This window comes from Lipophrys pholis (assembly GCF_963383615.2).
Source record: "Lipophrys pholis genome assembly, chromosome: 21".
NCBI lineage: Eukaryota > Metazoa > Chordata > Actinopteri > Blenniiformes > Blenniidae > Lipophrys > Lipophrys pholis.
In genome coordinates, this window is record NC_137649.1 from 6,437,462 (window position 1) to 6,725,819 (window position 288,358).

A 288,358-nucleotide genomic window follows, 5' to 3' on the forward strand; every position below is an offset into this window, starting at 1 on the left:
ACTTTAATTGTATAAACTTGAGCTTAATTTAGTAAAGATGAGGAGAGGTCTAACTCTCACATATGCAACCTAACTTCTACAATCGGGTTTGGATCATTTTTAGGGGGAGAAAGGAGATCGAACTTTCACTCGAACTGTTGTTGTCGAACAGACTCAGACCAGATCTAATCCGGTGGATAAATCCCCTCAGCTCGAGGAAAACCCGATCGAAATGCACCCAAACATTTCGCTTTTCTGCCTGGTGCTGCTTTGGATTAAGTCTCAGGGTGTAAAAGACACTGGATCGATTCTCGATTGCGCCCCAATGCGCATTCTGCGTAAAAACCAAGTCCACGGTGCAAGTTGCAATAACTTTCTGTGGCATCAACAAACCAATATTCAAGAGGGAATATTGGAATAAGAGGGAATTATTTCACCTTGATAATACACCCTTATGACCTTTTAATGACATAGTTAGGTAGTAGCTATTTTTTCATCAATACTATTGAAGTATTTTTGCGTAAAATGCGACGCTGTATCGAATACACACTTCATTTGTTTAATTTAAAATGCAATTTACACCAATAAGCATTCATTAGGCCCGATAAATTTTTAAAAAGGCATAATAAATACACCAAATTGTTCAAATTCGTGTTTATAATTATGATTTTACGTACAAAAAAAGCGCACATGAAGCTGTTTGTCCCGTAGAGCACCAGAGACTCATAATCTCACAACTTCTCTCAGTTTATTAATCAGTTCAGATTGTGTTCATCCGGCCTGTGAACTGATTGATCCGTTACTTCAGCTCCGTCCCCAACGTCCCCCCATAACTCACACGGACTCATTTGCATATTCTAATTAGGTTTACGCACTAAACGTTTTGTCTTTGGCGGCAGTCTGCGCATCTGTTGATAGGTTATTAAGCTTTTTTTTATTATCATTCTTTGACGGGCCACACGATAAAGAATACAATGTCCCAGATCGGGGTATTTAGGGCACACCAGGGTGGCAATTAAGTACCAGACAAAGAGGGGACCAAACGCCAGGGCATTGGTGGAGCAACAGATTTATTTACCTCCTGACGTTCAAGTGTCTTTTTTTTTTTTTTTTTTAGAGCTTGAGGTCTGAAATCCAACTACAAAATACAAAAAAAAAAAACAAAAAAAAAAAAAACTGACACAGCCTGAAAGGTTACACAATGTTTCTGGGGGTTGATCCGATTTTGAAAGTGAGAGCAAACGGAAAAGAGATTTAGGATGTCAGGGGAAATCATGTGCAGCTTCCCTTCAGTTCTCGCAGAATAAACCCCAGCTCGAATTCAGAGCCACTGGATTGTGAAATGAACAGAAGAAATACTCTCATTTTCCCCTCTTCTTCTTATTCCCCCCCCCCCTTTCTTCACACTTCTCTAATCAGCTATTATTTAATTATCGCGCGGTTTCAATCGTTCGGAGATAATTTGAGGCACGCTTTTGGACATCTGGACCGATCATTACGCAGGGGAGAGTTTATGGAGATGAGTGGACGCGCTGCGTGCGTGGAAGCCGAGAAGCGACGTTATCAGTGGGACATGTGGCGATGAATAAATAAATAAAGAGGTGGTCCCTCTGGGAGAACTTGACACCCTTTCGGCAGCCGGTCAAAGCCCGCCACACATTCAGGTGCTGATATGATCAGGAGATGTGGCATCAACCCGACCGAGTCAATTATTGGCGCTTTGTCGGTTGTGTGCGTCCCTTTTGCGTCTCCGTCCACAAAACAAAGGCCTCAAGAGAAAGAAATACAGAGGATGGATTCAATATGAGGGGACTTTATAGCACAACACCTAAACAATGTAGTGCCAATGATTGGTTTCACCAAGGATTATGAGCTCCATAAATCAGTGGATTGAAATCAAAATCAAAAATTAAATCAGATGAGAAATAAAAAGTACAATTCAAATTACCTTCAGCCTCTCAGGAGAAGCTATTAGACGTTTCATTAGGGGTGAATGAAGAGATCAATGCCATAACAGCCATGCTAATGAGGTTTTTACGCGCGCGCGCACACACACATGCACACACACAAATATTTTCCTTGTAAAAAGAAAACATTTCAGCAGAATTTGTTAATCAAATAAGCAAAACATCTCATTAAAAATATATATTTAAAAGTGTAAGTTCTAACAATTAGCAATGGTGAATTAATTCTTCAAAAAAACAACCTTAGTCTTAATCTACAGAGGATTTAATCTCTTATCTGAAAATGTTTTTGTATTTTTATTAGCTTCATTTTAAATTCTTTATTTTTTATTCTCTTGTTTCGATTGCTTTTTGTCTTTTAAATACAGTTTTATTTTCTTAATATCTTACATTATTTTTTAATGTATGTGTATGTATTTCTTTACCTTTGTAAAGCACTTTGAATTGTTCTATACAAATAAACTTGCCTTCAATGAAACATTTGTCAATCTGTGTTCTTCAATACTGAAATATATTGCAGTTTAATGTAATTACACTATTTGAAAATCATCTAAAAGAGAGGATCAAAATATGAGAACATTAGTTTATCCCAAATGGAATTCAAAATGGAATACTTTTTGTTTTATTCCTTATTCTTTTGGCTTTTAAGTCGTGAAAATCTAAAATATATTAGAACATTTCAAAAGGTCAAGATGTTTTCCTAATTCTTTTTAAGTCATTAGCACAATTAAATGTTATGTTTATGTTAATGTGTAACTGATATATTTTTCAATGATATTGTGATTTTTTTTTTTAAATGCAGCAGTGTGATGTGATACAGGAGACCATCAAATCTAACAGCATCTGATGATCATAGTTAGAAAGATTCCAATTTAGGGAAAAGGTTTGTGAGGAAAAGCTCGATGAAAAGCAGATTTTACAATCTTTTAACACACATTGGTAAAGACTGGTCTGTTATAACTAAATTAAAATGCTCCAATCATCAAATCCTGAACACGTCTTCTCGTGTCTATATGGAGCCACAGTTTGTTTACTGTCTGTAACTCAACATCAATACAATAAGTAAATACAATTACATAATCTGGAATATAACCGAATGACATTCACTTGATGGAAAAATGTAATTTAATCTCACCTAACACCACAAAGTCATTAAAGACCTTCATCAAACTTGAATGGTAATTTATTCATGTGAAATGAATTCAGTCTGGGTCATTCTTGTTGTGGCAGAGATTCTGAACCGTGCTCAGCTGTTTTCTGTCTGATCTATCTTTGTCTTTGTTTGAGGTCTCCAGAAATGGCTCTTCTAATCTAGCTAATTGCCGTTTCCCAGAGCTCGGCATTTAAGAAGAGGAGCTGGGTCACCAAACAGCCGTTGATCAAAACATCCTATTAGGGTGCGGAGACAAAAAGCTCTCACAGTCCGAACAATGTGGCACCGGTGATTCAACAGTTTACTGCGCGGGCACAAAGCATTAATTAGGGCAATAACTTCATGCTATTGCCGTTCTATAGTCTCCATTTCTGTATGAGTGCATCTATTTATGCTCTGAAGTTTGCCGGGGACTCTGACTTGCAGAGTGTGCCGCATTCCCCTGTTGCATGTGCAGATGTGTTATTGGCGTAATGAGGAAAATACTCTGGGAAACGTGGGAGCGAGGAGACCCCCACCCCACCCCGCCCAACACCAAAACTTTTCTTGACAAAATAATTTTTCTCATCGTGGCTGTTCTTAACAAGAGTTGACATAATTACTTGGGCCCATTTCTTGTCTAATTAGCACACCTCCACAGTGGACAGGGACTAGCAGCTCGGCAGGAGAAGGGAACTGGACAGGCATGGCAGTGGCAACACAAAAAAGGGGCCTCCGGTTTCAGCGTAATTAGGTGAGACAATGCCCCTGACTGTTTTGAGCCATGGCAGCGACTCAGAGCTGGGGCCAAGCCGGCGAGCGGACGCCCTGTGAGGAACCATCTCTCCGAGACACTAATAAGCCCCTAATTGTCTTTTTTTGATTCACATGGCAGCACCAGCAGACATGAAGACAGCCTATTCCTGGTCTCCTGCAGAGAGCGTCGTCCCCGTCCCGCGGGAAAGGGAGGGACCGGAGTCGTCTGCACAAGCCCCTGGAGCATTTAGGTCCCGTTTACACAACGATGTTTCAAGTGAAAAACATTTTGTCTTTGCGTCGTCGTTCCAGAAAAGTTTCTTGTTTACATGACAACGCTTTGAAAATGACATCTGTTGACACTAAAATGGCTGAAAACGATGCAGTTAGCATGTCGGGCCACTAGTGGCTGCTGTTGTTGCAAGAGCAAGACGCTATAAACATGAACGATGGCGAGTACACCGACGTTCGTATGGACAGAAGACCAAGATCAACTGCTATTACAGGACTCCACTATAAAACGACCAAGTCCCAGGACAAAATGTACTGGGAGTCATGACACTGCGGAAGACGCCATTGTTGTTATGGTCCATCTACTGAGCGTGTGCAGAAGAACTATTTACTATGGCCGTGGTGTGCGTGCACGGTGGCAGCGTTTTCTCCGATTCCCACAGGGGCGGAGTCCGAGTGTTCACAAAATGTTCCACCTTGGCAGCCATTTTTAAAAAGTGGCGTTTTCAGTGACACCGTTGTCATGTAAACAGACACCCAAAACACAACCGTTTTCACTTGAAAACGTTGTCGTGCAAACGGGGCCTCAGTTTGTGGTCTTCAAAGGTGAAGACAAAATGTGTTAAAATCCTTTAGCGGAGTCAAAAATCTGGTTGGACAGGGGCTAAAACAAATTAAAACAAATGACCTTGAAGTAAATGTTTCTGTCAAAAAAATTTTAATCTAAGATGAGAGTACTGTCATTTTACAGGTTTTGTATGTGCGCAAGGGAAACTTTCCCATTAGTGAAAACGTGTGCGCAAACAAACGAGCGCCCAGCAGTCATGCAGGAAGAGGGATTTTGTGGTTGCATTTGTCTTGACTTAAATAATATTTTTGGTCCCAGACTCGACTGTTCCCTTCCACCAGTGTTTCTCTTTAAGCTTCAGCCTCATAATCTACAGATCCATCTATACGGTTCACTGTATCCACCAGTGCTTCACTAATGTCTCTCAGGGGGGGTTTCAAAGTATGCGAGGGTGAGCCCCTCCCTTTACGGAGCTGCGACTAGATTGTCCCACTTCCTAAAGTTTTTAACAGTAAAAGATATTCATGTGGTAAACCTTTAAATATAGTATGAAACTGGTGTAGCTGTTAAACTCAATATTTTACAATAAACCCTCGTGTACTATTTTAATAAAAATAATAATAGTTTAATAAATGCATGTTTTAATAAGATAATTGATAGTTTTACCCTCCACTTTTTCCAAATTAATTCTTCTCAGCAAATGAAAAGGGTAAAATAAATTATGCTAGTAAAAGGCATCCCCCAATATCAACAAATGTTTATGTCGAGACTGTTTGGGAACTCTTCAGCACTCTCCGGGGATCAAAACCATTGATCTCATGAAGAGAAGGAACATTTTAATTCAGGGGACACAAGCAGCCTAATTTGATCTGCCATAATAACCTTTAAATTTAACTTTTATGTTGTTGTTGTTGTTGTTGTTGTTGTGGTGGTGGTGCAGAGTATAAGTGATGAAAATGTCTATATTTTCACAAAACCAAACAATTATTGCCAAAATTTTACTTCAATCTCAACATGAAGCCAATTTTAATGAAACCTTCTGGTGCAAAATACAGTGAAACTAAAAAACATCTCCTCCAGCTGCTGCATTATGCATGTTTGTACTAACTCACCCTGACCGTGTGGCTTCAGGCTAGTTTGAGGGAAATGAACTGAACTGAACTGAACTGAACTGAATAGCTTTATTGTCATCATACATGGGGGCATGACCAAAATGGATTTGGATTGAATTCCACTTACATAGTGTTTTTCAACTGCTTGAGCAGTCCCAAAGCACTTTACATTGTTGGTCACATTCACCCATTCACACGCACATTCTCACACCAGTGGAGGCTGCTGCCAAGGGCAATTTGAGGGTTCAGTGTCTTGCTCAAGGGCACTTGGACATGTGGACAGGTGGAGACGGGGAACTGAACCTGGCCTCTTGCAGCTGGTTTTGGCCCACGGGCCTTATGTTTGACACCCCTGCTTTCGGAACTCCTCAGTGGTCAAGAGCGAAGCTCAGCCTCACACTTTGAAAAAAACCGCCGGTTTTATATAAGATGTGGCAAAGTCGTTCATTATTGACGACACAAAAATATTGAGCTGTGAACTCGAACTATGTGAAGGTGTGTGAAAGAATCCTTGTTTGATCTTGTTACTAATGAACAATAATGCATGATGCACTGACAAACACAGATCGTAGACACTCAGACTGTGAAGTAAAACAATTTTTTGTTCATTTAAAAAAAAAACATTTGACTTTTATCGGGTTCATCTCGCCACAGTTTGGATTGATTTGTGAATTCACTTTCAGTTTTCACGGAGTTGATGAAAACCCCCAGAGCACGGCCAGCTGGGCTCTACAGGCTGCATTTCAACACGGTGGGATGAGCCTGTTGAACCTCACACACAGAAACAGACGGCTCCATATGTTTGAGGCCTCGTCCAGTGGCAGGTGGCAATCAGGAGGTTCAATATTTCATAACACCCTCCCTCCCTCTCTCTCTCCCTCCCTCCCTCTCTCTCTCTCTCTCTCTCCCCTGCGGTCAAGGCGCAGCTCACGGGGACGTCAGTTTGATGTGCCCTCACTCCTTTAATTAGCTGTCAATTAGTGCAAATGAATCAACTCTTCGCCTAATTAAGCAATGCCACCAGGCAGCTCCCGTATACTGGCCATTGTGTGAACAGCATGAGAAAACCACAGCTAGCAAACTCATTTTGGATCACGAGTGCAACTTAACAATCACACTGACAAACTGTGTGTTCGTCGAGCTTTGCGCGCGTGAGCCTCAACAGACGCATGCAAGATTTCACTCCGCTTACCCTGATTTATAATCATTATTACTCAATTTCACATAGCGTACGGTGCAAAAAAAAGAAAAGAAAAAAAAACTAAACTTAAAAAAACTTTTGAATCTCTTTTAGCCAGTTATGTTGACGAGTTATGTTGTTTCAATGGAAGGAAAAACTCCCACAAGCCTTTAAACAAGGAATCGAGGACAACTTGCGATCCTCAGGCCTCCTTTCAGGTGAAAAAGCCTTGTTCTGTGTTTTCGTTTCAGAAAAGTTTCGCTTTTACACGGCAACATTTTGAAAACAATGTCCGTTTACACAGAAATGCTGAAAGCGATGGAGGTAGCATGACTGGCCACTAGTGGGTGCTGTTGTTTGTTTTTGTAATGAAACCACACACACACACATGCATACAGAGAACAATACGCTATAAGCATTAACAAAAGGAGAACACGGACATTCGTATGGACAAACGACGGAATTGGATTGTTATTACAGTGACTGTCAAAATAAAACTACCAAGTCCTAGGAGAGTATAGACTGGAGTACATCCCAATAGTCCCTCCTTTCTCCATTCCTATCTACTTTTCCTTAACCCCGTGACGTCGTCCACGGGGTTAAGGAAAGGTGTTAGGAGGCTTCCTAAAGGTGTTAAGGAAAGGCGATCACGTTGTTGTGACAGTCGGACTGCACTTCCACTAGGTGGCGTAATGATAATCCGACGGCGGTGCAAGTTAGTGACGTCTGCTGTGGTGAAAAAAACTACAAATTTCAGAAAATGGACTACAAAAAGCTCATTTATGACACTTTTCCCTGTGAATCTAACCACTGATATAATCTCAAATATCACAGTTTGAATTGAAATCAAAGGAAAAGAGGCTTGAGGTGAATAAAGAACCAATCAAACTGAAAACAAGCTGAACAAAAAAGTTTACTTTCTGTGTTCGTTTTACAAGATCCGTATAATATTCATAGTTGGGATCTGAGTTTTAGATTATTTAAACTTGTTCAATGCAGATTATTACTTTGGTAACTTGCATGATCTGATTTGAGTCATCCTGAGTTTCCCTGAACGCTCCGATGAGCGGGTCCCTTTAAATGTTGTCGCTGCAAGGAATTGTGGGGCAGCATGATCTGGTCTCCTTTGGTAAAGGATGCATCAGTGTTTCCTCGGCTAAAGGAGGTTCTAAAGGATGCATCAGTGTTTCCTCGGCTAAAGGAGGTTCTAAAGGAAGTACTGAGCCTCCTTCAATGAGCTTATTGAGAATTCCAACGTTCCTTATCATGACCGCCACTTAAACACTTCTGGGGTTAAGGAAAAGGAGATAGGAAAGGAGATAGGAAAGACTATTGGGATGCACCCCAGGAGTCATGACAGCCAAACATTATAGTTATTGTCCATCTACTGAGCATGTGCAGAACAACTATTTACCACGGCCACATGTGCGGTCAGTGTTTCCGCCATCGACAAGGAGACGGAGCCTGAGCGTTTCCACAAAGTTGCGTTTTTTCCCCCCATTTTCACGACAATGGAGTCGGAGTGTTTTCGAAAAGTCCTACCTTGGGAGCCATTTTCAAAAAGTTTAGTTTTCAGTGGTCTCCCATACCATTGTGGTGGAAACGGACACAAATAACACAATAAAAGTTTTGCATTTTCACTTTTCACTTCCATACACACACAGAAATGTTAAGTCACATGGGAACCTTTTTGAGCCAATTTAGAAAAAGATGTACACTACCAATATTGCAGTTGTGTGATAATGAGCCCACAATTACTGCTTGCATATTCATTATTTGCAACTCCATTACTTTTTTATTGTTTGTTACATTATTTCACGCAGGTATGTTGGAGCAGAACATGGGGGCTGGGTTACACTGAATTTATCGAGTGTGTTTGTGAGCATTGAATTTTGTATATTCAATATATTCCAAAAAAAACCATCACATGAGCACTCAGCTCCCCATTTGTGTCTGACTTTATTTTCTAATCCCCTAATGACCTAAATATCTCTTGAGTTTCATCTCTCATCTAAAAGGCTTTTCTGTGGATTTAACAGCAACTTTGCTGAGTGGGCTATAAGTCAACACAACAAGTATGATTCACTGACACCGATGAGGAATTCTGAGTGGCGGAGAGGAAGATTTTAACCACATAAATACGATATTAAGCTCGAGCGTCTTCTATCGGTCGCCATATGTTTGAATGAACGACCTTCATGTATTCATTAGGTTGTTTTCGGTTGTTCCTGCAGTGGGCATTTTGTCATGCAGACCACATTCTTCATTTAAAGTCAGAGAGGAAATGTAATCACTTCAAACATCTGTTCACTTGTAACTACAGCCGGTTTCTTTTTTTCAACTCTGGCACTGGTAGGCCCGCTTTTTGTATATTTATTTAGGTTTTCTGTAAATCTGTTGGCGATATGTTTGATTGAAGTGATTGAAGTGAGACGTCACAGAGTTTAAAGTTTTGGGAAAGCAGAGTCCCTCAGACACAAAAAAGAAAAAAGAAAAGAAAATCAAGATATAGGATATGGATTAGGATTATAACAGGATTCAAGACTTGATATGGGAATGATCGTGACCATTTTAAAAAATTTGGGGAGTTTAAAATGTATGTTGGGACTCTTTTTTATTTATTTTTTTTTACAAAGTTGGCTCTTTATATTTGTGTTTTTCATTCACAAAGAAGTTGATTTTATTTAACAGGTCCTGCAAAAGCAGACTACAAAAGTTCATAATCTCATTGATTTGAAAATATACTGGTGCATCTAAAAGAGTCACTGCAGTAGAGACGTTTAGTTTAGTGAAACTGGAATTCTTTCAGCCTCTTTAATTATCATTTTAGTTTTTAAGTCATAAAAATGTTAACCACAGTATGTCACAATATTAGAATATTTCATTAGATCAAGACTTTTTTCTTTTTTTATTAATATTATCACAAAAAGTAGTTTAGAGTTTACAGCTCCAAAAACAGAAAACAATGCAAAAGTTTATTCTCCCCATAACTGTGAAACTTGTATATTATTTGGATTATTGATTCCATCCAAACTGAGCCACACAGTGTTGTGGTGTTCAGTATAGTTTGGGTCTGGGAGGCTGGCTATGTGGAGTTTGCATGAGCATCTGAATACTCTGGTTTCCTCCCAAAGTACAAATCCACGTCTTTCAGGGTGAGGGAGGGATGTTATTTTATTTAGTTGGCCAGTGATGCGTTCATAAGCAGGATTGTATCAAATACAAATGATCTAAAAGAGAAATATCTTTGTGTGAACATTTCACCTGATAGTTTATAATCTGAAATTTGTGTCAGAAATGTATGAGGTTGTCAGTGTCGACACTGCAGAAGACGTATTGTTAAAATGTGCATGCTCTCACTCTTCCAGCTGACTGTGTGTGTGTGTGTGTGTGTGTGTGTGATCATGTTTAATCACATGGCTGTGAGGAGGCGCAGCTTGTTTTCTCCCTCCCTGCGTTCTACCAGCCACTCTGCACCATTACAGGCTGTAATTGTTATTTAATGGATTAAACATTCATCCTTCCTGTGCAGAGCCCCTCGGGGGTGAATGACAGCATCACCATGTTCGCACTGCTAACCTCCCCCCCCCCCCCCCCCTCCATCTCACACACACACACACACACACACACACACACACACACACACACACACACACAGAGCGACGCCCGTTTGACGGCAGTGTTTGTGCTTAAAATTCAATTACCCACTTATTGATAGCTCTCTGGGGTGCTGGAGGAGTGGACATGGTGCCGGTGGAGGTGTGGATGATTTCCCAGGAGGCCTCCCTCTCCTCCGCACATCTCCAGCTGGATCTATTTCATGGCTTTACTCATCAGCGGCAGACACAGATGGAGCAGAAGCAGCCGTCATACACCTGCACACACCAGCGCACGCAGACACACACACACACACACACACACACACACACACACACACACACACACACACACACACACACACACACACACACACACACACACACACACACACACACACACACACACACACACACACACACACACACACGCACACACACACACACACAGACGTCATTTATTGTGTTGTACATGCTACCAGTGGAAGACTAGTAAAAATGTGAAGTGAGTACTGTTTGGTTTTCAAGGGAAACAAAAATCAGATATCAGAAGTTTATCCTTTTTACATATTATATTAATTATATTATATTATATTATATTATATCATATCATATCATATCATATCATATCATATTATATTATATTATATATTATATTATATTATATTATATTATAATATATTATATTATATTATATTATATTATATTATATATAAAAACTACTGAAATAAATATAATACTTTACAAAATAGGTCTATTTTGGTTTATTAACACATAAGAATGGTCAGACTTAGGAGATAATAATAATAATAATAATAATAATAATAATAATAATAATAATAATAATAATAATTATTATTATTATTATTATTATAATCATCATCATCATCATCATCATCATCATCATCATCATCATCGTCATCGTCATCATTAATACAACATATTATTTTAACAAATGTTTTGCTGTTTTTTTGTTTGACCCAACCCAACCCTGACCCAACTACCATAATGAAATCTGATGCTGGATTTTCCCTCCTACAGAAAAAGCAAATGTTAACTATTGACAGAGTTTGTCTTATGTTCAGTTCATCTTTGTAAAAATGAGGTTTGTATGGTCCAGAATACTTTAACATAACATGTCTTATCCATTAACCCTTTAATAAACCTAAACAAAATACCAAATACCAAAATGTGTTTTGTTATTTTTTCTTCAAAACACTTGCCACATTATGGACGGCACCGCTCTGCCTTCAATGTTGTAAACTGTACAAGAAACCAAAGCAGAGACTCTACGGATGAGGAGACTATATGGGTATAAGGTTGATTTTTAAAGGGTTGAAACTAATTTCACAAACTGTGAATTAACATTTGTTCGTGCTGTTGTACAGTTTCCACCACTGATGGGAGAAAAAAGGTATTTAAAAGCAATCCAACAATTCAAACAGTCTTTTGTCTTCAATGCTTTCAGAGCCACAGGTAGCGCACCACAGGTTAGCCACGCGTCTCCGAGTCCCCCGGGGCCTTGAGGGGGGAATCCAGAAACACTCCACTCGCTGCTGGTCTGATTCCCCGCTAATTACAGCCCTCATCTCCGTCCTCCCGTGAGACGCCGCGGCACTGATGACAACACACTCCAGTTTGCTGCTCTGCATCGCCGGGCGACAGCTGGGGCTGCTGGATGCACATCAATAACCCTGGGGGGGGCAAAAGGAGTCAGGATGGTGTGTTTGTGCGTTAGGGAGGGCGGTGGCAGAGATCCTTTAGATGCTATTTTGGACGCACAGTCAAACCCGAGCCATTAATTGTTGCTTTGCGGTGTTTATTTCTGCTCTGGATTAGAAAAGAACATGAAAGCATAACCCAACAACAAGATGTCTGCGGTCAGATATACAGCAGCACATCATCTAACATGAGACCTGATTAGAAAATAAAGATGAATCTTGTTGTCCTTTTATGTGACAGGGTCAGACTCCAGCTCACGCGTCCCGGCGGAGTACCGCCGATCGATGCGCTCCGCAGATACAGTGCTGCTCCCGGCGTGATTGCAGTGACTGTTCATTAGCAGGGCGCCCGGGCTTTAATGGCCCACACACTTCTGTCCGCCGTAAATCTCCAGACTCCACCCAGGTTTGCTCCCCTGTCTCATCAAAGGGCTGTGAAGAATGAAGTCAGCGTGATGAAAAAGCGAATGAGATTTATCTTTTCCTTCCTCCTCCTCCTCCTCCTCGACGCACCGAGACGAGCTCATGAGCGCCGAGAAATGACAAGTGATACCTCGTCAAGACACACCCATAAATGTGATGATGCCGCTGGATGTGTGGGAGATGCTGATGAGACGACTGGACAAAGACATTACGTCTCTTTACTCGTGAACTCACGTACGGGGAAGCAGAGCAGGTGAGACACAAACTGGGTTCACCCCAGAGAAGAAGAGGCGCAAATACCTGACGGAGTGTTGATATTACTAATAAAACTGAAGACTCTGTTTCATGCAACTACCTGAAACACTTGTTTTTCTCACTGTGTGAGAGGATGTGCTGTTCGCTCATAAGCTGGTGACTGAATAACTAGCCGAGGCCAAGAGGTGGAAGGTGACAAAGTACAATTAGTTTATGGCCGTGTTTGAATACAGCGTGTGTTTCAGGTTTGCTCAAGTCAGTTTCGGTGTGGAAACATGAGCAGACTGACACATTTAAATTCGAATGGTTGAATTTAGTAGACAAAGAGCCAAATGTCAATACAAACAACTTGTTGTGTGCAACACTCTTTGTACTTGCATTTTTCCTTACTTTCTATTTTCACAAAGGATTTTTTTACGTCCATTATCCCGGGTGTGGACGTTCTGGATGAGTTTCATGGGCCCTGATTTGCCGTTTAAGAACACAACAAACCAGATTATGCATGTAAATATAAATGCTATGCATTCAGTGTTTACCACGACGACATTTCAAGTTAAATCACATCGTTTTTTGCACTTTCTTTTCAGAAAGGTTTTGTGTTTACACAGCGACGTTCCAAAAGCGATGTCGTTTTCACGTTGGGCTAGTGAGTTTTGGTAATGAAACCATATACACATGCACACAGTGAACAAAACACTAGAAACATTAACAACAGGAGCATTGAGACTCGTGTGGACGGATGACAAAGTTGGATTGTTATTACAGGGACTGTCGACTATGAAACTACCAAGTTCCAGGAGAATCTGGGGATTCGTGACACTCTGGAGGAAAACATTGTTGTTATTGTCCACCTACTTGTGCACAAAAACTATTTACTATGGCCCTCGTGTAACAGCTGTGTTGCATTTTCGGTGGCGCCAACTATTGTTGTCGCATACACGGACACCCAAAACGCAACAGAGGTTTTTTCATTTTCACTTGAAAACGTTGTCGTGTAAACAGGTCCTAACAGTACTTTCCTTGTGTACCATTTACTGTGTCTGGATCCTGCTTAGTGTTTTTTTTTTTTTTCAAAGGCAATAATTACAGCTGACCACTTGATGACCCTGAACCTAAAGTATCACATACTATTTAAGAGTACTGGAAGAACGATTTAAATTTGACATTTAATTGATTTTTCCTGTCATGTAAACTGGTAAACAACTCAAATTCCCAAAATAGAAATTAAAAATAAATAAATAGCTTAAAAAGGTAAAATTCTTTCTTTATACAAATTCAAACAAAATTAACTAGATAAAAAATTGTTCTTTAATCTACCACAAGGAATCCCAACTAATCAAACAAGGGATGAGGGATCAGACTCACTGAGGCCCAGACATTCATAAAATAACACAAGTTATTATTTTTAAGAAAACTTAAATATGATGAAAATAGTTTTGAAAATCCAAATAAAAAAGTGAGTAAAATTATTGTTGTAAACCTTCATGACAGCACAATTTCTGTGTTAATTCGGTCCCAATTTGAATTTAAAGTCTCAGTCTACCTCTGCTGGACTCTGTAAACCAGGACAGACACTTACTTGGTTCAGACAGACGTGATGGACGATGAGCAGAATCAATTCTTTGTCAAGAAGCAGAGACCCAAGAACAGCATTTAAAAGAAAATCTGAAGAGTAAAGTCAGATGAAAAAGTTGAGGTAACTTTTTGGTAAACAATTGATGAAACCAGACACATTATGCCAACAAACATGACACCAAATTAACAAATGAACCCAACCTCAGGAGCTGCAGAGGAGAGCCTCCATGTGGGATGATGATGGACCTGAAAAATCACAAAGTTTGTCAGTATATATCTTCTATCGATCTTTACATAAAGTCATGAATGAGTTCACACTGTTGTGAACTGAGAAAATATCATTTCATCTTGGGGGTCCTCTGTGGATGAAGTGTGTTTGAAGGAAACATGCAGAGTAGATTAAATTCACACATTTACATCCTCTCTTGTTCTGCCAACACAATATAATCAAAGCTTAGTGATATCGTTTATGACACTTTCTTCCTTTCACGCTGTATTTTCTGACCTCTGTACCTATGCATTATATTGAAGGTGACTCATGTGACGTATTTTCTTTAAAAAATAAAATAAAATAAAAACTTTAACAAAAAATTCCACACACAGCTTTTACATTTCAGCTCCAGACAGCTCGGAGCTGTTCAATAAAAACTACTTCACTGTAACCCGGACTTGTTTGTTTGTAATTTTCAAACACGTTCTCCCACCTTTACGAAGGAGAAGCCCACTTCCGGTTTGGAGAGGAAAGACCGAACTCAACCGAACATATCCGACAATATCCGAATATAACCGAACAGAGCCGAAGTGCAATGGGCGGCCGTATACGAGTCGTAATTTTGTGTTTTTCTGTCAATTTAATTCTTTCCACGCTTATTTTTGTCACCGTTAAGCCTCGCACAAACTGACATTTAATAATACTTGTCTAATTTGTATTCTGTCTTATTATTTGATAGTTTACCTTTTTATTCTTTTTCTATGTATTATGTTCTGTAAAACAAAAACTTCCCTCTGAGGTCAATAAATAATGTCTATTCTATTCTATTCTATTCTATTCTATTACATATCACAAAGTTTAAAAAGTTTCAGAAATGTGACTTTATCAAAATGTTGTACATATTTTGTAGTAAAACTAAGGAAAATAGTTTGAGAGTACATACGTTATAATGAACACATTTTGCTTATTAGTTATTAGTTTAGTTTCCTCCACAGTTGCCAAATTCAACCTGGCTGAAATCAGAATTTAAGGTTCTCACTTTGACCACAAATAAAAGTGGGTGGACGTTTATGAAGACACAGCATACAAAAGAACATTTTCAATAAAAACATGACATTTGGTTCGTTCTGGGTTGGTGTTTGATATTTTAGTGAACCTTTAAAATTTACCATGAGTGTTTTAGAGGAAATGTCTTCAGACTGACAGTCGGATGATGTGGTGGCCAGAGCAGTGGCTGTAGGTCAATGGAGAGTGAACATATTGCTGCTGCTGCTGCTGCTGCTGCTGCTGTTGCTGCTGCTGCGACCCTTTCCCCCTGCACTTCATGAAAAGTAGGTCAGAGAACAATGCACTCTCTCTGCTGGACCATAGCGGGGTGCCCAAACCCTCCACATGACCCCCTCTGACCCCCATCCCAAGCTTACACATACAGCAATACCTCCACTCAGTGTTATATTTGGCAACCTGAAGAAAACAACAACAACAACAAAAATATTAAACAAAACAACAACCAAAAATATCCTGCTGAATTTTCTTGGAACAGCCGTTGGAGATGCACACCATTTGATTAAGTAGGGTCTGACACCTCGTGGGGAGATGTTGCCATTACAGGTATCAATAACTCAAGACGTTAAACACAATGACTGTTTTCACCTAATTTTGGGGGAAGAATCAAACTAAAAAGAAATAAAGTGGATAGTAAATGTAGTATTCACACCATTGCAGCATCCTATATTTTGATTATGTAATCAGTGTAAACCAATTCAAATGAAGTTCAAATACGATTTAGTGTAACTGTTATGACGCTTGTAGAATATATATGATGATTCATCAGATACATCAAATTGACTAAAACGAGTAGAAGTTTTGCACTTTATTGCCTATGGATCCCAACAACAAGGATTATGATCCCATTTTATAATGGGATTTACATTAGGAAGGCTTGCAATCCACAAAACATCAGATACTTGGCATTGTGTGGAAAGATATAATAATGAGGTTATTCTCATCTTCCTACACTTTGTAAATCTCTGGTCTACACTGTAAAACAAATAAGATGCTTCACTTTAAAATACACTAAGGGGGTAAACACTGATTGTTTGTACATGTCTGTGATCTGGGTTGTCTCCTAACATGAACTCAGATAGTCAGGGCACCATTGATATTGATAACGAAAGGCTGACCTCTGCCACCTTTGCATGCACAAACCATCCCAGCTCGTTTGACCGCGACTCTCCACTCTCAGCCCTTTAAACCAGTTTATCACAGGAAAGAGAGATTGCTGGCAGGAGTCGGTCGGGCTCAAGGCCTTCAACCCTATCCTTAAAAACAAGTCCTTCATGTTCCTAACTGAGACAAAGCATCTGCAGGCAGTTTATACACCTTCTTATCTGAATTCAACGTTTTTTGTCTGCTTGAGCTCCCCTCATGAATATACTCCCTCCTGAAGGTCAACTCCTCAGTATTGGGATAGGGACTTCCTCTATGTCCGACTGCTCTAAGACAGGGGTGTCAAACATAGGGTCAATGGGCCAAAAAAAGAAGAAGCTTGCAATAACTTTCAACCAAGCCACCATAACAAATTATAAAAATTTCAGAAAACATTGACATTTTTAGCAAATTTTTTAAGAGTAGCAGACACAACAAAATACTGAGACCCGAGCTGAGAGAGCAGTGATGCTGCAATAAAAGCTGGCATCATTGCAACCAAGCTCCTTAAAGTCATGCTGTCAGGGTGAGTTTGTAAAAACATGTATGATGCAACAGCTGTAGGAGAAGTTTTTTTGTTTTTTTTACATTCTATGTATTTTTCCCCAGAAGGTTTCATTCAAATTATTTTTATGTTGAGATTGTTGTCATTTTAGGTACTAATTGTTATATAGACATTTTCATCACGTGTACTCCATGCCGCAAAAAAGAAACACTTTAAAGTTGAAATTTAAAGGTTATTATTGCTCCATTTTACCTGTCCAGCCCACTAAAGATGAAATTGGGCTGAATGTGGCCCTCTGAACTAAAGTGTGTTTAACTAAAACCTCTGATCTAAGAGAAATAGATAAACTTTTTTTTCTAATAAATTGCTCATTATCCTGGAGTGTAGTCCATTCCTTTTAGCTCCTCTCCAGGTATAATAGTTTGACAAAGGTTATATTTTGAACTGAAACAACAGTTTCTTAATGCCAAAACCACTATTTAAGCTTCTTGTACACAAGAGACACAAAAATTGTGCTCGAATTCTACTTTGGAATGTTTGTTTGGATTGACAGTAGTAGTTTTCCTTAATAATACACTGTAATTAACATGTAAACGGAAAATATATGAAAGTATAACTTGTGCACGAATGGGACACTGTCACTTTAAATAACAGAGCCATTCCTTGAAGCCCTTTGCGTCATGACGTCACTTTAGTTGCATTCATAAACCCATTGAGCTCGTTTGCTTCTCGCCGGGTGCGGTGGCGCGCGCCTGTAATCCAAGCTACCGGGAGGCTGAGGCTGGCGGACCGTTTGAGCTCAGGAGTTCTGAGCTGCAGCGGACTATGCCGATCGGGTGTCCGCACTAAGTTCGGTATCGATATGGTGCTCCTGGGGGAGCCCGGGACCACCAGGTCGTCTAAGGAGGGGTGCACCGGCCCAGGTCGGAAACGGAGCAGGTCAAAGCCCCCGTGCCGCTCAGTAGTGGGATCGCGCCTGTGAATAGACGCTGTAGTGCAGCCTTAGTAATACAGCGGGACCCAGTCTTTTTTACACACTTTCCAACGCTGCTTTTTTTTTTTTTTCTACATAAACATACAACGTGACATTTCTACAGCACAGCAGCTCTATCGACATTTGTTTTTCTCTTAATTACCGTCAAACCGTTCACAATGCTGCTGCTACTTCCTGTCCCACACCGCCTCCTCCTGGAGAACATGTGAACCGTACACTGTGTTTTATAGTGCACGTTTCAGTTTTTTAACTTCTCCTTAAGAATCTTGTTGCACTATTTCTTGCCTATGGTCTGTATTTTCTCATTTATATTATATTTTGGGTGATATATTTGATCTGTACTCTATTTTGTGTGTGTTGTATCACTTTGACAATTACACTGAATACCGAATTCATTCCCATCCGCCTTAACCATAGAGACAGTGGAGAGCAGGAAGGACCTTCACAGTCCACAATCACACGCACACACACACACTGGCTGACTCTCTGCTGTCCTTTGGAAGGAGATTTACACACTTTACAAGCTCAACATAAAGAAAAAAATGGCCATCCACTGGTTCTCACCTTAAATTTTAATTTAATCAGGCCAGCGCCTACCATGAACAAGTCGGTCTTAGTACCAAGTATAGTTGCAGTTGCAGTTCTCACACCGGGAGTACAAAGACTGGAATACCAAACTCCTCCCATGCTGCAGACTTCACTCCTGCAATCATTACAGCTGCAGTCTTTATTCAAGATTTGCATGAATAAAAGTTGATATTTCAGTCTTTGGCAGTCAATTCTTAACAGCCTTTTTATTTCTCTGATTACTTTCTCCAGCTCTGATTTGAGGACAGCTAAAGGCTTCCATGAAGAATGACACAGCATGAATCAGTTCATGTAATTTATTTGGCGAAGTTGTGTTTTTAGAGTTCGTGGTCCTCTGGGTGGTAAAGTTCACTCATCAGTCGGTAGATGTATGAAGGCGCGTGTCCGCCGATGTTGGAGATGAACAGAGTGATGAGCTCAGGTGGGACGTAGTCGAACACGGGACAGTGGACGTTCACCTTTGACAGAATCTCTCCTGAAATCCAAAAAAAAGAAAATAAGATGCAGGAGGCTGTAGTATAGTCTGAAAAAGACGTTCAAATTGTGAGCGTTGTTGGAAATGTTACCTTCAGTGAAAGGGAGCACCTCATGAGGAGAAACAAATTTGTGAAAGGTGTCTTCTTCATTAGGAAACTAAAGATTTAAAAAAATATAAAAAGGAGTTTCATCACCACCTGTTATTAAGCCAAACAATATAAATCTGACGGAGCGGGAGTGTTTCCTCACCTGTGGAGAGAGCTTGAACATGGGAGCGCAAACGATTAGAGGTGTCGAGTGGTGTTTGGCGGCGAGGGCGAGCGTGTGCGTCCCGTTGACGGCCCTCAGCCCGCCGTTTGCCAGAACTGTCTGAGTCCCAATGATGACCTGCGATGAAATCATGAAATTTCAAGCCGCACGCCCTGACACAACTACTACTGCCACTGCCACTTGAAATGATGTGGCCGCTACCTTATTGACGCGAGACATGACGGCAAAGATGGCCGCATCTGCAATCACAGTCGTTTCGATGCCCGCTTCGGATAAACTGGTGGCCATTTCATGTCCCTGGTGGTGGAGGTAAACAAATCAACAGGATAAGTCACTTTCGGCACGTTTACTCTTCCTGAAATGTCTGCGGTGTTGCTGCAGCTACCTGGCAGAAGGGGGCGCACTCTGCCACGATGACGTGGAACTTGCGTTTGCGTGCGGCGTCTTTGAGGAACGCCTCCACCGTGCGAGAGCGGCCGACGGTCATGATGACCTCGTTGGAGTGGATGTGCTCCAGAGCCTGCATGGCGATGTTGTCTGTTGTTCCCTCTGGGAAATGAGAGCGAGACACAACAACCTTTCACTCCAGAGAGTCAATAGATACTTTCTTGACTCGGCGCCGATCTCGACTCCACGACACTCGGGACAACGAAACAAAGATGGCGGGAGTAATGATGGACTGAGACCTGAAAGGCAACAACCTCATTAAGAGAAAAAACTGAATCAGCTTAATACCATATGGAAAATGTTGCAAGACTTAAAGGATTTCTGATCAAACTAGATTCAGAAAAACTTGCTCATGCATTTATTTTGTAAACAGGTCTCAGTAAACAAAAATAAAAAAAGTTGCAGCTCATCCAGAGTCACCAACACAAAGAGGTTGAAACACTTTACGCCTGAGCTCCAGTCTCTGCTCTGGCTGCCTGTGTGTCAAAGGATCGACTTTAAAAATGTACTGCTGGTCTGTAAAGCTTTGAATGGCCTCAAGCCCAAATACAGCTCAGACTTCTGAGGTCCTCAGGAAGACGTTTACTAAATGCTCCCAGAGTCAGAAGAAACAAGGCGAAGCTGCTTTTACTTCCGACGCTCCTCATCTGTGGAACAAACTTCCTGCTGACACTTACTACATTTAAATCAGGCCTTAAATCACTATATTAGTTCATGCTTTCTAATAATCGATAGAACTTACTTAAAAACCTTTTTATATCTTTCTTAATCACTTGGTTTTATAGTTTTTCCTTTATTTCCTTCTAAAACACTGAATTGCCCAGTGCTATAGAAATTAATTTGCCTCGCCTATCATGTTTATCATCGGAGTGATACACTGCTGGCCGCTTGTTCACAGCTCACCGAGCTCAGTCAGCAGCTCATTGATGGCCTCGATGACGTTGGCTTTGAGCGCAGCGAAGTGCTGCCTGAAGTTCTCCTCGCTGAGTCCTCCGGACGTCAGCAGCTTGTGGAGGGACTCCTGCTGGTCGGCTTCTTCACTGCTGCCTCGAGACCTAAAGAAAAGAAGCCGAAACCATCAGACACAACCTCACAATTCCTTTCGGTGATGAACGTTGCGCAGGGGAATCAATCGAAAGGTTTAATTAGAGGAAAACGCCTCACATGATGGTTTAAGTCAATATGCGAGTCAAACTTGTTCTGATCAATAATGATTTCATTCATCAGCGCCTTTGAGGACACCCAAGGTCACTGTAGTAATGTGAATATATTGAAGTACTGTTTAATAACAATAAGGAAGAACCATAGAAATGACTTTAGGAAAACATTTTGGGATTTGCTGCAGAAAAGCTGTTCTAAACAGGCATGAATATGCTTGTTTAAAAGTGAACAATAGAGGAGGTCAATGAGGGATGGAGGAGGTCAGTGAGGGGTGGAGGAGGTCAGTGAGGTATGGAGGTCAGTGAGGGATGGAGGAGGTCAGTGAGGGATGGAGGAGGTCAGTGAGGTATGGTGGCGGTCAGTGAGGTATGGTGGCGGTCAGTGAGGGATAGAGGAGGTCAGTGAGGGATAGAGGAGGTCAGTGAGGGATAGAGGAGGTCAGTGAGGGATAGAGGAGGTCAGTGAGGGATGGTGGAGGTCAGTGAGGTATGGTGGGGTATGGTGGAGGTCAGTGAGGGATGGATGGAAGTAGTACAGATGATGATGTGCGGCAGCGCTTTGGACCAGTGTGGAGTTTATCCCTTGGCACATTCACATCTTTGTTTCCTCTTCTTATCCGTGTTGTGATTACATTTAAAGCTTTAATTTCAACATGTAACAACAGCGATCACCAACTGTTGCACCAAATTTACTTGACAAACAACCTGTGATTAAACATCTATTTGCACTCAATACAGTTCAAAGACGTGTGGCCATGTGTTTTCCTCACCTGGCGTATTCCTCCCTGATGATCTTCAGCACGCGTCGGATCATGTTGCCCACCGTGGTCTCAGAGGGCTGAGCGGCTGTCATTCTCCTCCCCTCCTTCCGGATTATTTCCATCAGATCACCTAAAATGCAGAGGGAAAGTGCTACAATGAGTGACACGATAAATATGAAGCTTAATCCACGATAGTAAACTAAAATAACTTGTTCCATCTCATAAACATGCATACATTTGCAAAATACGTTTAAAGAACTGGTGAGCCATTCATACTCACTGCTACCGTTGGTTTAGGACTTGTTCTCCAAAGTGACTCGCCTTGTTCATAAATATATCAAGTGTAAATAGCTTAAAACAAAGGCTAATTATAAAGAAAAGTCAGAGAAACTATATAAAGTCAAGATCCTTGTTTACCTTGCTCTGATGTGCTTATAATGTTCACCTTAACTTGCTGTTGGGGGTGTCTCTCCATCCATTCCTGTCATTTCATCTACTATATCACCAGTAAACCTTGTCAGTGTCTCTCCTAGTCGCTCTGTGAGGTGACAGCAGTGTGCGTTACCTGCGCTGCTCCACCGGGCCTGGGCGGTGATCCTACGGAGCAGCGCCGTCGTCTCCCGGGCTGTCTCCGCCGAGCCCCGCAGAGGTCCCGTCCCGCTGCCTCCGCGCTTCAGGTCGGACAGAAACGCTTCAAGACGCTCCGTCAGGTCTGTTTCTTTGTACGGGCCCGGCATGGTGGAGTCGAATTCGCTGTGCTGTCAGTTACAACAAACTTGCTCCGGTATTTCCACTGCGGAAGTGTTTCTGCAGTACTTCCGGGTGAGCGTGACTGTTCTGTCATCTGATTGGTGGGGAGCCTCAGTGACGTTGTGTCAGAAACAGAATTTTATTTTTTTTAATTCTACAAATTCCATAAACTTTTGTAGCTTACGTGAAGGGAAAAAAATGTAATCTTTTTTTTTTTTCCATGTCGTAATTTCTCTTGTCTCTGCTCCATTTTCATTCAAACAAAAAAAGTTTTGTTAATGAATGAAATAAAGAATAACATGCGACTCAAGAGCGGGAGAGTTTACTGGAAACATTTGCCAGGCATTGTGACTCACAGATAAAAAATCCCTCACAATTTGAGAGGGATTTTGCAACTTGTACCGTTTATGAAAAACAGTTTGGTAGATGATGAGGATGACTTGTGATATATTTCAGGCTTACTTTCTCTTTCATCGTATTGTTTTATTTTATTTTTTAATCTGTCCACAGCATGACCTGGGAACTGTTTCATTCTTATCATGCGGGATTCGAATAACAAAACAAAATGAGTCTTAAATATTTAAATTCCTGTTAATCCATTTGAAAGCCTCATTCAAAGGAAGATTATGATTGTACTCTCCAGTTCAACACTCTACATCGTCCTGCTGTGATCTTTTGTCATTTTCTCCCTCGGTTGTGCATAACCCTCAACCACTCCACAGATACAAATGTGCACAAAGACTAATGTAAATCCATCCAATATTTTATTGAATAAAAGCCCAACACAAATTTACAAAATTTTTCCGTCAACATAAAAATCATTGACAGCGCACGAGGCGCACGTTCATTGTTAAAAATGTTTCAATGACAGATGCCTCAATTATTCCCCCGTCGGAAAGAATATCTGCAAACACCCACCTTCTTGTGAAACCAGAGCCTCACACACATTTTAAATGATGAGCAGGTTGGATGAATCTCCAAGTACTGCGAGTTGGAAACAGTCAAGAAAAGAATTGTTTAATTTACTAGTGTAAAGAGAGAGAGCGAACAATAGAAAAGAAACTTTAGAAAATGGGACAGCTTTCTCAAAAACTTTGTCCGCAAATATACAAAATGCATCATATGGTGGCTGTTTCATTCATACCATACATATGTTACAAATTCCTTCTTGAGAACAAGGTTTTTGGTTCCTGGCTACTTTTGAATGGTGAAAATGGTGTTCCAAAAAACAAAAACTCCAACGTGCAAGAGCTCACAGAAGTGACCTAAGAATATTACACCGACAGCTTACAGTCCACCCAAAAAATATACCAGTAAAGCAACTAAGTGGCAATTACAATAATGAAAACAAACTAAAGAAACGCTTAAACGTAGCTACCATACATGAATGCAAATCAAGTGACAAAACACGGATGTTCGGTGGTCGCCAATTGTCTCGTCACAACGTAACAACAAACCAATTCGAAGAGCCTCACTTGCTAAAAAGGGGCACCGAGGATCTAGTTTGCTTGGCATTGCAAAAAAATGTGTATATTATCAACAGAAGGGCAAAGGACATTCATTCATGGCACTTCCATTCGAACTGAGCTCAAAATCAAACGTCGCTGTTCAACTAGTCAAAGGTACAGGATCTTATTCGGTAAGCAGTGTGGACAGAAATGTGAACCACGAAGACAGACGCGTGTCACCGGTGCGGTGACACACGACCTCCCACGCGTCAGAGCATTTCTCCCTACAGAGCTTTCCATGTTTCTAAATAAGCAGGGTTAATCTTTTTTCTTCTTTTTTTTTTTTAAATTCTCCCCAGAGGACAACCTTGATGCTCTCTCACTCAGTCTTGAAAATTTCATCTTGCCCCTCGACCCCACTTGTTGTTGTTGTTGTTTGCTGAAGCTAGTCCAAGGAGGGTGGATGTTGGGATGTGTTGGCTGACCGGCGGGCAGCGTCCCTCGGAGGTAAGGAGCCGGGCGGAGGTTGAGGAAGTCGCTTTTACTCGATCAGCTTCTTTGCCTTGAAGAAGCGACGCAAGTAGAAGACCTGCCATGTGGCCAGGCCGATGAGGCAGCACATGGAGAATATGCTGAAGTACAACACACGTGTGTTTGTCGACTCTGCAGAGGGGGGACAGCGACACAGAAGGGTAGTTACTTATGTCCTTCAGGTGAGTACAAATACTAAACTTTAGGTACTTGCTGATGCCGAGTACCGATACAAGTATTTATTGGATGCCATGAAGCCTAATTCATATTCTGAAACTCAAACTTTGATTATATGCAACATCTCTGGTGTGTGAGCCCCCACAACTCTTTAGCATGTAAGCTCAGAGGACAGTCCTCCTGGATCCACTCTCTCTGGAGAGAGATATTTATTTTTTTGAATCTTGGACAAGAAATATGTTTGCTCTGTTTGCGATGTCCGTGGATAGGATTTATTGGTGTTGAACTAAAATGTATTGATCCTGCATGTTTGCGGTGATGCAGGACCTATCAAGATGGATTTAAGACTCAATGACCAATAGAAACAAGACACAAAGTCACATGACTGCCGTAGCCTGACAAGGGAGAAATCAAGTGGAAATACCCACTGAAAGAAATCTGCAACAGTCCTCTGCTCTCCGTTTGTGGCAACCTGGTGCAGGACTACCCAGGAATGTCTGTCCTGTCCTGTCCTGTCCTGTCCTACAGAATCTGCTGTTTGCAGCTTACTCAATGAAGGACATCAGACTCACTCTGCTGGTCCAAATGTCTCTGGTGAACAAACCATCTTTCACCTCCTCTTAATATTTTGTCAGAACATTATTCAGTGTTTTAACTTTAGACATTTTCTTTAACATTAAAGACTTTCCAAACCGCTGACACAGCTCACACTTGTCTACCTGCTGCTGACTCATGATGTCAGGTAATCCTCGCCAGGCTGTATCAGACTCGATACTGGTATCTGTATTTGTGCTGCCCTAAAAATAAATGCTTTCAAGATGCTGATTTATGCATTATGCTTTGTTGTGGTACCATTGGTGTCTCGCATCTCCTCTTCTCTCTTCTTCATATACGCAAAATCATTCACAATGGACTCCGACAGGTCTTCCAGTCGCCTCAGCTCAACCTCAAGAGGCTTCAGCTTCTCCACCTTGGCAATCTGGTAAGAACAAAATGGAAGAAGACGAGGCACGGGGAATTAAATGTTGGGAAGAAGGTTGAGATGTTACACACTTCATCCAGCAGGTGGCACTTTTGAGCCGTTTGAATGAGTTAAACATGATGTTTGCACATGACATCCTGCTCATCCAGTGAGAATAAAGCCATTTGGGCTCCTGTGAGAAAGCAACAGCTGCATCTGAACAGATGGTGAGTCTTTACCCATAAAGTCTAATATGGTTGATTTTGTGACAAAACACACAATTAATCTACTAACGCACAAATATACAGCCAGCAATGTGACAAAGGTGTACTAAACACTTGTTAGTGATGATTTTCCTTCATGTAGGACATTCGCTTAACAGCTATTTCTGTGTATATTTAACACAACCTCCTATCAGCCACTATGATAAAAGTTGTAGTTTGTACAACGTTCTGATTATAACAACTCTACACTACAGTGCCCGTCTGCCAAGGACACATTTTCAAGCGTTGTGCAACAGGCAGGAAAGACTGTCCAGCACTTTTAAAAAGTATCACTACACCTTCTTCTGAACGGTGTCACGTAGGAGAATACAATACAATCTCAGCTGGGAAAGGAATGCCTGCCCGAGCTGTGCCTGAACACTCGCCAACACGTTCCCGTGGCAGAACAGCACGTAGTGTTTGTGTGGATGTGGAGGCGGGGTGATTCTCAGCTCCACAAGACTCCTCCGCTTTGTGTAAAGTGCTGCCTGAGGCAGCAACAGTAGGTGCCAACACCGTATCGTGATGATGCACAATGATATGCATCCACGTAGTAAAATCGTTGAAGCTAAATGACGCAGATTTTGACGTTTCCAATGCTGAGACACCCCGGTCGTTTTGACAAAAGCTGCAATTAGAATAATTCGACGTGGCACAAGCAACCCACTATCAAGACCTGACGTACAACTTGGTGACAATCTCTTGCGGAGCTATAATCATAGGTGACTATCTCATTTCTTAAATTAAGCGCTGAGAACACGTTTGAATAAATAGCACACTGACTTTAGGTGTACTCAAGCCATTGAAGAAATGCCGTATTTGCAAAAGCACAAGACTGGAAATTCCTCTAAGACAATCTTAATTACAATAAACTCAAAACCTAAGTTTTCCCAGAGTTGAATGAATGAAAATAAGAACTAAAAGAAAACCTTCAGCACTAGTGTTGCCCAACATCCACTGATACACTTCACAGGAATGTCCTGAACTCCATCTGTGTCAGAAATTCTTACCTCTTCATAGTTTTTGGCCTCGACTCCATGTTTCATATCAAGATTGACCAGCTGGTCGGGCACCCTTCCAGTTCCTGAACCAAGTAGCACAATATTTCACATTAGGCATAAATAACCCAAAACACTTGCAACACTGGATAAATTATCATTACGATGAAACTTTTTCTGTCGTTAGAGTTTGTTCTTTTAGAGCCATATTCAATTAATACTTCTGAGCAAATGAAAAGCATATTAAACATTTCTAGAAATTTGCATCTTCAAATTTAGAATCATACAAAGTGTGTGTGTGTGTGTGTGTGTGTGTGTGTGTGTGTGTGTGTGTGTGTGTGTGTGTGTGTGTGTGTGTGTGTGTGTACACTTACCCATTGGTGATTTGCTTTCGAAGCAAACCTCAAACATGTCGTAGTCCTCTGTGGTGAACGCAAACTTTCCTTTCGTTGCATCTTCCTTGGAGTAAAGAGTGTGACTGGAGGAGTCTGTGATCTATAAAGTCAAACACAACATGCTTACAGACAGTTTGAACCTAGTTGAAAGAAGTGCTTTGTATCTTCAAGAAGGAAACGGGAAATATTCAGAATGAAGGATTAATGTTTGAAGCAATCATAGTAAATGCAAAAGGAGCAAGATTAGTTTCGGTTAAGGCTGTGATAAACTGTTAATCATTGTCTGGGCTGCCTCACGTTCTTCTCATACACGTACAAAAGTGATTTTTAAGAATAATCTCATATTCCACGCGTCAACTGCACCTCTGTTTAGAAAGTTTAAACTTTAACCAATTTCATGTATAAATGTTGTATATACATGCATATTTATGTATAAATCCATAAATACACCAGAAATTCACTTTGACCCAATGAAAGACTCAAAAGATTAATTTACTACTTATCTCACTTACCTCCAAATGTCAACTTTTTAAATCAAATTTCGCAAACTGTGGAACTCTTTGAAACTGCTTTGTCCCTTTTAAAGGCTAAATCATCTAATCATTTCCTGCACAAACAGGATCTGATTGATTCCGAGTCGATATTTTATGTGATTTATGCGATTGAGGTGACTCTTTTTGATTAATTTGTTTATTTTCTGCTTGTTCTTCGATTTATATTTTCTTGAAGATATTATTTATTGATGAGGAATCATATTTGGGCTTATTTCCTCTGCTGCACAGTTTGTTGTCATTTTGTAATTCTCTAGTATTTTCACATGTTGTGCAAAATGTAAAAAAAAAATAAAAAAAAATATTTTCCCAAGTGATTGAAGGCATAATTAAAACAGCTGACAGCTGCTGCAATTAACGCCACAAAACTATTAGCTGTTAGACATGTAAACAATGCAAACCCGCTTCTGCAAGATTACTTAAGTAGAACTGTACAACTAAAGGCCATGATTTGATGCAATGCAAAACATTTCATGTACATTTCATTGCACAGAAGCTGACATGCAAGAAGCTAACGTGCTAATGTGGCTAACTGAAGGGACGGTAAGTCTGACGTGTAACAGCAGTCGAGCCGAGACGCCCACAGCATCATTAACACGTCGAATTACACCCAATTCTACATAAACACGCACACAAAACGGTAAAACGGCAGGTTATAGATGAAGTCGAAGTGATTCTGGGTCAAAAATCCCCCCGACGCCTTCGTAAGCAGTGGTTTTCGCTAGCTGGCTAATGAAACCAGGAAGAGGGCTTCAGCCGGGCCTTGGTTAGCTGCGATGCTAACAACACAAGTTAGAGAGACACGCCACAGCGGCAGGTCTCATCGTGCTGGAGACAAGCTGAGATTTAGGTTTGTGTCTGTTGGGTCACCTCAACGGACTGGATAGCAGTGAGTTAAACGAGGTTAGCCGCCGGTCCGAGCTCACCTTCAGGTTGGTTTTGGTGTTCGCCTGCTCGCTGATTTCATACTCTCCCGTCACCAGGACGTCTTTGTGGATCTCCTCCCGCAAACACTTTCTGGTGTTGACCGGTAAAAAGAAAGAGATGGAAAATACCGATTCAAACAGAACCGGCAACAGCAGCAGCAGCGCAGCGACTCGAGCCATGGCTACAATCGACCGACCAACCGAGCAGGAGCGCCGCGCCAGCCAACCAGCTTAAGACGCGAGGTCCAGCTCACACTGCCGGCTGCAGACAGCTCAGCAGCACCGCCACCGGCCTGGAGGGAGAACTGCTTGACAACAAGGAACAGAAATCCCTCAAGGAATATGGCAGATTTAATTTAATTTAATTTAATTTAATTTAATCTAATTTAATTTAATTTAATTTAATTTAATTTAATTTAATTTAATTTAATTTAATTTAATTTAATTTAATTTAATTTAATTTAATTATGAGAATAATATAACTTTGACACAGAAATGGCACCAAACTATTAGAAAACTATGAAACACGGCCACTAAAACTGAACACCACAAACACCAAGGAAATCATACTACACATCGACTGATCCATTGGGATGGTGAAATGTTTAGGCACCTTATGTAGTTTACTGTACTGACTGCCTTGCAATTTGTAAATATATATTATAAATATCGACTTTTAATACAGTTAGTATTGTATAGATTTTGAAATGAGCAGTGTACTAACCATTATCTATCTGTCTATCTGTCTACATATCCATTCATCTATCTTACTCTAAATTGGATAAGAAACTAATTAGACAATAGATATCAGTATTTAAAAAATAATAATACAGGGTCACATTATAAAAAAGTGACGTGTGGCATTCAACAAGGTTCTGTATTGGGACCTAAGTTATTTATACTTTATCTTGATATCTTTATGATATCTGTACAGTATTTAATAAATTGAAATGTATAATATTTGCGGATGACACAACCTTATATTGCACAGGACCAGACATTAAAGAACTGTTGAAAAGGAGATGATCAGGTTAAAAGAGTGGCTTGATATTAATAAGTTATCATTAAATGAAAATAAAAATAAATGTATAGTGTTTGGTGGGACTCGGACTAATTGTGACGTTCAGTTAATCCTAAATGGAGTAATCCTAGATGATAAATTCAGTTGGAAGCCACATATAGAATATATAAAATATAAATTATCTAAAACTATTGGTATGATTTATAAAACAAGCGACTTTCTGAACAAGAAAAGTTTGTGCATATTGTATTTCTCACTTATTATGCCATATATGACATATTGTGTTGAGGTTTAGGGAAATGCACATAGATCACATATAGACCCTCATTAAACTTCTGAAAAGAATTATTAGAATAATAAATAAAGCGTCCTATCGAGAAAACACTAATAAACGATTCATGGACTCTTGTACCTTAAAATTCATAGATATTGTATATTTAAAAATGAAGAATAAAAGTCTTCCCACAGCTGTTAAGTTTTGTTTTTTTAATAAAGAAAAAACAATCATAATGTAAGAGGATTGTGTGTATTTGAAAGATGTTAAATATGGATGCGTTTCCTTTCTGGGAGTCATTGTCTGGAATGGACTTAGTGACGACTTAAAATTGTGTAAATCTCTGTTGTGCTTCAAAAAAACTTTAAAAGGTAAAATAATTAATGGTTACAATGAAAAATGACTGCTGTTACTTTTGTTTTACTTTTTCTCTTGTATTAGTTTTGTTGTGTTTTATATGTTTGTTTGTTTTTCTTTCTCTCTTATTACTTCTGTTATGTTTACTTTTTTCAGGTTTTTTTTTTCTCTTGTATCACTGGTGTCCTTGGGAACTTTATGGGTTTTTAAGGGATAAGCAAAAATAAGCCTTGGCTTCTGCCTACACCCAAAAATTCAACTTTTGCACTGAAACCCTTAATCTATCTCTCTAACTGTCTGTCTGTCTGTCTATCTATCTATCTATCTATCTATCTATCTATCTATCTATCTATCTATCTATCTATCGATCGATCTATCGATCGATCGATCGATCTATCTATCTATCTATCTATCTGCACGATGATACACTTTCAATGTAAACATTAAAAAAAAAGGGGGGTTTCTGATATAAATTAATCAAATGCAGACTTTACAAAATTGCCAGATTACTGAGAGTAAGTGTGAGGAAGCATGTACATTGTACCAGTTCAATAAACACAGTAAACACATGTTTTTCTCCTTTTTCATCAAGCACACATGAACTGTGATCTGGTGTGATCCATCATTGAGCATTTCTAGATATTTTGTCAGTTCCTTTGAGATTATTGATCTAATGACCAAAACTGCCTTTAATGTCACTGATTACATAATATGCGATTGGTATATCCAGATTACAAAACACATCAGCCACAGTTTTGGCTGGGGCATTTCAAAAATCCCAAAAGCTATTATTTTTCTGTCCGCAGCTCAGAGATTATCCAATTATATGTGATAGAGCTGTCCAGTTTCCAGGGAAACATCCTTGTTACTGATCCTATGAGACGAGACGAGGACACACGGCTGAGAGGGGAGTCTGGCATGCTAGGTGAACAGTAACTATTGGATAGAGAAATCCCTCCAGTATTGTAGCTTAGTGCGTCAGATAACCTCTAAGAATAGCATACCACCCACCCATCTGTGCTGCCAGATCTTTAAAACTCTGAAACTATGAAAACTTTACGTTCTTGCACCGGAATAATCAGCATTTCAAAATGTTTAATTATCACACCTGGATGATTATTTATATTTTCTTAGTACTTTACAGTAAAAATCTAATTTAAAATACAATTCATGGTGACATTCAGGGTGAAATGAAATGGAGGAGTGAGATGCAGCTTTTTAACTGGTCACATCGTTCGTCACTGATCTTCTGTTTGTCTAATGTTTAACCACCTCCTGGGAAAAGGATGATCGCATGACTTTGTGTGTAATTTTTTTATTGCGTTTACGGCCTATGAATGCTTACAGTGCAAACAAATGACCGGGTTAAAGATAGCAGCCATACAGACTTTGTCCAGTTTGATTTGTCATCGCACAGCAGTGAAAGAACATGTCAGGGTCTGATCAACATGTAACTCATCGATACTGAGTGAACCACCAGCTTCTTAAAGCTTACATTTCCTCTGTCAACACAATTAAAAGTATCATGAAAGGGGCTTGTGTGCAAATGGAGCTGAGCCAGTGTCAGCGCTTGTTGTCGAGGCATGTAGGCGTCTGTTTCATCATCACTGTGCTCACAATTACACCGAAGCAGGGATCTCTCCCTCTCTGTCTGCCTCTCTGCTGTTCTCATGCACTCATCATTTTCTCCTTCCCTCTACCTCCCTTTGCCTCGCTCTTACTTCTCTCTCTCTCTCTCTCTCTCTCTCTCTCTCTCTCTCTATCTCTCTCTCTCTCAGGCGTACTCTGCCTGGTTCCTCCCCTGGGTTGCAGCACCGACGCAGGTTGTCGTCATAGCGGTCTAATTTTACTGCTGTTGATGCTGATGTTAAAAGAAGCAATAGGCACCTGCTATTTCTGCCGTTACCCCATCTCCCGCGGTCTGGCAAAGAGGTATTAATAGACTGAGTTGTTAGGTGCTGCATGGCTGCACATATTAGCTTCATTTGAGGGGAAAAAAGGTTCCTATACTCAGAATTAAAAGTGTTATGCAACAGAACCATTGTGAGCAAAAGAAGAACACTGGTTCAAGATTGTGCTCTTCAAGAATCGTCCAACGAAATAGCCTTTGATACTAAATATGTCAGTCTTTCGATATCAACCTTTGGACTGGGGTAAAGGTGTGGGAGGAGAGTGCTTCTATCTCATGTTGTGTTGCACAAAAAGGGTGTGACCACGCTGGAAGGGCTCAGACGTCAGAGGTAGTTAGTTATTGCAGGGTGGTAGTCTTCCACTGAACAAGATCCACACACACGGGACGCATTTCCTGTGTAAAAATCCATTAAGCAACCGAGCATCTGGTGATCCTATACATGGTGAAATATTGATAAAAGGCTAAATGAGCAATAGAGGTGAGAGGATTATGTGAATAATGTAGGAGGAGGGTGACGCTTTCATTGCACCCTGTGGGGCTATTGGAAGTTTGTAAAGTGGAAACATGTCTTTACAGAACTAACAATGAAGGACAGGTTGAGTTCTAATAAACTCAACAAAAATCACATTATAATCACATATCCATTTGGAAAATAGAGACAAGATAAACCCGGAACATATCCATATAGTCACCCGATTTAATCCAAAAGATGATTTCCTGGACAATTTGCAAACTCGATTTTTAGATCACCGCCTCCCAAACGAGGTATTTACATGTGACCTTTTCAACTGTCTCCAGTAGGACATAGAGCATCAATGGCAAAGCTGTCAAATACATGTTAGTTCAGGGGACAACAGGAATTTTGTCTGTGATTGTTTTGCAGAGCGTCTAAGGCCATTGTAATTATTCTGAATCTTCTACATCAGCTTATAGGGGTTATGATTATCAGAAATACACATGCAACATCCATTCAGTGGTGACAGGATGGTAACAAAAAGGATAAGTTACTAAAAACTTGTACACTGATCCCTGAATATATGAAGTCACTCATACTCGGCAAAGAGAAGCTGTAGCTGCGGTGTTGATAAAGATTTACCTGAGATGTGGGGACATTTACTGGTGACCCGAGTGCTGAGAGCCAACAGGGACGGGATCCAACCTCAACGTGGATGAAGTGGATATAGAAAGTAGATGATAGTAATGCCCATGTGACAACTGGAAGGAACGGAAAAGAGTTTGGTCCATGATTTTATTGGAATTGTTTGATTTTTCCAGTAGTTTCAGACATCCATCCATCATCTATAGTAGGGGTGTTTAGTTCAGAGGCCTACAGCCCAGTTTCATCTCGAGTGAGCTGGACTGGTAAAATAGTGCCATAATAAGCTTTGACTTGAAACTTTAAACTTCTTCTTAGTTGTGGCAGAGTATACATGATAAAAATATTTAGATCTTCACAAAAAAAAGTCGAACAATTACTACCAAAAATTGACAACAATCTCAACATAAAGCCAGTTGTAATGAAACCTTCGAGTGGAAAATACTGTGAAATGTTCAACAATGCTCTCCTATACTTGTTACATTGTGGTTGGAGCCTCTTGCGGGGTGGTTTTGAACCACAGGCCTTATGTTTGACATCCCTGATCAAGAACATTCTTAACAATTTGTGCGGTGTGGACGATTAGTTATGAGTGAATCCTTTCTCATTTATGTGCGTCTATGTTTATCATTCCTGAGGATTCGTTTCGTGGTCTGGCATTCTAACTCAGATGCGTGCTGTGAGGAAGATAAAAAAATGGGTCGAATCTAAATCCTCCAGAGAAACAGAACAAGTTAAACCTGAGTGTAAAGTCGTGACTGAAACGGATCCTCAGACGATTCTCTTGCATAACTGTCGCAGCTGCCCGGCACTCGGTGAACAGGATCGCTTCAAAAACAGGTTTTTCTTATTTCTAAATAATGAATAGAGCAGCAGTAAAGAAAAAAATCACGGGACGAAGATCTACTGCTTTAGCGGAAAACCAAAAGTGTGTGATCGTGCTGCGCGTCTGTTTGCTGCCGGCAGGCAGAAACAGCAGCGAGCCCTTGTCGCGTTCCAAATATGGGCACGGAAGTGAAACGTCATCGCGTAAGGTTTGCAAAAAAAAAAAAAAGGAAAGAACGCACTGACGTAGGAGCCCTGACGTATGGTTAACCTTGGCAACAGGCGGAACAATAAATAGAGCTCGTGAAGGTGCAGGAAAAATACTGCTATATGTTGATATGCAAGATAAATTTAGATTTTTTTTTTTTTTTAATCATCTATGAAGATTTGATCATGTTCTGGTTAAACACCTAGGAATATGTGTGGATATGTCAAGAGGAGAAGCAGAAACCATAACAGACAGGTGGTTGAATTTAAATATCAATATCTTTTATTTACATAGCATACGTCTTTTAGAAAAATAAATTGAAATCTCATAAATTAAAACCACTATTGTTTTCACAGAAAACTTCATACTGGACCACTCAGACCATGGTTAAGACAAAAGCACATCAGTTATTAAGGGTTTCACAAACATTTCACAATAACTCTCACATTCCATTAACCAGAAAAGAAACTAGATAAATAAGGACTATTGCTCTGAACACATATTAATATACAACTGGTCTTGTCATCTAGCACCATAAAGATCTTAAAGGAACTCATAATACGACTAAGGTGGTATTAATTGAAACATGCTTTTTAACTTGCTACATTGGTGTAATAGGCAAGTATATATAAAGGCAAATGAAACCATATATAATTTGCGTCTCGGTACAAGTCCTTTCCATAGCCCTGTGATCTGCACATCTTTCTTGTACATGACGAAAATGTGCGTAATAAGGAAGATTTATTGTTTTTTTGGCAGAGACTTCAGAGGGCAAGCAGTGTTGGTGAGCTGAGAGAATCGGACGACTGGTCATTGCTGCTGCTTTCTCTCCTGTGGGCAACGCCGCATGTGGGAAAGGTGTCTGCCTCTGGGAAGGTAAAGACGAATGAAGACGTGTAGGTCGTGCAGGCTGGGGTGCAGGTCACCACTGGCGTGCACAGGGGCTCAAAGTCATTGGTGCCAGCAGTGGCGTGAAGGGGTTCCCAGTCCTGGCTGGCGTAGAGGGAGCTGGACAGGTCGACCTCAGGCACTGACCGCGCCGTCTCCATCTCCGTCTTTGTCAGCAGATCCAGAGACTCCTCCAGGACGGAGGCCTCCAGGTCGGACATCTTGACTGTGCTGCCAGAGACGGTGGCGGTGGCGAGGATGGGGGCGGCGCTGGAGAAGATGGAATTGGAGGTTGAGGTGAAGGCTGGCTGGCTGGAGGTGACTGTCGAGGTCTCCGGGAAGGTGGTCTGTGTCTTGGAAGTGGAGAGGCAGGGGTGGGCAGGAGAAATTGAGACCACGGGGAAGTCCATGTCCAGCTCAGAAGGGATCTTGCAGATGGGCTGGTGAGCAGCCAGAATAAACTCAAGCCTTTCCTTCTCCTTCAGCAGATTGGCAATATCAGTCTGCAGGCTGGACTTCTCATCCTCCAGCTGATCAGTTTCCTGAGAGGGAAAGAGAAAGAGAAGGGGGTGCATTAGTTGAACTGTTGGATAACACTGCTATTAGCCCTGGCAGTAAATACTTTGATGAGTGATTGTAAAATCTGGTCAGATACTTACAGCTTGGAGAGTGTCTGTAAGCTCACGCCTCCTGTTGCGGCATTTAGCGGCCGCCTGCTTGTTTCTCTCTCTGCGGACTCTTTTCTTCTCTTCTTCTTCAGGATTAATCTGCATGGAAACAAAAAGATAAGAGAAGTTAAAACTCCAGCTCTGTGATACGTTATCAAATAGAAATCACAACTCCTTACATAACCCTTGCGGTACATGATCAAATGATAATTACCTGATCCATCCTGCCTCTCTTTGTAGCCCGGGATGCTGCAGGCCTCATGGCTGGTCTGGAGTAGGCAGCGTTGAGGTTAGAGCTGTATGGGTGAGCTCTGTGAGAAGGGGCCACCGAGGAGATCAAAGGCTGCACCATCCACTGCAGATCCGGGCTTTTTGAGATGGCCGTGACAGTTGGGATGAAGGAGGCACTTACTGCTGTCAGGTCGGTAAAATCCTGGAGGAGAAAATGTAAAGCAGAGTCGGTCAGGACGGCTGGAACACTTTGAGGAGGGGTTGCAGTTTTGCAAGATCTTTATGAATGAAGCAGGGAGCCTATAAAAAGCTGGACGGTTTAAAAATATCCTTCTGATGTCAACTGTGACGTTACACTCTCTCTCTCTGGAGTTTCCAGGTGGATGAATGAAGCTCGCCTTGCACTGTGTGCAGCTCAGGTCAAGCATGGACTATTTCTATATCTCATTCATTCTGTATTTACGATTTATGTAATATTATTTAGTGAATGTTCTGCATCATCTCAACAAAGTTCTTCTTTGCATGTATAAGAGAGCTACTAATCTGATATAATAAAGGTTTAATAAGTGAACAGAACATACCTGAGATTGGGGAGATCCCATGCTGGAGTAAGAATCCGCTGGGGATGGATAGTAGCCGAGGTTGTCAGCCGGCGGAGAGGCTGTGCTGCAGCGGGAGGAAGAGTCGCACTCCGCGTTGAATGTAGTGAACATCATGGTTCCCAGAAAATAAAAGTAGGGAGAGCCAAAGAAAAAGTCTACTGAGAAGAAATGTAAACTTCAGGCGAGGAAATCCCTTTCAGTGGGTCTGCAAGAAAGTCTGTCCCAGTTTCTGTTCCGTGTTGTTGCTGATCTGCTACTGAAAGTTAGAACTGCCAACCCTGAGAAGTGGCACGTCTTTTATAGACCTGGATGACGTGGAAAAGAAAAGGGGGAGTGCCTCGGTGGACAAATACTCAAAAACACTCACATAACAACGCCAAATAACTCTCAAATACGGATTTTTCTTTATTTAAATACACCGAAAGGTGAACTGACAACGCACGTTCACACTATTTAACGTCAAAGCGTCACATTTTAAAAACTGTTTAATACTAAACTCACCCTCTGTGAATGGAATATTCCAGAACGGCATCCCCGAGACGTAATTATCCAAATATGGTGTATCCTGTAAGGGGGGCGGGGCCTTGCTGGGAAACTGAGATTGGCCGACAGTGACATGACGTTATGTGAAACAACAAACAAACCAGGCTGCTGTGAGCTGAGGCGGTGGGATAATGGTCACAGAAAGTGCGTACCACACACCAAAGTAAGACAAAGTTACTATTTCAACTGTTCTATAGACTCAAAGTGAGCACGAGCTTGTCAAACATCTACATTGACATAACTTCTGTGTGGAGCAACACTACAAATTAATTCTATTCTATTCTATTCTATTCTATTCTATTCTATTCTATTCATTAACCTGCGGTTACAGGATTTATGTGAAACTACACAACCATAGTCCTGTTCATTAAAACATATATTTTAATGCTGTTATACAAACACATATGTTATTTTATTTCTACCCTAACATGTTTTCATTCTGTTTAATAACCAGCATTAGTTGCCACGACATTCTATAACTCCCCTGCATTTAGTGTTTTACTATGTTTTTAGTTTTTTCATCTTTTTGCGTTGTGTGTAATATTTGACATTATTTATTGAATTTAGGGTTCTGGCTAGGGTCAGTCTTTCATATTAACATCTCCATTTCCATTGTATTTTTTCTTTGTGTTCTATTATGTGTGGAGCAACTCTTCAAAATAATTTACCTCTAGGATTAATGAATTCTATTCTATTCTATTCTATTCCATTCTATTCTATTCTATTCTATTCTATTCTAGCAAGAGAATGGCGAATATTCCTAATATAGACACATAAAAACTTAAACAACTACCAAAACTCATCAAAGCTGCATAAATACCTGGCAGAGCACAGTGTGTTTCACACCTTCGGGCAAAGCTTGTACTTTGTGTACGCAATCCAAACATGGGCGTGTACTGGAGCAAGGAGGACTACCTGTTCCCCAGGAGTAATTTTCCACAACAGCAGTTTGCTTTAGGAACGCCCATCTAATTCTAACAGGTCTTTCCCTGTGATTTGCGGCAAAGGGAATCCTCTAGCCCCTCAAGTAATGTGGTTAGATTCATCTATAAATGCATTGTTGTTGACACTGAACCAAGACCAACAACAGTTCATATTGTTTTTGAATTCATGGTTAAGATGAATTTCTCTGCTTTCTCCCATGAAATAATCAAAATTTGATTTGTTTCTACAGTCAGAAGACATGCTTTAGAGGCTGAATCAGCTGCAGTTGGGGTATGAGTTTGTGTTGGAGCTGTCAAGGGTGTATGCATCTGGGATTGCCTCCAGCCTTTAAGTGGGATAAAGTGATATGGCAGTTGATTAAAAAGCATGTGCAACACTAGAATAAGAGGCATCAGCAATATTTAGCAGATCGTTCTATTAAAGATGTTTAACATGATATAAGACACACTCCATGCGCAGGTAAAGAAGTATAATAAAATGCATAACAAAACAATATCAAATAGACAAATGTATTATAATCGTCTGCGTCCCACCATCCGTTATGTTAAAAGGCGTTAATAATCGTGTTAGTGTGTTAAAGTTCGCCCTTTCAAGTTAAAGCACCCGTGTGCTCTTTCCCGCGCTCGTATTTTGTTGAACATTCCTCGTCGTCATAGCAACACCCAGCCCCTTCACGGCAGTGACGTCTTTATTTTGCATAGCAACAAAGATCGCTTAGGTTGCGAACGATGCGCCACTAAAACAAAGAAAAGAAAATCTCGTCGTAGTCTCGTCGTAGGTCCTGCGTCATCTGCGGTTCCGGGAAACCGCGTCAGAGTGAGACGTCTGTACATCCCGAGCCTCTCTGGAGCGTCCTGCCTCCGTGTGTCTGCGGAGCAGCGGAACGAAACAAGACAACAAACAACCGTCTACTGGTGGATTGTTTGACTGCTTGGCAAGAGCAACAGCTTCCAATCAACCATGCTGACACAGTGTGTTTTGTTGGACTTTGTTGCTTTCTTTTTAGTTTATCTTTGGAAGTGAGAGTGTAAGAAGAGCTCGCGTGGGAGGTTTTGTTTGATAGAGAAACGATGATGAAATACAAAGTCACTAAATGGTTGTGGATGATTTTACTGCCACACGCATCTAAACTTTTCGAGTTTGTACATATTGGGTTAAATCCTAGAGGAAGTCGTTTCAATTGCTATAGTTTTCGTCAAGTGGATCTAAAAATAAACTCCGTCTGTCTGCGTTAGATCACGCTCAACTTGCTTCTATTAAAGCAAAGCCTTTTCAGAGCTGGGTGACGTTACCTCTGACCTTTGAACCCTTCTGTCCCGGGTCGCCGGGCTGAATAGGCTGAAACAGACCGCCGAGTGATCTGCCGGTAAATGGGCCGGGAGGGGGGCTGTGACTGCCGGGAAGCAGCCGGGAGCGCAGCCCCATCCGACAGGGAGAGAGAGAGAGAGAGAGAGAGGTCCCCCTCTATTCAACATCTATATCTCTCCTTTCAATGGACGTGTGAAGTCATCCGATCCCTAAAAATAGCTCTGTACCAAGCATATACAATCCATTTTCCCATAGGTGCAATTATAGTTTGCGGGAATTTCGCTCACGTGTCAATAAATTACCGCAACTGAAATTACTTTACTCACTCGTTAAGCCACTTTCCTTCAAAAGGATAACGACAGATTGTACGTGTCTGCACGTAATAAGTCGTTATTTCACTACAGACGGTGGGTCAAGTGATGGTATTCCCTCCTCCGTGTTGTTAAATTAGGGGCCTCGGCATGTGCGGTTTTAATGCGCAGTTAATGACGCTGTTATCAGCCACAGATTAGTCTTTTTTAGCGCGTGTTTCACTTTTCTTTTGTGGTTGGTGGTTGAGTGGGCCACATACAGCTGAGCGTCCGTCCGCGCGCCCGTCGTGAGCCAGAGAGCCCCTGCTCTACCCGGAAGCGCCATATATGGTCTGACCGGTCCGTTCAGCGATTGGCTGCATGCGGCACCACAGCGACGGTTCTGTTGCTGGAGCTCCTATTCATATGCAGAGACAGGTGAAAAAAAACACTGATATATATTTTATATATAGACGGCACTTCATTAGCAGATTATAAATAATCACCAGTGTGTTTCAATCTCTGCAGCAATTAAGTCAGGCTAGATTTCTCAATATTTGACACAAATACAAGTTAAGGGCAATAACCTATTGCTCTAATGTGGGAGGTTTGGAGAGGACACAGAGTCCAAAAAACATTATAGTCGGTGTTGTAACACTTTACTCACGTTTAGCTATTAGATTGTATTCCCATATAAAAAAGTGCGTTTTTTTCTTTTTTTGTTATTTTCAATACAATAATACAAAAACATCCAATTTAAGAACATATGAGGACAGAACGGGAACATAATGTATATGCTGCAGCTGCTGCATATATGAAGTGACGTACTTCATTCATGGCGACGTGCACCTTCTTGCAGGCAGGGGTGTCACTCTTTATATATTCTCTATTTTCTTTATATATGAAACAATATAAGACTGGCAAATGCTTCCACTCGGCTGTAATTCAGACATTTTGTCCAACGAAATGTTTTACTGTAAAAGTGAATCAATATCTCCCCTTTTTTTGCTTCTTCTCCCTCCGTGAAATGGTTCAGTCTCGCCACACAGATTTCATTCATAAAATTCCAGCTCACTATAAAAGGCGGGCCTCTCCACTATCTGCACAGTGACCATTTATGAACCTGGCAAATGGAATATAAGTAAGCAGTTGAGGCATCCGTGTTCTGTCCTGTCAAGAGAGACTCAGTCTTTTCTTTTTTTTTTTTTTTAATGCTATTTTAGATGAAAACATGCATCCAGACTCCAACACTGACTCCGACTCATCCTCCAGCTGTAGCACAGCATCGCCTGGCGGGGACACCCCTGGGTGCGAACAACATCCTTCTGACTCGCTTTCATCGTCAATGGACAGCGTCAAGGTACAAGCGGATCTGATCCTCCTGGAAATAACCACCATTCGAAATCTTGCACGATAATTGATGCACAAGTTGAATATTTTAAAAAAAAATGTAAAAAATCCATGATTTCGAGTTGATATAATTGGAAAACATAATGTATGGTACATGATGTTCACAGGGTGTATGTTCAGAGATTCTGCAAAGACAGGGGTGAAAATAAAAATATGTTTGCGATCTTTTATTTAATATTTGTATTTGATATGATTTTCTTTTTTTAATAACCGTAATTGGTGCAACGTTTGAGCACAAAGGTCACCCCTGAACGTGTTTTCTCATTTATCAGATGTGAACCAGCTGTTTTTGACATGCCTGCATCTGCATGCTTGTTCTTTTTTTCTCCAGGATGCCGAACCCAGTGAGACATCCTCCTTTGTTCCGACTGTGACTACAATCTCCACATCGCCGGAGCTGAGGTGGATGGTGCAGCCGGCAGTCATCACCACAACTGTCTCCACGTCGTCGGCTCGCGCAAAGACCAAAACTCACGGCGCGAGCCAGGCGTCCTCCCCGGCAGGTGCGAACAAGTTGAAGCCCTGCAGCAGGAAAAGGCAAAATGAGCAGGTTGGTGCGAGGAAACAGGGTGGGAGGGGGGAACGGTGGTGGGGGGGACTGTGGTGGGGGGGACTGTGATATTTAGTGTTGGGCATTTAATTAACATTTTTGATTAATGCAAGTTGTTTGTGCGTTTTCTCAATCAATTGTTGCCTTCTCTGATCTTCCATCTCTCTCTCTCTCTCTCTCTCTCTCTCTCTCTCTCTCTCTCTCTCACACACACACACACACACACACACACGCACACGCACACGCACGCACACACGCACACACACCCACGCGTGCGTGCGTAAACTGGTTATCGCGATATTTTAGTCAGACACGCGAGAGGGCACAATTAACACTTTCTCTGTTAAAACTATAATATATCGTGGCTCGTGGTGAAAGTCTCAGACAGAAAACAACATTTAGTGCCACTGGATTATGTTTGGGATTTTTTTTTGTATTTGGAGCAAGGAGCACCGCAATGGCACTGGTGGCATAGGAAATTGCATAAAATGCGCGTTCACGTGATTGTCTGGAGCGTGCCAGTGGTGCAGCATTTTAACGCCAGAGCTCAGGATGCTCTGATCGGTATTCCCAGCATACATGGGAAAGATTCTTCTTTTTCCTTTATGTGAAATGGTGTTAAAGAGGCAACAGCCGTTCCGACAGAACGTGGTAAGATGCGCTTTTAAATCGGCGACTTCTGACTGATTTCAGCCTTCCAAAGAAGAGGAGGAAAGGAGGAGGATCAGGAGGGAGAGGAACAAAATTGCTGCCGCCAAGTGTCGTAACAGAAGAAGGGAGCTGATAGATACCCTTCAAGCTGTAAGTATGGTGTCTTTTGAAATCATGTAGAGAGCACTGACATTGGACGTGCAGCATCCAAGTACATAACATGACATGTCATTAAAGATCAGAGGAGCTAAGCAGGGATGACTGTAAATCACCATGGGCAAAGGCTTCTTTTTTTTTTATCTTCTTCCTTTCCCTCATTCTGTCCCTCTTTGCTTCAGGAAACAGATACGCTGGAGGACGAGAAGTCGACTCTCCAGACGGAGATTGCTGACCTGCTGAAGGAGAAAGAGCGACTGGAGCATGTCTTGGCTTCACACAAACCGTCCTGCAAACTCCCTGCAAACGATGATGACATGGAGGAGGCGAACACAGATGATGTTGACACAATGCTGCAGGATCCTCCAGCCTCCCCACAGCTGCTGTCCATCTTAGAGAATGGAAAAATCCCAGAAGGCACCGCCGCAGTTGGCGATACCCCTGTCGGTCAAGACATGGACATTGTCCCTTGCAACCCTGCGGTCGCCATCTTGGGGAACTCAAACATCCTTCTATGTTCGAGCGCAGAAGAAGAAGAAGAAGAAGCCCTGGAGGACCTAAAAGGAGACGACCTGGACGACTTGGTTCCCAGTCTGGAGATGGCCCTGACGTCTGAGGCGGCTGTGTCGGTCCCCGACATCGACCTGAGCGGCCCATTTTGTCTCTCAGACTGGGAAACCCTGTACAAGTCTGTGGCAAACGACCTTGAATCTCTGAGCACACCTGTCATGTCTTCCAGTCCCACTTGTAGCAATTACCGCACAATGTTTTCCTTTAATCACGCCGAGATTGATTCCTTGGCTGAGAGCTGCGAGAGCCTTAAAGGCAGCCTCAGCGCATCTGAGTTAATGAAAGATAGTCTGAACTCTCCAACACTTTTGGCCTTGTGAATGCAAAGATGTTATGCAACAACACTGTATTTGTACTCTAACCAGCCAGCAAGCTATAGTCTCTCTCAAATAATCTTTTGTAGTGTGAGTTTTTGATGTCGTGTCGACCTAAACATCAAAGCTTGTGTAGATGACATGTTTACTGTGACCGTGACAGGGTTGAATTCTTCCATTCTGTTCATGCAATTGTCTGAGATGAGATGTTGTGCTGGTATTGAAATGCATGCAAATACAAGTCATCTGTAGTTCAGTCAGAACTGATATCTTTGTGTTAAAAAAAAACAACAAAAAAAACAAAAACGAGTCCACTCGTGATGTGAAGTTAAATCATCTTGAGTAGCCAAATCTGTGTTTAATTGTTGTTGTAACAAGTGAAAATAGAGGGTTACTACTGTGTAGCGTGTAACATCTTGCTGTGAGGTGACTCCTGACTTGACGTTTTCTTTTTTCCATGAAAAAAAAAAAAAAGCTCATACCATGTATTTTATCAAGATGTATTTTACGATATAGTTTATTTTTATACTTATGAAAGTATCCAGATGCAAAAAATAAATATTGAATAATGCTGGAAATAAAATAAGACAACCACAAATACATTCTTGGCATCATTTGGTCTCCAATTTTCATCCATATACAATATGTCCCATTGCAAAGTTCATGTAATATGAGGCCACGAGTATCAATTCTCTCTGAAGATATGACTAATGAAAGACTTTCACTTTCACACAAGAAAAACAAATTCAATCACTTTTGGAAGCAAGTTTGCAAGAAAAGAATCTGTAGCAAGACTGAATGTTCCAGATCAGTTGACAGGCAGACAGACAATGCAGACACTTAGTTCACACAGTTACAATCGCAAAAAACAAAAAAAATTATTAATACAGTAAAAATAAAATAGGAAATTCCGCCATCACTTTTCCAGAATATCGGATAAGGTGAGACAGAATAGAATAGAATAGAATAGAATAGAAACTCTGAAAGCAATGTTAACACGGTGTTAAGAGCAGTGAAAAGTGGTCACAGCCTTCTCTGTAGCTTCAATAAATACATACATATAAAGATATATACAGATATATAATTCAAGTAAATCACCCAATTATTGTTTTACTCGCATTATCACGAAGTCAAAAATGCCAAAAGGCATGCATGTGGCCTAAAAGTGGAGCAATAGAATCCATAAAACTACATAAAAGGAGGGTGAAGCCTTCAAGTTTGAAGCGCCAGAATCTTATTTCCAGCCTGTAAAGATGTCAGCGGCTCTATTTTTGGCTGAATTACATAAAGCACCGCGTTCGGGGACTGGATCGCGTATAAAACGAGTGGGAAGCAGGTTAATTATTTATTCATAGCGCGTGCTCCGCTGCACTATTGTCACGGTCAAGGGAATCCGATTCCACAGCAGCACAGTGCGTGCTGTGCGTGACGTCGGCACGCCATCGCTCTGACGGCCCGTTTCCGGTCTGACCAAATTTGGCGGGCGGCGGTGTGCAGTTGTTTTGCTCCCATGGCAACGGGTGTCGTGAAGAGAAAAAGAAGAAAAGAGAGAGAGAGAGAGAGAGAGAGAGAGAGCGCGAGAGTAAACACTCTAATCCTTCTCATCAGTTACACAGCGGGGGTCACGTGCATGATGATAATTGGTCTTGGAAGTAATTTAACAGTTGCCAAAAGTGTTTCTCGGAAAAGCAAAACGAGGGCAATAAAGATGGCTGCAACCCGTTTGGAAATGTTTGTAACACCACAAGAATCACTTAATCTAATAACATGAAGGGCTTTGTATGACTTTCCACCTCGCAGAGATTCCCAATGTTTCACACAGCGTAGGACATGTACACTGTATTGTCATGGCGCAACGTGACGGAGCTGCAGTCCTTCCTTTCATCAGTAGGGGGAGATAAAGAGCAGTCACCAAACAGGGCTTCATATTGTGTAAAAGCAACACATGAAAGTTTAAACTTTTACGAATTCCATCCATTAATACTCTACAAAGCATGCAAATGTATGTATAAATGTATTAACAATAAACAATTTCTAAATATATTTCAAGACGTTGTCCACTTATCATCAGACATTCACTCCTAATGAGGAACTTTCATTTACCACTTTGTCCTATCAAGCATCAATTTTTGGCCCAAACTCTGGAACTTTCTGGACAAATCACTTGAAATGCTTCCTCCATTGGCTCTCTTTAACACTAAGTTATTTAATTATCTCTTGTCAAATAGTGTTTCACTGATTCTAAGATGACATGTTGTGACTATTTCCATTAAGTCCTTTGTTTGTTTTCTTGTTGTTCTTTGATCCTTTTTTACTCTTATTTTACTTACAGTAATGCTTATAGATGGGGAGGATTTCATATAAATCTTGGACTTCTTTCCTCTAGAGCAAAGGTTTTATTTCTTGCAACGCTGCATTGCTACTTAATTAATTCCATTTTTAAATCAAATGACATTAAGCCACATATGCAACAGTGACAGCTGTGAGCACAAACAATCCAAGTGACTTTATCACTCTGCATCGTACAAAGTGCAACAACTTCAAATACATTTTGGGAGTCACTTTATGAGTGCAGCTTGCTCAAAATGTTTTAGTAATGTCACACAATGATGATGATGATGATGATGATGATGGATGAACTATTGTGAGCCAGATGCTTCACAAGCCAATCCAAAGCCATCAAGACAGGCTCTATTATTGTTCAGGTAGAAGCTTAGACTGCGACATGCTGTGTTTAATACTGCCAGGCTAAATTAAACACCACATTTAATTATTTTAATTCCAGGCTCTTTGAGGTTAATGTTCAAAGTTAAAGTCTTGGGTGGATTGTTGTCCTCACTGCTATGGCACTTTTTTTTTTTTTTTTAAATATTCAACCACGTGTACGTGATGTCTTGATGTTTATCTATTTCTGAGGGATGATAGATGGGTCTGTCAGCACCTCTGATGTCTCCTGACTCACTTTCTGTTCACTCCGCTTGTTCCTCTAAAGTCTGCGTGTCCTCGAAGATAACGCCTCCCACCTCTATGAACAAGCCTTACACTTATATAACGATAATAATGATCGAATGGCATTGTTGAGTGGGACGAACACAAATGTTTGATTGGAAAAACAAGAAACATGATGATTATGGCTTTTTAACACACATATACTGTACATTTACACCTGTCACTGATTTAGCCTACGTATTTAATTCCATTTAATTCAATTTACTTCAATTTAAATATCATTATTTCTGTGTGGCGTCATTGTAAATAAAATTCCCCCTGGGATTAAAAAAATACTCAGATTTTGATATTAGCAGCTGATATGGACATTCTCACTTCCTGGGATGTGCTACTTTTACTAGAGCGTCAGTTTATGGAGAAATCTCGACAAGAAATCAAAGGAATCTGAATTACAAGATTTAGAAAAGTCATTAAAAGCAGCATCTTATTTAAGATAAAAAAGGAATGAAGTTTTATGGTGTTGTCATGGGAGAAAACTGATGTGAGTGAGAGCGGCTGTGCGGACCTCTCAGACTTCATCGTTTTGTTTGTAGTTTCTTTTTAATGTTTATTTTAAACTAACTGTTCGACATGAAGGGACAGATTACATAACTTTAATCTTCTTTCTGCTCCGTTTCATTCAGTTGTCTAGAAACTTTTGTTTTGAATTAAATTGTTTTTGTCAATGAATGAAAGAAAAACTAAACTAAAATGTCATACGTATTCCATTAGCTGCATATTAATAAAACAGCACAGGATATTATAGTATTATTTTGAATTCCTGAATTTTACAACTCTTCAAGAAAAACTACCTTTTACTTCAGTGATGTGGTCTTGCTCTTGTGTTCCAGGCGCTGGTGAAGTGTGTGGTATCACCGTGACGTAGCCTGTTTGGTATTATGAAGTGGAGGTTTGCACATGTTCATGGACTTAAAGGATGTACACACATCGGCAACCGCTCATGAGGCGCTGCCAGTTATTCTTTTGCTGAATCAAGTTATTTCGAGCTGATGAGGGCATGTCCCGACTGATCCCTTCTCCCATTACATACAGGAGGCAGCGCCTGTGAAGAGACATTTATCTTGATAATGACTGAAATGTCATGTTGACTTTACAGGATTTCCATCAATACCTCCACCAAACTGATCAGAAAGTATAGTGAAGAAATCAAATTACAATCTTATGTCATCTTGGGTATTTCGTTAGGGTTGAGATATGCTGAAAGCTGAAAAGTGGATTAAATCCACAATTAAATCGGTTATCAGCAGCGATGTTTCACATGAATCATTGAAAATCATTTCTATGAAAAAGGCCCACAGCCTATGGTTCCTAACCAGACATGGAAGTCAGGGGAAATTTCAATCCAACTTAACTGGCTGCTGGATGACTTGTTCAATTGATGCACTTATCACATAGTTAAACATAAACTTTACAACTGCAAATTCTTCACATTTTCCAGTACTTTGTTCAAGTCAGAGACATTTAACCAACAGATTTGTCCATTTTACACTGAATAAAAATCCTATTTCACCATTAAAATGTGATGGTTTTGCATAACTTTCTGCTACACTCAAAACAGTAATTTATGTTGAATTTAAGAACTATAAATGAGAACTGTTGACACTTTATTTTTGATTTTCGCTTAAATCATCTTAGTTCCTTTAGCAATGTTAGTTGTTTTATCTGTTTAAGTCGTTTTGGATATTGTATCTGTGTTATGTTTTCAAGCAGTTTGCTCTATATGATCTGCAGATTTGATCAATGCAGTGATTTAAGCCCCCCCACCCCCACTCCCATTGTTTTTGGCTGTTTTAGTCAGTTTATATCTTCTAACTCAGTTGTGTCAAAAGCCAAAATGAGCATCCAGCCCAAAATGCAACAGCTGGGAGACTTTCTTTTTTTTCACATTAAAAAGTTCCATTAAAATTGACTTTATGTTGAGATTGTAGTCATTTCTGGGGGAAATTGTAGAGTTCTTGCAAAAATATAGACATTTACATCACGTATGCTCTGTGCCACAACAGAGAAAAACTTTGAAATTTAAATTTAAAGGGCATTGTGCCACTATTCGACCTGTCCAGCAGATTCATGATGAAACTTTGACTGTGTGTGGCTCCTGAACTAAAATGTGTCTGACACCCCTGCTCTACCTGGCTACACTCTTTCAACAGTCTGTACCAATTCTTCTCCACCCGTGTTGAACAAGATGTAACTATTTGCATCCGCAGCTTTTGTTTCTTTGGAGTCATGGAGATTTCAGGATGCGATTACCTCCAGCTCCAGCAGTACGTGCAACATGTCTCACATTGCCTGCCTCGTAGTTGGATCTCATGTCTTGTTGCTTGCTCAACGTTTCCACCACTGTTATCTCACACACCTTCTGACCACACGGTTTCCTGCTTACTGTGATATTCCCAAGGAAGTGCTATATCTATAGCGATAAATCAGTGTCATGCACATTTGGGAGGGCGCAGTCATGCAAGCGATGCTGTGGGAAACACACCAAAGATGGTGTTGATACATGCATGAACTCATGATGCCATCCATGTTTTATACTATCCTGTTCAGGTAAGGTCGAGCCAACACCCTGGACAGATGGTCAGTCCATCACACGCACGCACGCACGCACGCACGCACGCACGCACGCACGCACGCACGCACGCACGCACGCACGCACGCACGCACGCACACACGCACACACACACACACACACACACTCACATCCATACCAATGGGCAATTTAGATACCATCTTGCGTCTTTGCTTTAATTCCTGCAGAGTCTCATTGTTAAAAAGAAACATTTCCATTTCCTCTTTTGTATAGTTAAAAAATGGGGAATATCGTTCTGTACTAACACAATATTTCCAAATCTGATGCCCTAAATGACAAATGCTCGACTTCTGTATTTTACTTGAATGGGTGCCTCTGGACATCTGGACATTGACAGACGTATTTAGATGTCTACAACCGTCTGGGACTATTGGGAAGGAAGAAAAGAGGAAGGAAGGCAGGAAACAAATTGACAAAAATAAAAAACGGTTAATGTGTGTCTGTATTTTATGTGCACAATGAGTCAGGGTTGTGTCTGGAGATGTCTGGTTCACTGGGTATTTCCCAAAGATGCTACGTTTGATATTTATTTCCGACTAGCTTCACTGATAAACTCCGCATGGTGGTGTAGTCACTAACTCTTTTCTCTCGTCGCTATAATATTCAAGGTGTGATTCTGGGATTGGAGGCTTTTCTGTGTGGTGTCTCACACACACACACACACACACACACACACACACACACACACACACACACACACACACACACACACACACACACACACACACACACACACACACACACACACACACACACACACACACACACACACACACTTCAGTGACCTATGACCCTAGATTTCATTGATAGATTATTTTAACTCAACCTTTTGACAATCATTGTCAAAAATGCCTTCTACTATTAAAATGCATTTTTCCCACGCAAAAATATACTTAATACATTTTTTTTTTTTAAATCAAGAACTTGCTTGTGCCAAAAAATATCCTTACTGTTATTGACGCCACATACTGACCACAAAGCAAGAAGTCTCCAAGAGTTTGGCAAAGTGTCAAAAAACCCACAAACTGTAATTGTCCGTTGTTCATCATTTCGGCAGCTGCTGGAACTACAAACCTAAGATTGTAGTGCCAAGACTGAAAGATTGATAGAGACGAGTTACAGATTTTGATGCTGCCGTGTGCTATATGTGGATAAATAATCCTGAAGATTGAGGGATTTCTGTTACACCAAGGTTACAGCAGCTTTTACCAGTTAATTGCATATTTCATGGGTGTCAAACATGAGGTCCGTGGGCCAAATCCAGGCTGCAAGAGGCTCTAATTCGGCCAAACCACCAAGAAATTTGTAAAACAGAAACCATGTCTTTTTTTAAATAAACTTCTTAAGAGTGGTGGACACAACACAACACTGAGACCCTGACATCATTGCAAGCAAATGAGCATAGAGCCTCAAAGCCATGCTGTCAGGGTGAGTTTGTAATAACATGTATAATGCAACAGCTTTTTAAAAAGATTCTTTGTACTTTGCAGCACGAAGCATTGATAAAATTCGCTTTATGTTAAACTTACAGAGGTAATTGTTTGTTTTTTTCTGCACAACAACAAAGAAAAACTCGAAGGTTTGAGTTTAAACATTATTATGACACTATTTTACTGGTCCGGGCCACTCAAGGTGAAATTGAAGTGTGTGTGGCTTAGGGTGCCATAATGGCCTGGAATGTGTGTGTACATGTATTGAGTTTCATTTCTGCTTTTCTCCTGTGGGGACAAAGGGATCCAGCTGAAGGTGTGGGTCAGTGATCTACCTTCATGAACTCCGTCTGCTCCGTCCTGCTTATCCAACTTTAAACGTCTCCCCCAAAACCTTCACCTATGTTGGGATCAACAGTGACGCACGGTCCGCCCTGGCCTCCGCTCAGATGCGAGACATAAATCAAGGCAGAACCGAATTAGAATCTAAAAAAAGGAACAGAGTGGGGTATTTCGGTGAGCCTCCAATAACTCGGCTGCGTGTTCTGGGTGGAGCAGTGGAGCTGGCATAGTGTGAAAACCAAATGAGCCTCAGATAATAGAAATAGTAGTAATAATACCTGCCAGGTAGTGGAAGCACAGTCAAGAATGACCTTCTTGATTGCATGTCTCATTAGAAGGACATATTAAAAGATGCTTTTCGGACACTGAGAAGCTCGGCAACATAAATAAGCGTGTCACTGTAGATCAGCCGCAGCCTCAATGCTAATTTTATGTAACGGGTTGTGTCAGGAAGGGAATCCTGCAGACCACATGATCAAACGCCAAAATGTAGACACTCTCTCATTTAAAGGGGACATATCATGCTAAATCCACTTTTTTAGCCCTTAAATGCATTTTGTTGTATATTTAGAGTGTTTAGAAGTACAGAAAAGTTCAAAGTAGTCTCTTCAGGTGCTCCGTTGATATCTTTATATTCTGTTTTGGTCATATTTTGCGATCGGTTTCGATTTTTCTATTCTCTATTACGTTTTTTGAACAATGACGTCACAGTATTCTCAGCGGAACTGCCAAATTAGGACATCGACATTTCGAGCAATCCGCCATTTTTGTTTCTCGCTGCGATTTTGTAGTCCAACCGAAGTTACGAGAGGATAAGTGGAAATGTTCGGTTGTTGGATGTAGTAACCCACAAGCTTCGTTACACCGTCTCCCAGCATCAGAACCTTTTCGAAGTGCCTGGTTGAGTTTTATTTTTCACAGAAATGTACCCACATCTGTGGGTAAGGTCATTTTTGTGTGCGCGAATCACTTTAAGGACGACTGCTTCAGCAACCTCCGCCAGTATAAAGAAGGATTTGCCGAAAGACTTGGTCTGATTGAGCGGTCAGTTCCTTCTATCTATGGAGACGACGAACAGAGCACTTCGGTAAGCTGTATATAACGCTAAAAAGTGTGATGATAAGACGTCCCTGTCATTGTTTTGTTAGCATTAGCAGTTGCACCGTCTTCATATGTTAGCGCTGTGTGCTCGTTTTAGATTATAATGTAACTTCTGTGTTAAATAGTCGTTGTAATACAGGCAGTATTGTAGTAGTGGGCATGGATGGAGAAGTTAGTGTAAATATAGTAACACACCATTGCGTTACATCCATATGAAGACGTTGTTCTGTAGGTGCATCATCGTCATTTTCATCTCGCTCCGCCGGGTCCGACTCTGGCTCCAACATGTATGGCTGGATGGACAAATCTTCCGTTGTTGACATTTTGTAAATAATGTGTGAATATAAAGTTTCTGCGCCGCTAGATAATTGTATCTGTTCTATCAAACTACAAAGATGGCCGAACAGGGTGACGTTGAACCGAGTGTCACCTCTGCAACCTGGAGAGGAGGCGGGGTATGAAGTGTCTCATTTGCATTTGAAGAGACCGCCCCAAAACGAGTTGCTCTCAGAAGCGCATCAGAAAAGGGGTTGAAAAGGGGCCTGTGGAGCTATAATAATGAGGAATTCAGACCCAAGCATTGCAGTTTCGCGTTGTATAGACCACAACTGTATGATTTATATGTAAAAAGGAAGGATTTAAAAGCATGATATGTCTCCTTTAAAGTTCGGTGGGATGTAGTTATCGCTGCCCACACTAGAGGGAAGCAGTGGGAGAAGGCAGTCACTCCCTTTTCTGGAAAGTTCTGGACCCACTATGACAAATACTTGACTGAGGTGATGTGTTTTGGGTTGTTCGGTTTCATGAATCGGCGGCGTTAAAGAATGGCTCCAATGAATAAGACCGGATCTGACAACAGCTGAAGCCACATGCTACAAAAGCCCCACAGGATTTACCACATTTACTTAAGCATCAAACTCCCCCTGCCAGCTGAAAATGCGAGATCTTAGCTGGGATATGCCTGTAGACAAATAAAGCTGGGCGCCTCTGGCAGGCTTAGAAACATGTGTAACGACTGTGCCAAGGATCTGATCTGTGCAAACATCTGAGAGCAACTTGGAGGGTGAAATGGCTTTTGAGGGTTAGTGGTGAAAAACAAGGAGTTGTAATGGAAATGTGTCGTGACAGTTGAAATAATCAGGTCTTTCTCCTTTACAGGAATAATTTCATCTCCTTTCTTACATTGAGAAAATCTAATTCCTCTCTGGGCAGAGGATGTATTTAATGTATTGTGAAATACATAGATATTTTTAATTCATTTAATAAAAAAAAACATTTATTTTAACTTTCTTGGGCAGTTCCCTTCCTGGATCAACACTACTGATCTCAATGATCGAGTCGACTTCTACACCAAGATGAACTTTCTGATACAACCTTCCATGGGACTCAAACCCAGACCGCCCAGTCACATGATCACTGCTTTAACCACTGAACCACCGCTGCCCCTCAGTATTACCTTCTCTGAGGGGTAATTAAAGTTACATTGCAAGAGTGTAAATTAGATTTTTGTTTGAACAGAAATGATGAGAGTCACTTTACTCTACCTATGGCGACACCAAAGGAGCATTTCTTAAGATAAGGGAAACATGCAAACTCCTTAAGAAAAAGAGGGTCAAGACACAGTAAGAACATGCAAACTCCACACCGAAAGGCCCGGTTGGTATTTGAACACATGGTTTTCTCACTGTGAGGCTAGAGTGCTAACCACTGCGCCACCAAGAGCCCCACTTCAAACATTAACTTCTTAAAAGGGTTGGATTTAGTTTTGAGCAGTGGTTCCTAACATTTTTGTCGAGGGAGGCAAATTTCAACCATTGTAAAGCTCTGCAACCCCACCACCACATCCTGCACAGTTAAAAAAAAAAAGGTTGAAGGAACATCATAACACACTACTTTATTATGCTTTGCAACAAATTCCTTTTTCTCTGAGGTTTAATTATTTCGGTTCACACACCCTATCTGAGGTGTTTGGTGGACTGGTGCCGCTTCTACTTTAGTCCACCGCTAAAGATGCATTCAGGTCTAATTTTGTCCATTGCTTCTATAAAGCCACAGTCTATGAACTAGTTTTCTTTTTGATCAATTATCTTTAGCCTGACGAGCCGCCATTTCACCCCACTGCTGTTCACGCTTTTAATGTAAATTCTTAAACTTAGTAGTTTTGTGACAAATGAATTAAATGGGGACTCTTATATCTTTCAGACCCAAAAACATGTTATGCACCTTAAAATACAGAGGGCTTCACAAACACCCCATGATGTTTTGGCGCCCCTGCGGTGGTCGGACCCCCCTGGTTGGGAATCACTGGTTTAGAAAGGTTTGTTTTTCTGTGAGATGGTTTCTAGAATAAGTTATTCAAACTTTATTCAAGTGTTTCTTATTTTAAGCAGAATGTTTGGTATTTGCTCATTATATTTAGACGCTGTAAGACGTAATCCGTCCCAAAATAACCCAAAAACAAAACACCTGCAGCTGAGAGCATGGACAGCAGCATGTTTATTTTATGTATTGACTGGTTAACGGGGGTGATCGGATCTCCTTTTCCGTCTGTCCCCATGCTGAAACTTTCCTGCTCTCACTCTGTGTATGTTTTGCTCGGTTGCTATGGGCGGAGTCAAGCGAAGCCCCGCCCCCTCGCATTAATTTCACGCACGCTTACGTCTGTGGCGGCACTTCCGCATTCCTCCGCCCGGAGTACTTAAACGGGGCTGATGCAACGACCTCACTTAGTCCCAAAACCTGCATCCGACTCCGGCGCATTATCACCGCTCCTTTTTGGACGCTCCGCAGGTAAGCGTCGATTATTCATTCCCGCCGTAAACATTTTTAAACATCCGCGACGAGCCATTTTGGCTCAGTTGCAGTGTTGGAAAAAAAAATAAATAAAAAAAGGGGAAAAGTTTTCCGCGCGTGCATCGCGGCGATGTGTTGCCGCCGCCGTATAACTACGCCGTTGTTACAAGTGTTGTGGCAACTGTCGCCGGACTGGACGCTGCTTGCAGATACAGCTCGTGTCAGGAGGTATTTCCATCTCTGGGCTGCTGCTCCCGGTGTTGCTAAACTCAAGTTGTGGGGTAGTTATGTAACTCAGCCTGCTGAAGGAAGGTCCGGTTTTCTTTCAGCAGTTCACTTGGTAGTCTTCATCGATGCTGTAAAGTTGTGCTTCTTAGGAAGATTGCTGCAACTCACCGTTTATTTGACTTCCTCTCAGTACTTAGGTCCTCACAAATGGCAAAGTTAGAGAGCCACATTTGAAAGATTTGCAGGATTTGGGATTGTTTTGTGTGCACGTTTTGTTGGATACAGCCTATCTAACTATAACAGTAGTGACTTTCTCATCACTTAGTGCTGTAAAGTTGTGCTTTTTTAGGCAGATTGCTGCAATTTAGAGTTGATCCTCTACTTTGAAATATTCACAAATAGCCAGATTTGCAAGATCATGGGCTTTTTTTTTTTTTTTTTGCAAGTTTCATTGAATAAATATAATTTAAAAGTAGTAAGCCTACTAAATGTCCAGTAAAAAAATGTCAATCATGGCAATAACTTTGAGTAAATTTTCCACTGTAATAACAAAAAAACCAGATTTTTCTCTCTGCAGCGTCCAAATAAAGTTGCATCATTGACAGAAGAGGACTGACAAGTTTTCTCTGAGTGAGTATCATGCATGCATTTTAAAGCAGATTATCATGTGTTCGATCCAGACGTTCTCTGAAGCCCCTCATTTATTTCGAGGCGCTCTTCTGAGAATATTGCTGTTTGCTGTACTTTTCTTGGCCACCTTGGAACAAAAGTGATGTAAATGAACTGTGACGTTTCTCTGGCAGCACGCGAGCGCGGCCAAGAATGTGAGCTCGCATTAGTTTATGTGTGTATTCTTTGCTTTGGCTCATCGCGGCTCACATGCCCGGTGTGATTTGGCATCTTTTTCTTGATGCACAATCGTTGCAAACTTTTAAAAAGATTAACACAGTAAGATGTAGGCCATCTAATCTGCCCTCAATAGTGTGAAGGTGAAAGGTCAATCGTGGCACGGGAGATATGACTGGAAGGGGTGGATTGCGTGTTTGCGTCAGTGACGCGCAGGTTCAGAGGTTCAGTGTTTTCCTACACAGCTGGCGCAGTGCCTGCTCCCACAAATACACGCCGCAGAGGGGAAACTATGTGCATGCTCTTTATACATGCTTGCTTTGTGTCTGCATCTGTGTTTGTGTGTTGTCGAAGTGAATGAGCGTGCATGTTGCAGGGGGTTTAAATGCCCCAGCGCCTGCCCGGGCACATCCGTGGGATGGTTTCCGCATAAATGGAACGCTGCAGTGGATTAATGGGGAAGGGCTGGCGAGCCGACAAGCAGCACGGGGCCGACAGGGCTGAGAGGCTGGACGTGGGCGCTCAGGGTTTATTTTAAGTAGAAATGCCTTCCAGTGTGTCTCTTGAGAGCGGGAATTGCCAAGCTGCACCCCAGAACACTGAATAGACTGCAGACGCATTGCAGGCGAGAGAGCCAACTATGCAACAGCCAGACTGGAAGTGGTACTAATGCTTATGCTGGGGCAGCTGCTATTCACTGCTGTGGGTATCGCATTCTCAGTATCACATTGTCGTCTCTGTAAGCCTTTCCACATGGTTTGTAAAAACAGTGTGTTCGGAAGCAAATACTCGAATGTCCAAAGGTGTAACAGAGAAGAGGTATCAAAGCCTAAAAGAGTGAAAGGTCTTTTGTTATTTTTTAAGACCGGTACATAGTTATGATATCCAGATTTCTTGAATTGATTTTGCAATTGAAGCCAGCTTTCTTTGTTTACACAAAAAAAACCACTCCTCACTAAAGAAACTGCACCAACCGCCGACCCCAGCCCAGCAAATGGAGTGATTCAACAGCGTGGTGATGACACCGGGGGTTGTTTTAGCCACCCCACTGTCTGTACTGTACAAGTGTCGGCTTGACGTGGGGCAGATGAGGAAATCTCAGAGGACAACGTGTGAGCCAGCATTAAAGTGACGACCACACGTTGCATAAGAGGACTGATTGCTTCAACAGGCGCCATTCAATCAAATATTTCTGGACCTGGTTGGCCAACATCTTGTCGGGAGATTGCGCATAACTCGCCTTGGATTTGTCACTGCAGCAAGCGCCATACATTTGAAAAGGCTTTTGTCTGCGTTTTGTATTTTGACTCATTTAATCCATGTCTGAGCCGAGCCAAAGCTCCGTGCTGTGCAGAGGCTAATCGTGACTTTTAGCGCAGGGAGAAATAGTAACATTATAATAATTCAAGTGGGACCACCCAGATGCAGGACATAGATGAGTGACTGTTTGAATGGCATGAGGCAGGCTGAGCAGGAACCGAGCCAATGATCACACAGTAATGCTCGAATGAAGGCAGTATTCACGCTTTGTGCATACCTGCAGGTGCTTAATATTTGACTCTTTCTGACATATTTCTCATTGCTCAGCTAAAGTTTAGAATGAAATGCAGCAGTTGCAGTCTTCCTTGCACTTGTGTAATTTCATTGCGGGTGGCTGGCAGGCTGCTGAGACGTCCAGACTGAGGGGGAGTTAAGCTCTGCTCACTTTCTGCTGCAGCCGAGGGTCTCATCCTCACTGACGGCTCCAGGAGGTTGAATCTTATCAAATGCGCCGCCGAACTGCTTTGGGAAGATTAATTCGTCTTCACAAGGAGTTTTGAGAGGTTCCTTCTCTCTGTGCTGGCTGTTTCACCGATGGAAGCACCCAAAACAGAATTGAAAAGCTGAAATGAACACAGATCCTGTTTTCTGTTGTGATGAGTCCCACGCCCGCACATGTGACAAGAAGTTAACTGATCAGAGAGCATGCATATCCTGTCTGTGTGCGCCTGCGTCTTGTCTTGTCCCTCCAATGAAAATATTATAAGGGGCGGGAGGAATGTTGATACTGTATATTTGGACTGTCCTGTCCTCAAGGAGAGCCGGTGCCAAATTCCCCGAGTTTCCTCAGAGGATTGCGAAAGCCTGTAACTCAACACACGGGCTGACTGAGTGCAGACAGTACTGATGATCGCTGAGACCTTGGCCGGAGATTGAGCGAGTGTGTCTTGGCCGCAGCCTCTCTGCACGTTGCTCTTTTTTTCAATGCTCGTGTGGCGTTAGAGCTGTAAAAGCTGCTCGTGAAAGTTTTCTTTTTTGAGAGAGAGAGAGAGAGAGATGCTGGAGAGTGTGTGTGTGTGTGTGTGTGTGTGTGTGTGTGTGTGTGTGTGTGTGTGTGTGTGTGTGTGTGTGTGTGTGTGTGTGTGTGTGTGTGTGTGTGTGTGTGTAACGCAAACAACATGCTCTCGTAATTCGAAAGTAGATGATGATAAAGCATGCTGACAAGTCACGCTCAGGTGATAATACACTGGAAAATGTGCATTTCTTTTCTGCGATGAGGATTTAACTTTTTGAGGAGGCGACGGTGTCTGGAGCGGTTAATCTGCTCCCTTGTAAGAAGCAGCGGTGTATATATGTAATGAGAAGACTTTGAAAGCCCCTACAACCTGCCCCCAACCCTTCTCCTTCCCCGTCGCTGTAAGGAATGAGGATAATAGGGCCTCCAGTCGTGCTGCAGGCTGTCGGTAAGGAGCCGAATTCCTCAGTGCTGCTAATTGCTCTCAGGAAATGGACACATTTGGTTGAACTGAAGACAGATGGAGTATAAGCACAGAAGACAGAAAGTGGTACAATATATACATAGGACACACGACCTGTGCATTTAGGACCTGTGGAATGGGCCCTCAGGCAGACCTTCTTCCTGCACACCTCTGGCTAACCGCGGCTCACATGCACTCAGGATTGGTTTTGGGCCACGGCCAGACCCTCTGTCGAGTGCTGTTCTATATTTCATAACTAATACATGACATTTGTGGCGCCCCGCCCTTGGCTGCAGTCTGTCCCCTCTCGGCTCGCCTTGAGAGCTCGCAATGCCCACGCTCTCGGCTGGGCTGTGTAGGTGTCTTTGTCTGAGGCTGCTGTGGGCCTAAAAAGCTGTGGCAATGGCTTTTCTGCTCCACTGCAAAAGCACAGTGCCAGCGTTGCATCATCAAACGCTGACCACTAATCCTCCACTGCAGACTGCTGCTGATCATAGGAAAGAGAAAGGGAGAAGAAGGAAAAACAAAAAATTGTTTTGGCTCTTCTGATTCTAAACATACGTTTGGGAAAAATGACCCACGAGCAACCAGACAGAGGCCCCGTTTACACAACAACGTTACAAGTGATAATGCCCACCGACGTTGTGTAACACCCAAAACGTGAGTCGAGCGTTTTCACTTGAAAGCCTTGTCATGAAAACGGAGCCTCAAATTACAATCTGATCAGAGCAGGTGGTGTAACACTGTTTGTGATCTGATCAGAGTCCATGTAAACGGCACATCTGATCGCTTTCCGCTGTCTGAGACGTCAGTTGCGTAACTTCACCACGTGAAACTTCACATTGACGACTGATTGAGGCAAAAGACAACTAAACAGATTATTGTCTCTTATTGATGAGACTCTGAACAAGGAGAATGTGTCTTTGTTTTTGCAACAAAAAAAAAACAACCCCACATGCCATTCTGGTCCCTTTGTGCAGCGTTTGTAAACGGAACAATCTCGTCTTTCAACTGGAATAAATTATATACACTGACGAAAAAAGATGACTGTCAACTCAATGAGTGAAGCCTTCACTGACACAGAGGCTATAGAGGGGCAATAACCTATACTTATTATGTATAAGCAATAGTTTCATGTGCAATAACTCATTTTGTCAGTTGACATGATGTGCAAGAGTGGAGAGCATTAAAGCCTAAAGGGTGAATCTTGTAATGGTTTGTAACGAGAACGTTTCTTATAAAGGATTGTCGTCTTGCGTCGCGCCTCATTTCACCTTTTTCGTTTGGAGGTAGTGAGCAAAAGCATTTTTGAGAGGGACGGATTCATGTGAGCTGATGCTGTCCAGAGAGATCCGCGGTTTATTTCACTGTAAGCGCGCTCGCCTATGTGTGTATGACGAGTGCTGGCTTCAGCGGCGTGTTTCAACAAGCCGTTACTGAGGAATGGGGGCTTTCCGAGCGCGCCGTCTGACTGAGCAGGGTTCGGTTACAGTGAGTTGAACATGAGCCGATCCAATAGACATTAAATGGGATTATTTCTGAATGACTTCTTTTTTTTTTTTCTGTGTCTGTTTCCTGTGAGAAGTTGGTGTTTATCCAGGTTGAAGCATAATTTGAGTCTGTAAACTGGAGTCTGGTCAGCCAGCGTGGATATCGGATATTTGGCTCTGAAAGTGATTTACTCACTCATTCTTAACCGGCGCTTCAATTCCTGTGGCTGCTCACTCAGTCTGCAGTCAGTTTGGAAAACATCTTTTGAATTCCATCGCAGTTATTGGCCAGCACGAGTCTGTGAGAGAAAGTTCAATGTTTAAGACGCACCATGAGAGCTGCGACTCTGCAACAGTTATCACTGCAGAACCAGAAGGCCTCTTCACCTCCTCCTCCGGAGAGTTCGACAAGGAATTAGTTTGGTCTGGGCTGCCCTGTTCCTTTCCAGGAAAACAAGAGGCTGCTGCCCACTGCAGTGTAAATGGGAGCCGACATATAGAGGGAGGGTGGGAGGAAAGAGAGGGGTAGTCAAAATATTTAAGTAATAAACTGCCTCTTGAGACACTGAACCTGCAGACTCCGACTTGGAGAACAAGTCGAGGGGAGTTTGGAGATGAACCGAGTGTGTATGTAGCCTGATACTCTCTCAATGTACTGTAACACAAAGCGGCTGGAGACTTAATGGTTGTGTAATTAATTCAGTTCTTCACAAGACCTACAGATGAATGACAACATCTCAGACACAAGCTTTGCCTGTGTTTACAATGAGACTTTGTGCAGTCAGGCCAAAATGTTGAAATCCTGTGAAAAGACCAGCCTTCACCCAACTTCATCTAGTTTTTGGATTGAAGATGACTTTAACTTTACCTGCTAGTCCTTCATTAGCACAATGTGTTTTGTGTGTGATACACTGAAGGTTTAGAAACACAGCGTTTCTAAGGCTATTGTGATTACCAATACCGAATGGTCCTAAATAATGTAATCGGCCAGGGGGAGAGGTCAAAGGTTACAGACCCTTGGCCCAGGATTTTAATCATCAGACATACACCTACCATAACCAGTCAGCGGTGACAGGATGGGAATTAAAGCAATACAAAAAACTAACAAGTACACAAAATACCAGAAGCCACTCTTAAAACAGAAGCTGTAGTCGCAGTGTTGATGAAGAGATGTGATGTGACAATTTAAAGGAAATGGAAAAAAACTTGAGGCATGATTTTACTGCTATTGTTTGATTTTTTTTTTTCAGTAGTTCAGGACATCCATCCATCCACATCTCTAGCAGGGGGTGTCAAACCACACAACTATAGTTCTCTATGGGAAGAAACTGTTACTAAAGTACTAAATACTAAAGTCTGAAATTACTCACAGATGCAACAGTCTCATGCTTCAGTATCGATTCATACTTGGTGAAAATGAGCTGATTCGGTCTCGGCCGTGCACGACAGTAAAACCCTGTCCCACTGTAAAAACAGTGTGGGAACAGCCCAAAAGCAGGGTGGAGTACATCAGAATGGAGTTACATAACCAGCTCTCTGCCGCCTTTGTGAGAGAGACATTCTTCCAGCCCTGCACTAATATATATAATATATGTAAAAACTTGGTGTAACTTTCAGTACAATGGGCCTGTCAGCCCGTCACCAGCAAAGTCAGCTGTTTGTGCAGCGCCGCACAATGCACGTCTTTGTTGGTTCTACATCAGAGGGGCTTTGTTCACTTGGTGCAAAACCTGTTGCTGAATGCCGACATGAATTAGGCTATTAATGACAAAGGCATATTGACATCATACATCTGAAGGAAACTCCTCGTCGCTCTGGCGTTTGGAAGCATCAGGAGTTGGCAACGGATCAAATTCGATTCACCATCAATTACTTAGGTTTTTATTTTCCTGCACGGTTTCTGGACAGTTTCTGACTTTTCTACGACCACAACCGCCCGCCTGCCTCTCCCTCTCCCTCTAGGTGGCAGGGCAGAGCCAGTTCACGTTACGCCGCTCTCATCTGTAACATTTGTTCTTTATTTGGCCGTCGGAAGCTTTCCAACTCTTACAGTAATTAGAGACATATTTAATTCTCCAGCCACTTCCTTTGTGCCTGCACAGCTTCTCCCTTTTTCTTCTTCTTCTTCTTGCTTGACTATATCGAAAAGTGTTGCGGTCGAGCTCCAAACTGCCCCAGATTGTTGAAAGAGGGCGGTGGTGGAATGTGTGAGTGCTGCCTGATCTGTTCTCCTTTTGATATCCTTTGAATCCTCTTTGCTAAAAAAAACAACTGAACATCCGACACTGAAACGAAACCGATCACAAGTGTGTGTACGTTTGTGTGATCACGCCGTCCTTTTGAGTGTGTGTGGCTGCAGACATTGGGAAGTTTTTTTTTTGTTTAGTTTTTTTTTTCTAGCCGACTAAGAAGATAACACAGCTGTCAAAGCCGTCAGTGTTTGGAAAAGACAACCTCTAATTTACAAAGATATGCGACAACAGGGACAGAAGATGGTAAATGATCACTGAGGAGGAGTGCCAGTTTAAAAAAAAAAACAAAAAAAAAGTTTTTATCTCCATAATGTTTTATAACAGTTTGATTATTATGAATAGAGCAAAAAAACAAAAGCAACCAAATAAACACGTGAACCAGTCGATAATCTAACGCATCTTTCAACAAGCTTCATTTATTATTATTATTAACAAAGCAACCAACTGATGTACGTCCTTTTTTAATAAATAAAGCAATTTAACATTTTATTTCCACTTTGTTCAACAATGAGAGAAATGTTTTTATTTCAACCCAAACGTTCGATCAGCGGAGGCTATTTGAGCTACTTTGAAAGGTTTTATAGTGAAGATTATAAAAACAAAACTATGGATAGAAATTCTACAAAAACAATCATCTATATGTGCTTAGTTACCAGAAAACTGGATAAGTTAAGTCCTTTAAGCTGAAAGACTTGTTTTTTTTTTTTACTTCATTGTTTATTCATTTATAGAACCAAAGATTTAATTGCTTGTTATTTCAGTCTGGAGGGAAATAAAACTAAAGTCTTTAAAAGAGGTGTGTTCACTCCACTTTCCACTTGAAGGCTAAAAGAAGCTGCGCTGAATATTTTATAGTCAGCAAGTTGTTAGTTTTTTTTAAATCTTGATTTTCTCGCCCTGATCGTCCCCTCTCTTCCTTCCTCTCTCTCTCTCTCTCTCTCTCTGCACAGCGGCGGCGGCGGCCGGGTCGGACATGATGCCGGGACAGATACCTGACCCTGCGATGGCGGCGGGCTCCCTGCCCAGCCTGGGCCCGCTGGCGGGCATCTCGGCCACCACGCTCACGGATCAACTCAAGCTGGCCGACTTCCGCCAGCTGGGCACCATGCTGTCCCCGCTGCACTTCCTGGGGAGGCTGGGGAAGAGGCCGCTGGCCATCAAGACGGAGGTGAGGGGGCGGGAGGAGATGACGGAGCAAAAGAGGAAGCGGCGCAGGGGAAGGGCGGGTGAAAGATGCAACGTCAGGTCGAGGGAAGATTCAGGATGTTTCAAGTCTTTGCCAGAGTTAACTCACTTTGACATCCGTGAAAATGATTCCTGAGGCTCGATGTTTCAGCGACCGAAGCAGTTGTGACCAACTTTTTAGTGAACAGTGTTGATTTGGTTCCAAACAAATGATCGCATCGTAAACGGTGTTACTCCTTTCTCCTGTGCAGCGATTCACGTGTCGCACGACCAGCAGAATACGTCTGGTCCGTCTAACGACGGCCACTGACGGGGAGCGTTCGCTTTCTCCCTCCGCATGAAACACACTTTAACTTTCGTCTCAATGACGTCTTGTCTTTCCAGATGGATGAAGATGAAGAAAGAAGGAAACGCAGGAGAGAGAAGAACAAGGTGGCGGCGGCGCGATGCCGAAACAAAAAGAAGGAACGGACGGACTTCCTTCAAAGGGTGAGCTCACGGCTCCGCCCACTTTCAGTCCTCCAACAGAACAATGCTGAGGTTCTAGTGTCAAACGTGTTTATCTACACATTGAGAGTTAATTTTCTTAAACGTTAAAAAGTAGGATGGAAGATGTATGACCGTTTTAGTTTAGTTTGCAGTGTAACTGATGTACAAAACCAAAGGTTGGACTTTTATTATTTAGCAAACTTAACGGGAAATAAGAAGTTCGTCACTATAAAGTTTTAACGCTGCTCGTATGGAGCGTCCCGAACTGGATTTCATGGTTTTTGTAACGGTGACAATAAATACCTTCAATATATTCCAGTACTTTCAACCTAACTTCAGTGTGAAAATGAGTTTGCTGCATAATACTTCAATATGCAGTATTTTTCTGAATGTAATTTCCCGCCCTGGAAATAGACATGAAGAAGAAGAGTTGTTTTATATTGGAGGTAAAATCTTCAGGCAGGAGATCTGACAAAGATCTGCGGAGTTGCAGGATGAAGCACGTGATTGTATGAGCTTGATATATTTAGCCAAAAGCCGGGAAGGATGAATAAAACTGTCGTATAAGAACTCAACGAGCGAATCTCAACGTCTCTGTCCAGGAATCAGAGCGTCTGGAAATGGTGAACTCGGAGCTGAAGGCCCAGATCGAGGAGCTCCGCCTGGAGCGGCAGGAGCTGATGGTGATGCTCAACCGCCACCGGCCCACCTGCATCGTGAGGACGGACAGCGTCAAGACCCCCGACGGCGAGGTCAACCCGCTGCTGGAGCAGCTGTCCAGCGAGGCCAAGTGAACCCAGGAGCAGCAGGGACACCAGGAGTCCCCGAAGAACCCAGACTAGCACCGCCGCGGCCGCCGCTTCCAATCAAAACCCTCAACTGGCGTTTTTTTTTTTTTGTTTGTTTTTTTTCTCTCGAAACAAGCACTCGAGCTCCCGAGACTTTTTTGGAGACTCCGAGGTTGCGGGTCTGTCCTCAGTCCCGCTACACGAGCTGGCTCTGTCCGTGGGAAGGCTGGGAACCCCCAGCTCCATCTCGGCGACGCGAGTCATTGTCGCCGCCGCCGTCGTCGTCCACACCCGCCGTGCCTGGTCGCTGCTCGGAGCATCTCCACATAAAGGGACCAATGGAGACGGCGCCGAGGAAACACACTGATATCACCATGGTGCTCTGTTACAAAAGCCCTGAGTAGATGGTGTGGCCCGAAGGCTTGGCGCTCTGCAGTTTTCCTATGTATGCTAGCCGATATATATACCGGTGTAGAGTTCTTAGGATGCAATACTCAATACGAATCCACCAGGAGTAGTGTTTTTGTTTTATGTTGATATACTCTGCCTCGACGATGGCAGTTAGCGGTTGATCCGATTTGTGGTGACGCTGGCGTCATGAAAAAGCACATATTCACAAAAAGATGTTTACATGAGGAGTCTGTCCATTATTGTACTTGTTTTTATACTGCTTTGTAATACATAAACCTATACGAAATGCCTGTTGATCACTTGACGTGATCTTTGTCTCTTCCAGTCTGTCGTGTTTCGCTGTCAAACAGCTGCCAGAACCAGCAGGAGTCTCTTCAAGCTGCTCTGCACTTGTATCTCCACTCGTGTTTTACCCTGAATAGATTGAACTTTATTTTCTAACTACATAAAGAAAAACAAAAGAAAAGTGTGTCACTTCTTCTTTTACAACTTGACATATTTTCTCCGGTGGATTCCTCGGCTTTGACACGACTGCTGCCGAGCGGCAAACATTGTGCAATTGTGTTTTCTTCCACTGAGGCCGGTTGCCAAAGTCATACCACACTTTCATTTGCACAACTCTGAACAGGCCATTCATGATTTATTTTGTTCTTCCTCTTGGGCCTGGTTCCTGTAGTGGCCTTTGTTCTAGTCGCTGCACTGCCGATAGTTCCTGATTGAACTTATTAGACCACGCAACATGGCTATTTCTGCTATAAATCACGTATTTATGCTGTATTATTGTATCTGGAAGGGCCGTGCAAAAAGGTTCAAGTGCTTATTCATAAACTATACCAGGGGTTTGGCTCAGGAACCACGTCTGGCTCTTTTGCTAATTCATAGCGGCTTCCTGAAACTAGGTTTGACAAACCTTTTTTTGAAGAAAAAATGGCCCATATTTTTTAAACAGATCTCATTAAGTTTGGCAAGTTTATGGGATTTTATCTAACAGCAAAGGCCAATGGTCCCCCCCCCCCCCCAGCAATTTTTTTTTTTTTATACAAAATATATTAAACTAATACTGTCAATCGTTAATCCCAACAAACGAACATTCGACCCCGAATTGTATTTGCTTCATTTACTATAGATAAACTTTAAAGAGAGGATTTCTTGATTTTTCTCTCTCTCCAGTAGTGTGTGTGTGTGTGTGTGTGAGCAGCCTGGAAAGCCGCCCGAGGAGGCGGGGCTTAGAAGCGATCTGACCAATTACCGATTAACACCAAAGTGATTGACAAAGAATTAAACCAATCAGCGTCATTTCATGTCCGAGACTTGGGGCGCTTTTTTAAATGGCCCCTGGCTCAGTGATTGGCTTAAAGTCAGTTCTGGTTTGTTCTCGCGTGTTTCTACGAGATGTTGAGATGAAGACAAGCAGTGAGTCTCTGATTATTAACTCTGTCACATCTCTTCTAATTTACCGGCTAGAAAAGAGAAATTTGTCTGAAAAGCTGCAGTAGGTTTAACTCAAGTATTTTTAAATGCACACAAACAGAAATGTGTTCAGAATTTTTCAAATATGTCCAGGTTTGTTAATGTTTAGATATGATCCTATATATTAATTTCTGAAAATCTAAGAGCTTAAAAAAGCTGTTTATTTTGCAATTCTTTTTTTTTTTTTTTAGGTTTCTTTCAAAGCATTCTAAAATGCTTCGAAAGACGGAATGATGTGTTATTTGAAAATACCTTTTGTTTTCCCTAAACTCATATTCTAAAAGGGACTAATGAAGCTTCTGCTCGTATTTCTTTACAAGTATGTTAATGAAAGTCTTAATAAGTACTCTCTACTCACTAGCTGTTTATAAGAACTATAATGTTTCACCACTAGGGGGCTTCTCAATCTAAAAAAGGCAAAATTGTTGTAATGTGGTTTATAAACACACTGTATTTAAATTAAGTTAACATTGGCTGAAATCAAATAATAATGAAGATCTTCCGTAAGAAATTTACCTCCAGCCGCCACGGGTCCAAAGCGAACAAATGGCACATAACACACGGAAGATTGAATCCACTAAAATAACTAAAACCTTGCAAATGTTGTTCAAAACTGCTATACCAGCTATGATTAATTAAAAAAAAAACTCTAAAATGGCTAAAGTGGCTCAAAGCAGCTAAAAAACCATGAGAAGATGTGAAAAGGAAAAATGGCGATAATGTTTAAAACACTCAAAATTGTTCAAACAGTTGAAATAAAATGGCTGAAATCCCTTTAAAGCTCCTTAAACAGCAATGAGCCGAAACACAAATGACAAACACACCTAAGATTGAATCCATTAAAATAACTAAAACATGGCAAATATGCTAAACTGTTAAAAAAAAAAGTGTTTTTCAAATTGTAGTTATGAAACTTTTCCCTCCAACTTCCTGAGCTGTGTTCACTTCATTTCAATGTTCAACGTGTTTTGTTTTGTGGCTCCACATGAATTTTCTTCGGCCAGTTCTGCTCACTTCAAGTTGCCATGACAACTTCCAGCTGTTAAACGTCTGCACAGGAAGAACTTGCAAACTCCACAAGGGAAACAGACCAAGTCCAATCCAGAGACAGTTTGTCGGCACACTGCTGTGCAGAATGAGTCCGAGCACAAAGAGACGCAGCGGCTACAAATGAATGATTAACACGTTGCAGATCAGAAGTGTGCAAACACACAGAGCTGCAGATTTTTCCACAATGTGGCACAGAATGAGCGGCGATGTACGAAAGTCCAAACTAAAAGTCGGATTTTCCACCAAATTAAATTTACCTGGAAAACACGTTTAACCTTTAAAACCAGGCGGGCACAGATTCCAAAGTTTCATATACATACAGTAGTTTTAAAGCCAAAAAAAGTCAATCTTGTGTCGGATTTATGAAGTTCCTTTTCAAATTTAGGACGGTGAACATTTCATTCTGTTTTCATCCGTCGATTTGAGTGATTTCATCCTTTTCCAGCATTTTTCAGACGATGTGACATTTTAGAGAAGAATAGAAATACTTTGATCAATCCCAGAGGGAGAATCCTTTAAGCATTGCTCCACTCAGAATAAATAGAAAGTGCAATAACCAATAAAACAGGATACAAATTAAATATCAATATGTTCAAGGCTTAACGGAGACTAATAGCAGCACAGAAAGGATGAAATTAACCAAAACACAGCTAATTATAGGGAGGAAGTCTTAATGCCACAGGAAGGAAAGACATTTTATATAATCAGTTAAATGTTCAACACGTTTTGCGGCTCCAGGTAAATTTGATTTTGGTGGAAAATTTGAAAAAAATAGCTTTTTTCCCTGTGCTACTTAAAAACATTAATCCTTTGCTGATTTTTCACTGAAACAATGAAGATCAAATGGTTTATCACTGATTGATTAAATTATTAATTTCCCTTCAATATATATTTCCCTTCTTTACATTTTTGTCATTTCCCAATTTTTCCAAATTTAAATCATTAATATTATTAATATGATTGTTGTTGTTTTTCTTAATTACTATAATTATTATTATTTTTTTTTTAACCTTTTCTAAAGCTGAGCGGTTTCTTTCATATGTCAGATAGTATTACAAAAAAAAAAGCCCCAATAAACAAAGTTTGTAAAAAGGAAAAAAGAACAAAGTTTGGAGTTAGAATGAGACACTGCAGAGGTTGAAGAGTTTGCTGCAGATTGAGAATATTCCCGGTTAAATGTCGCCATCTAGTGGACATTTATATGGACTGCAAGATTCAAACTGACAAATCTAATAGTGACACGAAAGACACGAGTTTATTCTCAAATTCTCCACGATTTCTTCTCACACAGATGAAACAGATTTGCATTAATAGTAGTAAAGAAAACCAGCCGTTCTAAACTCTAAAGTCCTTTAAGTTCTCGAACCTTGATAGAAATATTCTGGATATTTTTGTCCAGTTTGGTGAAAAGTGGAAAATTGACAAAAAATCATACATTTTACATCGGTTAGATGTGAAGAATACTTTATATTTCGGAATATTATTCTCAGTAAATGCTTGTAAAACACCCCCCAACTTGTAACCATTTATCACAGTTTATGTACATTTTAAATAGAAATGTATAAAAGCCTTTTTAGTTATCAGTTTGGATGAAATGTAGAAATTACAAAATGTTTCTTTCGCAGATGAAATGTTAAAAACATTAAATAATTTTTTGATTTTTTAAAACCTGGCATAAGTGGCGAGCAGTTTTTATATCTTAGGATCAATGCGCATGTTTCTGGCAAAGTGGCTCCATAGCGCCCCCTACGTTTTCACATTTGTAACGCCTACTACGAGCAACATGTTTAACACGTTTCACCAACGTTCACGACACTCGGGAGAAATATGCAATACGTCAAGTGCCAAGCCACACAAAAACATGTCACTGACACTCTGAACCCAACAGGAAGTCGGCCATTTTGCATTATAGAACACGTGAAACGCGATCCTCCTAGAGGGGGAACACCGAGAGAACTGAAGTCTGGCCCGTTTGTCTTCCTGGTTAATAAAAAAATAAAACAACAAGCCTTCCTAATGAAAATGTATCAAAATGTAACTATAGTATTGAAGGGCGTGGCCATGGGCGTGACCATGGGGGTGGTCATGGGCGGGGCCACGGTGCTCCAATTAATATCTGATGGTTCGCCATGAAACAGGAAGTGACGTGTAACTCTGCTCCACATTCTGCAATCTGCCTGAAACGTCACGCGTGTCATCACAGTGCTGCCCTGAACACATCCATACGCTGATGTCCATTCGCGTTCATAGCGCCACCTATTGGTAAGAGGAAGTTTAAGGAATGGCCCCAGACTGAGTGATATCATCCTTGAGACTGGTCGGGGTACGAAGCACGTCAGGACGCACAAAAGTGTCTCAGGATACCAGAGGATTTAATCTGGACAATAATGAACCATCCGAGGTTGATATCGTTCAGTCAGTTGACACATTAGAAAGAATCTAGCAGGTAACATCGTATGATTGAGTTCATGCAAAACCTTCCAGATCAGCAGGTTTTAAAACGCCACTGTGGAACTTTAACCACACAGAAAATTCAATAATCTTGTTTTCATAGCTGAAAATCATGTAGAAATGCACTCTGCCGCACGTTTTGATCCGAGAAAATAGTCAAAACTGGATAAAGAAAAACACCCTTGGATGAAATAATGACCCTGCTTTTAAAAATTCAATGTGTTTCTGATCTAAGCTTCACTCGACTCTTCATTTAGTGCAGCTCGGTAATCTGCCACAGGCAGGCTGCACTTCTGTCCGTTTCAAACCTCGAATTATATTTAACTCGAAGGAGAGGAAGTTGATTATTTTGGCCGGTGCAGTTGAGGTTGGGTCTGAACGTCACTCGGTCAAATCGTCACACTTCACTGGCACTTCCAATCGTGTCATGACTGGAGAAATAGTAGATTATGGATTATAGAGAACAGAAGACTATAAATGACTTGGGCAAGAGCCATCCTACATCAATATCATCAACTGGTCTAAAGATATACGTATAAACAAATACTCCAGACTTTTACAACTCATTCTCTGTGTTATTCAAATAGAAGCAGGTCAAGTTCAAACCAAAGATCATAGACTCACGTTATGATGTAATAGAATTATTACAATATTACGGGGGAGATTATTTTGCCGGCACCTTAATGTAATATTAAAAATGTTTAAGTTTTGGGCTAAGTGTGTTTTTACATTATTGACCAGTTATAACATTTTGGGTTTTATTACATTAAATTTGATAACAATTCAGGTGCAAACTGACACAAATCTCCATGTGGAGATGTGAGGTGAATTATGGCTTAGAAATGAGCTAAAAAGCAGATTATACTCCAGCTGGCAGCTATGGAGTCGCAAATTCTTAAAAAAAAAGAGTTTTATATCAAATAGAAAAATTACTGAAGTTACCCGAGACTGAAGTTACCCGAGACCTTATGAGACAAGACAAAATCTATAATCAAAAATATTAAAATAAAACATAATATATGTTTGAACCAGAAGACGAGATGTTAGAGACAAATGATATTATTTCAGATGAACAGCTGGTCTTTAATCTACAGAATATACAAGATCCTTTAGTATGTGAGCAAAGGTCAAGGATGTGTTGTAGTGGTGAAACATGTTTTATAGCTCAAAGGTAAAGCAGAATAAGTTGGAATACGACGGCCAGTCTTTCTCGACTTTCTCGAGAAACGTTTGTTTACTTGACGACAGTTTGGAGAAGTTGAGGTACGTCAGAAAAGTTTGACCAACCAAAACAACTGCAGCAGTGAGGGAGTGAAGGTTGTCTGGCGTGCAGGAGGGCAACGTACCCGCGGATCAACACCAGCTCAGTTGGTTGTTTCAGGAAGTTTGACGGGAGAAACACAGGATACATAAAGTACAGGTCAGTCTGGATCACCACTGGAGCAAAACGTTTCCCCAGGAACGGAGCAGAGTTCCTCCACACGGATTCAGGAATGAAGATTTATGTCTGTCAGCAACACAAAAGAAGAGAAAAATAAGAAAGAAGAGAAAAATACAGAAAAACAAAGCAACAGAAGTAATACAAAAACTTACTATAAGTTATTCTTTTTAGGCCCCGTTTACACGACAACAAATTTGAGTGTATCCGCAAAACTTTCTTCACTTTTGGGGGGCCTGTTTACACGACTCCAGTGTCTGGATGAACTGTATCTGCAAAGTTTTTATCTCGGCTCCCAAAGTGGAAAGATTCCTTCACGGCGCAAATCCCTCCTGCGGAGACTGATGGAGGCTATAGAGCCTGTTACTGCGCATGCGCAACTCTCCCCCTCCCTCCTGCTCATTCAGTTGTAAACAAACATGGCGGCCGCGCAGTGGTACGACCCGCGGTCTATATTCTAGTTTTATCGTCCATATCAGTAGTTTAATAGTTGAGACTCACCCCTGATATCATCCGATGCTTCATCAGTCCATGCGGATGTCGGGTGCGCTCCATTTTCTTCACGTTTATAGTGTCTTGTTCTCTGCACACACGTCTGTGTAGTTTCATTACAAAATCAAGCAACAGCGCCCTCCTGTGGCGCGGCATACTCACAACATCATTGTCTCTGTGTCCGCTGCTGCAGTGTAAACGCACTCCTTTTTAACGGATTAGGTGTTGTCACGTGAAACATTGTCGTGTAATCAGGGCCTTGATAATTTCTGGTTCAGTCATTTTGCATTTTAACCTGTAATTATTTAACTTTTTTGCATTTTAATGCTTAATTATTTGACCATTTTATCATTTTTGTTCAGTTTTTACACACAGTAATCTTTACTCTAAGTTCACATGTCAACATTTCAATTGTTTTTATTGTGACTGTCAACTATAAAAGTATGAAGTCCTGAGGCCTGTACTACGACGCCAGATTTTCTCTTATGGAGATAACTTCAAGGATTAACTCTGGGTTTTCTGTACTACAAGGCTCGCTCACTTCTCACCAGGATAAATCACCCTGGTAATTTACACTGAAAGTCTATCCTGCTCAGCAGGATATGTTCTCGACAAGAGGTCAGAGCTCCGCCTCCTGACCAATCAGATCTCTTGGAAATTGACCCACCCATTCTTAAATGATGGTGATTGGTACGCAGGTTCGGGGCTGAACTGCAGCGGAGCGGAGAAATTAATTTAGAACGATCTTTTTTGACATAAAATAAATCTGAAGCTTTGAAGGATGTTTTTCTTCTTGACTTGTTCCAGGTCTGTTTATCTCCACGAGGGTTGATCTAGAATAATGAGGTTAATAATATCGCTGATGCTGACAGAACTGCACTAACATTTATTTATGCTTTTATGTTTGTGAAACAGTGATCACAGTGCCGTCCGTTTATATCGCAGATGAATTAATATCGTACAGTCTGATGAAGTCACGCATTAAGAGGGATGTTCTGGCTTTGGCTGCAGCAGCAGTGCTGCTTTTAACCTGCTGGATGTGTTTTAATTCTTCATAATCTCAGAGAATAACTGCTCCTTCGGTAATCTGTAAACTGCCCTGCAGGATTTCCCCGTGTGTGATTGGTCAGACGCTGCAAACTCCGCCCCTTTCACGTGAACGTGCACATGTAGGTCTGGGTTGAACCAGCGAGTTGATAACCTGCTTGGTAGTAACGGTGATCAGGATGAGTCGACCCAGGAAACAGAGAGAGACTCTGGATATGTTGATCAGGGTTGGTGGTTCAGGCCTCAGGAGAATCTGGACCGGGAGTCACGACACCCTGGAGGCAAAATATTGTTCTGGTTCTCCGTCTACTGAGCATGTGCAGAACGACTGTTCACGTTGTGGTGAGGCCTAAATTCACCGTCTTGCTTTTTCAACTGTTTTGGATGAAGTTCCTCTGTGCATTGCGCTGCTCTCTTCACCAAGTTTTTCCTGTGGACCCTGTTGTTTATGCCCCCGGCCACATGTCCGACGCCTCCGTTCTGAATGATCCAAACACAGCGCCATAGTAACGCTTTCTGGTTTTGCTCACGAGTCAGCGGAGGCCATGTCGATCTCACCTCTTTCTCTTTGTTGCAGTCAGTTTGCGTGACGTGAAGAAGATATTTTCCCCTCCCATCTGTTTGGCCTCATAAGTTTCTTTTTTTTGTGTCCGACTGGCTGATTTTCACATTCTCACCTCATTCCACATCAAGTCTGGTCCACTGCTCTGACCTCTGACCCCCAACCAGCTGCACCAACCGAGGCTGCGATTCAGGTCCTCTGCCCCATTCTCTCCGTCCAGAAACAATCTTCTGGTATGACAACAGGACGGGAGGCGGGAGAAGAAGAGCGCCGGCGTCCATATCAAAGGGGCCCGAGGGAAAAGGAAGAATGGCGCCAGATGCAGGCTGGTTGTTCGGCCACACTGGTGAGCTCTGAATGAATCGTCCTGCAGACGGAAAACAGAGGATGATGAATATGGATGCTCACCGTTACTCATGCAGTGCCCTGCGGCGTGGCGTTATCGAGGGCGTGCTGGTGAATTGTCTCAAGGTGTGATTTCCATCAGGTGGTAGCCACAAAGGACACAATAACACACGGCGCCTCCTCAGCCGCATCTGCTCTTTGTCAAGTTTAAACAGTTTGTACCTGCTGCGGTTGTGGGGTCACCGGGGGAGGGGCGCACGCTCCTTTCACACCAACTGTCCAACTCCGTTTGATATATTTATTCCACTTTGGGATTCTGGAGGTTTTCCTGTGATCAGGTTGATCAGGACATACTCAACAATGTTACGTTCATGACGTTGTTCATCAGTTTACGCAAATAACAACCAGGTACATCGGCACTGAAGTGAGAAAGTTTGTGAAACAGTTTAGTAAGGGTAGAGTTTGTCACCGTTTACCAGACAACGGTGCTCAGAGACACTGAAAACGCAACTTTTTTAAAAACGCTGCTAGTGCGCATGACGTATGGAGTAAGTACCGTAATCTCCGGACTATTGAGAGCACCTGAATATAAGCCACACCCACTAAATTTATAAAGAAAAAAAGAAAGGTCAGAGTTACGTGATGCACCTGAACATATCACCAATGTATTGAAGGCATGAAGCCTTTAAAATCTATAAATCCGTTTTTGTTTAAGCCACTGGGTTCAAAGCGTGTGAAAAAAGTAGCGGCCTATAGTCCAGAAACTACAGTAGTTCTTTTTCACATGCGCGAGTAGAATAACTACATTTTTTTCAGCGTTCCTAAAGGTCCTGTACACACCAGCCAAAACAATCTTTTTTTCTCCACGTTGTTCTTAAAAAAATTCCGTCCACACGTCATTAAGACCATGGCTCAAAACAATGTAGTACGTATGCCAGGCCATTAGGTGGTGCTGTAACTGCACCAGAAATACACCAAAAACTGGAAGAAGACAGAAATCCAATATGTGGCTTTATTAAAAGGGTGACATCATCATAGGTGCGTCTTGTCCATCCACACCTCAAAGCCAATAAGCGTTTTAAAAACTTCCCCACTCTAGAAGAAGTTTCGGGCTCCTAAAACGCCGCGCCGTGTTGACTAACATGCGTTTACATGAAACGGCGTCCTCGTGTGGAGGGTCCACAATCTCCGCCTTGCTTCCAGTAAAACTCCAGACTAGTTTATTTCCACCCAACAGGTGTTTAACTTTTATTTCGGCGCTTCTTCACGTGCGGCGACATTCAGCTTGGTCGGGCATCTCAGGCGTCGCACACTAACTCGTCCCCGTAGCGTCACATAACTCACGATAGTTCCTACTGTTACAAGCCTTCCTGTCCTTTATGTGTAAACAGCAGAGGTGGAAAGAGTACTAAAATATTCTGCGCAAGTAAAAGTACAAATACTTTGATAACATTCTACTGAAGTACAAGTAAAAGTTCTGGTCTAAATATTTACTAAAATAAAAGTAAAAAGCAGCTCATATAAAACATAGTCAGAGTAAAAGTTACTTCCCATGTAGTTCCCAAAAGACGTGTAGTGTGCGATTGCAGGCCTCGGGGGTGCACCTCTATTGGGAACACGTGAGTGTAAGTTCAAACATTTTGTAAAATGTGACCGATGACATGGAAGTATTTCTGCAACAAAACGAGGACGACAGGTTTATTGTGAAAGACGATGTCAAGAATAAAATGTCGGGGGGCATGGCGGCTGCTACAGCTTCATAAATTAAATGGCAGTAAAACTGTAAATCAATAAGTCAAAATGGTCGACGTCACAGATGCTGTGACTTTAACCTCGAGTATTCAGGTACCGTCACCATGTTTCTAAGACCAAACTATGTTATTCTTTCATATGAAACTTATCAAATCTACCTGTCAAATAACATGTAGTAACATCGCTGAGCCGATTGCAAGGACTGAACTGTTGTGCTGCAATGCACCATGGGAGTGTTAATGACATTTCACTTCAGTGGCCAAATGCAGTCACGCTTCACCTCGAGTCGGCCGGGCCGGTGAAATATTGCTTTAAATTTACACTTGAAAGTTTTTCTTTGTTGTGCCGCACATGAAACGATGAAAGTGTCTATATTTTTGTAAGATCACACAACTACTAATGAAAATGACGACAATCTCAACATAAAGTCATTTTAAATTAAACATTCTGGTGCAAAATACAGTGAAGTGTAAAAAAACCCAACTCCTATTAATCCTATATAACCTCCTTATGCCTGGTTCACTCGGCAGGATTTTAAAATTGTCGGCAGATTTCGCAAACTTAAGAGACCACACACACACACACACACACACACACACACACACACACACACACACACACACGGTGATAAATAATCCCAGGTTTTTACAGTTCTGGTCGTATAGTGTGTGGTGTGCAGCCACACGGCAACATCAACACACCAACCGATTTCACATCCCCAGATCAGAAATCTCGCAAAACCTCTCGAGATCAAACGCGATTCCAGACGTCAACAAACATGGCTGACGGAGAGGATGTATTGGCGATGGTTTGTGGAGTGTTTTTAATCAGAAAAAACACCTTTTAAAAAGAAGAGCCGTTGGTCAAAGGAGTGGAGTAGCCATCCGCCGTTAAGAAATCAAAGAAGAAGAAGAAGAAGAAAGGAGTGGAGACATCGGGAGCATGGTCGTCGGTCCGGTCCGGTCCGGCGTTTCCTCGCCACTACGTCACCTCGCTTTCTGATTGGCTACACGTCACCGTCAACAGGCTCGTGCTCGTTTTCCCCTCGGGGGGGGGGCACCACAGACCATGAGAGCTCGGGCCAAAACAATCCAACCTGTTGAATATCCCTGATTTGAGATCGGAGCGGTCCCGACATCCTTCTGAGCCGACGAGAGCAGCAACACACCACACACTGCAGGATTATCTGATAAGATTATCTTATGATGATCTGAGCGTCCTTAAGATTGTCGGAACGGGAGAATCGGGGCCAAAATCAGCCTCATTATCCTGCCGTGTGACCCGGGCTTTACTTGGTGTTTTGGCCGGATTGGAGCCTTTTGCGGCCGGTTTTGGTCCACGGGCCTCATGTTTGACTCCCCTGGTGAATTAAAGTGAAAATTGAAAGTGAAGCCGAGAGGACCTACAGACTAGCGCTGCGCTGCAGGAGGATTATTCACATCTCAACACCCCAACAACCCAATATTCTGGTATTCGGGTCCAGCCCAAGTAATTGGGTGGTTTTAATGTCGGCTCAGCTGGAAATTTACCAGGAAAACCTGCCAGTGGTTCACATTCGTCAGTTTTTCTGCTCATTAAGGTGAGTTACAGTTAAAACGTGACCGTGGACGATGATTTGTTCGCTCCTGCCGGGTCGCTGGTCAGAGGTTCTACTGTGTGATGTTGCAACCGTGAGTGAAAAGTGATTTTAGTGAGTTTAAGCTCCTCCTGCCACGGTGTTCCTGTTGGATATTTCAAAATTAAAGCCTCCGACATTAACAGTCGGCATAAGAGGAAGTGCTTAATCTCGATGGTGTTTCGCGGCGCTTGACACAAAACTACATCCAGAGCAAAATTCTCTGAAGACATTAATTTAATAATTAAATTATACACTATTGAAGATGTAGCTCAGGACACTACTTTTAAACAAGCAAACTCAAGTAAAAGCTTCAAACGACCAAAAACGTACACACACAAAAAACTACTCAATTACAGTAACCCAATTAAATGTCGTCCGTTACTTCCCACCTCCGGTAAACGGACATCGTTTTCAAAATGCTGCTGTGTGAATGCGGAACCTTTCTGTAAAGAAAACCCCCGAACAAAATTGGGTTTGGCACCCAGCAGCGGACCTGGCTGGTTCGCCGCCCACGGGGGAAACGCCCGCCATCGGTTTGCAGGTTTGAATCCCTCCGCTGAACCCTTGTACCTCAGGAGTTTCACACTGTAGGAGGCTCCGAGGCTACAGTCACACTACAGGCGGACGCAACGGCAAAATGTGTGAGGGGGAAAAAAATAGAAGAAGCAGACATGAAAGACAAGTGACAAGATTTATTTTGGGGAAAATGGCGAGGTTTTGAGTCAGTGACTCTCCTTCGTCACTTTGACGCCGTTCACACTGCAGTCTGATGGAAGTCGCATCACGATCATGGATCTCGGCAAGTAATCAGAATTGAGCGTCAAGACCTGCAGGGTGAACGTAGCCCCAGTTGGTTCTGGAACATTCCGTGGAACTTTTTCAGGCTCAAACTCGAAGCACTTACATCTCAATAACCGCAACTCGTCACATAATGAGCTTTCATTTTTTTTATTTTTTAACAGACAAGACAAAAATAACAGAATAATTTAGGTAAATTATCTCTCTGATGTTTCCTGACGAAAACAAACAGCCTGCTGCCAATTTCTAATGAGCCATCTTTATCTGAATGGGCACAAAGACTTAAAAACCCACATCTTATTGAGCAGTCCAATTGGAAATTCAGAGATTTGGCCAAATTTCGAAGACAAAACAAAAACCTGCCAACAAGCCCTTCAGATAGCTCTGCACCCGCTGGCACACGCTGCCAATTAACGGGATCACCGAAGCGCTAATGGAATCTTGAGCTGTAGCAAAAGTAAATAATTAAATTAAAGAAGCCCTTGTGTTATTGTTTGCTGTATTCGGGCCCATTAGAACCTCCAGTATTCTCATGGTAATCTAATGCTTCATTTTTTCCTGTTTGCATAATGAAGTCGGTGTTTTCGCTCCGAACAGCGTCGTTGAGACGTTTGTGTAGGTGCTGGCAAGCAAACAAAGACGTACATCCCGGGGCCATTGTTTTCCGCCTGCGATTATTAAAGTAAACAGAAACACTGAAGAGGCATCGTACACAGCTGCGCACACTCGAGCCTGTGTTCGTGGAGTGGGAGAGAAGAGGCCAAGCAACCCTCAAGACTCCGTCAGAGACGATCCCATTATCCGGCGCTCCTCGAGAGGCCCGGCCGGATAATGAGGCTTTGAAGATCCACCGCTGGCACACGACTCGCCGGATCCGCCGACAAAATAAATCTGGCACAAGATAAAGTGTTTCCACCAAGATCGGCCAGGAAGATGCCCGGCGCCTTGAGCCGGCCGCTTTCCCTTTCTGCCGTCACCGTTTTGCCGAGCCACTTTGGAAAAGGCAACCCGGGATGTTTGGTCTGTCTGCTGCAGAGAGAGTGAACCTCAAGTCTTCACTGATATATCCGATATCATTAATCAATAAATTTTCCCGTGACTTAAGCAACTTTTTCCACGAGTAAAAATTCATTTCACGGAACTTTTACTGAGAAGAATCCAACAATTCCACACGAGCCACAAGAGGAGACGGTGGGAAGGAGAAAATGGACCAAACAAGAAGAAACCTGCAGAACCAGACCTTCTGCTGGTCCGGTTGGATTTTAAAACGATAGAGAAGGAGAGGACAGACGGACGGGGTCAAACCCTGAATATGAGTTATCCTGACATGACGTCTCGTGTGTTTCACAGTCGCTCATCAGCGCAGGAAGATTCATAGATTTTAAATCTGAAGGACGGTGAGCAGAGTGAGACCAAGCTGATCGTTCAGACAGCACCATCAGCGAACATTAGAAATACTTTGGTAAACATCATTAGAACTGTTTGCACATCAGGAATATCTAGTTTCTATAATTCCTACACGTACAAATATTTTTGGAATAATAGTCAAGTTTAAAGGGAAATCATAACTTGTTTCAGTCAAAGTCCTTAGTGTATATATATATATATACACACACAAATTACAGACATAAGCTTTAAGTAGATAACATTCTTGAGTTTATTGTTTGGAATGATATAAATATAAAGCATTTCATACACAAGACTGAATAAAAATAGCTCAACTTACCCAAAGAGTGCATTTTGAAAAGCTTTCTTCTCCCAACATATTGCCCAGAGCTCAACAAAGCAACAACAAATTATATAAAAAGAGCAGCTAATAAAAAGGACGAACATGAGTGTATTTGGTAGCGAAATCTATGGGGATTAACCTGAAGAACAATAAAAAACAAGTTGAATATAAACAATCTGAGTTATATCAGACTGCCGACATGGAACTGGTCCGCTTGACGACTAGTTTCTTGCCTTCTGGTTAATTTGTGCAGCAGCAAGACAAGAAAACCTACAAACCTGTGTGAACATCTGGAACCGACCCGTTTGGCTCCAATGAGGGAAAAGTGTCTCAGGAGCCCAAACTGACAAGGAGGGAGGAGGAAGTCGTGCAACCAAACTGCTGCCTGGAATAATTCCCTCTACAGGTAACGACATGCAGTCAAGGGCAAAGTGTTGGAACACCCCCCCCCCCCCCCCCCCCAGCCGTGAAATATGGCTCGTATGTTACATCAAACATCACATGTCTAAAAACAGCACCCGCGGATCTTCAACCACTGTTTTTATCTTGCGTAAGAAAGTGACGGCTTCCCTCCCGTCGATGAGACGGTGGTCGTACGTCAGCGCCACGTACATCATGGGCCGGACCTCCACCTGCCGGAGCACAGTGGTGTCAGAGGTAAGAAGCATTTCAGGTGAATGTACGAGTCTAAGGGTGTGATTCTTCAGTCCTTAGGAGCGAGTGAAATGTTTCTCACCTGGCCGTTGATGGCCACGGGCCGGTCGAAGATGCCGTGCATTCCCAGGATGGCGGACTGCGGAGGGTTGATGATGGGCGTCCCAAACAGGGAGCCAAACACGCCGCCGTTACTGATGGTGAACGTGCCTCCGTCCATGTCTTCAACCGTGAGCTCGTTGTTACGCGCCTGCAAATAAGTTTCCGCTCAGAAACATGATCTCTGGACGCCCCGGTGTCACGTCATCCACCGCATGCAGATTTTTTTTTACCTTTTCCCCCAAAGCATTAACGGCTTTCTCAATGTCCACAAAGTTCATGGTCTCAACGTTCCGGATCACCGGTACAACCAGGCCCTGAATCGAAAAGTGGTGAAAACTGGTTCAACTGATTTGATTCAGGTGCATTTAAGAGTCAGATCGGAAAACAAAAAATTAAACAATCTTACCTTTGGAGTTGCCACAGCAACACTAATGTCTACGTAATCTCTGTAGATGATCTCATTGGTTGACTCGTCAATAACTGTAGAAAAGAAAGGAGAGGTGACTCTGCGTTTGCCTCGTGGCGTGAAACTTTAGGACCCGTTTACATGACAACAGCGCTCAGAGCACCTGGAAAGGCAAATTCAAAAAGAAACGAGGGAAAACCCAACTTTTTAAAAATGCTCCGACTGTCTCCACGTAAACGGGGGTGGAGAATGCAACTTTCTGAAGACAATCTTACTCAGTCTCCATGTAAACGGGGCAAAGCGGAACTTTTTGAAAATGCTTTGACCCCATCTCCATGGAAATGGGGGACAATGCAACTTTTTAAAAATGCTCAGTTTCCGTGGAAACAGGAGAAAACTCAACTTTCTCCATGTAACCATCTCCACGGAAATGGCGGAAAATGCAACCTCTCTGCACACACGTGTGTAGGTTCATCACAATAATAACCAACAGCACCCACTAGTGGCCGAATGTGAAAACTACATCGTTTCAGAGTTTCTAGTTTCGACTGTGTGTGTTGTCGTACCGGCGTTAACAGCAGGCTGGTCCATCAGAGCGTGAGCGGCAGCTTTCACAAACGGTGACATGAAGCCCAGTTTGGCGGCGTGCTTCTTTATGAAAGCCTCGTTATGGATCGTCCTCATCTCCTTAATGTTGCTGCAGCGGAAGGAAAGACATTCGGTACGACGTTTGTGGAGAAACTTAATGAGACGTCAACTGGGTTGAATCCCTCTCACCTCACATCCACTTCGTTGAACGTGGTCAGCATGGCACACGTGTTCTGAGCCTCCTTCAGTCTGTCAGCGATTCTCAACCTCATGCGGCTCATCTTCACCTGCACAGAACAAACTACCTCCATGTGTGGTCGTCTACGGCAGGGGGTCCAACACAAGACTGCCAGGATGAGCTCACGGGTTTCTTACTTAAATACTGGGTATCATGTCATTTATTTTATTTTTTGGGGAATTGTTATTTTACTACTACATAAAACTACATGTATGCATTTTGTTCCCTGTATTTCCTCGTCCCTGAAATCAGTTTGGGCTGATGACCATGAGCCCGACAGCCCTCATCTACAGAATGAGGCTCAATCCTCTTACAGAAGCAGTAAGATGGGGAAAAAAAGAAGACAGATCTGTTTGATGTTACCCTGCTTTCTCCTCTGCTTCCAGCTGCTGCTGGAGCTGCTGCTGGAGCTGCTGCTGCTGGAGCTGCTGCTGGAGCCGCCACCGTGGGCCTCACAGAAGAAACTACACAAGAAAAAAAACACAACCCAGGTGAGAAAGTAACAACCAGTGAGATACAAAATGGCCACACAGCGCCGTGAGTCGCCATGTTGATGTAAACGAGGAGACTCGCCTGGCCTGGCCTGAGGAGTGTGGAGTGGGAGTGGAGGAGGCGCAGCGGGAGTTGGAGGGGGAGGAGGTGGCGGGGGGGCGGCTGCAGCCGGGGAGGGAGGAGAGGCTTTGGCCTGAGGAGCATCTGAGAGGGAAGAAAAGACTTAAACTATATGAGGATAACAAGTCATAAAATACACATTTGATGTCTGTAGAAATCAGCACTGTGATAATATTCAGAAGATTTTCATAAGTGATTTAGAGTTTTGAAACTCGAAGACGTCAGCTTGGCTTCTCATGAACTCCGTTGGATTGTTTTCGATCAATGAGGCGACTCAGAGACGCTGCGCTATCAGGGAAATCATCTTATGGGATTAACTGTTACACATTATGACATTAAGCAACACAACGATGACTCAATGTCTAAATACACCCGGGGAGTCAAACATAAGGCCTGTGGGCCAAAAGCCGCCTGAAAGAAGCTCCAATCTGGAGAAAAAAAACACCAAGAAAATAGTAAACATTTATTCTTTTAAACAGAAGAGTAGCAGACAAAACAACACTGAGACCTGAGCTGGGATGTCGGGGCTGCTGCCATAAAAGATAACAAACTGGTATTAGCCTCAAAGCCACGCTGTCGGGGTGAGTTTGTAAAAACACCCAGAATGCAACAGCTTTTTTTTTTCTTTCTTTTTTTTTTTTTTTAACATTTCACTGTATTTTCCACCAGGTTTCATTAAAATTGGCTTCATATTGAAATTGTAGTAATTTTCCACTGTAATTATTTGGTTTAGTAAAAATAGACATTTTCCATCATGTATTCGCCACAAAGAAAAACGTTAAAGTTCAAATTTAAAGGTTAATATGGCGACATTTCACTGGCCGAGATGAAATTGTTTGTGGCCCCTGAAATAAAATGTAATATTTATTTCTGCCGAGGAGATTTTGAGTAAATGTATTCTGGTTTTGTTTGGATGCTCACATTTCCTACCTATTCATATATCTTTTGTATACATCTGCTGTCCACTTTGCTACTGTGACACTAAAACCTCTCACTTGTGGGATTAATAAAGGTTAATCTAATCTAATCTAATCACACGAACCTCCCTTCCTCAGTCTGAAGAGCGGTGCTCCGGCTTCCACCGTCTCTCCGTCAGCCACCAGGAGCTCCTCGATCACCCCGGATGCTGGAGCGGGAACCGGCACTGAGGTCTGGAAGAAACAGTTTCCCCGTAAGTCTTTTCAACGCATCGACTCGCAGCCGACTTCAGGCTCGTCTTTACCTTGTCAGTCTCAATTTCACACACAATTTCATCCTCCGCCACCGAGTCGCCCACCGCTAAAGAAACGCAAGAAGACAAAACATGTTTATTTAACCAGGTACTGGATATTGAAAGAGGTTATACGGGAGACGTGTTGACAAATACGAACCTCTCTCCCACCTCACATCCCCCTCAGACACGGATTCTGCAAACGCAGGAGTGTTGACCGTGATCAATTCATCCCCTGAGCAAAAAAAATAAAAAGCGTCAAACACCGAGTACGGCTCCGTTAATACTGAAAACGGTTGGGACACGTACTGCGAATGGCAGACGTCTTGAAGTATCTGACGTGGCGGACCTCTGCTTTTGGCAGGAATTCACGCCTAGAATTCACAAATACAACAAAACATGATTATTGTCAAAGCTGATACAAGCTCAGGTCATTCAGATTACAAAAAGGGATAAAGGAAGATCACTTACGCTTTACTGTAAACAAGCCGGCTGCACGCCGAGCGGCCTGAAACGGGAACAAAAATACAAATAAATTTAAAAAAGGGCAGCATCTGGAGTTGTCTGAAAGCTGCAGTTAACCACTTGTCGGCTCCTCAGACTTGTGAACAAGCGTCAGTGATCCTCCAGAGGACGAGCCACTCGTGACGCATGTTTATTTATCAACCGTGGATTAGAGACGGCGGTACAGGTAACGCCACGACAGAGGCTTTGACATCCGGGGAAAAGAAGAAAGAGAAACTCACCGGAGACACTTTGCTTTACGAAAACGTCGCCGGCCTGAAGAGAAACACAAATCCTTCAAGTCCCTCCAGTTTTTGTTCAACATGAAGAGACTTTGTACGGAAACGTTCTGGTTCAATAAGATGACACACGAATGACCTGAATTTTGTTGTAAAGACGTAGAAGAAGATGACCGCGGTGGTCGGTGCCAATTACGACACTACTTTGTGAAAACGGTTCCCAAGGTGCAACTTTTTGAAAATGCGCCGAATGTGTGGCGGAGAGTTCCTGAAAACACTTTGGGCTCCGTCTCCATGGAGACGACGGAAAACCTGCTGCTGTGCGCCAAAACTAAAAATAACCCATTTACCCTTCCATACAGAAAGAAATAGACCAAACATAACTATCGTTGCATTTGGACACCGGATTTAGATTATACGATCAAAAGTGTTTGGTTTATTAAAAGTTTAAGACTGTCATGAGGACATCTTCAAATGTCTGCTTTTGTTTAGATAATCGTCTAAAATGCCACAAAATACATAAGAAAAGGAAGCAATGATGCCAAATAGGCAGTTTCTTTGTTTTTACATTAATACACTTGATACTGATACTGTAATGATGCGGTGACAGAGGGATCATATCTGTTCCTGATTGTTTTCTCCTTCTCAGAAGAAAGTTGTACATTTTGCAGAGTTGCAGTAAAGCCCCTCCATCCGGTCGTATGAGTCATCTGACGGTTGATTTTACTCTGCGGCGGCCGGACCTTCAGAATAAGAGGCTGGTCGAGTTCAGCCTGCTTTTAAAGGGGATGTTTGTCTGGTGAAACCACTCGTGACCGGAGCCGCCCCGGCTGACGAGGGTGAGGGTGGGGCTGGAAGATCTGAACCGAATCCTCAGCAGGAAAGGTTGGAGGCAAAAGGAGGAACCGCAGAGAGCCGACAGTCAATCAAAACTGAAAGTTAAGACCTTTGTGATCTCAGGGAGTCTGAATGCAGAGGACTATATTACACAGAGCTCATGACTGTGTTCGTAAAGACGTGTGCGGAGGGGACAGCTCTGCGGTTGTCGTGTGCATGAGGTCTTTAAGTGTTCCCAGAGTGGGAAGCAAACAAGGTGAAGCAGCTTTTAGTTCCTACGTCGATCATCCGTGGAAGAAACTTCCTGAATGAATGAGCACGGCTGACACGTTCACTTCCTTCATACCAATGACTTAAAACACTGAGATTTACTTCGGCTTTCCATTAAACAATAGATTTTACTTATTTTCTTGTAATTTCTATGTGTTTCTTAATCATTTTTTTTTTTTCATGTTTTTCATAATTCACTTTTCTTGTATTTCCTTGAAATGCAGTGTGAACTGTGTGTGTCTGAATGGTGCTATAGAAATGTATTTACTTTTCCTATATTTGATGTTGTACTAGATCTCAAACAATTAACGCAGAAAGTTAAAGAAATGTGTTTTTATACGTCTTTAACTATGATAACGTTTATGAGAACAGTGTTCTCTGCTCTCGACCTGTAGGGACAAAACACCCCAATATTCTTTCATTTGAAGTAGGTTTCACATATCATTAAGACATGAAAAAGTGTTTTGAGAAGAATTGAAAATGTTTTTCCTTATTTACATCATTGAATGACATCCATGATGACACCCCAACATCAGCCTAACAGGAGGCAGGAAGATAGTTTACTAGTTTATTATCTAGTCAAGTTTACACTGGGAGCAGCTTTTCAAGCTGTGGAGAATTAAAAAGCTGTTTATCAAATCCTGGGATTGTTTTGAGGACATTAATCTGAACTTCAGTAGAAACTTGATATGTCAGTTCGACGCTCCTTCAAGAGGCGACGCCCCGCGTCACTGCTGCGAAACGGCTCATTACAAGTACTGAAATCACTCCAAAGTTATTTCTTTTCATAATATGAAGCTTTTTGTTTGTGCCCAACCTACCTGACACACCGCTGACAGCGACCGGCCCAGAGTCCGGTACACACACCGGGACCGGGACAACGACATGACGACACACCGTCAGCGACTGAGGCGGCGGCTGGAGGGAGGTTGGACGATACCATCCTCAGAGGGCGGGGGGCGACCTGGAGAACGGGAGGAACCACCGCCGCGGGACAGGAGGGGGAGTCCGCTGTGAGGGCGAGTCCACTTCAATCGCCAACAGCTTTCAGCCAAACACTTCGTTAAAGACGCTGGGGCTCCATATTTTAATTTAAATAAGAAAATGATAAATATGAAACGGGATTTGTTTGGGCTCTCTCTGTTAAAAGCACCTAGAAATGACTGTGTTAGGTGCTATATAAATAAAGGTGAATAGAATTGAATTAAATATTAAATTACACCAAAATTTCCGACTTTATTCGCAAAATAATCCCCTAATATATATGTTGGTTTTTTTTGCATTTACAAGCTCTAAATGTTACTGAAACTGTACTGAAGTAGTAGTTTCTGTTTTTGTCAATTATTGCATAGTCATGTGATTTGATGGGTCAATATTCTTGGTTTGATTCCAAGTCATACCATGTTTTATATAGATTTTTAACCTTAAACTATATTCTTATCTCCTATTCTCTTGTACATATATACAAATCATCTTTCTTCTATTCATTCTATTCTTACTATTTCAGATTTTTTGTTATTCTACTATGTTGACGTCTGCTTTTTTTTTTGCACTGCCTGCTTTATGAGCCCTTTTAATTTTCCCCAGGGACAAACAGTCTTTTGAATCTTGACAAAAGTTTGATGGGCTTTCATTTGCATGTTCTTCCTGTGCATTCGTGATTTTTAAAGATCTATTATAGCAGTAAAATGACTCAATTTGTGCATGAATTTTCATATTTCAGCCTGTAAATCTCTAGACAGTTTTGTATGTGCAAGTCATTTTGCTACTATGAGCTCACTGTGGTTTTCTCTGTGTGCAACCAGTTTCTGCCCACAGGGTAAAAAATGCACTGATGAATTATTTGTGACACTGTACATAATTTGAGAAATGCTATTCTTAGATTAGAAACTACATACACCGATATTAAGACAACAGATGCACAGTGTGTCTGAAATTATAATCCTCATTTAACAATTAAAGAGTAATGAGTCAGGTAGGGATGGGATAGGTTGCTATGCTAAACCACACCTCCCATCCTCTGAAGGGGTTCCAAGCCGGACCAGTACAAATAACCAAGTCCTCTTTTCCTCCTACAAGCTCCGACCTGCTGCCTCCTCCTCCGTTCCTCCTGGACAACTAACAGGTGGGTTATCAACTCTTCATATAGCTGCTGTGGTAATTTAAGATCTCAGATGGAAGTTATATTTATGTGTGTGCGACTACGCTTTAGGCAATGTCAGTTAAAAGCACGAATCATCTAATTAGTCCCACATGCTTACTTAAAAGATGAAACTGTTCTCAACAAAATTGGCTGAATTTGAACTTTGCATCATGCGTGATACAGTTGATAACGTTCTTCTTTTCTTTGTTTTTGCCACTTCTTAAAGCATGTATTCTTCAAACGGCTCCCGCCCCGATGGGCACCTTTCCTCGTTTGAACCCGGCAGCCTGCCAGCAGATTTAGACGCATCAGGTGTTTCCTTTCACACAGACGGCGGCGTGACAAAAGCTCCACCGGACGGGGCTTGTCGCAGTGGAAGTGCCGGGTCAAGTCTGCCGTTTTCCAGCCAGATGGGGCTCCACTCATCCGGCGATGGCGGCACAAAAAGTCTCCCGTCTCCCAGTCGGCACGAGTGGAGCCTGAACAGTGGACGTCAAGCGAAGCGAGCCAGGGTAGAAAATATCATCAAGGGTATGACGAGCTGTCCTGGGATCTACGGCGATGGAACAAAGAACCGGGAGTCGTCTTTACGGCAGAAACCTATGGAAGGAAGAGGCTCTAACACCGCGGGCCGAAGCCCGTTTGAGAGACAGTATCTCAGGACAAAGTTCACTCACGGGGATAAAGTAACTGCAACTGGTGAGAAAGACGAGACTCGTCCATGTCACAGCGGCGCTTCCACCGATTCTTACAGCGAGCGTGAAACTGCTTCAGGTAAAGAACATCAAGGATGGAAGAAGCTCAAGTTGATGAACTACTTCCAATCCAAACCGGAACGAATGAAGCTCATGGCGGGCGCCTTGAAGTACGAACTGTCCAGAGCCGTCAGCAGGAGCGTCGACTCCCTTTTCAAAAGCATGCCGTTTTTTCAGATACTGCCGAGCGACGCGGGGAAAGTGGAGACGGACCTGCCTTTTCAGTCGGCGCTGTGCAGAGACGACAGTTTGAGAATATCCTGTCGTGGGGCTGCAGGGGAGATCCAAGATGTTCAGACTGAAGCGCTGTCTCTGGTCGTACAAAAGCCCGAAGTGGAACCATGCAACAAGTTGGTACTTCAGCCCAGGTCGAGAGCTGACCGTCATCTGGACGCCGCTCTGCACGCCGCTCAGGCTCCGGAGAAGAATCCCGGCACCGACCGCCTCCGTGCTCTCAGGTGTCTGGCAGACAGATGCCCTGAAGGCCGTCAAACCAAGTTGGATTCGTTCGAGACGCACTGGAGCGCCGTCAAAATACGATCCAAGGTCAACTCCCGATCCGTCCGGAGCCCGCAGACCCACGTGCCGATGGATGCGATACTTCTGGAAAGTCTGCGTCTCCCTCGCGTGAAGATGGAGTGTGACAGCCTGGTGAAAACAAACCTGCACGCTCTCAATGTATCCTTGAAAAGAATCTTCAAAAATCTTCTCTTGTGAAGAGAGAAAGGCTCTTGTGCCTTTTCTGATTCCACCATCAGTAGAATGTTCCACAGCAGAGACGTGTCCTATTGTTTTCTCTTCTATCACCAAACCCCAACAACCTGTGCAGCAGAACGTCTCCATCTGGTTCTGGGACGGTTCCTTCCCGGCAAAAGGGAGAGTTTCCTCTCCAATGTTGTCTGTACTTGTTCTTTTATGTTTGTTTGTTTTTTCCATTGTAGAGATTTACTGAGATGGCTATGCTGGCTGGGTAATCTGATTGGAATATTTGCTTCTTTGTATTTGAGGTTAAAAAAAAAACCCCAATCATCTGTTCCGTCACGACAAATATGTGTCCAGTGCTCTTTGATGAGACTTTCTCTCTGATGATCTAAACATGCAGCGGCTCCATCTTGACTCACAACTTATTTAAAGTCTCATTTATAAAGAAAAAATGTCTAGTTATGAACAAGATGTTTGATCCTTAACACTGTTAAATTACAGGAGGGTCTGACCACGAACCACCTGAAGAAAGCAAAGCTTGTGTTCTTCTACACTCGATACCCGAGCTCACAGGTACTGATGATGTGTTTCCATGATGTGCAGGTAAGAAAATCGGAACTTCTGTTTTGCCTTTCAAGCATAGTTATGGAGAGAAAAGCTCCTGCAAACACGCTCAAGTTCTCCACGCTTTTATTCCTCCATATGCTGAATGTGTTTATGTTGTTCATGTCACGTCAGCGAGCGTTATAGTCTAGTGATCATAAATAGCTTCATCATCCTAAAACTGATTCTATAATGTACAGACAAACACGACACAACATGGAAACAAAGGTTTTATTCATGTTCTACTTGACGCTGTGAAATACAAAGACAAAAACAATTCTTCCATCTTTACGTGTCATCGGCTCACTCACCTGTCTCGCCCTCAGTTCACGCGCTGCATCACGTCCCAGCTCATCAAGTGGTTCAGCAACTTCAGGGAGTTTTACTACATCCAGATGGAGAAGTTCGCCCGGCACGCTCTCCTGGAGGGAGTGGCTGACGCGAGGGCTCTGACTGTGGGCAGAGAATCAGAACTTTTCAGAGCTCTCAACACGCACTACAACAAGGCCAACGACTTCCAGGTGAGGTGGGAAAAACCCCAGGACTGCAGAGACCCTGCGGTGGGAAACGGCGTCTTAGGCCAACGAGCAGCCGAAACACAAGGAAACATGACATTTATTTTTGGGGAGATGCTGAACATATTGAAACGTGTGAGGGCGGTCACAATCTCAGCATGAAGAGAATAAACGAATGAGCACAGACTAAACGTTAATACGGAGGAAGAGAAGCACAGACAGGGAAGTTCGAGTCGGTGGCTCAGATTTCAGCTCCTGTGACGGACTGAGACTCGTCTACCGTCACAGTCAGTCAGGGTGGACAGCAGCACGCTGAACGGTACGACAGTATGTGAAGACAGACGTGAGCTGCTTAGAAAATAGATGCATCTTGAGCCGAGGTCTGCAACCTGAGGCTCTTTGACCCTTTTGTAATGGCTTCCTGAACTTTCACTTAATTATAGCTAAAATATTTTATCTTATTTTTTATTCTGTTTACAGTCATTTTTAAAATGACCTTTAGCTCTTGGAAGGATAAAGTCTATTAAAAAAAAGGCCCAATTACTAAAATGAGGGAGAAAAAAAAAAAAAAAAAGCTAAAATGACTAAAATTTCCAAAAATGGAAAAAAACAAAACAAAAAACAAACAAAAAAACCCAGCAGCTTAGAAAATACTTAAAATGATTAAAATGTCCTTCTTTCCTGTGACCATAAGACTATAACTCCTTCCTGCAATTTGTATTTGCTGCGTTTTGGTTCATTTCATCCTTTCTGTACTTATATTAGTCATCGTTACGCCTTGAACATAATAGTCAAAATTACTTATTTTTTTCATCCTGTCATTTTTGATAGTCAAGATTCTATTTATTCTGTGTGGAGCAACGCTTAAAGGAATTTTCCTCTGGGATTACTAAAGCATTTCTATTCTATCATAAAATGTCAAAATTGTCAGAAAATGCTTGAAAAGGATGAAACTGTTGAAGTCAACAGCTGAAAATATAATTAAATGTTTACCGTCCTAAATTGTAATTGAAAATTCATAAATGCAACGTCAGATTCAGTTTTTGTTTGTGTTTCAAAACTATTTTATATATGAAACTTTGGCAGCCTCATTTATCAGGTTCAATTAGTTTCGGTAGAAAATCACACAAACTGCTGTTTTGGTCATGAAGGTTTCGGACTCCCGATCTGGAGTTCAAGTTTGAGCTGCGACACGAATCTCAACAGATTTCATGCTTGTTTATTAATGCTGGTATTCTGCTGTTTCAAAATAAAATGAGAGAAGAGGACATGTGGAAGTTTTCTCCCACTTTCATTCCCCGCCAAAGGAAACAGATGGTTTTCATTGTGAAGCTCAAAACAAGAGTGAAAATGGTCGAAAAGGAACTTTTTCCCTCAAAGTAAAAAAATGCTGTGTCGTCATCAGCCCATATCAACTTTACAATCGATCTCCCGACCATGAAAAGTCTGCTGATGTGCTCATCTGCAGATTGTGGTTTCTTCTAGTGAGAAAAGCTTTATAGTTTAGTGTTTCAGACAGGATGAGAGTTTCAGTAACTTACAATCTTGTGGGAAAAAAAATTCTCAGAACATGCGGAAATTGTTCCAAACTAAATAAAGAAAATAAAAATGTTAATATTTCAGTGTCCATCTGAAACAAGTCTTTCTTTCATACATATCGAAGCATTTCAAGGCTTTTTTTTTTTTTTTTTAATTATCAGTAGTTTCATCTGATAAATTAGGAAAAATGATAAAGTATTTCAGATAGTTCTATTTTTCGTCAACTCGCGACTATTAAAATTTAAAAATGCCTTGAAATCTAAAAAAGAATATATTCGCAAAACAACTTTGGGTCTGATCCTGTGTAAATAATCTGATGATTAAAAGTAGATTTTTCCAGTTTTTTGAGGGGGGGGTTATTAACTACACATTTTGACAAAATATTTCACGTCACATTTTTGGTAGGAATGATCGCTTTTTAAATTAGGGAAAAAAAAAAAAAAAAAAAAAAAGGTGGCTCCTGTGAACCCCGAGCCGGTGATTTGAGGCCCAAGGCTCCACATTTGTCCACAGTATTGAAAGTGGGTTTTAAAATCAACAGTGATTTTGAATTCGACTCGCAGGTGAGCGCAGTGCTTCAGTCCAGCTCAGAAAGTTGGCAAAGGTGAAGCTCATTCTGGCACGTCAGCACTTTGAAACAGTAACTCGTGCTTGTCTCACATCTCGGCCTGATTACTGCAATCAAGTACTACTCCACCTTCCTCACACGTCTCCAGTTAGTTCAGAGCGAGCGCTGCTGCTCCAATACTAACTGGAACAAAGACTCCCTCAACTGGCTGCTTGCACATTTTAAGTGGGAATGGTGTCGCCCCGCCTTACCTGTCTGAGCTGCTGCTTTTAGCCCAGCTCGAGACTCGGCTCCTCGGGTTTTCAGATTGTCACGTACGTACCGCACTTTGGTTTGGCTGCGGTTGTTTTTGAAAGCGCTTGAGAAATAAAGTTGAGGAATGACTTAACTCGTCCTTCGCACTCAGATCTGATAGAGCGAGTCCTCGTGTGAGAAGACGTCACGGAGAAAATAAAATGTGAACAGGATAACGGATTAAAAATAAAAACCTTACGTCATATAGAGGTCTTTACTTTTGATCCTGGGGAGAAAAACAGAAGACTGAATGTCAACAGCTGAGTCCACCTCATGAAACAAAGTAAAAAGCTTTTATCTGGACTGAGTCAGAAATATTGCTACATAGATTCTATTATCAAGCAGAAACTTGAGTGTTGTTTTTCATTGCGTACATGACAAGTTGGTTGTTTCCTTTTTTTCACAATTATATAAAGAGTTGAAGGTTCAACACTGCTACTTTATATCCGTCCCCACTGAGAGGTGCAGCTTCTCACTGCTTCAAATTCTAAAGTTTTCTTCTAAACAATCCTGTGAGAATTTTTCTTCATGGTTTCAGGTGATTAGCAGCAGATTTCTGAGTCAACGACATTAAGCTTGATTTGAACTTTTTTTTTTCTGGCTTAACACGCACAGGATGTGCACAGGTCAGATAAAACACCTTTTTTGTTTTCTTTTGGAAATATCTCTCTGAAAGTGCTTTTTTTTTTTTTTTTTTTTTACTGAACTGTGACGTTAGAGGGAAAAGTGTGTTTTAATTGAAAGGTCAATGACAGAAAAACAAGTTATTTTCCTCGGGCAGCCCAGTTATGTGAATCTAAATGAGGTAAATTCACACTCCTGAAGCAGGATCGACATGTTACAAGTGATTTTTTTTTTTTACCAAGTCACACGTCACTGCTGAGCAGCTTCACACTGGTCAAGTTGAAAAATATTCCAGTTCGAAGGCAAATTTGACAAATACAAACTTAAGTTATTTTTCTTCCTTGATGACTTACTTACCTTCACTATGAGACAATTTATTAACTACCACACAATGCGACAGTACAATTGAAGCCACAGGCTGGAGCAACAGCATTCATGGATAAATGTTTCCTTGTGGTATTCACAGGTCCCCGACAGATTCCTGGAGGTTGCCGAGATCACGCTAAGAGAATTTCACATTGCAATTTCGATGGGAAAGGATCGCGATCCGTCCTGGAAGAAGGCCATCTACAAAATGATCTGTAAACTGGACGCCGACGTACCGGCTGAATTCACATGCCATCACTCCGGTTGAGGCCCCAGCAGAAGGGGAAAGTCAGAACAGTGGGCAGAACAAAACTACGGGTCACCTTGTTAGTAAAGTACATGCCTGACTGGTTGTTTTTTTTCTGTATCATCTGGTTTGGACATTGTGGGAACAGGGAGCTTTCATGTTTTTTTCTCCCAATAATACATAGTTTGAATGACTGAAGACGTTTTAGAGAACTTTAGACAGTTTTGAGTTTTTTTTCTCTCTCCTGCAATTAGAACAAAAACAGACACACACGCAGTCAAAAAAAAAAACCCTTTAATAGTGAACATTGATATTTTGTAAAAATGCACAGTATTGTAAAAATTACAGGTTATACCGTCAGTATTTGTGTCTTATAATCCGCTTGTTTTCTCTCTTCCATACTCACTGCATGCGTCTGTTGTTCTTCAGGCGTTTCTCTGTCCGCAGGCAAATTAAAACGGCCTCTGCATCAGGAGCGACGTGCTTTGTTGTAGCTGATGATCCTTTGTGTGTCCTCCCGCGTTCAGAAAAATTTGTGGGGGGGTGAAAATTCTGGATCTCCATGATCTCTGACCTCCACGGATGCAAAGATGTAAAAGTTTCTTATAAAACCGTGAATGTGTCTCTTTCACTGCAGTACATGATACAAACGGCTGCCAAAAGACCAATAAAGTCATCCTAATTAAAAATGAATACCGTGCTCACTTCTTTTAAAGAGATTTTAAAGTTAGGAGTTTCTTTTTTTCCTTTTGCAGAGTGACTGCTCGTGCCGCAGGTTTTCAACTGCGCAGAGCTGCAGTCTTGTGCAAGAATGTTTTTTTGTTTTTTTTTCACGAATAAAGCAGACGATGCAATCAGCAACCTTCCACATTGTATTCCCACACATGCAAGGAATCTGCAAAGGACGGTGACGCTTCAGCCTTGAGTGTCTCAAACTCCAGTTGCAGCGTGAAATTAATCAAAACTAGTCATGTATGCGGTGCAAGTTTGCGCTTTTGTGACGCGAGAGGCTGTTAACTGTCATGCCGGCTCCCGCCACCGCTTGGTGCTGCAGAGCAATCAGACAGCAGTAGAGTTTACATTTGACATTTATGCCTGATTACACATTTTCATTTGAAAATACAAACCTTTCCTCGTGATTTGGGGCATTTGTTAAGACAACAGTAATCCGAGCCACTAAAAACGCGACTTTTGAAAATGCTACGTCTCCGTGGAAACGGGAGAAAAGCGAACTTTTTGAAAGCGAAATCTTCTGTCCATACAAATATCCGTGTAATCCTCACTGTTAATGGATATAGCATATTGTTCTCTGTGCGCATGTATGTGTGGTTTCATTATATAAACATCCAACAGCAGCCACTAGTGGCCCTCCAGGTGAACTACATTGTGTACAAGTGTTTCTGGCATTTTTCCATGTAAATGTGAAACTTTTCTGAAACAAAAACTATGTTTTCACTTGAAATGTTGTGTAAACGGGGTCTTTAAGTTGTACGGGAGAGGCTTCTTGCAAATCCAGTGTGATTTCGTGGTACTTTCAAATTACACAATTAAAACAAGAAGCAAAAAAAGAAAAAAAAAGCATAAAATCAACCACATTCAGGCTCCTGAATATAAACCTGCACTAACTACAGCTGCTCGCGGCATGGACTCGTCAGTCACTAAAAACTGGAAAGAAAACTCTCCAAGAAGTTCACTGAAGATGCCACGATGCTGAGAGTACTGCACGGTTCAGCGTGCCTTGTACTTGAGCAGCAATTAAAATCCTATGTAGATTGATGATTTTGACTGAAAGCTTTTAAGTTGCTCTTAAAACACGTATTTTCAGGCAACGTTTCAAACACGTGAATATAAACATTTACTCATCACGACTGCAAGTCAGTACATCTAACATTCCCACACTTTTATAACTGGACGTAAAGCAGCAGATTATGTAGAAAATGTCTCCTTGTAATACAGTTTTGAGCTTATGTGAGCGACTTGTGATCAACTTTTTCATTTTCTTTGTACTCGTGGTGAAATACAAGACAAAAATCGACAAGCATTCGCTGGATCTACCGAACATTTTGATCCAGATGGTAAAAATGTATTCAACTGACAGTTCTTAAAACTTGAAATGTTTTCAACGACCACTTCACTGCAACTGCTTTCAAACACTCCCACTATTATAAAAAAATAAAGGGATTTAGAAGCAGTTACAGGTTTTCACCTGAGAAAAACTTTTCTCCACTTGGGCCGACCTGAAACAAACCTGAAGACTCCAGCAACACCGTCAGGGTCGAGAATTTTGTGAAACATTTATTTTCCAGTAACAGTTATGCAAGAACACAAAACAATGCTACAGGTATACAACAAGTTGGAAGAGTAAAAAACAAAAACAAGCAAAAAAAACCAAACAAAAACAATATGCGTGACCAACAGCAACATTCAGAGTTACAAACTCATCAGTTAATATCTAGGGGGGGGAGAAAAGCCCCAAACTATGCTGTATCAGTTAATCAACTCAGGATTTGATTGAGGAAATCTATCACCAGCAGTAAAACTTCTGGGTTCACAATCTGGATACCTGTGAGGAGAAAACACATGTTACAGCTTTTACCACATTCAGATTCATCCTCGGTATCAACTTTGTTCAAATGACACAGCAGGATTTCCAGTTCACTATATATGATGAGGTATATTAAAATATTATGATAGCATGCCACAAGTTGTTCTGCAGCACTGTTACAACTACGTATATATTTATTTGGTAGAACTGTAATTATCCAGTCCAAATGTATATTAAAGGTTTACGAAACATTGAAGGTCTGAGGATGGATTAAAACAATATTTCTCAATGTTTCAGATCTTATCATTTCTATTCAGTGAACTTTAACAGCACAGTAAGACAAACGAGGCCAAATGTAAACATAACTCTCCTCAAACCTCGGCACATATTGTTTTACTTATAATAGGGGGAAAAAAGAAGCAAACATACCTTGCAATGAACTTAAAAAAAAAGGAATAAGATCATCTTCTTAGAAATACTTGGTGCGGTTGAGAGCTTTCTGTGCCAGCTTGCCGCTCTCGTCCGTTATTCTCTCCCAGTCCGTTTGACCCACCACAAAACCGATCGCACGCTTTCTATCTGCGTCCTTTTGCTCTTCCAGATCAGCCCATCGCACCTTGAAGAGGAGCACAAGCAGGGCGCTGTGTCATGAGCAGGTAATAAAGGAGCATCGTCTCACATGAATGCAGCTCGGAATAACTACAACTTTCAAGATCTCGACAGACTAAAGGAGGGAATTTACCCTTTTCTTTCCAGGTTGAGACATACGGGTGGCATAGTCGTCAGGCAGCTGAAGGTAGTCCTCCAGGCCTGCCATGTGTTCACCGTCACGCTTCCTCTTCCCACCGCTGCCCAGACCGTCCAGCTTATCTGGATAAATGCAAGAGGACTGTTCAGACCCCTGCTGTCCGTTTAGAAAATCCTGAACCTCATCATCTTACCACTTATCAATCTTAAAAAAAAAGAATTTCTTCTGGAAATGTAGGCCTATTATAACACGTGTCTAATTTTACATAAAACCGACAGCAATTAACAGAATGCGAGAGACGCATGTATGTAGGACTTCTACTACAAATACAGATCTTCACTGTTCCGTCTCGAGAACAAGGTGCAGCATCGAGTCAGGAGTGGAACAAACAGCAGCTCTTCCTGAATCCATTGGGACGGAACATAAAACGCGACTTGGAGGCTATGTAAACCGTCACTCTCACCGACCAACCCGCCTCCAGCAAGTGATCATATATGGCTACAACACCACATAAAACGGGCGTCAAATATAAGAACAAAACTGGCCACGACATTGCTATCATGTCAAACGCTTCATGACGCGACTTGCACAATCTGACCATTTTTTTAATTCCTCGCAGAAATTTGTAATTTCATTGCTTCTCAGATGTTTCTGCTAGAAGAAAAAAGGCTGTTGGTTCATTAAGTCACAAACACTGAAGCAAGAACAAACCTGTGGCTGATTTCTAGCTGCAACATTTTATATGGATATCAAACCGTAACCTCACACCACAAGCAAGCATAACCGCAATTATCTTCAGAGGGATACTCAAGAGAGAGAAACCTTCGGCTTATAAAAGCCAAAGGTCGGCAGCTTGAGCAGCAGTACAGAACAACAGGTCTCAGTATCCACAAATAAATGCACACCAATCACATCACATCATTTAAAGACTCCATTACCTCCACCAAAACCCAATATTTCGCCAATATGATCCCAGCAAACAAAAGAAATACAAGATCTCTCTTCTCCCTCCTCTACAATATCACTCAACCCCAGGACACTCTTACTTCACCTGTATACAACCTCCTTCTGCAGCCAGCATGTCTTTTTTTCACAGATACAATAAACAAAATCCACCAACACCTTGGTACAAACCGTCTCAACATCTCGGCAGACTTTCTCATTCTCCTCTTTCCAGCTCCCCACTCTCTTGGAAATCTCATAATGCAAAAATCCACCTGTCACCTGAACGCCCTCCACACACATCCTCAAATCCTGCCTCCGCTCTCTGGTCCCCTTCATTTCTGGCATCATCCACTCCTCTCTCACTACTGGAACCGTTTTCTCATATTGAAAACCGCTGCTGTCACCCCAATTTTGAAAAAAAAAAAAAAAAAAAAACTTGGTGCAGACCTCTCCGACTTTAACATTTATCATTACGTGTCCAATCTACCCTTCATCTCCTAAATCCTGTAAAAACAGTTGCCTCCCAACTCCACTCTCACCTATCCCACAATAACCTCTATAAAAATTTCCAGTCCAGCTTCCGTCCACTCCTTAGCACTGAAACAGCACTAGTCAAAATATCAAACGACCTTATGGCAGCTGATTCTGGACTCCTCACCATCCTCATCCTCCTTGACCTGAGAGCGACCTTTGATACCATCTGTCACTCCACCCTCCTCAACAGATTATCCTCCATTGGCATCACCCACACTCCATTAGACTGGTTCACTTCTTACCTCTCTGGCACTCACTACACTCAACTTAAATCCTGTAAATCCATCCCCTTCTCTGCCATCATAGGTGTCATCATAGATCTTCTCCTCTTTATCATTTACCTCCTTCCCCTTGGCAATATTTTCCGCAAATTTAACATACATTTCCACTGCTATTCGGATGACACCCAGCTCTACCCTACCAGTAAACCCTCATCCATCCTCACTGATTGTATTTCTGAAATAAAAACCTGGTTCAAGTTTCTTAAATCAAACAGCAATACAGCTGAAATCCTTCTTATTGGCACCAAGTCCACTTTATCCAAAACCAGCAGCTTCTCCATCAACATTGACAACTCCTCCGTTTCACCCTCCCCCCAGGTTAAGGGTCTGGTTGTCATCCTCGACAGCACTTAATCCTTTCAGTCTCACATCAATAACATTACCCAGTGTCCGCCCCTCCCTCACAAATTAATGTAACTCTCTCCTCCCTCACAAATCCCTTCATAAACTGCAACTGGTCCAGAATTCAGCTGCCCGCATCATCAGACCCCTCCATCCACCACATCACTCCCATCCTCCATCAGCTCCACTGGCTCCCAGTTCAGTTCTGCATCCAATTCAAAATTCTCCTCTTATATGAGACGGTAGCAGTCACAGCTTGTATCACCATACCCCACCATCATCAGATATATAAAAAAAATATATATATAACTTCAGATGCGAAAGTGACTCTCAGCCACCACTGAAGCATGAGAGGCTATAACATTATGTGACTCTGACAAACTTGTACATTTATATCAAACAAAAATTTGGGCTTAACCTGAGCATTTTGAATGTTAACTAATTAAGAAGGTAGAAAAGCTTTGGGTGTTTGCTGAGACACAAAAGTTCAACAATCATCGTATAATGCGGACAGGACCATTTTCTTTCAAGGACTTTGCCAAGATTCACAAACATAAAAATTATCACACTTCATACGGCAGCGTTCCAGAGCAGAAGACTCGACACTACAACTATAAAGGGTTGGATCACAAACGAAAGAAAGATGAAGAAAAAGGTTTACCTACCCAGTTTGGCCTCGGACGTGTCCATCTCCCATTTGCTTTTTGGAATGTAGCCCTATATTACATAAAGAAACACTGCAATGGTTACATGTCTGGGCGACACGGGGAGAAGGGGAGGGTGGAGAAAGTGGGAGAAGGGAAGTGGCTGAAAAGAGAAGTTTAGAAGACAAACAACACCAAACAACTGCAGGATGCATGAGCAATATTATTAGACAGACAGGATTCTACTAACACCAGCATGCAGACATTAATGTAGGGTTACTGCAAGAACCTCTGCTTTCGCACTCGGCGTTTGCTCTCAACCAAGTGAGTAAAAAAAATGACAAATGAACTACAGTCATGCACCGCTTCAGAGAATCCAGACTGGATTTAAATTCTTTTAATTCCATTTTAGGGATCCACCATGATATCAGCACAACATCCAAGGCTGATGGTCGTCCCTCCCTCCTTCCCTCCCTCAAGCAGGTCTGCTGGGCGCAGATTTGTTAGAAGTTCTAGAAACTGATAAACTGGTTGTTTGCACTGAATGCTTAATGCAGGTCATGTGAGAAGGAGTTAAAACTCTATTGAGTCCAGGAAATCCATTGCATCCTGGTTCTGGTCCATGTTGCACGCAGATACGTCTGTGCGCCCTGTATAAGTTTTGACAGTGAACGGCTATGAACAGAAATCATTTAGATCAGGGGTGTCAAACATAAGGTATGTGGGCTAAAACCGTCCTGCAAGCAAACGTTTATATCTTTAAAGCGCTGAATAATGACATGGAAAATTTATTTCATCAAGTTAATACAAGAGTCTGAATCACCTGCAGCCCACTAATTCAGATTAAGTCATTCAGGTATGGGGGACTATTTTATGTTCTGTAAAGAGCACTTTCATTATTCCTGCAACCAGAAATGGTTAATAATTACAAAATATTCCATGCCTTAGTTACTGTCAAAATGTTCTGACGGGATTAAAGAGTTTACAGTCGTGCTTTCAAAAGTGTTAAAAAATAAATGTGCTTTCCTTGTAAGTTGCATTAGTTTTCTTATTGGAATTTTATCAGTTGTTATGAAACAAAAGCAGAAACATCAACAAGTTGACAAAAGCAACATCATTTAATTGTGATTTAATGTTGTCTGTAGAGCTGCACCAGGCATGAGTACTCTTACTCGTACTCATAAAATTGCCACCGATACCGCGACACCGATACCACTTTACGGCAGCGTAGGGTTTACACGGGCGGCAAGTGAGGAGCGCGCAGCTTGCTCAAAGCTGTTTAATATTTTTAAATGGCTTTGAGCAAGCAGTGCGCTACTTTTTCGACCATCTTGTTCGAAACTTGAGGAGGATTTAGGCCATTCCTAAATGAATGTAGAGGTAACCCTGCAGTTTCTGACAAAGCTTTATTGAAAGCCATTTTGTTAAATGTTAGTACTCAGTTTATGACAAAGTTTTATTCAAATGTTTTCTTACAGTATATGTGGCAGTGCCATAAAAGAACAAATTTTCGAATGTCAGGACATCACAATGTAGGAATGTTGTTCAAAAAACAGCTGTGGAAAAAAATAAATGTGTGTATTGGCCTACGTACTCGGTGTCGGTGAGTACTCAAATGCAAGTACTTATACACTACTCATTTTGGACAAAAGTGGTATCGTTAGTTGTCTGTATTAAGTACTGCATCAGAATATTGGTATCGGCAATATTTTGTTTTAAAAATATCGGCACGTATCAAATATCGCGCAGCCCTATTTTATTTGGATTAATGTGGTAATGATCATGTGATTCACACATTTTTGATGCTTAGGTATTTGCCTCTCATCTTGAGGCTGCAGCGCTCCTGCTGGTTTAATAGGTTGGACATAGAAGGGTCAAATTAGCTGCTCTTCCATTGTTAGACACTCAGAAAAACCTTTTCGTTAGCTCCAGAAACCTGCAGACACTCCACTATCAACACCAACATCAATGACGACGCATGAAAATATTTGGAAAAGGATGAGCTTGATTATCTATAAAGGTATACAGTTTAAGATTAAAGATATACATATAGAAATGTACTTAGGGTGCTTTGAATGTTTAGATCAATAGAACTCGACTAAAGCTACACATATATGGTGGTTTTCAATTGTGTATTACCAGCATACAATAACAATATGTATTAAAAACATATTTATCATCAATAAAATTGAAAAAAATATATAATTTCATAGACCATATATCTTACAAATACATTCGTAATTTCTTTGGCTTTATTGTTATAGTTCTAATCTAAAAGTGATCATCAATATGAATCCTGATGATCTGTTCCAGTCTCTGTAGCAGGAGGTTCTGATCAATAGTATCAAATGCACCAATGTGATCTAACGAGACCAGAACAGAGACCAGTCCTGTGTCTGAGGCCATGAGAGGATCATTAGTAACTTTGATCAGAGCCGTCTCTGTGCTATGATGAGCTCTATAACCTCACTGAAAAGACTCAAATAGGTTGTTTGTATACAAATGGTCACATAGCCGATTTAAAACAACTTTTCCAGGACGTTAGAAATAAAGGGAAGGTTGGATATTGGCCAGTTACTTGTTAAAACACCTGGATCAAGGGTGTTTTTTTTTTAAAGAAGAGGTTTAATCACAACAACCTGAAAGACCTGTAGTACATCGACTGTTAACTAAAGACAGGTTGTTCTGATCATGTATTGATGTACCAATCGAGGGTAAATGCTTTAAACTGTCTAGTCGGGATTGGATCTAACAACCATGTCGGTTTGGCTGAGAACTCAAAGAGCTCTATATGATGGAAGTCGGAAAACTGTACATCAGGTTCTATTGAAAAATGTATTGACTCTTTTTTAACGACACGTAAATGTAGGAAACGTTTTTTACTTGGCTGAAAATAGAAAAAAAAAAAAGAGTCCATACATATGTATTTAGAACGACAAAATGAACACAATTCAATCCATTGACAAATCTAGAGAAAATGCATATGGTTGATAGATCTGTGACAGCTTTGGAGAGTATGTGGTGTAAAGAGGTTTAAAAAGTCACTACTGCTTAAAGTTCAATGGACAAGAGCTTTAAAGCTTTAAAGGCCTGTCCTCAGGTCAGAGCCAATGCATAAGCACAGTATGGCGGGTCATCATGTCAGAGAAAAAACAGAGGTAAGTGGAGGAACAGACAGGAATACAATGCCAGCCTGACAGCAGCGGCTACGTTTACGGTTGCTACGAAAAATTGCTGATCAAAAACGCAACTTTCTTATGACATTCTCATATCCTTCTGTTAAGGTGATCTGATCACAGCAGAGGGTACCTGGCTGTGTCCCGGGAGAAAAAAAACAACAACACATTTTCATGGGGCTGTCAAGTCCTCCACAGTTGTGTCTCGTTTGAGTTTATGCCGGGACCAGTAGGGTAGTAGGTTTTTAGTTTGTGTGGGAAATATAAGGACTTTCACAAAGTCACAAGAGTAAACAGTGCTTGATTATATGCATTGTTGCGTGTGGTGTGTCTACTCTGGTTGCTATGGGAATTTGGTGTCAAAAACCATGGAAGGGTGTCCAAAATATCAGTTTCAGCTCGTTAAAATCTTCAGAGAAGAAAACTGATATTCTGAACACAGTGTCACAGAATACTGCAGGAGATCAGTGTTTAACACTGAGCAGCCCGTTTTAAAAGACGCCGTATATATATACATATATATAGTGGCATCTGGGTTTATAGATTTTTCTTGTAGAAGTTGTTTAGTCTGTTAAAGATGTGAACCATTCAGATGTTTTCCTGCTGTTTATTTTTCGGCATGCTCCTTAACAAGCACAACGTTTTGTTTTATTTATTTGCAGAATGTTGAAAGCCTGTGAGGACCAGGACTCGGGACTCAAACTGACAGTTGCATTTCTTTCATGGCTTTGGAGTTTAAGGAGTTTCTTTGTGAGAACGCATATTTGAAGGATGTTTACTGTAGGCATAATATAATCATTATATTGAATATCATTATATTATATCATTGATATTGTTGCAAAACTATTTAAGAGAATACCATATTGGTCTGGATACAGGATGACCTTGAGTACTGTGAAAAAGGAGATCAAATCTTATATAAATGCCATAACACATGGACTTAAACAGCTGTTAAATACCGGTATGGGACAGTGGGCGTGGTCAATCGTGCAACTTCTCAAATGGCTTCAGAAGGATTGCTGCTCGCATACTCTGGTTGTAGATGGTCCTCCCATAGCGCAGCATCCTTAATGCAATTGAAAACATTTGCAACGCAGCATTTTAAAGCCTTGGAATGGCCTGTTAACTCCTCATCCCCTCAGTATGATCACAAGTCACTTCTGAGTGTGTGGAATCAGTTCATTTTGTTTTGGAAGCCCCTGTGCCGTTTGTATGCAGAACTGAAATACAATCTTTTGGTTAGTCACAATTATTTATTAGATGCTCTTGATACTGAAAAGCAGTCTGTAAATAGTTTGTTGTTGTTTTTTTTAAAACCAGTCATCTGGACGGTGGAAAGTGTAATGACGACAGCCATCGTGTCAGAAAATGTGATGAAACTGCACACCCTCTTGGATCGTGACTAAAAACAAACCAAAAAACATACATGGCCTCTGACAAACTAGATCTTCATGAACTGAATAACAATGATTACAGAAACTAACTTTGACAGAAATAAAATACTTTCATAGGACAGGATGCAGATAATGTCATTGTTAATAGGTAGAGCTAAGCAGAAATATTGATACTTAGGTTCGTATCAATGGTTTTGAAAAAGACACTATATCGATATTCCAGCCTCTTTGAATCGTACGTGGCTCCGTCTGCAGAACGTGCAATGGTAGCTCCCAGTCCTCATCTCATCACATATCTGAGGACTGGGAGCTGACATCGCACGGTTCCCAAACGAGAGCCATACTGGGAGCAACAGTGTGGAGGTATTGAAAACTGTGGGACATGGCGGGCAAGGCGCCCGCCACTGTCACAGACATTGCGAGCAAGGTGCCCGCCACTGTCACAGACATTGCGAGCAAGGCGCCCGCCACTGTCACAGACATCGCCTCCAACATGAACGGCGCTGCTTGCCGGGATGTTGCATTTGAAGCACTTTGCTCGCACGCTTAATTTGATGTCGCAGCGCATGCTGAAGCTCCCTGCAGCCACGCGCTTGTTGGGAAGAGTGAGACGCATCAAGAGCTTCTTCAGATGCAACTTTACAGCTTCTCTGTGTACTATGACGGAAACAACCGCTACAAACTGTTGACTGGTGTCAGCTGAGAGGAAGCAGCAACCAGCCACAGCTCATCTTATTCATCTTTCTGGGAGGATCAGAGTCACATTTGAGTTCAGTTCATCAAAAATGATGCATCTTATTCATTTGCGCGTGGAGACTAAATGCACTTCTTTTTAATTAAGCTGATATGCATGAACACTGACATACAAATCAGATTGATGTTTGAGGTGTTGGGAAAATTATGCAATTTCTTTTTTAGAAATTGGAACATCAGAACTAATCTAATAGATTTTCGACTCCTTTACCAATATAATGAGATGTACCAGCCTATTAGATTTATTTTTATTATGATAATTCATTTGGAGGCTATATATGAAAATTGTGTCGCACCATGTCTAACAGTATTTGTAACGTATATAGATACGTATCGTATCGTGACTTCCCTGATGATACCCAGCCCTTTTAAGAAGAGAGTGTAAACAACACTATGTGATTGATGAATGAACTCTATAAGATGTGATTATAAAGTTCACTAATCAATTACTTCTCTGCACAGTGGCATTTTATAACTCCAGTACCAAAATGCTTTGTTCAATAGCAGTTAATAGTTAAAAAAAAAAAAGAAGCTATTTTTATTTCAGAGATTTAAAAAAAGATCATTTAGAAATATCACAAACCTGTATACTCAGAAAAGTGCCAGTTTGTTCAGACCGTGTAGTTTTCTAGTTTAAAATCAAGATTGGTGCAAATAACATTTGCAAGATTTGATGCCCTCCTTCTGATGAATGGGTTAGTCATGTACTGCCTTGTATTGAGAGGAAAAGTAAAAGGTGCAGAGGCATTTGGTCTCGCCCAAAATAATGCAGCTAAGCACCTGATTGCTAAAATCTTGACTCTATAATGGGGACTCTATAACTACATAAAATAAAAATGTCAACAAGTCAAATTTGATTTGCTATAAGGCCCCATGAATTTTCAACAGTATCATCTAGATTCATGATATAAAACTAGCTGGTTCGGGTTGATTAAAACACTAATGAGTCATTAAAAAATGATGGACAATTCTTGTGTAACAGATGGAAAACAAGTAAGTGAAAATGAGTCTCACAACTACGTGATCAGAGGTTTTAAGGTTGCCATGTCCTACCATGTCACCCTCTTCTTCCTCTTCTCTCTTGGGTTCTTGGGGCTCGTCATCAGGATTGAAGTCTTCCATTTCGACCTAGAAACACAAGCATGGCTTGATTTAGCAGTTATTGATTAAAACTGAAAAAGGAACTTTGAGTCTTGATGGCCTCACCTCTTCAATAGCAGCATCCTGAAGCAGGGACCGGACATCCAAGCGCACCATGTGACGAGGTGAAGCCTCCCAGTTGTTGGACATCTGACGACAGAATTCTCCATGAGGAAGTGTACACTATGGCCTCGTTTACACAACATTTTCAAGTGAAGACGGAAAGCTTCTATTGCTTCTTGAGTACAACACAACTTTTTGAAGATGGAAATCTTCTAAAGTGCTCAGTGGAAACCGGGGGGAGATGAAGTAGAAGGACGATAACAACAATGTTTCCTCCAGAGTGTCATGACTCCCAGTCCATATTCTCCTGGGACTTGGTAGTTTTATTGTTGACAATCACGTGGAATGGCAATACAACATTGCCAGCGGTACATACGAATACAAGTGTACTCGCCAATGTAAATGTTCATTTCGTAGTGTTCTCTGTGTGTGTGGGTTCATTTCAAAAACAACTAACAGCACCAACTCGCGGCCCCAAAAACAATCATTCTCAGCGTTTCTGTGTAGTAAACAGAAATGCTATTGTGTAAACGGGGCTTGAGCTTCAGATGGAATTAAATAGTTAGCACTGTATATCAGGTCAGACAGCTATCTCAAATACCTTCGTTATATCCTTGGGCGTGCGTCCATGGACATTTCTTTTCCCGCAAGTTTGCGTGTCTGCGGTGATTTCAGCCAGATAAACCTTGAATCACAACAGAAAGCCTCTTCAGCGCACAGAAAACCACAACAATTTGTCAGGTTGTTCAGGGACTCACCTCAAAGCCTTTCGTTTTGGCAGCACTCCAGAACTGGTCAAAATGTTTAACCTTGTCATTAATTGTGTCTAAAATGATGAATGGGAAAAAGCCGTCATCCAGTGTTTTCTTAAAGGTTTTGAGCATGCTGCTGCGGTAGATGTCCTCCATCTCCGGCTCATACTCATACTCAAGAATCTGCAAAGGAAGGTGTTTTTGCATTAAATTCTATTTCTTCACAATATTACAACTACTTTGAGTTACAGATTTTATCGGCGGTGAGTGACCTTTCTTTTGACTCTTTTCCCAGTATCCGGGTCTTTCTCGGTTTTCTCAACTTCGGTCATGAAATAGTCGTCCAAAACGAGCACTCGCGGAGGTGCTCCACCACAGTCAACTTCTTTGTCCTAATTATTGTCAACAAGTTTCAAAAACATATTTTTGATTTAGTTTTATTGCCAAAAAAACTGAAACGGTCTGACACATTATCAGGAAATTCAGATCAAAATTTCATATTGAACTGATCTAGACGTCTGGCATCACTTACCCGAATGAGTTTTGCCACATGACTTTTGCCACTTCCTGGAAGTCCTCTCATGATAATGACAATCTATAAAATATTAAATGAAACCATATTAGACACCATATGTGATGTTGTTACAAGTACAGTTATTATTATTGTTACAATTATATATGAATTAAATATAAATTTATTACCCTCTCAGGCCGAGACAGTCTGCCAGGTGGTTTGAGGATGTCATCAATATTCTTGATTTCTGGCTTTTTCTCGATTCTGGGGGGAGGCTGCGGAGGAGGTGGGAGGGGAGCTGAAGTAGGGGGTCCTCTGTCCTCCGGATAACTTCTTCTTTCGACTGTATGACATTAATTGCAATTAAGACTCCAGTTACACGACACATCACGACACATTCACAAGTGAAAACGGAAAACTATTGTCGCGTTTTGGGTGTCGATGCTCGGAGGCACCGAATATAAAAATGTTTAAAAAAGGCTTCCAAGGTAGAACCTTTTTTTTAACGCTCCAACTCCTTCCTTGTGGAAATGGAAAAAAACGCAACTCTTTGAAAATGCTGCTACTACAGGTGCACACCACGGCCACAGTAAATACTTCTTCTGAACATGTCCAAGCAGATGCAACATCAATCCAATGATGGCCCCCAGAGAGTCATGACACTCAGACCATATTCTCCTGAGACTTGGTAGTTTTATAGTTGAGTGTCATCGTAATAACAATCCAACTACGTCACCTGTCCATTCGAATGTCCTCACCATTGTTAATGTTTATAGAGTAGTGTTCTCTCTGTGCACGCTTGTGTGGGGATCCATTACAAAAATGGCCCACAGTGCCCACTGGTGGCCCAGAATGCTAACTGCAACGTTTTCAGCGTTGCTGCAGTTTCCAGATATGGTTTCCAAAACATTACCCGGTATACACAAACCTTTTCGGAAAAAACTGTGTTTTCACTTGGAACGTTGTGTAAACGGGGCCTTAAATTCTAAACAAATATATATCTAAACAAGACAATCATTGTTAGTGTGTTGACAGTAAAAACATGAAAAATAAATAATAAATGTGTGGCATATTCAACGTACTATAAGGTGAAGAGCTGTGTCCATAACGGTCAGGCCCACTGCGGTCGTGTACAGCGCGCTCGTATGGAGCTCTCTCATAGGCCATCCTTCCATAATGATCGTCGGGATCACGACTGCCACTTCGATCTTTGTCCCGTATATCTCGGTCTCTCTCCCGGTATGCTGAGCGTAGAGAATGCGCCAGTGGAGATCTACAAAGAGAACAAGCATTACCAGTTTAATTCCCCAAACTGAATTTCCGGTTTTCAACACTCAAACACTAATCACAATGCATGACACAATGTGATAGAGTACCTTTCTTCAACCATGGCTTGTGTGCTTGAGTCAGAAACAGACAAATAGATTACAATATTACATATGTAGAGAGGCACCACGTCGTCCCATAGGTGGGAAAACAAAGGGTGTCTGATCCACTGAAAATACACCACACCTGTCATCTCTCTCCCTTGGGGGATAACGATCCCTTTCGAATCGTTCTCTCTCGTAGTCAGGCTTTTCTCTGTATGAATCCCTCTCTCTGGTGTAGTCCCGGCGATCCATGTAAGGGTCTGATCGTCGATCATAATATGGGTCTCTGCTGTAGGAATCTCTGGGACCGAGCAGTTCTAGAAGGATTTAACAGTTTGTCAATTAAAAATGAGCAGGAAATGGAAAAATCATCCGATAACAATTTAAAGAATGATACTTCGTGGTAATGAATCTTACCTTTTTCGTAGCCTCTATCTGATGTCACCGGGTCAGGCCTCAACACTATTCTCTCACCATATGAGATTCGCTCAACAGTGGTTCCAGGCTCTAAAACAAAAGGTGGTTATTAGCCAGAGTCACCAAAAACATTCTGACCAAAACTTTTAAAAAATTAAGATATTTATGAATGCACACACCATGCCCATGTCCATAATCGACAGTCTTTGGAATCACCGGAGGTGCAGCAGTGAGAGATGGTTGATAATGTGTAGCAGCTTTGCTTTCCCAAGACACTGCTTCAGGAACAGTCGTCTGTGAAGTTGCTGTCATACCCTGAGACCGAACAACGGATGTTATATATAGGTTGACTTTGCAACATTTCAATTATCTAGTAATTCATTCATGTAACAACACACACGTACAAAATGTAATAACACTTCAATTGTTTTGTCAGTTTTCATGGTTTTACCTTCAAAACATTCCTAACGTCTGGTGGGATCTCCAGTCCAAGAAGACCAGCAGGGAGCTCCGGCATATTATCAGCTGGAGCAGGCTGCTGTGGTTCAGCACCAGGGGTCTTTGCTTCCTGTAATTCCCTGCGAGTGCAAAATAATGGAAGCTAAATTTAGCAAAAGGGTCCCTTAAACATTCTTAAACAGAGTAAAAACACATTACCTCAGTTTCCCACCTTTGTTATGCTATGTAAATCTGAATTTTTCATTTATAACTTACATGAACATTCAGAAAAAATATATAAATTCGATGTATGTGATAGTGAATTGAACAATTTCTATGATGTATCGCAATCCAGTAAAACTCTGTCTTGAAGCAGTAACTCGTACTCGTCCTTTAAAAAAGTGGTATCGGTGCATTCCTAGTTTACAATTTAATTAAATGTTTAGACATTTATGTTAGCATGTTAATATTTTCCCTACACTGCACTTTATGTCATTTTAATAATTAATGTTGTAAATACACTTGTCTGCTGTGTTCAGACTAAAGTCATGTTTATGATGTTTGTCACTTTTTAAATCAAAAAGCAGGTTAATATTTATCCGACTGCTTGAATTCATGAATGGGAAAACTTAACCATGAACAATTATTAAGAAAAGTGACAATGCAACACAGTTGTGATTGCGGAATCGAAGGATAATTGGAATTTTAATCGAATACTGAGATCAGTGTCCTCTTCCAAAATGAGGACCTCCCCAAATACACTGCCCTAGTATGTGAGCAACAAAGAATTGACGCCAACATGCTATTTGTACTTGCTTAATGTAATGTAATGACCACAGAACAGAAATTACCTTATTAGCTTCAGCTCTTGAGCAGCTTTTAAAATAATCTCATGTTGACGCTGGGATAGGGCAAGCACATTCCCACTCATTCCTTGGGCTTCAGCCGAACTCTCGGGCAGGTTTGTGACAGGTGGAGGTACAGCAGGTCTATCCAAAGAAGGATCGTCTCTATGCTCGCCATAGCGAGGCCTGCTATCTTGATACTCTGAAGGATACCCCCTTTCTGATGGCGAAAGATGTCTGGCACGCATTTCCCAGTCTGGAGGCAGAGGGTAGGGTGGTTCTTCTCGTCGGTAAGGTGAGTCATCCCTGTATTCACGAATTCTGAGTTCCCCTCTTCCTCTATCATGTTCATCATATAAATATGGGCGACCTCGTTCCCTTTCTCTTTCCTCTGGCCAATGACTATCTTTGAAAGCCTCAGGTGGCAGCATGCGAGGAACATGGCCCCGCTCATGAGGAGAACGCTCTCTGTATTCATGGTACTTGGCATCACGCAGATGTTCTTCAGGAGGGTAATCTTGTGGTGCCCGCCAGCGATAACCACTTTCACCATGATTATAATCCTGTGTAAAAGTGTCATTATATTCCTCTTCATATTCCTCACGGTTTGGGCCATGCCGCCACATGCCTCTTGCCATCCCCCGTCCCATTGGTCTCCTCCTCACCCCTCCCCTATCTATTATTTCGTGAGGAGATAATGGAGCGCCTCTGCCTTGTGGCGGTTGCCAACCCAAGTCTTCTTCCCCTCCTTCATCGTGATATCCCTCCTCCATGATTTCATGAGGTGGTGGTGGTGGCACACGGCGCCTGCCTCTTCCAAATTCAGAATGCACTGACTGGATATGAGGGTCATCATACATGGGTTGCCCAGTTGAATCCACGTTAGCATCATCAGCGTCTGCTTCATAGTCCAAGGGATCATCATCCATTGGTCCGTGTGCAGGGTGAAGGGGACGTCCTCGTCCTGGATGCATAAAAGCAGGGTGACCTCGTGGGGGGCGACCCCTGCCAGGTGGAAATGGGGGTCTCATACCTCTCATTGGAGGTCCTCTTTCTCTCCAGTAGGGGTCTCCTTCCTCTGAGAACTCTGCTGAGTCAGGTTCCTCCCACTGCCCGTCAAGTGGCTCTCCTCTTCCCATAGAGGGTCCCCCTCTTCCCATAGGTGGTGCCCCCCTGCCCATAGGAGGTCCTCCTCTACCCATTGGAGGTCCCCCTCGTCCCATTGGAGGTCCCCCTCGCCCCATTGGAGGTCCTCCTCGCCCCATAGGTGGCCCCCCTCTACCCATAGGTGGCCCCCCTCTACCCATGGGTGGCCCCCCTCTACCCATGGGTGGCCCGCCTCTACCCATGGGTGGCCCGCCTCTACCCATAGGTGGGCCTCCTCTACCCATTGGTGGACCTCCTCTACCCATTGGCGGACACCCTCTCCCCATAGGGAAACCTCCTCTTCCTAAAGGAGGCCCACCTCTACCCATTGGTGGACCTCCTCTTCCCATAGGGGGTCCTCCTCTCATCATTGGAGGTCTGCCTCTTCCAAAATGAGGACCTCCCATCGGCTCCTCATAATACTCTTCCTCTGGGATCCAAATATCTTCTTGTGGGACCTCCGAGTCCTCGCCACCAAACTCCTCATAAGAAGACTCCTGCCATTGGTAGTTCTCCTGATCCTCTATCATGTCCATGTCCTCTTCTTGTTGCGCATAGTCATAAGACATGTCCTCTGCCTCCTCCCCAAGTGGTACAGAGTTTGCACCCCCAAACTCTCCACTGCACCTCTGCCCACGTCCTCGTCCATGCATTTGTAGAGGCATCGGAGGCTGACCACGTCCTCGACCAGTGGGAGGCAATGGATGCCCTGGTATTGACTGCAAATGGCCAGCACTTTGTAACTTTACATCAGTTGACTTTGGGATATTTGGTGGCATTTTGCTTCCATCTTGTTTGAGGGCATTCTGAGGAGTGTTTTGTGCCACTACAGCAGAGGTAGTAGTTACAGAAGGCTTATTGTTCACTGCTGTAGGTTTTTCATTACTGTCAGAGGAGTTGTCATCCAAATCTTTTGACAATATGTTTGTTTTTAATGTCTGAGGAATTGGGTCATTTGGGACAAAAAAACCATCAGTTCCAAGTAAGTTGTCATCTGTCATGTCTTCATCGGGTGTGGTTTTATTATCTGATTTGTCATCGGTATCACATTTTTGTTTTTCAGACTGTAGCTGTGAAGCTAATGATACTGATGTCTTTGTGTCCATATTGGAAGGTTTTTGAACAGTTGGTTCTAGTTTGGGTTGGGGACATTGTTGTTGTGTTTGCTGGGGCACTGATGGACATTCAACTCTTGGAGGGCCAGGGTGTCTTGGACCTTCGAACCTAGGCTGCTGCCCAAATCGAGGTTGGTCAAACCTTGGAGGACCATCAAAGCGCTGTCTTGGTTGGTCAAACCTTGGGGGACCATCAAAACGTTGTCTTGGTTGGTCAAACCTTGGAGGACCATCAAAGCGTTGTCTTGGTTGGTCAAACCTTGGGGGACCATCAAAGCGCTGCCTTGGTTGGTCAAACCTCGGTGGACCATCAAAGCGCTGCCTTGGTTGGTCAAACCTTGGAGGACCATCGAAACGCTGCTGTGGCTGGTCAAATCGTGGTGGGCCGTCGAAACGTTTTGGTTGGTCGAATCTTGGCGGGCAATCAAATCGCTGTTGTGGTTGGTCAAACCTTGGGGGACCATCAAAGCGCTGCTGTGGTGGGTCGAAGCGTGGGGGACCATCAAAACCTTGTTGTGGTTGATCAAATCTTGGGTTGCTTCCACTGGAAAAAATAAACCACAAATTTTCAAATTCCAACATAAAACTTAGTTCATGAAACATTTCTCATTTCAAAATGCTCAAAAATAAAATGAAACAATTTCACTCACTGTGGACCACTTGCACTGTTGAAGGTTGTTGGTGAAACACCCTGGAGACCTAAGGGTCTGACTCCCACGCCAGTTGGGCCGCTTCCTCTCACTGGCTGTGCACCTTGGGATGCAGGACCAGTACCAGCAGCAGCAGCTGGGGACTGCTGAACGCCCGTGTTTACCGACGGCTGCTGCATTTGCATGTCTTGTCCAGGGTACTGACTAAATTGCCCCATCAGTCCACTATTATATTGTCCGGTGGCAAACGGCACCATGGCAGAGAGCGTGGCTATCCTTTCTTGTAGATGGGAATTGGTAGCATTCATCTGCTCCTGCCACTGCTTCCATTGGTGCTCATAGTCGTGCAGTTGGTCTTTATGAGGGTATGTCTTGAACTGCTCATGCCACAGAGAAAAGGATCGTTCCCACTCTTGGAATAAAGGTGTGAACTGCTGCTGTTGCATTTCATGGTGCCTTAGCTGCAGTTCAGCCGTCATGGACTGAAACAAAACCATAAAGGATAAGATTAGGTTTAATTTCAACAATGACATTCCTGACACATAAACATCCAAAATGGAACAAAAGTTAGTCAAAAGATGTTTACATACCTGCAAGTTTGTGGGTTGTTGAATCACCTGCTGGTACTTTTCCAGGACCTGTTGAAGCTTTTCGTGCTGTTGCATTAGGGCTTGGTATTGCAGGCCCACTCTCTGCTGTTGCACCTGCTGCCATTGTGCTGCTGCAGCCTGTAGCTGCTGGAGACGGACTGCTTCCTCTGGGTCTTTTGGGATTTCAGGCTTTGAAAAGAATTAACATGTTTGTAGTGAAACAAATTTTGGAATATATTTTGATAGTTTTGGAGATATGACTGGGTGAAGTTTGTAATGAAAAGGATGAAATTATTTCTAAGATGGAAAAGGGACTGAGGGGCATGTGTATGATTCATTAAGAAATAACCCTTTGAATACTGCTCATAGTCTTTAACCTGCAATGTCAATGTTTCTTCTTTCTCTTTTTGATCAGGACAGAAATTTTAAATCACTTTCTGTATGTCAGTTTGAACCATACACTCCCTGTTGCCTACTCAGTCACTACCTGCTGTAAATAGGTTTGAGCCTCAATCTCAATAAAAACAGAGTGTATACTAACTGGTCTGGAGACATTGATAAAGCAGCATGATTCAATTATGTCATTTATATTCAAGTTAGTGAAACTAACTTGATATAAAACATAATGTTAGTTAGCTGGGCCAGCATGGGCTAAACAAGACGACAGACTATATAACTTGGCTACTGTAATAGCATTGATAAGTCCAGTCACAATGACAAGGAGCAAAATTATGAAATAATTCCATAGGGAACGACGAGTAAATATGTTAAGAGTCCCTGGATTTCCAAATGAATCATGACGGGGCAATGATCACATCACAAAAACGAGATAACACGTGACATGACTTACTGTGTCTGTAAATGTAGGGGATTTTCCTACATTGCCACTCTGAAAATACATACAAACAACATATACCCGTTCTTAGATCCAGTGCATTGTTTCTTTGAAAACTGCTTTGTTTTAAAAATGGATTTTGCGCGTTCCTTAAAAAAACTGAAGCAGTGAAGACATTCAGCCTTTTTGTTAACCCACACACCGCCAACAGTAGCAGTCATGCTCATAGCAGGTTGTATTATACGAGTAGCACCTCCTGTAGAATCCCATATTGCTAAACTGAATCACTGCAGATCTTTGTATTATTTTTGTATTAATATAATTTGTATTATTGGGGATGTCCTGGTCTGAAATGTTTGCTGCAGATCCACATAGTACCATTTTTCAAATATTTTGAGCTGGAATGTGGTATACAATGTGTACGGTATACAAAAACATGTTCTTTGTTTACTCCCATTGTTTATCATCTCCCGGATGACTGCTTTCACAAGCTCTGCTGAGCGAGACCCGCAAAATTACCATACATGCAACACTGCTAAATTCAACTGAAAACTTGTCAGAATCAATGGAGGGCGCAGTGTAGTACTGCAGTAACATTGATGGTGTTCACTCCTTGTTTTAAAATATCTTGTATGATGTCACACACTGCCTGGTAAGCCTGTGCCTGAAAGTTTATGTCGAGACAGCAGGACACACCGTGGATCCAAAGGCATTGAAAGTATCACTCTCACAAGAGGATGACAGAATTTAAAGGAATTTTCTTTTTTACCTTTATGTGACAACAATGTTTGCTGTGCATTGTTCATATCTTTTGCATTGCTCATCGGACTACTGAAGTCTTCTCAGCTCAAACTTGTGGCGCACAAGGGGCATTTATGACGCTTTTTAACTAGTTCACACTCACTCAACTCGCCTCAACTCAGTATTGTTCATTCTACATTACAATAAAGAACCACCGCGGTGCAAGTAATCACAACCGATAGAATCTGTATCTTTTGATGCGGAGGAAATTTGAAAGAGGAGTTAGAACTTCGTGTTGGATCGCAGCTCAAATTATTAACATTTCGAAATGTGCATTGTTACGATCATGTTTTATTGTCAAGATGTGCTTCACTGTCCGGTGTTTCGGTTTAACTGGTGCCCCTGTTAACTAGTGACCAACTTCTGCCACCAACTGTTAGCAGCAGCTGATGGTAAAATAAAACAAACGCTACGATACTTTAAACTTTAATGGAAATGCAGTTAAACGGGACGCTTGAGGAAGCCGTTCACCAGTTAACAGGGAAACCAATTAATCTGAAAAACTGGTGGTATCTGGGGCTTGGAAACCTCTCGATACTGCTAGCGGGTCGCTCCGTCTAGCTCCTGCCGAATCTTCTTGGTCGGCCAGCAGACAAAGAAACGTCTGCACCTCGTTGTTGCTCCATGGGGCTGATTTCTGCGCGTTTCTTTGTGAGTGCTCTTGTTGTGATCGGATTTTACAATTAGGCGAGGTGAAGCAGAGGCTCTCCTGACTCGTCTGTGTCGTGACGCGGCGGCCAATCAGCAGCCTGTCATCTGTCGACGTCCCATTGTCTACTCGCCTCATCTTGCTTGGACCCTCGGTCGAGAAGTTACCAGGAAAGTGACTGATATCAGGGACTAACACAAAACAGAAAAGCCTAAAAGCCGAGTCGAGTAGGTCCGAGTGGAAAAGCACCTTTAGTCTGCTAAATACGGCCAGTATGGAAACGCCTGGCATACTCTTCTGCAGGTCGCTCAATAATTTGCTCAATTTCTTGTACATATGCAGCTGACATACAAAGAAAAGCAAATTCTAAAATGTAAAGATCACACACCTTTGTGTCCACAGGTGGCGGAGGTGGTGCTGGAGGCTCCTCTTTAGGAGGAGGTGGAGGTGGAGCGTTTTTTGGAGGATTCTCTGGAGGGGGAGGAGCACACATTTGGCCCAAGGATGGTGGCGGCAGAGCACCACCACTCTCTCTTTGATTCTGTTTGGCTTTTTCTTGCTTCAGCTTTTGTAGATTCTGCAGATGTTGTTTGTACCAAAGCTGCTGCTGCTCCTAGGAAAAACAAGAAGTGGATGTCAGTGACCGGAGAGCTTGAGGTATTACGAGAAACGACGACTGTCATTAAAAGTTGAAGAAACATATGAATACTGCACTCAGAAAAGGACTTTCTAAAAAAGAGCTACTACCAAAAAGGAATCGGCCTAAAACATAAAATTCTGGGGTCTTGGCTTGTCTGCATTGATGCTGCCAATAGGTTATTTGGAATGCTGCAACATGATAATGGAAAACTAAATGACATCTGAAGAGCTTACCTGTTTGTTTTTCTCAATTAAAGTGATGCAACATTTTGACAAACATCCAATACTTTTTTGTACTGTAGTTCAGAAATTGGACTATTCTAAGACATTTGAAATCTTCCAATTTCAGTGTAGAACTGTGTTTCTCAGATTGTGAAAACAGTGGGGAAGAAATGTATGTGGCTTTGTACAAGCAGGCTGAAATTAAATTAAATGTTTGTATATCCTTTCCAAAGTCCAAATAGTAACTATAGCCTGCGCCCCAATGTGTGGAAGAACTTCAGAAAAAAAAAAAAAAGTTTCCTTCAAGGTTCTTGGAACTAAAACAGTTCAGTTTCTCTGTGCAGACATGTCTGAAACAGCCTGGAAATGTCCAAAAGGGGACAAATGAGCAAACATCAAATTGTTTCTGGGTGAAGTAAAAATACATTGACAGAATTTAATTTTTTTGCAAAAACAGAATTTTGTTTCATATAATGACCAAATCCAACAACCTGAAATACTGTTTGTACATTGGAGCCGACTTTCCTTCTCTGACAATGAATTTCAACAAACCTACTTGAAGGGGGATACGTTTTTTCTTTAGAACTGCGTTTGTATGACTGAACACACTGAAGTAACCTCACCTTACAATTAGACAGTCCCTGGTTGGAGGCACTGGCTGGACTTTTACCTATAGTCAGCTGAGATTGGCCATTAATTTACTTTGCTGCCAGATTTGGTCAGACTCAAGAAAAATCTTTCACCAAATCACATATCAATGCAACCTTAAAATGCAGTGTGTAATGAACAATGTACTGTTCAGTGGCATGGGTGGCTGAAATGTCAAGGAGGAGAGCTTGTGACTAGATGAATACTGGTTGAATGTTGGTCACTGTGCAAGGCTTTTTATCCTCTGCATGTATAACATAGTAGTAGTAGTTTACTGTATGTGTATTTGTTTTGCAACATGGACAATACTTCAATGACTGTGCAATGACTATATTGTCTTTTTGAGAATCAATACAAGACTGTTATAGTGAATAATCACTTCCTGACACACAATCCTGACGTTTGTTTACATGTTGAAATGGGTGAGATGTCCTGTATCATAGACTGATTCTGAGGACAAAGAGTTTCTCTGATGATGGCATTAGGTTGGGTAAAAAACATAGATGGTCTGAAGACAAACAGAAGAAATCACCTGTAAAGGTAAGGACTTGTCTTCTTCTGTAGTGGCTGGCTCTTTGATTGCCTCTTTGGCTTTCGGAGGACCGTTGCTGTCCGGTGGCTTCGCTCCCTGGGGCTCTGGAGGAGGCGGTGCCGGCTGAGGGTCGGTGGGCTGCGATGGAGGAGGAGGCTGCTGGAAACCCTGCTTGGGGGCAGGGGGTCCCCCCCGGGTCTGAGCCTCTTGTCCGTAAAACGACTGGGGGCGGGTACCACCTTCCTGGTGACCGGCTCCTTCTGAATGCCACGATGTGCCCGGGAACCCACCGGCATGTCCAGCCCCTCCGTATGCATTCGCATTGTTGCCGTGGAGCAGCACGGACTGTAACTGCTTCTGGTGCAACATCTGCAGCTGCTGCATCTGCTGCAGGTGCTGCTCCTGCAGGCTGGAGAACAGCGAGCCGCCGGACGACGCGGGGGCCTCGAAGCCTCCGAAACCCGCATTCTGATTGCCGACCAACGGCTTGCGAGGACCGGCGCCCCCGAAGTTATTGGGCTGGGGTCCACCGAAATTCCCCCAGCTTGGAAACATGGTGAACACAACAGGGCGGCCCGACGCCTTTATGAACACGCACAACCGCAGCGGCTAACCAAACTAGCGGCTAACGTGGGCCCATCTTCGACGAGCCTCACATCACCATTGTGGTTTCCGGCCTGCGGAATGACGCACGAGATAAAACTGATGTCGCAAGAGTAGCAGCTATCAGTTACAGAAACATACACATCCAGCAGTGTGCGTGTGGATATCGGACAACGGAAAGCGTCGAAGATACTTTTTTCTGAATGGCTGACGATCAAACACAAAACACGAGCCGGCGACGTGATGACGTCAGAGGAGAGGAGAGGTCACGATTCTTGTTTTTCCGTGGAAGCCTGTGAACGGGTTATAGCACCCTCTACTGTTCCGGAGGGCGAACGCCACTACAGTAGATGCAGTCGTAAAGTGTACACACACACACACACACACACACACACACACACACACACACACACACACACACACACACACACACACACACACACACACACACGCTATGTGCAATTTAGGGTCACCAATTAACCTCACATGCATGTTTTTGAACTGTAGGAGGAGACCACAGTACCTGGAGTAAATCCACAAATGGAGAAAACATGGAAACTCCACACAGTAAGGCCTGGCCAAAATGTAGATATTTTTAATAGTAATAAAAAAGCACAGTATTTGAAGCAAGGACATATATTTTAATCCTACAAACAAAGATAATTATTCTCCCTCAATTAAAAGATGTTTACGTTTATTATGGCCAGCTGAAGGTGAACGCCACACTTGATGTGTATGTAAAAAGAATCAGAACCAGAAAAGGGGAAGATAAAATGAGAATTTTATTACCGTCGCCAATGAAAGTCAGGGAAAGGTTATGTTTTTGTCTGCATGTATTTATTACCTTCGCCAACGGAAGTTGGGCGATGTTTTAAGTCTTCTTCTTCTTCTTTTACTTCTTCTTCTTCTTCTTCGTCTTCTTTTGGGTTTAACGGCAGTTTGGATCCATAAAGTTGCATTACCGCCATCTGTTGGTTTTATCTATCTACATCATTTCCCAACGCTCTCTTCGCCCCTGATGACTGTTTCCCTCTATGTTGTTGACTGCATGTATTTATTTAGTATGTATGTATTATTTTACCAACTTTTCACAAAAACTACTCACCCGAATTACTTGAAATCTTCAGCGATGATCATCTTCCAAGGACTAATCAATTAGAGTTTGGAGTGTTAACGGCCAACCATTTCTGAATAAATCTCCCCAAAACTGTGAAAGAATGTCCCTTACAAAGCAGATGGGAGAGTTACCTGCTGAAGGAGCTCAAGATCAGCATCTGTCGCAATGGACGTGGCTTTCGCCAAAAATTATTCACCCGCATTGCTTGAAATTTTCAGGTATGATTTGTCTTTATCCGAGGATGGCCCCATTGATATTTCAGAGCGATTGGGTCAAAGGTCAAGGTCTAGGCCACAAAAATGTTCAACATAACGTGGTCAGTTTTAATTTAAATGTGGAAATGGTGAAGGTATGAGCTCTACCAAGTGTTCGTTGTAGTTCTTTCTGAATAAGATTGACAAGTTGGTAATTGTAAATGTAGTAAAACTGTGTTATTTGCCTTGGTTTATATGTTGCTCAATGTTTATAATCCAGTATTGTCCTTTTCATATAAGTGGCAATGGTTCTTTGGTTTCAGGTTTGTATTTATGTTTGCATATGAAAAAAAAAAGTTTTCCGATGAAGATTTAAGTGGAAAAAAACATTTCTTTTTTGCTGACGTATGAAATTAGAACATGAACTATTATACAGTCCGTGTGTATTGAACATATAATATTTCACACGAGGAGGGAGTGAAATAGAACAATGGTGACTTTGTGTAGTTTTGTATTTTCACCACAAGAGGGAGACATTTACAAACACTTTTTAAATACAGGCGCGATCGATGAAGACAAGAAATTATTCCAGTAATAAATCATTCAAACCGTTTCAACAACAACAACAACAACAACAACAACAACAACAACAACAACAACAACAACAACAACAACAACAACAACAACAACAACAGCAACGTGAACATCCGTTTATATATGAATCATTGTAATAGTTGATCAGATTATATTGGAGTATCAGATTACATTATAGGAGATTTTTTATTTGTCACATACAGTATTGCAGCGAAATCCAACTCTAACGTACCATCATTTGAAGAATTTAAACTTTGTAACGTTATTGAATTTTAAAAATAGATTGAAAACTAAACACGATCAAATTAAAATAGTGAGATTATTTATTTTATTTTTTCCTGTCAGTGTCGTAGCCTCAGACCAACTGTGTGAGTTCAGGCAGTGTGTGAAGACTTTGGGGGTGAGAGCAGTGGGAGGTAAAAGAGCAGCGACTTTAGGTTGCCCTTGAGGTCTGAAACACATAAGATTATTTTTTTCCTTAAGATCACCAGTAAATCTGTATTAATTTTGACCAGAACCACTTAAAAAGAATCGTTAAAGCGGATTAATCAAGCTGGTCCTGTTTAATGTCTCCCGTTAATTAGTTTGTCAGCAGTGTTTTAATATCGCCTAATGACTTCATATTTCACTGATGACATTCAAGGGGTGTTAAAAGAGGGGAAATGGCCCATTCAGGATTCAGTTCTTTCACTTAAGATGCCCTCAATGAATAAGGCAAGGTCACGGAGGCCTAGCCTTTAGGGAGAGATACATTATCAGGGGATGGGGGTGGGAGAAATCCCATAGAGGAAGCTCTCTCCCCTCTAAAACAGCATGACGGGCACAATGTGATACAGTTCTGTCTTAGAACAGTACACTGCACAGGGAATTCATGATACGGCTTAGGGCAGCCTCACTGTATAGAATGGCAGGATAGCCCCACAGTGTACAATAAAACTGACACTGGGGACTAAGGCAATGCTGATTGTTAGACGTCTTTTTTTTTATGGTGTGTTTATACGAACTACAACTCTGTAAGAGCTAATTGAGTCTTATGATATGAGTGATTATGTGAGGAAAAAAAAAAAACACACACACACACAACAGGCTAACAATTTCAAAAGCAGAAGAAGTTGGTACCTTTCCATCTTCATCAGCACTTTTCTAAAGCTTCCTAAGCAAGAACAAAGAAATCAGAAATCGTAAAGTTGTGGCTCACAGTATTGAGGACACGGCATTTTCTCTGTGATGAAAATCCTATGTTAAACAAAATGCTCAATGGAGGCTAATGGATCCCGAACAAGTCCATGCACTGCTTCCAAAATGCTTTGTTTGACAAATCAATTTTCCCATAACCCGGTGAGGAGAAAAGTGATGCGGATTGATCGCCCCCCCTGACTTTGTTTCCAGAATATTGTTTGATGGCTGGATAGATTAATTGGTATGACATTTGAAAGCCTCCTCTTGACTGTCAGCATCCAAGCCTCCATATGCCAATCGAACACGGGTCTAATTGTCTCCCATATCATACCTCAATTCACAAATTAGAGACGCCGCTCCTGTAAACTATTACCAATGTAAGCCCCAAACAAACATCGCACAGCTCCATCAAACATGGGTTTGAATGAGGGTGGGGTGGGGGTGGGGGTGGGGGGGTGTTTGGGGGTGCCGGGCTGATAAGATAAAGTGCATTAAAGGGCATCACCAAAACTGCTGTGCCAGCACTTCTTCCTCTCGGCGCAGGAGATCTGGAATATACAAATCAGATGTCAGCAGCTGTTTTGAGTAAACAGGCTCCACACTCCTCAGCCTGTTAAAAGCTCACATGAGCTGAAGCTTTGTTAAGAGTCTAATTTGAATTAGAGGTATTTGAAAATAGAAACACACACACACACACACACACACACACACACACACACACACACACACACACACACACACACACACACACACACACACACACACACAAAAAAGCGCATCAATGTCCTTGAGCTTGCTGGCTTTCGTAGATCTCGGGCTTGCGATGGAAATACATTTTTTTTCCAAGTTCGTTCTTTGTCTGCAGCTGAAGTCTGAAATCTTATTTATTAACGCACGCAAAGCTGTTAGCCGTCATCTTATCAACGGCCCTTTAGATCAGGGGTGACAAACATAAGGCCCAGGAGCCAAAACCGGCCCACAAGAGGCTCCAATCCGGCCGAACCATCAAGCAAATGGAAAAAATGTTAAAGAAAACACTGATTTTAAAAAAACAATAAATTCTTAGGAGCAGCGGATACAACACTGAGACCTGAGCTGAGATATTAGTGATGCCGCTATGAAACGTAACCTCAGAACACACACTAGTATTGGCCTCAAAGCCATGCTGTCAGTGTCTATTACTAAAAACACCCATGATGCAACAGGAGACGTTTTTTGTGGGACATTTCAAAGCGTTTTGCACCAGAAGGTTCATTTAAATGGTCTTTATGTTCAGACTGGAGTCTTATTTTTTGCTTGGTTTTGCACAGATATGCTGCAAACGACACAAGTGAGGTTCACACAAGGAAAACACTGCAGACACAGAAACGCACCGCCAAAGGAAATACAAGCTGCATATATATAGAAGCACTGCATAAATGGAAAAAAAAAAAAGAAAACGCTGCAACTCCAGTCACACAATGGAAGTGCCACAGGCCTCCGGGGGCAGTAGTGAGCTCTCCCCTGCCAAGCAGCAAAACAACACTGTTGACTTCTTTCGCGTTTTTCAGTTTTTTCTTTTGTGACATAAGTCAAAGAAAGAAGGAGAGCAACCTGATCTAATTCAATTCAAAACACACCACAATAGAGCTTTTTCAGTTTTATTTACATTAATGACAAATAGAACCAGGAAGTTCTGCATGAAATCCAAACATTATTTCTTCTTCTTCTTTTTTTTCTTTCCTCTCTTTAAAACCAAATACAAATCATGTTGCCGTCGTAAATGTTACAGTCACTTTTTCACACAAGGAGCAGCTTTCACTGAACCAGGCCACCGTTGGTATCCTGCCCTCCACATTTTTCATCGCCAATTATTTATCATTCCCAATGACTAATTGCCCCACTTGCCTTCAATCTTGTGGGCCGGGTTCCTCACAGAGCGAGCTGCTGGGACGCCCTCCTCCCTTCACTCGCTGCATGTCCCTATCACCCCAACACACCCACTTGCCTTTGAAAAACTGTAATTGAATGAGTTTATGTCGTCAAATTGATTAATCATATTAATTTGTACTTATTAACGGGATGGTTGAAAGCGATGACAATTAGATTAATGAAATTAGTTAATTCTTTCTACCCACACTCTCAACTATAACGAAGCAAAAGGGGTGGGTGGGGGGTGGGGGGGTGGATCTGCATAGAAAAGGCTCACTGTTATGACAAAATTGGCAATCAAGATTTGGCTGTTAATTGAATGTCTGCTTTTATTAATGATGAGGTTTATATAAAGGACCTTGGGAGAGGAATATTAATTGATTAATCAAAGTGCTTCCAATGAAGTGGGGAGTACACAAAGCAGAGGTGTGAAATTTCCCTTCACATTTGATTGGAAATAATTCACAAGTGAAAACGCGCAACTCCAGCTGCTGTTTGTGTTCCCCTTGAAACGGAGAGTTTGCGTACATTTGCTTGACGTGTGGCATCCTCATTATCACAGCTGTAATTAAAGTGTTACTGTACTACGCAAAGCACAGTTTTAACCAGCCATGGGTGTTCAGAGACGCAACTCATTACGTGACTGGAGCATGTTGAGATGACGAAGAGGCTGTTTTGTGGTGAAACTGTCGGCCAGGCTGAGGCGCCCCAGACTTCACGTCGAAGTGCGGAAGTTGCCCGATCACTGATCAGTTTTTGCAGGGAGCCACACGTGTCCCAGAAGACCACAGCCGCACATTAATCACGCCCGTTTGCCTGTTGTGAAAACACAAAAATCCACATAAATATATGTAAATGTGAGTAAAGGCAGTGCGAGATCCCTCAGGCTGATAGGGCTCTCTGAATTTCATTATGCAACAAGCTGTCCAGCTGTTATAAACGATGCTCATGAAAAAGAAGTGATTGTTCGGCATGATAAAGATGAAATGTAATAGTTTATGCCACCATGAATCTGATTGTAACATCCATACTATTAGAAGGGCCGATAAGAGCATTTATGACTATTTGCTTTGTGTCATAAAGGGAAGTGGGCTGTTTGATTAATACGAGCAGCTGGCCGGCTCCAGATTGTGCTGCCGCGTATAACTTACAGGGGCAGTAATGGAGCGGTTTATATAGTAAAAAGTGGTCTGTCACACGTGCGAGATAAGCAGAATTATGACTAACGCACTCTGCATTTACAAAGTGTTGGGTTTGATATGCACGCTGTGTAAATGCAGGTGAGTAATGATTTTGTTTTCACTCGGCCCGCTGCGATGCTATCTGCTAATGTGCTCTGTGCGAAAAATAAAAAGTGTAAAATTGGTTGGTTTCCACATTCAAAAAAACATATAAATCTTGGTCATACTTACGCTGCGCGGGACAGATTACACCCGGACTATGCCTATTCAATCAATGTATTGGTCAACTCGCTCTGTTTATATGTTTAGTAGAGATATATGTTCAGTGAGGGAGAGAAGCATGTTTAAAGGAGAACAACATCAAATTCACACATAAAAGTTTGGGATTTCTCCGAAGGGTTAATGAACTTTCCTTAATGTCTGATCGTGATGTGAAGCATCGTGTGATATAATTTCAGTACGTTTTGATATGGACTGTCGGCTGAAAGTATGAGAAGGTCAGGAAAAAGAAGAGCCTATACGTTAATGGCGTAAAGCACCAAACTGCATTGATTTTGATTGGTCCAACATCACGGGAGTATGATTTGAGTCATTTCCGCCTCTCCAGAAAACAACATGTTTTAATGTAATTGCTTTTTTTGCATGTGATGTCAGACGAGAAATCATTAATCTTAGATACCACTTCAGCGAAGCATTTTTTTTTTTCTCGAAAGCTGCAACTCTCACCAACGTTCACTCGGTAGTTGACAGGAAGTGCATCGAGTCTGACAATAATTCTGACGAATCCGCAGACAATTGACTGTTTAGCTCTTGAAAGCACGGGCTGCAATTTCTCCTTGTGGAGGAAAAAAAGAAAAAAACCTTCTCTTTGACTGGAAAAGGCTGCTGTGAACCGTTAATGGACCCAAATGAAGTGCAGCTCTTTGTGACAATCGACAATTACATTTGCGGGCGCGGGCGTTTTTTTAAAGTTATGATATCCACAAACAAAAGTAATATTACACGCGGCCCATTAAAACTACTGCAAAGAGGAATGTTGCTTTAAAGATACCTGAGATATGGTGACGCCTCCTCAAGATACAGAGAAATATTTTATTCATAAATCATCTTTGAGAATGCTTAACTTCCAGGTTCTATTTTGGGAAGTCTGTGTTGATGGAGGATACCTATGGTAGAACTAACTTAGATTTTAAGTCATAACAGTCAGCTGCTATATGGTAAAATTCATTTAACTCCTTATTAAAGATCTAAAACACCAACAAATTCCCTTCAAAATCGACAAAAGTCCAAAAACCTTGAGAATATTTCCCCGAAAATAATAAAACAGATCAGTAATTTTACACTGAAAGGCCAGGCATGCAGCGTTTGTCATTATGCATTGTAATGACTTAAAGATGTGATGTTTGGGTAACGCTTCACACTAACCTATCTTTGTGGTGAAGTTTCAGATTGTAACCGGCTGAAAACATGTGGTGACCACTAAACCAAGGTGGAAAGGAGGAGCAGGTGAAGCAATCATTCGACGATCACAGTGGGGATGAAGGGATGTCAGGTCTGAAATGAGGAGGGGAAGGTAAGTACAAGGGAGTGCATGAAATACAAGACTGAACATGAACCTAGACGACGGCATGAAAACATGGAACATCACCACACTGGACGAGACATAACAATTATGACATCATTACGTTATTAGTTGCGTCGAGGACCTTGGATAGCAGCGTCAGTAATTGTTCGCTCACAAAATTGATGTTTCACAGTGAAAAAAAAAATGAAAAAACTGTTTTTATTTACTTTTTTTACTAACCTAAAAACAAAAACCAGACAAAGACAAAAACTGCTTTTCATCAAGAGATCATTCAGAATAAAATAATTCTAAAATAATTGTGCTAATTCTACATGTGGGTTTTTGTGAGAATTAGTTACCCATCATGCACCTCTGCCATAGAGGAAACATAGTTTTTATTTGATGTTCCTGTTTTTAGATCCTTTGAAATACAAACTAATTATAACAGTAGACCCCAGAATGTTACTTTCTCCAATCTATTTGTCATTAATAGCAGGTTTCTTCACATTGAGGTCCAGAAACGGGCTTCAACCACTGTGAACTCAACAATCGGAATCTTTGCTCTGGACACCAGCTGCTTGTCCTTATTGGATCTACATTTGCCAATACCTGTTTGCGACAGTGGATCTCTAGTGACAACGGTCGTCTTCAGCAGCGACAGGGAGAAAGAAACGATTCATAAATTGACACTCTCCTTCTTTACATTTAGTTTTACTTGATCCAAAAAATGTGTCACGCGTGCATTTACAACCGTCAATGAAAGACTTGATCAAATAGAGGCGCTGCCGCCGAAGGCCGGCAGTGGTCAAGGCGTGCTCATCGGCAGAATCCATCGTCTCTATTTACACAGTCCATCCTCTTTAAAACTGCGCTATTGATCTTGGCCTAGGTCATGGAGGTTTGGCATCAAGGTGGGGGAGTGGGGGAGTGGGGGAGGGTGGGGTGGGGGTGGGGGGGGGTACAAATGGGATGGTAAGGACAGAGAAGGAAGAGAATAAGGACGTAGAGGAGGAAGCTTCCCCTGGGTGACACCAGTGCCAGCTTTCTCTTATTTAGCATTTGACCCCGGTCTTGGCTTTATGGCTCAATGCCGCCGCCTTAATTTCAGCACATAGTCAATGGCTGCCAATATTTTGAAAGAAGACTTGTCACTGCTCCTCAACAAAAGCTTAACAATACTCCAAACAAACACACTTGATCTATCTGGAGGGGTCAAAGGTTCTGAGGGTCTCCTCAGTCCTCCTCCTGACTTTTGCCGGGTCGACGTTTCAGTGAGAGGTGGTCGCCAACAATAAGGCACATTTGTAAATTCAGTCGCTCCCGCTTTTCCCCGTGTGACAGGTGTTCGTTACCTCTGCACTTGCTGCTCAGGTCCTGTTGCTGTCATTATATTACTCCGCGCTTCAGTCCATTACCAACACGGCTGCCAGAGCGGAGCCGATAAACCATCTGGCCAGACTCCTGAAACAGATAGCAGCCTCTTAATGGAGTGAAAAAGTAAAAGCAATTAATGTCACATTAGCGCATCGCTAATAAGGCCTGCCCCGCGGTACGCGGCCGTGAGGACGGTGGGTGGGTTTGTGCAGAGATGCAGCTCTTTTGGAGGATTAATATTTACACTTACAGGTCGGCTGGTTGTGAGATAACGTCAAATTATAGCAATATTCTGCTGCAGTGTGATTTAACTTGAAATAAGTCGCGGAGCAGCTCCGACGTGGCCATGTGTTCGCTCTGGGAAGTTTGATATAAATTTATCGTGATAAACAAGAATAAATGTGGGCAGCCGTACATCACCACATGGACCAGTAATCTGTTCTGAAGTGACGGTCCCACTAGAGTCACATGATCCAAACCCACCGCGTGCCCAAAAAGAACACAACCAGCAGTGACACGTACAGTAGATGTCATCCGGTCCTCTGACGAACGCGACACCGACAGTAATTGTGTCGGTCCGCGTGCCTCCGGGCTTTGTTATCGTGACCTCGCTCACTTTCAGCTCTGCCTTTGAGCTGTGATTCAAACTTCGCACAGCATCTCAGGAGCTTTCCCCAAAACAAAACATGTCCTCTCTTGGCTTCAATGAGATTGCGGGGTGTTAAAGATTTGGCTTAATTGTTGTCTTTTCCCGTGTTTAATTATGAAAACACCAAAGCACTGTCACTTGCTGCTGTCTAATTCCGCTATGTTCCGCTAATTATGTTGTGTTAATGGGGGCTTTTTTGTTATAGCGTTACACTCATTAACTTAGCGGTGACACTGCCCTTAATTGCATAAGAGGCCATTAAGTGACTTTTTCTTTGATTAAAATTGTTGCTTCTTTATAAAAATCAGCCTTGACATCAACTGGTTCAAAGCGCATAGTAAGAGGCTGTGGGTCTTTGTTGTGGTGCAGAGGATGTGTCATGAAAATGTCCATTTCTTCACAAAATTAAACAATTATCACCAAAAATGACTGCAACTTCAACATGAATCCAACTTTAGTGAAACATTCTGATGTAAAATACTGTGAAATGTCCAAAACACTGAGCCAATAATATATGCAAAATTTGCCTTTTTGAATACTGTACAACTACAAAGGTGAAAAACTGAAATTATATGGCTGCAGCAGCTTTCTCTCAGTGATCTATTGGTGCAAACCCTCAGAAAGAATTGCTTCAGAGACATTTTTTTTGTCCCCCTGAACAATGACATGGTATTTTCGCTGTTGCTGTAGTGTGAATGCAATATGTGTTTATCTTCTTTTTTTCCCCCATTTGAAAATATTCTCCAGATCTCAACAACTGCTTTCTCTATAATGTAACGTTCGATTGGAAAATATGTTTTTAGTTTTCTTTCCAGTGCATAATAAAACGTTTGCACTGTGGCTTCTTTTCATGTAGATACAAGATCTATCGTTGGCTGCTGCATAGCCTTGCTGCAGGTACAAATACAGTTTGTAGGTTTAATAAGGATCACAAAGCTCCAAAATGTCAGACACTGCAGTATCATCACTCATAGCAAATGGGCTTCTCCTTCCAGTTTCTACCTTTGTGTTTTTTGTCGGGATCCTCCAGGGTCCAGTCAGTGCAGTGGCGAGGCTCTGATCTGATTTACAATCATATAATATACATGACTGAGGAACAACAGATTGCTTTTTTATTTATCTAGAATAATTTATCTTGAATAAAGTAGGTGTGTAGAAATTTAGGCTAAAACATCTCGAAGGAACATCAAGCAAACTCCTGTTAAACATGCGGCCCAGTATAGACAGAAAACAGACTGACGCCACCGCCGCCACGCAATCTGCATTAGACCCCCCGTTCCCATACCCACACATGCCCTCAATTACCCTATGAGCACCACATGTGCAACATCATTAATAAGATCCACTAATAATAGTGGCGAGCTCCATTGGCCGTGAGTGAGATTTGACTAATTACTGTAATTGTATTGGAGTCATGCTCATTAAATATGAAAATTGTGTTCTGTGAAATGAATGGGGCTTCATGATCACTCTTGTATGGACAGGCAAGAAATAAATTAGAGAACGGTCTCTCGTTGTGCAATTAACTATGGCACCGACAGCTACCTGCCACACCCCCAGTCTGCTGATATAATGCGTGTGTGTGTGTGTGTGTGTGTGTGTGTGTGGTGGTGGGGGGGGGGGGGGGGGTTGCCAATTTGCCATTACTTGTTGCTCATGATTCTCTTTATATGTACTGTATGCATGAGCTGCTTGCTTATGAAATGTGAAAATGTTAATAATTGCCAAAGCATATAATTACAATTCTAATCTTTTTTTTTTTTTTTTTTTTTTTTTTTTTGAGAAGTTTCTCTCCCAGATTTTAATTCATTGTTTTCCAATTGATTTGATGTAACTAGTTGCTGCTAAGTGCTTTCTTCTTTCCTGGTATGGCTGAGTTGTGCCCTATAAGAATCCAAACATGCCTTATTTATTTGTTTTTCTGTAAATAATGTAAATCTGATGCCCTAATAAACAATTAGAGAACATGCACTTCAAACTCTGCAGCTTCTTCCTCTGACACAACAGTGGCTCTTCACAGTAACTTGTGTTCAGATTATTATTATTATTTTTTTGTGCCTCTAATCTCCTGGGATTGAAGCAGCTGTCAGGACTCCAGAGCCTCCACAGCAGCATCTGGGAGTGGCTTCGTCCCCAAGGAGCAGAGCAGAGCATCTTTCCTTCCCCTCCCTTGTTTCTGCATGCTCAAGTTGTTTGAGAAATCTTGCAATGCAAATGCACTTACCTCCACCGCCCAGTAACAAAACTGTGCCACAGCCAGAGCTCTGGTTTTTGTCTGAGATATGGAGGTGAGGAGAGCCAGGTAAACAAAGCATAATGTGGAGGTCAAATGCTAATGACGGCTCCATTTATTATGTCTGGCGCACTCCAAAGGCAAAGTAACCACGTCACAAGTACCCAGACATAATAAATCATGCAAATAAATCATCAACTTTAAGATTCATGGTATTTATTGTCCCTCCAAGAAACAATTCTCGGCCAGGTTCTAATTCCTCTCTTGCGCGCTTATTTAAATTGTCCCATTTCTTTTGGCTGAATTCTTGAGACAGCAAGATGCTGGCAACTCCATTTTCGGGCCTTACACCCACCCATATAATTTCCATCTGCTCACTGGTTAATAGGGTAAGACCAGCGAGAACCCCATTATGAACTGTAACTGGCTGCAGCCGGGATACGAGCCATAATGCTGCAAGACTAGAGCAGATGCAATGCCATGCGGGGTTTGCAGCTGTCGCCAGGCCTTCGAGAACCCACAGCTGTCCCCTCTTGGTCTCAAGTAAAAGGAGCCTGAAAGACAGACGTGACTGATGAGGTGATGACAAACCAAAAGAAGCAGGTGGGTGGGGGGTGTGGGTGGGGGTGTGGGGGGGGGTTACAGGTAACAGAATGCACTGTTAAGAACGTGGACGCCATCCATTGTTTGTGTCCTGCCTTCCCCTCCTTTTTTTTTTTGCACTCAGTCACTGCCCGTGGCCACCCATAGATGGCGCTCCATTCATTTTGAAAGAGCACGCTGGCAGTTCACGGGGCTGTCCATCACTAAGTGCCACAGACTGCATGGTGGTGGTGATGAGCTGCAGCAGAAAGGCACCCTTACCTGTCCTTGAGCCAGGCGGGAGTAGGAAAGAGAGAGAGAGAGAGAGAGAGAGAGAGAGAGAAAGAGTACATTCAGCATGTATGTACGCTGTAGCCGGGAGCCATAAATCATGACCTTCTTCAATTTACACAGGGAGCATATTGATGGTTTCCTATCTCCTTCACTCACTTTCACCTAGTTACATTGTCTAAGACAACACCACTCTGGGTAACTGTGACTGACACTTTACAGCCTATTCTCAGTGGACTCTCACCTCAGCCGATGAATAATGTTCACACGAGGAAGGAGTGTGGAAGTACAGGAGGAAGAGGAGGAGGAGGAGGAGGAGAGGCCGGTGGTGACAGTGCAAGGTTGCACTAAGAGCGTGATTATAGATTTAGTGAAAGAGGTAAGCAACAGGATGGGTTGATTAACAGACCGCGGTGTGACAGTGTCACTGCCTCTTCATAAGCACAGACGCACCTGGAGACGGGTTGAGGTGAACAACACCGAGGTTTACAACAGGGAGGGTGTCAAACATACGCCCCGGGGGTCAAGACCGGCTCACCGGAGATCCAGTCAGGGGGTTCCGCACAGTTCCAGGGGTGGACGTAACACACCGCGAGAATGGTGAAGCGGCAAAGCCAGACTGTGAGGGTGAATTTGTGAAAACGTGCTGAAAGCTGCAGAGATTGTGAAGCCCGATTTGCAGCGATCGACACCTTTATTATTTATGTTTTGTAAAAAAAGGTTTCCAATATGCATTTAGCTCCTTTGCGCACTAAAACAAAGGTAAACGTTTGGTATTGTCAATATGTGGTATTATCGTACCGCCCGGCTCAGTGTGTGGCCCCCTGAGCTGAAATGAGTTTGACATCTCAGGCACACAACATGAAAAGCCACTGGCAGGACAGTGGGCTGTGCTCTATTTTCCTTCTGTGTGTGGGAGAGAGAAATAAAGAAATTCTTTCGATTGTTCCAAAGGAGTGTTTACATGTTTTGCCGATCCTCTTTTATTTCCACGTCACTTTCCAGTGATTCATCACCTCGTTCCTGAGGCGCCACCTGCACTTCTACGACACTAAAGCGCCATCAAACGCCTCGGAGAACAAGCTTTAAGTTGATCCACAGTCGTTGTTTGCAGGAATTATACAGAGTGCCGGGTGTAGCCGAGCCAAGATACTAAATAAAAAATGAAAAAGTGACAAGCCCATTTATTTGTCTAATTCAATCTTCTGTTGAGAGATCTTTTTCGCTGGGCATCATAGTTGATTTTGTTTAGGAGAATGGTTTGTGGCAGCCTGATTAAACACCGGCTTACCCCCCGATATCCCCACCCCCCCTCCTTCTACCCCCCCCCGTATTGGCTGAAGTTGAAAGCCCAGTAAATGAAATGACTTCCACAGGATTGCACCACAAAGGAAGGGAGTGTGTCAGATGTGCATTCAGCCAGTGCTCCAGCCAACACAAGGTCAAACGGGACAATGTGTAGACAGTTAACCAACTGACAGTCGGGGGCAGAAAGATGCCGTTACACCCCAAGGCACCGTCTTACCCAACACACATGTGCGCACACAGCCGGGCAACAACCAGGAAACTCTGGGGCTGCACGAGGCAGGAGCACACTGAAAACACAAGATTCAAGCATACAATTTACTGGATTTATCGTCTGAGAGAAACACGGTGATAAGATCAAAACACATTGAAAATGCGTCTACGAACCTTAAAGACAGACGTCTGAGCGCGTTGCCGCTGAAGTTAAATATAATCGTTTGCTGGATTTTTAATATCTTGAATACGTCATATTCTCAGTCTTTCAGTTGTCCTCTTCTTTGGTCACCACAGTGGATCATCTGTCTCCGCCACCGTCCCACCAACTCACTCCATGTCCTGCTTCACACTACATCCATGAAGCGTCTCTCAGATCACAAATATAGTGAATCAGTAGATCAATATATATCAGCTGAGCGCTGCACAGTCCAGTCTGGGCTCTTTCTGAAGGTCTTTATTCAGGTATGTCAAAATTCAAAAACACAGATTTTTGTTTAATTTGTGAATCTAAATAGTTTTCTGTTTGTTCTGTGATGGTATGGTTGATGGAAGGATGTTTTTAGTGTCAGCATCGTCTGGCTAATTTGTAGTTGAACAAAGGATTTGACTGATTGCATCCGCAAAGGCAATTATCACAGGCCTTATCAAAACTTTGTGCATGTGCCAGCCAACTCTCCAGAATCACCGGCACACTGCCGGGTCCTTTGACCGTCCTTCGTTGATGCTTATTTATTGCCTCATATCTCAACTCATTTCAATTTATTCCATCTCTCTATGCTGTGGATGTTTTTAATATTTTAGAATTGACATGGATTTCACGAGGGATGAATATCAACATGAAGCTCACAATGTCAGTCATTGAGACCGGACATGTTGACGTGTCTATTTCAATTGAAATAATAACAAAAAAAAATAAATCTTCCAACGATTACATAAACCATGTGATTTTATTGTCACTGTACATTCAGTGCACTGTTAGATCTGACTCACTCAAAAAAAGAAAAAGAAAAAAAAAAAAGCATATATTTACACATGGGTACAGTCGGCATGAACACAACAAACAAAAGACAAGAAATTGCCACACATGAACCATCCAGTGAAAAAAACCAGCTGTGGTTGGGTTCTTGCTTTGCAGTTCCAACACTTTCACATTAAACCCTTTAATCATCTCAGGACTCTGAACGTATGTGTGTGTGTGTGTGTGTGTGTGTGTGTGTGTGTGTGTTATGTGCGTGTGTGTGCGCGCGCAGACTTGGCCTGTCCTTTCGCAAGCATGGGGTAAGTTCATAATTAAAATGAACCAAAGCTCCCTTTTAACTTGATTCATATATCACAAATGCTAACATATTGCTTTTGAGGGGAGGAAACCTCCTGGGTAATCAGATGTCTATTGTACATACACCTAGCAGGGTCCTTTATACACTGCGGACCAGAACGGCCGGGGAGGTTCCTCCATGTTTTATGTAAATCTCGTCATCTCGGAGTGCACAGAGATAAGGTAAAAGTCTGCAAATGGAACAGCGAATAAGCAGCTTTCTCCTCCGAGGAATGTGTTCCCCAATTGCAGTAAGTTCATCTACATTTTTTTTTTTTTTCCTCTTTAATACCCAGCCAGTGATGTCACTTTATTTCTGTGCCACTGATTCCCCGGAGAAAACCCATGGCCCGCTTCCAAACCCAGTGTAATTTTCAAAATATGAATTGTGGTATAGGGTCTAGACGCGTTCGCTCGCCCCGCGTCCAAAAAAACAAAATCGATGACAACAAAACGAGTATTAAAGGTTTTGATCGCTGAAGACAAAAAAAAAACAAACAAAGAAACATGAAAGGAAAATAAATAAGAGGCGCTATCCCACCGTTTTCGTTAGAAACTGGACCTCTGGACTCAACATTGACTAGTATTTTACACGTACTCAGTGGGCTAATCTGTCATGAAAAATCTATTAAATTGGCAAATTATACATACGATCACATTTCATATCCGTGCACAGCGGTTACAGATTAGTATAGTGAAGTATGCACAACACATTTGTACAGTATGTCCACATTGTAAACAAAGCACAGCTAAATGCCAGTCTGACGCCCCATGACACAGGGAACATACAGTAGATGGCCATATTTGCCTTGCATAGCCCAGTGATCGCGCTCTGTTATGAAACTATTACAGACGCCCATGAAATCGCCCCTTGAAAGGTTTAGACAAACCCTCCCCGCCGTCAACCGAAATAAAACGTCTCCCGTCCCCAAGGTAGAGCCAAAGCTGAAATTTAATTGCTCCATTTCTATTGAGAATTTCAGCTTAAAAGACAATTAGAGTTAATTGGATGGAGTCGAACCGTTTTAGAAGGCTGGAAATAAATTAGGCGTTTTGATTTTATTTTCCCGCATTAATTTGAGAGGGAGAAAAGTTGGGAACTGATCTGCCATCAGGCTTCAAAGTGCATAGAGTGTGTTTATCAATAAACAGAGGAGAGACTGAATTCCTGTTTCTTTTTCGTTTTTTTTGGTTAAGTGGCACCATGTTCATTAATGCTTCACATATTCTGGACCGAGTCACTGAACGCCCCTACCCCTACCCCCCCCCCATCATTTTATCTTTTAGTTCGACAACAAGGTGAACTTTCAAACGACAAAGACAGCCACATATTAACGTATGACAAAAATAAGAGACGACTTCCATTATGTTGCACTGCTGTCATCGTCATAGGTTTGGCGGAGGCTCAGAAGCAGGATGAAACCACGGATTATATACACACTGCAACAGAAATGCGTTCGCTGGCTGGCTCATAATGCAGACGTATCTGGAGACGCTATTGCTTTGGTTTGCTGCTGTGCAGAGGAGATATCCCCCTCCTATCAGCCGGGGGGGGGGGGGGGGGGAGAATTAGCTGGTTATCAGTGGAGGAAAGTGCATTATGGGAATTGTATTCTCTCCTGCATTGGGTTATAATTATCTTTGCTTAACATTAGGGTGAGTCGATAACGTTCCTGTGGGGATCGTCGGCGGTGAACGGTCGCTCGGCGTTTTGTTTTTAGACGCTGATGGCACCCGACACTTCACTACACTCGATCTTAGCCAGGAAGCGATGGCACCTGACACTTTAAGAAAACACTTCAAAGTGTTCACGGGGGACAATAACTGCCTCACTACTATCCTAAGAGCAGCTGACTAATTCAGGATTACAATAATATGTTTTTTTTTTTTTCGTCTAACCTGCTGAGGTTACGAGTCAGGAGTACACTGTTAACTGCATCATGTTACTCTGATTACTTTTCCTAAGGTAATTTGGCAACTGGTTTACCGCTGATAGATATTAATGCCCTAAAAGTCTACTATCACTTCTGGATTATACAGATTTATTAACTTAGCCGGCCACAACGTCCGTCCTAACGAATAGCACCTTTATTAAAGATGTGAGCTGCTTCATATCGTCATATTTCAATTTAAAGGGAATCAACTCATTGTCAGAAACACAAGTGTCGTCATAGTGAAGAATCCAAGTCGAAAAAAAAAAGGCCAAAATCACAACTCATAAATATAAAATATGAAATGAAATAAAGTTTTCAACTGAATTGGTAAAGCTTTAATTTTCTTTCTTCGAATGTTCATGTTTTACCCTGTCGTCCACAATTTTAAGAGTTAAAAAAAAAAAAAAAAAAAAACATTTAAAAAAAAAGAGGTTTGAGTGTGTGATGCGAGCACACAGACTTTGGTATCACGTCGGCGCGACCGTTCATCCTCTCAGTATAGTGACACTTGTTTTTCCCAGGAGTTCAGCTAAAAGGGGAACGGAGGACACAGAGAAAAAGCAAAACCTGCACCAAGTATTCCAATACAAATTCCTGTTAGGACTGCTGCAAATCTGCGTCACTTAACATAACAGAGGTGGCATTTAGTGCAGGTTTGTATTAGATTACATGGAATTATACAGGTTGTGCTGTTATTATGCCCTTATTTTAAAATATGCTTGTTGATTGACCGACAGTCAGACAATTTAGGTCAAAAATGCCTAAATATAGCTTATAATTGATATTATTATCAATATGAAATGCATGTTTCACATTATGTGTGGACGTATGAAAACAGTGAGGAGAAGTGAGGAAGGTTGTTTTAGTCTCTATAAGCTCCCAAAAAAAGGAAAAAAAAAACATTCACTGAGACTCGGATGCTACCAGACAGAGCGAGTCGGTATACGACACACATTATTGCCACGTTATTCATGGACGCTTAGTGCAAACTCTTAGTGAACCGTGATCGCCAGCCAACCACCGTCCTTCTGTAAGCACCAAGTTGACCGAGCCACTGAGTCAGTGAAGCTACTACGAGGTAAATATATCACGAGGAGATGGAGATTCCTACACACCCGAGGCGAGCCGGGCGCCGTCTTATCTGATGATAGATAGAAGAATATGTCCGACACCACCCCCACCCTCACCCCCACCCCCACCCCCCTTCCCGCACCCAGTGCAATTTCACACAATATACAGTACACATATTATATGCAGACCAGTTAGAGACTATTGCTTGAACAGCTGAGATTTGGGGAAAATAATAAAGAGAAAGGAACAGAAACACAGAATGTGGCTACGTAGCTGTACAGTTCTTTAGGACATTTATATTATCACACCTTTTTTTTTTTTCTTTTTTTTTTTGGAGATGAAAATAAGATAAGAAACAAATTCACAGAAGCTTCAGGTGATATAGAGCAATGGATCTCTGGTTATAACAAGACCCCGGTTGCCTGATTTTCTGTACACAACATCTTTATATATATACATCGTCGTGATCCCACGCCACCCGAGATGATCGTCGCCCTTTTTAAAACTATTTGAAGTCCCATTTCTCTTTTACGTTTATTACCGTTTAAAAGTGTTAAAATGACTCAGTAGTCCGAGCTTCATCCGTTTACCGTCAATTGGCACACCAGCTTTATTATTTTCATTCTTTTTTTTTCCTTTTCCTTTTTCTTTTTTTTCACCCGGCTGTCCCTCGCCTTGGATCGGGTGATGCAGCTCGCTGGGTGACGCCCCGACGCAGGTGTCAAGCCTTGGCCTCCAACATCTCGAGGAATAGTTTGTGCATGGGGACTTTGCCCTGCATTTTAATGCTGTAGAAATGCTGCACGGCCTTGGTGGCGGTCTGACGCAGCAGCGGCAGGGTCATTAACAGCTTGCCTGCCCGTCGCGGGTCCTCCGGATGCTGGGAGCCCTCGAAATCCTGCAGAGCCTCGTGTAGGGAGTCCTGGAGCCTCTGGACGGCCTCAATGTTCTCTATGTGCATGGAGTCTGGAGGAAAAACAGGGTCGGGGGAACGAAACGCACGTCAGATCTTTGATATACAAACTAAAGATAAAATGAAATATTCAATCTGCAAAACGTCATGAATGTACAACTTTGCCGCTTTGGCTTTACGCCCCGAAGCGTGGCTTGGCAAACACAAACATTTGGAGTGTGGCTTTTCTCTTGTTAGTAGCTAATGACACTCTTTAAATAAATGCCTACGCGTGGCCGGGACTCTGGGGAGGACAGGAGAGAGGGATACAGTCGGTCTGTATAAATATACAGTGGGACGGGGGAGAAAAAAAAAGAAGAAAGATTCATTTCTTTTGGTATCATGGACCCCGTACATCCCCCTTGCTAATGAATTCAGATGGCTGCATTACTAGGATATCGTTCAGCTGAATGATGGTGGCAGATGGCCTTCATTTCCATAAGAAAGAGCAGTTGGCCCCCTTATGTATAGGCTCTAAAATAAAACCAGTTGAGACTTATTAAAAACTGCTCTCTACGTATAAGTCGAGATGTTGGGGGGACGACGGGCTCGTCCTCCGAAGGACAAGCTGACAGAGCGTTTTAATGGACAAGCAGTGGTTTGCTTTTCAGCCAATTTCACCGTAACACTTTCACAGTGTCAAATCTAATCTGTGCATGCATCACATCCACAATTCATTAATGTACAGACCAAATTGTGCAAAACAAAAAAAATGTGTGCCCGATGCAGTGTTATAATCGAATCTAACAGAAAAAGACAGACCCGTCTCATCCCGGGCGCACAGCATTACTGAGAGGGAGCGAGGCCAGACGTGGCTGCTGATTGAAGTGTGAGTGAATTAGATCGGCTCGGCTATGTGTCAGGGAAAAGTTGCAGAGTGAAGTAAGTCCGTGTACGAACATGTAAATGAGGCAGAAAAAAGGAAAAGTACAAGGCTAATTATGTTCCTAACTGACTGATTAAGTCTCTTTTACCAGTTGCCTTCTGTGTAAATTGCATTTCTATCTTGGGAAATTAACTAGGCTATGTGGACCGCACATGTGTTCCAGCGCTCTTCATTTGAAACCTTCATGTTAATGCTGATCGGATCCTCGTTGGGCTGTGTGTGTGTGTGTGTGTGTGTGTGTGTGTGTGTGTGTGTGTGTGTGTGTGTGTGTGTGAGGTTTTAAATGTGTTTTAAAATATAAAATAAGTGTGTGTGTGCGTGTTCGTGTGCGCGCGCGCGTGTGTGTGTGTGTGTGTGGTAGTCAGGGGCGGAATGCAAAACTAACTTTGAAGAAACAATTTCCATGTAATCCGTCAGCAGCCTGGCGTCAATCCCGTCGATACTTTGCTAATTACAAAATCAATGGCCATGAATTTCCACAGCTGTCACACCCACAGGACCACTGGAGCCGGAGCTCCCCGACTCCATGTTCAAACGAGCCGAAGTTGCCCCCTCGCCCTCCCTGAGCTTCCCTCTCAACCCCTGCCTTCCTCTCTCACACTTCTCCCTTTACCTTTGCAGCCCCCCCCCCCCCCCCCCCCACCCCCCTCCTCCCCCCATGGAGTGTTTGTCATCAGAAGACTAAAGCTCTGGGCTCAGCATTTTTCTTTTCTTTTTTTTTTTTTTTCCAGTCAGGCAGGAGAAAAGACTCCTAACAGACATTGATTAGTGGGGGACAGGCCCCAGCCTCATGAAAAGCAAACTGTCAATACGGGCGCAGCATCTTCACATTGGAACAAACGAGGCCCGTCGCTCCCCGACGCTCATTCCACTCCACTTAACACATTTTATTGACAGCCCCTGTTTTTCTAATGAAATGCTAAATATATCTCCCTCAGCTGCGGCACGCTGGCAGCTACTGTTATGGAGATGGAGAGAATGAGAGCGCAATGTGACAGTCGCACACACACACACACACACACACACACACACACACACACACACACACACACACACACACACACACACACACACACACACACACACACATCTGCGCACAAATTAAAATACAGCCGCACACACACACACACACACACATGCATGCACTGGGGGAGGGTGGAGGTGGGTGTTAAAATAAACAAGCGCCGCTCGTGACCTTAGCGTCCCCTCTTATCAGGGGTCCTTCATTGCGGAATTGATGGTCGCGCAAGATATAGATAACCACTTTTTCTTAAATTTTATATTCTTTGTTTAATTAAATTCCAACAATCTTGATTTATTTCAGATTTATTGTAGAGATGAACCTTTCTGAAAAGGATGTCGGAGCAAATGGCTGCAATTACACGCGATTGTGTACAAAAACACAATCTAATGCGATCAGCGCCACCCTCCCCAAAAGGTTAGTCTCAGAGGTCATACTGTATTTTATAGTTTAAAACCTGAATGAAAAGCTCCTAAAGGTATGTTCCAATAATCTAATGTAATCCCTTCTTAGCCAAAAATCCTTTTGAAAATTACCCTGGTGTGTAAATATAATCAAAATAAGTTAAATGTTTATTCCCATATAATTTTGTAAAAAGCTTCATGGAGCCACTGGAGGAGCCGAGGAGCCACACGAGGCCCTGGAGCTACTGGTGGCAGACTTTCTTTTCTTTTCTTTTTTAAATCTCTTTCAGGGCTTCTTCTGAAAACATCACACAGGCAGAACCTTTGTGTGATTGTTCAGATATTAGGAATGGCATGATTCATGAGGAAAAGTGAAGGTGCATTATTGCTGCACTTTAGTTGTTTTTTTTTTGTGTAGAATGAAACGGCCTATCCAGAACTAACGTTGTAAAAAATATATTTTATTGCCAACTCAAATACATAAATAAACAAAGAGTGTGCATTCAGTGAATTGAGGCTTATTTACTGATGGTTGGATGACTTGTTGACCCACAGGCTGGAGGAGGGCAGCTACGGAAAACTTCCTATTTGAGTCAACAGACTTTAAAATGTTGCAGGATTTTATTGTAAATCATTCACCATCCAAAACCAAACTCGCACCTTCAACCTGTGAGAAACTGCACAGGACTGACTGGTGAGGTGATTTGTTGTTGGGGAGGCAGGTGGTGCCGTTCACACTGACATGAGCGCCGCGTCAGACGACGCAGGTTTATCCGTTCCCGCGGAGAATCAATGAGGCGAGGACCCCGGTTGGACCCTCAAGTTTAGCGGAGAGAGAGAGAGAGTCGGGTTGAAAAGATTAAAATTACCAGAGTTGGCGAGCGCGATGGCTTTGAGCGTCACAAACTCCTCCTTCTCCATGCGCAGCTTCTTGTAGCGTCGGACCAGCGGCAGAATGGCCACGTGGAGGTCGAGCAGGCCCGAGATCCTCGCCTGCTCCTCGTCCACCACGTAGTCCTCGGCGTACACGATCTCGTCCTCGCAGGGCAGCGAGCGAAACACGATGCTCAGCACCAGGATCTCCATCCAGGCGCTCTGAAGTAGACTCATCTGGTCCGCCAGCGAGAGCGTGGAAAAACCTGCGGGGAGGTGTGAAGAAAACATCTTACGTTCAGTCACTTTCGGATCGTTTCAGTTGGCTTTACGCTCACACGTAGAACCGCGCGACGCAGAGAGAGAGACGCCAGCTCATTAACCTCGCTCCAGCCTAATTGGCCCGGCTGAGTCCGGTGTTTTATGGGCGATGTCGTACAATCGCTGCAAAATCCCCAGAGAAGCCCGACTTGAAACGGAGACCGACCACTGCATGTGGTGGCTTAAGGGGAGGAATATAAATCAGTCATGTGTAGAGGCCTTTGAAACATGAGCCTGAGCTGCTTCAGCCGTCGATCGTCAGTCCTTCTGCAACCCCGCATGTGAGCTCAGGAGACGCCGCCGATAGAGGACGAACACACACTGAGCTCACACCACCTCCCAGTCGCATCATGGAAAGACGACGTACATGAAAACTGATTCGAGCTCTTAAAACTCTTTGAACTCGTGGGCCAAAAGTACAAAAGGCACGAAAACTCACATGGATTTTAGATCTATTTTTCTCTCCCCCAAACTGTTTCAAGTCATGTAAAATCAGAAAGAATCTTTTATTTATTTATTTATTTTATCTTTTTTAACCTCAAGCCATAATAACCACAATTAATTTAATTAGCATCCTCTCGCTTTTTGCAGTTTTCACCACAGCAACTTTTTATTGCATCTTCCACCCTTGGACCCTCGCACTCTGTGTCAAGACCTAACCCATTAATCCATTATTATTCCAACTAAAAATCGACCAACAAATCTTGAAACCTTACTGTTTATAGGTTAGGAGTATAGAAATAACTGATTACTTTTCTATTATATTGGTATTTGCTGAAAGCACGTGGCTCACTGAGCCTCACTGTGGCAATAGAATGTGACTTAACGCCTCCTTATAAAAGTAGTTGCTTGGATTTATCTTGTCTATTTATAATGTTATACTACACTATAATATTACATACAGCGCAATTTGATCTCAAATGAGCAGGATTGGTAAATAATAGCTTTATAATATATGAGCTCGGACATTTTGTGTGAAATCTTTTGCTGCTGACGAATATCTCCTTCATTTTGTGTTTTTCATCAAAATCTCATCTGCTTTGACAGTTTTGTGACATTTTTGCAAAAAATCACGTTTGTCAAATCATTAACAAAATTCAGAGCGCGCATATTCCTGAATCTTCCGCATGTTTTGATGTGAAGTTTGAGCAGTTTTTTGCAAAGAAGAAAAATAAACAAGCGTTTAGGATAGTGATCTTTGCGCCTGGCCTCTTAAAGAGACAGGCACACAGAATAACTACCGCTCTAAATATCTGTCTTTGTTTTAGTGCAACAAATATTTATATATAATTAAGAAGTTCACATTTAATAACGTATCCTTCAAAGGCAGAAAAGATTTTTCCACATGAAGCTGGAACTCGAAAAAATAGTCGGTTAGTTCATATTATGATCATAATAATTCTAAATTATCTTTAATGTTGGCATATTTCTACATCTGTATAGTAATCCTGAACTGATTCACCACATAATACAAACTAAAGTGAAAAAAAAAAAAAAAAGATCTGTCTGTGCGCCCCCAGTGGTCAAACAACTATATTGCAGTTAATGTCATAATTCCTCCGATGGTTCTGGCCGTACGTTTGACACCCCTGGCCTGAAGCATAACACGTTTGCCGTAAACACAATCACTTGGATTATATTCTGATTGGCTGAATTAATATCATTAGAGTGTGACACTGCGATACTGTGATGGGAAGACAAAAGCTTCACGTCCAGGATGAAACAGAAAGTCAAACGTAGACCGCTGCTCAGTCGCAGCCTTCTGAACTCAGAGCCGCCATTCATCCGGATCTCGAGGTCGACCCGTCAACTTTCTCCTCTAACGCTCACACACGCCACCTCAAACGGACGGACACCTGAAAGGACCTCCGCTGCCGCGGCGCCTTTCACCAGTCCGCCGTGAATAGGAAGGTGATTGTGGGGTATTGAGCAGGGCCTTGAACCCGCAGCGCCGCTTGCTTAATTTTGAACTTGTATGGATCCGAGCCGGGCAGGTTGACTTAAAAAGAAGTCCTCCCGATGGTTCTTATCAAGCAAATAGAGAAACGGCGGAAAGAGAGAGAATGAGGCAGAGAGAAAAGAGTGCTGGGGGTGTCATTGATTAGTAGATTGTAATCAGTCCACCAAATGCGAAAGGGGGATCGATCCAAGCCTCAGATCTGACAAACAGACAGTTGATGGAGGACATCCGGTACATGTTTAGAGGGGGGAAGGGACAGCTAACTCCAGATATCCCAGCTGTATCAGGATCCCATGAGGTTACCCTCCAATCCTAAAAGACACTTTAGCAAGGTAATACAATGGCTTTCAAATTGTGATTAGAGGAGAGAGACAAGACGGTACGACCACAAATGTATAAAATCTCACCTTAAATCTCTCCTGCAATAAATGCAGGCAAAAGTAAAGCTTCGCATGAACAAAGAAGCATGAATAAATGTGCAGCTATCGGGGTTTTCAATGTCTCACACTCGTCGTCACACTCTCCCTTCGTCGTTCCCCCCCCCCCCCCCCCCCCCCCCCCCCCCGGCCTCCGTTTGTCTCTTTCCACTCAATTTGCCGAGGCGATGCTGCGACTTCCCGACTCCCCGGAGCTTCAGGTGCGTCGCCCGGAGGTGGCCGAGTTAAGTGTCACCGCCGAGGGTGAATCCCCCTGATGAAATATCAATATTTCACCCTACCGATTCACTGCCGTTTGACCAAACATGACACAAATATTGAGCAAAGTGGGGGAAGTCGATGCTCCGTGTGTCTGCGTGGCCACACGCAGCACCGAGTGGAAAACATACCGGAGGTTTCCACGACACTCAAAACAAAAACATCTGTGTCACATTTATGACTCTGCAGAGACAGAAAAAAAATAAGAATATACCGTGCTGACTGGTATTTTTCTTTTTTGCTTTTGTCTGTTGCTGCATGTTAAAGATACAAAGACCAGAACATCAACTTGTTTTTGAGCTTTCTTCTTATTTTCAGGTAGTTTGAAAACAACAAACGACTTTAATGTATTTTCTCACTAACATCTGCTTTTGGTTTGTAAGTACACTCGTCTGTACTTTTGGACTATGAGAGAGAAAATCAGAACGCAGTGAATGTTCGTGGTCTCAGTGTAAAATATACATAACTTTGACTTATGTTTAACTTTTATGGATCGGTAGTACGGTATGTATGTATGAGTAGAGGTAATAACATATTGGATTTTCTCTTCATATGTTTTGTTTGTATTGAATTAATAAAAAGTAAAGAAAAACAAAACACCAACAACCTTTGTTTTTGTGACGTTTAAATTCCTATTTATTACAATCAATGGTTAAATCAAGATTAAGTGTAGGAATCTAAAATACAATTCATTCAAACATATTAAAAAAAAGTGCATGATGTTTCATATTTGTTTTGCTGGCGTGGCACGAGAAGATGAAAGCTACTTTACGAGCACGACGAAACACCAAGGAAATATATTTCTTAATTTAAGTGAAGCAGAGCTGTTACCTCCAATGTGATGAAAGTCAAACTCAACTTTACACTCACGTCGCACTAAGTTGTACATTTCACATACGATACATGACTTCTGTGGACGCCTGCTATTTTCAAACTATTGCTTTCATCTGAGGCTTGTTTTAAGCCAATATTGACAATATTAGATAACTCACAATATAATTTATTAGGACACAAGTTGTTTGCAGGATAACAACAAGTGACCAACAAGTCCAGCTTTGCACGGCCACATTAAGCAAAGGTGATTTTATACACTGATTTAAATATTCTATGAGATCTACTTAAAAGAAAGGCAACTTTTTTCACAATTTATTTATGTTGATCAAGCAAGATTGTTCTTTGTTTAAACTATTTAGGAAATTTAAGTAAAGTAAATTATATCTAGTCTTTGTATATCATTATTCTAAACATCTGTGGTGCTTGAACGCTGATGGCTTATAGGTATTGTAGTATTTCATGTTTCGAAATACCGAAAGAAACAGTAAAGATAAGTGAATTAAAAAAAAAAAAAAGAAAAGGCTTACATTACATATATTATTAATGCTCCAAAAGAAAAAAACAATCACAGTGTGTTTTATTTTGAACAAATATTTTCGTCTCCATTTGAGTAAAGCTACTGACTTGAATTTTTATTGCCGAATTCACATATTCAATTAAGGAAAATGTTCTTCCCCTCAACCCTCTGTGTTGTTTCTATCAAGTACCCAACCCTCAACACACCAAAGGATGTTAGTCAATGTTTGCAGAGTGGAGAAAAAAAAAAAAAAGGTGCTCAGGCCGTGCAACAGTACAGTACAGCCGCAGATCAGGTAACTAATTGAATATCTGTTCAGTTCAGTGAAGAGACTGAGTGGTTAGCAGTGAAGCTTGAAGCTGTCATTGAGAGCTGGGTCTAAAACAGACAGCAGTTCACTCTCTATTCATTTAGTATCATTACAGGCCTCCTATGAGCCCTAATGGGCCTAATAAAAAGACAGAGGTAATAATGAGACTAGAGGGCCCTATACGAGCAGGAGGAGCAGGAGGGGGTGGGGCGGGAGTCAGGGGAACGGCAGAATAAGGAAGCCGGAGAGAGAGTATGCGAGAGATATGGCGGTGGAGTTTCTCTGGCAGGGAAAAATATAGAGGAAGAAAGTGGCGCATTCAATGCGAAGAATGTGGCTGACTTACAATATAAAGGTCCAATGCTGTGTGCATGTTTAATATGGGTTTAAATGGGGGTAGAAAGGAGTGAATCAGTCGTAGCTCTGCTGCAGCTCACTTCCCATTTTCATGACCAAGGTGAATTATTGTTATGACCACATCTTTTTTAACTGATTCTAAATCACATGTTTTCCAGGGACCCGGTCCCGGCGGGGCGGGAACCCGGCCCTCTCTTTGTTATAACCCTTCATCTATCCATCAATCTATCCATCTTGTATCTCGCTTCATCCAACATAGTGACTGACTATGGGTGGGGGCAGGCTACATCCTGGACACACCACCAGTCTATCACACACACACACACACACACACACACACACACACACACACACACACACACACACACACACACACACACACACACACACACACACACACACACACACACACACACACACACACACACACACACACACACTCTATCTGCTTTTATAATGATAAAAATATAGATGACAGTGAGTTGCTGTGAGTTTAGCAAACATTCAGATCTTGACAACGAGGCTGCGACACAGTGAACCGCCTTCACGTTTCCTCTCAGCTCTCCACATCTGGCTGCTGAAGGACTTTTACATTATTGGAGCGATCTGTGCTAATGACTCTTATTACCTCATCGTTAGGGCCATTTGTGCAGTGGGCTATGAGTGTAATGGTGGGAGTGGACGGTTAAACTGGAGGGACCCCTTTTGTCTTAATCGTTACTTGGTGACACCGTGACCCGGTGGCCCCGGGTAAAATGTCCCCAGAGTGTCGCATGCCCCTTTAATAACTCTGTCAAGTCTGGATTTAGATCGTCGCAGCGGACAAGATCAATAGTTATTCATAGAAAATGTGTGGAAATATCACGGTTAAAGTCCTTTCTGTTCTGATACTGGCAGATGGACTCTAATTAGCATGATAAAATAGTTAAAAAGATAAGTTGTTCTTGAGAGGTCGGAGGAAGAAAAAATGTCAGGGATGCTTCTTTTGCTTTCTTTCAAGCTCCAAAGTGGTGAGACAGCGCCGTCACTCCTCCATGCTCCATCAGTTTTGAATTAAGTGGAGTTTTGTTTGCTTTAGTGGACAGGTGACTTCCATCACCAGGTTCCTGTTTCTAACACGAGGCGATAATGGCTAATAGTGTTGTTTAAGATGTGACACTAAATTACACAAACTACTATCACATTAAAGAAGAACTTCCTTTTTATTTGTCAACCAGTGGCACTGTGACATTTGTCCACCGTATCTAAATGACTCCGGGGTTGAGGGGGCGAAATTTACAGTCACAGGCTCGCTAATATTTAGAATCACGTGAAACACAAAACACATCCTCCTGCTTTTCACAGAGAGGAAAGAAAGAAAGAAGTAAATGGTTTTGTGTATGTCTGTGTACCCCCCCCCCCCCTCCCCCGTGGTGTATTCATATCTGTGTGTGTATATATTGCATCTATAATTCCTTTAAGTGTCTTTGCCAATCTTTTATGAAGCATTTAGAATTATAACGTCAGTCTAAAAGGTGATGAATGAATCTTGAATGTTGATGAACCATGTGTGTTTTCTAAACTCATTCAAGGCCCCTGAACAACTCTGAGTTGTTCTATCCTGCGCAGGAGGGAGCCTTCGTTGCTGAAAAGTGCAGGTTTCATGCCTGGGATTTCTTCTATTTTGTTTTTATAATCTCCTCTGGCCCAATTAGAAATGAACTATAGGCTGCAGTTAGTCTGCAGACCACCTCTTCTGCGATGTAGAACACTGAGAAACTGCATTTGGTGTGATTTATAGAATCTTATCATTTCACAGCCAGCGACATCGTATGATATGAGTGTAATTACGTCGGGCATGACATTAAGTTTGCTATATGCAGATTGCACGGTGGAAGAGCAAGCTGTGTGCAGCCAGTGAATCGACGTGATTGCGCAAGAAAAAAAACGTCATAACTGTGCGACTTCCATCCACGAAAAAAGAAACCAGCAAAGAATGAATGGACCACTCGCTGCGGCATATATGTTCTCTACCAGGCCGTCTTCTTTAAGATGTGCTTTGCCATTGTAGCCGCAAAGCATCTATTTGTGTTTAGCACCAGTGTGGCGCTGATCAGTACGTGATTCCATGCTGCATTTCTACTGGTTAGTTAGTTGAGGTCGCAGGAGGAGTCACCATCGCCCCGAATTTCTGACACTGCCAGAATTTGATCGCAGGTTGTCTTTGGTCGAAACACAACGGCCGTCCTTGAACCGGTCTCAACGTAGGACCACTGATTTAGAGCCACGATTCTCTCACCATTGTTATCTTTCGTCTGGTAGAGCCGAAAAGAAATGCACAGTGTGTAGCCGGCATTAGGTAGCAGGAATCACATGGTCTGTGTGTGTGTGTGTGTGTGTGTGTGTGTGTGTGTGTGTGTGTGTGTGTGTGTGTACACGTGAATATAATGAATTTGTGTTTTTTGGAGTGTGAGCAGCAGCATCCTGGTTCCAACATACCCCTGATGATGAGTCAGTGATGAGGGGAAACCCTGTGCAGAGGAAGCTCAGGACTGAGTCAGAAATAATTGATCCAACTGCATCTGCATGCATTTTGCATCTACCTACACACATTTAGTTCAATTTAACGAACGTGCCTTCTTCTTTCAGTTAAAACTCACTGAATGTTATGTTTGACTTCGTTTCCCGATATCTCTGTATCAGCTGCTAAATACGAGGAGACCAGAAAACACTGGCACAACAAGTCTTATTTAAGAATTCATCAGCGAGTAGAAGGGAAATCCGCCAGCATTTCCCTAAATAAATCAATTTCACCACACACTTCGTGTAGTCCCCTTAAGTAAGTAAGAGGATTGCTTTCTTTAAGTCTGGGATTGAAATGGAATACATTGACATAGGGGCGGATCCCAGCCCTCTGACTCTCCCACCCCACCCAGTCGAATCAAAGGTTTCAGCTGCTCTTTATTGATTAGATTTTAGAATATGGGACTCGCTTCTCCCTTAGGTGTAGATGAGTAGCAGATGTTAATTATCCTGTGTGTGCGTGTGTGTGGGAGGGGGGGTGGGGGGGTTATGTATAACAGTCAGTGAACTACTTAAGAAATCTTAATATTGCACCGTGACGGCAAATCACAGTGCTTTGAAATAGTACATACAGTTTTATATATAAACAAGCAACATCTCAGCCAAAGCAAAGCATTTCATGCGGTTGAAATTTCAGGAATAAATGACTCTCTGGCACAGCGACGTCTCTCTACCTGGGATGTGTTTGGCCCAGCCGATGATGACCACCAACTCGCGGTCGGCCAAGTCGCACAGCGTGGTCAGGGCCTTGATGTCTCCGTCGGGCATGGTCGGGTCGGGCATGGCATAGATCTTCTCTGGCTCCACCACCAACAGATGGGAGACGATCTTCGTCACTGAGGGCGGAGAGTTCGAGTGCAGGGATGAGGACATAGAGAGGGGTGGAAGAACGGAACGTGAACGTTTTTAGGCAACATTGGGCCGAATGACTAGAACAGATAAAAAGTCTGTCCACTGAGGAATTCCATTTTTACTGATCTGTAACATCCACACAGCGTTGCTCACCTATACCTCAGTTACTTAATTTGTACTTGGAGTTTTCCTAATGAGTTAACCCCGTCGCGACTGGATTGATTGGCCGTATTTTGGTTTTATGGCTGTGGATTTGTCACAAAAAAAAGGGTAATGAGTGAGAGCTTCATCCACTTTTTCCAAGAGAACTTTAACTTTCAATATTTCCCAATATTACCTTGTGAGCTTGACTGTTCATGTTGTAAATGTTTGACTTACAGTGAATATTGTCTGTGAACGGTCCCTCTAATATTCAATATTTCCTACACTTCACATTTAAACGTGGAGTTACAGTGAGGCCAGATTCTACGGGATAGGAATGTGACTGTTCGGCACCACCGTACTATTTAAAAATGACTTCTCGGTGAGGTGCCAGCTAAACATTTCAACAGATTGAGGTAAAAGTCAATAAAAGAAGACTCACGAGGCTTTTTGGCAGGAGGGGGGAGGGAGAGACCGAGATAGGAGCTGTTCTCTGCGTCCAACCTCCGCTTGTACTTCTGTCGGCCCCCTCTCACCCGGTCCAGACGCACACCTGCAAAAAACACAGACGTTGAGTATTAAAGTACCCTAGATTGTGCGTAGAACCCAAGAAAAAAAGCTCAACATTGTATGTGTGTATATGACCAAAGTTTCTACATCGTGGACGACCGTTATGTAGCATTACACAAAACAAACACATGACCTATTTTGTTGAGTCAAACATTTATTTTGAAATTGTGATGTACGTCATCCAGCCAAACGGAGTGTTTCTGTGGTATTACATACAGCGGCGTCAGGATTTTTATTCGGTCGAAGCATATTTGTGACTCTAAATGTTTTTGCTAAATAAACAATTAAAGTATTTAGTTTCTGACTACATTCCTATTCTGTGCATTAAGTGCTTTATCGATTTATTCGCCACGATTTGACTATAAAGCAGGCGTGTCCAGTGTATGTGTAAGCGTAGAGACGTGACACATGTGGGATTATCTTCAAAGCCATCGCAGAGGACACGGGCGAGGGGCGCGTTGAATTTACGCGCCCGTATGAGGAGCTGTTTGGGCACCGAGGGAGAGCAAACAGATTTTACATGGTCAAGTGGAATTGAGTCGTGTGAGATTTTTTTTTTATTTTTTTTAGTGACTCGTATAAATTCCTTTGATTCCCCTGGAAACAAAAGAATCCGATTAGGATGGTCTTTCAATTTCCTGACACCGACTATCCACTAACCTAATTACCCACCGTGCCCAGAGGGAGCTCATTCTTCCCAGCAAACACAGTGAGATCATTTTATGCCTGGCAGATTGAAGCTAAATCGAGAGCCCCTCTCCTAACACAGCTTTCCATTTGTACGCCTTAAAGTAATCAATACACTTGCAAATAGACTTCTTGTTCTTTGAACACATGTGGATGCGGTTTTAATTAGTCAGCGAGGCAGCGAGGAACTGGGTTTGCGATAGATGGAGCTTGAGTAGCTGCTCGAGCCATTACTCTTATTTAAGTTAAATTTAAGATTACAAATGGTGCTTGAGGAAACTGTGTGCACGCACTGCAGATATTAAATCAATTCAGTAGCCTTCTCTCTATTTAATGACACACACAGGCCTAATAAAAGGGACACGCTGTTACTAAAGGCTCGTGTGAGGATAAAATGTATTGAGCCGAATTCTTGTATGTATGTGTCGGGCTAAGTGACAGTGAATTGTTGCTACTTTTGTGCTCTCTCTCTCACTCTCTGTCTCTCTCTCTCTCCCTCTCTCTACTCCCTCTCTCTCTGCTGGGTCATGTGGCTGCAACAAGCGACAAGTGACCAAACAGCCGGAGTCAGGATTCCAGGATCTGCGGGGGCTGTTTGAACTGGAACATCCAACTGGCCCATAATTAATAGATGCTGACAAGAATTAAGAGCTCAGCGCTAACCAGTTTCAGTTTACAGCTTAGCGGCGCTGCAAACAGCACAGGCCCGAGGCAGGAGGGCAGAGGGAACTGGAGAAAGTGGGGGAGAAAAGAGGGAATAAGACGATGTGGCGCAATGGGAGCGAACAAGCCTGTGGCTCAGGGTTTTTCTTTTTTTTTTTCTATACCCCTCTCACTTTTCCTTCCGCCTGTCTCTTTTTCACTCCTCCCATTGAGCACCGGGTGTACGTCTCCTCCCTGACAGCCCTGCTCGTCCCAGCCAGTGCCTGATCTCAGCAGACCGGGATTATCTCCCCCCCATGTGATATGGAACAGTACCGAGAATCTGACCACAACAAGACAGCTGGATGAGGCCCGTCGTGGAATGGGTGTCTGTGTGTGTGTGTGTGTGTGTGTGTGTGTGTGTGTATGTCGTCCTTAGCACGTCATTCCACACCTCAAACACAAAAACTGCATCAGCCGCAACGAATCAAGTTTAAAGCATTCATATGCATTTTCTTTTCCTTATGTTCGCTGGATGTATGGATGTATATTAATGTGGATGAATGTGATGAAGTTGGGTGTTAAGAAATGAGTAAGATCACACATAACCTTGAGCTGATGTGTCTGTATAAAGATGACAAAGAGGCATATTAAAAATCATTTTAAAAGTATTTCTGTTCTATTCTATTCTATTAGGGGAATCTAATGACATAAATGCATCAACATGTTACGAAACCCAAAAAGTAAATTGTGAAAGGCCCTTCAACAACACTGATAGTAAAAAATTAATTAATTAAAGGTATTTCAGCCAATAAAAGGGTTAAATCAGCATTGTGTGTGGCACCTGCTGTTGTCCCCTGGTGTGTTGATTTATTTTAATAACTCAAGTGTGTTTATATGGACGATGACACGGTGTGAAAAATGCATCTTAAAAACACAAAAAACAATAAAATACGGGAAAAGCAAAATATATAAGGTTTAAAAGAATATCTAGAATTGTTATTGAAGGAAATAAATTGCATAAGATTTCAATTATGTGATTAGAGGTTTTGGATAAAATGTATTTGAACATGTGTCTAAATGTGTATTACTAATTTGTTTAATAATGATAATAAAAAGTAAAACAAAATACTTGATTGAAAAATATATTGACTGAAATTACTGCTTTTTTGACACCCAAACAAGTTAAAACTCAGAATTGAATTTAGATTAAGCATGTTAAAATAATCTTCTATTGTGTATAAATTTTACTTTAAAAATCAAACATTAAAAAATAGATAATTTGTTAAAAAACAAGGAAGAATAAAATCTGGACAATAGAAAATACTTTACAGATGATGTGTGTGTGTGTGTGTGTGTGTGTGTGTGTGTGGTGTGTGTGTGTGTGTGAGTGTATCTCATGGAACTATATTCAGCCCCTCACCTGTCAGAGGCGCTTCTTTCTAGAGAATGTGTCAGAATTGGCTGGCTGGCTCACGCTGCCAGAGGGAGATTAGGAGCTACCTATTTTAGCTGGGAAAAATCAGAGGGATGCAGTGTGTGTCGGTGTGTGTGTGTGTGTGTTTGTTTATGTTGTGTGTGTACCCGTGTGTCCGTGTGCGTGTTCGTTTCCTACACGACTGTTCACCCTCTACAAAGCACAGCGACTTTGCCCTTCGAGAGCTGCCCCTCTGAAGGCAGGGTATTCAAGCTGAAGGGTCACGGAAAAAAAAAAAGGGGGGGTGGGGGGTGGGGGGGGGCTGCTTGAGAATAGTTGCTCCACCTGCTCAAAACTGATGGGCTGAACAGACGAGGCTCTCGCATATCAGCGCACAGGGGTATCACCCTCTTTATTTTGTTTTAAACTTTTCATATATCTGAGCTGGCGTGTCCACACGGGGCATTACGGGGGGTAATACAGAGCCACACATGTAATTGAAAACACCTGCAGGCCCGGAGACGTCTCGTTCGGTCCGGGATCCCCGGTGTATCGGCGTATAACGCAGGCATTCGTTTAGCTGTATCTGCCCTGCGATGCAGGGCTGCGGGAGCAGAGGACGCCAGAGAACGGCGTCGGCACATGGAAACACGCACCTCAAGGTCTGATTCAGTGTCACTTGTCAGTGGGGGGTGATATACATTTGACATGAATGTGTGTTGTGTGTATCGGCGGGTTGTAAAGAGGTCAGCACTCGGCTCAATCCCCCGTCTTCAGAGGAACATGTGTTCGCCTCCGTGTCTGATCTATCACCTGCTAGACAGTGAGGACAGGCCCGTGACGAGCCTCTGGGTGGGCACCGACCCTCAGCTGCAGCCTGCCTGCTTCTCTGACACCCTAAAAAGCAAACAAGGCCTCCGTGCATGTGGCGCTGGATAGACAAGTTTGCGGTGTAGGGTGGGGGGGGGAAGAGGCAGGAGGTCAAGTCAACTGTAGTTGTGTCTTTCCAACGACGCCGAGACAGACGTACGAGAGCCACATTCGCCAACGAATACTTGAGAGAAACCCATACAGTATAGACTTTGCGTATATCTTTATTTTGATGATGTAATCTTAGTGTATAGATTGGTTTCTGATCTAAGCCTATTGATTGGAGAGGGACCTGACAGTCTGTGATATTGGATATGGCTTTACTAATCTTTTGTGTATGTGGCCGGAGGAAAATAAGGCTGTAACATTACCCTGGTAGCCACGTTCGCTCAGGAAAGACTGCTGATCCCTATCTGTGGTCGGGCGCGGGCGAGACAGCGGTGTAGGTTGCCAAAATAGTCTGGCAGCTTGTATGCATCCACCACATTACAGCGGTGTCAGAAAATCCCCACAAGCAGAGAACACACCACAGAAAACACTGAAGCAACACCAGAACGTCGAGCAGGAACACCCACGGAGCAAACGCTTCAGCGTCCCAGTTTCCGAGACTGGACTCGTTCTGCGTGGCCGTACCCTCCCGTTCCAACGGGACACGCTTCTCCAACACGCTAAGCTGTTAACATGATGATGTCATACTTCTCCAAAGGCTTGCGTCTGATTTAGACGCAGGCTTTGACAACACAACAGAGCTTGTTTTCTCAAGTATAGATATGAACAAACGATCGGATACAGAACAACCAAGAAAAAAATGTCCTGCATCATTTAACACCGTACATTAATGCTATGGGGTATTAGCACTGCTATTAGCTGCAGGCTCTGACTCCTGGCAGGAGTGACTGACACCATACCTTCCGCGAGTTGTAATTACGTGAGAGTTTTTCCATTGGACCTGTGACCTTTTATCAGCCTCAGCTGGACATTTAAGGGGTCAGCGAGCCGGGCGAGTTCCCTCGAAGTGCTGCGAGCTGCTGCCGCTCACCAAACTTCAGGTGCTCAGCTATGAAAGAAGCCCGCTATCTTCACTATTATTAATATAATTTAAATTATTGATATTAATCCAATATTTCCATTGGCTTTCCCTTCAGACAGAGAATGCACAAAACCATATCAAATATAACAAAATATTATCATTAATTATACAGGTGAATAAAACACAACCATAAATGATAAATCATCTTATGTTACAATATATTACATAATAAGAATATTATGAGAAGTAAAGTGCACAAGATGTGTCATTTGAGTTCAGGGGACACATTCAGCCCTATTTCATCTTGAGGGGTCAAATAGGGCCATAATAAGTTTTACATTTTAACTTTAAAGTTTTTATTTGTTGTGGTGCAGAGTATGTGTGTTGATTAAGTCTATATGAAATTATTTGTTTTTAACTACAATCTCAACATAAAGCCGTGCAAATGACTTGCCTCTGCCTATCAGACAGGCCTCTTCCCCGCCTGTTTTTAAAACGCATCTTAAAACTCGCCTGTTCTCTTCGGCCTTCAACACCAGCTGAGCTCTTCTCTTAGAGCTTTACTAATCTTTTAATGTCTATTATAGTACACATATCCTTTTATCTGTTTCGTTTTATTTGTATTATATGTACCATACGCATGCGCTTTTACAACTTATTTATTGTATTGTAAAGGATTTTGGTCCAACCTGCTCAGGTCTCATTGTTGTGTTGTGTTGTGTCCACAACGCTTAAGAAATTTGTTTGAAAAAAACAATGTTTTCTTTGAAATGTTCACATCGTGCTTGGTGGTTTGGTCTGGATTGGAGCCTCTTACGAGCCTGTTTTGTTCCATGGGCCTTGTGTTTGACACCTCTGTCCTACTTCCTGCGTCTCTGACCTCCTCCTTCAGAAGACAATGAAGTCCAAACACACCTGAAGCCCCCAAAAGGCAGTAAAAACCTGAAGTCAGTCGAGTAGCAGGTGATCCAGTGGAGGAGGAGGAAGAGGAGGAGGAGGAGGAGGGGTTTTCCCCACCCGCCGATGGTGGTGAAAAACGCTGGCAGCTGGCACTATATAACTCAGGATGGCATGCTTGGCATGAGGCAGAGAAATATTAGTTACTTTTAGAACAACTCATCACGACGTCAGGTTCTCACAGCATCCTCGGCGAGGCGTTTCTTGTGACGGCGCCGGCGCTGCTACTACACCACAGAGACCACGAGGAGCTTTATGAAGCGAGCAGCGGTACAAATGAGGGAATGAAATATAAAATGTTAATAGTTAAGGTAAAGTCTCACACGCCAATATCTGGGGAACAGCATATTTCACGACAAACGTAGAGCTTTACAAAGCTGAATGTGGTGGTTCCGCTTTACACCGGATTACAGGTGCTGTATTAAGAAACACAATTTGGTCTAGACACTCTTGCATTTATAACAAGCTGGATATATATATTTTTTTTTGTAACTCCTCAGAGTCCCACAGGTGCTGTGTGGGATTTAGGTCAACGCTTTAGGAAGGTAACTCTTCAAATTACTGCACACACTTTTAGTGCGACTCTCTTTCTCTGTGCGCGTTTTTTTACCTTGTAAATGCAAAGCTCGTACCTTATTCCTCATTATAAATTAAATTTTATCGAACATGGAAGTGACACTTTTCTCTTTTTGTTTTTAACAATCTTTGCAGTTTACTCAGTTTCAACAATACAACAATGAGGATACTTGTGTTATTTAGAGTCATCTATTATATTTGCTTGTTTACAAAATGTCCCCATGCATTACTTTGAGCATTAATATCACACTGAGGGATTGAGTTTTTCTTTGGCCAGCCGTTGGCCACTTGTGATATGCTGATCTCATTGCATGATGTAGGGCAAGCCACAGTCCCCCCACTGATCCAATGATCAAAGTCCCCCCTAAGTCTGCGAGAGGCCTCACCGCGGCACTATGCCATGATTAAATGTCCTTTTTCCTTTTAATTGAATGCCATCACTTTTAGAGAATCACCTACTGTGCCACATACTGCGAAGGGTGTGACGGTGCATTTCACACACATGCAGGCACACACACACACACACACATACACAACACACATGCGCTGTCCTCATCGATGGCTTAGCTTGGCTTTCCACAGACAATACCCCGCTGTTTTTCCCTTTAAGCGTGCGCTAATAGCCGCAGCTTTATTTCCGAAGCAGCTCTGCTTTTTCTGGACGAGAGTCAAAGGCTCGGTGTGAGAAATTTGGGCTCGGATGAAGACATCCAGAGTGGGCGCATGTATAAATAGTGCCGTAACGCTCATACAATGGATGACCCCTCAAACCGAGTTGAACAAACACTACAGCTACGTCAGTGCACTGCGACGCGCCGCATCAGTGGAAGCGGACCAAGAGCCTGATATACAATCTTGTGTTACCAGCACAGATTGCACTAAACTGCTGCTGGCTGCTATTATGAGATGTGTTTCGGTGCAGAGCGTAACAAAAGCGTGTGATCATGGTTTTATTTTGGTACGTTTATAACTGTTTTGTCTCTAAGCGGAGCCAATAAACAAAGTCTTTAAAGGCTCTCTTTTAATGTTAGGTTATATATCATATAATCAAAGAGGACAGCAGCAGGCCGAACCCCAGAATTTACCTTTATATAATTAGTCTGTTGCTTTGTGGACGGATGTCAGTGGTGTCAGGGGTCAAAGTAACACGCACACACACACACACACGCACACTCACACACACACACACACACACACACACACACACACACACACACACACACACACACACACACACACACACACACACACACACACACACACACACACACACACACACACACACACACACACAGACTGATTTTCTCTTAATATTACATTAAATCATTTATTTCACATGCATTTTTAATTTATATTTAAAATAATGTTAAAATGGGCAAATTTTTTTTTCAATCAATTCATCATTAAAGGTGCACAAATGAATCCCTCTATACATGATGACTTGAATCTAAGTTTTTCCATTTTGGTGGTACTTTGATTATGATGGGTCTGAAGTGCGGTTGCATTAAAGGTGTTTGAGGAAGATACTGTGAAGTCTGAATGTCGTAGAAGACGTTTTAAAAGCACTCTGTGCACTGTTCATATAAAGCACTTGTTAAAGTTACACGAGATAAATCAGCATTTGAAAAAAAAAAAAAAAAAAAGCTCTTCCTGGGAAAAAAGAAAAAGAAAATCTATCGGCTAGATTTTCCCTCTGTGGTCCCAAAGGTCTCGCACTGGAGGAAAAACAACACGTGCAGGAAGTGGGGCGGGATGTTCGGAAAGCATTTAGTGGATCAATACGGCAGGCAAAGAGAGAGGGGAAGGTAGGCAGACAGACATGGAGTGGAAGAGAGGGAGTGACACCCAGAGCCCCGGGGACAGCGAAGTCCTCTGGGAACAGCCTGTGCTTTTCAGGAGTACTGTTACACATCTCAGTCAGTCTTGGTAGGAACATCCAACTCAGCAGCTTTTTGCAGCCATCCGAGTTAAACACTCGCTGGCGTGGGGAGAGCGCAGTGAAATGATGATGTCACCGGTGTCTCCCCGAGGCCACGGCCCGGCTTTAACATCCGGCCGCTGACCGGTCCTGCAGCTCACTGCGATCGTGACTCGAGAGTCCTAAACCCGGGATGCAAGGACGAAGGTTCTCCTTTTGTTCTAACATATAGATTTCATTATTTTTTTTTATTTTTTTTTTAGCGTTTACAATAAATACTGCAGCTTCTTTAACTTATCTCAGAGTGCAAATATGAGGTGAGACAGAGAAGTGTGGGAGCATGATCACCCACAGAGCTTGAACCACATTTCACACCCCCGACTCCCCACACGTGCTTCATCTGACTTTTCCTTTCTCGCATGACAAGATATTTGTAACAGCTGGAGCCAATAGAAAGCTTTTCTTGAGTTAGTTCGGCACCTTCAATCACAATAAATGTAGTGTGTGCAATTGTTGGGCATGTTTCTTTTGAATAGTGGACTTGAAAAAAATAGAATAGCTTTATTGTCATCATACATGGGGGCCTAACGAAAATATCTATAGCTGCCACTGGACGGTGCATTGATAACAAGCGAGATATATATGAAGATTATATAAAAAATTATACAATAAGATGTATACAATTCAGTGTGGGATGTAATACTATTTAATAAAAACCAATAAAATAGAATAATTAAAGCAGCATTGAAATGATAAAAACCATTAAAAGTGCGTTACTGTTTTGACTTGAAAAGTCTGATGGGCCATGGAGGGAAGCTGTTTCTCAGCCGGTTTGTCCTGCATTTTAATTTGTCACATTAAAGTTTTACACTACTTTTTGTTTTTTTTAAATCATGATTTATTTTCACTTAAGGGAAATTCTTTTCCTGTCCCCAAACCCTCTGAGCGAATACACACCAAACAAGTCAGTACTCACCTTCTTTCAACATGCCGACTTTAAGACACTTCATGAAGCGACAGGCCTGGCAGGACTTTCGTCTCCTTTTAGTGATCTCACACTCGTTGGTGGCTGGACAGCTGTACTCGATATTTCCTGCAGAGGATCAGAAACAGTGGAATCATTACTGCCCACACGATACGCATCGGCAATTAGAAATAATTTGCTTTTGGAATTATTACAGAGATAAAACAGAAATGGTAAACAACGGTTGCAGCATTTCATTAAACAGTGTGCAAAGCATGTACGCATACACACACACGCACGCACGCACGCACGCACACACACACACACACACACGCTCGCCCACCTGTCCCAAGGTGACCCCGTGTGACTCTCCTGAAGGAGAGGAGGGTTTAGTGGCATTTTGATGGGACATGTAAAAAGCACCTCCCCGCCCCAGAGTCCCACTCCCATTTTGATTCACAGATAAATTAGCTTCATTAATGCAGGACGTCCTCTCTGCAATGCTCACCACGACCCCTTCCAGCCCATCCTTCTTCACCTAAAGGATGATGGGAAGGCTGCCCTCCCTCAACAACACAAGGGCTAAGAGATGGACGTGCAGGCGAGCACTCTGCATAATGTTCCCCAGTAAAGACCAGGAGCTGCCGTTAGACTGGATGATCTAAGGCTCCCATATCATGTAGCAAAGCTCGATGTATTATTCAAGTCTGTCTTGACGGTTGTTGGCTCGCTATGGAAATATTTTCTATGCAATTTAATCACTCAGGTCCAAAAACAGACAGAAAGGCAGACATATTGAATCTGCTGCCGTGTAACCGCTGCCCGTCTTCCTCGCTAGTTTCTCCCTCCTCGAATCATCGCCTCAAAAGTTGACGCGACTCCGAGAATCCAATGACAAATCCTCTTTCCCAAGTATTAATGTCCCATGATTGAATGTTCAAACAATGTCCCGTAAGTCCAGAGACTGTATTAATGGTGCCTAAAAACAGCAAACCAGGTGTTGTGTGCCGCAGATCTAAGAGAGCCCACCTCCCCCACCCTGACACACACATAACCCCCCGTTGGTCAAGGAGAAGGTGCCAACATTTGTCAGGATCCCTGGCATGGATGGTGCCAGAAGGGTCACATGCACAGTTAGGGGCCCGCGGCACCATGCCAGGATGTTGGCAGAAGCTGCAGCCGGATTCGGGGTAGGTGAAGTCCGTTAAACTGAGAGGCATTAGCACAGGGAGAATAAAAGTACACTGCAGCCTGTGTGTGTGTGTGTGTGTGTGTGTGTGTGTGTGTAGAGTCACACCACAAACGGACTCCGTGCAGCATGAACACGTTCCCTTTTTAACTCGTTTATACAAGATGTGTGTTGATTTTAGATTTGAATCTTTGTCCAGGACAAAGTCCACCAACAAATGCATATTTATTTAACCCTTTGCTTTTAATTATATTCTAGTTAAACTGACTGAATTTTTTTAAATTTCTTTTATTTAATTTTCTCTGTGAACACACTTTTTGCTAGAATTGTCAGGAACAGTTATTTCACTCTGTATTTTATATGATTATACATACGTATATTAGGAATCAATGCATTATAATCTTTGCTGGATAAAAATTGATTAACTGAAGAACATCTGCATTTTTTCTAAACTTTTAAAGCGTGCATTTTCAATACGTTACACAAAATATCTCTTTATATCTGGTTGTTTTAGCAATTTAGAGTTGCAGTGTGGGGAATAAAAAAAAACAGATGTCCTGTGTATTAATGCACAACTCGAACAATTTGTAGCCTCTGAAGCGCCATCAAATGTTCCAGCAGTGGGACAAAACACTTCTTTTACTCCTATAATGCATAAATCATATCGGAGCCCAACACCACCATCCGGCAATCGATGTTCCAAGATGTGGAACCGTACGGGCCGTGAAATATCAAGTTGCATCATACAGTGAACACAGTGCAGTTCTGTTGAGACCATTTTCAAAAAGTGAAAAAGATCATGGCTATGAATTAAATTTGAGATTATTGTTTTGTTATTTCAACAACTGTTAAACAACATACCAGGACACAGTAGCTTGTGTGTGAGAGTGTGTGTGTCTTTAGTTTGTTTGTGTGTGTGTGTGTGTGTGTGTGTGTGTGTGTGTGTGTGTGTGTATGTGTGGTTGGGGGTTGCTGTGGGGGTCCACAATAGACTGAAATTGGCTGCCTCTAAAAGCTCACTGTCGGCGCAGCCTCTTAGTTAATCAGGTCTTGTGTCCACCTTTATTCCTCAAAGGACATTTCAACCACTCTAATATCCTTCCTTAACCTCTCTTATTTTCCCTCTAAATTTTGATATATTATTATGCCATGCTATTATCCACGCACTCATCTCCACTCAAGCCGGACCTCTCCTTGTCCTCCTCCTTTACCGGGGCCGGGACCCCCCTCCCTGATTACCATTCCATTAAAGTGGCTTCTCCTTTCTGTGAATGACCACATCCCCTGTCCCGCTGCCTTTTATTTAGAGGACTCCTCAGTGTCTCTCGTTCTCTCTCCCCTTCTTCTTGTTATTGCCCTGACAACACGTGCCTGAGCTTCTAATTACCCCCTCCCACCACATCATCTTCTCTCTCTTGGGCTGGAGGGGCCCGGGGGCAACGTACAGATCCACACCTCCCCACCCTCCTTCTTTGACTCTTTCCCAATGAAATGCCTGGCTCTTAATTACAGTCACCCAACACTGATTGTTATTGACTGAAACTCCCGCGGCTCGGGACGAATGACGGACAGATTAGGCTCATTACAGGCCTGTCCTCCAAAGAGGAGAGCGAAAGCAGGAAGAAGAAGAAGAAAAAGAAGAAGAAGAGAAGGGATACGGCAAGGCAACACAAAGTCACACACAGGGATCCTTCAAACTGGTGCCAACATTAGATTTTAAAAATTGACTGACTGGACTTGTTTATTTTTCTGAGGCTGGAGAAATGTCACCATATATGGAATGAGTACTTTTTTCCACCCTTCCCCCTTTTTTCTAGGATATCTGGCAGATCTTTAATATTACGGTGTGTTTTTGGCTGTACTGAGAAGCTCATGTTGCAAATGCGTGACATATTGTTTATACTGCAAAAGTACCACAGCGAGGAGTACATGAACACAAAGCACTTTCTACCTGCTTAATGTAGTTTTGGGAATTTACTGCGTCACAAATGGTCTGGACATCATAGCTAAGAGAAAAATCCTTATTTTGAATAAAAAGGCTGAAGTCCTCTTAACACAGCAGCAACATAAACGATTGTTAAGATATTCTGGGTTTAAGCTCACCAGATTTTTTTATTTTTTTTTGTCTACCTGTGGCCTCACTGAGCCGACGACATGTGTCCAGACACAAACAAAAAAAACAGCACATAAAAGTCAAAAACCTTCATCGCTGTTTGGGATGCATCATCTCTGTCCAAGTGATTATTCTGGAGTCGATCCCACACATGGCAGAGTCAGTGCCAGATGTATGATTCACATGCAAAGACATCAAAAAATCACAACCCCCGAGCAGATTTACAGTCTGGGCCTAATGCCTGCTGTAGACACTCGTAATCACTACATCGTATTAGTCCCATAAGAGCAGAGGGTTGGATTACAGCTCCGATAAACACATTGTGCACATAACAATGAATCCCTCATCTGGTCAACCTGTTTTACAGGCTGCTACAACTGTCATTATGAAGCTAATAAAGATGGATTAATGAAATCACAATGTGCAGTAAAAACAATGTGTGGTGAAAGATAAAAACACAAGACTGGTAAAAAGATGTGCTTTTTTTTTTTTTTTTTCTAAATGCGGCTTCTCGTCACTTTGCAGATGTTTGAGTGTTTAACAGCTATGAAATTAGAGAAATATGAAAATTTTTCTCTAATTTCAGAGAATCTACACAGAAAAAACTGACATAGAGCAGCCGGGACGAGTCAAAAAAATAAAAGAAAAAGAAATGAGCAGGTACCTTGTATTGTTCTTTTGAAAAAGGCTTTGCAGGCCTCACAGGAGGCCACCCCGTAGTGGTACCCCGAGGCGATGTCGCCACACACCAGGCACAGCCTCTTCGGGATGGCGTTGAGCATGTACTCGCATTTGATGGGCGAGTCATCCACCAAGCCACCGGCGCACTCCTCGTAGCGGCGTAAGCAGGCGCTGCCGCCTCCCAGCATTCCCGGGTTGAACATCGGCGGAGAGTCCAGGGCGTGCGAGCGCCCGCTGCCACCGTTGATGTAGCCGCCGCTGGCGTCGGAGTTGCCGCTGGGACTGTGGTGGCTGCCGGTGTCTACGAGTGAGGAGGACGGACTGGAGGGCTCGGTTTTGACGTAGGAACCACAGCTGGAGGACAGGTGCCGGTCCTCAGAGGGCATTCTTGTCAGCAACCTGGATGGAAAAGAGCCGAAGGGAGGTCAGCGTGTTAGTGAACGGACAGTAAATGGAAACGTATACGCAAAGAAGGTGCGATTCTCTGCAAAACAACGCAAGGAAGCAAACATCAATGAACCCCTAATGCACCAAATGTTGCTTTCTGCCATCGTCTCCTGATCGTCCTGTGAGAAATTCATCAGCCGGCTCATCTGAGTTTGATAGATTATGTTACAGACACAACCATTAATGTGCTGGAATGCCAAGTGATATACTGCGGTGGCTTATTCCTCTCAGGCAAAATGGTAACTAACGACCATGTCAACAGATGCGCCATACATCTTGCAAACAATGCCTACAGTTGGTCGGCTGCCAGAAGTAAATGAATGAATGAAACTTCAGAAGGCTGTTAATGGACAAAGAGAGGTGTTACACTCAGCATATGGAGGATCATGGGTAATACATGACCCAATCAATAGTCCCGGTTATTTTGCCAGTGGTCGGTGCCGGGTTACAGTTGGCTGACTGAAGAGGCACTGACCTGGGATTAAATTCCCTCGTCCAAAAAGATCCAGAGGTGGAAATGAAAGAAAAGTATTGGAAGTGTAAAAAATACATTTCTATTCAGTTTTAAAGTAAAGGTAAGGTGAAGATTTGTTTACATTTTGATGGTACGCCACAATATCCAAGCACCACAGTTGAAGCCTCATTCCTCTTTGAGACAGTTTGTTGCTGCGCTTGCAGAACATTGTCAGAACATTGTCAGAAACAAGGCGTGAAATGAGGTCTGGGTCTGCCTTAAAACTGCTGCCTCTGTCTGTCACAGTGGGTGTTGATCTTGCACAACTTCCGCCACATGCTTGTATGACATGATGAAATGCGGGAAAACCGTGTTGGGAATGTCTGAAACTCACAGAGAGTTAAAGCTGGTTATGTTTTGATTAAAGAAAACAAATCACTGCTGTGGTTATTTGTTCTTTGTGCACATGAATGAAGTCATGAAGTCATCTGGCCCTGATGACACCAAACCTCTCTTTTAACTGCTAACGGGTAGTAGGAGGCGGAGGAGGAGGAGAAGGTGGAGGAGGAGGAGATAGCCTCTACCCCTGGGCCCAGATCAGATCTATTGATCCTCTGCTTCCTTCCTGTTCCAGATGAGGCATGAAAAAATAAACCCTCTTCTTACGGGTCCCAGACATTCCTTATGCATTTTTAATCAGTCAGGACTGTTAACATAGTGCAAGATGGAGAGATACAACATCATGTTAGTCTTCATTCTGAGGCTATTGTGGTTTATAAAAGATTCACAGGGCTCACGGTAAATCTTGTTAGCAATCAGCATGCAGCCACAGTCAATTGGAAGGTATATTTTCTCCCATCTGAGGGAATTGGAGAGAGCGGCGTGGTAACAGTTAATACATCATCGCAGCTAGATAGGGGGATTCCCTATGGGATAGTACATTGTGGCGTATGTAAAAAGTAGTTCATTCCACACTTAGCACACAGCAACGCTGGGGAGATGTTTTTTGTTAGGTTTAATGGAAATTTCTAATGGGTCCTTTCAAATCTGTCGAAATGAAATAATGGCACGAACCGCCAATTCGCGCCGACAGAAATAGCCTCATAGTTTCATAATTTGGTTTTTCCCCTCTTATTATAAAGAGACAGGGTTTTCTAAGCACCGCCTGACTCTCCTCAACCTGTCCCACTCCCTTGGCAACACACACACACACACACACACACACACACACACACACACACACACACACACACACACACACACACACACACACACACACACACACACACACACACACACACACACACACACACACACACACACACACACACACACACACACACACACACTCACTCACTCACTCAAAGCGCCTAACATCTAAAGGGGTAGTGTTTGCTTCGCCGCGCAGAAAAATGGTACAAACCGAGCAGACAAGCTCGACTCATCAGACAGACGTGAAGGTCACCTGCCTTCTCTGTCTTCTGCTGCTCTGAGAGGCCCAGACGGTCCCACAATGGACGCCTCAGAGCAGCAGACGAACAGGTTTCAGGCCGTCCGCCGCGCTGAAGGAATGACAGCGTCTGGTCAAAACGGTTCACATGATGGTAACACGGCGCACGCTCAGATCTCTGGCCCCTGTGTTGTTGTTTCTGGGGGGGGGGGGGGTTATGCTGCGGGGGGGGGGGTGGGTGGGGGTGGGGGCTTCTGGTTCAGGGGCCAAGTGACGGGTGAGAAACCGCTCCAACCGAGCAGCTTAAAATCTCAAATGTTTGTGTGTGCATTTTGGCATGTCCTCCTCATGCTGGCAGTGCTGCAGATCCCCAGCTTCCTCAAGCAAATACCGAATCCATCCACCTCTTCCCCATTAAGGAGATATATATATATATACACACAGACACACACACACACAGATAGGCAAAACATTTTTTAAATAAATCAAAGCAGGTCCAAAATATAAATGAAATGAAACACATATTCACCGAAAAACTGCACAATGACCTCATGCTGTCCTTGTCTTGAGTGAAGGGTTATACATGCGATTCTCTATATTTTGCTATGTATTTTCCCACAGAGGGGAAATATTATTGTTAAGCTTGGGGTTAAGCTTGTAGCAAGGAACCCGGCGTAAATCATGGTGCTGAACACACAGGCGAACATGGAAGCACAGAAGGACAGAGGCAAGGAGCCATGCATGAAATTAGTTCATTAATCTTTCTATGATAGGCTGTCCTTGTTTGGGGCAAACTCTATCAGCTTTAAACTGAGTGCCCCTTCCTGCCTGACACATAGATTACACTGTTAGTCCGTGGCCGGGTTGTCTGAGAAATGAATGGTCACGCGAGTGCGAAAATGGGCGAGCGCATGTCGTCCAAGTGTTAAGTAGTAACAACAACATGTGCCGGCACGAATGAAGGTCGTCAAAAACGAGTGTGCGCTTAAATTCAAATGCATATTATTAATGTGTTCTTGCGAATAAAGTGTTTTTTTCCCCCCAAAGATACAGTGGTTAAAATACCGTTAACATATAAATATTTCTGGCATAACAACAGCTGTGTGCTTTAAATTTGCACACACATTTGAATAGTACACCTAAAATCTAGATAACTATCTATGGTAAAGTTATTTAATGCCCGAAAAATTCTATTTCACAGCTGGCATTCTCTGTGGACAGCAGAGGAAAAAGAATCTCATTGTTCATGTTTTTCTAATGTGCATATGAATAGAAACTTGAATTGGAAACATAATTTAGCTCTTTACTTGTAAGGAACAGTTTGTTCCGCAAATTGTTTTTCATGTTATTTCTTATGTGTGTGTCCGTTCTTTGTATCACCAGGATCCAAGGCAACTTTTCCTTCTGTCAAAATGCAGCTTTTTCAGGCCCTGCCGACAAAGAGCTGACGGTTTTGGAACATCAATAAAACCTTCAGAAATAATCTGATCTGTGCGGTAAAAGTTTATTTTCAGAAATCCAAGTTTCTTCCCCTGAATAAGTCAGCCCAGGTTCTACATTTATACTCCACCAATTTACCTCTGCAGCCTCTATATGCTCCCATCACCACGCAGAACTTCCAGCATATGGCCTCTTCAATGTCACTGCCACGAGGAGAGATTGCATAGATTTCCCACATGGATGATGTCTCCTTACCTGGAGTATCAACCCCCCCCCCCCCCCCCCCCCCCCCCCCCCCCCCCCCCCATCTACATACACAGCCACCACCTCTAGGAAATTGCTCTCTGCAAAGTCAAACACACCCCTAACTGCCTTTTAAAAAGAGACAGAAGAAGGAGGTTACGGGGGAGAAAAGAATAAACGAGCGGAGACTTAAGCCGTCATTGGGAATCAGAGGAGGACTCATGAGGGACAGTTACGATATTGATTTCATAAATAAACAGAGATGGCCATCGATCCTAATGTTATTTTGCATTTCAATTACTGCCCAGAAACATAACCTTCAAACGTCTGCTTCTCCACAGTAATAACATCCACTGATAATCACAAGCGAGACTTGTTCGGCACAAATTGGCTTTTCTCTCAACCCCCCCCCCGCACAAACTTCTCACCATAGCCCAATCCTCTTTTTTTTTTTTTTTTCTCTCTCTCTCTCCCAAATGTGTAAATGACACAACTTTGCATTTGCCTAATGGTATTAGGGCATGGGCTGAATTTCAAGTGAGACTCAAGCTGATACAGTAAGCGCTCCGGTCAATTGACACAATGCAAATTAACGTGGTGAAGAGGAATTAAGTTCACAATGTGAGACCTGGTGAAGCTACGATGAGGGCCATTAAATTAAACATGTCGGCTGACCCTCGCACCATGATTAGACAAACTGCTTCTTCTCTCCGTGTGTGTGTGTGTGTGTGTGTGTTAATTTTATTTGATCAATAAAACAAACTCCTTCTAAGAAGTCCCCTCTGCTGCTCACACATGAAAGACACATTCATGTTTTGATTGAACAGCGGCTGCAAGAAAGCGTCCATTTACATTCTGATGTATTCAGAGTCCTTGACAGGCTGCCCAGAGGATATATCTATATCAAGGAAGAAAGAGGGGGGGGGGGGGGTGGGTGGGGGGGGGGGGGGGGTCATGACATGTAATGAAGTTATTCCTCCACTTGTATCGTCACACGGAAGCAATAGAGTCGGGGTGTAGCATCATCGTCTGGAGCGGCCACCGCCATTAATAAACATGACGGTCAGGAGAAAGATGTTGACAATCGTTTTGATCTCGAGCCATTTTTTATTTTTTTTTGTAGTCAACTTCGTGAAAGCTCAAAGCTGCCGGCGGTGAAAGGAAAGTCACACGGCACGAACAAATCGCAGGAGTTTCCCACCACCTGCCGCCTCCATCCGTCAATGGACTCAGCATTCTTCTGGCTCCCTCATCACTGCTTCTGGTCCAACAGGCCCAACCAGCAACAACGCTGGGAAAGATTTACAGTGGCCATGCAAAGTTTTGACCATTTTCACTTCATAACTGTGATCGTGCCAATGTCCGTGTGGAACGGTGGCTGGAGGCTGTTGGTTGTTTATTATAATTTTATTTTTTTTAAGTAACTATGTATACTCTCAGACAGGACGTATCACTTTCCACTGACGTTATCAACACGTAAACATTAAAATTCAATATATTATTCATGAGATAAATGAAAATGCTTTGGCAGAACACAGGGAGGAGGTGAAGAGGCGACCATTTATGATCAGGAATAACTTTACTGTAATCTAATGAAGCCAGATTCGAATGCAGCGTGTTGCTTTTGCGAGTGTCATTATCATTTTGTGTTACATCCTGCGATTCCTTTTTCACTTCCAAGGCATCTACAAGAATAGTAAACACATTTTTTTTGTTCAAGGCTGAACAACTTAAGTTTCCTGGAATTTTTTAAAAATAATTTCTATAGACTAAGATAAAAAAAAAAAAGGATTTTTAAAACGTGAATGATTTTTCCTAATGAACTCAAGTAAATATTAATGTACACGACAAATGAAAACATACCCTACCGAGATGATATTGACCATGCATGTGATAAATGCAGATGCACTTCATGATAACAGACACAGTCAGGTGGTCCCTTGTATGGTGCGACTAAAATTAGATCTCAGGTCAGCGTGTGATTCTTTGGTTTAATCTGTATGTGGGTGCACACGTGTGCACGTGCGCGTGCATGTATACATTTGACCGCCGATGCATTCCTGATTGCTTGTTTGTGAAGGGCACGTATGGGAACAGCAGGTGGACGGAGAAAAAAAAAAAAAAGAAAACACAAACGTGTGATGTGATTTATCTGATCTAACTAGATATTTAAACTTTAGAATGGTACAATTGTGAAAATTGTGTTTTTAAACGTAACAGATAGTGAGCTTGTTTTACAAGCGAAAGGAGTGAGATTTATGATTTATGAGCAGCTAATACAGTTTATTGAACTTTACATCAAACAGTGAGCGCATGTTCATTTAAATTAAAATGATATTCAAGAAAAACCAAAACAGTTCTGCAGTGAGCATTTTAAAATGTTTATATGTGATATATTATAGGGCTGTTTTGGTCACAGATATTTCTTTTTTTTTTTTTTTTTTTGCAGTGCAACAGTTACACACGACAACTGTCACCTTCAATCCAGCAGGTTGGTTGTCAGGTGAAAAGTCATTGAAGGGTTAATAGCATTCTGCAAAGCCAAACCTAACAGGATAGTAATGGCCCAGATTTACAGCTGGCGAATGTACAAGCAAGTACTGTGCATTTTACTTCCAGTTGGTAAAATATGAGACATTGTGTTAAGTAGTGCTAAAAGGTCAAGGGAATTAAGTATATATCACACGTAGTGCATGTTACATATTACCTTCAGTTTACGGTGACGAAATGTAATGAAAGCAAATTTGACATCATCAGAAGTTGAAACAATAATCCAACACGCATCTTTATAATCAGTGTGAATTTGCGTTAATGCAACATGTGTACAAAGATTTGTGGGTTTTTTTTCTCGAGTAATGCTGGGTAATGATGGCGTGCCATAAAAAGTGCTGCCTCAATCAAACGTGACCTCACAGACAATTTCAGAGATTTATATCAATGTACACAGTATTTGTGTCCACGGTGTGTAAGAGTGTGTGTAGCCAGCGTACCATCACACACACACACACACACACACACACACACACACACACACACACACACACACACACACACACACACACACACACACACACACACACACACACACACACACACACACACACATACACAAATCCGATCCAGGGTCATGACAGGTTAATTGCATTGTACAGCTGAATTGGACTTTTTAATATTCAAATTTGTTTTTAGAAATGTCCTTAATGTTCAAATGAATCTATTATTTTACAATTCAAGCATTTCATTTTATTGGTGCGCGCAGACAAAAAGGTTAGTCTTTATTTTCAAACTAAACTACATTACAATCTGTATAGGAATAATGACATTAATGCCAGAAGCTTTAAAGACAATACATGATTTATTTAGCACATGTTTTCTGCCTTTCACTTGAAAAATATTTTAAAATGATCCAGTTTCAGCAGCACAGTATCCATATTATTTTTTTCTGTAGAATTCTTTACAAATATTTGCAGTGTTTATATTGAAGTGTCCTGCTCTTTTGACTGCATGGCCAAAACCATTTGAATATACTCTTTTTAAAAAAAAAAATGTAATTATATGTTTCTTTTAAAAGAGTGCAATTTCATAGAAATGACAAATTGCCTAATGAGATTATCAAACTGACTCCTAATAAAAGAGGCTTCCTCGAAGAGCTAAATAGTTTAATCTTTTCTATTGCTAAACAAAGAGAGGATGATGGGATTTCACACTTGCACTTTACCCCCCCCCCCCCCCCCCCCCCCCCCCCACCCCCAAGACAATTTCTATTTTTCTAAAGTGGCAGTTTTTCTTACAGTTTAAACTTCACCCAGGAAGATTACACTTGTTCGTCAGGTCTGGCAGAGGAGTGTTTTACTTTGCGTCTTGTAAAGTTTGAATTATATCTGGCTGCAGTCCTGCAAAAAGTGCTAAGCAGGTTAAACCATTCCAATCCCATCTACAGCTTAACAATAAGAGGATCCCCCACTCCAGTCATATTTGGTTAGAAGAAAAGCGTCTTTCAAGACATGCAAGGAGTGGAGCTGGTTATTCCTGAGATCTGAGAGTTTCTCTGACTTTGAGTTACTTTAAAATTAAAACGCAAACAAATAAATAAAAGCAGTTTAATCCGTGTTTATTAAGTAAATCTTTAAAGACCAATTATCTGTGAAAAGTTTCCCTTACATTTAGTACCAATTTTGAAGATGATCAAACCTTTTTTTTATCAATACAATTTCATCATGATGTCACGGGGGCAGGCAAATGAAGCTTTTATCTAAAATGCAGGCAGAGTTACTGCTGCCCTCACATACACTCCTCCAACCGCGCGACAGCACAGTCACACCGCCACAGCTGACTTTTGTGTGGGACAGCGGCTGCAGTCAGGGAATAGTCGTCTGGATATCGTCTGCATTAATCTGCCCCTGGCTCGTCGTTGCGGTTGAGGTTAATCCCGGGATCCTGATGTGGGACTAGACAGCTGTAAGGCAAACCGTCTGCTCTGCACTCCCTGCAGGCTACTCCAGCGTCACCGGGCACTGCTCAACTCAGCTTGTCCCGCATGCTGGACAGGGACGCCTTCGGCTTTTAAAACTTCATGCGCGGTAGTATTTTATCCTTCAAAAGTAGATATATTACTTTTTTTAAATTAGAAATTAATAAAAAAAAAAGCAAAGCAATAAAACTGACGTCCCGCCAACTAAAAGAGAAGTTGAAAGCAGAAGAGTGTGTAAAGAGAAGCACCTACTGGTTGTGGTAGCAGAGAGGGTCGGGGATGCACAGTTCGGAAACATCCATCAGTCCACGTTAAGCATTCCAGGTGTTGCAGTAATTAAAAAACAAAAACAAAAAAAAAAACAAAAAAAAAAAAAACAGAGTAACAAACAGCTGCTGGAGGAGATCAGTTCCTAAATCTCCACATATCTTCACAAAATGTTGGTCAGGTGTTCCTGGGTGTTGCCTCCCCTCCCTCCTCTTTTCAAACACGCACACACACACAAAGACACACACACTCACTCACACGCACACAATGACTCTCTCTGTCTATATATATATTTTGGAAAGAAAAAAAAAATCTTCTCCCTCGGCCCAACAAACTCCAGTCTGCACAGGTGCTGCACGCTCAGACTCGGGATGGAGAGAGAAAAGAAAGAAGAGAGAAAAAGAGGAGGATAAAGGAGCCTGAGGTGGAGAAAACAAGAGGAAGTAAGTGTGATGTGAGAGTGAAGAAGGGGAAGGAAGAGCGGCAAAGACGCTGGAAGTGATGGATCGAGAAAGAGAGAATAAAAGATGAGGGGACAGATAGATGGAGAGTGGCAGCGGTGAGAGCGCACTCAGGCTGAGTAAGTCAGAGAGGGGATTGAGTCTCCATTGAAGACGAGGAGGCTCTTTAGGAGGAAGTGGGAGTGACCTGCTGCGTTTGGAGCCGCGCTACTGGCTCCAGGTTTCCGGAGGGCCGTCCTGGGAGTGGCCAATGGGGATGAGAGATTACCGAGAGGAGCCGGGGGAGCCAGCCGGTGTCCATTCACAAGGGAGCGCTGCAAAAACACAGACTCCACACAGACCCCCCAAAAAGACAAGAGTGACAGACAAGACAAATAGATAGACCTAACAACAGATAGATCAGCCCAACTAAACTGACCCAAATATAAATAAGATGAAGCAATAGGTATATAAAATCTGGAGTCACAGCTGTGTTTACAAACTGCTGAAGCAAAGAAAAAGTGAATAGGAGCAACTGATAACCCGCAGAAGCAGCAGCAACCCGTCTGAGGGCGATTTAAGCAGGTTTGTTTACGGTGCTTTAAAGGGCTCAGTGCCAAGCTTATGGAGCTAAACTGTTCCCTTTAGTCTTTTATCCTCTCCACTGTGGATCTGGCTTTCCACCGCCTGCCCTCCTTTAAAGTAATGACAGCTGCTTCCCACAGCATTTCACCAATCACACTGTGAAGAGAGGGGATCTACCAATCCTGACAGGCGCGGGATGGAAGAAACGGAGGGCGATAATGACCACAGCAGGAATGATAATGACGGCGACAGCCAAGAAGTTCGGAGTGGCTCTTTACCGCGTCCGTGCAACGCGGCATCGGAGGGGACCCATGGCCCCGCCACTCACCCACTTACCCCACCCTCCAACCCACTTCATCAACCCACATTTTCCTGATCGATGCAAAACCCATCACACGCTCTTATTGATCACAGCGCTGCCGTGTCGCCAGAAGCCTCAGGACAGACTCTGTTTCCCCACCGTCTTTTAAATAAAAAGGAATTAGAAATTTGAACATTTTCTTTTCATGTCAGTCCGTATCAGAGTCACAGGAGCAAAGGCCGATCGCTTTAATAAAGGAGCTGTGCATTCTCAATTACAATTTTGATCAATATTTTGGCATTTGACGTGCTTTCCTGTGGAGGAAAACCTGGATATTCCAGCTGATCTGATTAAGACATCCAGACATAATCAATAGAGGGGATATGTTTATGTTTTTAATGAGGCGGAGAGAAAAGTCAGAAAAGGAACCGACGCTCAGACGACATGTATGATTTCACATTAATGCTGGATTATGGAGCGGATGGTAATTCAATAAATGAGTACGTCTCCTTTTTTCCCCCTCCATTTTCCAGATTAAATTATATGCAAACGTCCGAACAAAAACATTTTTTTTTTAAACGGAGCCAACTTGGTTTTAATCAAACATGTAATTTTTCCACAGTGGATGTGAAGCTTCACAGAGTTGTTTGATTGTGTTCGATGTCTGACGTCGCTTGTGCAAAGCCAAGTCTCATCTGCCGCCCTCCCTCTAACCAAGCCAGCTCACACATGGCGGGGACACCGGGCTTCGTGGCGTCTGACAGGAAATCTATTGAGCGCCCAGTCTGTAATCCCACCATCACGCTATCGCCAAACGAAGAAACTAATCCAATCATGAAGTCTGTGTTTAAGCAAAAGCAGATTTTCAGCTCCATGATCAACACATTGGTCTCTTTAAGCAGATCAGAGCAGTCCGGGAACGAACTACTTCATTTAGAGAGGGTGTAATATACTTTCTAATGTCCTGTGATGTATTTCCTATCATCAGTGTCTCTGGTTTAATTTAGTAGAAAACTCCTGACCTGTAAAAAGGGTTTGTTTAAACTAAATAAATGACATTTATAGAAGATTAAAGAACGAACCGAAATAATAAACTGTCCGTTTCATCTGTGACTTGTTACTGAGAAAAAGAAGAAGAAAGTATTGTATGCAGTAGTTGGAGCACAGTAAAGGGACACGGTCTCTTTCAAACCAGTTGCATGTAAATAAACTGGACTCTTGAGCAAACTAGTCATTTAAATCTGATCTGACCTCATGTTGGATCAGCAGCAACTTTTTGCTTTCAGACTCGACCGCTCTGTGTGAACTTCCAACAACCAACAGTTTAATTTCTGAAGGACAGTCACAACAACCATCGTAATAAATGCAGTTTTTAGATGGAACCAATGGTTGTAAATATGCATCATGACATAATAACAATTACCAGTATTTCCATTCTGCTTTTGTTTTGATAGAATTCTAATGATTTTCACTGTTTGCACCTCACGTTTTTAGATTTCTATGCCTATTTATGTACATGACTTTGGTTCAGCTGTGGTTGTTTATAAAGCGCTCTAGAAATAAAGCTGAGTTGCTCATGACAGATGCTGAGAGCTTATTGACAACAAACACCTGAAGACAACAAAGGTTAAGATATAGTGAGTGAGATTAAACTTGACTTAATCAAATAATATAACTGCAAAAACAAACAACAATATAAGTTTCAGTTAAAACTAAAATATTGGGTTATAGAAAATACTTATCAGCTCAGATTTCTTTCAACCCACTATTATTCAGTCAGTAATACTTGGAATAATTTTTTATTTCTCATTATTAAACACAGATTATTTTTCATTTCTTATTGTGCATCTGTAGTCGTAAAGTTCTAATTCCACTTTGAAATCGAGTTGATGAACTGATAGTATTAACATCAATCAACATCTGTTTTAATCAAATTACTTTCAGTTAATAAGAATCGTGAATGAAAAACATCAAAATGCAGGTTTATGAAAACTGTGATCTGTGATTTTAACCGAATGAACTGCTGCGTCCTTCAGTGTAAAACATGCTAAAGTGAAGCGGTTTGGGAGAATTACATTGCAACTGATCATTTCAGAGTTAACTCCGAAATCAAATGTAAAAATCTGATTTAGATTTATCTCAACAGGAATGGACTTTGAACATCAGACCAAATGTCAAACAGAGAACAAAATGTTAAAAGTGCAAGTAAAAAAGGCTTTAGTTTGTCAACTGTCAACCGCAAACCTGCGTCTTCATCTATCTGCTCGCACGAAGCTCACTGACCGCACACGCCAGTCCCGCAGATCCATCATTTGTGTTCATGTTTCATCCTCGCTGCCACACACTTGTTTGGCTCGTCCGCTGGCGGAGTGTGGAGAGGGATAATTACTATAGCCACAGGGCTGCATTAATCAGCTGGGTGCATTTGTTGGGTTTTATTATGTTCCACTCCCCTCTCTGGGCCGCGCTGGCGGAGACGCCAGGACCAGACAGTGCCGGTGGAGGACCGCTGTCGCCCCGCGGCCCGCTCACGCTGGGTTAATAAATGCTATTAGCCTCTATCTCTTGCCTCTTAATTTCTCATTTAGCTGTGGACAGTTAAAAACAAAACTGCTCGAGCAGCGGTGTTAATCAGAGGCTTGTATAGCGGGACTCCGATGCCTTGATTGGAAGCGCCGGCCTCACATGAGGAGCGAGGGGAAAAGGTAAACTGTGGTACTCTGAGTGACCGTGCGGCTCTGCTTCGCCACGTGAGATACGTGTGTGGTTAGTTCTCATATTACTGATTGGAGCAGGAAAAATGGTTTCATTTCACAAACGATAAGCAATAGGCAAAACTGCGTTCGTAACGTTCCTGCTTTCTGAGAACATGATAATACGAATACTAGCTAATATTCAATGTGAAGCTGCCTCGTAGTATAAACTCATATGAACTCATAAGTATTTGTCACGTTGTACCAACACTAGCAGAGTTGTTTTCGCTGCTCGGTCCATTATTAAAATGTTTTCACTCACGAGGAGTCACTTTGGTTAAAGGCAATCACCAAATGGCATATATTATCTTGAGGACATTTCTCTAACCTGCATTGCATCTCTGCTAAAGTCAGAGTCACGATTGTGATTCCAGCAACAGCCAAGGGTCCCCACCATGTTTAATCACATCAAATATACCCAAAATCAATTGTACCCCTCATGCTCCAATTTTAAATAGCTCCTTGACACCACTCGAACCCTCCGCGGCGCGACTACGTCAACTGCATAACACAGGAGGGTCTGGACAGAGTCACCTTTAAAGCAAAGCTGTGGGTTGTGTCATTGCCATCCAGGAACGGGATCAATACATTCATCTCAAGTTCATTCCAATATGGCAGCTGGCAAAAAAAAAAGAGGCCTCGTGGCGTCAGCTTTTCACAGCTTTATGACGCTTGTGCGTACGTAGCAGGCCTGCTGCGTCGACACCGCGGAGAGGAAACGGCGAGCCGAGGAAAGCGGGTAACTTTACGCGATCTCCACCGGCCGGACTGAACACTGGAGCACACAGATATTAGAAAAGCTGCAATACAACAAGCATTTTATAAACACAATCCACACAAACAGAAGCGAACATGTAGACAAACAGAAGCGCGTCTTTGAGACCAGTGTTTGGGGGGTCGGGGACGCATTCTTGATTTTAAAGGACATAACACTTTTTTATGTCTTAAATATAGGAGAGTCAGCATCTAATCAAATTATGTCACAAAACTACTCAGATTAAGTGTAATCACTCTCGTTTTTCACTATTTTATATGTTTAACTGCGTTGCCTTTTAAATCCGCTTTTATTATCTTAATATCTTGATTAATTTCTATTATCTTATTGTAATTTTCTGCATTTGTTATGTGTATGAATAATGCTTTGCATTGCCTTTACATTAAACACGTATCATTCATTTAATTGTTTTTAAAACTATTTACACATTTAAAGTGTCTGCAATATACACGAAGGTAAGGTTGCACAGTACTGCAAGTAGCGGGAGAAAAAATAAGTCGTTGAGTCTGACTAAAGAGAAAGATGAACTGGTCAACAGAATAAAAGAAGAGTGCACCAAGACAGTTGCATAGCATATGGCTTCATTGAAGTCATCAGTCCATAAAGACGAGGGGGCAGCGTGGCCCAATCGGAGGGTTGCAGGTTCGATTCCCATCTCCACTAAAAGCCAAAGTGTCCTTGGGAAAGACACTAAACACCACACTGCTCCCATTGGAGTGACAGCGCCTTGCATGGCTGCAGCCATGTGTCTGAGTAAATGGGTGAATGTGATGAACTATGTAAAGCGCTTTATAAGTGAAGTCCATTTACAAAGACAATAACACACATTTAAATCAAAACCAACTTCAAGGAATATTTACCCAAAAAAAACAACATATTTGCCCCTCTCGATTTTCAAAAATAAAATGTTTCACTCCAGGTGGTTTTCAAAGAAATTTTCATTGACGCAAACCTTAATAAAAACCTGATGCTTCTGGCACAAACTGTGACATTAAACTCTGTCTCCACCTGAGTGTCTACATGCAAACGGAAAGACAGAGGGTGCATCCAAATAATCCCTCCTACCTCCTTTCCTATCCACTTTTCCTTAACCCCCAGAAGTGTTTAAGTGGCGGCCATGAGGCCAGGGGAAAGTGGTAGAAATGAGCTTTTTGTCTTCCATTTTCAGAAATTTGTAGTTGTTCGTCACGGCTGACGTCACGAGGTTAAGGAAGCACCCAGCGTTTTTCCAAATCTACACTTTGGCCGGAGATTTCAGTAACTTGTAGCTTTGTTTACACGTATTTAAATATCACAGGTTTTGCCCTTAGACTCACCAAATAACACACACACACACACACGTACACTCACTCACACACACACACATAAAGAGAGATAACTGTGATTGTTTTCAATGTGCAGCACCAATAAAAAAAAAAAAAAAAAAAGACATGTTCTTCGGCAAGCCTCTAACCAAAAAACCTGGGAAAGAATTCATGTCACGCAGCAGCCGGTCGGGTTTGTACCGACTTCAACATCTCATTACACCCACAGGGCACTAGTAACTCTTCAATAACCAGCTTCACTCTGAGGAACAGTTAACTCCGCTCCAAAACTGTTTCAAATGATTCAGAGCGCCTTTGATGGGAAATTATCCTCTCAGTTTGTCCTGAATCCACATTAAAAGCGGCGGTTTGGGTGTGAATTATTCCAACGGGTGGGAGGGGGATCCGGACGCCTCAGTAGAGGGCGAGCTGCTGTAAAAAAAACGCCGTCTGAACAATATTTTAGAGGCTGAGAACTCATCGAGTTAAAAAAAATTATTGTTTATGTAAAGCAGAATTCATTGGCAGTAAAATCTCATTGTGAAGAGAGGCTTGGTATTCCATCCTCGGCTCCCCTAAGATCCAGGGATGACTTTCATTTAGTCTCACCTCTCCATCCAACTGGGGTCACCCCTGTTGGTATAGCAAGCACAGCAGTCACATTGCTCCACCATGCGCACAGATTGCTTACTAGACCCGCCTGGAACCTTTCATATTTCCCAGTCAGCATTTTTACAGGATAATTTTGGCAGCCTTTAAGGATATCGCTGCCTTAATAGAGGATAAAAATAAACGGGTGGTGGAAGGGCTATATCAGGCTGGTATAATCTTGTATTCTACACTGTGTGGAGCTAAACGTCTGGCTTTGGCTCCATTCAATGAGATTAAACTTCTCCCCAGCTGATTCCAAAAGACCATTTGTCCTATTTTTGAAACTAGAAAAGAGCATCCGGAGCCAAGTATATCTAAAGAGGCTAGTTAAATTGATTAAAATACTGTGGTGTAAATGGCATTACTGAGCAGATTCTAAGACGCTCCACGTATATCCCACGGAGCGATTCTGGTCAGCAGATTTCTACAGATGGCTTCTCAGATTCCGATAGTATTTATACGTGCCTTGATGTGTACTGCATGTGCATATCTGGATACCGTGCATACATATAGAAGCACGGGTGTGTGTGCGCGAGTGCTGTGTGTGCATATTGTAGGTCTGTGTAGCAGCCGCGTCAACCGATTTTAGCACATGAAAGCTAGTCAAAAGAAGGAAACAGCTTAATTCAATCAATGCTCCCACTTTCAAGACCACAAGGGAGCCAGCTAATGGTGTTAGAAACTTAAAAAGTCGGAAAAAATAAGCTTGAGGAAGTTCTTACTACCTGGGAAAGAAGTCTGTTCCTTGAGGCTTTCCTATACTGTATGATAGTAAAAGCTCCACTCTTCTGGGCCTTGTTGCTTCTCTGTGAGCTCAAATGCTGGATTTTAGTTTGTGCTCCTCCCATGAGGGGCAAAGCTTTTGCAGAAGTTAGAGGAGGGTTATATGAAGTTCAGTGGAAATGTTTTTTCCAGTCCTCAGCCAACTTTTTAATAAAAGAAAGAAAGAAAAAAAAGAAAAAGAAAGAATATGGATCGAGATGTTCTTGCACAAGCAATGTTTGGAAGTGAGCGGATGGGGAGTTGGAAAACATAGAGGTTTAGTTAAATGTGAAAGAAAAAAAAAAAAAAAAGAGTAACCCTTCTTCTAAATAGGTATCCTGTGGGCATTACCGTAACAGAATTATGAGAAAGAGACAAATGTTATGCCAGAATCTGGTGAAAACACGACGGCGTCTGTGTCTGCAGCGCAGTGGAAAGCGGCGGGTCTACCAGGCGCGCGTTCCCCTTCCCCTTCCCCCCCCTTCGTCTCCCGACTTTCACCCACATTAATTCCCTGATTGTGTCTTCCTCTCATTTTCTCCCTCGTTATGCATTTAATGTTTCCAATTTGCCATCATCACAGGAAAACGCCACAAGAAGCTATAAATTCTTTTCTAATTCAAAATAATTAGGATTACACGGACCAGTGGTTTTCAATCAGCGAGATCATCTCGGTGATAGATGGTAGGATAACCGGTCATTGCCGAGACATAAATATTGTGTCGTTCAATTAATCTGGTCTAATGAGGTGTCAAAGCTGCCACTCATCCATCAAATACAATTAGGAATAAACACATATGCATGGAGATGGGTAATTAATAATTAGCAAAGCAAAGAAAACAGTATTGGTTTCAGCAGATACATTCACAGAGCAATTTGCCACAGTTCTTTTCTTCATCTGATTTTTCACGTGACTGAGACAATGCCGCATCAAAGGAATTGAATAATTTTCTTTAAAAAAAAATAAAAATAAAAATCCAATTTCCGTGTCTCTTGTTTGGTACAGTCTGTGATTCTGCCAGGACGTGTGTCAGTTTGGAAAACAGCGATGAGCTTTAAAGAGGCAGCTTCCAATCAGATTAAAGGACGATATAACCTTATGTACAGAGGGAAAAAAAAAAGAAGAATAATGGAAACAATGCATGTAGCTTTTATCTAAATGAGCCACAATGAGACCTAGATACAGCAGCGCTCCAAAAACTTTAAAAGATGAATAGGGTTCATTTGTGGACCTAAAAAAAGCAAAAACATTTATCTAAGATCTTGAGAATTTAAGAGTGCCGTCAACACTTTGTCTTCATCTCACTCCAAAACCCACAAGGCTCATTGTCCTAAAAAAGACATTTCACACGGAGCGCTCAATGCCTCCCATTTCCAGAGGGCAGTCAACCACCGAGACGGAATAAAAGTGCAGTCTGAGGACGAGACCACCGCCAGGAAAATAATCATTTAGCCATTTCGGCGTTGAAACACAAGCGTCAAACACTTTGCTCGGTGTCGGGGACACAAAAGGTAGAGAAGTCCGTGAACCGGCCACGTCGCCTCTCGGGGGAAGGTCGAGGTTATTAAAGCTGTTTGTGGGACCAAAGCTGACGCGTGTCAAACCGGAGACTTTTTTTTTCTTTTCTTTTCTGTTCTTTTCACGAGCCATAAGTTTGAGGCTTCACATCCAGAATCAAAGTTAAAGAGCAGACACACAGGCCTCACCGCAATTCAAAATATCAAGGTTTTGTTCATACATACAGCGGACTATTGTAGAATGAATAATTATATAATTATATCTATTTAATGTGTCATCAAGGAGCTGATTTGTCAGATTTTTAAGAAAAAGGATGAGTGACACTGTGTGTTTTTAATTTCTATCGTCGATTTTGAGAAAACCAATCAAAAAACTTGAAGCAAACCTGAATGTACATCTGACGTTAATATTCAAGTAATGTTTATGAATAGAAATTCAGTTTAGGAAATGCTAGAAAAGAGAGCCAATGTCACTTCTCCTGTGCCATTACAACCTACTCAGCACCAATGAAATGGATTTAAGCTCATTCACCTTTCAAGTGCTTCACAGTAATCTGAAATAAACTCTACAATGAAAACAGACATACACAGTTAGATAAAAGCAAAACTAAAAAGTACTCACATCATGTAGTAGATCACACGGCCTCAAAAGTGACGTGTCATTTTGTTTTTAATATACTTCAGTTTTCAGTTGCGCTCGATGTCCTACTGGAGAAACGAGGCTTCGGCTGCTCTGTGACATAAACAGGAGTTTGACACTTGGATTACAAGCGTCAACATTTTAAAAGTGGACATGAAATGAACTAAAAGGAAGCCAGTGCAGTGACTTCTAGGTGTTACAGTATATGAGCCTTTCTCAGATGTCTTGCAGAAAAGACAGTTTAAAAATGGATTGTTATGGTCCAGTCAAGATGGAACAAAATAATTATGTTATATTGATATATAAATATATATATTTGCGATTAATCGCACTGAAGCTTGTAATGGGTATTTATTCACCAGAGAATTAATGTCGACTCAACACACACAGACTATATTTAAATTCAAAGACTATTTTTATAACGTCCTTTTAGTTTTGAGTGAAGCTGTTTCTCTCCAAGATCAGCAAAATAATAAAAACATAAATAAATAAATAAACATCTAACATAACTCTGGGTTTTGTTCGCGTGAAGGACCACCACTTTGAAAATTTGAATATTTCTCGAAACAAAGTTGTAAACTTATTACATGAACAAAGTGACAATAATATACTGTAATATCAGAGAGAGAGAGAGAAACAGCACACACACACACACACACACACACACACACACACACACACACACACACACACACACACACACACACACACACACACACACACACACACACACACACACACACACACACAACACAGCAGAGTCAGGAAAAGAGAGAAAGAGGAGAAATGTATATTTTACCTGCAAGTACTTCCTCCAGTTTTAGTAGTTTGGTGGCTACTGGTCAGCCAACATGGCAACCTGCTGTTTTGCTGAAGAATTACCGTTAAATTCGGCTTTTCAAAGTAAAGCTAATGACTTTCACTTTCTCAATCAGCCGTCAGAAAACTTTTTAAAGTGAAACTTTCTACCTTAATATTATTCCACTTATATTGTGCTGCTCTGTTGTCACGGTGCTGCGACCAGAGACGCTGCACATGCTGCTGCTCCGGTGAGGGAGTAAAAAAAAAAAAACGGACGTAAACAATACTGCGTTAATTACGTACAATTTTTTTAATGAGTTAAAGTTTCAAATGAATTAATTAAATGAATTCGTTATTTTTGACAGTATTAATATATATATTAATATATATACTTTTTGAAAGAGCTTATTTTATATTTATATATTTTACAAGTGCTGCAGTTTCTCGATAGCAAAACCTCTTAGTTCGAAGCGTAGAAGCGATTTCCCACCCTGAAGTGGTACAATGATACCCTGCATTTCTTCCTTTAGTTTCTGAAAACTTAAAGACGTCAGATGAATAGAGACAGAAGCAGAACAGTGACAGTTTTTTGTCTGCTTGTACTATGGGGGAGCTCCATCGTTCAGTGACGGTGCTGGGGAATTTAGGGATCTCTAGTTTATTTTCTACTGTAACACCGACAATATGCGCACCGTGCATGTAACAGTCGCGCGCTGGCAGTACAAGCTCCGCTATTTAAAACAATATTTGCGACACAATACGCAAGCTATTTAGCCAAAGGGATAAAGATGAAAGGCAGGAAGCAAAACACACAGCAAGTTTTCATTTTGGCCTCACACACAAAGACACTAACTCCTGCTGCCAGTCACCAAAACCTCCAACTGAAAGAAACATATTTGGATCTAGGGATCTAATGACATATCAATAAACACTGCATAGAGAGAACCAGGAGCCAAAATTCGGATCTCAAACATCAAACAGGCAATAATCATCACTCACCATGAGATGTCATAATAAAACGATACGTCGGTTGTTGTTTAGAGCGAAGGCATCAGTGATTTTGTCACTTTTGTTTTTTTGCAAAAGGCTCTCCATGTTTCATTACGATTAGTAAGTTACGCAGTCACCAGGAAATATGCACTCGTAATAACAGGAAGTTGTAAGTTTCAAAGGTTAATGCGTGGGCAGCAGCGGCTGGCTGAATCAGATTAAACTGCTTTTCAGTTCAAAACAATACATAAATGCATGTTTTACTGGTGTCTTAATTAATTAACCTGGCAACAAATTAGAATCTTCACACAAAAAAAATCTAAATAAACCACTTTGGGGGAGCGATGGGGTGCTTTGGCTATCCTAGGGGGAGCAGGAGCACACCCAAGCTCCCCCCATAGTGCCCCCCTGGTGCCAACATTAAACTGGCTCACAAGAGTCTCCAATCTGGCCAAAGTAGCATTAACCATGCTGTTAGGGTGAGTTTGTATAAACATACATAATGCAACAGTTTTTTTTGACATGTCACTGTATTTTGCACCCGAAGGTTTCAATAAAAATGTACTTTATATTGAGATTGTAGTCATTTTGGGTTGTAATTGTAGTTTTTTTTTACATTTTCATCCCGTATACTCTGCACCACAACAAGGAAAAACTTTAAAGTTCATATTCAGAAGATTATTATGGCACTATATCTGTGGTCTGGCCCACTCAAGATATAATTAGACTGTATGTGTCCCCTGAAGATGTGTTTGACAACCCCAACATAGAGGACAAGAAGGGAAGCTGGTGGCCAGAAAAGGCGCTGGTTCAAATCCACTGTGGTTCCCAGAGCAAAGCATTTGAGCCCCAACTGAAAAGTATGTGGTATAAAAGTGATGCTGGATAACCTGCGGCGACCCCTGGAGTGAGCAGGTGAAACACGTCATCTCTCCCACTAAATGACAATACACATTCATTTAATATCGGATTGGTTTATTTAATTTTTTTAATGTATTGCGGCTCAAACTTCTGAATTTGACAGTTTGTTTAGATCTAAATAACATTATCGACGGCATGTTTTCCCCAGTTTTTTTTCTTCCCATTTTCATCTGCAAACTCTTTCACTATAATGATTTTTCACTTGAAGTTCACTCGAGGTCTCTGATGTCCCAGCCGATTTTGGAGACGCGTAATGCTCCATAAAGTCAGAGGGGTTGGCTTTTGGGAGTTTAGATAGCAGGCCGGAGACACTGAGACACCCGGATGCTTCAGTTCAGCTGTAACAGCAGCAAAGAGGCAATTATCCAGAGGCATCGGAGCGAAAGACGGAAGGAAAATCAATACATAATTTCAGCATTTCAGAGGGTGTTTCCTTCAACTGGATCAATGTCTCTATTCACCATCGCCAGTTAGTTGTTTTTTTTAGTTAATCTCTTTTTGTTTTTGATGCCGTACGATGTTAATAAATAATGATTTTCCTATAACTCCTGTTGTGGGTTATATAAGACGGTTTGAAGCGGACGGATGCAAATGCAGCTGGAATTTAAATGTACAGAAAGTGAGGTCTCGCATTAATAGGAACTGACAGCGTACTGCCATGAATTTTGAGTTTGGAAAAGCTGATTTTAAATTCACACACTCACAAAAAAATAAAAAAATAAAACCCCAAAAAGGTTAGGCAGACACCTCTGAGCATCCTGTGAGTGGCATACTTGGGAGGCATTCACTTTACCTGACCCCCGGGTTAAGTGTTTGAGAGGATTTTCATCCCATCCTAATGGCACGGGGACGTGGCGCAAGTTCACGCAAAGTTTAAGACTCCCACACAATACCACTTTGTACCCTGTCACACTCGGTTACGGAGGCGGCCAGACGGGCAACCCCTGCCGAACGCAGCACCGAGAAACCGTGGTTAAGTGACAGCAGCCAGACAACAAAAATGAAACAGATCAATAGTGGCGTCTCTTTATGGAGAAGACCAAACCAAAGCACAACATGATAATGACCACAAATGCACTCAAGCGTTGAGGCTACCCCCAGAGAGGCGCTTGTTTAAACGAATGTAGGTTAGTATGATTGACTAATCGCCGACTAAATTAGAAAAGACAATATCATACAGCTTTGCGCCGCTTCTGAGAGCTTCGTCAGCTTTAGCTGATGAGAGCACCTATGGCCCGCAACGATTGTTAAACATAAATGGTACGCCTTCTTCCATAACCCGGCAATTATACTGCCTGGAAAAACTTCAGGCATTATCTCCTTACAAACCTGCAAAAGACCCATTTTTTAGGATTAGATATGGCTAACTTTTATGTTGTGGATTTGAATATGAAAAGGAGAATGGCGGGGAGCTCAGGCAGCCCAGGGGACCCAAACACAGACTTCCTCTAAAATGTTAATCGTTTGGCTAATTGAAGGTATGTTCTTTGTCGGCGCTGCGTTTTGGAGGGTCCCTTCTATGGCCCGAGCCAGCACAAGGTAACAGGGCTGTTAGATGTTATTGTATTTGACTGCTGCAGCAGAGGGGTGCCGGTGGATTTAGGTGCTTTTAAGATAAGTTACGGGGGAAAAAAAAAAAAAAAAAAACGCCCACAGATGTGCGTGGAGGCACACACACACATATACACACACATACACACACACACACACACGTACACAAACCTGCATGTATGCACACGCACTAACCACACACGCATAGACATGCTCACACGTGTACATGTCATCATTAGCATTTAAAAAGAGCATAATTGCCCTGGGCGGTGGCAGGGGGAGTGTGGCCTCAGGATTCCCCGAGAGTGCCTGTGAAGTTAACGAATCATGAGTCGAGACTCAGCCGAAGCTCCTCTTTCACACCGGCAAATTCACACCAGCATCCTCCCGAGTAAAAAGCAGGTAGAGTCGTCACTCACTGTTGCACAGAGGATCCGTTTACTGCTTTTTTTCTTCTTCGTAATTCAGGCAAGAAAAAGCACCTTAAAGTGATCCTTTTTGGTAAAAAGAAAGTTGTTCAGCTTCAGTAATTAGATTACTTTGGTTAATTTGGAGTTCTACAGTGAGCCCAATGTTCAGTGCAGAAATAGTTAGTTTTTTTCAAAGAGAAAAATTCCACTTTTCTCACATTTTTTTAAATTTAAATAACAGTTTTAAAAGCTCATCTGAATTGGTAAAACAATGCAAGATCCATTTAAAGTATATTTGACTCCCCTTTACTTGTTTACTATGGATTGTTGATGCATTAACATACATGCACACACACACAATTAAATTTTACTTGTTTTACTTTGTTTTTAATCCAACTTTTTCATTAAATTTAATTGTAACAACTCTAGAGCTTCACATGTGTGCATGAATGTGTGTACGTATGTTTACTCTTACATTATGCATGTTTGCAAATCTTTCTTCTTTTAATGTTTTATCAATCATTGTGGGACTTTGAGTTGCATCTTTAGTTTCTTAAAGGTCCAATATCAATAAAGACAAACTTCTTTTTTTTTTGCAAACACACATAATAAACTTTAGGAAACCACAGTCTTTCTTGTCTCTACAGTTGCTATGGTGAAAGGTGACATTTTTATTTATCGTACACTCGGTAGAAACAACATTGTGTTTTGCTCTCGTGACGTGTTCAGGATTATTGTGCTGTGAAGAGACGTTGATGCAATGTTAAAATTCACGCTGGCCCCAAAAACACTTCTTCTGCTTCACAGTTGCTCGAATAGCAACATGTGTCAAACAGCAAACACGGCTTTCTCAGTGTTATAAACAATTTTCAGCAATTCTTTTATTATCAAAATGTGGAGACAACAAGACAACACTTATTCAAGCTTCAACAGCCAAAACAACATAGTCGGCGCCCTCTATGGGACAAGCGTCTTCATCCATTTATCCTTCTGAGGAGTTCAGAGTCAATCATACAGGGCTTTTCCACCAGAAAGAACCAGGGGCTAGTTCAGGGCCAGATTTAGCACCCGTTCTTTGTGTTTCCACCGCCTATAAGGGGCTAAACGGGTGCTAAGCTGGCACCACTTGGTTGCTGGGCCACACCGGGGCCAGACCGGGGCCTGACACGTCATCAGGAGGCGGAGTTATCTGGAGTTATCGCTACCTACGAGGCGGAAGAGACGCTAAACCGGCATTCTGAAATCTACAGCGAACAAGGAGCCCCGGAGTGGTGATAGAGAAAAAAATTTAAATAACGCGTGGGAACGAGATAATAAGTCGCTCCCTCAAGTTAATAATACGAGGGAACGAGATAATTTAATCCACGATCGCGGAGCCGTGGCTCTCGAGAGCGCTGCCATGCTCCTCCACTGTCAGTCAGCTGCGTCGATTTTCCATTGTTGTTTTTTTCACGCTTTTCATCGTAACATCATTGCAACTAACTTCACTTTCATGTCTGGTATGGCGTTATGACCGCAGCCTGAGGTTTGCATGAGGCTGCATAAAATGAGCCTTTTAATAAAATTCACAATGTAATGCCAAATCGTTGAAAAACAAGCCCCAAGCTCATTCACACATTATTATTATTATTATTATTATTATCTTATTTTTTCTCTTGCCACGCCGGGGCTTCGGACAAAAGCAAGAAGAAAAAAACAACAATGGCGCGATGCGGAGATGCAATGTTTTCTGGCTCTATGGTCTACATCCGAGGTTCAGATCAGACTAGATGGAGCGACTCGGACCAAACAGATGAATAGAGTCCGTCTCCTCGTTCCTGTATGAGCGCTAACATTGGTAAAATCAGTGACGTACGACGTTTTGGAGTGACGTAATGACGTGACTCTCACTTGGCTCCGTTGACAGTGGAAAAACAAGTGGTTCTTTAGCGGTGCTCATTTAAGAACTGGACCTGACACCGGCCCTAAACTAGCTCCTGGTTCTTTTTGGTGGAAAAGCCCTAAAGGTGGACTATGGGTAAAGGCAGGCTTAAACCCTGGACAGTTCAGCACAGGACAAACTGTCTGAGGAAAACATGCAAACTCCAGACAATAAGGCCACGTTTGGATTTGATCAGGAGATATTCTCACTGTGAGGCAGGGGTGTGAAACATGAGGCCAATAGTGGCTCACAAGACGCTCTAATCCGACCTGCCAAACCACCAAGCAAAGTGTTTTTGTTTAAACTGCACAACACTGACATTCTGAGATCATTGCAAGCAAACTAGCATCAGCCTCAAAACCATGCTGTCTGGGTCAGTTAGTAAAAAATATGCATAATACAATTTTTTTTAGACATTTCACGGTGCTTTGCACCTGAAATAATCTTTAAAATAGGTTAACAGTAATTTTCGGTAGTGACTGTGACTGACCTTTTCATTGCGTATACTCTGCGCCAAACAAAGAAAACTATAAAGATTAAAGGCTATTATTAGACTCATTTACCAGTTTGTCCCTCTTGAGACGATATTGGTCAGTATGTGGCTGCTGAACTAAAATGTGTTTCACACCTTCTGCTGCGCAGCGAGAACGCCAACCACTGTGAATACTTTTTAGAACAAGTCAAATTATCTATCATGTCTAAAAATAAGATTTTAAGATTGACTAATTTGCAGTGTAGCAAAAAAAAAATATATATTTTGAGATGTCTCAGGTTGTGGCCCCATGAAGTTAAGATTCATGGAAAACATACTTCTTTGCATTGAAAGAAAGTATGTTTGGTCACTTCAAAGGCGCACAAAACCTCAAATATGTTTTAATGGAAGTTCTGTGCTTACAATGCACAAGAGGAAAAAAAGGGTCCCTGCAAGAATATCTGTTTTTGAATGCCTTTTAAAATCCAACGTGTAAAATACGACTGGATGGGACAGCATCACTGCACCGTGACGTTTCTAAAGCACTGGATATCCCTGCACAGTCCACCCGGACCACGGCGCTCCAGGAAATGGAGAAGGAAGCTGCGGCGATGCTGCACGGACCACAGTCAAGTGAAAGGTAAGCTGCCTCGTTGCTGGAAAGAGTGATGGCCTGGCAGAAGTGTTATTTGTCTTGCATTGCTGGGTGAGCCCTCACGTCCACTCAGGAAGAGATGAAAAAGGGACGGACAGTCTGCCTGGGAGAAGTGCTCGCAATGTGGTGGAGGACAATCTGTCATCAGCAGTCATCACTTAACCGAGCCCAGAGCTGCACCACTCACTCAATGAGAACCTCACCAGACTTAAATGGGAACGCTGGGCAGAGTCACAAAGAAATATGATTAAAAATATGCATGAAATAAAATGCAAATCCTCCGACTTTAGTAGTATTGGCCTCAAAAATATGAATATAAGACAAAAGACAGAGGGAAAAAAAAAAAAGGGAAGCACGAGTGAAGGAAATTAGAACATTAACATTGAGGAATATCTAATTTGAGCCATAAACAGCCAAGTTTGTCATCACATGTTGACACATGTGTTTCACTAAATTACACACGCACATAACTTAGCAGCTAATAGGCGCTGGCATCGGACGCAGGGGTGAAGGACGTGCCGAGGGGGCCGCCCTGTCTTATGACACAATAAATGACTGTGATCCAGGAACCAGCAAAAACAAGGACTGCTTTTCAATTCCACCTCTTTTACCCAGATGAATGATGAACCCCGGGTAAGAGGTGCAGTGTTGTGGTATTAATATACATCAGGGGCCAGAGCGCCACACTAAATCAGGAGACCTGGTGCATTTGTTATTCTAATGACAAGCAATAGCCATGTTCAAGCTGTTTGCAGTTGGGAGAAGTTAAGCTGCAAGAAACAAAAAAAGTCTGAAGGGGAAAAAACAACAACAAAAAAACAACAAAAAAACAAGGTGGCTTATTACAGAGGAATGACCAAGAGAGTGATCCAAGTGGATTTTAGTTCTCACCATATGATCATAAGATGTTTGATATGTTTTTAGAGCACACTTTTTTATTCTAAATAAACTGAAAATGGAAATTATGACAGGACATGCTGCAGGTTAGTGCCACATTCCCCTAATTCAACGCTCACAGGATACAAGTTGCACATAACGACGCATTTCAAACGAGGGGAAGCCACTTTTAAAACCACATCAAAGTCTTTTCATAACGCTTTGATTCATCTCTGAGGTGTTTTAACCAACAGCTGCTGGTTTGACCCGGCGGTTAATAAATCAGCTCCCTGAAGAAGATCGAGTGAAAACGAGAGGAGAAGACGGACGATTCCGGTGAACTCTCTGGATTGAATAATCAATACTGACAAAAATAAATTGCCTCTCTATTTATCAAAGTCTGCGGTCAGCGCCATTGCAGAATTCTTGTAATGTATATTTCATATACTTTTATACCCATTGATTACTCGCCCCGTAGTTTGTAAATTACACATTTATTGATCTTTTCATCGTACAACAGAAACTTCTACTGTTGCCCATTTTAGTTATTGATAGAGAGACTAAGATTGATAAATATTTAACTGTTAAATACATTTCACAGTGGAGTGGCGATAGTTTTGATAGTAATTCAACTTGGTCATCTGTCCATGCGATAGAAAATACACAACAGCACCCACTAGTGGCCCAACATGACAGCTAACGTTTTTAAGATTCCTCCCATTTCTGTGTAAAAGGACAGTGTTTGCAAAATGTTGCTGTGTAATTGTGAGACTTTTCTGAAAAGAAAACGGTGCGTTTTCACTTGAAAAGTTATGTAAACGGGGCCCCATTTGCCCGTGTGTGTGTGTGTGTGTGTGTGTGTGTGTGTGTGTGTGTGTGTGTGTGTGTGTGTGTGTGCGTTTGTGTGTGTGTATGCTTCAATGCGTTTCGTCCTGGTAACCTGTTCAGAATGAACTCTGCCTTTGACTATAATCAACTGGGATCAGCTGCACTAACGCATGGATGGTCAATGCATAGGAAAAAAAAAAAATCTAAATTCTGTTACATCGAAAGCAATATTAAGTAATCACAAGAGAGTTTTATATGATAAAGGTTTTGTAAAATAAGGTTGAGAACTAAAAAAAATAACTCAGTAATGTTGCAAATGCTGAGAGAAAAAAAGGCTTTAACGGTGCAAAATAAGAAAAAAAAAGAGAAAGGATGAGTGCTTTCTGCAACATCATGATAATTCCACCTTTAAACTGAAAAGTATTGATTAGAGGTCATTAATCAAACAAGAGAAGACATGGAAAAACCAGTGAGAAGTGTCATTTATTATCATTATGTGAACTTATGTGTATATTCCATGGAGGGGCTGGAGTCAAAAGAAGTCCCCGTGCCTCCGAACAGATTACAGAAAGGCAGAGCGTTGGGGCTGGGAGAGAAAGGGGCTGGCTTCGGATCGATGGCGCCAGATCAATGATCAATAGGCCGCTCACACCAATACACTTCCTGCTGACGCTCAGAGCTCTGGTTACACAGATGAAAATGGGTGGGCAGGGCCCGGGTGTGATGATGATTTATGTCAGCGGGGCAGATGTGTCATTTTGGAGGGAGACTGTCTGATAGAGATGCCTGAATGTCAGGGCCTGGACTTTGGGGGAGTGAGTGAGACGTGTAACATTCATACCAATGGACTGTTGACAGTTATGTCCACTGGCCGGCGGGACACACAAACACTCAATTTTCCAGAAAGTGGAGGAACTTGCAAGGACATGAAGGAGCACACAGCTCGTGAGTAATTGTTTTGCAGCGAGAAGCAGGGAGACAGTTTGTCCAACTCATTTTGATTCACGTCTTGGTTCAAACCTTGGTTTTCAGAAAACTGGGCAGTTTGGAAACATATTTCCTGTTAGTTTTAACCTGATTACTGATATCTTTTTATATTTTAGATGGCAGTTCTACCAGCCTTCCTGACATTCCCATTGGACAACGCATCATTATGCAGGGCACTGTGGTGAACATCTTGCATGGCAGTTAACTCCACTGTTGTGTGAAAAAGAAAAAAGAAATTAACTTTAATATGTGCAAAACTAATATTCATAATACTATAACACATTATGAATGGATTAAACTACAGAGACTGGAATATATCACAATTAAAAATACAGCACTTAACAGCTTGTTTATGTTAATGATGACTCTTCAGCTCAGACTAAAGATACACATGGAGTTCCACAGGGTTCTGTATTAGGATGTACACTTTTCACATTGTACATGCCTCCTGTGGGGAATATCATCAGGGAACACTCCATTAACTTCCTTTGTTATTCAGATGATACACGAATCGATTGAGCCTGGATGAGCGGCAATGTGCAAGTGTTTTTGCTCAGGCTTCGTCTCCATGTAGACGGCGGAGACGCTGCTACTGCGTCCACGCACCATAGCCAGAGTAAATCGTTTTTCTTGAAAAGCACAAGTAGCTGGAATATGACCATTTTTCCTCCAGAGTATTAAGACTCCCAGTCCATATTCTTCTGGAACTTGGTAGTTTTAAAGTTGACAGTCACTGTTATAGCAACCCAACTTGGTCGTCTGTCAATATGAATGTCCGTGTATTCTCATTGTTATTGTTTAAAACGTATTGTTCTCTGCGTACATGTGCGTGTGGTTTCATTACAAAAACAAACTGCAGCATCACTAGTGGTTCTATATGCAAAATTAATTAGCTTTCAGAGTTTCTGCTGATTCCGTGTAACTGGACATAGTTTTCAAAACATAGCTGTGCAAAAGCAAAACTTTTCCGAAGTGAAAATACAAAAACGATGCATTTTCACTCGAAACGTTGTTTGAACAAGCCCAATTTCAGTCCATTGATAATTTAGTGTTGTCAACGTTAAATGAAAATACATGAAGCAACACATCACTAAAAATCAAACCAGATCTCATTTTCTGACATCTGGAAAATTAAATTCAAAAACCCAGACAAACCCGTTTTGCTGTTTTTGTATAAAAATCACTGTGACATTAGATCCCGTGTAGCTGTGAAGTATAGCTCATCTCACCTCATTACGCCATAACTAAGTTTGTTTTCCTGTTTAAGTGATAAAGTAAAGGGACAAACATCTGCAAAGGTGTGAATTTACAGTACCTTTACTTCAATGACACACACACACACACACACACACACACACACACACACACACACACACACACACACACACACACACACACACACACACACACACACACACACACACACACACACGCACACACACACACACACACGCACACACTTCCACCTGTCACTCACCCATGCCTCTCACCACCAAGGTCTAGTGACAACTGTTAAATCAGAGCGTGGCTTAATCCGTGCCGCGGCTAATGACGTTAACTGCAGACCAGCATCTTGGCGAACACATCACGGGTAACTCTAATTACCCCCAGATGAATCCGTGCTGCTCCTTCTTCACCCACACGGTGCCCGGTTCCACATCGTTCGGGGGGGGGGGGAGACCAGAAAGCATCACCGAGCAGATTCTGTTTCAAGTCAACGCAAAAGTGTTAAACTCTCCCCGAGAGCTTGAGTCGTCATCACTAACCCCCGGAGCTTTCGTAACGGGGGTAGAACTCAATAAAAATGTCGTCCCCCCCCCCCCCCCCCCCCCCCACACACACACTAATTCCAGACCTCACCTCAAGTTACCCCTTGCAACTGTGTCCACGCGACTCTCCGTCGTGGTAAATTGGGTTAACGTGCACTAAGTGTCCCATCGTTAGCGTTGTTAATTGACTACTGCGTGTGATAATTAACAGGGAGCGGACTGCCTACCTCGCTAATCTTATTTAGGTCATTTGCATTTAAAATGGTTTTGGTCTCTCTCGCAAGTTGGCAAGGGAAAAAAAAAAAAAGAAAAAAAAAAGAAGCCGCTCCTGGAAACCATGCATGATGGGTGAGTCGGACGACACGGCCACTCAACATAAAAGCCTGTGAAATTGGGGTTGATGCATTTCCTGTGAAATGTCGTGGGCTCAAGCTATACTTTTTGAACTACATAATATAGAAAAGAGACGTTTTAATATAAAAAGGAGCGAGGAGTTCTGAATGGGAGCTACACAAAAACTAAATCAGCTCTCCCATCAAAATCCTCTCCTTCCTGTTTCTCTTACTCTCTGGATTTGTGAGCTCCTAATGGGCTGGAGTTGATTTTGTTTGCTGTGATACCTCCAGATGAACGTTTCCTTTGTTGAAGCACCTTCTGTCCTATTTTGGCAATGACATGAGTGCTTGGTAGCTACAGGGGAGACACACGACTGAGCACTCCTCCTGATTCACACAAGCATTAACACAGCACATTAGCTCAGTGGAGTAGTGGGAATGAAAGATGGGCTAACACCGCTGCCCCAGGCAAAGTGAAGACGTACACTAAAGCCAGCTGCCATCTATTATGGATAGCCAGTGCCGACCCCCGCTGTTAGTGTTACAGGGGTGACAGTGCTGTCCTTGCCGAGGCGGTGACCTTCGTTGGTGGGGAGAGGGCGCTGGGCAGATTAAAAGTGGACTGGCTCACCGTGCAGTCCAGGCGTACCCCTGATGTTCTGCCCAGATGGTAACCACACACACCCGTGAACACACACACACAAGTAAACACACACATTCTGCTGCATCCGGGGAGGGCAGATGTGGGGTACGAACGCAGGCACTCCTCAGGGCGCTCAGCCTGCAGAGTCTACACACTCTGGGTCTACGGTTTTTTACACACACACACACACACACACACACACACACACACACACACACACACACACACACACACACACACACACACACACACACACACACACACACACACACACACACACACACACACACACACACACACACACACACACACACACAGAGTCCTCAGAGGTCTAACCAACCCTCACCTCCTCCACTCTCCTTCTGAGTGTTTCTCCATCACTTAATTCCATCTGTATGTATGTGAATCATCCATCACTCACTCAATCAGTCCATTGAATTTCATTTAGTGCGGTGTTACACAGGGCATGTGATTGATTCACTGGTACCTTTTCACTGAAGCTTGAATGACACACAACGCTGCTTTGTAGACACACACACACACACGCGCGCACACAACCACACACGCACAGCAAACGCACACATATCACTTACTTATATGCTACTACACCGGGCCTCCTTTGCCAGCGGGGAGAGACTTGGTGCCCATGCTGCCAAAGAAGACCCCTGTGAGAATTCCTCAAGGTCGCCATGTCCAGCTGGCTGTGCCAACATCTGTTCAGAATGGCCTCAAGACTGGCATGAGAGAGGTCTGTCTATACGGCTTGACCTTGCATCGATGGCCACATTTGGGGAAAAAAAAAAATGTCTCACTGCAACTAACTAGCTGTATTTATACAGAGTCAGCACTCAAAGGACGACTAGTCCATACAGCATGTTCTTGAAGTATCAGAGTGGACAATTTTGAAATTAAATTGGGGGAATAAAGGTCATTTTTATTTCTAGCAATACTAGGCAGGTACACTACTCTGACTTCAATAGTGACAATCAGTGACAACAATGTTGATTTACTCACAAATAAATCCTTTCACCTGCAAACATGCGTCCAATAATTATTGGAGGTGAAGTATTTTTTACTGAAATATTTATATATATTTCAGAGTCATAATTTAAATTTAAATGCAGAGACCATCAAGCAAATGGTAAAACATCTGAAAGAAAACAATGATTTAAAAAGAGTAAATAAAATTGTAAGTGTAGCAGACACAACACTGAGACCCGAACTGCTGTCAGGAATGTTCACTACCTCATTGGTGCCAAGCTGAAAGCCATGCTGTCAGGGTGAGTTTATAAAAACAAGCATCATACAATTCTTTTTTTTTTACTTTTCAATGTACAATATCTTGCACCAGAAGTTTTAATTAAAATTGACTTCATGTAGTGATTGTGATCTTATTAGTAATTGTTTGGTTTTGTGAAAATATAGAAATTTTTTCAGCACGTTTGAGATACGGCACAACAAAGAAAAAATTGTTTAATTTTAAATTTAAAGGATATAATAGCACTATTTCATTGGTTCAGCACTCTCAGGACAAAAGTGGGCTGAATGTGGCCCCTGAACTAAAATGTGTTTGACACCCCTGACCTAGATAGATCAAACCAGTGGGTCATGCAGCAGAGAGTTGGTGTGTATCGACACAAGCAGAGCTTGAAAACACTTTAAGACAATAAGTGGAAAATGAGTGAAATTGGGGAGAAAATTTGTGATGAAGTTAAATAAAAATTCATTTTAGCTTCAAAAACAGATGAGGGACAAGAAAACACCACATTATGTCAATATTTGGAGGTGGTTTGGGTACTTGAACTAAACACAAATAAAGACGATATGTAAAATATGTAAAACACAACAAACCTTTTCCATCACTTGAAAAGTTGCCATCCCAGCGACAACGCAGATTAAATTTACGGCCAAAACTCTAGTAGCGATACCTCCAACAAGTGTTAACCAACGGGCTATAGTACTAACGGGCCACGCTACGTAGATCTAAACAACAATCGATAGTGTCTGCGTTTGCTGCCGTAACCCTCGTATGAGGAGCAATCCCAAAGGAAGAACAGCTATGACAGACGCGATGTCATACTTTCTAGTGTGGAAAAAGACGGGTTCAAGTAAAAATGCGAGACTGCCGGTACGAGCTCCCAGGCAGAGAAGCAGCAGCTCACGTTCGCCGTGTGTTCTGCACAGGCCCGCTTTAAAGCCCGTCACTATGGTCCTTCTGCCAAACAACCTAAAGAAACTATGTGGACGAGCTGAAAGACGGCATGAAGAGTTCTACATTTCTGACGTAAAACAAGCCCACAAGCAGAAGGGCACAGCTTTTCCTTTCATTCACCGTTTGGCATATCTTTAGGTTGTTTTCGTAGTTGTGTGGCATAAACATATACTGTAGGTATTTTCTTATGACACTAAGACAAAATGCCTGTTATTTCCATTGTATCGCCGAATTTTATGTCAATAAACAATATTCTTAGTTCATCTATTGACTTTTCTTCAGGATTTAAACCTTATGAGAATACATTTAAAATTCCCAACATTTTCAAAATATACATCGTGATAATATCAAACAATATAAGGAAGATTATGTGATCATATTTTTCATCTTCTTCACTTTTTTACTGAACGCTAATGTAAATATGTTGCTATATATTGCATTATCAAGACATTTTCTAAGTTTGTTTCTCCTCACACTCCTTTTCAAATATGTTTGATAGTTTAAATAAAAATACATTTGTATTTTATGTAGTATTTATTAAAAAAAAAAATTTAATAAATCTAATGAGGACAGAAATGTATGAAAAAAGATATTAAGCTGCCCTCTCTGATTAACAACCTAAAAGAGATATAGGCCAATTCCCCACCATCCTTTAGTTTAAAAAACATTGTTGATGGTGACATCTTCTCCCACAGCAGACAGTGGTTTCAGACAGTGGTTTCAGACAGTGGTTTCAGACAGCGGTTTCGATGTAAAAGTGAGACATCAAGCATCAAAACACAGGCAAACTCAGTCAGGAACTGGAAACTCGGTTTTATTTAGCAGCACAACTGATTTGTTTCTCACTCAGAATTCTGTTGAAACCAAACTTGGGGCAGTGGATGCGGAAATTGGACTTCCATTCATCCCAATTAAGAAGAGATGTTATGATTTTTGTGTTCAGAAACACAGACAGTACAGTAGTGCTACAGCCACTCTCGAGACTCCGAGGAGCCGGAGCCAATCCCAGCTCACTGCGAGTGACAATCACACACAGTGGCATTCATACAACGGGGGGAAAGTGAGGAACCGGGTTAGAAAACAAACAAACCCATGCAGGAAGAACACAGAGAAAGGCCTGAAAGCAGGAGTCGTGGCAGGTTTATATCATCAACGAAAGAAGAAGGTGCAGTGTTTTTAAAGTTTTGGAAATGAGAATTTATTTAATTGAAAAGCAATTGCAAGGTCAGAAATCAGATTTATTTTTTTTGCTTAGTTTTTTTATTTTTAATCTTTGTTCTGTTTTCATTTTAGTTTACCTCCCCCACACACACACACACACACACACACACACACACACACACACACACACACACACACACACACACACACACACACAAACACTCACACACACACCCCCACCCTTCTATTAGAAATATTGTGAGGAACATTAAAAATGTACTGTCATCATAGAATGAATGCGTTTCAGTCGTATTATAAGAGGTGGTTGACATTTATTCGGGGCTGCATCGACGAGTTTGGTGTTAGTGGAAAGAGAAATGATCGCCGCGACCAACACTTTTCTTGTTTTAATTCTTCATGGAGGTTGTTCTCTGCCAGTAAGCCTATCGATTTTTCTATCAAATACAAAAACAGGCAATGTGGAGGGGCCACAGAGGTCAGTGTGAATTAGAGCAGAGGTGTGTATGGGTGTGTGTGTGTGTGTGTGTGTGTGTGTGTGTGTGTGTGTGTGTGTGTGTGTGTGTGTGTACTAGGGCGTCCCCTCCTCCTCCCCTACATCCCCATTGTCACTCCCCAAAGGCCTCTCTGTTAAATTGGCTGACAGATAATAAGATCATACAGGAGAGTACAGACACAGAGACCTTTGTCCCACAATCCAACAGTCCTGCTTCTGGTAAAGCTCCTGTTCTGCATCACAAACGACGGGAGAGCGGCGTTCAGGAAGACCCCAGTACCAACTTTGTTTCTCGAATCTCTGATGTAGAAACACTTTAAAATGCAAGAAAGCTCAGTGGCTGTTTCATGTCTGCCACAACTTCTTTTTTATGACCTTTCCGCAATGTTTGACCTTGTGCATATTTCTGCGATCATGAGAATTGGTACGCACAACAAGCGATAGAAAGGATGTATTACAAATGTAGTGAAAACATTTAAACCTTTTAGTCTGTCTTTCTATTTGTAAAAACAGTCTATTAATTTAAAATGTATTTTCCTCCCATAAGATTTTTATTAAAACTTTCATACAGCTACAAATTAATATAAATATAAAACACAGTATTGCTGCTTTAAAAAAATACAAAACTTGCTCCTTGTTAAAACGAGTGGCTGTCTAGATTGAATTCATAACAATGAAAACTGCATTCAATTCCCAAGTCTCTAAAACAACAAATGTAAATAAGTGAAATGCAGCAGAATACAGTAAAAAGAAAACAATTAAATAATTTCCTTCACCAGTTAGATTAAAATCCTTAACATAGTAAATAAAGGTGAATAAAGGAATAAAGGGGTAAAGATATAATACATGTCTAATTCTTTCTAATGGTGAGGTTGACAACGCTTGTCTCGTGCGTTGCGTGGCAGTTTGTCGATGATTTGTTTTCAAGAACAATGCGACACACTTTTCTTGCTGGATTTATACTCAGAAAATCGCCATTTACAATAAAAATGAGAGGAGACATATCGACTTGATCAATGCAATTTCAATTGTTTGACTTAATATGGCATGTAAAATACGGTTTTATTTAACTTCAAAAATTGTAAAGGCATTCAAAAAGATTTCGTATTTCCATTAGTAAAGCATTGTGTAGCCTGGGCTGCCTATGCTATAGAGATTTAAGTGTGTCTGACATGTAAACAGTGCCGTCAGACTCAAAAACTCCTCCAGCGCAGCGCGCCTTGCACCTGTTTGTGGTCTTAATGTTTATGCTGCCGTCGCTGCTCTCGCTTGTTCGCGTCGTCTTAAAATCTCTTTGCTAAAATCCCAAATGGGCATATTCTCTTCAACCGCTATCTGCTTTACATTTATCTATAGTATTCACATAGAGATGTGCAGCTCGCCTTTTTCCCTCCACAACACCTCTCAATACATCCCCATAGCATGTCCTCGGGCCTTCTGCCCCAAGGGCTCATGGGATACGACTACTCCCTGGGGCTGCCGTTTTCACAGCCTGTGAGAGAAGCACTCGGGAGAGAAGGAGAGAGGCGGCAGCAGCGTTCCTCTGTATGCTTGATGTCACTATAATGGAAATATGCATAAGTGAGAAAAGGAATAGTAGGCCTTTGGGGCCCAAAAAGTACAAATATTTTAATAACAAACACTTTCAGTGTTTGCCTCCTGTAACGGCACCTGGGTATTATTTCACAATGAATGCAGTGAGCGGCGCCGGATTGTGTATGCATAAAGATATAGATGTTTTCTTCTTTCACTGGAAGTGATTTTTATTTTATTTTTTTTCTTCGTGTGTGTGTGCTGTGGAAAGTTTTCCTGGTGATATGTCCTTTGGAGAACTGTCATTAATCAAAAGTCAAAGTCACCTCAGATCTCACATTAGAAAAGACCAGTTTAGCTACAGCTGAAATTGCAGCTGACCCCTCTTGCCCTGAGCACTTATTCAAAATCAGCAACACGGCCATAGGGGGCTAAAACAACCAAATTGAGTGAGGTTGCAAGAAGCTGGTAAGAGTACTGGGGGAAAATACCCAATAAAGCACTGCCAACTGGCAATCTCCAGGGTTTCTTTGAGCTTTCTAATGTCCTGATGGGTGACTTATAGCTCTGTATATGCTATAAATGTAAATGACAAGGGGGTTATACACTGCAGAGAATAAAAGAGTTCATGCTGAAAGCTGTAACCTATGTCCCGTGTGTGTGTGTGTGTGTGTGTGTGTGTGTGTGTGGTCAAAGACGGACCAAAGAAGAAATCAGACAAAGGTAAAAACTTTCAGCCCGTCCAGCAGGAGCCGTTCCTGTAACTGTACCGTTGTACATACCAACACTATCAAGCTTACACACACAATCCAAGAAAGGATGAAGAGCTGAAAAGATGGATAAAAACATGTTTTTATGATTGTGCTTGGTTTAAAATCAGGTTCAATACTGTAGAAAACTCATGCACATTACATACCAACATTTAATCTGTGTTACGCGGAATATTTAGCTTTTGTTTGGTCTCTTTTTTTCACGGCGTTTTCGTCACACAGACCAATCATTCAAGGCCTCGATAGCAACGTGAACGTCTGTCCGTACACACAGCATCTTATATTGAGAAGAGCAACGGAAATAAAGAAAAAGGTGTGGCTGAACAAGTTCGACTCCTTTCATAATGAGCTGTCAGTCATTTCTCACTGCCCAACAACTTTCATCTGCCCTGATTCCTCCCAACCTCTCCCATTTATCACTCCTTTCTCTCTTCTGCGACGCACTCCTCCGACGCCCCGCGTCGTTTATCACGTCCGGTGGAATAGAGTTTCTCCAGCTGTCAATTTAGGAAATGGAGTGACGAGTGAGACCCCTGGGACCCCGCACTAATCTCAGACTGCAATGTTACAGAAAATGATGTACATCTCTAGTTGCCGGTTACATCCGCGGGAGCACATGTGGACATCAATTACCTCTGCTTCCCTAAAAGTCGCCCTGTCAGTAAACAAACGCCTAATCAAATACTCCAGTGGGACCAAAAAAAACAAAAAAACAAACCCCAACAACATAAATTTCAGTTGTGCTGTTTTGTCAGTGAGGTCACAAATACAATAGCTGTGCCGTTACAAGTCTGGAAATTATTCCCAAACCCTTAAAAAAACTCAACTCTACTTCACTCACCTTGATAAACTGCGGATTTCCTCCAATGGTGCAGTCCAAGTGAGGAGCGCTGGTATCACACGCGTCTCATGGGGAACAGATATCATGCTCGGTTACATGACAGGCATGGCGGACAAGCAGTGCATAAGACCTCTGCTCATCACTCTGCTGACCGATTAGGACGCCAGCAGACGACATGTGATGCACGCTACCCTCCCTTCTCAAAGCAGAAACACCTCAGATTCACCAACATCACGGCCGGTGTCTTATCATGGAGGCACATTTGTGGTGGAGGTGTTTTGGGGAAAAAAGATCAGGCCTGAGTGACGCTGTTGCCGAGTTTTATTTTCGATCGTTTCGAACAGATACACAAGTTGGTAAATGTGTTGAAACAGTATTTGCGTCCAGGGTGAAAGGAATACGATCATTTATAAGGACTCAGCTTGCAGCAATTACATCTCGCCCCACAGGGTGAGGTTGTGTGAAACAGTCTTCTGATGACCATAGTACAGCAGTTATTCTGTTGGCCGGCCACTTGTAATCACCCTTGTGGTTTAAAAGGTCAAGGGGTTAGGGGTTATGGGAGATAAGGACCCTCGGGACCGTCATAAAACACTTGCAACTCTTCAGCCCTCGTTTGTCATGCCAGAGCTCGATACCACTCATTCATCTTGGTTAGGAAAATCTTTTCCTTCGATAGACGTCACAATCCTGCACTGCGACTACAGCCACTATTCCTGTTTTCATATTTCTGAGTTATTACAAACAAACACCGAAAAGGGGAGATCATATTCAAATCCGTGGAAGATTTGTTGAAAGCGTCCTACAGGACGACGCGCTTGCGGGGTTTTCAAAGTCAAAACATCCTTCCTCAGATTGGGTGGTAACAGCAACCGCTCGCCCGCATCCACATCTGCATCGTGCCTTCCTGAATTTGCCACCGCGGAAAGGCACAATCAAACAGCCGGCAAAACAAATGAGATTCCCTTACATTAGGCCAGTGCCTAATCACATTTCCCATGTTGTCTCTTTTCCCTATATGCTGCGTCCCCGTTAAAATTGCAGCCAGAAAGTAGCCGCCGCATGAGGAGGGTCACGGCGCAGCCCTGTGTGGGCCTCCTCATGCAGCAGCACCCCCCCCCCCCCCCGACCCCCCCTCAGGTTTGCTCTGCATACAGAGACGTTTGCTCCCGCTGAGACATCTCATTTAGTGCATCTGCAAACAACATTACAGGTAGAAACGCTTTAGGAGATGTCTTGCAAACATTAATCCAATTTGTGTCCAAACCCATTTCAAACGTGTGCTCCACTGCACTCATGAAATGAGAGGGACGCCGCGGCCATCAAAGGGATGCAACACAAACATTTCCAAGGACTTTGGTGGACACACAAAGGATATGTCATCACTAAGAGGATCTGGATTCACTGAAAAGAACAGATTGAAAATGTTGAGATGCTGATTTAATAAAGCACGTATGTAGAAACTAGATGTGGCAACAGATTCTAAAGGCTCCGCTGGTATTTGGGCGCGAGATGCAAGAATCATGTGTGCTTTTTCTCCCCTCCTCACGCGAACCCCAACCTACAAACAGAACCACAACAGCAGCATCATGCCTCTTAAAATACTTGATGAACTGCAATTCTCATTTAGATAAATCTTCATGTCGGACGTGTCTTCCAAAAGTGTTCCATTTGCAGTGGCAGATATAGACTGCTATTCAGCACCATCATATTTCTAATATTTTTAATGTTCATGTGTGAGAGTTAATAAAAAAAGTTAGTTCAATAATTTTTAATGTAACGATCCAATAAAGCTACAAGATTTGTAGAAAATAAAGGAATCAACATGATCCTGAGATGAAAATATGCTCAGCAGACAGTGGTTTGATGATTATTATGAATTAACACTTAAAAGCCCAGCATGCTTTGTGGAAACAATAAGTGCAGTCTTGAAATGAATACTTCAACTTTCAGACACTAAATTGCCATGAACCAAAACTGTAAAAAACGGACACACGAGGAATGGAAACAGTTTGGGAAACAGCAGAAACCATGACTAGAAATTAAATACTGCCTGTAGTTAAATACTACCCTCTAGTGGATGTCTCATCATGACCCACCTGAGGGGAGCAGAGGCTGCATCTTAACACGACAACATGTATTTCAAATCCTACATATAGTTTAGATAGTGAGTGTGAATATTCAAATGGACTCAAACATAGAAGGGCAGATATAATGAAGCATTCGGGAAATTCGGGTGATCACACACAAACTTCATGTATTTTTAACACTATGAGAACCTCCAGAGGTAAAACTGAAACAAACAGAAGATGCACAAATGAGCAGTTACTCTCAAGCTTCATTTTTTTTTTTTTTAAATAAAACATACAATCCATTTCCTGACAGTAAACTAAACATCTTAAAGTTTTATAGAACCTGATAGCATGCATCTGTGTTGTAATGTTTTATAGGCTGAACAAGCCATTACCAAATTGACACAATCATTGAAAGAAATCAGGGAGCCCTCGCACGTCTCCACTCTCCTTCTTCACCACTTTTTGACTTCCTCACGGCGAGCTAAAACTCCTGTCAGCTGAATGACATACGCCGCCCAGTCCCCATCTCGGCCTGCTCTTAGCATTCTCCTCCTTGGTCACGTTCAATTAGCTATCCCCTAAACACTCTTTCTCATTAGGCTACCCATAATCCACTCATCGTGTCTTGATTTGCCGAATAAATCACACTCTGAGTTTTTTCAGACTCTTCCTGTCTTCCTGTCTGCCCCCCCCTCCCCGCCATCACCCCCACCCCACCACACCTCCACCACCGCCAGCGTCGTTACCCTGTCCTGAGTTTCTACGGTGACAGTCTCTGCCAGGCCTCCTCATTGGACATGGCAGCCGGCAATTTGCATGCCAGACTATTTCTCTTCATCATTGGGCCTCTTCTCGCACCCCCCCAACCCCCCCGTCTCTCTCTCTTTTCCTATGCTAGAAGAATAGAGAATAACTCAGCAACTGACGGCAGACGGCATGCACGTCCTTGTCCTACAAGGTTACGAATCCATTTCATCTGTGCAAGAGGGGAGTGAATTAAAATAAATGATGGCCGGACATTTATTGCATTCTGGGGGTGAAGGAGGGATTGGGGAGGAGAGGCACAAGTTGCCGAGTGAGACTTGTGTCAAATACCGAGCCAGACTGGCAGACACTTCGATTACGACGTGCAATACAGCGTTGGCACAAAGAAAGAAGACAATGCGAGGACAATAAAATGAACCCGGTTTGATTCCGTTTGTCTCCGAGCAGACTTCGCTTCGGTCACGGCCCGGGCGGTCACTGTATGCGGCACCACGCGCCGACGAAGCCGTCCAGTAACGGGACAGGTCCAGCTCAGCTTGTGCCACACACACTGTACACAAACCGTCACAGGCGCCATCGAAAGCTCAGGACGTTCAGGTTGATCCCACGCCATTTATGGTTCACAGGCATAAAACAGATCAATTAAAAGTGCAGTGCACTTTTGAAACTACTTAAAAAAATGTGAACGATATGTTTGAATGGGGGACTAAACGATCTATTTCATAATGAAGCCAGCTTGTTGAAATACCTGTGGTGAAAGTGATAGCACCTAAGAGAAAACTGTAGGTAAACATGAATAAGTTGTCGACATGCCTCTCAACTTATGTGCTTATTTTGTTTTAATCGATCAACAGGCCTGAAAACAGTACTAAACTACTGTTACTCTGCTGAAACTGCACTGAATTGAAAGTTCTGCTGTTAAAATCTACTCAAGAGTAAGCAACATTCTTAAAAACTGTTTCAAAAGTATTACTATTTGTAAGATCATTCATCTGTTTCTCTTCAACATGCCAGCATTTAAAGCGTCCAGATTACAACCATTTGTTTAGTAAACAAATCTATACTTCACATATTAAGCAACGGAATCTTTTTTGATGGTCCGTCTTGGCAATAAATGTGTTAACATTGGAAATCTTGTTTATTTGGCATTTAAATGGCGCTATATTTGTAGGGAACGAGCATTAGGATCAAAAACATGTACTTTTTGTTAAAATAAACTTATGGGCTGATAACATGCAGAGCAAAAGATGTCATATAAATTTAAACCGAGAGCCTAGTTATTTATACAATTCTAAAATTGTAAAGTAGATTACATGATTTTTTTATGTGGGTATTTGTGCTACTCATGAACTTCCTCGATTATCTAACATATCAGTGTTTATAACTTTTTTTTTTTTATTTATTTTTTTTTAATTTAACCATCGATGACCATGTTTTGATATTTACATCCACCTACTTTATACATAGAAATCTATAGCTGGGATCCTCCACTGTTATCTCTCCATTGCTGACTTCTCAGTAATATTTATATCCACGATGGCTTGACTTTATTTCTACCATATTTAGCTTCTTACACTGATAGAATGATTCATCCGTTGGAGTCACACTTCCATTACAAGCCCAGTCCCCTGCTGTTGTAAAAGACAGAGGTAGGTGTTTATAGATGTCACTGGAGAACCACATGCATCACTCACAACTGCAGGTTCCAGAAATACCCCCTCAGACCCAAAGGATCTCTTGCTAAGTGATTTTTTCTTTTTTTTTGTTTTTCATTTAGACTTTTCCCCCATGTTGACCACAAAGCTATGGATATGTCTGCCTCTCGACACCGCCCTATCTCTCCCTGGACACGGAGGCCGGACCCTGAATGCTGACTGCTGCTTGCTTGCACAACTCTCCTGGACCTCTTCCAGGACACTCCATTGTAATACGGTTATTTTTAGACAAGTCGGCGCAAATAAATATTTATAGTTGTTTGCAGGTCAGGGGTCTCCATGAACCGCGGGGCCGGTGGCAGCGGATAAACCACAGCACGTAAGCACGAATACGAGTTCAATAAAGCGGAGCGAGAAATAATACGCTTCGGAGTGTCGTCTCTATGCTTCACACTTCAAACTGAAAAAACACACGCACGAAAGTGCTCTAATCGAATACTGGTTATCTTCAAAATGACATAAGTGGAGAGCTTCCCATTGCCCGATGGGGTTATTCATTGCGCTGTAGTGGTGGATTTTTGCTCACACTTTCCCTAAATGCAGCTTTTTCATTCTCCCGGACATCTGGATGTTTGATAATAGCCCCGGCACTGATCACTTTTACATTAAACCTCGGTCTGAATGGAGATGTGTGTCACTGGAAATTATTACACTTGTCACTTTAGTCCACTCGCAATCAAATTTATACTTTGGAGGGGATATTTCTGTGCAGAGAGAATGGAATGACCTGGACAACGCTTTGGCTCGGGCGATGAAGGAGTAGCACAAGTGGGGGAAATTTAAGGTTCACGGAAAAGAAGAAATGCTGAAGAAGCCAAAATAGTGATTGAATGGTAACGTTTCCTTGTGGTCTCCCCTATGACCGGTATTTGGCAGGAAAACTGGGAAATATTGTGTTTCTGTCATTGCTCATCAAGCACAACTTGGAGTCTAAATATAGGTTATGTAAGGAATGCTCCTGACACACAAAGACAGAAACACACAGTGAGTCACGATTCGGTTTGAGTCACCCTCATAAACAGCCGTATCAACATATTTCCTTTATTTACCTTTATATTTCATGTATAATTTGATTGACACTACATTGATAACTGCCCTTTTCTTGATGGAAGTATCATCCAAGCATCCAGTTTTTATTTTAATTAATTAATTCATTAATTGATTTATTTTAAATATATATATTTTATTTATATTTTTTGAGGGGAACCAAAACTTAGAAATAATGTCAAGCTTATAGACCACATGTTGTGTGGTAAACTAACTCATTGAGACAATCACTCACAGTCACACTTAGAAGCAATTTGGAGGCATCATCAATGAATGCGTGTTTTTGGACTGTGAGAGGAAACTAGATAATCTGAATAAAATCCAGACAGCCAAAGTCAACACATGCAAACAGAGCACAGGAAAGCTCAAACCAGGTATATTCTCATTACACCACTGTGTGCAATGTGCTAAAATTGTAAGCTGTAAGTTTAATGTTGCTTTGACGATTTAAGCGTGTCAGTCATTTTTACTGTCCTCAAAATGCAAATACCTTGTAGGGGAAACTACAACATCTTGTCATATCATAGAGACATCACAAGCAAAAATATAATTCACAATCATCTCAACATCCATATTTGCCCCCTCTTTTCCAAAATGTAATCACTCAAACCACAAAAACTCTTTCACAAATATACAACCTACTGGCCTTTAACGACCAGCACCGTATTGATCCCCACAGATAAATGGACTGAACATATAAAAGAACCTCCCATCAGGCTTTAACTGGCACACTGTTTGTAACAACACCATCTCCATGACCTGCAATTCCAAAACAAAACTCATCCAGTGTACAATCCTACACAGAACACAAACTACACCGCCTGGGCTTCAGCCAAAACAAAAAAACCTGTATTTACTGCCCCACATCTGCTGATAATTATTCCCACGCATTTTGGCTTTGCAAACACACCTGAGCTGCCTCTCAGAGATACTCGCCCTCAGCACTGCTGTCTGCCCAATAATTACATTGCTAGATACATAAACATTACAGCTGCCTTATATTTTAAAACCCGTTTTACTACAAGCATTGACCATCGCCAAAAAGAACATTGTGGTAAATTGGAAAAATAAAGGCTGGATATACACAACCCAATAGCTAAAAGTCCCACATTATACAGTTGTTCAACATTTTCACATACAGCAGGTGTCAGAGGACCAACAACATTGTATTCAAAGTATAATTCCCCAAAATTTATCTTGGTCCTGAATGTCAGACAAGTCCAGTTAGTGAGCTCTACCCTGAACAGGCTGTTTCTGTGTCTGTACCTTTAAATTCTAATGACCAGTGTCTGTTTTCTGGTAGTGCCTGGTACTACCTGTAGGAGGGTCTAACAAAGTGAGTATCCACTACCGGAGGTAGTGGTTGCTTCCCTGCATGATGTCATGAAGGGAAAATCTCTGATTTACCTGTATGAGCACACGTTCACAAAAAAGTGGAGCAAAGATGACAGACTTTTTTCACTTCTGGGGCCTCATACACAGGCTATGGGGACACATATTACTGTTAGAAAGCCATCATAACGTCAAGTTTACATAATATGGGACCTTTAAATCTATTTGCTGATCATTCAAACCTCAAAATACTAACGGCATCCTCAAATAACGACTCCTATGGAAAAAAGTACCTACAACAATGAAACCTTGACATCCACAGAACTCTCGCAAGCCACCAAACCAGGCAAGTTATATAAAGCTCACATCCTTCTGGAAGGTAAAAGGAGTGTAAGTCTGATCTGTTTCTTTGTTATTCAGGACACAGGACTGCATCCAGAGTGTTCAAACAGTCAGACAGTTAAGACAGTGTTCACTGGTGCCACACTGCAACCTCCCGGCACGACCACCGCGCCAGTCGCTCGTTTTCAGTCAAGGCCGCACAAGTCGCCCAGCTCCTCAGCGTCTTGTCATCATTCCTCTTCAGCATCCCGATCGTTGAGGACAGATCAGAGGAAATGTCCACATACATCCCGCGGCCTCTGATATGACAGCAAGGGTTTATGGGACGGCAAACGTGCGAGCCCTGCTCGCGTCACCTTGACCCGGCCGCCCCGTCTCCACCATCAGCGCTCCTCTCGTCTCGGGCTCTCTCGTCTGACCTCGTCGTACTGGGGGCCTCTGGCCTCGCCGCTGACGGCTGAGTTATTACCATAATTACCCAGGAGGCATTGCTGGGAGCGGCCACATGGCAGAGGCCGCCCATGTTTAACAGAATATTTGGGTGTTTTATCGGCTTTAACGCAGCCCCCAGGGCAGGCGAGAGGGGACCTGGATGATAGGAAAACCACTCATGTGGGAAATGAAGAGGACCATTTTGCAGACGGAACCAAGAAGGGGGTGAAATATACTGTTAATGCAGCGGTGACCAGAGCACATATGTCATATATTCTCCAAGACAAGGTGTAAATATGCTCATATATTCAGGGTTGAGTGAAGAGGACCCGCATCTAAAAATAGTACTTCTTCATACATTGACAGAACACGTCCGGATTGTTTGGCGTCAACATCAAATGCATTTTGTTTTTTTATCACCGCAAGGTTGTTCTGATTAAAAACTGAAAAGAGTTGAATTTCAGGTAATATATATATTTATCTATTTTTTTTTTTTTTTTTTTACAGTTTTTCTTCTTACTTGCTTGGCATCAAACAACTTATAGAGACAGTTTTCAGGTCTAAGTAATCTCGCTCATGTCAGTTCACTAAAGTCGGGATAAAAAAGCAAACTTCCTTTAAAAACCGTAGCAGAACATACCTTTAAGCTGAACGCAGTGTCTGGGAAACAAAAAAAAAAAAACAATAAAACAACACAACTCACCCTAAAGTGAACTATTCCTGACAGTTTTTGTTTCTCCGACACATTTATCAAGGCCAGGAAGTTTTCATTTGGCTTCACAAAAGGAAAAAAGTTTCAGCTGTATGTAGGTTCCTTCACAAATCTCTTTGTGAGCTGCGTCTATACCGCCACTTCTAACGAGCCAGGAGGCCATGCATATTCATACAGTTGGAATGAAAAGCACAGCCCATCCTGCCATACACCGGGCACAGAGGTCATTGGCCTCAGGCCAACAACGCACAGAGAGACAAAGATTATGTACAGTAAGCGCGCTCCTATTGGAAGTTGTATCTACTCCTAAAAGCTCCGGCGAAGCCGCACAGTGAAATATAGAAACGCATTCGCACGAGCCCTCCCCGGCTCAGAAAGGTCAACACATTAGCATTCCAGCACGTACTGTATTCGTACTTTTCCAGTCTGACATAGCTACCCATCAAACATGTCCGAGATGGCACTTAGCCGTGTGTGCCCGTGTCTTATTATGCAGACCCATCTGTGTGGGTTCAAAGGTCACGCCCGGGCCTGGCAGGGGCTACAGGTGAGCAGATGAGAACAGTGGGGGCTCGGTTTAATTTAGCTAAGCGCTACAGGATGCGGCGTGCCCCTGTACCTAGGAAGGACAAGTTGAACTTTTCACACTGCGCCTCAGACTCATCATCTGAATGGGTGGAAAGTCGAGGAAAAATGAGTAATAGAGCTGAAAACAAACAAAAAAAAAAAAAAAGAGCGTCTGACATGGAATCTGCCTTTTCTTCGCGTCTTGAGTTGTTTTATATTTTGTGTGAGAGTTGTTCAAACAAAGACAGACAAGCACACAAACACGCAGATCTGAGTACACACACACACACGCACACACGCACACACGCACACACACACACACACACACACGACTGTCACCAAGTCTCTGTTTTTACCTCCCTTTCTTTCTCTTTTGCTTGTCTGACACGCATCCAAGTCTACAGTACACAGACATATTGAAAGAAGATGACTGTCAGCAGTATAACTCTGTGTGTGTGTGTGTGTGTGTGTGTGTGTGTGTGTGTGTGTGTGTGTGTGTGTGTGTCGCGCTCCGAGGGTGTGAGGGAGAAAATCCCTAATCTGGCATGGACCAGCTTCCTGTCTAGACTCTGCATGAGGAGGCCAGCACTAACCTGGCTAGTGCTGCGAGTGTGTGTGTGTGTGTGTGTGTGTGTGTGTGTGTGTGTGTGTGTGTGTGTTTGTGTGATGCATACAAGCACATCGCCACTGAGTTTGTGAGCATGCTGCTAATATATGTGTGAGCACAAACCTGCACCATGTCTGTGTATGAGAGAGAATATTTGCACACCATCATTGTTCTTGTCCGGAGCAGAGAACAGGCATTAACCTTTGACCTCTCCCATCTACTGTCCAACGCAACGTGTTTAATTGGATGATTTCCAATAGATCTCCTCTTTGTTTTCTCGGTTATTCTGACACTTTCTCTACCATGTGTGCCAATGCTGCTGCCATTCCAAAGACCAATTTCCTCATTACCCAACTTGCAGCACTTACGGGAATACAGAAGTGGGGGGGGGGGGGGGGTTAAAGTTGGAGGGGAATGGAAAAAGGCCTGCTGTGGTTTTCACTGAAATTCCACAGAAATAGCAAGGATGCATTCAGAAAGGACTGAGATATTCCTTTTCCTTCCTTATTTTTTGGCCTTAGCTCCCAATGATGATCGCAGCAGCATCAAATGTGGGAGGAAATTTTGAGTTTGAGTCTAAACAGCATAAAAAGAACAAAACAATGCAGGAGCTCATAAAAGTTAAGTCACTGAAAAAGAATCCCTCATGGTTTGGTAACATGATTAAAATGAGCTGAATCATAACTGGAGATGCCGACAGCCGCTTCCATCAATCACTCACTCACACACAGGATCCCTGCCATTAGTAATCACAACAAACATCACTGAGCGCAGCAACTTTCTGCCACCTTACTCACACAGAGTGCTAATCCAGAAATGCTAAGTGTGTTTAGCCTTAGCTTTGACAGTATTTGTCTGGAGTGTGAATCAACATCCCGAGTCGTGCTTATTTCATATTCATGCAGGGGCCCAATGACACCTTGTCCTTTGTTCTCCAAAAGGCCTTAACTCAGCAGATTGGCACCCCCTTTAGACCCAGATGTAAAGTGAACAGTCTTCACCTCTGTGACATCAGACCAGCACAATATGCTGTCTTATGGAAGCAAGCTTTCACAAAGTGCTGCCAAAAAGAAGAGGGGGGAAAAAAACAAGGGATGCAACCAGGGCCCCCAAAAGTGCCAAGAATAACAACTGACAGGTGATTTAAAAATGCACAAAGGAACAATTAAATGAAAATATGTTGGGAATAGAGTGGCATTTCAGCACTGTTTCCTCAGCTGCATTGACTAATATTTTATATTAAAACAATCAATGGGATGTGATGTGGTATACTGCTGCAGCTCTTTAAAGCCTCATTAGGATTATTTCTCATATTACAGCAGACAAACCTACTGTTATTTCTCAAATGATCCTTATTTCAACACACTGGCTCTTTAAATTATTACATTATGTTTGCTGCTAGCTAAAACTACATTAGCAACTCCAAAGTAAGACGCTTAGATCCAGTCGTAATACTGGAACTTGTCAAAAGTAAAAAACAAAAACAAAATTATCACATTAAACTGCAGTGAATAAAGGACTTACTTTCACCAGGTGGAGGATGAAGTTTGTCCCTGCTTGGGAGGAATTTCGCCAACTTTATGAGAGGCTGCCAGTGGGGAAATCCAAGATGGCCGACAATATAGCTGCTTCTGGTGATCGCTGCCATTTTGTTCCGGACTTTAATATTGCTGAAGATGGTCTCCAATATAGACGGCCTCCTTCAGCCGATTACTCTACGGCTTCTAGGTTGATCCAATTTATGCAAAAATTTAATATAACTGATATTTGGAGAGAAAGAATTCCTAATGTGAGCTCAAATCCTTGAAACAATAAAGCACACACTAGCTTATCACGCATAGACTTTCCAATTTCCAATTGTTTTGATAGTAATGTTATCAATGTCAATATCCTGACGACGCCTTTAACAGATCACAGAGCAATCTCAATACAGTACAAATTTATACTGGAAAGTGAACAGTTCCATTTTTAAACATGATATTGTATGTAAAATTATTATCTCATTAATTGATTGCTATTGGCATAAATGTTTATTAGAATTGTATTAATTTATTTGCAGTAATTGGGAACTGTTAAAATTCGAACTGTCAAACTTTTTACGAACATATGGAAGTTTGATCACGAAGGCTAAAAACGCTGAAGAAGAAAATCTAATTTCAGAAATAACGTCAATAACACAAATAATACCTGGGAATTTAACTGAAAGTGAACGCCGACATTTAATTGATTTGCAAAATAAATTGGATGACATCTACAAATCGAAGGCTGATTGGGGCCTTTGCGAGAAGTAGGAGAAGATGGTTGGTCGAGGGGGAGCAGAATCCTGCTTAATTCTTTTGTCTTGAAAAAGTGAATGCTAAAATGAACACAATACAAAAGCTAAATATTGATGGAGATGTGACACACGACCCCAGAAAAATAGCTAAATACTGTTCAGATTTTTATATCAAAGTATAATGAAGACTTTACTCAGCAATTTTTGGGCTCTCTAGCAGAAACTAAATTAATTTACAGTGATTTCAAAGAACTTAGTGACAAACCATTTACATTACAGGAAATTATATTTGCAATTGAACATCTCAAGCCCAATAAGTCTCCAGGCAGAGATGGTATCACCTCAGAATTTTATAAAACCTTCTCCAAACAGCTTGCACCCTTCCTCCTTGGTCTTTTCCTTGAATTTATAGACAATGAATCGCTGACCCCCACCTTGACCCAAGGCCTTAGAACTCTGATCCCAAAACCCAAAAAAAGATTTACTTCTCATTGACAGCTGGCGTCCAATCTGGTTACTTAACAATGATTCTAAAATATTTGCATTGGTATTTGCGAACAGGATAAAAACAGCTTTGGACCATATAATTGATGAAACTCAATCAGGCTTTATGAGACACAGACATATCTCCAATCATATAAGATTAGTACTACATTTAATTGACTACTCAGATTTATGCGCTGATAAAAGTTTCATCCTTTTTTTGGACTTTGATAAGGCCTTTGACACAATTGAGCATAAATGTATTTTCCATGCCTTAGAAAAGTTTGGTTTGGGTTCATACTTTAGTAATGCTATCAAAACAATGTACACCAATGGAAACTGTTCAATCAAACCACACAATGGATCTTCTCCCCGATTCTTCCTTAAATGTGGGGTTAGGCAGGGATGTCCAATATTGCCTTATCTCTTTTTGCTCTGTACTCAGCTACTTGCTGACTCCATAAAGTTCAGTCCATTAAAAGGCATCTCAATAGCAGGTAACCAAGTTATCATCAGCCAACTGGCTGACGATATAACTTTATTTTGAAAAGATCTCTCCCAGATACCTTTATCTTTTGAGTTGGTAAACACTTTTCTCCTACATCTGGCCTTTGCCGTGGCCATAAAGAAATTTGAACTGCTTGCTCTTAAGTATTGTGACATTCCTTCTATTTGTAATATACCGGTAAAAGACAAAAAAATTGAAAAAATCCCCTTAAAATCATCTAATTATCATAAACAGATGCTTCTCTCTTGGTCAATGATTTACAAACATAATTTCTCTCCACATAGGTACTACATATGGAATAATAAAGACATCTTACATAGAAACAAATTGATTTTTTTTACCCCGACTGGTTTACTCCCAACATTGTTTTGGTTCATCAGCTGTGTAACTCAGATGGATCATTAATGTGCTATCAAGAATTTACTTTAAACTATAGTATTACCATTCCTAGAAACAAATTTTGTATTATTATAAATGCTATCCTGGCTGGAGTAATTATGCTATTTGAAAGCAGCTATTGCATATTCCCAAATGTCGATATAATAATCAAAAAACACTTTTCTCTGTGTTTGTAAATGAGGCCAAGCAATATATGAAAAATGTCAGAATATCAAACAATATGAAAGCTATGAAAACTTTTGATTTATGTGCTTGTTTTAACGTTTTTTGTTTGATGTAATACTCTGAAGTTTTGTCTCTGTACGTTTATTGCCCCCTGGCGGTTGTTATACAGTATTGTTTATGCTGTACTGCCTGTTTTTTGTCTAATAATTAAAAAAACTAAACAAAATATGACGTCAGTGGCTTCAGTTACGTCATGGCTTCATAGATCATGTTCAGTTCTATGAAACAAGTACATTAGAAGGTACATCCAGGTAGATAGGTAGATGACTTTTATCTGAATAAAGCTCAGAGAGCATTTATAAGGTCCAGAGCCAAGTGGATTGAAGAAGGAGAAAAAAAAGCCATCACGATCCACTAAGTTAAAAAAAAAAAAGAAAAAATGAATGTTTAGACAAAAAGTATAGCCAAGGAATTTCTTTAGCAACCTGTATGCATCTTCTTATTCTAAACAAATGATGAATTACTTTTCAATGAGATAAAGGATCTTATTCCTGAATATGATGAAAACGGAATATGGAAAGTGGAATAACAACAAACATCTACAAACCTTTCTGAAAACAAATTAAAACATTGCTATTTGAGACAATAATGAATTACTGGAAAGGAATTATTGACAACAATGAAACAAGGCAGAATTAATATCCAAAAAGACAAATGAATATCAAACAAACAAATGCTTATTACATTCTCAAATACAGATTATAAAATACTTGGCAGCAAGGTTGAAAGCAGGTATATCCAATATTATAAGCCTTAGGCCCCGTTTACACGACAACGAATACAACGAAGTGTATCCGCAAAACTTTCTTCACTTTTGGGGGTCCGTTTAATCGGCACCAGTGTCTGGATGCACTGTATCCGCGAAGTTTTTAATCCGGCTCCCAAGGTGGAAAGATTCTTTTACGCCGCTAATCCCTCCTGCAGAACCTGTTACTGTGCATGCACAACTCTCCCCCTCCCGCCTGCTCATCTAGTTGCAAACAAACATGGCGGCCTGTAGTGGTATGACTCGCCGTCCATATTCTAGTTTTATCGTCCATATCAGTAGTTCTATAGTTGAGACTCACCCCTGATAGCATCCGATGCGTCATCAGCCCATGCGGATGTCGGGTGCGCTCCATTTTCTTCATGTTTATAGTGTCTTGTTCGCTGCAAATGCGTCTGTGTCGTTTCATTACACAATCAAGCCACAGCGCCCTCCAGTGGCCCGGCATACTAACTACATCAGTGTCTCTGTCCGCTGCTGCAGTATGTAAACAAACTCTTTTTTTTTTTTTTTTTTTTTTTTTTTAGCAGATTAGTTGTTGTCACATGAAACGTTGTCGTGTAAACAGGGCCTTAGAGGACGGCTATACTCAATCAGGATTTTTTTTAGAGAAGATCGATGTTAATGAGTCAACTTGGGTCATGTTGGGCCTGCGTTCGTCCCCCAAAGAAGCTCTCCAGTCGTTGTCTACAAAGCTGGTGTTTGGTCAGCTGCTGCTTCCCCGGAGAGTTCCTGCCAGAACCATCAGAACCCTGGTTGGTTACAGCCAGGAAGACAGTCTTCGAGGAGGCGGCCCGCATGTTTGACCCGGTTCCAGCTCATCATTGCCTTCCTCGGGCCTATGTCCCAAAGAACCTGATGGCAGCTGCATATTTGTTAATTCGGCATGACACTCACCGTACCCCACTTCAGCTGCCGTATGAAGGCCCGTTTCCTGTCCTGGAGGCGGGGCCGAAGAATTCTGTGGTGGACTTGGTGGGTAAACAGGTCTGGGTTTCAGTGGACCTGCCCATGTCATGTCGGAGCAGCCAATGGAAGTGGCACAGCCCCCAAAAGGTGGGCGTCCTCCCAAGTCGTCAGCTGCCACAGGGTCCCCAGCACCTGCATTAACCCCAGTGCCGGTACTGGCACCAACTCCTGCCGTGGTGCAACGCAGCCATTATGGTTGTGTGGTGTGCACCAGGAGGTCTTAAAAAGCAATGTGGATTGCTATTTCTATATACGTCAGCCTTTTTGAGATCTACAATGACAAAGTGAGAATTCCTTCACATTAAAACATTTACTAACATTAAAATTACAAATCAGGAATAATGTTCACTCGTGCGCTTGTGTAGGATTTACGACTGTGGCAGAGTGTGCTGCCTCACCACTCTGCCCCTAAAGGAGACGGGAGACACAGTAGCGGTAGCGTGCACAACTGCCACAATCGTGTTCATGTTTTTTTTTTTTTTCCCCACTTGGAAAAACAACGGTCTCCCAGTTACTGATGAATGCAGTGTAAATCATTACATAATCTTTACATGGTGTAGATCGGTGTTACTCACTTGGATGTACAACTTTGAAAAAAGGGTGTGGAACGTTTATAAATGAAACATGGAAGGTTTATAACAAACAATAAGACAAAAAACATTTTGCTCATACCGGCCCATTCACAGCAGGACAAACTTAAAACAGTTCAGTTACAACTATAACGGCTCCGTTCTTACTCAGTGTGATATTCATGGAAAGAAGCGGAGCCAAAAGTTTTCTGGAGATTAAGTTGCATTAACTTGCTCCTTGTATTAAGATATCTGGTCGGATTTTACAAGTTTTCCACAACCTCAAACACATACTGACCTAGTAGCTCAGTAACACACACACATAAACTCCAGACACAACAGTGACAATGTGACAGAAAAACTCCACTTGATCTCACTTTCAGTCACCGTCTAGTCGGTGTGGTGCTCCTTTTCCTATAGTACATGTATTCAAATGATGACTAACACAGATGGTGTAGAACCAAATGATTCATTGGAGTCGCGCGGCGAGGACATACGGACATCATTGTCTCGGCTGGTGTGGGTTTTAGGGGTCTCCTGTTAGCATTCCTACGCGATTCCCCGTGTATGATTCATGGATTTGTAACCTCCAGACGAAGCCGGGGGAAAGCTGGCCGGATCCTGCTTAGTATTTGGGGTTTGTCCGCCTCTGTCTAGTCAGTTTGTAAGCAGCAGTCTGTGTCTGTCAGTGTGTGTGGGGTCGCAACAGGCTTGTCTACTCTATTGAGGCCTGATAAAACCCTTAAAGTAACAGATTTGTTTAATGTTTCGCATGCTTCCCACTCACACTTTTCTGCACTGCTGGAGGGGGTTAACCTCTGCAGCTGCAAAAGCGACGCCGACAAGTACAGTCAGCAGGAATCTCACCTACATTACAGAGAAACGGGGGCACATTTCTCCGTGTGGCTACCAGCATGTGTTTTTTGTTTTCATCTCTCCGGCCTGCGCCTGCATTCCTTTTCCGTGTGTTGTGCAAGACGGAGAGATTGCCGGAGAGTGACTCACTCAGACCTGACCCAGCTGTGAGGTAATCACTGGAGGACGACTGGAGTAAAAGTGAACTCTGATGCTGATGTCTGGGATCATGTCTAGGAATCCCCAGACGGCTGGAATACTACAATGTGTATGTGGATATGTGTTGGATCATGGAGGACATTACGATGACAATTCGCTGGGCTCTCTTTCTTTTTCTTTCCTCTGCTGCTCGTCCTCTCTTGGTAGTAATTTCTGTGTACTGGACAGAAAATTCTTGTGCTGATGAGCGTCTGGCCTCGTGACCCCAAAACCCATTACACAATCTCTCCAGACCAACTTGATAAGACAAACAGGGACACAGACTCAATCCTCAAAGGACAGTTTACAGGTAAAGAAAATATGTTATACATTTGTTAAGTGCAAAACGTTTTACCTGTGTACCCAGTAAACAATATCATCTGATTTGGGCTTATACTGCTATTCTATATATCCAGTTTTACATTTTATAAACTGCTGAGCTATGTGGTTTGTTCAAATTCAGTGGCGTTATATGAAATGGATCATCTCAACTGATGGGCTTCAGTTTATGTGCATATTCTGCCACTGACAGCAGATATTCTTAGTTATGCAGCATCACCTGCTGGTTTAATGGAGAACTGCCAAATATTAGACCAAACTCAACTCCAACAGAGATACTGGCCTCAGATGAGCTATGATGTCACAAAAATAAACAAAAGGTTCGTTTGCATGATACTTTCTGCAATCAGGAGAAAGAAATGTGAATCGAAATCTGGGTGAGATGTGTTTTCACTGGAAAATGGCCGTTTGCACGATAATCGTCTTCTAAAACCAGGATTACAAATCAATGTCAAGAATCACAAATATCCAAATACCTTCCCTCAAACTTTCTGAGATAATCAGGAGCACATGGCGACACGGCGTGCACGGACTGTGGGAAAGTGGCTGAAGGAAACCAGGGATCGTACTTGTGCTGTGCTTAAAATAGTGCCACAATGGCTGTGAAGACGTCTCATTCACCACTCATTCTTGGGCCCTACTACAAACGCCTATATTAGGCACACACACACACACACACACACACACACACACACACACACACACACACACACACACACACACACACAAATTGTGAATGAAGGTCTGGAGTGATGTCGAAACAATAATAAAAGATCATTTAAAAGATGGCGAGTCCCCATGGTGGTGTAGTGGTTAACACTTTTGCCTCACAACAATAAGGTCATGGGTTCAAATGCTGGCCAGGCCTTTCTGTGTGGAGTTTGCATGTTCTTCCCATGTGTGTGGGATTCCTCCCTCATGTGAGGTTAACTGGTGGTTTGTCTCTCTATGTTTGCCCTGTGATGGATGTTTACCGATGTTTCCCTGCCCTCGCTTATAGTGAGCTGGGATTGGCTCCAACACCCAGCGACCCTGCAAACTCCACACAGAAAGACCTTCAAGCCTGTAATCAAACCAGGAGGTTTGTGACTGTGTGTTAACCACAACAAGAACCATCAGCCCCCGATTGAAATCCAACAATCTTGAAGTACTCAAAGCACAAGTGAGAACCGTGAATGATTCTACATGGTGCTCAGATGACTTTAATGTGAAATCATGTATCCGATAACAAGAACGGATTATCATAGGTCCCTCCTGGTGGCATATGAAGTTGGGTCATGACCCGAGGTTTGAATCTCAATTTGCATAAAAACAAGCCCAATAGTCTACCATAGTGAATACATGAGTGAGACAATATATTGGAGGATAAACATGGTTGAAATATTATCATTTTATGTATGAACGAGAGGTGAGGAAAATTAAATTTGCAGTGACAAAATGTCTGAACATAGAAGAAATTTCATCTACCGCCATGTTAAACCACCAAGTCGAATAAAACAAGGCAACTATATGACTTATGCGTAAATATTTACCAAGTTTGGACATTGTATGAAATCCTTCTCGCGGTGCAATCTGGTGGGCAAAAGAAACATGAGTGAAATACCAGACCCCATGTTTGGGTATGGGCCCTTCAGTGGCTGACTGAGCTTTGACCTAAAATAGGTCTGAGAAATGTGGATATGCTCTATGAATAGAGATAAAACAGACTGCCGAGGAAAACAAAACTGAAAAGATAAAATAACTTAAGGGTCTGCAAATAAACCCTCAGACATCAGTGCAGAAAAATGAATTTTGTGTGGATGGCGGTTTGGTGAGGGCATGGGAAAATGTGCAGCGACAGAGAGGAAACTTTGCCTCTCTTCAACAGTAATGTAATCATGTCACCAGCTTGTGACGTTTGAAAGGTTTTCTGTAACTCGAGAGCAGCGTCGGACAAAAGGATTTGTCCTCAAGTTGTGTGGCTCTTTGTAAGAAGACTCTCCCATAAGGCGAGAAGACAAAAGACACAACAGTGAAATATGACAAATTATCTGAGTGGAATTTTCATCTTTGAACACAGTGAACTCTTGTGATGCCACTTCTCTTTATTCCAATCTGGGTTGAAGACATCGGAGAAAAGACATATTATTTCACTTGGAAAATATATTTCCTAAGGAAATGATAATGAGTGGAATGACCTGAGAATACTGTATAGAAAAAACACCCATTTTTAAATGATTTGATTTTGAGGACATCATTTAGTTCTTGTATTATTGTTTTTTTTATAAAAAATATGCTCTTTTTCTTTTTAACCTTATTTGCTTTATTTTTTATGTGCAACATCAAGTTTCAGTATTATGATACAGATTGGCACTTTATTCCTGTTTAATGTGTGTTTTTATACCTTTTGCTGTTTTAAAAAAAAATTGTTTTTAGACATATTCAGAGTTTAAGTTGAGCCATTTGCAAAGCAATTTCGTTCATGTATGCGACTATATTGTATATCTGTGAATGACAATAAATATCCATCCACCCATCTATAATCTTATTGTGTTTTACTTGTACATGTAGACTACTTACAACGTTCTGACATCTCCCTCTGGCCTACATTTCAATATGTTTCCTCGACAGATTATTTATGTTGTTGACTGAATGCATGAATGAACAGTGGGACGCTATAAATGAATGGCCTATTGTGGGATAAATCAAGTTGTCTGAATTGAAATTTAAGGTTTTCTTCAGGGCGCAATAGGGGAATTTAGCTGCGATCAGCACAACCTGCCAGTAGATGGTGCACAAACCGGCCATTTACACATTTTACAGCAAAGAGGAGACAATCTGAAGACCCATCACCTGAAACTATTGTATCATCCCATCGAAACCACACAAATATTCCAGTTACATTGAGATCGGATCAGATCATTAAACGGGTTCAATTGTTTCCTTTGTCGTAGACGGGCTCTCGTGTGTGTCAGAAATAAAATATTTGGATTTTTCTCACGTTTGCTGTGTAAAAGTTGATGACTGGTGAGTCGCTGTGCGCACTGGTTATGATTCCGGCGCTCCCGGGCGCCTGCGGTCCCTCCTCCATCAAACGTCAGAAAGCAGGGGTATAAAACTCCGATGAGGCCGCGCCGACCGCTCAGAGTCGCTTATACCTCGTTAACGTGCAGTCTGTGGTCAATAAAAGGGCTCGAGACTTTAATGAGACAGAGAAGAGGAGGGATATGCCGAGCGAGCCGTGGGACGACTTGAATCCGATGGATTGAGTACAAGTATGCAAAAGAGAAGCGCGCCTGTTTCCACAAAGCGTTTTGTACAGGAGAAATGTCATATATGCAGGGGAGCGAAGTGAGTTGTGTCTAATGGGCGAACACAAACTCGGATTGCTGCTCAAAACAAACGAAGGGGGCCGCCACAAGAGACCAGAAACTGAAAGAAGAGTTTTTCATCATTAGTTGTGAAGGAAGTTTATAAAGAAGCATCAGCCCGATCTGGACTCGTTGACACGGACCTTGACAGTCCTCGCTGCAAATCTGCACATTTCATCACCAGAACGAACCAAATGCGGACAGAAAGATGCATTTGGGTAAGGCTTTGCTGTTCGTCCTCATCCTCAACTGCGCAACTTTGAGCTCGTCCCTGTCAACTTGTGCCACCGTGGATATCGACCATGTGAAAAGGAAGAGGGTCGAGGCGATACGAGGTCAAATTCTGAGCAAACTCCGACTGACGAGTCCTCCACACTCTCTGGGACCCAATAAGATCCCGTATCAAATCCAGGCATTGTATAACAGCACCAAGGAGCTACTGGAGGAGCTGGGGAGAGATCGGCAGCAAAGTTGCGGTCAGGACAACACAGAGACTGAGTACTATGCCAAAGAGATATACAAATTCAACATGGTCTACGGACCGCCAGAGAGCAGTAAGTATATGACTTTGTTTATATGCTTCACCGGGTTTCCATTACGTTCTCCGTTTTCAAACAAACGTTTCAATCAACGTCTCTACGGTGCGTAATTACGCACCAAAGGGAGAGTGTACGCGGAAAACCTGCGCTTGTCAGACACGTCAAACTCAGATTTACAGCTAGATTAAGTCACTCACAATGACAGGTGCTATTTATGGTTTGTGGAAACAACCTTGTTGTCATTGTTTAAGGTAAACATCTGAAATGACACCAACTATATTTAAAACAAAATCTGTGCGTTGTTCATACTTTCTATAAAAAGCGATTTAATAACAGGTGTGAAGCAAAGTAACAGATTCATAACAAGAGCTTCAAACATGTGTTTATCTCTCTCTCTATATATATATATATATATAAAAGTATAACAGTTATGCGAAAATATGATTTAGAACACAGATTCACATTGGAAGTTTGAATAAAGAAGAAAACAACACACTCAGATGACCAGAGCAGAGGTAGGTATTCATTTTCACACTCCTATTTTTAGAAACTGCTACCTGTGTCCAAGTTCTCTGAAGTTGGTAAAACTCAAAGGTGAACTTGTGGTGCATGTGCTCTATTTCTACGGAGCTTGCCAACCTGTTTTCAGTCACTACCTGTGTTCCAGGAAAGTCTCTCTCCTCCTTCTACTGACTCCACTCTTCTCGCTTTCACGTTTTTCCCCTCCTTTCTGAGGATCAAGTCCCTATTCCCAGATGTTCCTATTTCCTTTCCAGTCGATCCAAATGAGAGGGACATCTGCCCAGGCGGATGGGGATGCCTTGAGAGGAAGCAGTAGGAAAATTAACAGAGGTCGGCAGGGAAAGTTAGCTGGTGGAAGGACCTCCGGATTGGCCTGGATAGAGAGGATTTCTCTCCATTAGGTAGAAGAAAAGGAAAGCATACTTTATTAATCCCCTTGGGGAAATTCCTTTTTCCGCATTCATTCATCCTATTTCTAGGATGCTACATTGCGGGTCTGCTGAGGGATTCAAACCTGAAAAACTTCGATCCGCTTCTCTGACCTCTAGGCCACCACTGCTCTGGAGGTAGTTTGTCTATGTGGGAGGAATGAGGTTTCATAAAGGCCCATACAGACACACACGGGTGGCCCATGAGAATGAGATCACTTATTACAGTACTCAGGTTTAACTTTGTTAAATTGAGTGTGAAACGGAGCTTTTAACCTGAATGACTTCACTGTGCCAACATTTTATTGCGAGTAGGTAACACTAGGTAGCATTTTATTGCTGGCATATAATGAGGGTTATTTTGCATGTGAAATATTTGGTAAAATAATCAGTAAGGGATGGTTAGGCCCACGGTCCCTTTTCCTCCGAGTGCTTCGTGCCAAAACTACACTTGAAACCAATATTTTCTATAGAATTAAAAGCAATAAACTGAACGTGGAAAACCTCTGCTGAGGGCAGCATGCGTCTTTTTCTTGAGGGAGATTCAAAGCAGCATGTGGTCCGACTGAATTTGGATTACCGAGAAGGCAGAGGAGGATAAATACTGTGCGTGTGTGAGAGTCAAATCGGGCCTCACGGTCGAGAGCAGAGCCAAGACCATTGCATCACGGTTTCTTTGAAATCAACAGGTGTTTCTCCAAAAGACCTCCTTTCCCTCCGCAGCGTTCTGTTTCAGATCCCACAAAGCAGTTTTGACAAGAACACCAGGCAGTAGGTGGCTTGAGACGGTGATTAGGGGCTACAGTGACTTCAAAGATCTCACCTGGGATGTAACTTTACACACGCACATTGTTTAATGTATATTTCAGTCTTTCTTTCTAGTGTAGGCAAAGATAAGTTAATTTGAAAGTTAACAATACAATCAGTTAATGACTGGACACTGGTTTCTGAAGCTATTAGAAATCTCTCCATCATTTATCTTCTGTACCTGCTCTATCCAGTCTACAGTTTTGGTGGCCTGGAGTCGATCTCATCCAAAACTATGAAAAGCTGGTGTTCATGCTGGGCAGGTCGCCAGTCCGTCGCAGGAATAACGCAGCGAAACAGACCATCACATGCACATTCACACCTACGGACAATTTAGAGCCACCAGTTCACTGACTCCCCGTGCTTTATGATTGTGGGAGGAAGCCAATGGAAATACGCCCAGCAACAGGCAGACACGTACAAGTTGTTGAAAAATCAACCGTCTATAATTGACAAGCCAGAGTTTGGGTTTAGTTAGGTTAAGCCCCGAAGACAACCAATTTAGGTTGAGGAACAACTTGTTCAAATACGTATTCTAATGCTATATAAAAACAACCACATAAGTAAACTTAAAAATTTTTAAATGTCTGTTTACTGTAAATAAGAAAAAAAGAAAAATTATAAATTCAAATCTTGCTGACTCATCTATTCCATAAATGTGTTAAGTAACTCTTTCAAATGATGATTCCCACTTTACTGAATGAAAGTTGCCTGCCAGGTGTTGATAAGCAGCCAGATTGTGATGTCCGTACAGAGTCGATTCTTTACTTTATGGTTCACAGTTATTGGCTTCACATCTGACCTACACACTTTTAAGAATGAGATCACTGATCTCAAGTATCATCAAGCTAAACTGCACAAAAATATCAAACTGTTCCTTTGAAATCGGATTTAAAAACTCAGAAGTTGAGTGTCGTTCAGTGACATCATCGTCTTTGCATAGATTAATGTGGAGCATCAAATGTGATGAGTTTCATGTTGACCTCTGGTGGACCCGAGGACCACCTCGTGTCTGTGACAGGTGCAAATGAAGCAGAAAGCTGCTCGGTCGCTGACAGACTACAGCGCTGAGTGACTGGACAGCAAATAGTGGAAAAATCTCCTAATATAGCATGGTACGCATACAGAATCTGGCATATGTCAATGACTGAGGTTGGGTTGTGGAGAAGTCATCATGGTCAGAAAGGGTCCAAAAAGCTGTCAGTGGGTCTGAGGATAGCCGGGCCTTTTGATATACAGATACCAGAGACGTGAAGTAATGCGCAGCCCAATAATATTGCTTTTTCAATTACAACATTTTCAGTTCCACCAAATATAGACAAAGAAAGTGTGAGAGAAATATGGTGGAAAACTGATAAGAACCGACGATTCGCTGCCAGATGATACGCCGAGTGCCAGCCCGCTCAATAGACAGGCCAGTGTTTTATGAGTTGTGCTTTTTTGCGCACATGCATGCACAACGCACGCACATTCTAATAGTATACAGCTTCATTTTGACAAGTCTGACAAGGCTCATATGATGAGCCAAAAAAAGGGGCGGTAGTTAGGAATTATTACATTTACTCAACGTCTTTGGGGAATGACCCATGTTTTTTAAATGCAAATGCGAGTTGTTTAATTGAACCGTTTGATTGATTTAATTGGACTATTTTCTTTGTCCTGGTATGTATATATGTACGGCAGTCAATTTATTATTGAAATCATGTTGCCTCGTGGCAATAGGTGGCTTGTTCTGGTTGATTGCAACACAGTCGGACCAACTTCTTCTATTTGAGCTCCTGTTTATCTTATTATAATCTGCTCTCGCTGCTCTGTATACATGCAGATCGTCTTTCAATCACTTGGTGTGTGCATCCAACTTTAAAAAGTTCAATTTCACTTGAGTCAACATGTTTACTCATACGTTTAATTCCATCTTATTTTCTCCTTTAACCCATATAACCATAGTGAGTGGAACTGATCACTGAAGCCAGTGCATACCGAGTGCTCTTAGTCAAACCATCATGGCAGTGAAGAATGTTGGGCTTTGGCTCTCACTAAAACAGCAGTTGGAGCTTTATTGCAGATTTTAAGTGTGTTAAGATTTTTACACTTTCAGATTCAAGTGTTAGAAACAACTAAACTGTAATATTTTGACAGATGACAATATAAATTTCATTTGTTACGGTCTGTAACAAATAGTAAACTCAGTATTTTGTTCTCTCTGTTACAGACGATCTGGTTTACTGCCCTAAAGGCATCACCTCCAAGGTTTTCCGTTTCAATGTCTCTGCAATGGAGAGGAACTCAACCAACCTGTTCAGGGCGGAGTTTCGCGCTCTGAGGGTCCCAAACTCCAGCGCCAAGAGGAACGAGCAGCGGATTGAGCTCTACCAGGTGTGTAAAGACATAGTTTTATTGTCCTATCCAGACCAAGAGGGAAGCTCAGAGTTGACCCAACAAAAAGCTACATCTTTCTCTATTTCATGGTGAATGTAATAATACATACACTGTTCTGGCCAGTAAACATGGTCTGTCAAATATACCATAAATAAAATGGAAAAGCGATCTAACACATTATTCACTAATGGCAAATAGAGCCAAGTTCATCTCCGTTGAGCGAGCAGGTTTGGGTAACAGCCAGACCAGGAGCCAGACAGCTCAACAGACCTACACAACGTTTGCACAGGTGGTACAAAGGTACAGTTGTTGTAATGCTAGAAGCTCATATTGGTCATATTCCAAGTTACAGTCAAGCAGAGGAAGGGTTTGTACATTGTTTAAATCTTGTTAAATAAAAGACAGTCGGCAGAAACAAGACCTCAGCTGTGTGGAGGACCCCGGGCCGAGGCAGAAAAAGAACACGAGGGTGATATTAGCATTTAGCTTCAGGCTCCTTTTATACGACAACGTTTTCGAGTGAAAACTGAAAACTCTCATTGTGTTTTGAATTCTAGTTTACACGACAGCGGTGCTCAGAGCCACTGGAAATGCAACTTTTTTCAAAAGCGATTCCAAAGGGGAACTTTTCCAAAACTTTCCGACTCCGTCGTCGTGGAAACTTTCTGGAAACGCTTGGGCTCAGTCTCCGTGAAGACAGCAGAGACATCTCTACTGTGCACGTGCACCACATCTGTAGTAAATAGTTCTTTTGCACGTGCTCAGTAGATAGACAATAACAACAACGTTTCCTCCAGAGCGTCATGACTTCCAGTCCATATTCTCCTGGACTCGGGAGTTTTATTTTGACAGTCACGTAATAACAATCGAACTTGGTCGCCTGTCCACTAGAATGTCCGTCTTCCTTCCATTGTTAATGTTTAGAGCGGATTGTTCTCTTTCCATGTTTGTGCTTTCATTCCATAAACAAACTACAGCACCAACTAGTGGCCCATCATGAAAACTACACCGTTGTTTCTGCTGTTGCTGTGTAAACGGTCATTGTTTTCAAAATGTTGACAAGTAAACACGAAAGTTCTGAAATGAAAATGCAAAAGCGATATGTTTTCACGTGAATGTGAACGAGGCCAAAGACATTTGTTTAGTTGCGTAAAGTTTATTATTGCATTATGTCTGACATGAAAATGCAAGATTTCATTAATTTTCAGTATTTTCTATCTTACACTATCTGTTTGGGTACTTTGTTACTTTGAGTTTTCTTAGCTCAGAACACAGTTCTTCAGCTGAATAATTACAACGTTGTTTACTATTGTTACTGTTGGTGTGCAGATTGTGAGGCCAAATGAGCACATCAGGAAGCAGCGCTACATCGGAGCCAAGAACGTACTGACTAAAGGTACTCCGGAGTGGGTCTCCTTCGATGTGACTGAAACGGTGCGGGAGTGGCTGACGAACCGAGGTGAGACTGAGGCCACCGCATTTCATAACCATCACAAGTTACTTCCACAGAGCATCATTAGGACTGATGAAAACAAAAAAGTCTAATTAAGATTAATGATAACTTGTGAAATAACAAGCAATACAAGCCATCATTATTCTATAATGAGTCCAAGTTCAGTCATGTGACTTCCCAAAACAAACTGAATGAGGTCGACTGGACTTGGTCGTCTGTATTGGAGGACATTTTGCTCGTTATTTAAATAACTTCATCGTGGATCAATAAGAATATCTATAGACAAGCAGCGTAACCTGCATTTCTATTAAAATCTGACACAATAATTTGGACTGTTTTCGTTTTCTGATTGTATTCAGGATCTAATCTGGGTTTGGAAATCAGTGTGCACTGTCCCTGCCACACCTTCAACCCAAACGGGGACATAATCGACAACGAGAACGAGGTGCTGGAGGTCAAGTTTAAAGGTGGGCTGCAACTACATTCACATGTTTTTTTCAGTACGTTGGGTTTAATAGTGCTGTAATACCCTTTAAATGTAAACTTTGAGGTGGCGCAGAGTACAAGTTTGGTGAAAAGTCTGCAATCTCAAAATAAAGAAAAGTTTAAGATACATTAAAATGTCAAAAAAAATATCTTTAACGGTTGCATTTTGCTGCATTTTTGCTTGTATGTTTTAACAAACTCAGACATTTTAACTCAAATCAGTGTCACGTTCTGTCCGCTGCTCTTAAGAAAATGGTGTTATAAATTCAAAGCGTTCCACTATAAAGAGAGCTACTTCACGGTTGTTGAAGTGCACTTTCTTCTCGTCACGTAGGTGTTGATGGAGATGAGGAGCACAGCCGCTTAGATCTGGATAACCTGAAGAAGAGAAAGGAGCCATATCTGCCTCACCTCATCCTCATGATGATTCCCCCCCATCGCCTGGACACACAGTCAACCCGCAGACGCAAGAGAGCGCTGGACACAAACTACTGTTTCTCGTAAGACACACATCATTTCATGAATGGATGATGGTTTTATTTAGATGGTTCTTACCTCCTCCATGCTTACAAACTTGAAGTGAAACCCAGGAAGGGAGTAAATCAACAAAAAAAAGAAATGTATAATTAAGACAATGTCCTAACTGTTAATGGTCTTTTCTCATTACAGTACCACGGAGGAGAGCTGCTGTGTTCGCCGCCTCCACATTGACTTTCGTCGCGATTTAGACTGGAAATGGATCCACGAGCCCAGCGGCTACGACGCCAACTACTGCTCCGGGCCCTGCCCTTACCTGCGGAGCTCGGACACAACGCACAGCTCGGTAAGCATCGCCCAACGTATCGCACAGCACAGTGACAATCTCAATAGAAGCTCAAACAAAACACTGACATTCACCTCCTGGTGTAAAGGATAATGTTTGTATCATGTGCAGATTCTGAGGCTTACATCTCCGAGATACTTTCACTATATGTGGAAAAAAGATCAACAGAATGAGAAAGGTGCAATAAAGGGGAAATAGAGGCAATTTGGATCCAGATAAGTCGGATTCAAACTCCAGAACTCCTTGGATAAAATGAGGATATTCACACTCTATACATACACAGATAATCCTATCTCATCTCTATGGATATTAAACTTAACAACACATGCTTCCATTTCGTATGTGTACCTCAATTTAAAGGACTTAATTTCAAATTGCCATGAAATAAATAAATCACGCCTTTCAGAAAATTGGCAATACATTTTATTGCTTCGTCTATTCTTGACCTGGATAATGATGTCAACCGGGGGTGTCAAACATGAGACCCGTGGGCCAAAACCAGCTCGCGAGAGGCTCCAGGAAATACCAAGCAAATTTCAAAAACTGCAAAGAAACCATTGACTTTTTAACAAATTCCGTAACAGTAGCAACACACCACAACACTGAGACCCAAGTGGAGATATCATTTATGCAGTCATGAAAGTTGGCAAACTAGTCTAAGTCAGACTGAGGTATTATGGCACTATTCTTACTGGACCGGCACACTTAAGATGAAATTGACACCCCTGATTTAAACAACTATTCTATTTCAGTTCACTGTTTCAGGGCCACGTTTGCGACACTTATTTACACCATCATACAAATTCTAGTAATAAATATTTGTAGAAAATATAATACAATGATGATAGAACTGCGTTGGTCATTAATACATGACATAAAGCATTTTTACTGCAGTGTCTCCTTTATAAATGTAACTTTTCAAGCACATTACCAAGATTCCCTGCAAGAACAGCTGGTTGACTAAGGTCTGATGTTTTCTCCCTTGTAGCTCCTGAGCCTGTACAACACTCTGAATCCGGAGGCGTCCGCCTCCCCCTGCTGCGTCCCTCAAGACCTGGAACCTCTGACGATACTTTACTATTCTGGACGGACACCAAAAGTGGAACAGCTCTCCAACATGATTGTCAAGTCTTGCAAGTGTAGCTGAGAGGCCGTGAAGGCGAGGTAGTGTGGCAGGATTTGACCAGGTACAGACCAAACGCGTGACTCTTGAACTCTCAGCTGTGACAAATACTCAAACGGGCCCTGTGATCTCATGGCTTAGATATGAACACTACTCTGGAGGTCACACATTTTTAAAGGACTTATTTTTCCCCACAAAGCTCAAGATCCTCCATTGTAGGCTTTTTTTTCTTCCTTTTTCTTTTTTGTCCTGTTTTGTATTTTTGCTTCTACTCGAGTCCCTTCTGGATGACACGTAGATTGATTTTCAACCAAATTAAGATATTTCCATCTCTATTTGTGAAGGTGGGCCGACGTGCTCCGAAAGCTAAATTTCAACGAGCAGCTATTTTTTTTTTTGGACAAAATGAAAAGACGACACATACGTAGCTGCTTCATTTACACCCCCCAAAAAAAATTAAGAAATAAAAAAAAAAAAGGAGAAGAATTTCTGCGTTTGAGCAAATACAAATTGAGTCTCTCCATTTTCAGTAGTGCAGCTTTTTTTTTCCCCCCCATCTCTCGACTTGGGTTTATATTTTTGATAATAATAAATCCAGATTTTAATGAAGTCGGAGAGTCTTTTTTTCAGGCTGGATTTTTACCTTGAACTTGCATTAAGTTCCTCTTTGCTTCAAACAGTGGGCATTATCTTCACACACAAAAGGAGAAAGGACAGACTCGCTGCTGTATCCAAAGCCATAGCTGTGGTCAGGGAAAAGGAGAGCTGAGAGAAAATGCCTGTAGGATTTGCAATGGAAAGTCAATGAACAAAGCAGTTGAGCCAAGCTTTTTTTTCTTGGCCAGCTTGCAGCAATGGCCATTTTTTTTTTTTTTTCTCAGTGCATCTAATAGAATGGGTTGAAGAAGAAGAAGAAGAAGAAGAAGAAGGAGGAGGAAGAGAAGGAGAAGAAGAAATGAACTGTGATGGAAACTAGCCACGAGCACACTGCCATTCACTGGAAGTTTTGATTCCTAACAGGTTCAAATTATTTTTGGGACATCAAAGAATATACTGGAAGAGAACGAGTATTACGCAACAGGTTTCTTTTTTTCTTTTTTTTCTTTTTTTTTTTAAATATGAGATTACTTTTACATTTATAGCAGATTTAATCTGTTATGCAACTTGTCGTATAGTGATTGTTTCACTAACGAGGGAGAAACCTGACAAACACTATTAGATATGAGACCCCGGGTACTGTTAACGTCTCCTTATCATTCTGAAATATGCAACATGTTTATTGTCCATTGACAAATGAGTTTAACTTGTATGTGAACAGTGACAGAATGTTGGATCAGAGCAGTTTCCTCAAGCTGCTGCTTTAAAATGTAAATTGTTTTTTTTGGAAGGTTTTTTTTGAACCTCAGTCTCTTATCAGCTCACCTGTTACCTTTTCACTCCAACCAGCTGACAAAGAGTTGCATGTGCAGTCGGGACTCCGGCGTTCCTGAAAACACTGCGCTCTTTCTTTCCCTCTGCTCTGTCTCTGTTTGTTTTGGTGCTCTTTTACAGTGTGAAGCCCTAATGGAACAAAAATGAAGCGGGAGGGGGAAAACGTCATAATATGACAGTGGCTGGATGTACAGTTAGACCTCATTTTCTCCGAGTCAGGAGAATGATTCTGAATCCCTGTACTGTTTGCCATTTGCCCAGTCGGAGTCATCTAGCCTTTAGATGGTCTTTTGTTTCGTCTGTAATATTGTTTTTGATTAATTTGTCGATAATGATTGTTATTAAAAAGACAATGTGCAAAACTGTATGAGCCCTTTGTAAAGCCCCTTTTTCTCGTCTAATTAGGAATGGAGCCATTATCCACATGCTGCCATTTTTAAAAAGCCATTTTGTCATAATGTTTTGGCTCCATATGGACAGAATTTTTCTAACTTAAATCTCAGAAGCCCCACCTGTTTCCTGCAGGCACATGCACTGACTTTTTTTTTTTCTTCTTTTTCTTTTTTTCTGCCTACCAGAGTAATAAATCCAAGTATTCGTTCGCAGAGAGAGTCGCTTAACAGCTTTCCCAGGCAACAAGCAATTACTCTTATTTTAGGAGCATATTAATGTGTGGGAATCTCTTTATGCTCTTGTTTTTCATGAAACGGTTGGTGTAAATCACACAAAAACTTAATTTCACACTTGATATTTCTCTCCAGGTATTTCTTATTTACCACTTGCAATGTCTTTATAGGCCTCAAACTCTCCAGAATCATCACATCATGGGAGTGGAAATAGAGCTGCGGGGAATTTTGATCAATTCATGCTCATTAAAAACTCATCAGTGTTTGATATTAACTTATTAGAAAGGTAATTTGATTCATGATGACAGAGTTTGAAGTTAATGAACATCTATTATTTCTGTCTACACCTGGAAAAGTAGTCAAAATATGATTTATATCAAAGAAAAAGGAAAACAGATGGATCTTTAATCGCAATTCAATTCAATTCAACTTTATTTATATAGCACCACATACAACACGGTGGTTTCTAGGTGCTTTTAACTGAGAGAAACCCAACAAACCCACTCAGAAGAACTTTCAAGAAAGCTGCACGATACGCGTGACCGTGAAAAAAGTTGATCAAAAGATGGCTTCTTCCACCGATTAATCTTGATGTCATCTTTGTTAATGGACTGCAATCAGTCACAAAGACTCGGGGGGAGAGTTGGGTTGAGCTAATACGAACAGACAAGTAGCCAGAGAGAATTCTCTTTCTCTTTGTGCCCATTATTGTTTCCTGTCACAATCAATCAGAGAGGAGCCATGATGGGAACACAAAGACCCGAGGGCACAACGGGGTCTAAAAACAGGAGTTGGGGCTTTAATGGCTTTGCAGACATCCCTGTACCAACAAGCACACAGTACTGGTACAGAGCGGCCGTGTCCCATGCATGATTGGCTTTTAACCTCCACCAAAGGCCAGCACAAGTTGTGTCACTTTGTTGCATTCAAGTTCGCCCATGCTAGAAACATCCAGTAAGGCAACCACCGGCTTGAGAGCTTCGCGACGGCATTTTAATTCTTTGAGCCAGTAAGTGCAATCAAAAGAAGAAGTCTCTGACTGGGTGGACTCGCAGTGTGTAAAACGATACGTGCGACTCTGACTTAGTATCTTTTCCCATGTCGCCGTAATGGAAGCAGGCTGAGGGGGTTAGCGATGGCGAGGCCTCTTAGCTGAGCAGCTTGGCTCGTGTCTTTCTATTCATTCGAGGATGTGAGAGAGATACGGTGATGTTGCATGAAGTATTTGTTGCTATTTATGCCTAATGCAGCAGCTGAGCAACAACAAGAGGTGCTATTGAATCATTCATGAGCTTCCCCGTCCAAACAGACTTCAGAATCCTTTTTCAGAGGAATGCTGATCGACTCCAAACCTGCAATAAACCTATTTCGAGCCGTGGGCTACTGGATGAGCAGGCCATAATCTCATTTGAGTTGAGGGTCTGTTTCGGGGCTTGAAGTCTGACTTTCTCAGAACTTGTGCTCATCCAAGATTTACCAATGATGAATTGCATGACACGTAAATGCACAGAGGTTTGGAAAACTGTCTGCTGCTATTCCCTGAGCAGATTAACAGATGTGGAAGGAGGAAGAAAAAAATGGGGGGGGGGGGGGGGGTGAGAGACAGAGACTCTGATGGAAAGTAAGTAGTGTATATATATATATATATGTGTGTGTGTGTGTTTGAGAGCGAGAGAGAGAGAGGGAGAGAGCAAATTGATGGTGAGTAACAATATAGTGAGAGCACGAGAGAAAGTGAGTGAAAATGAAAAACAGGAAGAGAGAGAGAGAGAGAGTGAGAGAGAGAGAGAGAGAGAGCTCAAAGTGGTGCTGCAATAAAATCATCAGGTCACATCAGACCAGTTCTCAGGCCCCAGGGTGGAAAGAGTTGTGTAATTTACACACACACACACACACACACACACACACACACGCACGCACGCACGCACGCACGCACGCACGCACGCACGCACGCACGCACCCACGCACACACACACACACACACACACACACACACACACACACACACACACACACACACACACACACACACACACATTAAATCATGCCGACAGCCACAGTCAGTGGAAAAGAGTGGAGGGGTGAACAAATATGTAAACACATATCAACTTCATAGACCTTTATAGCTAAACAAATGAATGGGAGGTCTGGATCAAACTACAGTCTTATATCACAGCATAGTGTGTGTGTCTGCGACAGTACTGAAGGGACGAGGGAGGGGAGAGAGAGAGAGAGAGAGAGAGAGAGAGAGAGAGATAGAGAGAGAGCGAGAGAGAGAGAGAGAGAGACAGAGAGAGAGAGAGAGAGAGAGAGAGAGAGAGAGAGAGAGAGAGAGAGAGAGAGAGAGAGAGAGATTTTCAAACCTCAATTACATGAAAGATCATTGGTTCAGAGGTAGAATGAGGTGGAACAACGATTCAATTCAAATGCACTTGATTGCAACTTTGCGTTTAGACTTAAAATTTTTGTTCTCTCAACAAAGGTACGCTGTCGAGCTTTGCTCAATGTATTTCTATCAATACCAATATCTATTAAAGATATATGTGATGAAATGATAACTTTCTACAAGGGTTAATAAAGGTACCAACACTTTCTCATTAAGGTGGAAGTGAAGATACCAGAAGATACTTCTTCAATTAATTAATTAAAGAAAAGGATCTGAGATTATTGAAGGACAAAAAACAACAACTGTGTGTGTGCGCAGGTGGCACACACACACACACACACGAGGGCAGGGTACATCCTGGCCAGGTCGCCAGTCCATGACAGGAAACCCACACACACACACACACACACACACACACACACACACACACACACACACACACACACACACACACACACACACACACACACACACACACACACACACACACACACACACACACACACACGCACACAAACTGTTTGTAAGCATGGAGTAATGACATTGTTCATAACTCAATCATTTCTCAAAGTCACAGATAATCACCTGGATGAACTTTTTTTTTAAAAATTGCCATTCATTTTGAGCCTTCCATGAGCGCCCTTTATAAAGTTACATGAACACCTGGAGATTCATAAACCCATTCTAAATCAACATGATTTATCGGGAAGCACATGAAGTTCCTCCACGTCTCTGCTAATGTTTTCTGTATCACAAGTGCCTTCTCTGCGGTTCTGTTTCCTTCCCTGTGTTATTTAATTTTAAGATATTTATCTTAAAATTTTTGAGATTCAAATTAAAAAGTCTTCATAAAATTATTATTGAAATATGGCAAAACAAGTGAAGAATGTAAGTGCCTCTTCCCGTCAGTGACGACTTTTCAGTGTTGTGCTGTCTGTTTAGCCGAGTTCTGCTATATAAACTTCCAAACACATTAATCTGTCACTGAAGCTGGACTTCCTGGATCAGGTTTCATCATCTCACCCCGAGGTCTGCGTACGTTCACTTTTTGTTTTTCATGTGGGGCACAGATCCACAATTCCATGGCAATGTGAAACCGTTTCTCTTTACTCAAGTTGTTTTTGTCTGTTTTCAAAACAAAAATGATCTACAGTGGATTTGAAAAGAGGAATCCTACAAAGACCTTGTGCCTCTGCGCAATTCAGTTGGAATAAATCTCACTAATAAATTCACTAAGTTAGTTGTGAACGTGAAGATAATTAATTGACTTGTGCAAGACAATATCTTACTTGTGTTAAATGTCATTAAGTCACTGATTTACGTTCCCACCAGTCATGACTCTGGCTGGTCACAATTGTATAGGCATAGTCAGCCCTGGCAAACAAAACTTTAAACATATTTCTAATAGAGAAAACAAGAAAAAGAGAGAAAAATAAAGTTTAGTTTCCCTTGGAAGCAAAATCAATACTCGTGATTGATTGGTTGACCAGTTTAAAGCAGAATCTGTTGCTTCATTAACATTTGATTCTTTTCAAAAACAGAAGAAAAAATGTATTGAAGTCTGGTTTAGTCTTATTAAAGAGGTATGTTAAGCTCAAGTGAATTCTTCAGCTTTCAGTTTCTAGCAACTACTTATTTTTACTGCCTTCATTTATCAGGCATGTTATTACAGCCTCACTTTCTTCTATTTAAGTAATAATATATCTGATTTGAAACTTACAAGTTGAATCATGATCTTGTATCACTGCCAATAATTAATTATCATTTAATTAGTTATTAATTAATAATTAATTCCATGCTGACTAATAATAGTTATGAGTGTGAGACTGTACAGTACACATTATGTGCATATAGACATATAAAATTCAGAATAAGATTCCTGTTTACTTGTGTACCTGGCCAGTGAAAAGTGAAGGGCATCTATCTCTGACGTCTCTCTTTAATATCTATTTTATAGTTGCATCTATTTCTTAATTTTGCTCAGTTTATTCTTTTTCTTTGTGAAAATTCTGCATCGACTTCTACAATTTCCATTCTCAATATTAATATGAGGTTGGACATTGTCTCTTTAAAAACATTGTTCTATTTAATGTCTGTTCCTTCATTGTAATCAGTTTTTTTTTTAACTCAAAACTTAAGTTGCTTCATCGGTATAAAACAATACTTTTCCTTTCCTTTTCCAGTTTTGTAAGAATTTAAATAGGAAATATCCTCAAAAAATCATGGACACAACCAATCTATTCTTACACTGAATTAATTTTAGATTTGTTTCCTTGTCATGACGTGATGAATGGCAGTAATGTCCTTTAATGATCGACACCATATTGAACCAGTTGGTGGTACCTGTGGTGGATAATAAGATTTCCCTCCCCTGTGCCATCATGGACGTTCTGGAATAACCTCCATGCTAAAGTCACGGCAGTAACTCGCCAAGAGTAGACCTGAAGTGTTGTGGTCGCCCACATAAATGTAAGAATTGTAAGTCGGCAAAACTTCCTTCAACCAAACTCTTTTCTGACATCTTGTGAAATTTGCTCAAGATCAAATAACTCGAAAGAAACTTACTCGAAACATATTGAACACGCAAGCAGCTATCGTCAAGTCCATGAGGAGGACTGTCAAACTGTACAACAACACAAACTGCTCTCCTTTGTGGAGGAACTCATCGTAACTCTCCGGGAGTTCAGCTTTCCTCGGGCTCATTTATTTAGTCTCTGAGCAGCAGTAAACACCTTCTCCATTTACACCAAGTTATAGACCCTGATGCTTTACCCACTGCTTTATCACTTCTCAGAGACACACGAGGACAGAGGATAAAGCATTTTAAAAGCCAATTAAAATTATCTTTATCACATGTGTGTTCAGCTGCTCTGGTGGGTTTCTGTGCTCATATAAGGGAAGAAAACCTTAAATCACGTGGACACGTTTGTGGTAATATTTGCTGGACTACCCTCTAGGTAAAGGTAACGCTGGCTTTCGGCCTCTTACTCGTCCCATCAGCGAAACCCTGATTGATGATTGAAGTCACATCTTTAATGACCTCTTGCACGGTTGGCTCCTCGAGAGCAGGTAATGGAAACAGTGTGCTGATGGGTCACGTTCTTCAGCACAGTACAATGTACTTTCAGACGTTGATAACAGTCCTGTGGTGATCTCACCACAAAGACCAAACTTATTTCATTTGGATGAAGGCTAAGCAACACAAAGCTCAAGTCAACGAGCTGCAAGAGGCCCCGACAGCTGTTAGAAATACTGAAAATAAAAGACTTCTTGGCCCGGGTTTCAGCATACAGCCTCTGCTTTCCAAATATACTGGAAACACTAACAGGCAAACGCAAAGTGCGCTGTACTGTTCACAGTTAGGGGTCATTAAAACAGATTACACTTAATATTGGCGCCATGAAAGGAAACTTTGCAGGTGTTTCATATGCTGCAGGGGTTGGAATATAACGACGTAAATTAAAAAAAAAAAGGGGGGGGGGGGTCTTTAAACCTATGTCTAAAGCAGCACTTAAGAGTTTAACCACTTCCTTATTTCCCAATAAAAACCTAATAATGTCATCAGATTATTCTCCATCCAGAGTTGAGGTATATGCTCTTCATTTACATGTGGGTCGACTGCGCCACATGGACTGGACACTGGAGTAGACTGATGTCTCGTATTGAAGCGTGATAAAACCCTATTTAAAAAAACAACAACAAAAAAACAGGTCTGTTTAATGTTTTATAACCTTAAAGGTCACATTTTTCTGCAGTGTTAGATTGAATTGGCCAGACGATTCCTTCCTCTCTCTTTTGCTGCCATCATGTCTGATCGAATCTAAATAGCTGTGACGAACAACTTGTTTTCAGGCGTGATCACTGCACACAGGTACGTCCAGAAAGCCTTCTCTGTGCTTCACTTTTTCCACATTTTGTTAACTACAGCCTTATTCCAAAATGGATTAAATTTATTATTTCCCTCAAAATCACAGACAATAAAAAAAAGTATTTTGAAATGCTTGCAAATTTATGAAAAATATATATCAAAATGGATGGATGGATGCCTTGTGTTTACCCCCGGTAACCTGAGATACTTCTGCAGCTTAATTAGAGTCCATCTTTAGTAAACTCAAGTTTGTGCCTTTCCAAATATGTCTGATCAACTGTCTATAGAAATGGTAAGTAGATTTCCTTTACATAGTTATTTTCCACCGCTTTAGCAGTTCCCACACCAGTGGAGTCAGCTGCCATGAAAGGCTCGCAGTCTGTCCACTGAGAGTATTTTGCGGTTCAGTAACTTGCTCAGGGACATTTGGACATGTGGACAAATTGGGAATCAAACCTGCAACTTTCCGATTGAGAGATTTCTGCTGCTTTGAGGGTCCCAATGAGCACAGTGGCCTCCATCATCCGAAAATGGAGGTTCTGAACCAGCAAGACTTTTCCTAGAGCTGGCCGGCCATCTCACTGACCAAGAACCTGATAGTCACTCTGTCGGAGCTCCAGCATTCCTTTGTGGAGCCAGAAGAACCTTCCAGAAAGACAACTATCTCTGCAACAATCCATATGGAAGAGTGGCCAGACGGAAGCTACTCCTGAGCAAAAGGCACGTAGTTTGTCAAAATGCACAGGAAGGACTCCGGTCTGATGAGACAAAGATTGAACTCTTTGGCGTGAACGCCAGGCATCATGCTGGGAGGAAACCAGACACCACTCATCACCAGGCCAGAACCATCCCGACAATGAGGCATGGTGGTGGCAGCATCATGCGGTGGGGTTGCTTTTCAGCAGCAGAAACTGGGAGACGGATCAGAGAAAGATGAATGCAGCAATGTAAAGAAACAACCAGGAGGAAAACCGGCTCCAGAGTGCTCTTGACCTCAGACTGGGGCGACGGTTCATCTTCAACATGACAACAACCTGAAGCACACAGCCAAGATATCAAAGGAGGCTTCAGGATCTGTGAACGTCCCCAAGTGGCCCAGCCGGAGCCCAGATGTGAATCGGATTGAAGACCGCCGAGATCTAAAAACTGCAGAGCACCAACGCTTCCCAATTCAACCTGAAGGAGCTTGAGAGGGGCTGCGAAGAAGAACGGCAAAAACTGCATGAAGACTTTCGGCTGTAACTTCTCCCAAAGATGCATCAACAAAATATTGAGCAGAGGCTCTGAATATTTATGTGCATGGGATTTCGTAGACTATTTTTAATGAATGTGCAAACATTAAAAAAAAAAAAACAACCAAAACTTGACATTGCTTATAATGAATAATGAATTTTTATCCCTTTTGAGATAACGCTGTGACATAAAACAATGTGGAAAAAGTGAAGCACAGTGAATTCTCTCCGGATGCACTCTGCATTGCTTTTCCCACAACAACTGTTGTTATTCAAACAGGTCTGAAAACGCTCTCTTTGGTCAGCCATGTGCTTTGTCAGTTTCATCTCTCCCCGTGCTTCAATGACCAAAGTCGGCAGTTCCAGTCAATTTCTCATGTGTGGTGTGAGAAACTCATTTTGAGAGTTCATCAAGGACAAGTTGTCAGGCTTTGGTGATTTTGTTCCACATTAGGAGCGATCTCTGCCATTGCCTCTCGCAGCGGGGGAGGAAGGAACCATCTGATCCAGTGTCTACACCTCCTTTGGTGGAGAAAATGTGACCACTTCTGTTTTTTTTTCACTTTGTTATTTTGATCCACCACTTGGTGGTGATGCGTCCTGCTGAGGAGGACAATGGTCGTTCCTTTGTTTCTCACATAAGTTGATAGTTGATGCCATTGAATCTAAACTCTGTGCAATGAACCTTCATCACAGGAGTAATGTTGGTCTGAAATAATTTTCTTGAGTGGCATCATATAGTCTGTGTGGTCCACTAAGTGTATATTTATGAAAATAACAGATTATAAGGATCAAAGTTTTTTTTGTGACTCACCTATGGAAGTTTGGATTCTATTACAAAAACTAGGATTTTGTGAAATATATAAAGCAAAAAAAAAAAAAGTATTGCATTAATCACATTTATTAGGACATAGCTGTTATGTGAAATGATGACAACTTTTCCTTATGCGAGAAAATGACATCAAGCTTATTCAATGGGCTGAGTGGTACTTACTAAATATTTAACTTTTAACAAGAGGCATTCGTAAATGGTGATAGCGTGGATACAGAGGAACTTGCGTATCGTACGGCATCACAAAAGCATCAAAAGTTTCCTAAATAAAGTCCTTCAGTCGAACAATAACGCGTCTGTTCAAATGTTCAGCAGCTCAGAATGTGACTTTACCAGAGGAAACTGCATGGTTGCAGTTTTATCCATTAACTAACACGACTTTATTGCCAAGATTAGTCAAAAGAAGGAAAGTAAAAAATTGTGCATCTCTAATAGCACCGCAATTACTCTTCTATTAGTAACAAGATATTTCAGGCCGAGTGTTGCCAGGCATCGGTAGAAGCAAAGACATGCTGTTCGTCCACATAGTCAATGAGAAACATGCTCGGTTTGTGCCTCCTCATTAATCTGCACGAGACCTCGTGACTCCGTCGGCTCGGAGCGCTCCGTAGGAGACTGGCTGCGCCGTGTGTGTGTGTGTGTGTGTGTGTGTGTGTGTGTGTGTGTGTGTGTGTGTGTGTGTGTGTGTGTGTGTGTGTGTGTGTGTGTGTGTGTGTGTGTGTGTGTGTGTGTGTGTGTGTGTGTTTGTGTGTGTGTGTGTGTGTGCGTGTGCGTGCGTGTGTGCGTGTGTGTGTTTGTGTGGGATACAACTACAATATGTATACTCACGTATACATATTCCATTGTTGATAGCGCCTTAACACAAACAAGTGCACACATTTTATTTAATATCATCACCATCAGTATTTTCAAAACCAGGATTGAATTTGGTAACTCTTGTTAATAGAGTCGAAAATGCATCAGATAATGACATGCAGTGAGCCAAACATATCAGCAGGGGATGCAGCACATTAGTCAGGGTTTGGAAATCACTGGTCCTTTGACAGCAACCATGAGACTTTAATGGAGACTTTATGTAGTAAGTAAAATCTATTTAATGGAGTAGATGTTTGTGGCTTTAACTGTCTAGTTTATTGTAGGAGCAGCTAACGACGGCACAGCAGCACCACCACAAAAATGCAGTACAAGTTGTTTGTTAGTAAGACTCCTTCGACTGCAATGTTCTCTGGATTATGTTTTATGGCATCTGATGACTGTATTTTCTTCACTGGCAGAGCGTTAGCATGGGGCCGCCTGTGGCTTGTTTGTGGAGCAGGTCGTTTTCCAATCCCACGGTTTGACCCCCAACCCTCACCCCGTCCACGTGTCAAAGTGTCCTTGGGAGAGAAAATGGAATCCCCATCACCAGCATTGGCGTGTGAGGAAATGGGTGAATATGAAGGATGACGTGAAAAGTAGTGAAATACACCATGAAAGTGAAATCCATTCACAGAAGAAGATTCTTTCCTGGATCTCATTACATTATAGACTTTTTTTTTTTTCATACAAACCAGAACCACTGGAGTTTTCGCTTCTTTAACCTGAATGTGATGTGGAAAGAGATGAAAATTTTAATTCTGAGAAAGTATATAAAGCAAGGGTGTCAAACATAAGGCCCGTGGGCTCCCAAGAGGCTCCAGTGCGGCTAGACCACTGAGCAAATTTCAGAGTAACAAAATTGATTTTTAAAAACAAATTTTCTAAAGAGTAGCGACACAAACAACACAGAGACGTCAGTGACGCTGCCCTGAAAGATAGCAAACTAGTAAAACTTGCAAAAACACCCCGAATGCAACAGCTATAGGAGAAGGTTTTTAGACATTTCACTGTATTTTGCACCAAAAGGTTTCAATAAAATTTGGTTTTATGTTGACAATGTAGTAATGTTCATCACACATACCCGGCACTACTGTAAAGTTTGAATTTAAAAGGTATTATGACACTATTTTACCGGTCCAGACAGTGCACTCAGAGGTTTTCAGAGGTGTTTTATATTTGCTTGTATCGATTTTTATCACTGATATTTAAAGTGTTTTATATTGTTGCTTCGGCTCATATTGTTTTTAGCGCTTTGAGATTTACCAATGTAAAGTGCAATACAAATAAAATGCATTGTTATTATTTTCTTATACTAACGTAACATGGCAGAATCGAGATCTTTAAGTTGCTACAATACTTAAACAAACATTGCATAGTTTTCAGTCTACATCCTGTCGTCATTGTAAACAAAAACTAATAGGGGCGGTCCCCCTGGTGCATTCCCGGTGCGTGCGCCAACACCCCACAGAAAGCTCTGCTCTCGTCCAGATTCACTCTCACACACAATCAGTGATGTCCTGATGCAAGTGGCCTCACAAGGAGCCACACTGGAGTTGTTCTCGTGTTTCAGGAGGGTGTTTCCATTGAAATCAAGTGCCTCCAAACAAACAGTTGCTTGTTCGGTTCCTCTGTTCTTTAACGTAATCTAATTCACCCTGATGGCCAACTTTGTTCGATTAACTCACGATATAAGGCATCTTCTCCCCCTGTCACTGTTTCTCACGCCTCCATGTGGAGACACCCGCTTGATTTTTCTTTATATTACTTTCAAATGAAATTGTGGTTTTCACTGTGACTGTACACAGAGCCGATCAGCTGTGTTTTGTTATGTTTGCAAAAGGCAAGTCACAAACAAGCTTGTAGTCAAGCTGCAATGGTCCACTGCTTCAGTGCAGTGACTAACATGTTTCTTTTATTACACGGACTAAAATCAGTTTTATCTTTTCACCACCGCAAACATAATCAGTGTAATGCGAAACAGAAACCCACCCTGCGTTAAAAACAACTGTTTTACTCTTTACATTCCCCCAAGATGGAACAACAACTATTGTTCCCACTTTACTGAGTAGTTTGACTATTTGAATTAATTTCTCAAGTCAGTAATTTCATTTTTATGGCATGGTGTTTTCGCTCCCTCGCACACCTAGATGAGATCCATAAAATACACTCACAGATGTTCTACATGTCAACCGCAAACCTGTCAAACATTTTGACATGATTACATTTTCTTTCGCGGTATAACACTTTAATTGATCGGCTGGCTGACAAAAGAAAAGACATCAGAGTGCGAGGCGTCCGGCAGCACTTCATAGCGAGCCGTTTATTTGCTTTGGCAGGAAGGAAGTTCATCCCACATCAGTCCCGCTTTTTGCCTATATATCATCCAGATTAGATTTCTGTGATATCTTTTAGTCTGGCATCAGTAAACTCATCATATAAAGACTGAATCTCATTGAGAGAGCTGCCGCCAAGCTTTCAATGTGCAGAAGCTCTGTCACACCAGTACCGACGCTCTGCGAGTTTTAGAGTTGATTGAAAATTGCACTTCCTGTTTATAAACCCTTAAACAGTTCAGCTTCCCTTGATTTACAATGTATTTAAACTCCTTATAAGTTAAAGTCACTCCTTGTCGCTGCCAGAGCTCCTTCAGCGGTCTCCTTCTGTTTGTACCAAAATACTAACTCGTTCCTGTTGTGGAATTACTGGAGGATCTCAGGCAGTTCAACTTTGTAAAACTCACTTTTATCAGGCAGTTTGACTGATTCCATTTTTCAAATTTTATTTATTTTTTCCCCATTTAGGCCCATTTGTCTGAACCAGGGGTGTCAAACACATTTTAGTTTAGGGGACACAAACAAGACAATTTCATCTCAGCTGGGCCAGATAACTAAAATAGTGAAATAATAGTATTTTTCTTTGTTGTGGCACCGAGTCCACATGTCTTTATTTTCACAAAACCAAATAATTATTTCAGAAATTACTACAATCTCAACACAAAGTCAATTTTAATGAAACATTCTGGTGTAAAATGCAGTGAAATGCCCATTAAAACGTCTCCTATAGCTGTTGCCCTATGCAAGTTTTTACAAACTCCCCCTGACAGCGCGGTTTTCAGGCTAGTTTGACTGTATTGAAGTACTACCTTTCGTGGCAGCATCAGTGATATCTCATTTCGGGTCTCAGTGTTATGTTGTGTCTGATATTCTTGATAAAAAATAAAATCAATGTTGTTCTTTGGAATTCTTTACAGTTTGATTTGTGGTTCGGCCGGATTGGAGCCTCTCGCCGTCTGGTTTTAGCACATGGACCTTATGTTTGACACCCCTTGTCTAAATTATATGTGCATCTTATATTTTTATCAACTCTATATTTTTTGTTTGATTTTAATGGTGTTAATGTTTACAACTCTTGTCCTCCTAGAGCTACACTGGGTACATTTCAACTTGACCTTAAATTTGAGGGACTCAGGTTTGAATCCCAGTTCCAGCAGGAAGGACATCCGGTGTAAAATATAATGAAGTCTACAATGTCAGCTGCAGTGACTTTCTGACGTGACCATTGTAAACCGGAGCAGCTGAATAAACGTTTTGGTTGTACTTGTGAAGCACATTTTTTTATTGTTGGTTTATGAAAAGTGCAACTCAAATAAAAATATTATGATAAAGCCTCGACTGAATATTGCAAAGAGTTGTTTTCGTCTCTGGAGCAGCGGCGGTTGATGCACACAACTGGACTCCGTGTTCACTCTGTTACAACCCTCTGTAAGCTCACTTGTGGTTACCCAAAAACCCCATTCTTTCCCTCCGTTTCCTTTTATTCAGCGACAGCTGTGGGCCATGTCTGCCTGTCTGAACTGGAAAATAACTGATGTAATTGTTGCTGTAACAAAGAAATTAGTTGTTTTCTTTACTTTTAATGCTCAGTCTAAATCTAGCTTTGAATACTAAGTATAGGCTCAGTACAGGAACTTCTTTCTGTTTAATGGTTTCAAACTGTTATCTATCCCACACCTCCTGTGGAATGATTTTATACAAATACCACAGTATACGGTGCCAAACTGGGCACATTTACACAGCAAAGTTTCAAAATGCTGAAAACGATGTGGTTAGCGTGCCAGGCTACGCGTTGGCGCCATTTCTTTTTGTAATGCAACAACACTCGTGGTGCAGACAATACGCTATAGACGTCAACAATAGCGAGAACACAGACTTTCATATGGACAGACGACCAAGTGGTTGATTGTTATGACGGGAGACGCTCAACTATAAAACCACCAAGTCCCAGGAGAATATGGACAGGAAGTCATGGCATTGTTCTTTTAGTCCGTCTACTTGCGCATGTGCAAAATAACTATTTATCAGGTTTGGGCGACTCATGAAAATCATGAGTTGACCACTCGGGTATCATTCCTTGTTGACTAATTCTGACAGATTTGAAGTTTTATTTACAAAGCAGTGAAGCATGAAAATCTGGTGTTAACACAGTGAACTATACGCCAATGTTTGTTTGTCATTTGGGGCTTTGAATAAATCTGTTGCATGAAGGCCATGCTGGCTGCAGAGGAGAGCTGGACTGTGTTGGTTCCTGCTGGAGCTTTCTCTGCGCTGGGTGCAACAATCTTTGCAAAGGCACGCTGTCGGCCTTTGAGGTTTCTGTGTAGGAACAGAAGTTCGTCCACTGCATCTGGATCTAGACGTGCTCTGCGTTAGGCAACAGTGTTTCCAGCAGCGGAAAATAGCCTCTCGGATGGAAGTGAGGTAGATGGGCGGCAAAGCATCTGCTTCGCAAACTGAGCAATGTTTGGGAAACATGAACTGTTTTGCTTCCACCCGTCCGGGGCAAACATCTTTGAGCTTGGCTCTGCTAGGTATCGTACTACTTCAGCCCTGACATGTCACTGCCATCATCTTGATCTGATATTTCATAACAGTCCCCCATCCAATAGTTCATACAGTAACTTCTCTCTGTAAAACAAACATGGACGCCATGAACATACATCACCTGAATAGTTATTAGACTACCTTAAATTGTAGAAATATCATGCTATTGAAATTACCCGACTCAGGTGTCATCCCAATCCTACTAATTACTTTGACATGCATACGCATTAGCAGAGTTTTCAACTTCTACATGGAGACTGAGAGTTTTTTCAGAAAGTTGCATTTTTCAGTTTCTACGGAGTTGCAGTCTTTGCAAAAAGCTTCCACCTTGGGAGCCGTTTTCCAAAAGCTGTTAATTTTCGGTGGCTCGTAGCACCGTTGTTGTGTAAACAGACTCCCAAAATGCGACGGACATTTAGCACTTTCAACTGAAAACATGGTCATGTAAATAGTGCCCAATATTCATATTACCATCCAGTAAAAGTCACATTTCTAGGTCAAACAAAGGTGGAACTTTCTATAGGATTTTTATATTCTCAGCACAGCTGAATTCAGTTTACGTCAGTGAGTTTGTCTGCAATAAATCTAATTTGTAAAGATTATACTGTATCTGTACATAAACTATACGAGGCCCTGAAAAATACACGTTACACGAGAGGTTTGTGCCATATAGAAGAAAAGCAGCAAAAATAAAACATTTATTGATTGCATTCTTGTTTCCGATGAAATAAACAAAAGGCTTTTAAGTCATTTTTTGCAATGCAAAACACATTTGTGTATTTTGTGGAGACGAAAATGAGTGAAATGCATGTTGTTTATCGATGAAAGTTGAACCATACGGTCCAAAACAGCACAGACCTGCCACAGCTTCACATTCATTCTCCTACGGTTGACTTTACTCTGGAAATTACACTTGAAAAAGAACCCAACAACTCACATTTGCCTGTTTAGTTAAGATATCTATCATTGTCCAGTAACACTGCAGAAATTGAGATATTATTGTAGCTTTGCCCGTTTCTCTTTGCCTCACTTGTTTACATCAGATGCGTCAGGCGGCCTGAATTCTTTCATCAGTCCTGTAAATGCAGACAAACCCTGGGGTCTGACTATTTTATAGTTCCCTAACAGCCTTAATCTGTACTTCTGGATAAGATTTCACTCCATCCATTACGATCTGATAAGAGCTCAGGGCTACTAAACAAAAGATGGAAATCTATGAGCAATCCTCTCACTCTTCAGGAAACAAAACCGTCAAGAGACGCTTACAAATGAGCTTATAGCGCTGTGTCTCAGGGAATTTCCAGAGAAGAATCACTCGTCGTCTTTAGCTTATCACACAATCATTCGGTCTTGGCCACGAGACGTTTTAGAGACACGGTGCCCGCATCTTCTCCTGGTGCCAGGATTTATTAATCAAGGCCTTAAACTCAAAACACCTTGTGAGTGTAGATCTGCGGGTTCACATTAAATTGTCCATGTGAACGACTTGTATTACAAAGTCCGTGTTCCATATTTGCTCTCGTGGTTGGGGGCTTGTAGGAACATCTGTTATCATTTCTTACTTTCAGTGACATAATATTTTAATGCCTGGTTCAAGCTTCACCCAGGCAGGATAAACCAAGCACATTGAACTGATTCACCAGCATTTTTAATGAACAATTTAGCCAGCAGGTCAACCATCAAACACCAAAGAAAATTACAAGCCTGCTCTAGAGTAATAGAGACTGGTGCCTGGTTTTAAAATGGGGTCTGTGAGCTGATTAGTGATCTTCACTCTGTTATTTCAGGAATGACAAACCCAAGCTCCTTGAAGAAAAACAGCAATGCTTTATTTTAACTCTTCAAGTTATAGCTGGAGGCAATGAACCCCTGCCATAAAAGCCAGACTTTTCACCACACCCCACCACGCACACTGTAGAGTATGAGTCACAAAGTAAACAGTATCTGTAATAAATTTTCCCAACAGTGGGTAGGTGTCCCGTGCACCCTGGCCAGCTGTGACAGCCAGGCGTCACCGATAAGTTTGCTTACTGTAACCATCAAACAACATTATCAGATTTGCTTGATAAATTAGTCCCACAGCAAAACTTCTGGTCCAAACCAGGCCTCACAAGGAGCCCGCTCTACTCGGAGGTAATCAAATGCAAGCACGCAAGGGTTTAAGTGATATATTCGAGTCAAAAATGTGTCATCTTGTGAGTACGGGGTCACGATATCGAAGAAAATAAAACCAGTCTTGCATAATCACGGCCTCTCAGTGTTGATCAGTCACAGCACTTTCAAGATTGCAACTTCAGACTGAGGCACTGTCAACTACAGCAGCCAAAGCCAGAAAATGATGGCTAAAGAACATAATCTTTGCCTTCGCCTGAGAAACGCAGCAGAATAACGGTCCTGAACGGCTCTCAGGCTGTGACATTGTAGGCTCTCATTAGCATGTAGCTGCTCACGGTGAGCAGAGTCGTCTTACCTCGGGGGATCAGGGGTGCACAGCCCGTCATCTGGTTCTGATTTATAAGAAATGAAGGTGGAAAAAAAAAAGCCTTTTCTCCCTCCGTTTTTAAGACGGACAAAAATGGCTTTTTATTTGCGGGCTCCCCGTCGTCTAACTTTCACTTGAAGGACTTTGCATTAAGTCATCCATGCAATTGTCCATTTAAACGCAGCTCAATGCCATCGCTTTACAACAAAGACGGAGAAAGGGGAATTCAATTTCACATCGAGCCTTCATCTTCAGGGAAGATCTATTACTTTGTATAAAAGTCAACTGTAAAGGATTATGTGACAGGACGCATGATTAATGTATTGCTTTGAGAAACTAAGAATAACCCTGTGAGAAATTACCCACTTTCCTCCTCACAATAGTTCGAACTCTTCATTCAGTATCTCAGGTTTCACTGTGCCGTTTCTTTCCATCACAACATTTATAGACAAACAAGGTTTGCCAGCAGAGTGTCGTCAAATCTGACTCCAAAGAAACTAAAAGTACTTTGCGCTAACTGCAGATGTGATTTCCTCTTTGCCCTAAAAATTATAAAACTGGTCTTATGACCCCAATTCTAAATTGTACCATATGTGTCCCCCACCCACCCACCCAAAAAAATAAATAAATAAATAAATACAAAATACAAAATTGCTAAAGCACATCCAGCAAGACCTCGAGTTAAAAATAGACACCGGGGAAATTTGGAGGTTGTTCAGGTATGTTGTCGGTTAGCCTCATATGGTAGATCTATTGAAGCCCCCCCTATTATGATCAAGTATATCTACAGATGTGGTTGGAGAACAGATTTATAACCGAGCTGTGTTAGGATTCTTTGGCTGAAATCAGATCAGATGTTAATCTTAAGCTCATGGCCATTACCCGGAAAAACATGGAGTGCTTTAAAAATATTATTGTGAGGGGGGGAAAAAAAAATGGCATTAGTCTCATGAATTCAAGACTGAAAATGAGGGACACAGTTCAGCTGGTTGCGTAAAAGCTTCATGCACACGTACAGACGCACAGAAGGCTGTGAGGAAAACTCCCAAATAACAATATGATTCTGAAGGAGAGAGAAAAGGCTTTTCATTTTCTACCTGAACGGTAAATAAGACAAATACTCGTGTGTTATCTGTACGAATGGATACGCTTCCCAGCACTTAGCATCAACATGTCAAGCTGGCTCTGTGTGGACGCCTAAATGATCCTCCCGTCATCAAACATGTGCCTGGTATCTGATTTCTTTAAGACAAAACTATGATAAACTCAGTGATTATGAGTGCTTAAACTTTAAACACAGATGTTTTTACATTTGTCCGGGGTGGGTGAGGAGAGAGGGACAGCTGCCTGCTGGAGTGATTCAGACTGTAAATAACAACAATCTGAGCTACTGTGAAGAAAATCTCTGGGGCGGCTGTGGTTCAGGAGGTCCAGCTGATTTGTGCATCCATGTGAATGAGTGAATATGTCCAAAAGAGTAAAGCAGATTAAGATTGCTGTGGTGATATTTATTTATTTATTTATTCATTTATTTATTTTATTTCTGAACATGAGTAAGGAGTAATCCCGAGATTAATTGACACACACTCCAATTTGACAATACGTGTGTTACATGTTCGAAAAAGGGGGTTGGAAGAAGTATACAATTTTTAATTCTACCCATTTACATCTTTATCACACAAAATATATTTTTTAGGATTTATCCAGACAGGTTGTTTCCCCTCCACCAGTTGACAGAGCAACACATTAACTCACCAGCCTACGCTCTCATGGCAAAACCTCGTACCTCGCCAAAATCAGCTCTCCATATTTTCTTTTAAACTGTATTACGTTTGATAATTGTTTAATCTCTGTACATAAATTATTCCATAATTTTACACCATGAATGGTGATGCAGAAGCTTCTCTGGGTGGCGCAGACTTTAGGAGTTTTTAACTGTAATTTTCCTCTGAAGTTGTAACTATTTTTTGTCTCGCTGAACATTTTCTGAATGTCAGCAAGTTGTTCTTTGCTTTAAACAGTATTTGGATATTTTGGAATTTGATCCGGTCAGTGGAAGTTCTGTTAAAGTTTATTTTACCCTTTTACCCGACCGAGTTGAATTAGTATTGAAGGTGATTCAACTATAAAACTACCAAGTCTCAGGAGAATTTGGGCCGGGAGTCGTGACACTCTGGAGGCCGTCATTGTTGTTAATGTCTATCTATTTGTGCATGTGGAGAAGAACTATTTACTGATGGTGCACATGTGCAGTAGCAGCATCTTCGAAAAGTTTCATTTTCCTCCGTTTCCATGGATGGAGTGTTTTCGCCAAGTTCCACCTTGGAAGCCGTTTTCAAAAAGTTGCACTTTCTGTCTGCATCAGAACTGTTGTCGTGAAAATAAACACCCAAAAAACACAATGAAAGCTTTCCATTTTCACTTGAAAACATTGATATTAAACGCCTTTTTAAAGCAGAATCTGCCTTTAGTAAACAAAGAAATTAGGGATCAGGAACATCTTAAGTTAAAACTAAACTTATTTTTCCTTAGTGACTGTTGATACAGGGGAGTAGAAAGCAGGAGAGCGCAACTCAGTCTCACTCCTAATTGTGCAATGTCTACAATCACTCAAATTTTAAGAATTTACCATGCATTATGTGTTAAAAATTGACTCCTAAAACTCCTGCAACAAAAGATCGTAAGAAATGTGAAGTCATCGGAATCCTAATTTCTTGCTTTTTGTTGCATTTAATACCCTAAATCTGCAATTTCAAGCTTCTCCTGCTCATTGCACATTGTGGTAGATGAAATCTCCAGATAAATCCCTAAAGGCAAATGTAAATATGGGTTCAGATGCAGTAAAGCCCTTTCGAGGGAGAGCTAATGTAGAAGCAAAACCAAGAAGAATGTTTAAAAAAAACTTTCCGTTCCCAAACACTGTATCAGCTGTTTTCCCCCTTCAGACTATGAGACTTACCTTTAACTTTTAAAAAAGTGTGACCCAATAACCCAAAGTAAGTGCGCAGAAAAAAAAAAACAACCCCAGAAATCAGTCGCAAGGAAAGCTGATCTTCTCATTGTTAATTTTCCAGTTAAATGCAGGCGTCCCTGTGGGACTACATAAATTGCAGTGGGGGGAAAAAAGAAACCGTAGAGGTCATTTTTGGGGCTCAGTCTGTCAAGATATAGTTTCACTCCAAAAGGCGACAGAGTTATGGTCATAACCCGGAAAACCCTCGAAAAATATAAAAATAAATACAAAGCACTGGTTCTGGTGTTGGTGGGGGGTGGGGGGGGGGGGGTGCTTTGATGCTCCGTCTGTCTTTTCTCAAGGATGAATTCCATTATAGAGGCTCATGAGGACGTCTGCCGAGCAACCCAATGGCATCGCACTACATTTATTCTGCCCTCAAGATAAACTAAGAAAACAGTGATGATCTGAGCTCGGCTGCAGGAATATGAAAAATACATTCTCACGAACATGATGTCATGCGTTAGGTCATATCTCAAAATGAGTTTTAAACAGTTTTATGGTTTATTGGATTACTTTAATACAGTTGGCTCCATTCTGTGTTCAGCATCACAACAAAAGGCTGATGACAACACCTTGCCCTCTTCGGTCCTGTTCAGCTACAAGCTTGTATCTCACATATGTGGGTTCTATACATATATCTTTATGGCTCGTGGATTAACCTTCACAGGACACACAACGCTCAGGGAAATGGCAAACTACCATAAACTGTGATTATGGAGATTAAGAGACATGGCTCTTTAAGCATCTTTAAACTTTAAACAATACTCCCTGACCAGCCATGAAATTATCTTTATATCTCTTTCACCAACTCTTCCTGGCTGGCCTCTGTAGTGAGTTTCCATGCGACTGCGCTGCCTTCCTCTTTCTCAGGAGCCTCAGAGACACCGCATAGTGAACGTAAAGCAATAACTCACCAGGGGGAAAATGACTGCATGGCGGACTGGTGAAGGCAAGACACAGTTGGACTCGAGGACAATGAGAGGCGGCTGACAGATTGATATCAGAAGAGATGGAGCATGTACTTCTGTTCTCTCAATTAGATATTTTTTACTGCAAATACAGGCAAACTGCCCTATCCCTTCTCTCCCCACCCAGTCTGGGTGGCAGGAGGAGGCAGCCTGTCTCCAAAGTGTAGAAGAAGGACGTACGGATGGATGATCTGCTGGGAATTTCATGCACAACCATCAAAAAGGTTTTCAGAGAATGGCTAAAAATACAAATTGATGACAGAAAGGCAACAATAACTCATATATGATTTATCCTGCTCATCTATTGAGCGTTGTTAAAAATCCATGACTTCCCTGATCATGTTGTTGCTGATCATGTTCATCCCCTTGTGACCACATCATACCGTCTTCTGCTCACAATATTTAATGTGTTAATGTACAGCAGGTGCATGGCTCAGTTGGTAGAGCGGTTGTCTCCCAATTTGCAGGTTCAACTCCCATCTCCACCTGGCCGCATGTTGAAGTGTCCTTGGGCAAGACACTGAACCCTGAACTGCTCCCATTGGAGTGACAGCACCTTGCATGGCTGCAGCCTCCGTTGGTGTGTGAATGTGATGAACGACCTAAAGTGCTTTGCTATGTAGATGAAATCCACTTACCATTTAGAGGTGTGTTACCCATACAACATCACTTGCATAAGTATATATATAAAACCAAGGTCCTTAAGCCTCTAGCTGCTCAGGCTGCAGTAGGAAGAGCATCCTGCCTGAAACTTTTGCCAAATTAAATATGTGGATCACATAATCCAAAGTGATGACCAAAGGAAGACACCAAACGTTCTGTTTTGCACGATTCAAACCAGCTTTCTAAGTGTATTCTCCAGTAAAGTCTCAATGTAACGTCTGGCAGAATGAAATGTACAAAAACTACAAATAAATAAGACGGAAGGTTATTTATTCACATCCAGGAGGAATTTACAGACTCTGGGTTACAGATCAATATTGTCTTCACTATCTCCTTCCATCAGCATCTTGTATTACTGATCAGCCAACAAGAAAGCTGCTCTACTACCAACTTAATTAACACATGTTGAATTTCCCACTGTCTTATCTGCAAGTAACTCTGAACAAATACTATACGTGTGCCCCCACTGGACTGTGTGAGCATGAGATTGTGTTATTTGGCGTCAGTATTGCTTTCTTGGGAACTATTATTAGACTAAAACGGTGCAGTGAGGGGACAATTATCTGGTCTCTTTAGCACATGAGCATGATGTCACTAATTGCAGTTTTAGCCTTGTGCAAGAAGCAACAGCTGCAGGAGCGGCAGCGGTTCACTCATGTGTGCTGTATGCACGGCGAAGACAGACGACAACTGGAAAGAGAGTTGAGAAATGGAAACGTAATAGCTGTTTTTCACAAATTGGCCTCGAGGACCACTAATTTTAGGGTTGTTCAGAAGAATCTGAAGAATGTGGGGGGAAAAGACATCCTCCCAGACAGTTACTGCAACCATTGTTTATTTTTTTCACCTGTGTGCAGGAAAGGAACATCGTGCCACGGAGGGAAGAGATCCCATGAGGATGTATAAGTCATTTGTTGTTGTACTTTTCTTTATTTTCTTTACAGCCAATCACAGGTAGCTTACCCTCCGACATTTTTCCGTTCCTCCATTGCATCAAACCAACTACACCAAATCTCTCAAATAAAACTGTCAAATCTTCTACAATTCCAGAACCACAAAATCACTAAAAGGAAGTGTGGTTTTTATGATCACAAAAGGATGATTTGTGAAACTGAATTCCATCCAGCAACTGATTGAATTTTCAATCTGCGAGGTTGCTTTTTGAATTTCCAGTAAAGTTTCAAGTTCATGTCCTCCCCGATAGGTATGAAGAAAAATAATGATCTTCAAACATGAACGTCTGACAATGCAGGACGATATAAAACACCCCGCGCCGCAGCCATCCAGCTGTTCAGTGTCCCGGGTTGGAATGTGCTGCCATGTGAAGCCCCAGAAGAAGACATTCATTAAAGGATTAGGGCCCACACTTTGTACTGACACATGAATGAGGGAGGCTGAAAGGAGAAGAATGAAATGATCAAAATGATATTCAAGCACCATTTTGCGCATGAGAGGAGATGCTGGCGGTGTAAGTAGCGGCAATCAAAACAAAGTGCAAATATCCTCCCTTTTCTGAGGCAGCGCCATGCTGGCAAAGATAACATCGGACGTGGAATCCTGCCGCGGCTAAGCCTCTGCGGTGCACTTTTTTCACGTCATGTTTTCAGGTGACAAAGAGGCTGAGATCAAAGAAGCCGTGACCACTTTGACATTTCTTCAAATGGAGCGGTGATAAGAAACATCTCAACAGGCTGGGAAGACACCGTGTCTGCAGCGGCAGCAAGTCATTCAAAAGACGAATTCACACTGTAATTCAGTTCAGCAGTGTTCCTCAGGAATGCTACTGATGTTCCAGGGTCTTCCAGTAAGGCCTCAAATGTTCAATCTGCGATATCTTTCCTCAGATGATTCAGGGTTCATTCTCTGGTGTCCTAAAAGACTTTCTTTAAAGGGTTTCACTCGCAGTTCCAAACCAAACAAAGGCATTACATTACTTTGCTTGTTTATAGAAAGTTTCAATAATAGGCAATTTGGCAGTGACAGTAGGAATCCTCAGCCGAAAACCATAAAAGTGACGGTATGTGTGGTCTGGTGCTGCCGTTACAGCGAACTCCAAAGAAGCTGGAGGACCGGGGCCAGCATATTTCCCGTAGCATAACACATGCCGACAGCAGGCAGACATGGCAAACTGGACTCTCCTTGTTCTCACACTCTGTGCCAAATTGGGGGAAATTCTTCCAGTGGCAAGTATCAATTACTCACGTTATACAAACGCCCAGGGCTTTTAAATATCAAAAGCATGTCTCTCTATAAGGGCATCTAATATGGGGAGACCACACACATGGGTGTTCACCTTTTTGCTTCACCTTTAGCTTTGTAGCAACTTGTTGTCTCATTCATACTCCTAACATCTCCCTGCTTTGTTTGACAAAATAATTTCTGACCTCAGCATCAACCCACAAACAGAAGCTTACTTCTTTTTTTCCCCCCTCTGTTATCATTGAAAAGTCATGCTGCCAATCACACCATTCGAGCAAGAAATGTTGTGATTCGGCCCGATACTGCAGCTCTGTGTTCAATTTATTTCAAGTTCTGTCATGTAACGCATCGGCAGAAAAAAAACACATCCATCATGTCTTCCCTAAAGTGCCTCGCTTGTTAACGGTACGTCAGTGACGGAGACAGCCAGGACGTCTGTGTCGGCCCCATCTGGGACGGATATGCAGGCGACTTCAAATGGTCATCTTCAGGCTGCGGCCGGGCACATGGTGCTGGTGAAGCTCAGGCAAATTAGACATTAAAGCGTGAAGTAGATGTGGGTAGATTGCACAGTTTGTGGTGAGAAGAAAATTAAACTTGGTATTGGACACATTAAAATGTAATAAAAATAACTAAATAAAAGGAGCAACCTGCTTCTGATAATGTCAGACTTTGAATAAAGCAAAACCACAAGACAATTATTTTTTTAATAGCTTCTTTTTTTATGTGTCCACACACAAAAGGACCATTAAACACGAAGTATACTGTCACTTTGATTGTCCTCTGAAGAAGGATTGTTTGACAAATTATTATACTATTCTACAGCCTCAAATATGTGTTTTTAATTTTAGATGTACTACTAAGACTTTTTTTTAAAAATCCCACTGAGAGTTTCTAGTAATAGAGCTTTATAAACTGTACTGCTGGGTAGATATTGACTTTACAACACGTCACATCCCGATGGAGATCCTGTTTACGCAACAACACGTTCAAGTGAAAACAGTGTCGTCATGTAAACAGGTGGAAACGAAACTTTCTGGAGACACTTGGGCTCAGTCTCTGTGAAGACAGCCGAGACACTTCTACTGCGCGTGCGCACCACCCCAATGTTAATGTTAATAGCTTATTGTTCTCTGCCCGCCTGTTTGTGTGGTTTCATTACAAAAGCAAACAAAAAACTACATTGTTTTCAGTGTTTCTGCTGCAAAACAATTCTGAAGTGAAAAGGCAAAAACGAAGCGTTTTCACTGGAAATATCGTGGAAACGTGGCCTCAGACTTCATTTAAGTCTAACCTGAATTTCTTCTTGTTAGAAAGATAAACCATTCATATTTCCACGAATGACCACAACAACTTTTTAGTATGTGCATACACCTTGAGTCACACGACTCTCAAAACGGTGTATGAACATAAGAACACTACACGTTTGACATCTTCTGGCTGAAAAAGCAATTTGACATGGAGGACAGCTGTCTAGCAAGAATACACATAATGTGGTCCAGTGATTGAAACTTAGGGAAAATAAGGTAAAAAAACAAAACAAAACAAAGATATTAAGTGATATAGAGAGAATATTATTATTGTGGAGTTTGCATGTTTTGCAGATTTTCTCTGGTTTCTCCATGGTGAATATGAATATGTGCAGTGGATTGTTTTCCTGCGTTTACACCTGTGATGGTCTGGTGACCTGTTCAGGTTGCTCCCTCTGCCTTTCACCCACAGCGACTAACTAAATGCTGCTGATTGTTCCCCTTACTAGATTGTATGTTAGTTCTAATAAGTAAAGTTGAAGCACATTTGTAGTTCCAAATGTCTCAACACATTTCATACATGTTTTTTCTTTTTTTTTTTAATTTAAAACGTAAAAGTCAAAAGTCCACCACGCAACCGGAAATTAGAAACGCATTCTCACACAGGAAAGGAAAAGGAGGCTTTGATTTCTCCGAGTGTTGACAGTGCAAGGACACCTTATCCAGAGACCTCCCTCCCAATAGCTCCCTGAGCAGCAACCAACACAACAAAGACTTCAGAAGAATGGCAGCGCGATGAGAAAAACTCACATGATGTCATTCTTTCAATGATCTTACACACTAACCTGATTTCAATTCTTACCCAGAAGAAGAAAAAGCCAAAGCTGTGGCTGTAAATAATCCCCCAAATCTCAATTTACTGCTGCAATTGTGGACAGAAATTAGATCCAGGTTTCACTTCATTAAACAGTTTTTATTTGAACTTTGGGGTTGAGCAAAACCGCTTTACTGTAAATCCAAAACAAACAAGTCTTTCTGTGGCGTGTTGGTCACAATCTGATTTGAGAGAGGCCGTAGACTGGAGGTCTGAAACTCACACAGAGTGAGAGGAACGGCTCACCAAGGGAATACAGATGAAGCTTGATGAAACTAATTCAAGTCATATGGCAAGAAGAAAACGTCAGAAGGAGATTGATGTGGAGAATAGAGAGCGCGATCATGCCAGAACCGTGTTTTTCATGTGCTGCTGCATAAACACACACCGGGATTTGGTGCAAGAAAGCAGCCGCGCCGTAATTTTGACTGGAGTGATTCACGTTCAGCTACTAAATTCAGTTCTACCCTCCTCCTAGTTTCAGGATGCACGCTGAGATGGTCCGAGGCCTCGCTCACATTTCACCGGGACTCCTTTGCCAAAGGCCCTCCGAGGTTTCAAGCAATACCCCAATTTCCGTGCAAATCCCATACACCAATATTAGTTTTAAACTAGCTAAGCATTTTACGTCATCTCCAGAGACTTTTAGTGGCCAACAGTATAGGAAATGGAGTCGCAGAGAGGTTCCACACCAGCTACGAGTGTGAATTTGTATTTTATACCATAGGCAATGAAAATATGCTCCATTTTATGAAACCATGTGTTTTAAGTTATATTTTGGTGCCTTTCTTTATTTCTATCCAAAAAACCCATATAATAAATAACCACATATATAATGGCTTGCATGCAGACATTTGCGTTTCATTTTTATATTTTTCAAGTGAACACACTATAGAGTTTGCGCTTTTTATTCTGCCATGATGAATACTATTGCAGCTATAAAGCAGTATTTTCTTTGTACTGTAATTTATATTGCTGGAAGAGATAACATGACTTGAACTCCAAATAGGATCTCAATAAACGCCCCAGTAATAAAAGCAACATCGTGATAGATTGTTTCTTCAAATAAGCCCCAGATGGCCACTTCTGGCTGAGTATATAACTTTACATCTCCCCTCAATTATTACCCTTTTCTTGTATAGTTTCCACCGAACAAGCAGTGATGCTTTTAATAAGTCTGCCTTTATTACATCTACGGTTGGTTCAGAGGTATCTTTGTTAGTGTTCCATGTCTTATGTAATTTCTGGCTGAGGCTCGGGAAGAAGAGCAGGTCAGCTGGTAATTGCAGGGTTTGAAGTTTGATCGTAGCACTTCCTGGCCACATGGGAAAGTTTCCCCAAGCAAGACATTCAGCGAAAAACAGCTCGACATCATTATTGGAGATGTTTATACTCTGTTGCAGTGAATGGGAGAATCAGTGACACTGTAAGATTTTGGTCAGGTAGAGAAGCTCTATTTGTACAGGCAATGTATTTATCAGTGAGCTGCCATGTAGACTAACCTAAGCTTGACTTTAATTTAGGTTTGCATTGCAAGTTCAAGTCCATGAAGCAGAAATAGCCACCAACTGAATCTAAGTGGTGCATTGTCACATTATGTTTCACCAAAAGTCATATTTGGTGCGTCTTTTTTCTATTTATGTGTAAAAGCCAAGTCAGGTGAAAACTAAATGCTGTTAAAGGCACCGTTTGCATGACAATGTTTCAAGTGAAAAGCATATTGTTTTTCTTTTTACGTTTCAGAAAGGTTTTGAAAACAATGTCTGTTTACATGGGAACAGCAGAAACACTGGAAACAATGTAGGTTTCACATTGAGCCACTTGTAGGTGCCGCTGTTTGTGTTTGTGATGAAACCACACACACATGCACGGAGAGAACAAAAGCTGTAAACGTGAACAATGGCGAGTACACGGACGTTTCTTTTCTAAATTTGAGGAACATAATCAGTAAAGCACAGGTTGCAAAAGTAATGAACATGAATACAAAGTAGTTATTCAAAAGGAGAAGGTAGAAGTTCACTTAACTTCTATAAAAATCCTACCCCTCGTCGTTCACTATACAGTGTGGTGCAGCTTAAACTATATACATACAATAACATTGAAAACATCTCATTTACACCTTTCATTGCACATTGTAAGGTGAAAAGTAACATTTTAATAAAAAAGCCCTAAACAAAGTTATACAAGGAAAAAAAGAACTGAAATTAAAAGCACACAACATATATTAGTTTAGAGTCTTTGAACAAATAATTTGTATGGACAGACGACCGTTAGATTGTTATTACGGTGACTCTCACGAGCATATGAACTGTTAGTCATGACACGCTGGAGGAAACATCGTTGTTATTTGTTGATAGAATCTGAAGCTTTTCAGAAAGTTGCGTTTTTCCCTGTTTCCATTTTCAAAAAGGCTCCGAGAGGCGCCGCTGTAATGTAAACCCGTGGAAGCCCAAAATCAACAAAAGTTTGACATTTTCACTTGAAACCGTTGTTGTGTAAACGGTGCCTAAATGAAAGTAAATACTATTTAATTGCAGAAGGAGATCAGGGTCACAGCTGATAAGAGGACGAGCTAAATAAGTCTCTGCTTCATTACAGGGCAAAAACACAGAGAGACGGGCAGCCAAAGTCAAACAAATACAGTATAATACACAGTATGTCAAGCATGTATACTAACGGTGAGTTCATTAAGAACATTTCTTTTCTAATAAATCTGTAACAAAAACACAAGGTTTTATAAATAATGGGGAGCTGAATAAAGGAAGTGGAAGGCAGTTCTGGCTGTTGCTACACGTTTATTGGGCATTGTGGAAGTCTCAGACTATGATTGATTGTAATTCACTTAACTGGCTCATGCAGCGCTGATGTAACTTCCTTTTTTACTCCCAGTGATCACATTCACAGTCGACTCTTTCAGGCCAAAGAATTGTTTCCAGAGGAATGTTGTGTTTTTTGGGGGCTTTTTTCACCTTACTACAATCCAAACATAAGGAATTTACGTGACATTCAGCCAGGAAGGGCAAAATGGCAACTGGGCAGACAGCTGACTTCATCCCATCTGCGCTCAACTCGTTTTGCCTGACACAAGGTCCCGGATGTGTGGCACAAAACATTGAATCGAAAAAGTGAATTTGAATGGTGAGAAGTGAATCTGAAAAGTGAGAATGAAGTTGAGATTTTTTTTGTTGGGATACACATTCAAACCAATAGATTCAATTTCAGATTAGACCAATCCGATTCAGATTGAAAGAATTCAAATTCACTTCCTGCTGGCATAAGATTATCCCATGCATTTTGATGTGATTTTGCGTACGTCCTCCAGATATCACTAAAATCCCATCTGCTTTGATTTGCAAATTTTCAGCAGTTTTTTCAATCTTTGCGGAAACGGTCAGACAAAAGTCAGATTACACTAATCCTAATTTTCCACATGTTTAGATGTGCTCTTGCGTTAAAATCTGACGGATAAAACATAAGAAGAAGGGAATAAAAATGGGTACCTAGGATAGTAATCTCAGGTTTTAAAAAGGCAGGCACACAGAATTTAGATTTAATTCCTTCTTTGACACCCAGTGACACCCTGAGGGCCGCTCCAGCAGAGGTAAAGGCCCAGAATGACACCCTGAGCCTCATGATGCCCAGATCTAGTGTTGGCTGTGTCATCGCTGGTATAAAACCAGTCCACTGGAACAAATAGCAACAACATTCAAGCAGGCCAAGATGATGTTGTTTACATGGAGATACTTTAATCCTTCCTGGTGTCGAGACGTAGCATAGAGCATTTTAACAACAACCTCATAAAGAATCCTTCCACTTAACTTTATCAAAGGTAAAGGCTTCAGAAATTCAGAAGTGTGTATTATTATCTTCCATTGATTGAAACTAATTGAGGCATTAGCCGCCGGGAACAGCCATATTTATTTCAATAATATCACTTAGAGTGCAGAAGGTCTTGTGGATTTACACGGGTAACGAGACAAATTATTTTAAATCACATTACAGAGCCAGTTAGGAGAAGCTGGACGGTTACAAACCTGAAGTTTGTCTCACATTAAATAATCAAGGTTACAGGCCACAACAACGTGTTTATCTTGGCAATGATAACGCGGCTGCCTCACACTGCTGCGTCCATAAATGTTGACATAAATTTTAATTCCAGGCCACAAAAAATAAATAACATTTTGCAGAGTACAACATGTTTCTCAGGAGACTGGATTGGTTGATCTTTTAGTTTTTAGAGGTAATTGCTGCAACAAACTAAACGAAACCCAGGGTTGGGTTGCTAATTTGAAATAATGTTGTGTTTAATTTACTTCTAAGGCTTCAAGCAGACGAGAGGAAGAGTTCAGAAAAGTGTCCCTGTATTTTTTTATTTTTTGGGGTTGTTTATTTTTTTCAGTCTTGTACTTACTGTACTTCTGAGCAGTCTTCACTGGATTGCTGCCTGCCTGCAATCGGCCAACAGCAGCTGTGTTTGTTTGGTGAATCATAAACAGGGCGTGTGGCGCTTTAACCCTCGATGCTTTAAATTTCTAACATCTTCATCCAGACGGTGATTGCCGGTTGAAGATTTTAGATTTTGAGTGATCTCAGATTCTGCCTGGTGGATCAAAGTAGACATGGAGGTATATGGATAAGTCTCCTTTTCATCTGGCAGGTGATGCTCGGGAGTATTCGCCTGCAGTGCAGCTTTCCTTTGAGCACACGCTGATGGGCGTTGGTAGCCAGCAGAGCGTTGGAACAGTCAAGTATGATGTAGTTCCACTCAGCAAAAAAACAGAAGAAAAAAACATCTGATTAACATGGCCGTGTTTTCTGAGGCGGACGCGAAAGGACAAAGGAAAGATTTGTTTGCCGAGTTCACAAGTAAACATAGAGACATGTTACACTTCCTTACATGTGATCAAACACAAACTCACCAAAGCGGATAATCTCAAATAGATTATTAAAAATAGTGCATGTCCACATTTTGGAGAGGTATAACTATTGTTTATACACTTACCCAGAGATAATATTCCCTTCAGCCAAGTTATCAACATTTTCTCAGATTAAGCTCAAGTATATCCAAATACTTTGTATTTATGTGGCAACATTTTGAAAACAATGTCCGTTTTCATGGAAACGGCAGAAACACTGAAAACGATGTAGTTTTAAATTTCAAGCCATGCATCAGTTGTATATTGGATGTACAGTCTGTCCTCGATTTAGAGTTTAGAGTTTTGGCTGTTCTTCTTTGTTGGTAATTGAAATGGTCTGGAATGGGTTCAGAATTAAATGGTGTATACCTGCTTATCACACAGACCACGAAAAGAAAAAACAGCCGACCTTAGAGCTTTGACAAAGTGGTAGAATGTGAAATTCCTAAAACATTTTTAATCCTTAGGAATAGTTGTACACATCGGGAGATGAGCTGCAAACTATTTTTCTGATAGTTCCTCAGTGATCATGGGGCCATTGAAACCTCCATTTTCAAGCAGCGTTGCAACATTGAAAACCTCAAAAAAGAGCCGCATGAAGCCACATGTCCATTTATTGACTCTTTTATTACTTTGCACCACCGGCGAGTTTTCCAGGATCTCTGTGCACAGAGCAGCACTTCCACACTCTGCCATTGGATTTGTCCACAAGCCAAAGGGAACTATGGATGTTGCACTATATTTCCCTCTGGTTCACTAAACACCGATCCATCTTTAAACAAGTGTATGATTGTGTATGCATGTACACGGTTTTGATCTAGATTTCTGAGACACATTTTCATCCGTCATCAGTCGATGACATAAAAGTGCAAATTACACTAATGATCACAATTCATTTGAAATGTAGGGAAACTTTCTAATGGGCTCTCTTTGACAGCGTCGTTATTGTTTTTGAAATGTATGATGATTATTAATCTTGGATAAGTATTATTAAACGCCACTATGAAACAAGAAATGGCTTCCATGAACGTGTCCATTATAAGGGACAATGCATCTCTTTAATAAATACACTTGCTGATGAAAGGATTGAAGCTCGCATTAATTGGTTTTTGGTTTCTTTCTTAAGACTAAGGACAAACGTCACGGTGGGTGATTAAATCCAGGCCGTATGCTTGGACACTTCTGGGGCAGATTTTCCGAGAGCAAGGGACTTGGCGCCGGGGATCCTGTGTATTTTCCACCCTGATCTCTGCTTGGCAGGGGCATAAATAATAAAGCTCTTTCTACTGAGCTGCCCGGGGTTCCCTGTGTACAAACATCTGCTGTTCTAACATAACCTGGAGCCATGGGGGTTTACCTCACACCCCACTAAGCTCCTGCCCTGCAAATGTCTGCAAGTCAGGCTCGAGTCACACACGCACACAGGCGCGGAGGTCAAGCCAATTTGGTCTTGAGGTGAGTTAACCAAGACCAAAAAGCACAATGCTGCACTTGAGCCGGTGAACATGAGGAGGCTGCTGGCAACTGACAAATAACTTAATAGAGTTCTGAGGAAAAAAAAAACAACAGAAAACTAAACTCCCAACAGTGACAGAGGTAATGTAACTTGATGAGTTTACACCGCAGCTTCACATGTGTTTTTGTGTCGTGGCTGTTATTTTTTCTAATTGCATCACGGAGTGCAGCGGAGTGTACGGTCACAGAAATGTAGCAATCGGTGATGAAACGTCCATTCATGCGGCCATGCGTGGATGTGTGTTTATTTAACCACTGTGCAGGTTAATCTAGGCCCTCGAAGCCTGGTGCTGGGAGTCGTTGCCAAGGCTCACAGACCGTGTGCACTCTGATCAGCCTGCCAGCTTTGAAACATGAGGCGAGTGAGGAAACCGCCTCCAAAAGCTCGTGAGCGGTCAGAAGAGTTTTATGAAAAGTAATTCAAAGGGTCTTTATTTATTTATTTATTTTTTTTATTAAAACTTTTGCATAAATACCTGACATGTCAAGAAATCGGTGTTTCACATACAATAAATATTCCGGATGTCCAGCAACACTGTTGGTGCGTTCACTGTGTCAGCCAAACAATTTGGAAGCACCTTTACCCCCAAATGCCCACAAGTATGAGGCATTTAATAGAGATCTGGTGTCTGAATGAGTTCCTACTTGAAGGAGTGAGCTTTAAAAGCCAAACAGTAGCTTAGTGGCGGAGGAATACTGAGTAATTTTTCCATTTTTACCAGCTGAGCCATTTCTCCCATGAACAATAAAATGAAAACAACACATAGGCCTCAGGGAACCCTGGAAGAAATTACTCCACAACTACAGCAGCTAATCAACACAGGCACAAACCGCGCTGTGACGCCTTTTCCGTACGACTGAATTTGTTTTTTTCTTTCTAAAGCAAATGCTGGTGTGGCAATCAGAGTAGTAGTGCAATCAGAGTAAACCACATGGAAGGCACCATGACATGAAATAATTAAACACAGTTCTAACTAGAGAGGGATGTTATTAAAATGTCCATAGACCTTCTAAAAATAAAAAGATTCCAGTGAATAAGGATATCATATTGTAAAATGACTTTTAATTTCCGGAACAACTTCTTTTTATTTCTGCGTTTTCCGAGCAAATTGCTGCTATTATCTGATAGGAAAATTGGTTTTTCATGATCTGCCACATGTACCGTGCATCTTCGTTACTGCTTAATCCTCGGCAGGGTCACCGGGCGCTGGAGCTAATCCCAGTTTACTGTGGCCCGAGGGCAGGGTACATCCTGGACAGGTCGCCAGTCCACACACACACACACACACACACACACACACACACACACACACACACACACACACACACACACACACACACACACACACACACACACACACACACACACACACACACACACACACACACACACACACACACACTGGGAGAACATGCAAACTCCACACAGAAAGACCACAGGTCGGTATCCCAGCCCGGACCTTGTCACGTGTATCATATAATAAAAATACAAATTTATAAGGATTGCCAAAAGGTTTCAGGTCGGTAGGGCCAGTAATGGCAGAGGGGGAGAAACTCTGGCTAAAACCTCAACATCCTTAACTTTAATTCAGCCTCCATTCGTTTGTTAGTACCTCCATGTATAAATCAGACAACATAGCTGCTCTCATTTCCGTCATACAGGGCTTCACCCCCCCCCCCCCAAGCACTACCAAACTGCAGACAACATACAATAAAAAAAGATAAAAACCAACCCAATGCACACAGGGGTTTGATTAGTAACAGAGCTGAATCAGAAAGGATCAGACTTTATCTTCCTGTGAGGAGGAGGAAAACACTGGTACAGCTCAGCACTGCTCCTCTGGGCCCGAGCCAACGGTAAATATCAAGAATCAGTTTACAGTTCCACTTCACAGCAGCACCTCCCTTCTGCAGTCCATCTGCGAAGTGAGTTCAACTTCTCCAGAATGCGCATGGATGAGGTGCTCGTTCGGCAGCCTCTCCAAAATACACCGAGCGGCCATCTGTGTGTGACAAAGTCTTTGCCACACTTACTTGTGTTTCACTTTCAGGCCTAGTAATACTTTCATCTCCTCGCTTTCCTTTGCAGTCGTGTTGATATCCTGCTTGTCGGCTTCTCACGTTTTAGTATTTCTGTTTCGCTCATCTCCATACGTACGGGGGCCTGCATCATCAATCTTGGTTGGTGTTGCTGAACAGGCAATACAAACAGGAGGCACGGCGTCATGCCGCTCTCACCCCTCACCTCCTCCCTCCATATTCCTCTGTACGATTCATGCTTTACGAGCCCGGGTTGCTGTCTGAAGTCTTAGTGACAAATCGATGGTCGCGTTCTAACCAACTAAAAGGAACGCAATCTGAGCTCCTAAATCTCATCCTGAATAAATGATATACAGGATTTTCTCCACAAGCCTAATTCAGCGTTCGTAAATGGAGCCGTTTAGGTTTGTGGGTGCAGAGATGGATCATGGAATAGATACTTGATAGCGTCCGTGAAGTTCCAGCATGCAGATAAGATCAGCCACGCTCTGGGTCATGACGTCATTTACCGTCATGCAGGGCAAAATAAATCATTGCGTCTTAAGAGTGAGGTACGCCATCGGCCATTCTGTGGTCACGCTGGTAAACACTGGCAGTCCGTGGCTATACTTTTCCCACAAGGCCATAAATGAACACGTCGAGGATTTGGTGAAGTGATGACACAAGCCACAAGTTGCAATTTATGTGGAATTATATTTCCCTTTTAAAGAAGCAGTAGGACATCTTAGAAACACGGTTCCGTTATATTTTTTTCTACTTCAGCGATGAGCTGGATTTGTGCACTAGCATGTGAAAACAAGATGAAGCGGGTCGAACTTGGAGAGTTTTGTTGTTGCCATGAATTTTCCAGAGGATGCTGAACAGATGTCCTCCTGCAATCAGATTGAATATGAGCTGAGTGGATGAGTCAGTGAACGTGATTCAACAAGACGGTTCTTTAATGTACAAGGCTTTTATTTTAACACTCATTGATCTTTTTTCTTCTTCCCACAATTAGACAAAGACAATAACCAGCCTCCTATAATTTTTATTTGAGAACTAGTTCTCATTTCTAATAATGACCTGGTCAGTTACATGCAATCAACAGCATCTATTAAAGTTCATATAACCTCATAAACTCTCATAATTCACTTCTAACCACCTTTCTAATGTATTCAAGAGGGTTCTGTGTACTAGTACGTGCATACCTGCTACTACTATGAACAATATATTATCGCTAAATGATAGAGAAGAGGAAGAATTGGTGTTCCTCCTCAATCCCCCTCTATTATACCTACTTTACATGCCGGCCTCATTCTGAACTTCAGCAGAACTACCGAGCAACAACCAATAACCTGAACCTTAAGCATGGACAGTAAGTTCTTCCAAGCCGGCCCAAAATGTCCTAAACATACAAGGGGCCTTATTGAAACAGCAGTTTGCACACGTGGGAAGGCAGACGGGCAGAAGTTTCCCCCGCAAGCTGGAGGTCACACCCTGCTCGTCTTCATCCCTCCGGACTTTCCTGTCAACAGCGCAAAAAGCCCACATTGGTGAGGCTTTTACAAAAAGGAAACGCCGAGCCTAAACTCCACATTTCACCTTTGAGAAATCCCCATTTTGCCGAGTAAAAAGCAGCATCAGCACTCCAGTGACTGGCAGCAGATGTAAAACGTCCAAGCATGAAGTGATGGCTTTTGAAAATCCAATCTCTACAGCTCAGTGCGCTAATGAACTTGCAATATTTGAAGGGAAAAACTAATGACAGAAAAAAAAAAAAGAAGAAATTTCAAGATCCAAACTATGCCAAGGATCAGTCACGAGCGAAGCAGAGAACAATGAGCTCATGAGAGTATCAGTGGAATGGGAACCGCTCTCGCAGTGCTGGCCTTCAGTCAGGATGATCTCATAAGAATAAGAGAAGTGCTCCGAAGCCAGTTTATCTCTTCATGCCAGTGACAAGTTCAGCTCTGTCAGAGGAGTTTATCCACGTCACCGCTCAACTCTCCAGGCCGAAGTCCGCATGTGACATTTTTCAGAATTGATTCCAACTAATAAACAATTCATGTGACACTAAAAAGTGAAATCAAGAGTGTGCGCTGGTTATTTCTGCTTCTCCTCTGCCCGCTTCAATCCATGTGCACCGTTTTGTCCATTGAGGAGGACGGAGCTCTTTGTATCCAACAATGCTGCCACTGTGTGGACAGCTCATGGATACACAGTCCTTTAACTGAGTGACGCAGATCGCCACACTAAAACTTGAAGAATGAAAAGGTAAACATTGGCTTTTCTTTATAAAGATGATTTAAAAAAAAATTCCCCACTAATGTGATATTTCATAGTCGGTCAAGATGTCATTTCAGGTTATTTTTTAAAGTGTATATTGGATAATAAGAATGATTATTTCAGAAATTCTTCTGGTAAGATTTTTAAAAGTCAACTGCACTAGAAGAACGTGCATGTTCCAGACCAAACTAATCAAACATGCAATAGTATCACATGCGCATGGTGGGATTTTCAATATTTTAAAGCAATACTTTGAAATACAGGTACAGGGTACATGGAAATTTAGGTGCAAGGTTCTGTCACGACACTGAGGGTTTGTGTGCCTATGGTGTCACACTGACTGTTGAATGATGAATGTACTCTTGTACAAATGTTCTCTGTAAATATTTGGGTGTGTTGAATAAATGACATTCATGTGAAAACAAAAAAGCAAAGATGCAAAGTTGTATGATTAAATCAGTTTATACTTCTTCCTCCCCCCTTGCCAGATTGGCACATGTGGTAAAATGGAGTGCTATCTCTAAAATTCTGCTCTACTGGTTTGGATGTTTCTCTTTTTTTTTTACTTTAATTTTGTTTTGTTTTTTACATATTTGAATTTTTTTTTAAAAACCCATTCCTTCAAATCAAAGTAGAGGTGCAAGACACAGTTTTGTTTGTGCAATTATGAGAAGTTTAAAGCAGAGTTTATCGTGACTTTCAGAAGTTGCCAAAACCCTAAACAAACTACTTATGTCAACGTAGAGCACAACAATTTCAGCTCATGTATTCATTTGCTGAAGAAAATTGAACTTTACCAGTTATTGTCGCTTAATATAAAGGAATAAAGAAATGGTTGAGGACATATTTTCAAAGTTTCTAATAAAAAAAAATAAAAAAAAGATTTCAATATAAACTTGTCTTATGATTCTGTATAAACAAACACTCTTGACATCAGTGGTTAAGCTAAAACAACTTGATCTGTTCAAATAAAGATGGAGGCTATTTTGTCATCAGAAGCTGCACCGCTTTTATCTTCAAATGTGCTCCATGTCCAACTTATCTAATGTCACATTTGTGCTTTCGGTGGCAGCAGTGAACGTCTGATGAAACCAGTTCTTCTTTAGTTCACTCCCTTCTAATTTGAAATATCTGTTGTCTTGACAGTGAGCACAAAAAGCTCAGTTTACTGTTCAATATTTATCTCCTACTCAATCTGACAGACTCCATGCTGGTGTTTAAAAGTCTTTACAAGACTGGACAAGCTGGAACGCTCTGGATTATTGACTTCAGATTGGACATAGTGACGGGAGAGAAACAGATACCAGTTTGTTTTTCAGACATTTAAATAACAATAAAAACTCCCATACAATGAAAGTGACATGATTGAAATGGTAATCTGTGGCATCTCTAACAAAGACTAATATTGAAAAAGATTGTGCACTTATATTAAATCGACACATTGAAAAACTACATCACGATTACTTTGAACGTCGTACAATTTGAAGACAATTCATATTTGTAAAGTAGATTTTTAATCTCTGATCTGTAACTGGGTGTACACGCTTGTGAGATCTGAGGGAAACATACCATCTGTTACAGGGCTCCAATTCTTTCTTAACTCTTCCCAAATGATTCCGGATGTATGTCTGGCAGCTTGTTTGGGCTGCAACGTGTATTTGGGACCGATGAGACGCCTCCCTGCTGTGACAGATGGGAATTTAAAGATCGAACAGATTGACTGTTCCCACCACGGAAAGTTGCTCGGTGAATGTTTGTCTTTAGATTTGGACTAAGCGCACTTGAAACACTAAATTCACACAGAACACCAAAACATTGTAAAAGAGGTTTTATTCCTTTTTAAATAAGTAAATATGAGTGGTGTTACAAATCAATCTGCACAGCTACATTCATCAATATTAATCTCTTCTTAAAATGAACTGAAATAGACAGAAAACCATTCTTCAATCTGCTAAAATGAATCCTAAAAACAGACTCTATTTACAATGTAAAGAAAATAAAATCATCTTAGTGTATCTGTATGTACTCAACATGATCAAATATGTTAGATGAGTTTATTACGTGCATCAGCCATTATAAAACATTATTTATCTAACTCTTCTTAGAAGGGAAATAGATCTAAAGGCTTCATGATGCTCAGTACTCGTCAGTGGCGGGAAAAGGCTCAGGCACTGGTAAAAGTCTAAAAACTGGTGTCTCTCAAGACTGGAGATTGGTCCAGGATTCCATTAGAGTCATCAGAAGGTCCCTATCAATCAAAACAGAGAGGTTAATCAATACAAATGTATAGATTCAACACAGAAAATGTCTTTCGTCTCTGAATACTTTAGGCTCGTTGCTGTGGCTTCAATCTAAAGCTTCAGGATCTCATAAGAAATACTGGCACAACTTTTACAAACAGTGAACGGTGACTGAAAGGATTTATGTGATATGCGAGCATTGAGAATGTAATGCTATAAATGCAGCTTTATATACACATATGTATATTTATATACAATAGCTGGGCATGCAACAAAGATCTTCCCTCAAGCCCAGACTTGATTTCACAACAATAACACAGTAAAATGTACCCAGTATAATGATTATCAAGGTGAATTTTACTGCAAATGTCTGGTTAAGGTGCATTCAAACCATGTTTACAGTAATAATGTCTATTTTGCTGCTCCCTTTAACAGGAATCAGAAAGTCACTGTATGTTGTGCAACGCACTAGTTTTTACACCTATATGCCACTAGGGGGAGACTATGATCAACTAACTGAGCATAAACAGTCATTACTGAAGCGTACAGACATTTTGACCTCATACATCACAATATTTTGCCAGCTGTCTTTAGCAATTAAGAAAATAAACTGAAATCACGGATATACTTGATATACTGATATACTCTTTGGACTATAAGTAGCAACAGAAACTCAATGAGCTTCGACAAGATGGAGATTATACCATGATGATAAAACAGGAATCCTTGAAAGAGAAAGGAGAGGTGGTAAATAAACCGTCCAGCTCTGCAGTGAAATGATGCCTGTAAGGAAGTGACCTGGAACCAATTCAGATTTCGTGAAACACAACTGAATCTCTATTGAGATCTCTGAAGGAGAAGCGCGTGCCGTGTCTGATGATTTGGTTTGTATTTGATATTTCAGGACATGTTCAGCTCCATGGTTGTGTAGCAGTCAGAAGCAAAATAAATTAATAATTATTATTATTATCAATCAATTAGCAAATGAATGATTCAGAAAATAAAATAAATCTGCAAGTTCTTGATGCAAATGTCATGCAGTCAGTCAGGAAAGTGAAAAAAAACAAACAAAGCTGAGTCGGAGACACTAAGAAACAACATTCAAACTTTTACAAGAGAGGAATTAAGAAAAAAAAACAACACACATTTTTTTTAACTGCTTGTTAAACATTGTGTGTTTATGCAAAGCAGCTGGTGTGTGTGTGTGTGTGTGTGTGTGTGTGTGTGTAGTTTGTCAATCAACTTTCTGCGCATGTAATACAAGGCGTATTCCAATGTAACAACACTATCAAAACGTATATATTCAGAATGTGAACGCCATGAAGAGTTGTAGAAAAGTAGCACGATAATTTTTGTCTTGTTTTATTTCAATCTACTTTTTAAAGTTTTATCTCTGACTGAACTGATGTGATTATATATGCTTATTATATACAAGTTATTTTTAAATTGAAGCCCTTTGAGCTGCAATTTATGGATGAAAGGTGCTATATAAATAAAATGATATTATTATTCCAGGGAATGTGATCATGCTTATCAATAAAATAGAATTTGGTTTCACAAGGTTTGTACGGTAAATGCAAAAAGCAAATAAATACATTCCAGAAGAAGAGTGAAGATTTGTAGAGAATAAGTTGTATAATATCAGAAGGATCAGCGCTGGTGAAATTAAAAAGTGTAAATTATCGTGTGAATCTTTGGCTCGGAAACAAAGACAGGCAGTGAGACAACAGGCAGGTGATTCAGGACAGCGTGTGGTGATTTGCTCTGTGCTCCTACCTTTGTGCATCTGTATGACGAGCAAAGATTTGAGAAGATTGCTTTTTTTTTTTTTTGTGAAGCAGAAATATTGATTGATCAGGCTTGAGAGGAAGGAGTCTGCTGCTGGGAGATTAGCGCTGTCGCTCCGTAGTCTTGTCCCGACATCTGTCTCTCCGCCTAAAACAACAGCTGCTGATCACTTCTCATCCGGGGACTCAAAGAGGCATGAGGCTCCAAGTCTGGGGTCAAGTTTTTTTCTTTTTGTTGCCTTGAATGATTTTATGTAAATTTTGTGTTTTTTAGAGTTGGCTCTCTGAGATTATTTTTTATTTTTTTTTTTAAGTATTTCCAATTCTTTTCAATAAATGAATGAATTGTTGATTATTACTTCATATATGTTGGATTTAGCTGTAGCACTAATCAGTGACTTCACCACAGAGTTTGGAGGCTCACCCAGAAACAGAGAGAACTGCAATGTGACAGAATCGTCTCAAAACAGATAAAAATCACAACAATTTGAGATTTATGTACAGTTGTTGACAGTTATTTACACACCAGGCTGCGCAAACGTTTCAGGCAGTAAAAATGTTGAACGGCTTTTATGGTCAATAATCTAATGAAATCTGAATTAACACAATATTGGCTGTGTATGTCTCTTATTCTTTCCTTCGTTAAACAGATCTCACTCCTTCCTCAGTCATTACAGGAAGCCACGGTAGTTTATTTGCTTTAGAAAACAATCATTTATGAATGAAAGGAGTGAGGCCCTGCCATTTTGTTCTGACCAGTCTACCGAGTTCATTTCCCAGTGGCAACCCGCTCTGTCTAAATATAGATAGTTTTAAATCTCCAACGTTGCTCGGGGCATTCTTATCTATATGCAACACGCAGTTCGTACAAACGAGCAAGTTGCTTGAATATCACGGAGGAAATAGACACAACAGAGGGCGCAAGGCCATAAGAAGAAGAAAAAACAAAAAAACACACGTGACTTTGACAGCGTCCCTTCGGGCAAACTTGGATCTGCTTCTGAGCTGACATTTCAACTTGTCACATTTAGAAAAGTGTGGGTGTTAGAAAAATCGTTGGGATTTTCTGCCATTAACCCTTCAGAAGACACTTACTGATAATGAAGATGGCGTCTATTCAGCTGCTCCCCTTTACAGGGTTGCCACAGGAAGTCCCTGCGATTTTTATGAAACATCACAACCCTCTTGTCTCTTCCAATACGTCGCCTATTATTATTATTATTATTATTAATGTACAATAAAATGAGGTATGTTCTGAAAAATGCGTTTGTTGTGTGATTGCCATCAACTTATTGCATTTACTTTTAAATAAACAAGAGTACAAGTTGAATTTCCCCTGCATAGTCATAGTATCTTTTTTTTTTTTTATAGCGACATGTTAGAGTATCCTCCATAAAAAATCCATTTTGCCTTTTATAGTAAAGCCATTGTTCTTCTGGCATGCATATATCCCCAAAAAACAGAGCGTTAACCCCCCCCCCCCCCCCAGGGTGCTTCAACACTTACAGCTGCTTTGGCCTGTTTGTTGGCATTTTGTCTCCGTAGGTCAGACTTGATGAAACCTGCAAGGGAATGAGAATAGAGAACATAAAACCCACATCACACAAACAGCATCTTACAGTCACTCATGACTTTGCATCAAGCAATAAATAAATCATAATGCTGTGGGAAAAAAATAAATAAAAGGATTTGGTTAAAAATGTGACTAATGATGTCGTGAGGGCATTTCTCCAATAGGTGGCTCCAAATCACAGTCGCGCAACATGCCGAACAAAAGGGCTTTAAACTTCCTTTTGAATATTTTTAACCAGTTTCACAATAAATGCAAAACACAAGACAACAGTTGCCTCACTGCAACTTTGCAAAGTTGTACCAAAGACAGAATAAGCAGGTTTCATACAAACTTGTTCTCCCGCTAATAAAAACCAGAGGACTTCCACTCATACATCTGCTGGCCTGGGTGAGGAGACCATCTTCTCAGTAGGTACAAAAGTTTAGCGCTTCAGTGACTAGTGCATCTTTTAAAAAGTTATACATTGCTCATGACTGCCTCAATGGACCATGCAGAGACACTCGCTGGGTTTGTTAAGAGAGGCAGCGGCTGCCAAACTGCACAGTTTATCCACTTCTGGGTGGTGCAATGGTTTCAATTACCACATTAATTGTCAACATCATGTTTACTGCTCTTCTCTCAGAGATGTTTACTCTATTGGAGTAAAGGGATAATGTTCTACTTCATTCTTCTTCGAGACTAAGGTGTTCCCAATTACTGTGTAAGAAGATGTCACAGTTTCTTTGAGAATAAATAAAACATTGAGTGTTCATGCCACTCAGTTCACATTCAGACCCTCGAGCAGATCGTCACATTACACAGTAACAGCTGGGAATTCAGGCTTTTCTCAAGTGGAGAAAGGAAAGACTTGCAATGACTCCATACAGAACTCAGTTCCATGAATATTCTATGCAGATTTATGTGACCGAGGCTGCAGGCGGGGTACACACCTTGGACAGATTAACAGTCCATTTGTACCGTCAGAGGAAACCAGAGTACCTTGAGAAAATACGAGCATCCGAGGCAAAACTAGGACCATCTCGCCATAGCGCTAAACAATTACACCCACAGAACTCACGTTCACGTCTTACCTGTCATGATGGTGCCTATGAGAAGAAAGACACACAGGAAAATGTTTCCTGGAAGCGTTCCAAACGCATCGATGATCTTTCCTTGGCTGATGGTGAATATGATGCCGAACACCTGTGGGTGCAGAGCAGGCGGCATAAAGTCGGATCAATGTGCTTCTCAGAAGCAGTTTCATAATCACAACAAAAAGATGCGAGTTCCCTTCATTACTCAGCAGCGAAAGCATAAAGAATTTAGATTTTTCTTTGGAGTCCGGCCTGACTGCAGTGAGTCTTCTGTACCTGTGCTGAGCAGTTGAGGAGTCCCGATGAGGTTCCCTCCGACTCCGGGTACGTCAGCTCGACTGCATACTCAAATCCCAGAGGCAGGTAGCCGGTCATGAAGAACCTGGACAGACACACACAGAAAACGCAGCTCAGTCCCACGAAAAACCTAAAGCTTCATTCGGCATTTCATTCTGGAATTCAGAGGTGATGAACTCTACCCATTGTTTTAGCTCTCGCTTGTCAAATTAAATCTCATTGCCTAAACCAAGGATTCTGCTCGTGTTATGCAGGAATAACAGGTTCTGAAAGTGGTTTAGTGACACCAGAAGCAAATTCCTCGAAATCACCGAGTGCAAACAAACTAAAGCACATCAAAAGCTTTTGACATGTCAAGCAGAGCCAATCAGAGGATAGACAATTAGATGTTTCTTTCCTGCTGATAAAATGTGCTTTGTTCACAAGAACCCATCCATCTGCTTAACAGATGGTGCCGAGTCTCCACCCAGATGTTTTCACTTGCCAAAGACGAAGAAAAGTATTGTCCATTGGTTATATATATAACAAAAAGAGAGGGAAAAAGAAGAACGAATCATGTGGACTGTCTGGCATGTAGGTCTGCACACGCATCACATCAAAGTAGGCGTGCCATGGAGGAAATGGAACACCAATATGCAACACCAGTCTGTGCTTTTGAATTGATCAATGATTTCAAAACAGCCACACACAAAGAAAAAAAAAGTGCTGCTGGAAACAAACCTGATAAAGAAACATTAAAACCAAAAGATAATTTCCCCCATAAAGACCTGAGCAGTGTGATTTATCCAGTTTATGTGGGCAATATATCTTTTTATATTGATGCAGTTATGGTTTTACAATGATTATATCATCTAGTTTCCACGGCGTTCCCATTTTTTGTGTCCCGTGTACGAATTTCCTCAAAAACACGACTGACAGTGAAGATTTCTCCTCCAATTAAAGACGCTTTTCACACAATTGTCTTCTCTGCTATCAAACAGGCCACTTTTGCTTTGAATATCCTCTGAATACTAGATTAAAAACAGTAAGTTTGAAGAAATTCAACAAAAGCTATTGAAGAAATTAAAGGGACAGAATTTGAAACATATTCAATAGAACATATTCCACATTAGAAACTGGTCTCTTGTATATTATTAAAATCTATCCGTTTTATATACTTGCCATCGTGGTATTTTAAAGACACGCAAAAATAATGACAAGGAAACTGTAAAGTTTAGCCCCCGCCCAAGGACAATAGTCCACTCATTCATATCCATGTAGAAACATAAAGAGATAAACAGATACCTTGGGTTGTATGTAAGGATTTCAACTACGCACAAAAAGTACGACGTTTGATCTTTTCTTTGTTGTATGCTCCTTGGCAATGAATCTTTTACAATGTGCGAGCCTGAAGGTTTCCCTTGTGGATGGCGTCACAGTGAGAAACTGGCATTTTGCGGGATTAGCGGCAGGACTGAGTATTTGGGTTGGAAAAACTGAAAAACGTGTGAGCATTATTTTTTATTTTTTTAAACTATTGACTCTTGTTGAGAGCTGGAGAACGAGATATTGACAATCAGTCGGCACCAATCAGTGCAGATATTTTTCAGAGATTTTAAAAGTGACGATGTGGGGAAACCCCGCCAGCAGTAGTGAGCAAAGCCTCCTAGAGCACATTGTGTGATCAGATCAGGTCTCACTTTATGAAACGGAGCCACAGATGACGAGTCAGGAGTAAAACAAAATCCATCTTAATCTACTTAATTGACAAAACGAATGATACCCTAAAGTTTGAAAGGACGAAATGAACATAATTCAATGAAGAAAGAAAGAAAGCCGTTTGCCATTTTCTGAGATTTGCTCAATTTGTCAACATTCGACTCTGCTGCTCATCCCACAAATGCATGTTCCTTTCAAGTGTGTCCCCATTTAAAAATGGCTTCATGAGGTTTATTGTCAAGAATATTAAAATAAAAAAATAAATAAATTCTGTGAGAAGCAACGATAAAAAGAATTTCCCTTTGGGACTAATATCATATCTTTATTCTATTCTATTTAGAAGTTGACGTCAAAACGCATTTGGCATGTTGGATTGAATAATTATTGATGCATATGATTAAATGGGCCAATTTTCTATTGTTAAAGACAGACATATATATTAAAAATGCAAAATTCCAGACAATTAATCCAAAAATATAAAGAATAGATGGATGAGAGAATTACCCCAGAGCTCCAGCGGTGATGAAGACCACCCAGAGGTGTCCCAGGTTGAGAGTGGCGGCATAGACGATCATCCCCACCAGAGACATTAAGTAGATCACAAGAGTCGTCTGCCTGAAAAACAGGATCATGATAAATACGCTGCGGTGGTCATAATAAACATCAAAATAGGCAGTTTTGTTTTAATATCCTCTATTCCTGCAGCAGATAACAGTAATTTCTCACCTGATTTAAAGATTAAAAGGAACCTGGAATATTTGATCGCAGGCAAATAATTTCAATCTGAGCCGATTCACAAGCTTTAATGTAACAAATATCAAGAATAATATACTTTGCAGCCTTCTCAGTGAACGGGCCTCAATCTGCAGTTACTCAGCACCTTCACTGGTGCAACGTCGTAACATCCATCCATCCATCCATCCATCCATCCATCCATCCATCCATCCATCCATCCATCCATCCATCCATCCATCCGTCTTCCGCTTATCCGGGGCCGGGTCACGGAGGCAACAGTCTAAGCAGGGATGCCCAGACTTCCCTCGCCCCAGACTCTTCCTCCAGCTCTTCCGGTGGGACCCCAAGGCCTTCTCAGGCCAGCCGAGAGACATAGCGAACGGTTCTGTCGCACCTTATGTCGCGGAGCGTCGCGGGGCAAGTTTTCGCGCAGTCCGTCTGAAAAGTTGTGGATGGTACGGAAAGAACCCGCGACCGCCGGCTATGAATTTCCGCTACGTTGAGGTTCCGGGGACCGAGGAACGGGTCTGTGAGGAGGAGCGACAACGCAGCAGTCTGCTGATTGGTGGTGACGACCGTCACTCTCGACTTGCCCACAATATTCAATTATTTCATCGGCCGTAAACCCTCCTATTGTTGTTTACATACAGCGCTTTTGTGCTCACCGGTTGATTTGTCAACTGGGTTTATTGAAAAGTCGGCGCGCGACACAACATGGCAGTCTTTTAACGAGCTACAGACGCTCCTCTCAGGAACAGGAGGAGGAGATTCACCAGGAGCTGGACGCTGCTGTTTACAATGAGAAAGTTTAACCTGAGTCACAGAAAACAACTCGGACGGCCGCCGGCCGCTTCCGTGTTCTTCGCTGGACGCTCTCCGAGTCGTTCATAATCATTTTTACGTACTTTCTGTGGTGGGACCGCGCAACAGAGTTGGTCCTGGGTGCGCTTAACCTCCCGTTCCGCCCCACTCTGCAACGTACTGCGTGGTGGAACAGCGGCTATAGTCTCTCCCAGCGGGTCCTCGGCCTGCCCCGAGGCCTCCTACCGGGGGGGGGGCATGCCCGGAACACCTCCCTAGGGAAACGTCCGGGGGGCATCCGAAACAGATGCCCGAGCCTCAGCTGGCTCCTCTGGATGTGGAGGAGCAGCGGCTCCACTCCGAGCTCCTCCCTGGTGACTGAGCTCCTCACCCCGTCTCTAAGGGTACGCCCAGCCACCCTACGGAGGAAACTCGCACAGGAGTGACAAATTCCTGCTGCAGAACAGAGCTGTTGTAACTATGACAGAGGGAATGTAGTTTGGTGGGAACTTGAGCGCTGGGAGGCAAAAGAAAAGCGCTGAGTGTAGTAGCAGCAGGCCGCACCTGGATAAACACACGCTGACATCCAACAGCCAACAAAAACACTGGACAGAAGCTGCAGCAGGAAGACGAGGGAAAAATACCCACTAAACATAAAAAAACAATCCTTCACACACATAAACATCTTATTGTGTTTTCTTCTAAACTACAACATTGTCTACCCGTTATGTGACTCTGCAAACACAGCAGCTGCTGCCGTCTTCCTTTCAACAACTGACATTCGACTTACTTGTATGTTTTAGTTCTGTCCAACCAAATGCCACAGATCAGGGAGCCCGCCATCCCCGCGATGACGATGGTCAGGCCGATCCTCCCAGCGTTTACCTCCTCGCCCTACGGTGGCAGGAGAAAGTTAAGTGACCGCACACACAAACAAGTGCTTAACTCAAAAGTGGATGACATGATGTTGCTGGATGATATTCTGGCAGCAACATTACACTGATAAACTCAATAAAAGTTAAAAATGACAATGAATTTTGTGATGAATTTGTTGAGCCATTTAAGTCTATGTGTGATAATTAGTACTGCCAAGCAATTACCATTTTTAATTAATTCAATTACGGGGTTGCTGTGGATTAATTTTGTTTAATCCCAATTAAATATTAATCTGTAATCTACATCAATCATGTTTCATTTTGCATGAGCAAACAGACTCAAGAAAGAAGAGAATAAATATGGACCGAACGTGTTTATGAAACCTTTAACAGTTCATCTCAACAAAAGAACAAAAAAAAACATCCCTCCACATTAATGTTCCTATTCCTCCTTTTTCAGCAGCAACTAAGACGAACGAACCTGTTTGACATGGTCTTCTCATCAACATATGAGAACTGAAAACAGTCAGCGGGATCCAGACTAACGTTTGCTTCATGTTCATGTGGTATTTTAAGCAGGAAGTGCTTCGGTGACAAGAAAAAGTCCTTCCTGCAGAGTGTGTATAATGCCGTCTGCCGGTCGACTGTTCCGTCTTGCACAAGAAGGCCAACGTGCTGTTTAGCATCTTCTTTATGGAGGATTCTGGAACTACTTGACCAAACTGCCCAGCATGCATTGCAAGACACGTTTAAGGGATTTTGAGCCATTCTGTGTTGCAGATGGATTAATTGCATACATTTTATATATATATATATTTTTTTAAATCAGACTAATCATGATGACGGATCAATCCGCATTAACCTGTCACTTCAAACAAATAAACAGCAAACAATGGCGGGCTTCATGATTTACAGATATACAACACATTTCTTTAAATAACCACAACATTACCATCCATTCAGATGAGAACAGTAGTTACAAAGCAAAATATAAAGTCATTAAAATCAAAGTTTAAAGTTTTAGAAAGGCCTTGAGAAGCAGTGATATTTGGTAGGCAAACACAGAGCAAAGGCAAAATACACGGACTTACAGGGTAATGAAGAATAATCATGCGGTTCAACAAGGTCCCAACGGCGTAGAAACAGCCCACGTTCAGACCTGTGAGGTGGAAAACAGTTTCAGACAGAAAACACAACTCAATATTACATTTTATTGGTTTGAGGAGAAACAAAAAACACCTGTAATGAGCAAACTATATGAAATTGAGTAAAGAAAAGAGTGTCATGAACCTCATCAACCCAGATTTCCAAAACAGAGTGGCCCTGACCCAGTGATTTCTATAAAAGGATTTAAAGACAGAGACTAAAAATACACAGAGAAGGAGTTGTGTTAGTTTGGGCTTTCATAGAACGCAAGCATAGAATGGCAAATTATGAGCGCCAGCAATAACAGAGTTTACTTTTTGAATCCAGTATTTTAAATCAATGAGCGTAAATAACCTGAGTAAAGTTTAATACGAAAGAGGAGAAGCTGCAGTTTGGTTAAACCGATAGTGAAAGGCGAAAGCTCTGTGGACAATCAGGTGACCAAAACTGAACCGGTCAGAGAGACGGAGACACCTTTGCACTAATAACACACTAATGATAGTCACATGAGTGAGTCACACGAAATGACAAGAGGGAGGTCAAAGCTGAAATGTCTCCCTCAGCTGCTCACAGCTGTCGCCGAATTGTTCCTGTGAGTCAACGCACTGACTAACGCTTCTGGAAAGAAACAAAGGCTGCCGCTTTGGATCAGCTCATATCAATAATGATGTAACCGCCGATTGCTTATTCCGCCTTTATTGGTTTACGATTGACCGGCTCATTCACTCTGGGTCAGATTGATCCAACACGCGTGTTAAACATTGTCCGACAATAAACAACCTTTGACCGCGCACACGTGTCTCCATAAAGAAATCACTCGAGACTTTCATGGCGTTTTAATTAAGCGATAAAGCACCGATTCGAGTAATTATAGTGGACGAGAATTAAAAATAAACCGTTGCACAATTTCACAGGACGGGTGACTCACCGTAAGTGATGATGAGGAGGATGAAGGGCTTGTTGTGGAGCAGCCTTCGGATGGACGCTGTGTAGGAGTAGTGCTCAGGAGGGATGCTACGAGCTGTGGCCTGGGACTGAGTGGGAGGAAGCTCGGGGCGCTCCTGGAAGACTGAAGCACGAAGAGACCAGCAGACGATGAGAAACATATTCGAAACATAAAGAAGACAAGAGTGGAACTCAAAGTGCCTCCGGTATGACAAGGTCAAGTCGGAAGCATTTCACAAGACGAGACATATTTCTGGTGACAAACTGAAGCAACACGAAAAACCGATAAAGAAAAGTGACCGCTGACACACTCCCGTATTGATCCTATGTCACTTGGTCGACCTCTCGTCTACACGTTCACCTGGTTCATCACATGAAACACAGTTTGCTCCAGTTTGTGACATTGACAGGAAACACAGTCTGAAGGCCGTCAAGCCTAAAGACGTCACGTCCTAACCAGGGTTGCAAAATTCTAGGAATTTTCAAAGCAAGGAAATTAATTAACAGGAATTAATGGGAATAAACCAATAATTTAATAATTTCAGCTCTTAATAGGGGACTTAAATAAAGTTTGGGAAAATAGATTTTAGCATAATCCTGATTAAAGCAACCAGATTTCAGTACATCTATGCCATTCCTCTGTGGCATGCACATAGCACACCCTGGACCTATACATGTATTGTGATGCAGACGTGGACATTGTGCAGCAACAAAGCAACGGATTATGACAAATATTTCTAAAACTCCCCAGCTTAACCTCCCACCCCTTTACAATCCTTGCTCTAACTGAGACAAAGTAGTGGCACACAGTCCAGACGCATCCTTATCTCAATACTGCCTACAAGCTTTGGGTATTTCTTCATGAATACGTTTCCCCGAAGGTCGGCTGCACAGAATTAGAATAGCAGTTCTGTTCTCTCTCAATTCTCCAAGATACATCTGTAATAAACTCTCGGGATCATCCTGAAGTCCAAATTCCTCTCAGTTCCCCTCCAGAATTTCATCAACAAAAATCACTTTAAGATGCATCTCCACTAAATAAATCAATGAGGCTCATTTGGAAACAGTCAACAGGCAACCTCTCTCCTGCAAACCCCCTCCCTCCCACCCACCCCACCCCGTGGAATCCTATGTGCTCTGTCTTGTGACATGTACTATGTTGTAATATGCTGGATGCTAAATGTGCTGAGGTGTTTTTTTTTTCTTATATTCCAGACTTTACTCTAAGGAGTACTGTCTGCAATGTGACTTCTTTTTTCTCCTCCCTCTCCCAATGTTGTCTTCTTCTTTCCATCTGTGCTTGAAGTAATTTCGTTGTACTGAAAAGTAGAATGACAATAAAATGAATCTTGAATCTTGAATTGACTCATATGCATATTTGGACACAGCTGAACAGGACTGAGCTTATCCAGTGTGGATCAAACCTCTCTACATAATGAGTAATAGCACGTTCTGTTCCAGTAGCTCGTCCTGAGCTGATGGAACTTCTTTCTGTCAGATTGGGAAAGACCCGGCACCCTCAGGCCTCATGGGGGAACAGATGTCTGTCTTTTAGAGGGGTTTTTTTTGGAAACAAGCCAAGCAACCCCACAACCAGCCTCTTGCCCCAGTGATGAGACCTGAGGGTGTGTACAGTAACATGTTCTCTCTAGACTGCTCATTTGTAAAAATGGTTAAAAAAAACAAGAAAACATCTTTCATGACTTTCCTCATTCAGTAAACTGAACCCACTCACTCACGTCTGTAGATTAATTTAAAGGTGGACAGCAGCCAAACCCCTTCTATCTCCTCTCTGAACATACAGTTTATGCAAATCTCTCAAATCCAGGGACTGGCAGACCTGTTGCAAGGCCACAGATGGTGCAGCCAGCAGGACAACCCTTACACATGGCGTGATGTGATGCATGCATGCAAAAAGGGAGTGCTTCATGTGTCATATCATGAAACTCACTCCAGACAACTGCTGTGACTTATCTCAAGGGAGGAGCGGAGAGCGGCGTAAACCACTATCTCTGTCACAAAGCTTGTAGTGCATCAAGGTCAGTCTGGCTTGTTGAGAATCAGAAACCTTTTCTCAGTAGCTCAGTTTAGGATCTTTTCCTTTTGGTGCCAAAAATAAATAAAATTCTGCATTTTATCTCTTCAAGTCTGTTAAAATGTGTTGCCATGAGCGAATCCCTCTCAATTTTGCAGACACGCCAACAAGGATCCTCTCTAAACTATTAATACAGGTCTCTGTGGTGCATATGAAATAAATGTGGGAGGTAATTTCCAAAGATCGGAGTAACTGCAAGATACATGGAGATAAATTAGTTTTCATTTCCAATGCTGCTGTGACAAGGAAGAGTATCAATGTACGTGCAGTGACGATAAAGGTCTTATCTTATCAGGACCAATAAATCAGAGTGTGTGGAATGAGTCTCAATGAAGATGATACTTTCCAGCATTGTAACTGGAAACATTTACAAAATTTTCAAATAAATACAACTGGTCATGTTGAATCAATGAAGTAAACCTGATTCATTTGCTTTAAGATGCTTCCTACCGGGACACATATGAGAACTCGAGTAAACATTTACACTATTTCTATGTAACATCGAGCCCAACTGGTTCATCAAGGTCCTTTTTTTATTTTCTTTCACTCTTATAGTCGGAACCAGCCTTTTCCCCATAATTAATTTGAAGTAAACGTGATAATAATAGTGAGTAGTAAAGAACAGTAATGTTTCCTTCATGTCATATGTGATGCTATTTGAAAGGGAAGATTTTAGTTTGAAACTGAGGAAAAATATGTCGACATCAGTGGATCACCTGAGCTGAGATGAGCACATAGCTCTGCCCACCGTCGAACGATTGTTTCAGTGTTGCTGCTTCACTTACTTACTCAACTCTGATATTGGGCTTCAATATTTTGGAGAAAAAAAAAGCTTGTTTCTGTATCTCAGTGTATGAACAGCGACAAACTACTAGACACAAGATTTGTCTCCAAGATGAGCTAAAATAATCCCAGCATGCATCGGCCATCAGTTTCAGACCAGAGGTATATAGTAAAGACAGTTACATGGCGAGGTCATGGCTCAGCTACACGACCAATTGTCCTTGAGCAATGGATGGATCGAGCGCCTTGCATGGCAGCTGTGTGACTGTGTGTGAACGGCTGCTAAAGCAGTAATCCAAACTGAAGATTGATGAAAACGTGTCCAACTCATCACATGAGCAGAGACAGAGCTGAAGTTTCCATTACTGTGTGCTTTATGAGGAACAGGAGACGCCAGTCAAAACATGAACTAACAGTATGGCCAGTCTACGTGTTGTGCATGGTAGTACTACGAGATGCTTTCACAGGCATCCTTTTGTGCTGTAGGAATGCTGACGAGCGCCCCCTCCCTCGCTCCCGCCGCCACCGAGAGCACAACAGTGTCTTCATGAAGCCCGTTTTACTTTTCTAGCCGCGATTCAATTAACAAAGTCAATATAATGGTTCCCTCATGGCTGCATTCTGAATGGATACTTTTTATTTTCTGCTGACATTCCACCTAAACGGCACAGCTGCTGAAAAAGTGAATGAATGAATGAAAGTGAATACGCTCAACGTCTGATGGGGAACGTGAACTCTGCGTGGGGAAGTCGCACGGAAAAGAAAAAAAAAAAGCATATTTTTCGAACAGATCATGTGCATGTTGGTCATGTTTAGTCTTGTCACTTCCCTCTCATTGAAATCTTTTAGTCTTTTAGTCGAAACTAGTTCCCATTTTCACATTTTGTCTGCGAGTTGGGACTTTTCTCTTGACCTTGCCTCTACTACTTCAGGCAAGGTCGGCACAATCATGCAGGTCAGCATTTGTTCTCCCTCCCTGAATAGTGCTTCTTGTTGCAGCGTAAATCAGGTGTAAATTAAGACCATAATCGGGTCAATCCGCTGAAAAAGGAATTCCCATAGGCCTCAGAGAGTACGGGTCCAAATGATGGGCATGAAAAAGACCGAGCGTTTCCGAGCACAATGAGGGAAAGGTTTGAAAGGTGGGCAAAGCGAAGCGATGACATCAATGAAACTTAATTCGCTCGACTGTCCTAACGACCGCTTCGCTCTTTATTCCTTCACAAAGAGTCGACAGGGTCCAGTATAATCTGGGAATGTTCAGTGGGATTCGTGTTGCGCTGCAACAAATCAGTAGGGAAATTTATGCAAAGCAGTAAAAAGGTTTAATATTTTTCCAGACAGATAAAACAGCTTAGATTTTCAAGTAAACTATTTAAGCCCAAAATCATCTTACCAAAGATAACAAGGATGAAGAGGAAGGTTGCCACTCCTGCAGTTATGTAAAACATAATCCTGATGTAGTGAGCCAGCTCATCCATGTCATCCACATTAGG

General features: G+C 41.8%; 9 protein-coding genes across 14 annotated transcripts in view; 3 read left to right on the forward strand and 6 right to left on the reverse strand.

The window, feature by feature from the left end:
* Positions 1-18,481: 18,481 nt before the first annotated feature.
* On the reverse strand, positions 18,482-22,943 carry eif2b2 (eukaryotic translation initiation factor 2B, subunit 2 beta). The gene is made up of 8 exons (XM_080491032.1): positions 22,679-22,943; positions 22,123-22,243; positions 21,096-21,247; positions 20,131-20,294; positions 19,947-20,042; positions 19,725-19,862; positions 19,565-19,631; positions 18,482-19,473 (listed from the first exon to the last, which is right to left on the reverse strand). The coding sequence occupies exons 1-8, from the start codon at positions 22,848-22,850 to the stop codon at positions 19,316-19,318; spliced, it is 1,068 nt and encodes a 355-aa protein (XP_080347158.1). The 5' UTR covers positions 22,851-22,943; the 3' UTR covers positions 18,482-19,315.
* Positions 22,944-23,605: 662 nt separating this feature from the next.
* On the reverse strand, positions 23,606-29,370 carry tmed10 (transmembrane p24 trafficking protein 10). The gene is made up of 5 exons (XM_080490530.1): positions 29,114-29,370; positions 27,616-27,736; positions 27,254-27,327; positions 25,872-25,998; positions 23,606-24,974 (listed from the first exon to the last, which is right to left on the reverse strand). Exons 1-5 carry the CDS (start codon positions 29,291-29,293, stop codon positions 24,853-24,855), a joined length of 624 nt encoding a protein of 207 aa, XP_080346656.1. The 5' UTR covers positions 29,294-29,370; the 3' UTR covers positions 23,606-24,852.
* Positions 29,371-34,975: 5,605 nt separating this feature from the next.
* fosab (v-fos FBJ murine osteosarcoma viral oncogene homolog Ab) lies at positions 34,976-37,468 on the reverse strand. Its single transcript, XM_080490648.1, has 4 exons — positions 37,175-37,468; positions 36,577-36,795; positions 36,354-36,461; positions 34,976-36,236 (listed from the first exon to the last, which is right to left on the reverse strand). Exons 1-4 carry the CDS (start codon positions 37,307-37,309, stop codon positions 35,571-35,573), a joined length of 1,128 nt encoding a protein of 375 aa, XP_080346774.1. The 5' UTR covers positions 37,310-37,468; the 3' UTR covers positions 34,976-35,570.
* Positions 37,469-37,816: 348 nt separating this feature from the next.
* On the forward strand, positions 37,817-44,545 carry LOC308126836 (protein c-Fos-like). 2 transcript variants are annotated; one of them, XM_080491491.1, is made up of 5 exons: positions 37,817-37,901; positions 41,554-41,641; positions 42,023-42,241; positions 42,935-43,042; positions 43,231-44,527. In XM_080491491.1, the coding sequence occupies exons 1-5, from the start codon at positions 37,870-37,872 to the stop codon at positions 43,936-43,938; spliced, it is 1,155 nt and encodes a 384-aa protein (XP_080347617.1). In that variant the 5' UTR covers positions 37,817-37,869; the 3' UTR covers positions 43,939-44,527. The 2 variants fall into 2 exon arrangements, with proteins under 2 accessions (XP_080347617.1, XP_080347618.1); XM_080491492.1 differs by having other exon boundaries at positions 37,820-37,901; positions 41,505-41,641; positions 43,231-44,545.
* Positions 44,546-55,098: 10,553 nt separating this feature from the next.
* On the forward strand, positions 55,099-67,731 carry jdp2b (Jun dimerization protein 2b). The gene is made up of 6 exons (XM_080490533.1): positions 55,099-55,194; positions 56,003-56,055; positions 63,702-63,919; positions 64,321-64,425; positions 65,028-66,614; positions 67,156-67,731. Exons 3-5 carry the CDS (start codon positions 63,725-63,727, stop codon positions 65,217-65,219), a joined length of 492 nt encoding a protein of 163 aa, XP_080346659.1. The 5' UTR covers positions 55,099-55,194; positions 56,003-56,055; positions 63,702-63,724; the 3' UTR covers positions 65,220-66,614; positions 67,156-67,731.
* Positions 67,732-80,873: 13,142 nt separating this feature from the next.
* ylpm1 (YLP motif containing 1) lies at positions 80,874-119,974 on the reverse strand (the record flags this gene model as incomplete). The annotated part of the gene is made up of 38 exons (XM_080491075.1): positions 119,121-119,974; positions 117,468-117,692; positions 114,795-114,983; positions 114,205-114,686; positions 111,300-114,098; positions 110,462-110,588; positions 110,190-110,325; positions 110,011-110,100; positions 109,736-109,910; positions 109,306-109,496; positions 108,412-108,566; positions 108,242-108,304; positions 107,982-108,101; positions 107,716-107,892; positions 107,559-107,642; positions 106,961-107,044; positions 106,808-106,882; positions 100,453-100,504; positions 97,680-97,807; positions 97,413-97,553; positions 96,945-96,955; positions 90,551-90,692; positions 89,148-89,582; positions 86,858-86,932; positions 84,933-84,966; positions 84,658-84,694; positions 84,496-84,560; positions 84,347-84,421; positions 84,199-84,254; positions 84,019-84,127; positions 82,938-83,060; positions 82,728-82,828; positions 82,316-82,413; positions 82,105-82,235; positions 81,539-81,612; positions 81,363-81,446; positions 81,113-81,280; positions 80,874-81,008 (listed from the first exon to the last, which is right to left on the reverse strand). The coding sequence occupies exons 1-38, from the start codon at positions 119,673-119,675 to the stop codon at positions 80,874-80,876; spliced, it is 8,001 nt and encodes a 2,666-aa protein (XP_080347201.1). The 5' UTR covers positions 119,676-119,974.
* Positions 119,975-138,766: 18,792 nt separating this feature from the next.
* esrrgb (estrogen-related receptor gamma b) lies at positions 138,767-185,159 on the reverse strand. 3 transcript variants are annotated; one of them, XM_080490800.1, is made up of 7 exons: positions 185,034-185,159; positions 164,716-165,131; positions 160,762-160,878; positions 151,561-151,671; positions 150,800-150,961; positions 142,566-142,835; positions 138,767-139,399 (listed from the first exon to the last, which is right to left on the reverse strand). In XM_080490800.1, exons 2-7 carry the CDS (start codon positions 165,116-165,118, stop codon positions 139,155-139,157), a joined length of 1,308 nt encoding a protein of 435 aa, XP_080346926.1. In that variant the 5' UTR covers positions 165,119-165,131; positions 185,034-185,159; the 3' UTR covers positions 138,767-139,154. The 3 variants fall into 3 exon arrangements, with proteins under 3 accessions (XP_080346926.1, XP_080346925.1, XP_080346924.1); XM_080490799.1 differs by lacking the exon at positions 185,034-185,159 and adding an exon at positions 181,039-181,168; XM_080490798.1 differs by lacking the exon at positions 185,034-185,159 and adding an exon at positions 173,490-174,103.
* A 38,522-nt stretch (positions 185,160-223,681) lies between these two features.
* Positions 223,682-234,313, forward strand: LOC308126707 (transforming growth factor beta-3 proprotein-like). Of its 2 annotated transcripts, XM_080491278.1 has the most exons (8): positions 223,723-224,507; positions 228,462-228,625; positions 229,958-230,087; positions 230,441-230,548; positions 230,902-231,067; positions 231,237-231,390; positions 232,379-232,577; positions 233,395-234,313. In XM_080491278.1, exons 1-7 carry the CDS (start codon positions 224,162-224,164, stop codon positions 232,535-232,537), a joined length of 1,227 nt encoding a protein of 408 aa, XP_080347404.1. In that variant the 5' UTR covers positions 223,723-224,161; the 3' UTR covers positions 232,538-232,577; positions 233,395-234,313. The 2 variants fall into 2 exon arrangements, with proteins under 2 accessions (XP_080347403.1, XP_080347404.1); XM_080491277.1 differs by having other exon boundaries at positions 223,682-224,507; positions 232,379-234,309.
* Positions 234,314-271,465: 37,152 nt separating this feature from the next.
* flvcr2b (FLVCR choline and putative heme transporter 2b) overlaps positions 271,466-288,358 on the reverse strand; it is a 21,912-nt gene continuing 5,019 nt past the window's right edge. Inside the window, exons 2-11 of one of the 2 annotated variants that reach the window (XM_080491272.1) lie at positions 288,259-288,358; positions 283,968-284,108; positions 282,985-283,052; positions 281,809-281,912; positions 279,987-280,097; positions 277,764-277,869; positions 277,485-277,596; positions 276,348-276,403; positions 271,564-273,062; positions 271,466-271,510 (exon numbers count right to left, since the gene is read on the reverse strand). The exon at positions 288,259-288,358 is cut by the window's right edge and continues 42 nt beyond it. In XM_080491272.1, the coding sequence (XP_080347398.1) occupies positions 272,997-273,062; positions 276,348-276,403; positions 277,485-277,596; positions 277,764-277,869; positions 279,987-280,097; positions 281,809-281,912; positions 282,985-283,052; positions 283,968-284,108; positions 288,259-288,358 (864 nt within the window). In that variant the 3' untranslated portion in view covers positions 271,466-271,510; positions 271,564-272,996. Of the gene's footprint in view, positions 271,511-271,563; positions 273,063-274,830; positions 274,990-276,347; positions 276,404-277,484; positions 277,597-277,763; positions 277,870-279,986; positions 280,098-281,808; positions 281,913-282,984; positions 283,053-283,967; positions 284,109-288,258 lie in introns of those variants that run through there. The other variant, XM_080491271.1, reaches the window with a different exon arrangement.

Excerpts from the sequence above, each read along its gene's own strand:
- eif2b2 (XM_080491032.1), bottom strand. The coding sequence starts at position 22,850 with ATGCCGGGCCCGTACAAAGAAACAGACCTGACGGAGCGTCTTGAAGCG. Across the intron at positions 22,244-22,678 it reads GGCCCGGTGGAGCAGCGCAG|GTGATCTGATGGAAATAATC; the intron begins GTAACGCACACT and ends TCTGCATTTTAG. Across the intron at positions 19,474-19,564 it reads GGTGCTCCCTTTCACTGAAG|GAGAGATTCTGTCAAAGGTG; the intron begins GTAACATTTCCA and ends TTTGGATTTCAG.
- tmed10 (XM_080490530.1), bottom strand. The coding sequence starts at position 29,293 with ATGGCTCGAGTCGCTGCGCTGCTGCTGCTGTTGCCGGTTCTGTTTGAA. Across the intron at positions 27,328-27,615 it reads CGAAAGCAAATCACCAATGG|GAACTGGAAGGGTGCCCGAC; the intron begins GTAAGTGTACAC and ends TACTTGGTTCAG. Across the intron at positions 25,999-27,253 it reads AGGCCAAAAACTATGAAGAG|ATTGCCAAGGTGGAGAAGCT; the intron begins GTAAGAATTTCT and ends TGTTCTTACCAG.
- fosab (XM_080490648.1), bottom strand. The coding sequence starts at position 37,309 with ATGATGTTCACTACATTCAACGCGGAGTGCGACTCTTCCTCCCGCTGC. Across the intron at positions 36,796-37,174 it reads TGGGATCTCCCCAATCTCAG|GATTTTACCGACCTGACAGC; the intron begins GTATGTTCTGTT and ends TTTCTCCTCCAG. Across the intron at positions 36,237-36,353 it reads TTACAGACACTCTCCAAGCT|GAAACTGATCAGCTGGAGGA; the intron begins GTAAGTATCTGA and ends TTTCCCTCTCAG.
- LOC308126836 (XM_080491492.1), top strand. The coding sequence starts at position 41,513 with ATGCATCCAGACTCCAACACTGACTCCGACTCATCCTCCAGCTGTAGC. Across the intron at positions 41,642-42,022 it reads CGTCAATGGACAGCGTCAAG|GATGCCGAACCCAGTGAGAC; the intron begins GTACAAGCGGAT and ends TTTTTTCTCCAG. Across the intron at positions 43,043-43,230 it reads TGATAGATACCCTTCAAGCT|GAAACAGATACGCTGGAGGA; the intron begins GTAAGTATGGTG and ends TCTTTGCTTCAG.
- jdp2b (XM_080490533.1), top strand. The coding sequence starts at position 63,725 with ATGATGCCGGGACAGATACCTGACCCTGCGATGGCGGCGGGCTCCCTG. Across the intron at positions 63,920-64,320 it reads CGCTGGCCATCAAGACGGAG|ATGGATGAAGATGAAGAAAG; the intron begins GTGAGGGGGCGG and ends TTGTCTTTCCAG. Across the intron at positions 64,426-65,027 it reads GGACGGACTTCCTTCAAAGG|GAATCAGAGCGTCTGGAAAT; the intron begins GTGAGCTCACGG and ends GTCTCTGTCCAG.
- esrrgb (XM_080490798.1), bottom strand. The coding sequence starts at position 173,539 with ATGGATGTTTCCGAACTGTGCATCCCCGACCCTCTCTGCTACCACAAC. Across the intron at positions 142,836-150,799 it reads CTGGGCCAAACACATCCCAG|GTTTTTCCACGCTCTCGCTG; the intron begins GTAGAGAGACGT and ends ACCTCCCCGCAG. Across the intron at positions 139,400-142,565 it reads CATCGCGCTCGCCAACTCTG|ACTCCATGCACATAGAGAAC; the intron begins GTAATTTTAATC and ends TTTTTCCTCCAG.
- LOC308126707 (XM_080491277.1), top strand. The coding sequence starts at position 224,162 with ATGCATTTGGGTAAGGCTTTGCTGTTCGTCCTCATCCTCAACTGCGCA. Across the intron at positions 224,508-228,461 it reads CTACGGACCGCCAGAGAGCA|ACGATCTGGTTTACTGCCCT; the intron begins GTAAGTATATGA and ends TCTCTGTTACAG. Across the intron at positions 228,626-229,957 it reads AGCGGATTGAGCTCTACCAG|ATTGTGAGGCCAAATGAGCA; the intron begins GTGTGTAAAGAC and ends GTTGGTGTGCAG.